General features: G+C 47.1%; 3 protein-coding genes and 1 long non-coding RNA gene across 6 annotated transcripts in view; all 4 read left to right on the top strand.

The window, feature by feature from the left end:
* Nucleotides 1-28463, top strand: part of ttc28 (tetratricopeptide repeat domain 28) — a 290826-nt gene extending 262363 nt beyond the window's left edge. For both annotated transcript variants that reach the window (XM_035391601.1, XM_035391602.1), the window contains 12 exons: nt 4621-4761; nt 11067-11211; nt 11804-11983; nt 13723-14252; nt 17206-17453; nt 19914-20038; nt 20217-20448; nt 20650-20726; nt 22468-22491; nt 23826-23955; nt 24869-24976; nt 25997-28463. In XM_035391601.1, the coding sequence (XP_035247492.1) occupies nt 4621-4761; nt 11067-11211; nt 11804-11983; nt 13723-14252; nt 17206-17453; nt 19914-20038; nt 20217-20448; nt 20650-20726; nt 22468-22491; nt 23826-23955; nt 24869-24976; nt 25997-27666 (3610 nt within the window). In that variant the 3' untranslated portion in view covers nt 27667-28463. The remainder of the gene's footprint in view (nt 1-4620; nt 4762-11066; nt 11212-11803; nt 11984-13722; nt 14253-17205; nt 17454-19913; nt 20039-20216; nt 20449-20649; nt 20727-22467; nt 22492-23825; nt 23956-24868; nt 24977-25996) is intronic.
* Nucleotides 28464-33307: 4844 nt separating this feature from the next.
* On the top strand, nt 33308-73083 carry pitpnb (phosphatidylinositol transfer protein, beta). Of its 2 annotated transcripts, XM_035391261.1 has the most exons (12): nt 33308-33364; nt 43286-43316; nt 52117-52262; nt 54405-54496; nt 55387-55394; nt 56948-57022; nt 57312-57395; nt 62008-62085; nt 64858-64968; nt 65134-65256; nt 67532-67610; nt 70459-73083. In XM_035391261.1, exons 1-11 carry the CDS (start codon nt 33345-33347, stop codon nt 67577-67579), a joined length of 816 nt encoding a protein of 271 aa, XP_035247152.1. In that variant the 5' UTR covers nt 33308-33344; the 3' UTR covers nt 67580-67610; nt 70459-73083. The 2 variants fall into 2 exon arrangements, with proteins under 2 accessions (XP_035247152.1, XP_035247151.1); XM_035391260.1 differs by lacking the exon at nt 67532-67610.
* Nucleotides 73084-80174: 7091 nt separating this feature from the next.
* LOC118212078 (transcriptional activator MN1-like) lies at nt 80175-107247 on the top strand. The gene is made up of 2 exons (XM_035389648.1): nt 80175-85014; nt 104822-107247. Exons 1-2 carry the CDS (start codon nt 81462-81464, stop codon nt 105025-105027), a joined length of 3759 nt encoding a protein of 1252 aa, XP_035245539.1. The 5' UTR covers nt 80175-81461; the 3' UTR covers nt 105028-107247.
* A 13516-nt stretch (nt 107248-120763) lies between these two features.
* On the top strand, nt 120764-200368 carry LOC118212443. Its single transcript, XR_004762227.1, has 3 exons — nt 120764-120847; nt 192913-193108; nt 199010-200368. It is a non-coding gene; the product is annotated as an uncharacterized LOC118212443 (long non-coding RNA).
* Nucleotides 200369-276280: the final 75912 nt, after the last annotated feature.

The raw sequence follows: 276280 nt of genomic DNA, 5'->3' as shown, positions 1-276280 counted from the left end.
CTGTGACTCTACCCGACCAGTCCAGTAACCCCCCCTCAGCCAATCACTGGGCTCCAGAAGGAACAGGTGTCCTCGAGCATCATTGGCGATGAGCCAATGGCGTCCAAGCTGGGCCTGTTCACCTGGGTATTTTCTGTCGGGCCCCGCCCTCGGCCCACGGGCCAATCAGAGGGAAGAGCAGATGGGAAAGTGTGAACAGCTGCTCCCGTTTGAGGGTGAGGAGTTTATTCGCTCCTAAATTTATCCTGACGGATGGGCACTGCGTGGGCTTGGGGCAGAGCGAACGCAGCCAAATAAATCCCCCCACCACCCCTCCCCCCCCCCGGCCGCCACCACCGCTAACACAGACCCCACTGCGCTGCTGGTGTTTGTCATCAGCGGAAGAACGGCTTGAGGGGGGTTTGGATTGTGTGTGGCTTTTATGGCAGTGACAGGTTGGGGGGGGTGGAGGGGGGGTGGTTACACAAATAGATAATAGTGATGAGTTCATTATAAAATTATCGTGGTCATTATTATTATTATTATTTATTTTCATTTGTACAGCACTTTTTAATCTCTGCAAAGCTCAGTGCTGCAGCAGCAGACATAATTAAAAAGCACAAACAAAGATATTACTTCAAAGGTGGGAAAAAAACAACAACAAATGTGCTGTAAAATATACTGTGCAGTCTGAGTCTACAGAGCATCTTATGTGTCGTAAAGATCAGAAAAGTCCTGTCAGCAGTCAGGTGGAGGCTGGTGCACCCTGGGAAAAATGTGTTGCTTATTATTGTTGGGGGGGTCAGAGGATAAAGGCTATGTGCCTTTTGTGAGGGGGGGGGTGGGGGTGGGGGTGCGGGTTGGGTAAACTAAATGGGCTCCATAACTTCCTTTGTGTAAGAGAAGCAAAGCACATTTCTACTTTGTTCAACTTTGCATATTTATTTTTGTATTTTTGTATTTTCGCTACACAGTTTTATTTGTCATGGCAATTAAGCTCCATTTGAATTTGAATTGAGAGAGGAGGAGAGAGGGAGAGAGAGACCGAGAAGAGTAAATGAGAGAGTGGAGGGAGGACAGGGCTGACAGCGCGAGAGAAAGAAGAGAGGTGATGGAGGGAAGAGAATCACAGGCGGCAGTATAAAGAAGTGACACGAAGAGAAATAGAGCTGCAGTAGCCCTTCAGAGTGAAGAACGCCCCTGTTACACCTTCATGAGTCTTAGTCACAACATTTACACAAAGAGCTGGTGAAATATGAAGAGAGGGAACAGGAGGAGGAGGAGGGAGAGAGAGGGAGAGAGAGGGAGAGAGAGAGGGAGAGGCAGGTGGCATAGTTAGCAGAGCGCTTTGTGTCGGAGCTTATCGGCCCGGCAGAGACGCTGCCTGCTGGGGCGTAGATGGCGGGCGCTCCCCGACTCCCCATCACTCACCGCGGTGTGGATCAGCCCGAAAGGCGTGGCCGGGCCCGGCTTCATCCCGCCCCGCTAAACAGCCGTTTAGAGGCCGAGCGAAAGGCTGCCTGCACAGCTTTCTGCTTGGATGACTGCTGTCTGCCCTCACAGAGAGAGAGAGAGAGACAGAGAGAGAGAGAGAGAGAGAGAGTACATTTGACTGGCTATATATAGTCAATCTGGACTTTGACTGCTGAGCCGATATTAAATCTACTCTGTAACGGCTGTAGTGATAGTAAATTTTCACTTCAACTGCAGGACTGATATTAAATCTACACTGTAACAGCAGTGCTGATGGTAAATCTACACTGTAACAGCAGTGCTGATGGTAAATCTACACTGTAACAGCAGTGCTGATGGTAAATCTACACTGTAACAGCAGTGGTTGTAATAAGTTAGTTACTGACAGCAAATTGTGGCTCCGCCTCTTTTTGGTGTAATGAAGCCTCATTCTCCCATCACTACTTTAGCCCCACTGCTGACCACTGCAGTGAGTTGCTTTAGCCCCACCCACAAAGCTCTCCTCCAGTGTGGACCACCGCAGTAAGTCAATTTTGCCTCACTCACAAAGTTCTCCTCCAATGAAGATCACTCCTGTGGGTCCCTCCCATAAAGCCACTGTCTCTCTCTCTCTCTCTCTCTCTCTCTCTCTCTCTCTCTCGCCCTCCTGGTTCCCTCATTATCTGTGCAGCGTCGTTCTCACACAGGGCTCTTGCTCCTGGGCAACATCGGTCCGCTCGAATTATGGATTCGCCACCGCGAAAAAAAAGCTCTCTCCCTGCGAAGGCCTGCGGGTTTGAATCCCGCCCACCCCCGAGCCCCTCGGCGGTTTGGGGTCCAGCGATGCCGGCGGGCGCCCGGCTGGCAGACGCCCGCAGCCTGCGCGGGCCAGCGCCCACTGACGCCGTCAGATTTGCGCTAAGCCGCGCTGTCCCGCGCGTCTGCTTGCCTTAGCGTTTCTGCGGCTCCGCTCAAAGGCCGAACCGTCTCAATTTAGCACGTCTGGGGTCGCCACGGCAGCCGCTACCCTCTTTTTCTTTTTTCTTTTTTTCCTTTCTCGTGTTTTGAAACTTTGTAACTGCTGTGAAATGGCTTTCTTGGTATTGGATTTTGAAGACAGCTTAGTTTAATTTGCCTAAATTGAGGCGAAATTGAAAGGGAAATTTTTTTTTGTCAGTTTCAGGGTTTGTGGTAGTGTTTGGACGTGATGGGGCGGGGGGTTTGGTGTGTGTGTGTGCGGATGTGTGTTTATGTATGAAGCCAACCGACCACGTTAAGGAAGGACATTTTCCTTAGGAAAACAGACATTGCAACCACACACCAAAAAAACAAGACTTGCAATTTTCTCTTCTGTAAGATAAAAAAATTTAATACGTAATACAAAAAATAATTTAGCTTAGTAATACATTATGTTAGCTATATTTAGAAATGTACCACTGAGATCAAATTAGTACTAATTTATGCATTTTGCAATGTATTTCCCTGCATTATTCCCTGTACAAGTTCCTTATTTCACAGATGAGAGTGTTACGTCTTCATATCATTGGAATACATAGTAGAATGCTGAAAATATTATCAATGCAGGTTCTCTATTTCACAAAAATGTGGCACGTCAGGACGGCCAAGGGAAAATATATTTTTGTTGCATGAGGGCCAACAGATACGCTCCTGGTGGAATTTTAAAAGTTTCCATTCCGCTTCCATCCAGCTCAAGAGAACCACTGCCTTTTGCTGAACTTTGGGATTATAGGCCCTAAAGAAGTCTGTCTTTTGCTGGTGCTCAGCACTTGAGTAGCACAGCAAGTCAACAGTTAAAGCAGCTGATCACACAGCTTGCTCTTGACACCTGGTTTTTTGGATCAGAATCGGTCGCTGATCTTACGGCGAATACAGAAAGCAGCAGACTCTGTGGCTCTCCAGAACCAGGATTGCGGATCACTGCCCTGGGCTGTCAGTGTGTCATCGGTGTTGTGTGAGCCATCGTGAGTGCCTATGTCACTGAGCTGTGATGTCACTGCATCGAACCCGCAGCCCTTTCGCACAGCTGTCCATCAGAACTCTCACGGCGAATCCCCGTCTTCGCTGTTTGAGCGGGCGGGTCCGCTGGGGAACGCGGCTGCGATGCCTGTTGTGAAAAAGGAGAAATGTGGGACAGGCTCTGAGTGCGAAGCCTCAAAGGGAACTAAAAATAACGATGACCTCTCGCGCTCGTCGGAGAGGAGCCAAGAATGAGCGGTAATTAAACACATTCATCAGAGGTAGAATCAAGTGGCTCATTAGCGCTCCTGCCGCTGCCTCTGCAGTGGTGGAGTTCCACTCGTCCTATGTGGAGGCGAAGCACTTGAAAAAATGTAGTTTTTTTTATTTATTTTTTTTACTTTGATCGGGATTAATTGGTTGTGGTGTTAAGGCGAGCTGCCACTTCCTTTCATTTCAGTGGCAGTAAACTATATCTGTTACTGAACCAATGCTGGTACTGTAACTCCAGGGGTTGCAGGTTTGAATCCCAGGTGGGTTGCTACCGCTGTGCCCCTTTAGCAAGGTAATCGATCTGAGCTGCTTTAGAAAAATATACAGCTGTGTATTTAACTGAATAAATGTAATCTATGTAAGTCACTGTTGCTAAGACTTTGTTAGATTCAGAAGCATTATGCGTGTGTGTGCGTGTGTGCGCGTGCGTGCGTGTATGTGTGCGTGTGTGTTGTGTGCGTGTGTGTGTGTGTGTGTGTGTTTGGCTCTTTGGGCTGAGGGATACATTACCCAAATGAGTCTGATCGGTGTGTCACAGACTGTGTGACCTCAGGTCTGGCTGCTGCACTCTTCAGAAATACTAAACAAAAGAGGACCTGAGGAGACTGACAATCACCGTACGCTTACTGACTGACATCTCTCCCTGTCCCTCTTTCACCTTCTCTCTTTCCCCTTCCTCTGTTTCCCCTACCTCACCTCATATACACCCCTCTTTTCCTCCTCCTTTAAATATCCCTCTATCATCTTCCCCCGGCTCCATCTTTCCCTGTTTCTTTCTCTGTTTTTATCCCTCTCTTTCTGTCCTCTTGCTTTGCCTTTCCTCTTCCCTCCATGTCCTCTCTTCTTTGTCTTCCATTTGTCTTCTCTCTCTCTCGCTCTCTCTCTCTCCCCTCTCTTCTCTCTCCTCTCTCTCTCTCTCTCCCTCCCTCCCTCCCTCAGGGGCTGTTCCAGCAGCGAGACAGAGAGTGAGGCGGGCGATCTGCTGGACCAGCAGTTCGAGGAGCTCAACAACAAGCTGAACTCTGTGACCGACCCCACGGGCTTCCTCCGCATGGTGTCCAGGAACAACCTCTTCAACAGGTGAGACCCCCCGCCCCCCCCACCTCCGCTGCCCCCCTTGCCCCCGTCCTCGCCCGTCTCCATCCCCTCTTCACAGCTGTCAAAACATCCACCTCTTTCCCGCCTGTCAAAACATCCGCCTCGTCCGAAGAGGAGCAGTCAGAACACCTCTCTCTCTCTCTCCCCCAGCACCTGTCGCGCGCGGCTCCCCTGCTCTTTCTCCACGCCTGTCAGAATATCGCGTGCGCCGAGTCTCGCTCTGAGCCGCCAGACGCTCTTTACTGCAAATCATTAGACGTGTGAAACTGGAAGTGCAACTGCAGTTCTGTCTCTGCTTCTCTGATGCTCAACACATCCTGCGTTTCCTCCAATGCCGCGAGTGTCCAGTAATGTCTTACGGTTCCTTAGCACTGTTCCCTCTTGCGAGAAGCTCAGTTGGAGTTCGGATGTCAGTGGTGGGGTGGGTTGGGAGTCGGGGGTGGGTTGGTGGCTATCTGCCCAAAGCCCCCCCCCCCCCCCAGCTGTGTACTTAACCCTGGGGTCAAAGGGTACTTCACCCCAGGTGCTGTTATAACATTAGTTCTGACTGTCTGCACTTTGGTGTCATTCAAAGCCTTTGTGTAAGCCTGCAGTACCTTTTCCTGGTTCTGGAGATCCAGGGCTAGAACATTCCTAAGCCAATGACCAGCAGGCATCCTCACAGCCCATCCAACCACTGGCCCCACTTGAAGAAATATTCATATTATGCCACACTGTAGAACGATAAACTCTCAGTGCCCCAGTAGACGCCACTGATTTCAGCTTATAGGTGGTTTGGAAGGGATTTGTATGTTATTTGTGTCGTATGGACTGAGTATCGGGAGGAGGGTAACAGTTATCAGCCCACTGTTAAGAGGCAGTAGGGAGGGGCAGTTCCTCAGCAGTCACACTGCCCGAGATCAGGGGCAGCAAAGCTGGCTGTTTGGGGGGGAAAGTATTTGGGAGCGCTAGCTTTGTGAGAAGCGCCGCTTCTCAAAGAGAAACCCGCCATCCTGCCGCTAACTCTCCCCGGACTCCCCAGCCACGAGCTGAAGGACAATCGGGGGGGGGGGGGGGTGTGTATGTGTTTGGAGGAGGAGGGGTGGGGTGGGGGAGGGTTAGTTTGTCATTCCAGGCGTGATCCAGCCTGGCTCCTCATTAAAGCTTTTTAAATACCGCAGCATGACTTCCCTCGCTAAGCCTATCAGGGTCCCCAGCCCCCGTGTCCCAAAAGCGGCAGCGGACAGAGAGGTCTTCACACATCCGCTGGCTCAATATAAAACATAGAGCTGTTTTGTGTAGTATAATGGGTTTGGAACTGGTCTTGTGACCTAAAGGTCACAGGTTCGATTCCCTTTGTAATCTTGAGAATGCTACTTAACCTGCATTGCTTCAGTATATATCCAGCTGTATGAATGGATGCAGTGTAAATGCCATGTAAAAGTTCTGTAAGTAGCTGTGGACAAGAGTGTCTGTTAAATGCCTGTAATGTAATGTTTCTGTTCCCTGTTACCCTAATTACTTTCCCTACTTCCATTCATACTGTCTCCTCCTTCTCTTATCTTTCTGTTTCTTTCTCATGCCACTGACTTGATGGAGAAAACCCTCTCTGTGTTGTGCTGACAGGAGTAGTGCTTTGGGAATATCTGCACGGTCCGGAAAGACTCTCCACGTCCTGCAGAGGCGCTGCGTGATCTGAGTCCCGCTCTTCTTTCAGCGACACAGCTTCAGCTCGCTGGCGGTTCTAGAGCCGCTTTACGGAGGCAGGATAGGATGTGGCCGTGTCACTGGCTTTTGATTGGATATTCCCGTGTGGCCTCAATCTCTGTGCTCCTGTGCTGATGTTGGGGCTAATTAGATGTCGTAATGGAAAGTAAGGGTTTCCAGTTGCGGACTCATAGCGGGGTCATGGGTTTCCAGTGCCAGTGTCCATAGGCAACCGTTTCAGACAGCCAGGCAGTTGGCTTGTCATAAGGGGGGTCTGCCTCAGACCAGCAGTGTTGCTCTCTTTGAGCCTTGCCGCGCCTCTCGAAAAAGCTGGTGTTGCCTCTCTTCGGATTCGGACCTGGACTACACCCCGCTTTTCTTTTCCAGCTCCGTAGCTCCCTTGCTCTCTCTCTCCTTTCTTTCGCATTCCCCCCATCCCCTCGCGCTGTCCTTTTTGCCTTCCGGATGGCCGCGTTCGCTTTTTTTCGCGGAGGCCTGCATCAAAGCCTGGGAGTAGATTAGAGGCCCGGGGCTGGCAGAGAGCCAGCGCCCGGGGGGTGGTGGGGGGGGGGAGCCTGCTGCTGGTGCGGATCGATGGGAAAGCGAAAGGCTCCCGCAGCAGGAGCGTTCGGGGCCACCCCGGGCGCGCCTTGCAGCCGCGGGAACGGCGGCGTGAAACCGCTCGCTCGGCGCGCCGCGGCGGGATTGGCGGGATTGGCGGGATCGGCGCTCCTCGCTCCCGGAGCCTCTTCGTTCTCGCGGGCGGAGAAACGGAACACCGGCGCGAGACGCGCGCCAGGGAGGCTCTTTGTAGATTTTTTTTTCCGGCCGGGGCGTCAGATCCGTTCGCCGTCACGGTCCGAGATAGGCGGCGAGCCTCTCTGCAGCGCGTCTGGGATTCCCGAGGATGAAAGCGGGAACGCGGGAGAAGTGTAGCGCTGTGGCGGAGCGGTTTTCGGGAGAAATGCTCGAACTTGGCTCGGCCTGCCTGAGAGGATCGACGCTAACCACTGTGAACAAGAAGCCTATTGTCCATTATAAGACAGTTTATAAGAGACTTTCAAACTGTGGTGCACGGCCATCAGCTAGCTGAGAACTTTCCCAAAGCCTTTTCCCCATTTTTGAAATGAAACGCCCAGTTTTGACAGTACAAACTCACGACACCACGGTGAGGGTGAACAGTTACCTTAAATGATTGCTGCAGTGTTCATTTCCAAACTGTCACAAAAATGTTCTAGAAGCAGAACCTCTTCCGCGGTCTGCCTATGTGACTGTAAGCGTTACATACCAGACTGCTGTAGCATTAGTATTGCCTTCACATAAGGGGCGACGTAGCTCAAGAGGTAAGCGCAGGTCGTCTCGCAGCCAGTGGGTTGCTGGTTCGATCCCCCGCCCTGGGCGTGTCGAAGTGTCCCTGAGCAAGACACCTAACCCCTAATTGCTCCCAACGAGCTGATTGGTCCCTTGCATGGCAGCCTTTCACCGATGGTGTGTAAACGGGTGAATCAGAGGCATCAATTGTGAAGCGCTTTGGATAAAAGTGCTATATAAATGCAGTCCATTTACATAATCACATGATTAGCACACAAATCCGGGTTCATTTAATACGATACTTTATTTTGTACCTTCGCTCCACAAGGTTGGATAGTCAGTGCAAAGGGTCACTGTTGTTTAAAATACCATTTTTGGGAGAAGCCAGGTACCCCGAACCGAACCTGCGTCAGTTTAATTTTTAAATTTGCATTCATCTTGTCATCCTCATAATTTGTTTTACGACGCATTGTTATCGTATTTTTTATCATCTGTAGAGAAATTACCGCAAAAGCAATTACCTGTAATAAATACCAGCTGGCTGCTTTGAAGCCTAAAAAAAAAGCGAGTAGATAAGCCCCCATTTAACAGAGGGGTAGAAGAGCACCAAACAGGGTCATGTCGGGTCAGGTCATAAACAGCCATTACCCTGGCTTTTCATCCCTCTCCCGTTCTCACACCTCAGTCCCTTTCTAAAGGTGCCTCGCCATCCTGCGCTTTTCTCGATATGGTTTATTGGGTTTAATAGGACGTTTAACGCTCGAACCTTTAACCGGTCGAAATGTTAATTAAGCAGTATGCATTCCCGAGGCGAGGACGTGTAAAAAAAAAATAAATCACCCCAAAGCAGATCGACCTCCACAAAATAAGCCGTTGGAATATTTGTCCGTGGTCTGCCGAGTTTTCTTTGTATCCTTGTCGCATGAATAATTATCGCGACCAAATTATTCAGTATGAGGCGAGGAGTCTGGCGCTGTCTGTAGGCTGACTGACTCTCAGGCCAAATAAGCACCCCCCCCGCCCCCCCCCCCTCCAATACAGGTGGGGGTTAATTTGTTCATCATGGCTCTTTCTGTGCTGTGACCCCTTCTCTGTCTGTTACCTTCTCTGCTTTCTCTTTCGCTCTGTCTGGATAAAGCAGAGAACACATGTAAGGATGGGTGGATTGTCTGCTCCCCTTTCTTAAAAAAAATAAAATAAAAAATAGTGTTCAGTATGCCGCCGCTGTGGCCCGTTATGTTCCATCTTGCGTTCGATATCTTTCAAATTGATGTTGTAAAAGACAATAAATTGTGGTGGTTTAGCCGCAGGCGAACCACAGCTGGCACCAGACACAGACAAGGGCCGAGCCGTCTGAAGCCAGAGAGAAACCGAAACGCGCCGATTCGGGGGCGGGGGGGGGGGAGGGGGGGGGGGGTAGGTGCACATGCTGCCACCTGTTCAGTCACTGCATGGTGTTTCTCTAACAGCAAATCCCTCTAAAACCCTACTTTCACTGAAGGAGTTCTGCTCCACAGAGCAAGACCCATTTTGCGACTGAGTTTCATTTAGGCTATTTTTTACTGCGCCCTTTTTTCTGGACCTTGCTGAACTCAGCAGGCTTTCAGGTTCTCCGCTCGGGGGTTTTATTGTTTGTGATGGGGACGCCGTTGTTGGCGTACCTGCTCTGACACGGGCTTGCGTCTGATCATTCGTGAGTGATTGAGCAGGGAACGAGCACACTGCCGTTATGCGGAAAGGGTTAATGCGTTGACTCGATCACAGATTAATCCGAGCAGCTTTTTGGTCGATTGCTGCCCTTCTGGTGTCCTGCCTGTCACCGTGGCGACTCTTCGTCGTACCTGTTCACGTGTGCGCACAGACAGTTTTCTGTGATCCTGAAGGAGACGCATTTGGATCAGTTTTGCCACGTCGTTTTTGATTGACAAGCACGTGTGTTACCTGTTCGAGGGGGTCTGTGATGTAAGGGTGTGCGTAATGCAAAAAAGCACAAGTAGTCTAGGATAGACAGTAGACAGTTTGAAAAGACAAGTAAGCTTCTCACTCCTGAAAAATCATGAACTTTAATGCTCCCTTACCGTAAATCATTTGTATCAAGTGTGGACAACTAAACATTCCTTATGCAGGGTGTTGATATACCATAGAAATAACAATACTGTGCAATTAAAATGCCTTTCAAACAATAAATAAATAAACTTCGATTCTGTGGCCCCGGGACGCTTCGGCCCTAAATGATAGATTTGCAGAGATTGTTTATGACAGCAGTTGGCTCTGTTCATTTGATGCTGACAATATATTCGCCAAATACTTTCCTTGATTCTAGTGGACCCTTATGGACATGGAAAATACTGAATATACTAAAATAAAACAGCAACACAGACACTGCAACGTGTCACAGCGTATGGGCAAAAGATACATAAGATTACCGCTTTTAGAAATGGCAGTATGTTCAATGCTCTTTTAAAAAAAATAAACTGCTGTGAAGTATTTTTATCGTGATACACTTTCAAAGTGTGTGGTGAATACATTCCATTTCTGTAGCGGGAGTTAGCTGTGTGCACTGGAGGTAGAGTGTTGTCTGTGCTGTATCTCCTCTAGAAGGCAGATATTTCACTGCTTTGCCCCCAGGTTACAATACTGAGATGTCATACGGTTTTAAGAACACCACCTGCGGAAGGGCCTGGCTCATTTACAGCTCCACACTGCCATCCGGTGGCGGTGTGCCTTTACAACAATATCTGAGCTGGTGAATCACTGACAATGAGTTATGTTGTTCTTGTTTCTGTGTCTTTTTTGTTGTTGATGTTGTTGTTATGGCTGTCTTGTTGAACATGGTGATATTGTCCTCTGTTGTCTGTGTTGTCATGTGTGCCCTGTGGACTAAGCCCTGGACTCAGTGATGTGGAGTTGGACTGACAGCCACAGCTGAAGTCAATTCCATCGCAATTCAGTCAGTGGATAAATCCAGCTATTGAAGTGCAATTGATTAGTATAAAAACAATCATGTTTCTATCCTCATATCCACATCCACATTATTTTTTCAGGAGTGATCCTCAAATTCAATACATTTTTTTTCAATTCAGGAACAGAGTTTCAATGAATGACATTTCCTGAAGTGACTTGAAGTTGGTCTGACTGACCCCCCCCACCGCTCTAACCCATGAACCCCACCTCTGAACCCCACACCCATCCCACCCCACCCCACCCCACCCTGAACCCCACCCCCACACCCAGCACAGCGCCGTATCGCACTAACGCCGTTTTCTGCTCTGTTTGCTCCCGCCCTACAGGAGCTGCCAGAGCATGACCAGCCTGTTCAGCAACACCGTCTCTCCCGCCAAAGATGGCGGGTCCTCGCTGCCCCGCCGCGCCAGCGCCCTGAGCAAGCCCCCGCTCCGCGCGCTCTACGACCTGCTGGTCGCGCCCATGGAGGGGGTGAGGCCCCACCTTCTAAAAACTAACTGAGAAAGGTTCCTGAAGACGCAGATGCCGCTTGTGAAGATCTCGCTTGACGTTGATTGGCGCGGAGCTTCAGGCGCCTGTGACCCAGATTGTTGAGGATGAAAGAGAGACTTCCTTGAGAAATCAGAACAAACTGCATCCCTGTCTTACCTGACAGGCGTCTCCTCTCCTTTCATCCAGGAGCTCGGTCCTGGCGCCTCTTACCTTTAGTACACAGCTTATAGAGAGTGCTGTGTGTGTGTGTGTGTGTGTGTGTGTGCATGCGCGTGTGTGGACGTGTACATCCACTTTGTTGTATATTCACTTTGGCATTAAGCAAAATAAGAATTTACTAAGAGTAATTGGACACTACTGAACTTCCCTCTGTATATGTCCTCATCGTGTCCACTATGAAGGAAATGGTCAGCCTGATTCTAGATCAGCACTTTTTCCTTGAGATGCTTCACAAACACAGGCGCTGGTGTCTGACTGAATGAGATGGTTTAAACAGTCTGCTGGCTCCTGTGGTGTGGCAGTTCTGGGGCAGTTCTGACCGACCCCCTGCGCTCTCTCTCTGCTCCCCCAGGGTCTGATGCACTCGAGCGGGCCCGTGGGCCGCCACAGGCAGCTGGTTCTGGTGCTGGAGGGGGAGCTGTACCTCATCCCCTTCGCCCTGCTCAAAGGCAGCTCCTCCAACGAGTACCTGTACGAGCGCTTCAGCCTCATTGCCGTGCCCTCCATCGGGAGCCTGGGAGCCGGAGCCAAGGTCTGCCCCTCACTCCTGGGACCACCCCTCACACCTGCATGGTCTCGTCCCCTCACACCTGGGCCTGCCCCTCACACCTGCATGGGCCCACCCCTCAAACCTGCATAGTCTCGTCCCCTCACACCTGGGCCTGCCCCTCACACCTGGGCCCACCCCTCATTCCTGGGACCGCCCCTCACACCTGCATGGGCCTGCCCCTCATTCCTGGGACCGCCCCTCACACCTCCACCCCTGACCTCAGACCCCAGGTGCTCAGAGCGCCAGAGGTCCCAAAGAGGCCCTCCCCCCTACAGTCTCCTCACAGCACACAGTGTAGCGGTGACGAACACTAGTGAGCTTATCGGAGACGTGACTCACCTCATGCTGCTCAAACACAAACACTCCAGATCTCATAGTTTACGCGTGAATCACCATTGGCCGACCTTCACAACTCTGATATGTTTGGTTGGAATATACTTGGTTACGTCCTGAGAAGCTGGCAGGTTTTTGGCTCTGAAGTGCACTGCTTTTGCCAGCTTTCTATATTTACGTTACTGGCATTTAGCAGACATTCTTATCCACAGTGAATTGCACAGCTTTTGCTTTTAGACATAGTATCCGGCTTACAGCTGGATATATACTGAAGCAATTCAGGTTAAGTACCTTGCTTAATGGTGCAACAGCAGTGTCCTACATAGGGAGCCAAACCTGCAACCTTTTAAAAGCCCATTATGCTGTTATACCGTTATACGACACTGCCACTCCTCTCCTTTATTAAGGAGAGATATCGGCCTGTAATGCCAGGCCACTCTGCTGCTCTTACACATTCACTGCACGCCCTCTCCACTTCACTTCTTTTTGATTTCGTCTGAAATTGCTTATGTCGGTGACACCCGTTTGAAGTGATTGTTGTGCTGCAATCCAGCGCAGTGGCATGGAGTGCTTTGCAGCTTTTGAATATTCATGTTTGCGTATCGCAGCTGATGTAAACCGGCTGAGGGTTTAGGAAGAGGCCTCAAGTCATTTGGGGCTCTTCAGTCATAAATGGATATGAATATTCATAAGTGCTTGTGAAATGCACAGCTGAATGATAATACGGGAGTAGACTTCCAGTCAAAATCAAAATGTGACTTTTTTCATGATTAGCTGCTTTATTTGTCAGACATCTTGGTGGATAGTGATTGATTGACAGCACAATAGCAGTTGATTAATTAATTTTAGGATTGTGTGATTTAGTGACTTAATGGCTTATTGAGTGATTGAATGATTCATTGGCTGAACTCCTGATGGGTATAAATGATTCATTTATTAGGTTATTAATTGGCATACTGTGGGATAACTAGATATGTTTACCTGTGTGATTGTTTTATGTAATTATATATCCCAGTACTTTATTGAAAAAATTGAAGGAGGAGATAGATTGATTTTTATGTATCTTTGATGTTCTATTCATTAAGTAGTATGTTGGTCAGATTGACTGAGTAACTGGTTGATTGATTCATAGAGTGATATATTGGTGAAATGATTTATTGATTAATTGAGTGATACATTGGGCATGTATTGACTGAGTGATTGATTGGGTAACTTAGCCAACTTAGACATTGATTGAATGATTGTTTGTGTCATTAATTGACGGCGTTAATAATTAATTGAGAGGGCAGTTGACTAAAGGATTGGTTGATGAAGTGAGTGGTTGATTATTTGAGCGATATATTAGTTGAGTGATGACTGAGTACGTGATTGGCTGCCTCTGTCCTCAGACGCACCCTCGGCGGGCGGGGCCAGCGCTGTGCGGCGGCGTCTCCATGGCGGCGGTGGTGGGTAACCCGCGGTTACCCTCGTCGGTGATGGACCGCTGGCTGTGGGGGCCCATGCCGTCGGCAGAGGAGGAGGCGGTCATGGTGTCGGAGCTGCTGGGCTGCCAGCCGCTGGCGGGCGCGGCCGCCACCAAGGAGCGCGTGATGAGCGCGCTCACGCAGGCCGAGTGCGCCCACTTCGCCACGCACATCTCCTGGAAGCTCGCCGCCCTGGTGCTCACGCCCAACCCGGAGAGCGCCGCCGCCTCCGCCGCCGCCGGGGGGGCGGGGCCGGGCGGGGTGGGCCCGGGGGGCGGGGCCGGGGCGGGGGGAAAGGGGAGCAGCAGCTACACCATCCCGGAGAGCCTGCGGGGGGGGCAGGACGACGGCAGCGACGCGGAGAGCGTGTGCGACAGCCCGCCCCTGCAGGAGTTCCTGCTCACCGCCGCCGACATCCTGGACCTGCGGCTGCCCGTCAAACTGGTGGTGCTGGGGTGAGTGATCCAGGGCGGGGCTGCCACTGCCTGAACCTTCCCTGCTAACCTACCAGTAACACTCCTACAGATTACTGACCGATAACCATTTCCTTTCACCAGTTTTCATAAACAAATCTGTCTTTTATGTGACCCTGTGATGTTTGTGCCATTCATTGCTGAAAATTCTCGTAGTTCAGTTGGAGTCTTTCCAAATTTTACTGGCAGCCGAAGAGCTAAATTAAAATTCCAATACGTGTTTGACCCCTTGTCAGGGTAAAGTAACCTCTTTATTGATGAAGGCACTGATTCTGTGTTTGTAACAGGAGGCACAAAAGTTGAGTTACGCAGGGAAAACAGATCCCATTCGGCAGGGCATTCGGCGTCTCGTGATGCCCCAGCGCCCCCCTCTGGACAGTCAGGGGCCTACAGCCTGCGTGCTCTCCTGCACTTGACTCTGTCCTCTGACTCAATGCCTGCGCTGGTTTAGCTTCTCAGCTGCCGAGTGAGAGGCAAGAGCGTGAATACCGAATTACCCTGGGGGGCTAGACACACTGCCTGATGTGTTGCTGAAACAACTGTTGTTGTGCGTGCACACCCACGTTTGATACACAAACATGTACCATTACCTTTGTGCTCTTAGATCAATTGTGGAGATTCTTATATACTTGTATGCTAAAAAGCACCAAGATGAAGAGCAGGAAGGCATTGAACACAACAGGTGATGTGGGTCAAGCATTCTTTCACATGTCTGTGTTCCCTCAAAGATATTCAGATCTCTATTCCCTCAACAATACTCAAATCTGTGTTCCCTTGAACATACACAAATCTGTGTTCTCTCAAAAATGTTCAAATAAGTGTTCCCTCAAAGATGCGCAAATCTGTGTTCCCTCAAAGATGTTCAAATACGTGTTCCCTCAAAGATGCCCAAATATGTGCTCCCTCAAAGATGCACAAATGTATGCTTCCTCAAAGATGCTCACATCTGTGTTTCCTCAAAGATGCTATGTTCACTCAGTTTCGCATCAGCTGCAGTTGCTCTGAACATTTTTCAAAAATGCAAAAAAAAAACCCTTGATCCCTTGATTTGTACATTTAGAATTGAAATGGCGTTCTTTTTTTCCTGTATTAGTGGGGTAACTATCAAACATCTGCTCCATGAAAAGGAACCTGCTGATAAACATGTTTTGCAGTTTATTTAGGGGTGGAAGTAGGAGTTTCTCAGATCTCAGATATCTTCAATAGGCTTCAAATCTCGCTAATGATCACCCAGCATAAAGCATCACTGCACCGGGGGGAGCTGGAAAGGAAATCCCCAGCCTCCAGTCCCCCAGCACGCCTGCCTGCTGTGACCGTGTGCCATTAATTGCAGTCAGGCATTAATTTTTGGTGTTTTTCGGAAAAGCGCTCAAACAAATATTTGTAAAGGACTCCCGAGGAATGTGTGTTGCCGGGTTCTTTAGAAAACACGTTGAGTAAACATTGAAGGGCTGATTTTTAATACTCACAAATGTCTTTAGAAATCCTAGTCAAACACCCGCAGAGCAGACAAAGTCCTCGGTCGACGAGACCGTCTCAGAGAGAGGAGATTTTGTTGAGCGTGAACTTTCGAGTTTTACTGCAGAACGTCTGCTGGCTGGCTGCGGTCTTCCTGATTCAACGTGTCAAATCCAGAGTTGAGAGAAACAATCAGACAAGGCCCACTCAACCAGCTCGTAACTCATTGTCATGGAAACAGTCGTTTAATTTGTTAAGTGCGATTATCATGCGTAGTCTTTACTCATTAGCATTCTAAATATATATATTTTTTTTTTTAATCGCCGTTCTGGTCTTGTCTGTTTTGATATGAACTGTCCACTTAATACTTCAAAATGTCTTTGAAAATATCAACACAACACTTTTCCCTCATAATATCACTTTAGGTGCTTTTAAAAACCTCTTATTTGTCAGTAAGTGTGGGCGCGTTTCCTCAGGTAATGTAGGAATTACTACTACAGGGTGTACTATTGGAATTTGATTTAAAACTGGTAATGTGTACATTTTACGCACTTAGCAGATGCTCTTATCTAGTACTTGCAGAGATTACATTCTTTTTTACATGCAATCCATTTTTACTGCTGGCAATTTACTGAAGCAATTGAGGTTAAGTACTTTGCTCAAGGGTTCAACGGCAGCACTGCAGCTGGGAATCAAACCAGCAACCTCAGAGTTCAGGCCCAGTTCCCTAACCACTATGCTACACTGCCACAGGGATTCAAGTACGTTGTAAAACTGAGCCGCAATATAGGAATTGGACTCAGACCAGCCACATTTAAGCCATCAAATTCCGCCTTTTATTTTATTGTGAAGTATATTATTTAAGCAATTAAACACACGCTTCATTATGTACTCTGTGTGAATTACAGCACTTTAGCAATAAAAACAAACTGTTTGGTTCAGTGTGAACTGTGAACCATCAACTAGCCACTTGAGGGCTCTTATACTTGTTACATGAAATTCCAGGAGCCCCTCCCCCATCAGGAGTATGGAGCACTATCACTCATAAGCCCCTCCCCCTGTGCGACAGAGGTCCTATCAGGAGTATGGAGCACTGTGACTCGTAAGCCCCTCCCCCTGTGTGATGCAGGTCCTATCAGGAGTATGGAGCACTATCACTCATAAGCCCCTCCCCCTGTGTGATGCAGGTTCTATCAGGAGTATGGAGCACTATCACTCATAAGCCCCTCCCCCTGTGTGATGCAGGTCCTATCAGGAGTATGGAGCACTGTGACTCATAAGCCCCTCCCCCTGTGTGATGCAGGTCCTATCAGGAGTATGGAGCACTATCACTCATAAGCCCCTCCCCCTGTGTGATGCAGGTTCTATCAGGAGTATGGAGCACTGTGACTCATAAGCCCCTCCCCCTGTGTGATGCAGGTCCTATCAGGAGGATGGAGCACTGTGACTCATAAGCCCCTCCCCCTGTGTGATGCAGGTCCTATCAGGAGTCGGACAGTAAGGTGACGGCGGACGGGGTGGTGGGGCTGACGCGGGCCTTCCTGGCGGCGGGGGCGCAGTGCGTGCTCGTGTCCCTGTGGCCCGTCCCGGTCGCCGCCTCCAAGGTGTTCGTGCACGCCTTCTACTCCGCCCTGCTGAACGGCACCAAGGCCAGCGCCGCCCTCGCCGACGCCATGAAGACTGTACAGAGCAGCAAGCAGTTCTCCCACCCCTCCAACTGGGCCGGTCAGTACCAACACACTTATACACACGCGTTCTCCCACCCCTCCAACTGGGCCGGTCAGTACCAACACACTAATACACACGCGTTCTCCCACCCCTCCAACTGGGCCGGTCAGTACCAACACGCTAATACACACGCGTTCTCCCACCCCTCCAACTGGGCCGGTCAGTACCAACACGCTCATACACACGCGTTCTCCCACCCCTCCAACTGGGCCGGTCAGTACCAACACGCTTATACACACGCGTTCTCCCACCCCTCCAACTGGGCCGGTCAGTACCAACACACTAATACACACGCGTTCTCCCACCCCTCCAACTGGGCCGGTCAGTACCAACACACTAATACACACGCGTTCTCCCACCCCTCCAACTGGGCCGGTCAGTACCAACACGCTTATACACACGCGTTCTCCCACCCCTCCAACTGGGCCGGTCAGTACAAACCAACACACTTATACACACGCGTTCTCCCACCCCTCCAACTGGGCCGGTCAGTACCAACACACTAATACACACGCGTTCTCCCACCCCTCCAACTGGGCCGGTCAGTACCAACACACTTACACACACGCGTTCTCCCACCCCTCCAACTGGGCCGGTCAGTACCAACACGCTTATACACACGCGTTCTCCCACCCCTCCAACTGGGCCGGTCAGTACCAACACGCTTACACACACGCGTTCTCCCACCCCTCCAATTGGGCCGGTCAGTACCAACACACTTATACACACGCGTTCTCCCACCCCTCCAACTGGGCCGGTCAGTACCAACACGCTTACACACACGCGTTCTCCCACCCCTCCAATTGGGCCGGTCAGTACCAACACACTTATACACACGCGTTCTCCCACCCCTCCAATTGGGCCGGTCAGTACCAACACACTTATACACACGCGTTCTCCCACCCCTCCAACTGGGCCGGTCAGTACCAACACACTTATACACACGCGTTCTCCCACCCCTCCAACTGGGCCGGTCAGTACCAACACACTTATACACACGCGTTCTCCCACCCCTCCAACTGGGCCGGTCAGTACCAACACGCTTATACACACGCGTTCTCCCACCCCTCCAACTGGGCCGGTCAGTACCAACACACTTACACACACGCGTTCTCCCACCCCTCCAACTGGGCCGGTCAGTACCAACACACTCATACACACACGTTCTCCCACCCCTCCAACTGGGCCGGTCAGTACCAACACACTAATACACACGCGTTCTCCCACCCCTCCAACTGGGCCGGTCAGTACCAACACGCTCATACACACACTTATACACACGCGTTCTCCCACCCCTCCAACTGGGCCGGTCAGTACCAATACACACACATACACACACTTACACACACGCGTTCTCCCACCCCTCCAACTGGGCCGGTCAGTACCAACACACTTATACACACGCGTTCTCCCACCCCTCCAACTGGGCCGGTCAGTACCAACACACTTATACACACGCGTTCTCCCACCCCTCCAACTGGGCCGGTCAGTACCAACACGCTTATACACACGCGTTCTCCCACCCCTCCAACTGGGCCGGTCAGTACCAACACGCTTATACACACGCGTTCTCCCACCCCTCCAACTGGGCCGGTCAGTACCAACACACTCATACACACACGTTCTCCCACCCCTCCAACTGGGCCGGTCAGTACCAACACACTAATACACACGCGTTCTCCCACCCCTCCAACTGGGCCGGTCAGTACCAAAACGCTCATACACACACTTATACACACGCGTTCTCCCACCCCTCCAACTGGGCCGGTCAGTACCAATACACACACATACACACACTTACACACACGCGTTCTCCCACCCCTCCAACTGGGCCGGTCAGTACCAACACACTAATACACACGCGTTCTCCCACCCCTCCAACTGGGCTGGTCAGTACCAACACACACACTCATACACACAACACACGTACTCACACATATACACACACTCATACACATACACACTCACACAAACACATGCGCACACACGTGCAGAGCAGCAAGCTGTACTCCCACCCCTCCAACTGGGCAGGTCAGTGCCAACACATACACGTGCACGCACACAGACACACACACATGCACACACACATGCACAACACGTGCATACGCATACACACACACTCACAGAAACACACGCACACACAGACACACACATATGCGCACACACACACACACTAACACACACACACACACTTACACCCACACTAACACACACACACGCACATATGCACACACACACACACACACACACACACACAGTACATACAGGTATTTTCATTCCCCCAGGCTGTGTGAGTTATGTTGTGTTGCCAGGTATTCTCCATCCCCCAGTCTGTGTGAGTTTCGTGTGTTGCCAGGTATTCTCCATCCCCCAGACTGTGTGAGTTGTGTTGTGTAGTTAGTTTGCTCCTCCCTCTGACTAAGCCCCTCCCCCCCCACTCTGGTCTTGTGTCTGCAGGCTTCATGCTGATTGGCAACGACGTGAAGCTGAACAGCCCCTCGTCTCTGATTGGCCAGGCGCTGGCGGAGATCTTGCAGTACCCGGACCGGGCTCGGGACGCCATGAGAGTCCTGCTCCACCTGGTGAGCCCTGCTCATTACGTTTAGTAAGCGTACCACAACAGGAGCGCTGAACGCCTGATTCCAGAGAACCTGCGGCCTTCGCCCTCTCGTGTCCGAATCACGGCTTCTCAACCCCTCTCCCCCAGAAGGCCGGCAGCCGTGTCCTAAAGCCTTCCCTCCCCCCCTCCCCCCGCCCCAGGTGGAGAAGTCCCTGCAGCGGATCCAGAGTGGCCAGCGTAACTCCATGTACACGTCCCAGCAGAGCGTGGAGAACAAGGTGGGCGGGGTCCCGGGCTGGCAGGCGCTGCTGACCGCCGTGGGCTTCCGGCTCGATTCGGCGGGAACCGGCCTCCCCGCCGCCGTCTTCTTCCCCACCGCCGACCCCGGCGACCGGCTCCAGCAGTGCAGCACCACCCTGCAGTCCCTGCTCGGTACGTAGGGGGCGCCACCGGGGCTGCAGCAGGGACGGGACGCTTTGAGATGCCATAGCTCTTTAGACCAGGGGTGCTCTTGTTTGCTTTAACTGGCTCATATTAAATGACGTGTTTGATGAAGGCAGAAGCTGCATGTTGATCCTTACAGTATTAGTGTCATAGTGTTGTCATACTGTAACCCCCCCCCCCCCCCCCCAGGTCTGCCTCCCCCTGCACTCCTGGCCCTCTGCAAACTCATCACTGCCTCAGAGACGGGAGAACAACTCATCAACAGGGTAGGCCTCTGACCTGCCACACACACACACACGCTCTCACATACACTTACACACTCACGCACACACACACTCTCACATACACTTACACACACACACACACACACACACACGCTCTCACATACACTTACACACACACACACTCACACATACACTTACACACTCACGCACACACACACACCCTTACACACACACACACACACACACATACACTTACACACACACGCTCTCACATACACTTACACACACCCTTACACACACACACGCTTACACACACACACGCACTCTCACATACACTTACACACACACACACACGCTTACACACACACACACGCACTCACATACACTTACACACACACACACACACACACACGCTCTCACATACACTTACACACACACATACACACACACACAAACACTCTCACATACACTTACACACACACGTACACACACACACACTCTCACATACACTTACACACACACCCTTACACACACACACGCACTCACATACACTTACACACACACACAATACACACAGGCTTACAAGCACACACACACACACAAACACTCTCACATACACTTACACATACACACACACACACACCCTTACACACACACACTCACACATGCTTACACACACACACACACACACACACACACACACTTACACTTACACACATACACACACACACACACACACTCTTATGCACCCTTTCCCAACTCAAAATGCTCCAAGAACATTGGGGAACATTCCAGTTATGTTGTCATTTGTGCTGAGATCATGTTATGATTATTATGGTCTCACATTTACTGTTCCACGCATGTTAATCTCACAAACAAATGTTCCTGTCATGTCACAGAAAAACCTAATTGGAAGTATTCCCTGATGGTTAATATTCAGTCATGAAAAAACAATGGAGTATACATATTAAGATTAAGAGGCAGATTAATATTCCATTGGCTTTCATTCGTGGTAACATTCTCATTATTTTTAACTTGATAACAGAACTGAATAACATCCCTAGGCCATTGCTTCAATGTGCTTTGTGACTTTAAAAATAATGCAGGGAACTTGCTGAATGCAGGGACTGGTATTGAGGTTTACCCTAACCTTCCGTAACATTCGGGGAAGGTTCCAGGAACCAATGTTGGTTATCTGAGTTGCTCCTGTTCTGCAGGTGAATAAGAACAAGACCACCTGCTAAATGAATACATCTGAATGTAAATATTTTACCAGGTCTGGACTTAGGCTGTTATAGTCTTTAAAGAGACCTGAAAACAGTGAGACTGCACACCTTCAGAAGCAGCACTGGAAACCCCTAGTGTAGATCGATACATGCTCTGCTTCATCCTGGAGCTTATGTGTGCTGCATACGTTGCATGTCTGGGAACATCTTCAGCCAGGTCTTGCACTGGAACTTACATAACTCAGGTGTGTAGTTCGGCGGTTAGGGAACTGGACTTGTTACTCTTTTTAGGGTCAGTTCTCAGGTGGGTGAATTTCGTTGTACCCTTGACCGAGGTACTTAACCTGAATTATTTCAGTAAAGTATCCAGCTGTATAAATGGATCTAAGCTAAGTAAGTGCGTTGCTTTTAATAGTGGGCTAAAATGTAATGTGTATTGTATTATCTGCATGGCCAAAGTCCCATATCTTTGCTTGGTCTCTAATGCTTGCAGTGAATGGCCAATGCTTGGTACTAAATACTATTTCTCTCTCTTCCTCCTAATCTGCTACCTGAAGGCTGTTAAAAATGTGGTGGGAATGGTAAGTTCCATCTAAGCAGCAAAGAGTCCCCCTGTTTTCCCTGCCGGGTTCACTGGTTTATTAAAAGGAACCTGTCAGACCAGCATGCCACAGCGTTCCAGAAAGATGCAATTCAGAATCTATGAAGGATGGTGGATGAATGCAAATTTTAGCTGGATGCAGATTTTACTGCACAGACAAAGAGACCAAATAACAGAAGATTTACCGCCGACCGTAAAATCTGCAGACCCTTTGAAAACTGTGATTTATGTTGCGTTACCTTTCCTCCCTCCAAAGACACAGTCATAACAGTTTTTTAATTAGCGTTGTTATAATTTCAATTCTGACTGGGATCACTGGAGGGTAAGGTGTAATGTCATTGATTAATGGATGAAAAGCCACGCAAACAAACAACAAACTATTTTTTTTACAGCATAATGACTTTGGGTCTCTACAATGCCTGTTAAGTTCTAGTGACTTTCATGAAGGTGTGTTCCCCTGTGTTTTGTGTAAAAGTATTACATCATCTTTGTTCATGGGAAAAATATAGCAAATGAACCTCAGCGTGGAGGACAGAATTGAAGAGCTAAACAAACCGTAAATCTTAAATCTGTACACTTCAGTAAGAAGGTCCCTGATTTGATGATTGGGTGCACTCAGAAAACAACCCCACAATTCCCCAAACCTAAATTTCACAGAGACAGTTATTTGTTATTAATATCAATTTATGGTGCTACTGCCAGGACTAAAAGCATTAGTAAACATTAGTCTTGATTAATAATACAGATATTATCTTTTTATTTAGCTAGCTATTTTTATGGTTTCCTTTGAATTTGCTTCCTCTGCATGTGAGAAATGCATTTCAATAGAGCAGTAAAATTGATATGCAAAGAATGTGGAAATGTTACGTGATGTCATGCTAACCTGGTCAGACTGATCCTCATTTGAAGCCCCATAAACCCCATAAAATACATGGGAAAACCTGATGCTGTATGTGATCTTTCATCCCCACCATGATGGACACCTCCCCACACCAATCCCATCATGCACTCCTGCCTGGGCAACATTCTCTCCCTCTCGGTTTCTCTCTCTCACACACACACCACAAATTCAAACCAGTTTAGGTATATAGCATGTGCATATATGGCATATAATATAAGAAACTGTGATATACTATATTGTTATAATATATATATATATATATATATATATATATATGCCAGGATGAGCAGAACGATGACAATAAAAAAATGACCAGAATCTGTCGTTCTCACCCTCCCTTCCTCCCTCTCTCTTCCTCCCTCTCCCTCCCTCCCCCTCTCTCTCTCCCCCCTTCCCCCCCTCTCTCCGCGTAGCTCCACCAGGTGCTGGTCCAGCTGCAGACAGGTGAGAAGGAGCAGGATTTCTCTGTGGCTCCCATCCAGGTGTCCATCAGCGTGCAGCTCTGGAGGTTGCCAGGTTGTCATGAATTCCTCGCTGCGCTGGGTGAGTGGCTGGTGTTGAGCCACATATTTCTGTTGTCCCATCAGACACTGCGGTCTCTCTCAGCTCCTACCTTCTTTCCATCCTCTCTGCTCCTGAACTACAGGAGGTTCTGGCGGGTAACGGGAGTCTCTGGCACTGAATTACAGTACAGAATGCCCAGTGCCACATAATTGTCTTTAATGCATTTTCAGAACATTAATCAAGTAATATATTTCATCATCAATGGGGGGGAAACTTTCAACGTTAAGAACGCAGAGCTTAGCATGTGGTTTGTCGAATCTATGGCGTTTTATCTATAAGGAGCTGACTATCTGGTGAGTCTGTAGAATCTATGGAGTTTCTATAAGGAACGACTATCTGGTGAGTCTGTAGAATCTATGGAGTTTCTATAAGGAGCTGACTATCTGGTGAGTCTGTAGAATCTATGGAGTTTCTATAAGGAGCTGACTATCTGGTGAGTCTGTAGAATCTATGGAGTTTCTATAAGGAGCTGACTATCTGGTGAGTCTGTAGAATCTATGGAGTTTCTATAAGGAGCGACTATCTGGTAAGTCTGTAGACTCTAGTTTTGCTGGGGATCTCTTTAATGTTCGCATCATGTCTGAGCATTTGCATCTCCCTCTCTCTGCTTATTTGCGTAAATAATTTGTGTACATCTCTCACTCAAAATAATAATCAGAGGCTTTTATCAGTGATCTGATAAATCAAAAATCTTCCCTAGAAGGCACAAAAAGAGGGAAATGAGAGTGGAAAAGAAAGAATTAAAAATGAAGTTCTGGGCCTGTTTTCATAAAACCTCTCAGTTTTGCCTTTTAGCAAGGTCTTCTTTCATCCAGTCACCACAGAGAGTTCTGCTGATCATGCAGATTCACCTTGTCATTTGACTGGCTTGGCTCTTCTGCTCTCTGCTCAGGGTTCGACCTGTGCGAGGTGGGCCAGGAGGAGGTGGTGCTGAAGACGGGCAAGCAGGCCAACCGCCGGACCATGCACTTCGCCCTGCAGTCCCTGCTGGCACTTTTCGGTAAGCCCTCCAGCCGTAATTGAACCAAAAGGAACCTGGCAGTATGCAGCATTTTGCAATGTTGCAATGATGACCCCCCCCCCCCCCAAAATTTTAGATCCTCCCATGAAAGTTGTATATCACAGGAGAAGTCCTCCCCAGCATGGCATAACAGTTTATGTCCTCATTTATGACCAGCATCCATATACTGTTCCCTCCTGCCATTTATACAGCTGGAGATTTTTACCTAATGCTCCCGATTGCATGGCAGGAAATTTAAGGTTCGAGATTAAAAATCCTCAGGTTATAGCAGTGCTGGGAAATCGTGTCTCGATTAGCATGCAGCAATCTGAAGCAGTTGGAAACCATGTTGCCACCAGTCCTCCGAAATGCATTTCAGGTTCTCTAGTGGGCCTTGGGGAAACTTCCGTAGAAAGCATTATAGATTTGAACCCAAGACCCCAAGAACACAACTGAATGTTTCTTCCCCATGACTGATTTTAAACATGCCCTGAACGACCATCAAGTTTTTATTTATTTATTTATTTTGGCTTTAAAGCAAGAGTTCACTGCGGCCTACACAACAGAATTACTGCAACCATCACATCATAGCTGTGATTGAATTTTTCTTGCTGTTTTGACCTGAACTTCTTCAGTTCAAACTTTGGAGGCAGCATGTTGCTTAAGCACTTGGGACTCTGGAACTGGCGTGGAGCTTACTTTCTCCTTCCTTGGGCTGTAGAATTAGCCAGAATTAGGACACTTGCACAACAGTTTTTTTTCTAAACTGGTTGTGACCGGTTTTACTACAGCCAGTCAGCCTCTTTCAGGTGGCTCTAGGGTGATGACGGTACAATAAACTCAAGTCAGCAGCTCCAGTGTGATGTTTCAAGAGTAAAAGCAAAGAATTGAAAACCTGCACCCTTCTGGTAAAGATCCAGGTTTTCTCTTCTGAATGCATGCTGTAGAAAGGGTCTCTTCCCTCTGTCTTTCCTTGTCTGTCTCCCTAATCCTCTTTCCTGATTTCTGGCCTTCTCCCAGACTCCACCGAGCTGCCCAAACGGCTGAGCCTGGACAGCTCCTCCTCTCTGGAGTCCCTGGCCTCGGCCCAGTCCGTGTCCAACCAGCTGCCCCTGGGCTACCCGGCGCCACCCTTCTCCCCGCCCTGTCCCGACAGCTTGGCCTCGGACGCCATCTCCGTGTACAGCCTGAGCTCCGTGGCCTCGTCCATGAGCTTCGTGTCCAAGTCGGAGAGCGCCTGCGAGTACCTGGGCCAACGAAGGCAGCAGGAGCTGGAGCGCCACCGGGGCGGGGCGGGCCTGTTCTCCCCGAACCGGCACCCGGGCGTCCCGCGGAGCCGCTCGTCCCCACACGGGGCGGTGGGCGGGCGGGACGAAGAGGAGTACGAGGGCTACTCCATCATCAGCAGCGAACCCCTGGGAGGCCACTGCGACACCCTGCCCCTGCCCGCCGGTCACCGCAGCAACCGCGGCCGAGGGGGCGGGGCCGGCAGTGGGCGGGGCCACGGCGGGGCATCGGTCTCCTCTCGGGGCAGCGTCAGCACGCCCACCTCGCCTGTCAAGGCCGCGCCCGCGCCCGCCCCCGCCCCCGCCGCCGCCCCCGGGAGCTCGACCCCACCCTCCCAGAAGACGGGGAAGGTGAGCAGCTCGGACACAGGCGAGTCGGACCAGTCCAGCACCGAGACCGACAGCACCGTCAAGTCCCAGGAGGAGAGGACGACGGCGCCCCCGCTGGACCCCCAGGAGCTGGCCAAGAAGATCCTGGAGGAGACGCAGAGCCACCTACGGGCAGTGGAGTGCCTGCAGAGGGCCAGCAGCGAGGGCGGGGGGGCGGGGTCCGGGGGCGCCTGCACCCCCACCGGAGGCTCCGCCTTCCGCTCGTCAGAGACCAGCGCCTTCAGCCGGCCCCAGAGCAGCACCAGCATGAGGGGCCAGTCCTCCCCCCTCTCAGTCCGGCCCAAACCGCCGTCCCGCACCTCCTCCCTGCAGAAGGTCAGCTCGGGCTACAACAGCCCCGCCACCTCCGACACCTCCCTGAAGGAGGGGGGCCACCCCTCCCCCACCCCGACCCTGGACGGCCACGCCCACTTCAAGCTCAAGTACCCCAGCTCGCCCTACAGCGGCCACATCTCCCGGTCGCCTAGCAACGTCTCCCCCAGCTCGGGGCACCAGTCGCCCTCCGGCAGCACCCCCTCCCCCGCCCTGTCCTACTCCTCCACCGGCTCTGCCCGCTCCAGCCCGGCCGACGCCCCCGACATCGACCGCCTCAAGCGGGCGGCCATCGACGAGAAGGTGCAGGCCATCCACAACCTGAAGACCTTCTGGGCCAACGCGGCCGCCGCCCAGCAGCACCAGCAGCACTCGGGCCCCGTTCGGGCCCTCCGTCCCGGCCAGAGAGGCACGGGCACCGCCGGGAGGGACGTCCTCAACCTCCTGAACCTCTCGCCGCGCCACGGCAAGCCGGGCGGGCCGGGCGACGGGCTGGAGCTGCCGGAGCTGGGGCTGAGGTCGCTCGACCGCGGCGCCAGGAACCCCCCCAACGGCCACCGCAAGCACGACCCCCGGAAACTGCCCCCCTCGCCGGCCACCTCCACCAGCAGCAGCCCCGGGGCCCGGCCCATCCGGCTGCCCGCCGGGAACGGGTACAAGTTCCTCACACCAGGGCGCTTTTTCCCCTCGTCCAAATGCTGAGGCGTCTGCCGTTTCACCCTCCCGCCCCCCTCCCCCCGATTGGTCTCTCGATTCCCCTTCATCGACGATTGGCTGTCCTCTCCTGATGGTGTCAAGGTGCTTTCTGAAGGACCTGATTGACCAGTTGCCCTGGAGACGTGCAAAAACGTGCAGCAGCTGGGACTGGATTGAGAGCGCACGAATACTTACACCTCCGCCTACACTGTAAAAAAAAAAAAAAACACAAAACAAAAACGACTTGGAGAAAAAGACTCTGAAAGACCTGACACTGTGCGTGCCAGGAGGGACTGTAGCTACCAAGCGGTGTTTCCTCGGACGTGTTGACTGTTTGCGTTAGCCAAGACGATGCAGCTCGGACTGTTCCGTTTCCTTTTATTCTATTTTATTTTTAATATAATAATTATTATTGTTATTATTATTATTGTTGTTATTATTGATTGTTGTTATAATAGTTATTTTGTTTTGTAAATTAAATCCAGTGTTTCGCAATCAGTATTAAACGTTTTTATATGATGACGAAAAGCAAACAGGACTGTGTAAAAAAAAAAAAAAAAAGAGGAGGAAAAAGATCTCATATTTTTATTGAAATGGCAAAGAAGGCACTTTGCCTGATTTCTTTGTGATTAAGTGTTAATATTAAAGCATGGACTCTCTTCCTATTCAGTGTTTCAATGTCTTTTTAGCACATGACTTTTGAAAACAAATGGGCGATCATTCGGGAAATGCAAAAAAAAGGCACCGCAATGTCATTTATCAGTAAAACGGTTTCAATAAAAATCAGGTTTTCTCTCTTGGAATGTGTTCTAATGATGTGTTTGTTGATGAAGATATAAAATTAGTACAGATGTCCTTTTTATTATTATTGGACTCAGAGAAAGATTCTAAAACAAGAGCCGTTTACATGAAAAAATAAACATCTGAGTTTATGCCCCATTTATTAGTGTTGAGAAGTGTTTGCCAAAAACATAATGAATATTTTCTGGATAAAGTATGCATTACTTGCATTCCAGTATTGTACGTTTTTTCAAATATAAAGTTAGATCCTGTGCTCTTATAATCTGTAACTACAAATCCAGTCCAAACGTGTTAGCATGTAAAGTATATGATCTGCAGTATGCAAATTCAGAGTGTATACCTCTGCATAGCAGCCTAGAAGCAATGCTGGTGATTTCATGCTGTTGGTTTTGCTGTGCTAACATGATTCAATGCCCCACCCCACAATTCTAACTACATTCAAGTAGTTAATCCAATTTTGCTGTTTTGGCAACTATACTCAAACAGACAGCTTGCTTACTTTCAAGTATCTTTCCACAGTTTTAACCATTTGACTTCATTCTCAATTTGACTTCAGCTTCATTTGTTTGCCACCCTTTATCTAACGATAACCAGGACCAACCCAGGAACATTGACCAAGAAGAATTTTTCATGTGTTTTTTTCCCCACATGAACTCCCATACATTGCATGCTATTATGTACTGAATAATATAAAGTCCCATTTTAAATCTGACTGGTTCAGCACTGTAATGTGCATTCTCCAGATGAGAGTATAATGCCTCCAGACATGTACCGCTCTCAGAACCCGACGGCGAATGAAGTCTCAGAGGGTGAAGTAAAGTTGGGAGGCCGATTGGCTGACAGCAGTCCCTGTCCTCCAATCAGCTCGCTCTGCTATCGACTCGGGAGGGTGCAGACAAGCACGCGTTTTCCTCTGATGCAAAAGATGCCTCAGCTGCCTCTTTCTACGCACCTCAGTTTGCAAAGCCAGGCTCACGCAGGCATGATGCAACAGGCGGTCTTGTGGGTTCCCAAACAATCAGTGTCACCCGAGCCAAAGTAAACCCTCTCATCCTTGGCCAGCGCTACAGCAAGGTATGTGTTCCGCAGCAAGGTTGCCGTCCACAGTGGGCACTTACGCAGTCTGGATTTGATTCCAGCCACGAGAGGCCATCCATGCCCTGGAACAGTCCCTAAAGATGATGAGCCTCCCAGTAGTCAGCTTCTAACTACAGCCTAGAATCTTCCGCACAACCAGGCCTCAGCCAATTAGACAGACTGGAAATGGGCTGAATCCACACCCTGAGCCAGCCAGGGGAGGAACGGCTTCCCTTATACTGTCGGTTTACTCAGCCAGTTTTCTTTGTCTACACCAGGGCTGCCCAGTCCTGCTCCTGGAGACCTACCATCCTGTACATTTTCATTTCAACCCCAATTTTGTACAGCTGACTGTACTAATGACCAGCTCAACGAGATCTCTAGCAGTTGAATGAGTTGTGCTCTGTTAAGTTTGGAGTGAAAACCTACGACAGTGAAAAATGGATGATCTCCAGGAACAGGGTTGAGCAGGCCTGTTCTACATCAGGGGTGTCCAGTCTCATCGGAAAAGGGCCGGTGTGGGTGCAGATTTTGGTTTTATCCCTGCACTAAGACACCTGATTCTACTTTTCAAGGTCTTGATTGAAAACCATTGTTAGCTAAATCAGGTGTTGTAGTGCTGGGCTAAAACAAAACTTGCATCGACACCTCAACGCCCTTTTCAAATAAAATTGGACACCCCTGGTCTACACCATAAAGGACAGAAGTGGCCAACCCAGCTGCTGAAAAGCTGCAAGATCGGCTGGTTTTTGTTGTGACTCAGCACTTAACCGATCAATTAAAAGGTGGTTTCTTTGGTCTACATGGTTGTTGTATTTAAGGTGAAAACAAAAACCAACAGACCCTGCAGCTCCCCAGGACCAGGGTTGGCCACCTCTGCCTTTTATAGTGTATGCTTCCTTGCCGGTGTTGCCTTTAGCTTATTTTTGTGTGGGGGTTTATTTTAGGCTGGGGTATGCTACGGAGTGTATTGTGACAAATTACTTGTAAAATGTACTATAAATAATGCTTTTTGATTGGTTGGTTGGTTGGTTGATTGGATATTAGTCCAAAGCAAAGAGTCAAGGGGTTCGATTGTGAATTAGCTGTGGTACAAACCCACAGTCTCCAGCTTTCCACCAGGCACTCCAACAGAATGCTGGTGGCCACTATAATAGAGTGCATATAATTACTGTGTTTTTTGTCTTTGTAATTAAGTTGATAGGAAACTTAATCTGGAAGCATTTCACGAGGTGCAGGAAGGGACAAAGTGGGCGAGACTGAGAGAATTACATTGTGTGTGAGATAATAGACAAAGTCTTAAAACAGGCTTTAAAAAAAACGAATCAACAAATAGCTATTAAGATCAGGGAACCTGATAATACAGCCATATTAGTCTGCATAATTGCAGCTTTAATCCAGTTAATTTGCTGCTGCTTGCATATGCCCTGGTAGAACAATGACTGATTATAATTAAATGTATGCGGTCAATGGGAAAATACCCCAGGTTTCCTGGCTACAGTCACACAGTGTTATATGGTATGGCCTAGGGTAAACTTAATCAGATAATTAAAAGGATTAGTTTGAGTACGCCCTGGATCAACTTTTTTGAATTAACATAATTCCTTGTGTAGAAGCCACTCTACAGTACGACAGCTACAGCAACTGAACTGGAGCGAACACTACAGATGAGCTAAACGGTTTCCTGATCCAGGCTCAAAGGCATCCAGGAATCCCCCCCCCCCCCCCCCCCCCCCCACCGCTCCGTATAGGTTTTACCACGTAAGGTTTTATATTTTGAAATATTTTCCCAAATCTATATATAGTCATTGCATATCAGGTCTGGCCAGGGGCCCGCTGCAGTACATTAAAGGATCCCCTGTTGGAAACCCAGGGTTCTGAATACTGTAGGACCCTCAGAAACAGAAAAGGCCCGATCTTTTGAATCATTTAACGGATAATCAGCTTGACTTCCGAAATCAATAATACATTGAGTCATTAAAACTTCCCGAACGGGATGAGGCAGGACCGTTTGAGCACGCTCCCATTTCAGTTCCATGGGAATTACTAATGCTGTTGCTACATTACCGGATCTAACGTGACTTATTATTGTGTGCTGGAAGATGAAAGAGGCAGCTGTTGGTTTGGATGTCATTCAAAATGTAATCTGAGGCGTAACGTTTCACCCAGCTGGCAAGTGTTGTTGTTTTTGAACAATAAATAAATTAACAGACTAGCCAAAAAAAAGAGAAGCTACTGTGGGAAATCATTTCTAATAACAAGGAAGTGGAAAAACAACATCTTTGAGCAAAAAGCTAACAAACAAAACCTTTTCTGATCCAGGGATCCCCATCCAGACTCAAAGGCATCCAGGGGACCCCTATCATACTGTAGGTGAGAAATTGGTTATATTTCAAAAAAAGGTTTTATATTTTGAAATATTTTCCCTACTCTATTAATAAATGTAAAGGCCAGAGACCCCCTACATTACCTTCAAGGGCCCCCTGTTGAAAACTCTGGTTTTAAAACAATATATTTGTGGTGCTGAATTCACATTTTTTTCATTTCATTTAACAAACATACGAGTGTCAGTACACATTCTGACAAACATGCTAATTTCCTGAGGCTAGTCTTTATGGGGTCTCGTATCATTTGATTAGAACATGTTAGGCCAGGTCACCTTCACACAGACAGCATTGATTTGACTTGCCTTGAATGGAGAACGTCTGCTGGGTAACTTCCATCTTCTGTTCAGCCGTAATGATGCGCTTGACAAGACGTAGACCACAGGTGTCAAACTCCAGTCCTGGCGGGCCGCAGTGTCTGCTGGTTTTTGGAGTGTGCTCAGCACAAGTGTTTCATTTTGGTCATTGATTGGCTAAGGAAACCACACACCGTGTTCTGAAGGCCTTTATTGGCAGCTGATTGAAAGGAAACCACAAAAACTTGCAGACACTGTGGCCCCCTGATGTAAACAATATTTCTGTAGACTGGAGGCAGTCGCCACAGTATCAGTAAAAGATGAAAAAAGACATTATAAAAAATCACATTTGGCTTTGCTACCTGCATTTGCATTACTTTGATTAGCAAATATGTTGAAACCAGTATGCCCTCATTCAGATTATATATCTGCTATCAAATTAGTCAAAAGTTGAAATAAAACATATCACTTTTTTTTAAAATTCTGGATTTACTGCAAAATGGCTGTAGCATAAAAATACCAGATAATTGCATTTGAAATATAGAAATTCATGTGGCATATGATTCACTGACCGCCATATCCTTTCTTATCACTATTAGCCTATTCTGTAGTATTTTATTTGATTTTTTTCTATGCATCCCCTTTCATCTACTAAAATAATGATTTGTTAGCAAAGCCTTAGATAGAGATTTCAACTGATAATGAGTGTTTTGTAGTTGTTCATGACCATGAAAGCACTTTTGTACGTCACTTTGGATAAAAGCGTCTGCTAAATAAATGTGATGTAATGTATGTTGGGAATGTTGATCAGTATCTATACATTTAAAATAACAATAATGATGGAAGATGATAAAGTGAGATTTTGTTTGGCGCCATTTCATTATTGTAGTACCATTTGAAATGAATGGGAAATCACAACACACGATGTCGATGCGTTTCCCTTCGGCTGAACGACAAAGAATCTGACCAATCCACATTTTAATGGTACCCTCTCCTCACTCGAGCAACAGACTGCTGGGCGTTTCTAATTTGACCAATCACTGATGACGGGAGGCGGAATTAAGTTGTTGTTTATAAATTCATGTGACGTCAGCATCTGCGCGCAGCCGCAGCCGGTGAAGAGAAGATGGTGCTTATCAAGGAATAGTGAGTCTAAATGTTCCAATCTTATTTCCGTGTCTTATCTAGGCGCTCAGATAAGTCAATATAATATCAATGTACTGTGGTCTCGGATAGCGATATCATCCCGTGTCAGTTTTGTGTGGCTGAAGCACTTTTTGGCTTGATAGGTGTGGTGTTCGATTGCTCGGGTGGTGATCGGGATGTTGGTTGGGGCTGTATTTTACCGGCTCGCGTCAGGCCTGGCCTAGCGGTAGTAGCTAACGGTACAATACTAATTTCGCAGTGTCGTTAGTTTGCTAGCTATTTAAACCTGCGAAGGTGCACAGACTGCTGTTCCGCTGGTGGAAAGATTAGCAAGATTCCAACCCCGGGGCAAATGCACTGACGTTGGCCCGACTGGTTCTGAAACTGATGGAGTTTGCAATCTTGGTTACTGCTGGGCTTTTAAAACTTCAGCTACCACACTAAAACCAAGCGAAAGTCCTACTGACTTGTGTAACGATAAATCAACTTAATGCTGTTTGAGATCTGTCTCGCTAGCTCTCTCGTCCTGGAAAGAGATTGTAGATGTAACGTTAGCTAATCGTATGTAGTTCAACAATACAATGTTGTATCGTTTGTTTACTATGGTTATATATAGTTGACGTATCCAGAAAGGTGCCTGTTATATTTTGCTATGAGGAGGCCAGGTTCGTAGGTAACGTCCGTTTACCAATTTTCTTGCTTGGTAAATTGCTAAACGGCTGGTGCCGCAAAGCCAGAAGACTAGTGTAGAGAAAAGGTAGGTTTACATCGGATACAGGGATTAAGTCACTGCTGGTTATCGTAGTTAGTTTGCTTTATTTTCCCTCTGATAAGAAAAGCTGTGGGATCATATTAATAGTAAAACAAGTTATAACGTGTCATGACACGTCTATTCACGGATATATCCATGCAAATTTACCTGTGGTTTTGATTCTTCTTTGCAAGCACATTGGCAAGCAAGGTGTGAAGCGTGCACTTTGACCAGCATCTAACGTTAGCTACAGGTAGCGTCCTCTCAGTCTCGGGTAATTTTGCTGGCTATCCATCTTGTGAGATTTTTCAAAACTGAATTTACATCTTTATTGTGCGCTCAACGAGAGCTTGCTTGCTTGTAAGTTGTTTGGATATGAGGTTATTTTGTCCGCGTTTTCATTTGCTAGTGATTTTATTGCTCTCAATAGCAAATGAAAATTGCTATTGATCTTAGATTGTCAGTAATTACTTTCTGGTTTTGTTTTCTGATAATAAAAAAAGTGTTACACTGAGTAATCAAGTATTGTCACTTTGTCCTTTTTATTATTTAATGTACAAGAAGGCCATGTTTTCACCGTATGTGTGGCTTCAGTGCATATTTTGTTTGGAATGGTTTTAATTTGCCTCTATGTTAATTTACTAGTCCAAATGTGTTTTATAATGCATTAAACAGGTTGTACACGATGGGTGGTGGTAAGGAATGCCATAGCACAGTGCTTCTTCAATTCAGCCAATCTGATTTCACCTGGCAGTCTGTTATTAAATCAGCTAACCATGTAGTTTGTTTCTACAGTATTAATTTATCACATCATTACAGAGAATGAAAGCATTTGGCCTAATTGTTCTGAGTTTCTGTACTGATGCATCAAAGTTGTTGCTTTCAATATGGGCACTGAATAATTTAGCTTTTCTAATTTCTTGCACCCCAATAAAGTGAATTGTCTCTCCATTTATCATGCTTTGAAAAAATGTCCCCCTCTCCCAGTTAAAGACCACTTAAGCTCCATTGTGTTGCCCTCAACCTACACTGAAAACGATCCCCGTTTCCTAAAGCGACCGTATCCTGTGCAGCAGCGTATTCCGTGAATGACTGGACCGGTACGGTCAGCTGCTTCCCGTTGGCACGGAAATGACGTCAGGGAAATGCTGTGTCTTCCTCTGACACTTCTTTCTGTATTGTGACAGCCCCAGATTATTGTATTGTGAAAGCCTTATTTTACCCTCCTTAATGTTGGCAGACAGGGGGGCAGTAGCCTATTTCAGTTTTGTGAAATTTAGTGCTATTACTGTGTTTGCTTTCATGCATCCATTAATAAAATGAAGTTGTACTTTAAATAGGGCTGCTCTGATTGGGTGACAACAGCGTGAATGCTCTCACAAGTTTGTCTGACACAGGAAAGGAACAGAATGGGGGGAGGGGGCCTGGAAGGGGGAAGGAGGTCTGGGTAAAAGCTTGGTGAAAAGGATGCATTAATATCCAGACTTTGTATTTTTTGAAGAAAGATTGTTGTCAGAGAAGGATTTCCTTAGTTTAGTGCTTTGGGCCCTGACTTTGGTTGATTAATCTAAAACAGCCGATTTAACTTCCTGCCTTATCAGAAAGGTCAAACTTTGGAAGAGTAGCCTGCATCCAGTTCTTCACCTAGTTAGGTATGTCTGATACTTTAGGCCTATTTGTTTAGTGTGTTATAATGGATGGAATAATGAAACACACATACACTCTGCCTATATATACATATATATATATATATATATATATATATATATATATATATATATATATATATATTAATTTTCTAAGGCTCTTGGTATGTTCCAGAACAGCCAATTCGACAGTCTGATTGGAGTGTTTTCCTGGGGTGTGTGATCTAACCTCAGTGGTGAATGCTTCCTTTGATATTTTTGCCTGACAAATTCTGCTTTTCCTTAGGAAGGCTGCAGTTTCTTTGTCTGTTGATTTTTTTCGAGAGCTTGTTTCGGTTGGTTTTGCTCGCTGCTTGAGCCAAGGCAGCAATGCTGAAAGATAACAAGGCAGTTTAAACTTTTTATTTTCATGAGTTATGGGGTGGGGTGTAGAATAGCGTGACAGTGTGAATAATTTATTATTATTATTATTATTATTATTATTGACAAAGTTAAAAGGGTTTAATTGGTATCACGTTTGTATTTCGTTTGTGAAGTACAGTGGTCCTAGCACAGTGGTCTGCAATGCTGTGGCTCTACTGGACCAGGGTTGCAGACCCCTGAACCTGCAAGGCAAAACAAAGTTCAGGTATATTTATGTCCCTTAACTTTAAAAATCTTACGTAAGTCGAAGCATGCCGTGGAAAGGGAACGTGGGCTTATTTAAGCACACTGCATTCTGGTATTGTTTTGATGGTGCTGCTCGTGCGGTGGCCTTACTGGCTCAGGGTAAAGGGGTGTTGCCCTGTGGAAAATAAAGAAGTGTTGTGTGTTTCAGGAAAAACAGGGTGTGGCATTTCCAGGCCTTTCCGGACAGTTTTGCGGTTTGTGGACGGGGGGCCACGGGGCGCTGTGAAAGGGCCTCTCTGTTCAGCGCGCGTGCGGAGGCGTGCGCCAGCACCGCCGTTACTTACCGCTAGGAAACCACGCTCGTCTCCCGTCGCGGGCCGTCCCCCGGAGCGCGGGCATGCTCGCCCGCCGGCCTCCGTCAGCAGGTAGGCCGCGCCCCGGGGGTCCGGCCGGAGGGCGCGCCGGAGGGCGAGCCGGGATGATGCGGTCTCTCGTAGAGAGGGGTTCGAACAGCTCTGTGGAGAGGAGAAGCACGTGTGCATGGGTTATATCTGAGGCGGTTCCGCGCGCGTGTTTTTGAAAAGACGCGTCACCCTCGGCCTGTTTCCTGACTGCCGTCGGGCCGGCGTCCTTAGGGTGTGCTTTTTGGCGTGAAGGTGTTCTAGAGGCTTTTGTGGTCATCCACCATTTTTTCTTGCTCTACTCCAGCTTAGCTGAGGCGCTGCAGTTGGGATGCCCTCCCCCCTTCTCTGTTGCCCAAAATTTGTGAATGCTCCCCTCTGAAAGGTCAAAGGACTGTTCTGGGATCAGGACGTCCAGCGAATGTGTTCCCTGTGCACTGTTCTCTGAAGTCTCCCTGCACTGCTCACGGATCAGTGCAGCTGAAGGCCTTGCTTTCTGTCCATTGGCTACTTCTGACTGTCACCTTTAGCAGTGCGGTGATTGGCTGAGAAGAGCAGTGCTATGGCCTGGGTTAGGCCTGCTGTCTCCCGACGAATATCCTTGTAACCATAAACGGTCAGGGCTTGTCAGAGTGTGGACAAATTTATGTTCGTCGTGTCCAAGGTCAGTACTAGGCCTGGCTTATGTCAGTATTCATGGTCCTTACCCTCTGTGTAATTTCACTTCTTTTTTCCTTTTTTCTTGGTTTCTTGCACTGTATCTGGCTTCCCGTTTTCGAAATGAACAAATGTAACGGAAAAAAAGCACAGAAAAAGTGTGTAACAGGCTTTGAATTATGATTTATATGAACCAAGGTTGAAGGGCTCATGGTCAGTAATGAGAGTACTCTGCTATAGATTATATTTAGTGTATGCACCATGTTTTATCAATATAATACTGCTTCAAATAAGGGAGTTTTTTTTTATTTAAAAAATTTTGAAAAATAATTCCGTGCTGAAATGTAGCCTGCACATGTGTCAGAGGCATTAAACCTTTATCTTAAAGGTCATTTTGGGATTGCTCTTTGAACCCCTCCCGGTAAATGGTTTAATAATATTATGTATTGTGTAGCTGGGTTTTGAGTTAGTTTGCAGGGCTATAACGGGAAAGGCATTAAATACAGATATTAGGTTGGTGGTTAAGAGCTGTCTTCGTTCCAGCAGCTCACTGTCTGTGGCTTTTTTCTCTTTGAGCCGAGTTGCCTTCAGTGGTTTAGTATTGTCAAACCACATCCCTTCAGTTTTTTCCTGCGCGCTTTTAGGTTTTCTTGAGAGAAAAACGCTTTCCTTTCAGTTCGATGACACAGCTGTGTTTGTACAGGGTCGTAATTAGCTACCAGAACGCGCGCTTCCTTGGTCAGACTTTGTAAAAGTAAACTTGTCGGGGGCTGTGTACTCAGTATGATCGAAACGCTGCTCTTCAGGGCTCAGGCTGAGCCAATCACAGCACACTGCTTTTAGTTTCTGATGCAAAGTCTTGACTCACCACAGTGCCATCTCTATAAAACGGCTCGTTTCAGTTCTTTAAATCCATGCTGCTCCGTCCACTTGAATCTTTTAATTTACGAAATCACTTGGAAAATGTCCGTTAGACATGGCCTCACTGCTACACTGGAAATGTCCTAAATACCAGCTCCAATCAAGTAACGTGTTACTTTTTAAAGTGCTCAAACCTTCTACAGAACTTTGGAAATTGCCCTGCACCCAAAAGCTGGTGTAATCTTTAGAACTAGGCTGGTTGTGTTAATACTAGGGGTGGGACATTTTAGGATTTATTTTTTTATTTTTTTATTATTGCCTAAAGTAGCCTACATTGTACAGAAGCAGAGCCGCTTAAAGGCACAACAGAGCATTTTCTCTGGTTTAGGTTATCACACGCGAATACACTTTGATAAGATAAAAGCTTGTTGGCTGGACCGCAACAGCAGGGGCCCGCCCTTCAAACGCGAATGTCTGTGACTGAGTGACTGACTGAGTGAGTGATGAAGTTACACCATTGGTCGGCCGAGTTATGACGTTACACCATTGGTCGGCCGGATGCAGTGTGTTAGGTCCAGCCATATACTAGGTTTTGACCTGGTCTTGTTAACTGTTACCATGCATGGCTTTAGGCGAGATTGCAGCCTGCGGTGGGGGGGGATTGGTATGCACACTTCGACCTGCTACTATGTCAATAATTTATTGAATAAAAAATATTTATTGAATTGCATATAAATGGTTCTGATTTAATTTTAAATATACTAATGTTTAAAAAATAAAAATTTTAAATATGTTTAAATACCTGCTCGCAAGTGCTCGTTTACTCTTGTCCCTCCCTTAATTAATAGCACCCTCGGTGCCGTTCCGGATGTTACTGCTGAGTTGTCATGGTTACTGTGTGTTAATATCAGGGCCCCCTTGAAAAGATGTCAGTACAGTGGCTCTTTCCGGTTAAATAATGGGAAAATGACCCGTTCATAATTAATCTGGCTCGTTGCTTTTCATCACTGCTGGTTGTGTGATTTCCACCGGGTTCGATTGCTAAACGCTAGTTTGGCTTGGTAGCTGTGAGCGACAACCGAAGTGTGACGGTAGCGTACGCGTCGCTTACGTCCACCTTGCGCTGCCCCCTCGGACCTGCCTGTGATCCACGGGCAGTGATTTGGAGACGCCTTTTTGCTGATGGCGAAAGAGAGCTCGGGTTTTAGAGACCGCGCCGTCTCCATGCTAGCGGCGTTAGCGTCCCGTGTCCGTCTTCCCCCTGTTCTCCAATCGCGAGCTGTAAGCCTGCGCAGAGATGCCTTTTGTAATTACTGGTTATGCGTTTTGGCGTTTTCGACAGGCCTTCCCCGCGGTGTAATACGAGGCTGCGTGATGTCGTTCTGTTTCAGCCAGCCTGCTGCCGCATCGCTGCTTGGTAAACGATCGCTGTCCTGCGCGTTTACTCGACTGCGAGCCGTGGCTGCTTGTTCCCGCTGCTGTATCGCATTACGCTACACTACAATATGCTACATTACGCTACGCTACATTACGCTACATTACGCTACACTACATTACGCTACATTACGCTACATTACATTACCCTACATTACCCTACATTACGCTACATTACGCTACATTACGCTACGCTCATTTAGCTGACGCTCCTCTCCCGAGTGACTTGCAGTGAGAGGGAGCGTAAGTGCATCCATCACGGTTACGCGAGCGGCAGTACCAGACCGGCTAACGGTACGCTCAGCCTGTCGAGCGCGAGCGCCACATCCAGGGGCGCCACCAGGGGTTCTGGGCCCCATGAAAAGAGCTTATACTGGGCCCCCTATTTTCTGTGGGTCCCTGTCAGTCAGGGCCCTTGGAATCATCCTAACTCCCCCCCCCCCCCCCCGACGGTGCCCCTGGCCTCATCAATAAAGAGTAAAATGCAAGTGAGCATACCACCAGCCTAGAAACTTAGAACTGATATTGCTGAGCAGAGGCTTTTCTGCATGCTTATAAATGGCCATTTCACCTCAAACCAGGCTGCGCGCATATATAGCCTAAATATTTAGGGGCAATTCTCGCGTTACTCACATTATATTCCCTGTGAGTGGGCGTTGTATTCAAATGCTTTACTATTCAGTGAATTTATGGAATGTGCTTATTTTTTAGTACCTTGGCAACTTTTGCCCATTGCTAAGGCCGCCATATGAAAATGCAACGAATTGTATTTGTCACCTGTTCCTGTGTATGAGCCTTCATGTGAATGAGGTTAGGGACTTTCTCTCTTTGGAAGGGGTAGAGCGAGTGCTGTTTCTCAGGTGAATCTGACTCAGAATGGCGGGAGCGCTGGTTGGCCTGAGAGGGAGCAGCCTGAGTTTTAGCGCGTGCAGACGTGTGTGTGTGTGAGATAACTGAGCTCAATGTTGCCCCTGCCCTGTGTGGCAGACTCATATTATCGCACATCGAATCGCACACGCCACAATGGCAAAATTTGACAAAACTGCCGCCGTTGTCGTTGTTGTTGGAATTGGGTTTGCGGCAAGGTTTCCGAAGTCTTCCGGCAGTTTTTCCGGCACGCTGCCGTTTCTGGGAATGCTGTCTCTCCAGTGACGAAATCCAGACCCCCCCGGCCTCCTTATCCTCCACTTCAACACCAGTTAAAATGGCGGCAGGCCGACTGATCTGGGGTCAGTTAGCGTGCCGCCACGGTGGAATATGTGAGTCACTCCGCTCCGCCCGCTCCCGGCCTGGCTAGGCCCCGCGGGCGGGGTGCTGATGTAAAGCTCCAGATTTGGTCAAATTCTTCCTGCCTGTGTTCCCCCCTGTCCCCGCCCACGCCCCTGGATGGGCCCTGCCCTCTATCCTGGCCTGCCTGTTCCTGGCTCCGTCTCCAGAGTATTCACGCTCAGAAGATACTCCGCTCCCGCGTTCCTTCTCTCATCTCTGCTGCGTAGCGGCAGAAAGTTCCGGTTGTTTGAGTTTCCGGTGCCTCAGCACTGCACTGGGACACACGTCAGATGAACGTTCAAAAAGTTCTTCAGCTTCAACAGTTGGGAGATGGAACATTCAACGCAAAGAATGCTTAGCTGAGTGTCTGGCGTGTCTGCAGGCCTTGTGCTTTGGCCCCGCCCAGTCTCCACCATGTTTGTTGTTGTGCATTGTTGTTGTGCGTTAGTGGGTATGTCTGCTGAATAATGGACAGGGGAGCTGCCATAGTGGGACCTGTGCTCTCCTGTTGTGCAGTAGAACTCCTCCGAGCTCAAGTGTCCAGTCCAGGGTTGTGCTAGGGATGCATGGGATGCATTTGGAAACTGAAACTGAACTTGCACATTTGAGGTCAAACTTGTGGTTGCGTTCATCAAGGACGTGGTTTTTCAAATACAGGCATTTGCATGAAATTTGTTTGTGTTCATTTCACATTTCACGCAGGTTGACGCTTCAGAGTAAGGAAGCCAAACCAAATGACTACATCCTCTTCACAGCGTAGTATGATTTCTTCCATAAAAGTCAGAAAATATCTAATTCTTCCATAAACTCCATCTTAGTCAGAGACAACAGGGGCTTTTGTTAAAAAAGAGTGGTCTGGTTCAGCTCAACAAAAGGCATTTTGTCCTTCTTATGGGTTTAAAAAAATAAATAAAACAGCTTAAAACCAGAATGGAACAGGCTAGTGGATTGAAATTCTGATAAGACAAATCTGATTTCCTGGCATCCAAACAAGGTTTTGAGTAATGGATGAAAAATGGGAGAGCAGGGATTTGTTTATGGTCAGCGTTGTGTGGGTGGAGACTCCATGCTGTGTATCCCTAACCTTGGGCCAATCTGTGAATGAAAGGGGGTTTCAATAGGGGTCAGGGGTCAGGTGTGTGTACCTGCAGGTAACACTCCAGGCTTGCTGTGATTGGCCCCTCTGGGAAAGAGAGGAGGGGCTACCTCACCCAAATCTCCCCCCCCCCCCCCCTTAATGAAAGCACCCACGGACCTGACAGGGACCCCCTCTCCGCTCTTAAAGAGCAGCCAGCGCGCGGCTCACGTCCCAGGTGGATTGAGGGGATTGTGGGATTGCCGGGGCTTTGCGCCGGAGCCAGGTGGTCAGGACCTGTGCTGAGGGGACGAACGGGGTCATCGGGCCGCTGACCCCGCGCCACGCTCCTCCCACTCCCCCCCCAGTCCGGCCCCCACCCTCCCATCACCCCCCCCAACGCCCTGCCCACCTACGATCGCGCTCCTTATGTGTGCACTGCCGGAGTGTAGCTGCTGCCATTTTCCATCCTAAGAAGCTTCCGGATGACTCTGTGGTTCTTGGTGCCCCTGTTTGGGGCTTGTTGCTAGGCCACCGGTTACTGTGGTTATGCTGAATCTCTGGTCACATGGGAACAGGATGTACAGCTTAAGTAGTGCCACATTTAATGATGTTTGTGTGTAGCTTGTATTTGTGTGCAGACTTTACAGTGTTTTTCACAATAAATAGTGAAAGCCAAAATCGTGATCAGGATTAATTTCTGATTAGTTGTGCAGCCCCAGTTGACCCGACAGTATGTGTATGTTGAGAGTGGGTGTGTGTGTGTGTGTGTGTGTGTGTGTGTGTGTGTGTGTGTGTGTGTGTGTGTGTGTGTGTGTGTGTGTGTGTGTGTGTGTGTGTGTGTGTGTGTGTGTGTGTGTGAGTGTGAGTGTGAGTGTGAGTGTGAGTGTGAGTGTGAGTGTGAGTGTGAGTGTGAGTGTGAGTGTGAGTGTGAGTGTGAGTGTGAGTGTGTGTGTGTGGGTGTGTGTACGTGTGTGTGTGAGTGTGTAACACATTTGTAATGTGTAAAATGCACATGGTTTTATTTTAGGTTGTGATTACTCTGACATGGTGTGTTGTGTTAGGATGCTCTATGCTTTGTGCTCTGTGACAGTGTGTAAAAAGTGACTCTCCCCTCTCCTCCTCTCTCCCCCCTCTCCCCTCTCTTTTTTCTCCCCTCTTCCCTCTCTCCCCTCTCTTTTTTCTCCCCCCTTCCCTCTTCCCTCTCTCCTCTTTCAGCCGCGTGGTCTTGCCCTGCTCCGTGGAGGAGGTGAGTATCCCCGCCCGTGTTGTCATGGCAACAGCATCCTCTCTGTAATGTAGCCGCGGTTCATCCCGTCGTCGCGGGCGCCGGGTCGGGCCGCCCTCTTCGGAGCGCTGTGGTCTGGGCGAATCGGCAGGGAGCCGCCAGACGCCCACCGCATCTCCTCCAGGTCCAAACGCCTCCAGGGCTGAGGGGAGGGACAGAGAAACGCCATATCGTCAGGAGCCCGCGTTCACAAAGCATCTCTAAGCTGTAAAAACAATTTAAATAGTTTTAAGACAACTTAAAGCAATGGGTTAAAGTATTTGATCTGGTTGTGCGTATGCTTGCATCAGTAATTAGAGCTGCCCTTTGTTGTGTTTGTGTGTTCGTTTATGACTTTTACCAAGTAATTAATGTTGGTATTTGTAGCCTATTTCTTGTATGTTGTTTCTGGATCTATGAAGAATTGTAATACGTCTCGGTGTAAGTCCAGAAAGAGCATCTACTCTCCTTATCGTAGCAAATGGAGATTCAAATAGAAGTCAGTTGGAGTGCTGACCTACAGTCAGGATTACCAGTTCATTATCCTGACCCTCTCCATTGCGAGCCAGAAGACCAAGCTGATCCTGGGTCAGCACTTGTATTCATGTAGTTTCTCAGAGTTAGAATGGCTGTTCAGTTATTGCAGAAAGGCAGAATTTACAGAACTGAATCAAGCGGGGGGACGGGGGGACGGCGATATAAAATGACTTATGCGTTGTGTGACGCAACCTTTACCGGTGTGTGGAGTTCTCCAGGGGGAATATGGGTCTGTTCTTTCAGGAGACAGCCCTGCGCTTAGGCCAGGGAGGCGGTAAGCGTTCTCTAGGGCGCGGGTCCGCACTGTCCCGTAAACGCTTTGCCCCAGGTGAAATGTGACCCGGACGGCCATGGCGTGAGCGTAGCTCCAGAGTCACGCTCCTCAGACCGCCGGGGCGCTGCGCCTGCCCTGCGGACTTCGGCACGGTCGCATGACGAAAGACATGCCCCTCTGACGGAGGTTAACGCTTCGACATGGAGCGAAGATAACTCCGCGCCCTTGTGTAATGATTGACGTCGACCTCGTTTCCTAAGGGGACGAGTCTACCCAAACCGTGCTAGTCCAGTACGTCCACAGCCGCACATGACCCAGAACCCCCAGCGCACTGTCTCTCTAACCTTCTCCCCACAGGTCACAGGTACGGGACACCTGTGTGTAGAAGAAGCTTCAGCAAAGTCTTAGTGCCCTCTGCCATGCAGAAGCTTTACGACCGTCGCCTACCGCTCTGATTTCGGTTTAACCTCAGCTCAGTACCTCAGCTCAGTACCTCAGCATCTCAGCTCAGTACCTCAGCTCAGTACCTCAGCTCAGTACCTCAGCTGAGTACCTCAGCTCGGCACCTCAGCTCAGTACCTCAGCTCAGTATCTCAGCTCAGTACCTCAGCTCAGTACCTCAGCTCAGTATCCCAGCTCAGTACCTCAGCTCAGTACCTCAGCTCAGTACCTCAGCTCAGTATCTCAGCTCAGCATCTCAGCTCAGTACCTCAGCTCAGTACCTCAGCTCTGTACCTCAGCTCAGCATCTCAGCTCAGCATCTCAGCTCAGTATCTCAGCTCGGTACCTCAGCTCTGTACCTCAGCTCGGTACCTCAGCTCTGTACCTCAGCTCAGTACCTCAGCTCTGTACCTCAGCTCAGTATCTCAGCTCAGTACCTCAGCATCTCAGCTCAGTACCTCAGCTCAGTACCTCAGCATCTCAGCTCAGTACCTCAGCTCAGTACCTCAGCTCAGTACCTCAGCTCAGTACCTCAGTACCTCAGCTCAGTACCTCAGCTCAGTACCTCAGCTCAGTACCTCAGCTCAGTACCTCAGCTCTGTACCTCAGCTCTGTACCTCAGCTCAGTATCTCAGCTCAGTACCTCAGCATCTCAGCTCGGTACCTCAGCTCAGTACCTCAGCTCAGTACCTCAGCTCAGTACCTCAGCTCAGTATCTCAGCTCAGTATCTCAGCTCAGTACCTCAGCTCAGTACCTCAGTACCTCAACTCAGTACCTCAGCTCTGTACCTCAGCTCTGTACCTCAGCTCAGTATCCCAGCTCAGTACCTCAGCTCAGTACCTCAGCTCAGTACCTCAGCTCAGTACCTCAGCTCAGTATCTCAGCTCAGTATCTCAGCTCTGTACCTCAGCTCAGTATCTCAGCTCTGTACCTCAACTCAGTACCTCAGCTCTGTACCTCAGCTCAGTACCTCAGCTCAGTACCTCAGCTCAGTACCTCAGCATCTCAGCTTAGTATCTCAGCTCAGTATCTCAGTATCTCAGCTCAGTACCTCAGCTCAGTACCTCAGTATCTCAGCTCAGTACCTCAGCTCGGTACCTCAGCTCTGTACCTCAGCTCAGTATCTCAGCTCAGTACCTCAGCTCGGTACCTCAGCTCAGTATCTCAGCTCAGTACCTCAGCTCGGTACCTCAGCTCGGCGCTCCGCTGTGTTGTTGTGTTGTTACATCAGTGACGATGTCAGCGTTCGCTTTTAGTGTGTGATTCAGTGCGTTCACGTTTTTGGCACCGACTGTGGAAAATGATTTCCTCCCCGAGGACAGAAAACTGTCCCTCTGTGTCTGCGCTCCACCGTGTGTGTGTTTTTATGGCGCTTGCTGCTTAAGCACCTTTGAGATGTGTGAGGTGTTAGGCCCCGCCCTTTGCTGTTCACACCAGGTCGTGAAAAGCTGACCTGTGCGTGCGCGAATGGTGGCAGAGACCAGGCGACCCCTGCTGTGAGGTGAACCCCCCTTTCACCCAGTCAGAGACATTAGAAGCACTATTTAAACAGGGCTGTCACTCCTGCCCAAAAGTTCCTTTTGAATATTCTTTTGTTAAAAGTGCAACCGTTCAAAAATATATTATATTTACATGTAAACAGATGCCAGCGCCTTCAACCAGCTCTCCAGATCGCTAGCTGTTGTGTGGTGTCTGAGCTCTGTTTTTGCAGGTCCTGCAAACAACTGCGCCCTCTTCTTTTTTGTGATACATTTTTTATTGACGTTATCAAATATCTATAGCATTAGAGCAGTACAATACCAATATTGCAGGTTCGAGTCTCAGGGGGGCAGCATCAAAATCGTTTTAAGCAAAGTAACCTGAACTTCTTCATTACATACCTAGTTGTTCAATGGGTGATAGTAGGTACTTTAAAGGAGCTTGTTTAAACTATGAAGGTTCTTGGTAACGATGCTAAGCAAATAGGAGCTCGGTTTTGTAACTCAGAGGTTGCAGGTTTGAATCCCAGGAGAACAGTGTCCTCATCCCCTTGGGCATGGCAACCTGAACTTATTTGCAAATCTGGTTGTTTAAATGGACGGTAGGTACTTTCAAAAATGCCCGTTTAACGATGTAGTTTCGTAATAACGATGCTGAGCTAAGAATGTGTGTCTGGAGGGACCCTCCCTTCCTGCAGATGTTGTTTACACATCGCTGATGGTCTTGCAGGAGGGAGCGGAGAGGCACAGAGCGGACCTGTCCTGTCTGCAGTGCGGCTGCTGGTTCTCTCCCTTTGTTCCCTCTGTGCACTGTTTCCTCAGACTGTTCCCAGCCGGCGTTTGTGTCCATATAAGGGCATTGAGCGGTCAGATGCTGAGAGCACAGATTTCTTTGGGGGGGGGGGGGGGACGCTTACGGCGGACCAGAGGCATACAGTAACGTGTGAGGGTTTTAGTGTAGAGCGCCTCATGACTGCAGTTAAACCACTGGGCTGTCATGACTGCAGATAAACCATTGAGTTGTCATGACGGCAGATAAACCGTTGGGGTTTTATTGTCGCTGTCAAGGTTGTGGAAGAGCAGGTGCGTCCCTCTCCTGTGCCCGCACGGTCATCTCAACCTCTCGGTTTCAGGCTGGAGTGAACCAAACCAAACTGTGGGGGGGGGGGCGGGGGCGGGGGGAGACGCTGGATGGAAGGGCTGGCTGAACAGCCCTTCCATCCACCCCACCCCACCCCACCCCACCCCGCCACAGCTGTTGGTTTTCCCCGTGCGATAACGACCATTTATCTCACAGCGTGACACTTTTCTAGAGCCTTCCTGCAGGTCCCTGTTTCAGCAGAACTGTTTTAATCACTACAAGGCGCCCAACGGTGCCGGAGAGCGCTAGCGTCTTCTGGAGGAGAGCCATATCTCTCTGGACTGTGGGGTGTGAAATCTTCACTTGGCTTGTAGGCTGCTTGAGGCACACATGCTTTCCAGTCTCAGTGCTCCTGCTGCGTGGGTGTGGCACAGTGACTCCAGCACGACTGGAACAACCCTACCCCCCCCCCCCACCACAACCCTAACCCTAATTCCCCCCCCCCCCCCCCCCCCCCCAAAGCTGTGGGTTTCTGTGCGATCACCATAGTTTATCTAAGCTGCTTGGCCATAGAAAATGGGCCAAAGGTGAGAGGGAGAAATATGCTTTCTGCTCTGTTTAGCTTAACCAAATCCTTCCTGCTCTGCCCACTACCCCGGCCGCAGGGCGGGCCTGGGCTCACTGACCTTGTGACACAAGATGTGACTCTAGTCTTCAAGGGTTGGGGGTTCGTTGTTATTCAGCTCGGACAATTCAGGAAACTAATTGTAATTCAGTTAATGGATTTGAAAAATTTTAATACTCGATAGTACTATGTGGACCTTTTCTAATAAATGAATTCAATTGAAATTCATTTAGTGCTATGCGGTGCTTTTTCATGCAGCCCTTGGAACTTGTCCAAGTTGAGTAGCAGGTTTTTGTTTTGTTTTTCCTTGAGCAAGCACCTGCCCGTGTCGCACGCTTCCTGTGCAGGCGGGCGTCGGGGCCTGTGCGGAGGGGATCGGATGGAAGGGGAGGGGTTTTCGCTGAGGAACGCTGGGAATTTGGGGAGTGGACCTGATTGGCCGGCTGAGGAATGTTGCCTTGGCGAGCGGAAGGAGGGAGATGGAGGTGGAGGAGTCGGAGAAATACACAGCAGAAGCAGCGAGCGCTGTCAGGACTCGGGTGGAGGCAGAGAGACCGGCTGGCTTCTCTTACAGGGAGCAGACACCTCAGTGTGGAGACAGATAAAATGTTGAGCATTACATCAAGCAGTTACGTGCCAGCATTGCTGAGAACCTGGATGTGCTAATCTGCTCTTTGAGGCCAGTAGTAGGTCTTCCCACTCTCCTGGTGATTCAGGGTGAAACCAGTCTCTGATTCGAGGGGAAGAATGGAAATCAGCAGCACGACTGGCCTTCCACTAGCGTAGAACTTCATGATCAGCTGAAATTCCAAGGGCACTGGGGATGAGGGTGGAGTTGTACATGTTACCTAATCAAATTTGTGTCCATTATTAAAATCAGTGGGGGGTGGAGCACCTTGAGCTGACCTACCTGGCCCACAGATATTCTACAAGCCAGACACTGAGTTCCTGTTCCTCTTGTTTTCTGCTTCTTAACTAGTTCCGGGAGTTTCCGTCGCTGCATTACAGTACCGAATGTTTGTTAACGGTATTGTCCTCTGTCACGCCCCTAAATGAATTTTTCTGAAGCTTTGTCGTCTTGAAAACGATTCTGGCACGCGGAACTTTCAATGATAAAAACACAGAGCCGAGTATCAGCTGAGATTATACGGCCTGTGAAGCTACCTTCCAAAAGAGCATTTGATTGGCCTTTTTTCTGCTCGCCTTTCAGCATTACAGTGATTGATTGGCCCACAGCCGTAGGATTGGGATCAGGGCTCAGGATCGATATTCGGGTCTCGGCCCTCTGAAGGGACCTTGACTCCCTGTCCGATCTCGTTAGATCCGCTGCCGTCCGGCTCGGCTCTCTGGGGAATTTTCCGAGGTTCCCAGGCGTTGACATGCTTGTGTTTCGATGCAAGAAGAAGGCAAGGTCGATCTATAAACCTGGAGCTTCCACAAAGCTGGCCTGAGACCATGGAGCGTCTGAAGGCGGTCCCAAGGCTCTCCACCCGGGTCGAAGTAGCCATGGAAACGGCTCCTAGCTTCCTCTGTCGTCTGCTGTGTGCCTCCCCCATTACGAGTCATCGCGTTAGAAGCTAACAGGGCAAACGCTTCTCTCCCAAACTTGTGGACCCTGTTAATTTGGGGAGCTCTCTTTGGTGTGTGGTGCCATGTTGCTTTTGAAGACAAACAGGGGTGGCGCTTAGGAAAGGAAACGCCCTTCTGGAGCGTATCGGGGAGCCCTAAAGCACCGATTGGCTCAGATAAACATCCTGTGGAGGCCTGACAGTCAGCCCCCCACAATGGTTCTAGCTTTTAGCTGTGTCTTACGTTCTGCAAATGGTCTTCTCCGAAAACCTCAACAAACCTTTGAGTCCTTCCCGTCTGACAGTGGTGCCCCTCCCCCCCCCCCCATCCTCACATGCTGGGGTAGGCACTGCTAATTTACTGAGTAATAATACCTCTGTTTCATGGCGGGTTGAGCCTGGCATAGTCTTACTCGATGGAGGGCAGTGATGATGAGCTGCCAGGTCGCTTGCTGTGCTGCTTTAGGCGTCGGGGCGGGTTGGGTCCTGCCTCGGGGGGCAAACGCATTTGAGGGCCATGTGGGAAACCTCAGAGAGCTAATCAGAGTCCAGCGCCGTCCCAGCCACAGTTGATTCATTAAGTAATTAGTGCATTGATTTATGCCCCGGCGGATACTTAGCCGCTAATTACCTGAGCGGTGGCTCCGTCCAGGCGGGGTCTAATCCCAGGGCTCCGAGCCGGCCAATCAGACGAGCAGCTGTAGTGGAGTCCGCTGTGAGGCGAGTTTGATTTCCTGTTAAATCAGGCCAACGGGGGGGGGGGGGGGGCGGGGCGGCGGTGCGGGGGGCATGTACCAGCCTATTAGATGCATTAGGTCAGGGGGGGATGGGAAGGGTGAGAGACAGAAGAAAGAGAGGGGAGGGAGAATGAAAAGGGTGGAGAGACAAAGAGAGGGAGAGAGAGAGCTTATCTGTGGCTCCAAAACAAGGAAGCACCCTGTGAGCTTATTGATTTTTCTCTGGGTTATTGACAGCAGCTTACACATCACCACTGTGCATAACTGGATGTTTACTGAAGCAATTACAGTTAAATTTGGTACTCATTTGTGCCAGAGGGTGCTCCTGCAGAGGATTTGAACCTGCAGGCAGTTGCTGGTGAGCCCAGTTTCCTAACCACTGTTGTACACGCCGTACGTCTGCCTTTGTGTTTGTGCATGAGTGTGAGTGCGTGAGTGTGCACGTGTGCACGTGTGAGCGTACACGTGCGAGCGTACCTGAGAGTGCACATGTGTGTGCTCGTGTGAGCGTGCATGAGTGTGTGTGTGTGTGTGTGTGTGTGTGTGTGTGTGAGCATGTGTTAGTGTGTGTGTTCATGTTTGAGCGTACGTGAGAGTGCACATGTGGGCCTGCCCCGGCCCCCACATGTGTGTGTGTGTGTGAACATGTGTGTGTTCACGTTTGAGTGCATGAGAGTGCACGTGTGTGTGTGTATGTATGCGTGTGTGTGTGTGTGTTCACGTTTGAGTGTGTGAGGGAGCACGTGTGTGTGTGTGTGTGTGTGTGTATGCGTGCGTGTGTAACCCTCCCAGTGCAGCAGGGTCTCTGCGTCCCTGCTGGGTGCTCTCTCAGGGCATTGGGACAGACGCATTGCCTCTGAGACTCAGGGTTAAGGAGGCTTTCAGCCACAATAGGTCACTTGTTAACATGGGAGCCGTGGGGGTGGGGGGTGCCCCTGATCTGTACGGATCCTCTGTGGTACAGTCTGACACAATGCAGAGCCTTGTGGGCCGGCCCCGGCCCCCACAGGGCCATTTCACAAGGCCCCTAATCAGATTAGGCCCATTAAAAGGTCTAGTGCCAAACGATTCCCTTTCCCATATGTTTGCCCATCTCCCAGAGACTGCCCTCCTGATACAAGGACACATTCTTCTCATCCGCCTCCTCCAGTTAATGCACAACCAACCATACTCAAACCGTGGATGAGGTGCGTTGTGGTGGGTGACCATTCATGGTGGAGTAGCTACGCTAAACGGTTAAATTATTAACTTTTACCATGTTAGAAGTAAAAAAAAAAAAAAAGTGCATATTTTTGGTGTTTGTGACAGCGTTCTTTTGATTTGCATTAAGGGCCGTTTTTTGAACTCATTTTAGAGGCTGTCCAGGCCATGTGGAAATACTTATTTTCAACACTTTAACCATTGTCCCAACACTGCAAATATAAAAAATCTGGTAATTAGTAGAAGCAGGTGTGCCGAATTAGGTTGGAAATGAGGGAAGGTCTCCAGGAACAGGGTTGGGCAGCCCTGCGCTAGGATACCCAACTCTGCATCCAGCCTGGACTTGGTTTTAAACCAGGAACCAGTTAATTTTACACCTCTTTGTACCGTCTGTGTGTTTATTATATAGTTAGGTGCTCAGAGCTGCACACAGTACTCTTAAGTTCTCTAAAAGCTGATGTGTAACATAAGCATAACCTCTTATAATTTTCATTACTTTTTGCTATATATCCCTGCATTCTGTTGCCTTTTTTACTGCTCAACCTGACATTGATGAACTACTACTCAGAAAACTGTTTTTGAATAGAACAGTCTATTTTTATACCTGCCATAACATACTCTTGTTTGAAGTCCCACACGCAAAACTCTGTTTAACTATGTTGAACGTCATTTGTCAGGTTTCTTGTTCTTAATTTTGGAATTCATTTACACTGCATATAACCCTTGAAACTGCTCCCCAGTCTAGAAGTTGCACCTGGTCTGTTACAGTAATATTTCTCTCGCTGGTGGTTGAAAACTCCCTCCTCCCTGTCTGTGTGTGTGTCTGTCCGGCCGCCGCAGTACCAAGTCGGGCAGCTGTACTCTGTGGCTGAGGCCAGCAAGAATGAGACGGGCGGCGGAGAGGGCATCGAGGTGCTGAAGAACGAACCCTACGAGAAGGAGGGGGAGAAAGGACAGTACACACACAAAATCTACCATCTAAAGAGGTGAGAGGGTATATAAGGACAGTACACACACAAAATCTACCATCTAAAGAGGTGAGAGGGTATATAAGGACAATACACACACAAAATCTACCATCTAAAGAGGTGAGAGGGTATATAAGGACAATACACACACAATCTACCATCTAAAGAGGTGAGAGGGTATATAAGGACAATACACACACAAAATCTACCATCTAAAGAGGTGCGAGGGTATATAAGGACAATACACACACAAAATCTACCATCTAAAGAGGTGAGAGGGTATATAAGGACAATACACACAAAATCTACCATCTAAAGAGGTGAGAGGGTATATAAGGACAATACACACAAAATCTACCATCTAAAGAGGTGAGAGGGTATATAAGGACAGTACACACACAAAATCTACCATCTAAAGAGGTGAGAGGGTATATAAGGACAATACACACACAAAATCTACCATCTAAAGGGGTGAGAGGGTATATAATTCCGGATACTGTTGTGTTGATTCCTGTTACGTTCATCAAGGCTGGCAAAACTCCAAAAAGGTGGCAATTTTTCAAAATCAAACAAGCCAGCTTGATTAATATATTCTGACAGGCAGCAACCAGAGTTTCTGAGGGGAAAATTCAGTGCTTTATGTTCACTACTGCTTTTTGCTGATTGGAGACTCAGAAGTTCATATAAGGCTTGTCTGAGCTGTACTGGCAATCTCAGCCTTCAATGGTGACAAGGTTAGCCGGTTCCAATCCCATGGATCTGGATTTAATTAATTTTAAGTATCAGTTTAAGTAATAATAGGTCAACTTATCAGGTTGGCCAAGGGTAATTGTTGCAGTGCTGAACCTCTGTGACTCTTGCCATCAGGAATGAAAATTAGACATCCTATGGTTTTAGTCTTTTGCTGAAGTATATAGAGATTTATGATAATCAGTCAGAAAGCCCAAAACAACAGCTGAATTTTTGAAAGCTTCATAGACTTCTTTTCTCTTGGTGACTGAGCACACATAGCATATTTCAGGTAATATTATACCTCCTTGCTCTAGTATATCCTTTTAAGAAGAATGGGAATTGTAATTTACCTGGGCTTGACTGTCTTACTGTGTTAAGATGGCCTGTCCAATATTGGCCAGTCCATCTTCAGCTTAATTTTAAGCTCCAAAAAAGATTTAATACATAAATGTATGTGTAAAAAAAAAATTAAAAAAAATATGATCAATTCAGGGCAAGTTCCTGTGCGTACCTGCTGTTACGTGACATTATTCAGTCAGACTGGTGTATTAAATGCTCGTTGGGTTGGAGCCAATTCCATTTCATTTTAATCATTTCTGGAAATAAGCTGAAATCTATGTCATTAATAGGGGAAAAAAATATTTTCAGAAAGCATTATAGCTGTTTTTCAATTCGGGAATTAAATTTCAGTAAATTTACTAAAGACCCAGCTCCACCATTGCTCCTGCTTTAACATTTTGAAGGCTGCGAAGTGTAGATAAGTTCAGCAGCCAAGATAACGCTGACGGTGCAAAATGTCCACATTCTCAAACCGAATGCTTGGATTAGAGGTGGGGAACTCGTCCCAGATCATTTGTAAAGGATAAAAAGTACCTGGAGTTTCCTAAATCAGTCTTTGATAAACAGCTGACATCTTTAAATGGTTAAAAGCGTGCAAATGGGATGCAGGGTGTTTTCCCACAAAGTGGTTGGCCTTACCAGAGTTCTGTTCGTAAGGGATTTTTCCACGCAAATGCTGGACCTGCACTCGCACGCAGAATTAGCATCCGGAGTAGTTCCCATGGAAACGATGACAAAACACACACAGGTCTGGGTACATTGCTTTGCATTTGTGTAGAGGTTTTGTATTGCTAAACATAGCTGCAGATAGACGTACGGGGGGGGGGGGGGGTGCTATGTTTCTGATCCAACACTACATGGCCAAAAGTATGTAGACACCTGATATTCAACATAGTGCCTATTTAACTTGCACTACAGGCTAAAGGTATTAGGCCACTAACCTCCCCCACCCCCCCCTTGTAAAACCACTGGGTTACAGGGTAGGTTTAGCATAGGCAGTGCTCAAAATCTTTGGCTTCCCCATGACCCTCTGTTGGATTTTAATTTCTCGCATCCCTGCCCCCCCCCCACCCTTCTTGTCCCGTGCAGTAAAGTTCCCACGTTCGTGAAGATGATCGCGCCTGAAGGAGCCCTGGTGTTCCACGAAAAGGCCTGGAACGCCTACCCCTACTGCCGAACCAGTGAGTCACGTGATAATGATAACACGAGTGATTTCAGTTAACCGGGCGTATCACATCTTTCAGAGTGCAGTTGCATTGGGACTGAAAGAATATATGTAATATTACATTCCTGAGTTAGAAATGATTCATTTGTTCAGTTGAGTAATAACGAAACCGAACGTGCAGTTTTAAACCGCTGCGTCTCATTGGATTAAGTGTGTTGCACCCCAGTCCTGGAGGGCGTCTGCTGGGTTTTTGGTGCGTTTCTGCAGTTAAGTGATTCAGTCATTGATTGGCTGAAGAGTCCACAAAACTTCCTTCCGAGGCCTTAATTGAAGGCTGATTGAAATGAAACCCTGACACCGTTGCCCTCCTGGACTGGAGTCTGGATCCTTCTGGCTTAGATGGTCTGTCCTGCCTTCTAGTGGTGAAATGTGATTACTGCATGAGCTCCGACACAGTCGTCGACAAACGCTTTCATATACATATACCAATGACCAAAAAAATACCAGCGTGAGCGTTTTTAGGGTCTTGACTAAGTTCCATTTTCTTTTTCTCTTGTTCAGTAATGTTTTTGTCAGTAACATCCTAAATTAAAATTGGGAACAGCCAACGCTTTTTAGGGTTAGTGATGTTGCCTTTTGCTTTCAGTAAATAATTTAACTAACTGAGGGGGAGTCCAAGTTTTCTCAGTTTATCTCCGGTGTGAGACAGGGGTGTTGGGGGGTAGACGTTGCTCTTGACTTGATTCCGTTACCTTATGAAATGTTTAGTCTGGCCGAGCCTGGAGCCCTGATTGGTTATGTCTTGCGGGCTCTGGCTTGTGATACAGGCTCCCTTTGATGAATCGTAATTGTTTTGGTTTTTCTCTCCTCTGTGTTTGTCACGCACGCTGGCTGCACTGGCTTCAGTTGTGACGGTGAGTAATCTAAACGCGAAACATGACCCCTTTGTTTTCTCCCACACCGTGAGATTAGCCATATGGCTTGCTGGGTGGTGCTGGCCAATTGTGAGCGACTGCGAAAGTGTATATCTGCCATTGTGCTAGGGTTACTATCCAGTGGGTGTGTTATGGAGAGGCGCTGGCACTGAATTAACCAGAGGAGCGCTTGCCAAATTAAACCCACCCCACCTATGACAGACTGAGAGCCAGGCTTGAACATTTTACATTCCTGAGGCTAACACTGATGCTCTCCACTTCTGTGGATGGTTCTGGGTAAGAGCACCTGAGTGACTAATGTACTGAAATGATTCTGTACCAAAGGGCTAAGCCTGCATTTGCTTTTACAAGCTAAGCCACTGGAAGCTTTTATAACGGAGAGTGTTATAATGTAGGCTACACTAATATTTAAAAAAATATTTTAATTGTTAAGGGAATTGTAGTATGACTGGTGTGGCATATGCATATTTCTGCAGATAAAAAAAAGAATTCAAACAGAAATGAATACTTTTTGCTGTTGCTTTTCTCCTGTTTGTGTTACTGAATGTGCAGTCGCTCATAATTGCTTTCTCTCTCGCCCCCACAAACATGCTAAATCTTGCAGTGCATGCTGGAGCAAATAAGGCATTAATACGAGGGGTGTGTGTGTGTGCGTGCATACGTGCGTGTGTGTCAGAGTACTGCCTCGCCTCTCTTCTCTTGGTCTAGGCCACACCCTCCCCCATATCCCTGGATCAAGTTTGCGCTTTTAATTAGTCATTATCATTCCTGTAGTGTGAAGACAGCACACAGGGATGCAGAAACACAGCCTGACAGAGGGAGAGGATGACCCTGTCGCTGTTCCCTGCTCAGCGTTTAATTTCTTCTTTAGATCCCTTAAATACTAAATGGGATTAATGTTCAGGTTTCCTCAGGCCAAGTGACAACGTTGCTGGGATTACGTGCTACATTTAGCACTTTTGTGAAGTTTAAGTTTAGATTCACTTAGAAGAAGCTGAGCAGTGTAGCTTTCCAGGAACAGGTTTACTTACTGGTCAGGAGACCCTTGTGGTCATTGCTGGTAGTGCTGGTGTGAATTCCCTGACTGTTTCAGTGCTGGGGGCGTGGAGTTATGTCCTTACAAAATTCATGACCACAGATGCTGTGATCCAGAGCAGACCTGGGTCAAATACCTATTTGTTTTGGATTCAAATACTTTTCTGTGCTCTATTGATCTTGCCTGCTGTAATTGAGCCTGTCAATAAGACCAGAAGGCGAGGTTTGCACTTTTTGAGAGTATTTAATTGGTTCCAATACATCAGACAAGATCAGTCAATCGGAGAAAAGTATTTGAATCCAAAACAAATACATATTTGACCCGGGTCTGGTCCAGAGTGACTTACAGTAAAAGCACAAGGCCTTTGTTCAGGGATTGGAGTGTAGTCGTACTAGTCCTTGTTCGAAGAGACAGACCGCAAAGTGCAAAAAATTGAATGGGATAAATGGAAAGTAGTTTTTGTGTTTTTTTTAATTAACATTCACCCCCCTTTCAGAATGAGTACATGAAAGATGACTTCTTTATTAAGATCGAGACATGGCACAAACCTGACACGGGAACACTAGAAAACGTGAGTGATGATCTGCTTTTTCCCCATATTGTGTCCTGTACAATGCCTTAGTCATTGCACGGGATATATATGTATGCATATACTTGCATGTATATGTACTTTTATTTCTTTTTTGCGTTAAGCACTTCCAACTCCAATGTTTAAATGGTGCTAATCATCTAAAGTTATTTTATAATGATATTATATGATACTGTTTTATAATATTATTCTTCCTGTTATTAATACTCTTATCTTTCAATATTCCAGCCAGTCATGCTCTGACCCCGCCTCCCTCTCCTCTGATTGGCAGGTCCACGAGCTCGACGCGGCCACGTGGAAGACGGTAGTGGTGGTGCCGATCGACATCGCAGACAAAGAACAAGTTTCTCCTAGCGTGAGTGCCCCCTGGAAGTTACACATTGTGCAGTTTGTTTCATGCAATCGGATTGGTCCTCGTTCGTATAAGCCAATGTTGTTATGGTATAGGTCTATGGCTGAGAGAGCCTGTGTGAGAGCCAGGCCTGTGTGATAGAAAGCTGTGTAGAGTATTTGGCGACACCTTGTGGTGACTCAGAGTACTGGTGAGCTCAGGCAGATTGAAATAATTACAAACCATATTTCAGTTGGTGCCAGGCTCTCTTCAGCTGGACAAAAAATTCAGGCGCAGTGCGACCGCTTTTGAGTTTTACGTTTTTGTTCTTGATGCTGCCTTGGTCGTGTGTGTCTGTCCAGAACCAGGACTACTGCCCAGACTGTTTAACCCGGGTCAAGGCTGCGGGTGCGAGTGGAGTTTGTTCAGTAGCGTTCCGGTCCACTCTGTCGGTTCTGTCGGCCATAGTAATGCCAGTAGGTCTGAGTTGCCACAGTGTAGCGCAACACTAAAGACTGTGGAAAGCCACCTTGCTTTTTACTATGCTTGGCCTTGGTCTACTTTTACAGCTCAAATCATATCTGGCAGAAGTGTGAATGCTTAGATGAGGCATTAGTACAGAAGCACTGAGGGAATTTCAGTATGGCTGAGGGCAGGGGTTCTCTGACTCCATCCTGGCACACTGTGTGTTCTGACTTTCTTTACAGCTGCAGTTGTAGCCCCAGAATTGTAACGAGCTGTTAATTTTTCTCAGCTTGACTGTTCTTTTGTGTGTAATTATGTCTGCGGAAGGATTATTTACCTCAGGGTCTGGCCTATTTATTTTATGCCAGACATAGCAGTGCATGCAGAGAATAAATGTCCCTTATTCACATTCCGGAGAGATCAACTGGTGATTTAATGATGTGCTACACGGAAAATAATACCTTTAGGAAGATGTGCAGTTTTTTAAAGATTTAATTAAACTATCGAATGGCAGGTTTGAATCAGTGTGGTTCTAACTGCTGAAATTTTTGACACCTGGTCACTGAAACTGTACTATTCGAGGAATATGAAAAGTTCAGAGCAAAACCTCAGCAAATTGCAGTGTACTACGTCTCTGTTATTCTGACATAAACTTTTGGAAATTTGTGTTTGGTCGATCATATCTCTGTTGTCACTATTATTAGCAAATTGATTTCTCTTTAAATAGCCTATATCATTTTGATCAGCTTTCATTGTGAGCAGTTAGGGGAGGCCCCAGAGTGTGTTTGTCAGCCCCTGGTAAAGGGTGGCAGTTCTTCATTAGACAGGTAAAATATAATTTTTGAAAAGAAGTGGCGCTGACTCTGGATCCATTTGGGACAAGTTTAATGTGTCTCATGTAATCACAGTTTTCATTGTTGTAATGGTACATGCGTGCGTGAAACTGCGGCACCACCAGTCATGGCGTGTCTCCTCCCGTATCCCATCATGCCGTGGGATTAAGGCAGCAGGCAGGTCCTTATGCTCGGATGAAGGGAGCCGCTCAGGTCACCGCTAATCCCGCCGCTAAGCGTGAGCTCGCGGGATTGAGCAGGGGGGTGGGGGGATGCTTCGCGCCTCGGGCGAGGGTTCCCGTCTGCCAACCGCAGGTCAAAGGTCATTGCACCAGGTCATTGAGCGGGAAAATAAAAGAAATTTTTTTAAAAAGCTGTTCTGTCTCGGCCTCCTGGAAGCCCGGCCGGGTCTCACGTCGTCAGGGATACCAGGGAGACTTAAGGCCAGGGGGTGTTCCAAGCTGGGTCCTCTGGTTTCCAAGGCACCGACAGGAGGCTGTCTGTACCGTGCCTGTCTGTAAATAAGACAGACGGGCTGCAGTGGGCGTGCTTTCACGATACCGCCAGTGAAAGGCGGAATGAAAGACCTAAAAAACGGAGGATTAGCGACGTCACGGACGCCCTCGCCCAGAGCTGCAGTCTTGTGGCTTGGCGTGCTGTGCCCCCCCCCCCCCCCCCCAAGAAATCCTCAGCAGTAACACGCCAGTCTTCCTCTGCTGTCAACGTAAAACATTCCAAATCACCAGAAGTAATATTACAATAATATCAGAAAGGATTCATTTAGGCTGCAGTTAATCTGTCATTTTAAAATGTACTAAAATAATAATGTCAAATTAAAGGGGTAGCACTCAGGAATAGATTCATTACATTAAGCTGGCTGCCTGGCTAAGTACACGTGTCTGTTCAGTTGTTATAATAAAAAATTAAAGATCAATGTTTATATTGTTCAGGCCCAGTCCAACCTGGCAAGTTCACCCCCTGAGTCGCACATGTGAAATTGCCCCTGTTCGGGGGGGGGTGGGGGACCCTGACGTGCACAGGCCGGTGCACACCACCAAATCTCCACGGGGCAGTTTGGGAGGGGTCGATCCAGGGGCTGGGGGAACACTGATCAGTAAAGGCAGGTCAGCAATAGCATGCAGACGTCACTGGGGGGTGGTGGGAGGGGCAATCAGGCTACTCCTCTTTGACTCCTCTGTGGCCTGCTCCTCCTCCCCACCCATGTGGGCGTTCTCCTGGGGAAGCACACACTGACTTTTGGCCCTGTTGCGTGCGATGTCGACGCCCAGCTGAAGCTCAGAACGCTGCATCCTCGCAGCATTGAAACAACGTTGCAGCAACGTTGTCTTTTAGTTGATCAACCTCGTCTCCAAGCGCTTTACTCCCGCTTCTGTGTTAAAGGGGTGAGGAGGTGTCCCAGTGTTTTGGGGTTGGCTAGCACTTCTCTGGTTCTGCCTTTTTACCTTTAAATGTGTAATTGGATCAATTTGGAGGCCCGGTTAATCCAAATGACCACCTGTCAGGCCACGCTGCATGCAGACACGCAGCACAGGTTAAACAATTCTCTCAGGGAGTTCTTTTCTGGCTCTCCAGGAGCAGTGTTGTGTACAGCTGCAGTATTGTGTTTGTGTGTGTCTGTGTGTGTGTGTATGTGCGTGTGCGTGTGCGTGTGCGTGTGTGCAATCATGACCATGTACATTCAAGAAGGAGGAGGCTGGTATGATCCCGCCCCCCTCCCCCCCCGTTGTTTGAATGGAACATTCCTGCAGCTGTGACATAGCACAACAGAACTAGTGTGAGGAACATCCAAAGCGAGACTTCAGGGGTGTTCCGCGGGGAGACATGAAGCACTGCCTCACCATGGTGCGACCCGGGCTGCAAACGGCCTTTCCTGACTGTCGCTTCATAGAGTCCGTGTGACAGTGTGGCATTGCTATTTAAGTCTCTCATTTCAGTCTGAGTCTCTGTTTGAGTCTCTTTTAGTTCAGCGTGTACGCCACTCTTTCTGTGCTGTTTAACCTGTGGTTGTTGGGGTGTCTACGTGTGTCTCTGGGTCTCCCTTAGCTCAGTACTGTGTGCGTCTCTGGTCAGCGCAGTTTAACCTCGCCGTGCCTGTGCGAGTGCTTCCCAGGCTGCGCTGGGGGTCAGCGCTCTGGCTTCTCTCTCTCTCTCCGTACGGCAGGGGGCTGCAGCCCGGGATCGGGTTGCCAGATAATCGGGACGAATCCCCCGTGGCTCGGGCGCTGCTGAACCCGCGGGCCGAGGCGCGGCTGTGCGTGCGGGCGGGGGGTAACCGGGACCGGCGCGTATCCGTGCGCACGCCACGCTTGTTGGCGCCACGCGGGGAAGCCGCGTTGCTAGGGGCAGGAACCTCGGTTGGGGTGGAGCCTTCGGGTGGAAATGTAAAAGCATCACCTTTGCCGGCTTTTTGTTTCCTTTCTTTCCTGCCTGCTCCTGACCCTGAAAATCGGCCTCTGCCTTCGGGCAGAGGGTGATTTATTTAAAAACGGGGGTCCCCGTTAGCTTAAGCCATGTGTGTTTCCCGCCCTTTTTCTTATGACAGGGCTTCTCCCCGCGCCTCCCTCTGTTATTAAAAGAGAGCGATGTGTCCAGAGGGGTCAGCCGCTGCTGAACGCTGTCTGTCTGTCCGTCTGTCCCTCCGCTGTTACATTACAGGCATTTAGCAGACGCTCTTATCCAGAGAGACTTTTCTACATAGCATTTATATTGCGTCCATTTATACTATATACTGAAGCAGTACAGGATAAGTACCTAAGGGTACTTCAGGACTCGAACCTATGACCTTTAGGTTACAAGACCAGCTCCTTACCCGTTATACTACTACACTGCCACCACGCTGTGCGTGCAGTTCGGAGCTGCTGTTCTCCAGTGCTTTTCCCCGCTTTGTTGTACACTCATTGGTCAGGCGGGTCTAACAGTACACACACGCAAGCTGCTCCTGGAGGCCCTCAGGGTGGCAGTGTGAGGGTTTGAAAAACGGCGGGTAAATTAGTACCCAATCAGACGAGTGCGCTGTCTGAAGTGGCCATCGCTCGAGCTTCTGGAAAGGGAATCTCATTCTCCTGCCACTGTGTGAGGTCATGACCTTGACCTGGGTTTGTACCCTACTCCTAAAACCTTATAAGCATTTTTTTCTTTTGCTTGACCTATGGACTAAGAGGAACACTGCACCCTGTGTCTGGGAGACAGTATGGGAGCTCAGGTCTGGCCAGTCCGCAGCCAGAACAGTTTATTTTTCATCTAGTCACGTGTAACCATGGCAACCCAAGTGTAACTCCACCTTTTTCTCCCTCTCTCTGTGTTTATTTTTCCTGCAGGACTACAAGGAGGAGGAGGACCCCGCGCTGTTCAAGTCGGAGAAGACCGGCCGGGGCCCCCTGGGGCCCAACTGGAAGGTAACGACCGGGCCCCCGTCCAGAAACAACAAACTGCCCGCAAATGGGGCGGAGCCAAGCTGAAGGCGCCGTCTAATGAAGACAAATCCCCGCTTTGCTTCTGCGAGTTTGCTTTTGGGGGAGGAAAATAACCCCTCCTGCCAAAAAGCAGGGTGTACAGGATCTGCTATTTTAGAGAGGCTCGTACGTGATCTCTCTGTTCCCCTCTTTCACTTCATCACTCCTGCACTCTCTTTTCCAGGGGTTAAGGCCAGTGGTGGGAGGGTGAGGTGTCATGAACCCTGTAATGGGTGGAGCTACAACGAGCTGTCAATCACTATGTAAACTAATCAAAAGGAAGACCGCCCTGTCACCTCATTGGGTCTCTCTTACCCACTCTGATATCCGGATCTCCACTCGGACCAGAGTAAACAGTCTTGCTGTGTTCTTTAGCCCTGTGACTGCCTTCTGTGGCCTTTGGTTAATACGTTTTGAGCTCAGCTGGTGAATGCATCGTAAACTACACCCAGTGAAGTATTGGCAGGTTTTTCTCTCTGGGTTTTCGCCGTTGGTCCCGCCCCCCACAGCGACACCTCCCACCTGCACAGAACCCCCCTCCCCCCCACCCTCTGGCCAGGGCAGTCTGCGGCATTCCGACATTCCCTCATCCCAGCCCCTCATATCTCCGAGTTACAGGAACGGCTTGTTATTGTAGAAACGCGCAGCCAGCCGCCAGCAGCACTGTGTTGCCAGGTTTTTTTTCCCCCCGGAACCCTGTTTTTCTCAGACAACTTGGTGGTGGGGGAAACACCTGAAAAGTGTGATGGAAAAAAGGTAACTTCAGGTTAACTGAGAATGGGAAAGGTTCCTTTCAAGCCGCACAGAAAGAGCAGTTTACCCCCCCCCCCCCCGCACCCCTGTCTCTCTCTTGCTTGTAGGCAGGCGTAGGAGGTCCTTGTCTATCTTAACAAGCACACACACCTAGACTGTCAGCCCACTGAAGATGTCCTCTTTTGTCTGGGAGCAAAATGCGAAGCTCCCCTACTACGGTTGTTGTTTCTCTTCTTCTTTTTTTTAAATGCAGCTAATCCTGCTAATCCAAATTCTCCAGGCCTGCAACAGAAGGTTTTCTGGGTAGCATTATTTGGAGGTGGGGTGGGGTGGGGGAAAGCTTGTCGAAAGCTTGCATCATGAAACGATTGGTTAACTGGGAGGGGCGGTGGGAGAGAGGTGTCATGAAACGATTGGTTAACTGGGAGGGGTGGTGGGAAAGAGGTGTCATGGACGTTAGTAAGTCGGGCGATAGCACCGGATGAATTGCGTTGTCATCGCACTGCTTCAGTTAGGACCGCAGAAATGGGATTGCTATGGAGACGGTGTGACGGACAGGCCACCCCTTCTTATGTGGTGTGTATACTTCTCACGTTCTTCACGCTGTAGGTCGATTTCTTGGGCCGATTGACTGATCCAGGGTCAGAATGAAAGTGCTTCAGTAAGTGGTGGGAGGTCAGGGCAGACTGATACTAGATCTTTGGTCTGAGGGAGTGGGGGAGGGGGGGTGGGTGAATCCTGCAGGGAAAAACTTAGTGATTTTTCATAAATGAGCTTTTCCAGGAAATAGTCCATTTCAGACCCTGTCCCAGCCGATGGCTGTGTCCTCAGCACACACACACACACACATTTTAAGAGCTTCTGCATGAGTGTTCAGCTGCAAAATCAAATTTCAGCGTCTGCAAAATCAGTACTTCTTGAATAATCTAACAAAAATGACATCTCTGATCTTCAAAGAAATCTCTTTGTCAGAACAGCCAGGTCCCTTTACTTCATTGAGTGCCAGTTGAATGGAAACCAGAGAAGTTGGAAGCAGGCTGGCTCACTTAGTTCAGGTTCTTGGTGTTTTTTTTTTTTTTTTTTAATGTATTTTTTATTTGGACATGGGTCTGAGCATGTCCAAATCCCACCCTCATTTGGAATGGCCAGCTATCTGCAACCGCAGCCATTTTCATGTGCAAACCGCACTGCCGGTTCAGGAGAGTGTAGATATCCCCAGTTCTTCTACGAAACACGTGGTGTTGCCAGCTGCTTCTTTTCACACTGCAGACCACCGCTAAGTTTTCACAGAGTGGAGTCAGAGGAAGACCTTTCGTATGTGGCTTTAGCATGCAGTCCACAGGCGCCCGATCGACCTGTGGGGGTCGCTAGATAGCGATGAAACGTGGACCCTTTACCAACTAAACCCTCCCACAACTTGGGCGATGCAGGTGATGGTAGCACGTTATTCAAAAGGAGCTACCGCCCACAGCTGGGCCTGGCGCGGTCCGCATTCAGTCTGAGACCGAGGGGCTCGTTCATTAACCGCAGTTTGCATGGATGAGCAGCATGGCTGTCATCTCTCCCATCAAACACCAAACCGCAGCGATATTACAGAATGTCCTTCAGCTGATCACTTAAGCAGTCTTAAGTTCACAGTTCTCAAGCGGTTCCTTGGAAAATGATAAAAGGTGAAGGGAATGGAGAAATGTAGTGCAGAGGGAATGTCCTGGTTCTTAATAGGGCAGACTCGGTCTGGGCTGTGGTTCTGGCTGACAGAGACAGCAGTCACAGTTCATCTGCAGATGGGAGCAGTGCCTCATTGCAAGGAGCTTATGGCTACTGTGTGAATAACACAAGAAAGAAATGTGAGTGCACTTTTGTGCCTTTGTGTGTGTGTCCATGTGTGTTTGCCTCTTAAAGAGTGTCTTTCTTATTTCTCATCTTTATGTGTGTGTGTGTGTGTGTGTGTCTTTATAACAGGAAGAGCTGCAGAATACGCCTGAATGCCCTCACATGTGCGCGTACAAACTTGTCACTGTCAAGTTCAAGTGGTGGGGCCTGCAGAGCAAAATAGAGAATTTCATCCATCAGGTACGTCTTCCTGTCTCTCTACCTGTGTGCGGGGATCCCCTCCATCCCATCACAGCACGTAATGATGTCATGGATGTAACTGCAACTTATAATCGTGATCGCTAGTCTAAAAGAATGGAGTCGATCGCGGTTTTAACCTGCCCCCCCCCCCCCCCCCCCCTTCAGCAAGAGAAGAGAATCTTCACCAACTTCCATCGGCAGCTGTTCTGCTGGATCGACGGCTGGGTGGAGCTCACCATGGAGGACATCAGGCGTATGGAGGACGAGACGCAAAAGGAGCTGGAGGAGGTATGCCCCCCACACACACTCTGTCACCACACCTCTGACCGTCCACGCCAAACCAACCAGTTGGCTCCCATCAGAATCGCTTTGACAGCACCTGGCCTCAGTCAGTATTCAGATAGTCAACCTTTAATTTGTGTTAGGGGTAGGAGCGTACTTTACTTTTCCAGAAAGTTGTTAATTGTTAATGATGTTCAAAGTACACCGCTAGAGAACCCAAACGCTGGTCATGCAGAAGAACCCTGGTCAGTCCGACTCGTTCCCGCTCGCTCCCCTCCACGTCCCGCCAGGCGTGGGGCCGTGCGGCGTCACATGGGCGGTGTCACATGACCGCACGCTCTGCGGAACGCTTCCCCTAACCGCCCCCGTTTCTTCCCGCACGTAAAGCGGGGTGCGGACGAGGCTGTAATCGGTTCCGTACTGCTGCTCCGGCTGCGCCGGCTGCTTCGGCTGCTCCAGCTGCTCCGGCTGCGCCGGGGCCGGGGCTGGCAGCTCCGGAACATTCTCTACGCCGCGCCGTGCCCCTCTGTTCATGCGCTCGCACGTTATTTGTGTTGAGCGCGTTCCCGGGGCGATCCATTTCAGCCCGAGCTGGGGATGAGCTTTCTGGCCCAAATTTTTTCCTCCTCCTCCTCCTCCACCTCCCCATACCCCCCCACCCCCCCCCCCCCCCTCCCCGAACGCTGTTTCCTTCAGCGCTGAAAGACGATACGAACGCACTCAGTCAACTTTACGAAATCCCTCGGCCCTCAGGGAGCTCGGCGATCCTCTCGGCCAAGCAGACGTCGCTTCTCGTAGGGGAACGGCAATAAAAAAATGTTTTTTCTCCTTCCCCCAGACGCTGAGTAAAGTTTGTGTAAGAGTTTTTGAGCGCTGCTCAGTTTAGGTCAGCCCAAACACCCCCCCACGCCCCTGGTGTAAATGAATGCGTCTCTGCAGTGTGTTCTGTGCATTATTGAAGCGCAGCGGCTGGCTTTGTGCCGCAAGGCTTCCTCATACGCTCACACTGACGTGCTCGTGACCTTTGTGATGTTTACTTTATTCTGCTTATTTTTAAGCCCCTCCACTGAGTTTCCCCACCCGTTTTTTTTTTTTTTTGTACGTTTGTTTGTTTGTTTGTTTTTTATTTGTGCTAATTTTGAAATTTGCGTGGATTTCCGGAATTTTCCGCAGTCGTGTGTGATGCACCCCCCCCCCCCCCCCCTCTTCAGCTGTGTGTCGAGTACAGTGCACCCTAGACCCCAGTTATGTCACAGTTATAAGTGGCCTCAGTCATGACGCGGCCCTCTAGAAAAACACTATTGCTTTACAGTGCTGGGCCTTTGCCTGGTATCTGTCCATTTCGCTATCAGAATAACGAGGGAACGCTGTGCATTCATTGGGTGCTGAGCACCGTGGGTTATATATATATGTTTTTTATTACACCACATTTAGGTGTTGAGCAGACGCTCTTATACAGAGCTCACATTCTTTAGATACAGTCTGTTTACACAGCTGTGTATTTCGCTGAAGCATTTCGGGTTGAGCACCTCGCTCCAGGGCACGACGACAGCGACACAAACGGAACACACGTCTCTGCAGTTCCCTAATCGCCATACTGCACTTCCCTTTTCTTTACATTTTCCTGAACAATCTTTGGTTTGCTATGAGCCCCACACCCCTGTAGTTGAAAGAAGTGGTTTGTTCCTTGTTCCCATCTCCCTCCCCTCTCTGTTTAAAGTAGCTGCTGTGTGCATGTTGGGCCCCCAAACTGATCCATTCTGTAGGGGTGTAGGAGGTGTGGCCTGCAGAACTTGTGAGGCTAAAAAAAAAAAATAAACACACCCCTAAAACCAAGTGATGTGGTTCAGCCTAGCGACTCTCATTGGGCAAATTTTTAGTCACATGCTCAGAAAGGACGGTTCAGGAGCTCATGTTTAAAGATGGACTTCCTCCTGAATTAAACGCCTCCCATGTTTGGTGGTGTAGGAGGAGTGGTGCAGCCCCTGACCCGCCCACTCAGTTCTGCAGGCCCCTCCCACTTGCCCCCCCCCCCCCCCCCCCCCCCCCCCACTTGTCCTTCCTGGTTTGTCGTGCTCTTTCTGTGATGATGTGTACTAACGCCCGGCCAACCAGGAATCCCGGATTCGGGGCCCGACTCCGCCAACCCCCCGCCCCCTCGCACCGAGGGGCTCTCCGCGGGTTGGTTTCCCGGCCCCTTACTAACCCCTCCCCCCCTCCCCCTCCCTCCGGGTGGGGGTGGCCTCTGATTGGCCCGCTGACGGTCTCGTTTTGCGTCTAGATGCGTAAGAAGGGCTCCGTGCGGGGCACCACGGCCGCCGAGGAGTAGCCCCGCCCACCGTAGGGCCGGGGCACGCCGAGTAAGTCTGGGGAGGGGAGGGGCCAGTGACGGGCGTCTCCCTCCCGCCTTCGCCTGTCCGTTTCGTCCTTCGCTCTGGGTCCACCGCCGTGCTTCCACTGCAGCCTCTGGGGCAAGGCAGCGGGGGCTGTGTATCTATTCACGTTCAGCGCTGGCAGTCAAACACACAGGGTGGGGTTCGCTGCAGTTCCTGAGAAACGCGTGCAGATTTGTGTGTGTCCACGATGCGAACGGTAATCCAGACTTCGTCAGCCTCACGTTACGCTCCCCTAGGCGTTGAACTTAACGGTTTCCTGATGCTGAGAAATACACGACCGTGCGCACTGCCAAGGAAGTGAACCGAAATGCATGTCCCGTATATGTCGTGATAATATATTGTACTTGAATGTTTACACATTCCTGAATGAGGAAAATAAATAATGTCGTTCTAAAAAAAGCTTTTTGGAAAAGACGCTTGCACATTTTGGGCCCAGTGAAGGAAGACCTCGCCTCCCTCCCCCATATGGGACTAAAACAAATAATAATAAAAAGGTTTCTGCCTTGTTGGAGCCAGCTGAAGACTCAGAGCACCATTCAGCGCACAACATGTCGCTTAAGTGATCTGTAGCCCCAGTGAGGTCAGCAGCAGGGTACCTATAAATGTGCCTTTTCTGCAGCTGGACCACCGCAAAACTAGAAACAAAAATCTGCAATTATAAAACAATATTTATAATGATATAATCATTTCAAATGTTCAGCATGATGAATATACTAATAGCTATTCAATTTCCGCGATTGGTTCGACTGTATTCATGTATAAAATGTAGAATTCCAAAATTCAACACTCAACCTGTGCAGAGGTATTTAGGCTGTTTTGACTATACCGGCTGTTGAGAAGGTGAGAACAGAACCAGGCCACGCCCTGCGGCTCTTTGGTGACCAGGGTTACCCACCCCTTACGATTACTGTAAACCTGAGTGGACACACCCAAACGCAGGCATGTCTGTCTGCAGATCGTAGTGGTGCATACGATGCGGTAGTAATGTGTGTATACTGCACTGTGCCAGTGAAACCCTGCCAGTCCTTCTCGGCTCAGTGGAAGCATTGTGTGTGTGTGTGTGTGTGTGTGTGTATGCCACTCACGGTCTCTGTTTGTCTCTCACCAGCTGTACACCTCTATCCTGAGGCCACGTCCATCTGCCTTGAGCCGATCCTCGGCATTTGGTTTATCTGTTGTCATTGTGTGCGTGCGTGTGTGCGTGCGTGTGTACGTGCGTGTGTCCGCGTGCGTGCATGCATGCGTACGTGTGCATTTCTTGCACATTTTCATCTCTCGCATGGGTTTGTGTGTGACGGTGTTGTGAAGGGTGAAGTGTACTCTGTGGAAAACGGCAAAGGGGGCTTCTTCAAGCAATGAGACATTCTGCACTGAGCACAAAGCTGCTCAAAGTTTAACTTCAAAATCCCCAGACTTTGAAAACTTTGAGCACATTTTTTTTTAATCACTTTCTGTTCCAAGATACTTGGGCGTGGGGGGGAGAAAGTCCCTTCATAGCCGCGTACGTACGTATACCAGCTGAGTAACAGGGAAGAATCTTCCAGAAGGGTCCCTTCTACAGTCAGTCTGCATCCGCTGCTCTGAAGAGACCCCACTGCCGCCGCCGCAGGGTCCACCACAGCTCCTCCCACTGTCACCAGCAGGTGGCAGCATCGCAGAACTGAACAGTGCAAATCCCGGATTGCTGCGATTGCATGACATGTTTTGGGGTTTTTTTGTCTGTGAAACTTCATGTCTCATGTTACTGTGAAAGATATTCCTTGTAAAATGACTTTTAATGGGAGATGGGGTGGGGGGGGTGGGATTGGTGGTGGGGTACTAGGGGATGGGGGGTGAGGGTGCCTGCTGTACGTGCGGTACTAACTACACAAGTTTCTCGCTTGACCTTTGTGTTTCGTGGCATGCGTACTAACACCCCAGCGGGGGCGCTGCAGCGCCCCGGAATGTCCTGACAGACCCAGAGGGTTAACTGTTCTGCACTTGGAAAAAGCCTGCCCCACGATAGAGGAGCGGAGGGAGGGAGGGAGGGAGAAAGGAAGGAAGGAAAGGAGGGGGGAGGGAAAGTCCTGAATGTGAGGAATAAAGGGATAAGAGGGGGGAGAGAGAGAAAGAGAGGGGGGGATTGGACGTGTGGGGTGGTAACCTGGCGGTGTGGTTCAGGAGCCTGTAAGATGGGCCCTGTGACAGGGTCGGGCCCCACAGAGACCTGTGGCAGATTTCGGGGGAGGGAAAGTCCTGCAGTTTTACACCGACCTGCCCGACCTCCACATAATGGCCAGAGCTGATAATGCAGGCATGGCCAGGATAAGTGTCTGGGTAAGTGAGTGGTAGGTCAGGTTTAGTGTCTGCAGCTCTGTCTCTGGCAGGCTTAGTTCAGTGCTCAGTTCCAAGCCTCTCACAGATGGTGGTGGTCCCTGTTCTAGTCTTTCCCATTAACCCTGATTTTAATTGCTTTTGTCTGCCCCCCCCCCCCCCCTCACTCTCTCTCACCTCACTCTCGCTCCCTCTGGCTTTCTCCGTTTCACACTCACATTCTCTTTATGTTCTCACTCTCTCAATCCCCCTTCTTCCCTCTCTCCTCTCTCTTGGCTCTCTCTCTCTCCCCCATTCTTTTTCTGTCTCTTTCCTTTCTCTTGGTCTCCCTTCTCACTCTCTCCCTTTCTGTGACCCTCTCTTTCCTCTCCCTTAACCCCCTCCCCCCCTCTCTCCCTGTCTCCCTCTATCTCTCTTTCTTTCTCTCTCCCTCTCGCTGTCTCTCTCCCTCTCCATCTCTCCCCCTGCCCCCCCCCCCCTCTCTCTCTCTGTCTCTCAGCTTCGTAAATCAGGTCAGGTTCGAGGCACCAGTGCTGCGAACGAGCAGTGAGGCAAAAAAAAGCGCAAACAACCCCAAACCCTGACACCACCACGACGACGACGACAAACCCGACGACGACGGCAACGGCAGCAGCAGAAAGAAAGAAAGACAGAAGGGCCGAGTTTTTTTGGTGGCTTCCCTTTCCCCGGCGATTCTGGGAGCTGCGTTTGATCAACAGTACTGTACCCCATCTCTATGGAATGTCCCATTGACAGAGAAATGCATTGTATAAAATAAAGTATTTTTAGAGTATATGCGCACATAATGCAGGTAGTGTAAATAGCCTGGGCTACAGGAACTTCTGGCTACAACCACCCGTTTAGATAAAGCGTTTATTCATGGCTGTGATACAAAACCATTTACCAAAACCAACCTTAATTGGCACGATATCACCTTGGCAGGTATTGGACCAATTTCTTTTTCAGTTTCGTTGTCCAATAAGATCATTTTATTTGTTGAGTCTGTGTGTTCATGGCTGTTAAAATATTATTTTTCTTTTTTTTTTTCTTCTTTATTATTTTGCTGATTGCCCCTCAGGGTGAAATGTGAGCGGTTTCCCTCAGATGAACGTTAGTCCTGTATTAGTGGGTTTTGCTGCCTCAGTGTCATCTTACGGTGACTTGCAGGTGGATAGAATTGCTTGAAAGCTGTTTCAGGCTGGGTTTTATTTTCCTTAATGCCGTCCTTTACTGTCTTAACATTAGAAGATTTTGATTATTGTGTGTTATAATTAGGCTATATACCCCTCCCCCACACGTGCAGGTCTGGATCGGTTTATAATGGTTAGCATTTTGACACAGACACAGGTCCTTGCGTATCGGAAAGTTTTTTAGCAGATGAGACTTGTTTTGATGTGGCCCTCCTCTGGTTGTTGAGGTCGGTTCCAGCCCCCCAGCCCCTCCCCCCATCCTCTCTCGATTACAGGGGGCGGTACCCTAGCAACTGTTCTGCAGACCCAGTGCGGGGGGGTCGTACCGCAGGCTAACGGTTCTGCATGTTTACAGGTGAAGATTGAACAACCCCCCACCCACACCCAGCACTACCCCCTCTCCACAGGCCACAGCCACTCACCCCCCCCACCCCCCCACCCCCACTTGTTGAAATGAAAATAAATCCTGGTCTGCTTAACCCCCCCCCCCATCCTTCCCATCATGATGTCTGGTGGAGCACGGCCATTTTAGCAGCTTTACAGAGAGTATTTATTATTTTTATTTTTTGCGTAAAGAAAGGCCCAGTATGTTGGGTTGCACTGTGGGTCAGCCCAGCTGTGCTCCGGTATGTTTCACGTTTTACTCTGCTAGCTTCTCTCTTCCTCAAATCGCGGAGGACGTTTCCCGCCTTCGGACTGACGAGGTGCCAGTTTGTGGGGATTGCAGGGTAGTACTGTTTGGACTACACGCACGTCTTTCCGTCTTTTCCTTTGGCTAGGCGTCGATCGATCATGCAGTGGTCAGAGTGCACATGGTAAATGTCTTGTTTGTTTTTGTTCGTTTTTTTTATTTTTTATTTTAAATTTTTCCCATTTCCTTTTTTAACGATTTCTCGAAGCGCGTTGTCCGCGGACTGAGAAAGCGTGCACGCTACGACTTTCGCTCTCGAGCCAGCGAGGAAGAGCGCCGGTGTTTTCCGAGTTGGTTTAGCCGCAGCCGCAGTCTCGATTGTCATGGTAGCGCACAAAACTGTGAGGTAGACAAGTAGGTTAAACCAAGTTCTGATTCGCTGGTTTGCATTCTCAGTCGACTGTGGCGTTTTCTCATTCCTGCTCAAATGTGTCGCTTAAAAAACAACAGAATACCGGCCAGTCCAAAAAATATATATATGGGTACAATGCAAAAAATGTATTCAACAGAAGCCAAAAGGGCTATCTTTGTGGTTACTCCACCCTCCTACCCCCGCCCCTCCCTCGCAGAGTTGCTCTCTGTTTCGCCAGCAGGGCGGCGACAGCAGCGTGTACTCTACATGCATTTCAGAAGCCTCTGCTCTTTCAGGACTTAATCTTTTGATACCTGGCCGTCTGACACAGGTAACAGTGTAAGAGCATGGTATTCTGTTTGAATAATTTCTAAAGTTTTTGTTTCCTTTTAAAAGTTAAAAGCTTGTCTTTTTTTAACTTTAGCTTGATCGATGAATGAGGTCTGTTTGGTTTAAAATAAACAAACAAACAAAAAACCCTCACAAGGCGCTATAAACGAATGCTATTTTATCCTCACTGTATAGTTAACTGTCTTTTACTTGCAAGAGTTCTGTTGAGTGTACAAGGGGGTGGGGTTTTTTTGGGGGGTTTGGGGGGGGGTGGAGGGGCTTGGAAATTTGAGAAGAATAATTCAAAGAATGACAACTGTACAGTATATTCACGACTGAACTCTTTACTTGGAAAATCAACTACTGTTAAAAAGGATGCATTTAAATATTTTGATCATAAGTTGAGATTCAGGGGAAACTGTAGTGAATGTATGATGTTATATTTTTGATTTGTTTTTTTGTTTTGTTTTTTGTTTGTTTCAGCCAATGCGCTGTAACAAAAAAAAAAAAAAAAAAAGGTCTAGACAATGGAACAGAATATCCAATAAATTTCAAAATGAAGTTGCTGTGGGTTTTTGACTACTGACGTCCTGGTAGTGTGATGCAACCCTCAGTCCCTTTCAACTGATGAGAAAATCAAGGGCTTTGCCTTTGATGGCTTTTTTGACTCTTCATTTCCACGACTCTTCATTTCCAGAAACATAAGCCAATGCAAATTAGTCTTCAAAATCTGCCCATAATCGAAATTTGATGTCCATGATGCTTGTGAATGTGCTACATCAACTTTATGATATATTATTTATGTGAATAATTATATAATTTGTCATAAAATATCAATAACTGATAGTTATCAGGTATGTATTCTGTTGGTTTCCTGTATTGATTCTGCTTTGTATTAAATGCAGCTTCCTGTTAATGCGGTATTCCTGGAGGAGCGATGTCATTTACGGCATTTCCTCTCTCAGTATTCCCTGCTTGTCGCATGTTGCAGTATTTAACGCAACGGTCCAGCATGCCACGTCCCTGTGGGCCCCTGCACTTTGAATTTTGGAAGTTGAAACGACATGAATGATGGTCACTGACGGTGGCGTCGCCAGCGATTCTGTCCCGGAACCTGCGGCGTTTCCGTGGGAACTACGGCGAGCTACTAACAACGTGCTTTTCATTGACGCTTGAAAATGAGCTTGGGCGCTAAATGCGACTAGCATTGGATCGGACATTAACACTGAAACTGTAAACGCGGCACGCTTCCTAATCCTCAGATCTTTGTATCATTGTCTTGATGCTGTAGCTTTTCGTGCCTCCTAGTTTGACTTAGCGACGGTTAGGTCAGAGTAATGTCCACTGGGGGAACTGAACTTTAATGTGTTCATAGCTATGAATAATTTTACAAAATGACTAGTACCTAATCAGACCTGTGTTTCGTAGTTGTTCTAATGACCTTTGGTACGCACATAGCGTACATCGCTTTGGATAAAAACGTCTGCCAAATAAATGCAATGTAATATAGATCTGCTGAAGATCTGAGGATGAAGTGAGGTGCTTGAGGCGGTGAAATGCAACTACAGGTAAGTCACCTGGGAACTTCTGCTTTCCGAAAGGAAGGTGTGGAGCATCAGAGTGGGTGGGGAAGACTGCCCCCTGCTGGTCATGCAGTCACGGTGCAGCAACACGCAGGTTTTCCCAGCTCTTCTCCCATACAATAGAAACTCTAACCTGCTTAACTCGAGCAGGACATGATGCATGCAGGTATGGCTACTGGCAGTCAGATAGAGCTCTCTTTAGATTAGCAGGTAAATGGTGAGCCTAGATGAGCTGATTGACCTGTTCTTATTAGTGACAGGTTTTAAGTTGAAAACTTAACAGATAAAGAATTTATGTGCTGTGGTAATAGTATGCGACTGGTGCATGAAAACAAAAGCGACTCTCTACCCGGCAGCTATTTCACACGGTAAACTGAAAGCAAGGTCGCACTTTCAGAACGCAGAGCTGGCTTCAGCTGATAAAGTTACCCCACCGCCCTGCTTCTGAAAACCATTACATTCCTCTGACACTGTTTTGCACTGCACTCAAAATCACTGGTGATATGAAGGGTAACTGGTGGTTTTGTGGGAGTATAAAATGGGTATGTTAGTTATGTGTTTAGAGACGTGATAACTAACCCTGTTTTTGGAAATCTACCATCCTGTAGGTTTTCACTCCAACCCTAACAAAGCACACCTCATTCAACAGCTAGAGATCGCGTTGAGCTGCTAATTAGTAGAATGAGGCGTGCCAAATTAGGGTAGAACTAAAGACCTACAGGACGGCAGATCCCAGGCACAGGGTTGGGGGGCACTGGTTTGGAGACTCGACATACCCTGCTTGAATTCATAACTCTCAGTGTTTGTGAAGTCTGCAAAATTGTACTCACGGTGGTAAAGGACATTGCATTTCCAAACGATTTTCACCTGAATGTTGAGAAGTATGTGGCCAAAGTAACAAGTTCTCTTATAAGATGTGACATCTGAGGCTGCTGGGTAGCTCATTCTGGTAAGGGAAACTTCTGCTGTGGTTGGGCCCCACAGTCTGGTGTCTGTTAAGGCTCTGTTCCAGTGTGTGATTGGGCCCCACACTCTGGTGTCTGTTAAAGCACTGTTCCAGTGTGTGGATGGGCCCCACAGTCTGGTAACCGTTAAGGCACTGTTCCAGTGTAGATTGGCCCCACAGTCTGGTGTCAGTTGAGGCGCTGTTCCCACGTGTGAATGGGCCCTACAGTCTGGTAACTGTTAAGGCTCTGTTCCAGTGTGTGGATGGGCCCCACGGTCTGGTGTCTGTTTAGGACTGTTCCAGTGTGTGAATGGGCCCTACAGTCTGTTAACCGTTAAGGCGCTGTTCCCATGTGTGAATGGGCCGTACAGTCTGGTAACCGTTAAGGCACTGTTCCAGTGTGTGGATGAGCCCTACAGTCTGGTAACTGTTAAGGCTCTGTTCCAGTGTGTGGATGAGCCCCACGGGCAGGGGGTTAGCTTCAGCCCAGGGGTGGGAGGGTTTTAGTCTGCTCAGATGACAGCATCTCATCACGCACTGGCGACCCCTGCTGGTCAAGTGGGTGCCCACAAGTCCGCTTGTTTACCTCCCGCTTGTGTCCGAACGATCCCACCCCGCACCCCGCACCCCGCACCCCGCACCGTGATAAGGAGCGCTGCCTGCCGTCACGCTTCGCAGGAGCGCGCGTGTCTGTTTACACCGTCCCGAGATGATAGCAGCAGCCGCTGAGGGAACTTGTGAGAAAAAAATTAAGGCATTAAAAAAAGATGTGACACTCTCTCTAAAGGAATGTTCCCTTTTAAGGAATGCCGTTTTGGAGCCAACTGGGCGGCCGTCCCGCTCCCCCCTGCTCGGGGCCCCTGGTGATTCTCCCTCCTGGGCTCTCCCTCGTTCCCAGGACACCTGTGCTTTTCCCCTCCCTTCATCCTCCCTCGTTCCCTCATTCTTCCACTCACCCTTTGCTCCCTCACTCCCCGATTCTGCAGGTCAGGGGCCCGCCGTAATCCCAGCCCCGCCTCGGCCAGTCATGTTTTTTTTTTGTAACACCCTTTCGTGACTGTCGGCCCGTCCCGTTGCGATGCTTTGACTCAGGAGGGGCGCGCGCCAGCCCCGCCTTCCTTCGTGGAAGGGGTGCAGTCGGTCGACGCTCAGCTTCTCTCCTCTTGGCTGTCGGCCAGAGGGCTGAGCTGCGCTTTTCTCACCGCCCGGCAACCCGAAGCGCTTTACAGTGACGAGGTGGAAACTCACCTCAATATCCACCAATTAGGCCATTTACCGATTAGGCCATTAACCAATAACCACTCCTTATAGACTCGTTAGTATATTTCCGTTACAATGCATCATTCAACGCTTCAAAGAATAATGAGGTGTGATTCAATCAGCATTTCTCCTTATTTTTTGAATAATGACTAGTGAACACCGTATTCTTTTTTCTTCACAAAGGCAGTTTTGGCGAGTTCAGTAATTGCCAGAACTAAAACTGGCTGAACCGAATTTGTGAAGGAAAAGCGTAACGCCTGCGTTTGCTCGTAAAGTCAAAGTCTTGGAAAATGTTGATTGAAAACAGGCTAACATGCATCTCATTGTATACCATTTATGAGTGCGGTACTTAACCCTAATAACCGCAAATGTAGTAAAAGCATTTCTTACCACCTTACTTCCCCAAGTGCCGTTATTACGAAAAAGACTGATTGCTCACTTGTCCTTTCTGCTTAAATAGCCTAGTCGATTAAAATGCAATTCACACATTGTTATTTATATTTTGATGTTGGCATCTAAAATTGACTTGAATAAACGTGCATAAAAAGGTTTGGGCGGAGACGAGCTAATGGAAGTCGTTAAGGCCACAGTGGATGTGGGACCCAGTGGACGTAGCCTACTGTTTACCGAGTTACAGAAAGAAAGTGCTGAAGTTTCACCTTCGTGGGATTCTGGGGTCAAGTGCAATTGGTTCGTGTGAGAACTATGCATGTGGGATTTACCAGGGGGTGAGATTGGGGGTAACACCTTCAGGAGCCAACTGCTGTAATCAAAGCCTTGTACATTTACTCATTAAATCACTTAAGTGTTTTAACGACTCGAACCCCAGCGGTTTTGGTGTTGACTGTGGGTAATTAATTTTCTTTTGACGAGTGTGGCCTTTGTGCAGGAGAGCAGCTCTTCTGAAATGAGCTGGGAACCCGATCGGCCACCCTGGAGAATGGGGAGGCTTGCACCCCCTTCTGCTTCTCTCTCTCTCTCACACATGCACGGACCACCACTTCAGAGACCAGCCATTTTTTCCATTTCATGGCATCTCACCTTTCTCTTCCCCAGTCAGCCGTTTTTTTCCCCCTCTCTTCTTGCTTCTCTTCCGTCATCCAGGTCCCTATCTTTCCCCCTCTTACACATTCCTTTCCTGTCTCTGTTTCGCTATCAAATTCAAAAGGAGCATTATGGACAGGAAAAAGTTGTGCGCTCACACAGTCATGGTTCAGAGTTCAATAAAATAATATAAACACCCTTTCTAACAATGGACCAAATCCTTACTGATAGTGTTGGGCGTTGTTCATCCTGTTAAAAAAAACCCAAATGCACAATTCTCTGTTCAGACAAAGAAGTGGATTCACAAAGTAGCAATAGACGGCACAGAGGTAATCTAGACAGATTTCCTGTCATATTGCGACTGCAATTCCAAGTTCCTGTTCTGATTTTTTTTTTTTTCCCCCAATGGACGAGTTGTTTTTTTCTGGGAGAAAGTAGGTAGCAATTAAGGAAGTTCGTAACTTTATGTATTTCATAAACACACTAGATCAAACCGTTTGACGATGTATACCTGCATTAGATTAATGTATATTTTCATAGCCATATTTAATTGTAATTAGTAACAGTCGCAAATGGATTCGATTATTATTACTCTATCCTCTGTTCATTACTCATGGTAGTAAAGGATAGGCCAAATGCCTCGTCTCCTGATTGCCTCACTGAACGGAGCATGTTTAGTTAACCCCAGGCTCCACTCGCCTTTAAAAATATTTCACCACTAGATGGCACTGTGTCTATTTAATAGACCCTTCGCGCAAACGCCTTTTTTCAGCATAATCACTGAAATAACTCCGTAACAGTAGAACTGCAGAGTTTACTTTTTCAAAGCAGTAAAGCTAATTCAAATATATTCGTACCGCATCGCATATCAAGCAAATCTGTTTTTACACAACTAATGGCTAGTGTGGTAACAATTTAATTAAGCATTTAATAAACCAATCAAATATTAAATTATCTCAGATGGTGGATTAGATTTTTTTATTTCCCATTTGAACGACCGTCATTACTTAAATTGTAAAGGAAATCGAGCATCTTTACTATTAGGCAAACAATGCAATCAATACGTTTTAATCTCTCTCTCTCTCTCTCTCTCTCTCTCTCCCTCCCTATCTTTCTCTGTCTCTCTCCCTTCCTATCTTTCTCTCTCTCGCTCTTTATGTGTGTGCGCGCGCGTGTGTGCGTGAGTGAGCACCCACGCTCGTTCAGTAAGGCAATCCATATAGTACCTGAAGGAGAACTCGCGGCAGAAAGTCACAACCTTGTCACTCTAACAATTTTCATGTCCGTTTCTATTCCTTCTGTATGCCGAAATCTACTTGCCGTCAACGAAGAGTAGCTATAGTCCACTTGAAAACTAATTAAACAAAATCAATATTTAATCACCAGCTTTCTGAGTTTGCAGGCAAAGGACCTCAACATCGACAAATAAATAACCCATTATGGCTCGAGTCGAAGCTCCGAAGCTCCGTCCTTTACTTGCTGAAGAAATACAAACCAACTTAATTTGTTTACCCGGAACCTATGCAGAGCTATTATGATGTAAAATTTACTTTAATGTGAACGGGTAAACACTGTGTTTTTGGTAGCCCAGTTGAATTCTGGATATAGATGGATAACAGGGATTAAACAATAGCCTATCAGTCATTTAACCACAAAATCTAAAAATAAGAGGTGCAGACGTAGCCTATTGCTATGTTGCATTTTAAACAAATTTTTGTATACATGTCTTAGATTAACTGTTTTGTCGGACACTTTCCTTTCCACCTGCGAATAAGTAACTAAGGTTATTTAGGGCAGAATTTTGTTGTGCCAGAAGCAGGTAGGCTTTGAATTTACTGCCATTGATTTTGATATCACAACACAGATTTGTTGTGGTCTAATTGATATTTTAAGGAGGATATTCGTGAGTAGAGCAATTCACAAACGCTGTTTTGGTTTGATACTTTCCCCCTAGACTCATTGCTTCTAAACAAAACATCTGCATTGGAAATCCAAACTGAACAATATAATCAATTAAATGACAACATCAACGTTAAATGGAATTAAAGGGAGGGATTTCTATAACTGAATATAAAATATTTGTAATCTTTCTAAGCCATATTTAATTTTTTTGCTATTTCCCTTTACACACACACACACAACAAATCCCATCACGAATTCGCCTACGCGCTTGTAACATAGCCTATTTATTCATAGATTTTAATATTTTTTTATTTTATTTTTTAAATTCAAGCCTTTGAGCTTTTTTCATTGTTCGTCGTGCCTTCTCGGCAGCAAGTAAGCAATCGCATAAATAGCGCGGTAAATGATTCATTTACAAAATAAACAGAATTATGTTAATAGATTAATTAATATGAAAAGAAATGTTAATTTGCTGTTTAACGTGCATTAACAGTACAAACGACTGCTATTGAAAGCTTCTCCGTATTTTAAGGAAACGCCATTATACTCCCGGTCTTTGTCAATTTATAAATTAATAAGATACATTTTGGTCAATAAGCACAAATACGAACGGCTTGATATTGAGTACAGTTGTTTTGTCAATATCGTAGCCTTGTCGATTGGTCCAAGAAGTATTAACAAAAAGTTCATTTTTAGAGTAAAATATGAGATATATGGGAGTCGTTGTAAGGCTATGTAACAATGTTATGATCTTTACCCACAAAATACAATTTAGCCGTCTTCTAATAAGAAACGGAGCATGCGATGTCTCTTAAAATAAGATTGGGGGATTCTTGGTTTCTCTCCATTCCTTATGTGCGGAGTATCGGACTACCTTAAGAGCTAGTCCCTCCCCCGGCGCTGTGTCTCGGGCGCCTGCTATTGGTGCGGGCCTAATGGGTGAAATTGATGGCATAAATGCAAAACTTGTTGCTAGTTCTCCGAACGCGGTGATCTCACAGTGCAAAGCGCGAGACTGACTGCTTCCAGCAGAAAGAGGAGTAGGCTACACCGAAGACGCGAGCCGGAGAAGTAAGTGGCTGAAAGACAGCGAGGGCAAGGGAAAACGAGAGGAGCTCGGTGCTTTTGCACGTAGCTATTCTCAGAGCAAATGTCCAGGACCGGGAAAACACACTTGTCAAGCCGCGCCGTGGTGGTGGAGTATGGATAAATTTCGCTCTGCATGACTCATCCGCGAACACGAACGATAAAGGGACCTTTTCTCTGCTGGATTGCACGAACAAAAACGTGGACGTCTAATTCATTTTTATTTTTAATACAATTCGTTCGAGAAACCAAGGGAATTTCTAAATTAACGAATAACTTTTTGGATTTTAAAAATATAAATGGTGTCTATTTCATCTTAATTCATATTTGTACCCTTGCACGTTTGGGACTGAGGTCAGGATGGGGTCTTTAACTCGGACCCTAGATTGCTTGTACCGGGACATTTGATAACAACCTGGAATATTTTCAGCGACAATAATAGGCAGCCGAACCCTCACATAACGCGCTCATTCCAGCGCTGCCGTGGTCTGGGCTACCTGTCACCACAAGTCTCGGGAAGATAATTTTAACTTCTGTTTTAAAGAAGGAATGCTTGCAGCAATACGCGAGCAAACATAATTAGTTCAGGAACATTTAGTTTGCAAATGACAATTGCAAGTGCTCGATGTGCAACGTGCATCTGAAAGTAGGCACTTTAATTTACAGCGAACGGTCAAGGAATTCTATCGCTTCTGAACTTCATGATACAGGGCGCGAGAAAGGATGTATTTTTTTCTTTTTTGAGCACGCATAGCCGGCGGGTGGACGTGCCTTTCCCCTGTTTTGTGGCTTGCAGTTTGGTTAGTTTTGTTTGAAGAAGAGAGTGAACAACTCGTTTAATTCTTTTTCTTTGCGAAGCAAAATGTGAAGTTCGGTGCGAGTTTTCCCCCACCGGTTTTATTCGTAGAGTTTTGTTTTAAGACTAATGCTGTTTGGATTGTTTTTGTGCGCCTCAATTCTTTGTGATTACTTCAAATTAATTTGTTTGGGGGGGAGAAAACATCCGTTTTCTCCTCATTTTTTGTCTTTATAAACGGGGGAAGGAGATTTACAAAAAGGAGACCGTGCCAACGACAGCCGAGCACCGGGCTGTCATGCGGGATTGATCCCGGGGAGCTATGTTTGGGCTGAAGCAGTTTGGGTCTCAGATTGACGGCAGAATCTGTGTCCAAGGAGAGCGAAGATTAAACCAGCCGAGACTGAACATGAATTCCCACTTCAAGAGCGCGGGGTTTCATGCCGGAGGGCCGCCCGTGTCTGCGGAGCCAGGCATGGGTCCCCTGAACGAGCCTCCGATGCTGGGACTCGGCATGAACGTGAGCGCGGAGCAATACGGCTTCCACCAGCGGGGCCAGGCGGACATGCACGCGGGGTCTCTGCAGCAGCAGCAGCAGCAGCAGCCGCAGTCCCAGATGCACACATTCTTCAACAGCAACAACAGCCAGCAACCCCACCACCACGGGCACCCCCACCAACATCAGCACCATCCCCACTTTGGAAGCACTTTCGCGGGGCCCGACCCCGCTGCATCCTGCCTGCACGGGGGTAGGCTTGTGGGCTACGGCGGGGCCGGCGGGGGCATGGGGCCCCAGCAGGGATTCGGGGAGGGTTTTGACCCTCTCGCCGAGGGCCAGGCGGGGGAGGGGTTCCCCCAGCAGCAGCAGGCCGGCAGCATGCCCGACTTCCAGCACCACGGCCCGCCCGGAAATGGGCACGCGGTGCCCGCCCCCTGCCTCCCGCTGGACCAGTCGCCCAACCGCGCCTCCTCCTTCCACGGCCTCCCCTCCTCGTCCGAGGCCCACGGCCTGGAGCCCCGCAGGCTGCCCCCCCAGGGCAGGGTGGAGGGGCTGGACTACGGCTACCCCACCGAGCCGCCCCCGGGGCAGTTTGACATGCCCGTGTTCTCCCCCGCCGAGTCCGACTCCCACCTCCCGCACTACGGTGGGCGCCAGGCGGTCAACGGCAACTTCCCCGGCAACCCCGGGATTTCCCGCGGAGGGGGAGTGCTGGGCCCCTCCAAGGTGCAGCAGCAGCAGCAGCAGCAGCAGCATGGCGCGTACTTCGAAAGGCTGGGGAATGGGGGCCGGAAGCGGGCCGTGGGGGTGGATTTGGGGGCGGGCGCCAGGCACCCCCTCATGCAGCAGCAGCAGGCGGAGATGCTGGCCAGACAGGGCTCCTGCCCCGGGGGGTTGCCCCGGCCGCCCCACGCCGAGCCCGGCCCCGGGAACCCCGGCATGCAGGTGGGCGGAGTCATGATGCCTAACCAGCACAACCAGTTTGAGTACCCCGTCCACAGGCTGGAGAGCCGAAATATGCACCCCTACGGGGACCATATGTTCAGCATGCAGCAGCAGCAGCAGCAGCAGCAGCAGCCTCCTCCCCAGCAGCCCCCGAACCAGAGACTGCAACACTTCGACGCCCCCTACATGAACGTGGGGAAGAGGCCCAGGTTCGACTTCCCCGGCGGCCACGGCGGGGACGGCTGCGGGGCCTGGAACGGCGGGGGCATGGAGAACCACCTCTCCCCTTCCGCGTACCCCGGGCTTCCCGGGGAGTTCACCCCGCCCGTCACCGACGGGTTCCCGCCCCTGCAGCACGCGGGGCCAGAGCAGCACGCCCTGCAGCAGCAGCAGCAGCAGCAGCAGAACGCGGCCATGATGATCAAGCAAATGGCCTCCAGGAACCAGCAGCAGCAGCAGCAGCAGAGGATGAGGCAGCCCAGCCTTCAGCAGCTGGGTCACCATGGCGACGTGCCTCAGAACGGCATGGCGCACGGCGGGAGCCTGCCGCAGCCGCACTTCGAGCGGGACGGCGGGGGGAGGATGGGGAACTTCGAGCCCCAGAACCCCCACCTGCCCCCGGAGGGCTGGTTCCCCGGCCCCCACCAGCCCGGGGAGATGCTCGCGCGGAGGATGAGCGGCTCCTCTGGGCCCGGGGAGGCCAGCCCCCACGACATGGGAGGCCTCCAGAACGGCCAGGGCCTGCTCTTCCGGCCGGGGGTGAACGGGGTGGGCTTGGGGGACCCGGTGCGGATGCCGGCGGACGGGCACGTCCAGGCCCTGCACTCCCCCGGCCTGCACTCGCAGTTCGGCGGTAACGGCGCCATGGCGGGCCTCCAGCAGATGCAGTCCCCCGGAGCGGGCGTGATGCACCCCAACGCGCCCGTGGACAGGCGGCCCGCCGATTTCGCCGCGCCCCCCATGGGGGCTCAGCCCGCCTTCCCCTTCGGCGGGGGGAGCCGGCAGGGCCCGTCCCACGGCAGCCCCCCGGGGATGACCACCTCGCCCCGGAGCTACCCGCCCCTGCCCGAGTTCCCGCCGGGCCAGCGGCCCTCGGTCAGCAAGCTGGGGGCGCTGTCGCTGGGCAGCTTCAGCAAGGCCGGCGCCAAGGACAACGTCTTCGGCCAGAGCTGCCTGGCGGCGCTCTCCACCGCCTGCCAGAACATGATCGCCAGCCTGGGGGCCCCCAACCTCAACGTGACCTTCAACAAGAAGAGCCAGGGCGAGGGCAAGAGGAAGCCCAGCCAGGCGGAGCAGGAAGTGAGCGGCGGCGGCGCGGGCGGGGCTAGCGGCGCGGGGGCGGAGTACTTCCAGAGCGCCGCTTCTCAGAGCGGCCCGATGGCGGGAGCCGGGAGCAGCGGCGGCAAGCCCGCCGGTCAGACTGCGCAGGGGGAAGCCAGCGCCCTCTCCCCAAACTACAGCATGGACGCGGCCCCGGGGGGCGAGGGGAAGCTGGGAGGGGGGAGCGGGCGAGGGAGGGGGAGGAGAAGACGGGACAGCGAGCACGCCAGTCCCGGGATTTTTTTTCCCTCTGAGGGGTGCCACTCCGTGGTGAGCCCGACCCAGCAGGGGCCCCCGGCGGGACTCGGGGAGAGGGGGGGCGGCGGCGGCGGGGGCGGGGGCACGCCCCACGAGAAGCCCCTCACGTCCCCGTCCTGGGGCAAGGGGGCCGGTGAGCTGCTCCTGGGGGACCAGCCGGACCTCATGTCCTCGCTGGACAGCGGCATCCAGAGCACCGCCAAGTCGGACGCCAGCTCCCCGCGCGTGGACTTCCCGGACGACGTGGGCGCCGCCCCCGTCGGCTACGGCAACAACAGCAACGACGACGACGCCGTCTCCTCCAGCTCCGACACCAACGCCAAGCCCACCCGCAGCCCCCTGGTCACCAGCTCCCCGAAAATGCAGAGGTGCGAGCACGGGCCGGCGCACGGGCAGAAGCAGCAGCAGCTGGGCGTGGGCGTCGCCAATCACTCTACCTCCGCGCCCGACGGCTACGGCTGCGGCGGCCACCCCGCCACCCCCGGCGTGGAGCAGGTGCGCACGCCCTCCAGCACCTCGGGCCAGGACGACATCCACCCGCTGGAGATCCTGCAGGCGCAGATCCAGCTGCAGCGGCAGCAGTTCAGCATCTCCGAGGACCAGCCGCTGGGCGCCAAGGGTGCCAAGAAGGCGGCGGACTGCCCCAGCGGACAGAGCGGGGACGGCGAGCTGGCGCACTGCAGCCCGGACCCCGGGAAGGGCGCCATGGGCAGCATCGACCTGGACACCCTGATGGCGGAGCAGCACGCCACCTGGTACGTGCCCAGCGACAAGGCCCTGATGGAGGGGCTGGAGGACAGCAAGTCCCTGGCGCTCTGGGACAAGACAAAGACGCAGAGCGGCAGCAAAGAAGGTAAAGCTCGCCCGCGCTCCTGGTAGCGAAAGCGTGACGCATCGCGGGGGTTTGATGGCTTCATGTGTTTCCCATGGTGGTTAAATTGTGTTTTGGGAGTTGAAGGTTGAAGCTGATTTTATGTTTTTTTTACTTAGCAACCCCAAGCCCACCCCCCCCCCCCAAAGTAAAAAATGACACAAGATCTCTGGCCTTGTATTCTATACACACAACTTGGTTGTGTGAAGTACAGGCACACAGCTTTTTAATTGAAGTATTTGATAGGCTACAGTTAAAACAGTGTTTATACAATTGGGGAATTAATATAAGTCCTTATATTGTGTCCTTTGTTGTGCACTGTGAGTATGCGCTGTCTGTTTTTTTAAATGCCATAATGTATAGAGATGTCCAAAGCATTTGTTTTAAGGAAAAAATATTGACACTTCTGTGCCCCCCTTATCTTATAATACCTATAACAAATGTTTGCAAAAGTAAACATACTTGTATGTTCTGTTTGTAACAGCACAGATTGACTTCTGAAACCCAGTGTCACATGTATAGTCAACTATCTCCAATTAGTCAGCAAAGTGCTTCCGACTTGGACGTCTTAAAGCATCGAATAATAATACCATACATTATATTGTGTTTTAATCATTGTATAATTTAACAAAATAATTAGTAAAGGTGAAAGTGACTAAGCTGTTAGTGTGTGTGCAATAGTCTAATTACACTGACGGGTTTAAAGTCTACAAACGCAAAATTACTATTCCAGTGCGAAATGTGTTCGTAATGTCGTGTATCAGCATGGCTCGGTGGATCAATTAAGTACAAAACTAATAAGGGGAGTTTACCGCAAGACTGCGGGAAATCCACGATGTCATTCGGCGCAGTTCGTGTACTGGGTTCTCCGGCTGAAAAAACAACACCGAGCAGCTAATCAGTTTTTGAGGAGAGACGCAAGTTTCACAGTGGGGTTCTCCAGTCTTTTTGCACTGCTTGTTTTTGTTATTACGGGGGGATAATCTGGTTTGAGAAAGTGGATTGATTTTAGATTTGTAAAGGAGAACGGATAAATTGGGTGGTGGGGGTTGCGGTTAATGGCAGACCTTAGCATTGTAACTGCAGCGTTTCCCATTTAACTGATCCTAATTGTTGCTATTTAGGATGGTATTACATTCGTTGCGTTGCCCCCTCCTCTGTAATCTTATTTAAAATGTTCCCCCAGCTTGTCCTCGTGCCGATACTAATGTGATTTGCTCATCAAACAGTGGATTATGCCCCAGAACATTTACACTGTTTGGGTAGGCGAATAGATGCTTTATTTGCTTAATGTACGTGCGCGGGGAAGCGTGCTTACACACTTGGTGTTGTGACCTGATAAGACTAGATATTTAAGTTTACTCATTCTTATTCTCATGTATTTCTTGATGTTTTTAAGCTAATACAATTATGTATTATTTACGTACCATATTCTGCATAAATAGCCTACTTTCCATTAGGAAGCGTAACTTGAAGTCATTTTTTTGTGATTATTATTATTATTACTACTACTACTACTACTACTACTACTACTACTACTACTTAAAGGTGAACAAGTTTGTGGATTTTCCTATGAAGACCTATTTTGACGCGACGTTAGCTCGTGTCATTTCGATTTCTTAGTCATAAAAAGTGTAACCAGAAATGGCCCTTAATTTACGACATAATGGCCCGCTCGTTTAAACAAGTAGTGTGCGGTTGACAGCAATTAATACACGTAATGAATGACTGATGGATCTCGGTTTAGTTATGGGTGACTTTATGTAGTCGAACCCCTACCGATTAACCGTTTTGTTCGATTGAAAGGGCGCATGAAAAAATATTTCAGCTAATACACAAACGTGTTGGCAATTCGATTAACACAAATTTGCACAGACTAGTTTAGTTAGATTAAAGTACCATGTGTGTATATCTCCGTCACAATTTGTTTAGAAAATAAACAAAAATAGGCTAAAGGGTAACACGCGGATTTTGTCTGTGGTGAACCCCAGTGGCACACACACTTATCTTTATCGATGCTGAAGCTAGAAACACCCATCGGTGTTATTTTCACTAGGGCTATGCTTCACTTAAGAAGACCGAGGAAGATTTAGAATTAAGACCGCGGGTGAATTAGGAGTAGCCCGTGAATTCTTATTTTAACTAAATTATGATGTAGCCTGTTCCACCGATAAAGTTATCAAAAGTGATGCAGCAACAACAAAAACAAAACGAAAATAGTGTATGCTCAATATACAAAGTTAATTGTTTGTTGAAAGTTCTCAGAAGGTTTTCCAAATAATTGCATTATTAGGCTATATGTTGTTTTTTTTGTCTCTGACGCTGGAAATGTACAACAAAAGCCAGTGCCTGCATACGCTTTGGAAGTAGCAGCGGGACAGAATGAGATGCGCATAATGTGACGGGCAAGTAGCCTACCAAAGAAGAGCTACCGATTCGCTCTCCCGCTTGTGAATGGGGGATACCCTTCTCTTCGTTCACTATTCCTTTGTTCTGGTTAATCGCGGGTGCATGGAGTAGGCTACGGTTCTCGGAGACCGATTGGAACCGGTAGGCTATTGTTAAAACGGAGAGTAGACGCGCAGTGCATCAACATTCTCACTAGCGTTTCTCCAGCTTGGAAATGACACTGTTTCGCTGCGACCCACAAACTCATTAAAAAACGTAGAGTCGTGCATGGCAGACCCCTTCCTCTTTTGTTTCCATATCTTCTTTATCCTCTCCCAAGCTCCGGTCTTTTCATGAAAAAAGAAATCACAATCCGTGATAGGTTCGCCTTTAAATGCTGCAGTCATCGAAGAAGAAAAACGTTTTTTGTGTGAATTGCACTCTATGCCTCTACTGTATGTGTATGTCTATAAATATTATGCAGAGTAGGATACACAGAATAAGGTAACTGTAATTCCGCAATTTATGTATAGGCTATCAGTGGCCCCATCCACGCTCACCTTATTAATCTCCAAATTCTAAACACAACGGGAAGTAAACACGTCTCTGCGCGTTGTAGTGTTATTAACTTTCGCAATATGTTGTTTTTTTCCGGTTCACGACCAGCTAATGAAAGATATCACGTGTGGGAATAAAATTATTTCCATGCTAGTGAGCAAATCACACTCTTCTTACGCATGATTCCTTTTTGCTGCAGAAGATTCCATAAATCAATTAATTACGAACGTCTAATGAAGTAAACTGAGAAGTTGCAGTTATAATTAAGTGAAGGCCATAGCAGTTATGGAATAGGCTCATAAAATCTGACATTAAAACAAGAATAACACGTTAATTGAATGCACAACGTGATTAATAGGTTTACGATTGTATTGTGAGTCAGTGATTTCGATGGTGGTAAAGTTAATTGATTCATAATTAATTGTCTAAAGAGTTGTCCAATTTTAAAAGAGCAAATTCTAAAGATTGTGGCTTAAGTCATGGTAGAAAAGTAGTGTAGGCCTATTTATTTTTTGGATTATGAAAGCAACACAATCACCATAATATAGCCCGATAACATGAAACTGTAAAAATTACGACCACAGTATATATACCGGGCATATATGTTTACTAGGCTATATTCCACATTCAGTTAATTTTTTACTGTTTACATTTAAATTCGTTTATTTAGCAGAGTAGCAGAGTAGCCTACAGGCAATCGATGGGTATAATTTAGAAGTCCCCAGTAGTACAACAACATGCGCATTATCCGTTTTGGAGGCAAGAGTTTAAGCAAATTACTTTTTTGCACTTTTGCGCAGTGGTCTCTGGAATGTTATTTTTAAATTTAAGTTAAACAAACGTGCAACATGGGCTTAAATTCGTTGCTCAAAAATATGCCATTTTGCCGTTAGATTGTATCTGCGAACGAACACGGTTGATATCCAGAGTATCACTACAATAGTGCCAATGTCCTTACGCAGGTCTGTATACTTTATGGGTATCAAGCATTCATTTGTCGCGAGGGTTTTTTTTATTTTTGTCAACGCGTTTAAAGACGTAACAGAGAGTTAAAGGACAGGCGGACTTGACACCAGCTTACTCGGAAGTGAATGCATTATTGTCGTGGAAGACATCCTTCCGGCTGTGCTGCCAGTATTTTTGTGTATTTTGTATTTGCTTAATTTGCTGACGTGTAGGCCTGCTTTAGAAAGCTTCTGACAATATGTAATGACTAGGCATGATTTAATGAAGCATGGTGAATTAGTAAAGGATTATAAAACATTTAGATGGTATTATTTTTCACATGGGCCAGTGCAGCCTTCCAACTTTTGAATAATGAACTGTAATATTATAGATGTTGTTATTATTATTATTATTATTATTATTATTATTATTATTATTATAGTTGTTGTTGATGTTGTAGTTTTAAATTGTTTTTAATTATTATTTAAAAATTTTAAAATATTTTTTAAGTGTTATTTAATAAACATGTCAGGGATTACTGACCTAATTCAGTTATAGGTAATAATAACACCTAACTTTGTTTATACAGTGCTTTTCATAGTTTGCTCAAAGTGCTTTCCAGAAAAGGACAGAGAGCAAGTTGGTACAATGCAAAGGCACTAGAAGGCTAATAATATTCAGGGAAAAGTTTGATGATATGCTGTTTGGAATCTCACGACCATTTTAAACATGAAGCATATTACCAAATAAAATGCTCCTAGAAATGTTCGTTACATCGCCATGCATCTTCAAACTGACTACCAGGTTCACCCGATGATCTTCCTGTTTGTAAGAATGCGTGTTCATGTGGTGAGAAATCACAATGAATTGTTTTCCTTGCGAGAGGACTGTCTACTTCCTTTAACAGCAGTAAGAGGATTAAATCTTTTAATGTGCTTACCCTACTTTCTATGTTTGTCCCTGGTCATGCACAATTCTGCATCTTTGTTGCATCAAAAGAACACAAGAAAATGCACAGTAATTACAGTTAGAACGAAAAAAATCTCAACAGTATTTTATATGTATTATATAAACCATTAATATGATCAACATAATAATATAGATAGATTTGCATTAAGTAATTACATTGATTATATTCCAAATTCTGTAGAGCTGATACGATTATGCTAGGTATTACTAAAGCTGCAATATTAGAGGTGTTTTTTAAGGAAAGAAATGCACACAGTGCTTGTTGCTCAACACACCTGTAAAACCAGCAATTTCTTTGACATGCCGGAACGTGTGAGATTTATGCTCTACACTTAATCCCCATGTGAAAGAAGGCCGGCTTTTTAAAGGGCTCCTATACAGGAAAAGAAGACAGGCACCTTGTAGGACACCTATACATGAAATGGAGGGACAGGCACCTTGTAGTGTACATATAGAGAAAATGGAAGATGGGGCCTTGTCCGAAACAGCTTGCTTGCATACTGTTGAGTATAACTTGTATACTCAATAGTGGGCCAGTAAGCGGGTTTTGGACACGGACAGAGTTGGCAGAGTACCTGTAGAGGAAAACACGATGAGCACCTTGTTGGGTCCTTGTCGAGGAAAAGAAGGCTAGCACCTTGTAAGCTGGGATAGTAAAATAGGTATGGGACTGGAACACACCTGAGAGGCGCTCTACCAATCACAGAACAAACTGAACAACCCTCAACTGATTGGTGGATACCATGTGTCTATATATCCCTTTTTTTCGCTGTCCTCTTATTGTTCTATTTGTTTGTTAAAACTGTACCCTGTGATTGCTGGAGCTCCGCTCTGGTGTCCAGTGAGCAGTGATGATGCCAAAATCCTATCTGTGTTTAATTATCCCTGCTTGTATGGCTGCAGTTGTGGAAAAGAAAGCAGGCACCTTGTAGGCCACCTAAAGAGGAGAAGGAAGGACCTAGTTCAGTAGGCGGAGATGTAATGTAATATCTATATTGGCCATACTGAAAAAATTAAATAGATGAAGGCTTTTGGACCTAGTTTGAGTCTTTAGACTGGGCCCAGTGGTCTATCAATGGCAGCATTTGGTCATGACATGAGTCCTAAATGACAAATGGTTCTTCGCTGATGTATATGTATGTCAGTTTGGTTATTTTTGCATGTAATGCATGGCGAGAGGCACAGTAGGCCTATACACAGAGGGACACACGTCCTGTAGAAAGTCAGGAACAGTCGCTCGTGAGTGAAGCGTCAGGCGGAATGTCAGAAAGCCGTCCCCTCCCGCACTTTTACGACCCTGTCATGGAACCTCTGAGCCCAGCGAGAAGGCGTAGAGCGTGTTGCCGTGTCAACAGGCGAGGCGCTCACAGTGTTTCATTATTTACCCTGGAAAATCGGACGCTGTGTGAGGGGCGGGGCGGGGGGGGGGGGGGGGTGCAGCCATTGGAAAGGGTTATGAAAATGTTGTTATTACTGTATGTTCTGCGCATACGTTAGTCGGTGTTAAAGTAGGAAAAGCTCTGCGTCTTGGAAAGATTTGCCAACGACTGGCTCAAGGCGGAGAATTTTTACGAAATCCCTCCACCCCCCCCCCACCCCTGCTCCACTCCTCCCTCCGCCAGCCCAAATCTACCCTTTGCTCCACCTTGACGATCCCTGCTGAAGTTTGGAAGAGAACTTGACTTGCTTTCTGGTGAGAATAAAAGACAGAATTCAAACCCCCCCATGGGACAGTTAAGGGCAGGATGTCAGTGTAGTGGGGGGGGGGGTCGTGATGCTGGGCGAGGTGTGACATGGCGGGACTGTGAGACGAGGAGAGAGAACTTTCCGGATGCTCTGCCAAAGCTGTGCCCTGGCACCAGCTGACCGTGTCTCTGCACCTTTGGGTGGAGACAGGGGCAGGGGGGTGGAGATTACACCTCTCCTGTGCTAAGTACCCGTCCCTGTTGGATCACTCTCTGACACGCACCGGTCACCACACAGAAAGTCACATGAACGAGCAATGCTAGCAAATCATTTGATATACTAATTCCCTTTAGCCTCTGGGTTCTACAGGGTGTGTTTACATGCCCCTTTTTCAGACTGTCTGTTTTTTGGGCTTTTGACAGCAGTTTTCGTTGTGCCGTTACCTCTTGTCCCTCGCCTGTGTGGTTTGCGGTGGTTCAGCGATGTCGGTCTCCTCAGTAAACCCGTCTTTCCCTGCTGCGGGACGGGATGAGCTTGAATGAGGTCCCCCTCATTGTGGGGGCGCTGCTGGATCTCACCGTCAGGGGGGCGGTGCACTTTGACCCCCTCGATTAAGGAGCAGCTCGGTCTCAGTCAGACTGAGGCTCACAGACTGGGGCCCTGGATGGCCCAGCGGATGCTGCAGCCTGTTTGGAGAGTGGCATTTTACGTAAGCAGACAGAAAAGGTGTGTGTGTGTGTGTGTGTGTGTGTGTGTGTGTGTGTGTTTGTATGTACATGTACGTGTATGTGTGTATGTATGTGTACTTGTGTGTGTGTGTGTGTGTGTGTTTGTACATGTATGTATGTATGTATGTGTACCTGTGTGTGTGTGTGTGTGTTTGTATGTATGTGTGCGTATGTGTTTGTGTGTGTGTGTGTACGTGTTTGTGTGTGTTTGTATGCGTGTGTATGTGTGCGTGTGCGCGTGCGCGTGTGTGTGTACGTGTGTACGTGTATATGTCTGTGCGTGTGTGTGTGTGTGTGTGCGTATGTGTGCGTATGTGTTTGTGTGTGTGTGTGTGTGTGTGCGTGTGCGTGTGCGTGTGTGTGTACGTGTGTACGTGTGTACGTGTATATGTCTGTGCGTGTGTGCGTGTGTGTGTGTGTGTGTGTTTGTGTGCGTATGTGTTTGTGTGTGTGTGTGCGTGTGCGTGTGCGTGTGCGTGTGCGTGTGCGTGTGTACATGTCTGTGCGTGTGTGTGTGCGTGTGTGTGTGTGTGTGTACACGTGTATATGTCTGTGTGTGTGTGTGTGCGTGCGCGTGCGTGTGTGTGTGTGTGTATGTGTGTGTGTGTGTGTGTGTACGTGTGTACGTGTATATGTCTGTGCGTGTGTGTGAGTGTGTGTGCGTGCGTGCGTGTGTGTGAGTGCGTGCGTGTGTGTGTGTGTGTGCGTGTGTGTGCGTGTGTGTGTTACCAGGCAGATATGACTGACATTCTGAGGAATTTGAAGCAGCCCAGGGCGGCCTGGGTTCCTGGGGCTGTCTGTACAAGGTGCAAGGCTTCAGCTTCGAGACAGCGGGTCACCCCTCTGATCTCACACGCTCCCTAGCAACGGTAATGGCGGCAGTCTCCACGGTGAGCGCTGATAATGATGGCGGTGGTCACGCAAAAAAGCCCCGAAAGTTACGGGTGAGAAATGTCGTTCTGTCTGGCGTTGGTACCCAGACGCACAGGGGGAGCTCTGACTGAGCTGCACTTGTTCTGCGGGACGACCCCCCCCCCCCCCTCCCCGATTTAATGAAAGTTTCCTTATCCAGGCTGCCTCTAATGGGCCTCTGTTGGTCCATGCGAGAGAGCGTTGGGGGTGGGGATGGGGGGGCACATGAGGTAATGGGGGCTGGGGCTGTGGCAGCCAGGCATATTGTGGGCGTGAAACTCGATAGGGCAGCGTTTGTCAGCTGTTTCAGGCATGACTTGTGAGTCATTAAGGATCGTCTTGTTTGTGTGTGTGTGTGTTTGCGTCTGTGTGTGTATGTGTGTATGTGTGTGTGTGTGTGTGTGTGTGTGTGTATATATATATGCATGTTGCACATTGTGTGTATGTATTTGTGTATGGTGTGTGTGTGTGTGTGTGTAGTGAATATGTGTGTATGTATTTATGTGTGTGTGGTGAATGTGTGTGTGTGTGTGTAGTGATTATGTGTGTATGTATTTATGTGTGTGTGGTGAATATGTGTGTATGTATTTATGTGTGTGTGGTGAATATGTGTGTGTACGCGCGTGCTTTGCACATACATTTGTGCGAGTGTTGTTTGGTTAGCAGCTGACAGGGCTGTAGTGTGTTTAGCTGGTTTAATGTGGCGGCTCCACTGCGGGCTCCACAGTTTTGCCTCCTGAAAACAAGCCTCACCCCCCCAACTCCCCCCACCCCCCATCTCCCCCAAGAAAAAAAAAAACCCCAAAAAAACAAAACGAACTGGTGTGGCACGTGTGGAGTCTCCCCCTCTGATTGTGCCGTGCGGGAGAGACGCGCGGCGGGGAGTCTCCAAAGCCGCTGCACTGGTGTGTGCGACACTGGCGCTCAGAGCCCTCACCCCTTTGTGCAGACGTGCCCACGGAGCGGCTGAGCGATGGCGTGTGGGATTAACGTCTTAATGTCTCCAGAGCGAGCGCAGGCAGCCCCCCCCCCCCCCCCCCGTTTCCCCCGCGCCGAACGGAGACTTCCCATTGGCTCCCAGAATAGCGGCGGAACCCTGGGCGCGCGGTGTTCCGGTTCTTCTCGCCCTGCCTGCGGATCGGTCCCGTGATGTAATCAGGCGCCGGGTCGGAACGGAAGGCGGGAGAGTCCGGCGCTTGGCGCACGTTTACCGCTGGGCTGGGAGGTAGTGGCGCGGCGCAGCTCTGCGTGTGACTAGCCACGTGTGCAGCCTGGCCGTTTTTTTGGCTAATTAGTTCCTCGCTGGGCAGTCGTTGCGCTCACAGGTGAGCGGGGGGCGGGGCTTATTTATTTGTGAGCGGCTGACCTGGTTTCTGCGTTTGAGGCGTTCCCCTGCGGATGAAGGCGGTTCTGGAGGACCGGACCTGTCGTCGGTTTCTTGAGCTGTGGGGTGGACTCGTGGGTGGACCCTAGTGGCTGTCCTATGCTCTCCGGTGCCAAATAAGGCATTCTACTTTATAAGTTTATAATCTCCTTCTTTGTTCATATAGGCCTGGGACACCAACGCCTTGTCCAAGGTCTTTAGGCAGTTAGGCCTGTGAAACGGGAGGTTTAAAAAAAAAAAAAAAAACAGATGTGAACTCATTTTAAAGTTTTTGCCTGCAGGTCATAGCTGGGATTATGATTTGGCCCCCTAAGCTAAAAACTTTGGGTGCACTCTGTATATATTATCGTTTTTCTGTGATTTGTGTTAATAGTGACCATCTATGAAGTGCTTACTCGCATTTTTTTTGGGATAGTGTAATGCCACCAACAAAGGGAGGATGGATATTTTACATTCATCACATCCAGAAAGATCCCGCCCCCCCCACTCCACCCACCCAAACGTTCACAGAGTGACTGGTGCGACAACATTTCAGATAATGAGCAACATGAATATCTGAAATGAATTTAAAAAACAAACAAAATAAAACATCTGTGCTTCAGCAAAAGGAAGGACAGCTCACTCTGCAGAGTTGTTTGCTGAAATGAAATCACTCACCAGTCCTATTCCTGTGGAATGGTTCCCTCGCAGCTTCTGATACCCCACCTTCTACTCTGGGTTTTCCCTTTTCTCAAATAGAAAACAGGCAAAAATGAAAGTCTGAAAAATGTGATGATTTTTCTTTGGCTTGGTGTAGGTAGCCCTCCCTTTGAATATTGGATTTTGATGCATTCAGTGTCTGCATTATAAGATGATAGCAATTTTTCATTTGTTTGGTTTTTTTGTATGTTACATTGCAAACATTTAGCTGACGCTCTTATGCAGAGCAACTTACACAGCCTTTACATAGCAAATGTAAACGGTACATACTGGTATATACTATGCATGTGTACAGGGTGTATGGTAGGGCTTGGAGGCGGGAGCTGCGTTGGTTTGGTTGGAGGGGCTCTCAGCGCTGCCTGATGAAGTGAGTGGCGTTCCGGCTGGGCGGGGGTCTGGCCAGCGGCTTCGCCCTCTCCAGGAACGTTCCGGAGCCGTTTATTACTCCCCCGTGTCACAGCGTGGCCGGAAGGTTCCGGAGCGAGGGAACGAGAGCGAGTGAGAGAGGGACGGAGGCAATGACAGAGAGAAAGAGTGAGGGAGAGAGTCAGAGTGAGAGAGAGGGAGCGAGAGAGAGAGAGAACTCTTTGATTTAAAGGCCCTCGGTTTGGTTTGCCTCGTAAGGCCCTGATTGGGTCCGGTACCCAGAGGTGTTCGGACCAGGACTTTTTGGGTCACAGGAAAGCAGCCGGGTCACACAAGCTTGGTTCACGTGACCGGGTCTAACCCTCCCAACCAGGGGCAGGCTTGAATGCCACTTCGCCAGAAAGAGAAAACAAAACAAGGCCAGAGGCCTCTCTGAAAGACCCTTCAGGATCTGAAAGGCTCATTATGTCAGTTTAACCCTGTGAAGAGTAGGTTTTTTTCCCCCACAACATTCTAAGTCAGTGTTCTAGAACTCCATTGCATTCAGTTGCCAGTAGCGATTGTTTCATCTGCATTAGAATGTTCGGTTTGGAACATTCTAATCACATGTTTGTGATCTCACACCTTAAAGGGTTAAGGTTGCTTTGTTTCTCTGTCTTTGACAGACAGGCTGAAAGCGTTGCGGGGAAGAAGGGGTTAATGGCTTTGCCCACCGAGGGTGGGGGCTTGATGCAGTGGACTGGGACAAGCATTGCCCTGGGCCTGGGGAGTGTGGGAAGTGGGGGGGGGGCTTCTGTCAGACCAATTGTTCCAATCGCATGGGCCAAAGCTTCAGTGGGGCTGTCACAGTACACTGTCAACATAGCTCTCTGTCTCTCGGTCAAACACACACATGTGCGCACACACACGCATGCACACACGTAACCTTACACAAACAACATATGCACACTTGCACACACACACACACGGGCACAAGTACCCACATGCATCACACACACAAATAATATACATTTGCACACACATGCAGACACAGCCATACACCTGCCCATGTACTGTACACATATGCACACACACATACATGTGTGAATACATGCACACACACTGCTGAATGTACGGTATGACTGTAATTGTTATTTGTTCAGCAGGTGTGACTTACTGACGTGTACGTACGTGTGTTTGTGTGTGTGTGTGTGTGTGTTTCTGTATGTATATCTATGTGTGTCTTACAGATTCTGTGTACCATGTACTAGTCTACGGCTACAGTGGCAAACTGAGCTTTAATGGACCTCACAGTTGTTTGGAGCTACTTTATGTGTCATAAATTACTTTTTGGAGTCAGTGTATGCTGCAGAGAGTTTTTTCACCCACATCAAACTCGTCAGAGAACGGCTGGCCCAGCCATTTTGGGGTTCATGAAACCAATTAAAAGCAGTCAGGAACTGAAAGCGCAAGGTTTTTGAAGAGCTTTATTAATCAATTTTCATTTTACAAGCATTATTTTTAAAAATTAACAAGCATTAACAAAACAACAATTCAGATCACAATTACAAATCAATTACTGAGCAATTCCAGTCCATTTTAATGCTAGATGTGTACTTTTAAGATCAAGGGTCTTCTGAGTCAGCCTGCTCCTTACCCATTATACCTCACTGCCGCCACGGATTTGTTTAAGACGTTAAACAAATCTATGACGCGCTGCAGATTTGTTTAACGTCTTGCACTCTGCTTACTTCCTCGCCCCCTTCTCACTGTCACACGCAGTTTCAACGGGACGAGTCTGAAACGAAAGAACCTCAAAATCCCAAAAAAAATAAAATAGGAACAGCCAAAATTTTTTATTTGAGTTACATATTCATGACCTGTTGCCAGATATTTCTCCTCGGTGCCCGAAGCGCAGAGCCGTAATTGAGATTAAAATGGGGGAAGCGGCACACGGTGAGGCGGTAGGTGAGGCTATTAAATGACTCCCCCTGCTGCAGTTTGGGCTCCGGCGGTGATGCGCGCTGAATGAAGCGGTGCTTCCGCTCGCCGTGCCGTATTAAAACCCCATCTGCACCCGACGTCTGCTACGCGTCGCCCGCCCGCCTCTTTATTTCCTCAGCGGACCGCGGGACAGGGTGTCTTTAACATGGCTGCGCGCCCGTGGACGAGGGGGACGAGGGGGTTTGGATTTCCCGAACCTTCGCCTTACTGGATTTCATGGCCGGCTCCCTTGCGGGGACTTCCTCACGCAGTGGTTTGTGCTGGCCGATCGCAGATCTTTACCGCGGCGGTGTTTGTCTGCAGCTTACGCTGTGGACTGGTCTGTGTGTACTGCGCAAAAGCTCCTTAGCTCCTTAAAAAAAAGGCTTTGGCTGTATATATGAACTTCAGGCTCCCTCCAATTCAAATCTAAAAATAGTCGTCCAAGTAAGTGTGTGCTTACATCTGCTCTCAGTGTTGATTTAAATAAAAAATATTGTGATGGAATTACTGTCAGCTTGTACACGTGGTTTGAGGTGTGAAGATTATTTTTCACCCTCTCTCTCTCTCTCTCTCTTTCCCTTGCTCCCCCTTTGAGTTTTTTTTTTTCCCTCTGTCCAGTTATTTTTGCCGAGTCCCGCAGTCGAGAAAGAATTCCAGTCATTCCGCACGGATATGGAGGAATAACAAATTGGGAATGATGGACTACTGATAGCGAGGCGGTCAGGGAGGGGAACAGACCGAAACGTCACTCTGTGCGGAGATAACGGTGAAAAATACGTCTGGCCAGACAAATCAATCTTCAGCGCGGAGCGTTGGCCTGACTGAGGCGAAACGCGGGACAAGGGTCTCCCTCTGCGCTCTCTGCGGCAGCACATTAGATTTTAGTAATGCACGTCTTTGATATTTGCGTATGACGTGGAGGTCTGCGCTTTGGGTTTGCTGCGCAGTTCGGTTTCCGCCGCTGAGATTAAGCTGTAAGTGAGAGAGAGAGAGAGAGTGTGCGTGTGCTCGCGATGGGCGGTAGAGACAGGCCGCACCCCGAGGTTCAAGTGGACAAAGAGGAGATTTAAGCTGGTTTTTATCTCTGAGTGTGCTGGCTGGACTCAGAGAGGAGTCGATCATGCAGCTGTTGAGCTGCTGAGAGGGAGGAAGAGAGAGAGAGCCTCTATGGGCTTTTTAACTCTTTATTTAACCCTTTGAAAGAACAGGTTTTTTTGGAATGTGTTTTCAAAATTCTAAGTCAGTGTTCTAGAACTCCCTTGCTTTGAATTACCAGTAGCGATTGTTACATCAGCATTAGAGTGTTCAGTTAAGAGCATTATAATCACGTGTTTGTGATCTTACGCCACAAAGTTGGAGCAGGAGCACGATAGAGACAGCTGGTGCCCGGAAGTCTTTTCTGTGATGTCTTCATCTATTGGCCTGGTCTTTAACAGGACCCCATTAACAGACACTCCCGGTGTTGTTCCCATGAAGCCAGATTTGCTGCACTGTTCTCATTTAAACGTTATTTTTTACGTTTGAAGTCAGTTAGCGATGTTCTGCGAGTGTTTTCTGAACGTAAGCGCTTGGAAAAAGCTCCCCGGTGGGGGAGTCTGCCGTGTCAACTCCGTTGTGGAATCGTTCAGTGTTAACATCTGATCTAAATGTGGACTGGGCTTGGCTGGATTTGAAGACGCGCTGTTCCGTCACATGACCGCGAGCGGACGTTGGAGGCCGCGAGGGACACAAACACAAACACAAGCGGTTATGGCTAAGTCTGCGCAGCCACAGCACGCAGCGTGCTCTGACTTTGCATTCGTCTGGCAGCGCGCACACAGAGGGAAGATAAATTCCCACGTCTGGGGGCTGCGTTTGTGTAGATTAATATTAAGATTTGTACAATTATATATCTCTTTCCTCCCAGATAGTTTATTGAAGACAGGACTGTCAAAACACTGTTTGGCAGGAAAAGCCCTGGACGTTTTAAATGTTATCTTCTAGTAGAATATAATTACAATGCTGAATTATTTATCTGGCTGAAAGTGGTGCTGAGAGTGTGGTACTTTTGGATTCAGGGAAGGCCTTGTTGTTTATAAGGCTGGTCACATCATGAATTTTTGCTGGAACTTACTTTCTACTGGTGGGAGTTTAATCAAAGAGCACTGTTTATCTCTCTCTTTCTCTATCTATATCTCTGTCTACATTGTTCTCTATTTATTCTGCACTGTAGTTCTGGTATGTCTCCAGTTTTCTAGTATACTTTTTGTGTACACGTAGGCCCATTTTCTAACTGCAGTGCCTCTGTATGGGATGATGAAGCCAAAGTGATTGATTAATTGTAAGTTGTGGGTGGGGCAAGGCGTAAGCATTTCTGTGACAGACAAACCAGGGTCGACCGTTCCAACCCCCGTGGAACAGGGGTTCTCAAACTTCAGTCCTCCAGGGCTGCAGTTTCTGCAGGTTTTTTGTGGTTTAACTTCAGTCAGCAGCTTAGTTAGGCCTTGAATACGAGGTGTGTGGACCCTTAGCCCGTCTGTTAAACTAAGCGCTTGCGTGTGGGCGCACACCAAAACCCAGCAGGCGCTGAGGGCTCGGCGGGATTCCTGTTTGAGATCCCTTTGGCAGAAGGTTCACCCGAACCCAGTCGGGTCACGGAGAAACGCACGCGCTCATTCTGTACCATACCAGAGCCAGAAAGCAGTGTGAACAGTGCTGACTCCTAGCTCTGTCTGCAGCTTCAGTCCGGGTCACGTATTGTGCTCAGGTCATATAAAGGACAGGTCGTGCTGTACAGACGCATGTACAATAAACAGCATTTCCTTCCATATTTGCGTTGTGGTCTCAACAGAACTCTATGGTGCAATGGTTTCTCTCCCTGTCGCATTGGTCCCTCAGCCCTGGTGCTGGAGAGCCGCAAGGCCTGATGGGTTTTCATTGCTGCTCAGCACATAATTGGTCAGTTTAAGTCTGTTTCCACTGTTGCATCATCTCACCTAGTTTCTTGGGTCTGAACTGGTTCCTGATTTTTGGAGCAGAGTTGGGAGGACCAGTTCGCCGTTGTAAGTTAATGAGCTAAGCAAATGATGAAATTGCTGAATCAAGCCTTGGTAGAACCTGGTGTGTGTGTGTTTATGCTTGTGTGTCTGTTTCTTTGTGTGTGTGTGTGTGTGTGTGTGTTTATGCTTGTATGTGTGTGTGTGCGTGTGTGCGTGCACGTGCATACATGTGTCAGCACAGTGCCCCGGGGCGCACAGTGTGTGTGTGTGTGTGTGTGTGTGGGCAGCAGTGTGCTGGGCGGGGGCTCTCGCCCTGTTGTTGTCAGTGTGCGGGCGTGTCAGCCTGGCAGGGCAGGGAGACGCTTGGCTGGGCATCCAGGCTGGGAAGGAGCCTGCTGTGTCCAGCCAGCGTGGACCGGGGCGGTGTGGTTGGGGCGGGGGGGTGTGGTGGTGGGGGGGGGGTGATGTACTGAGAGGTGTGAGGGAAGCCCCCTTTGGCAAACACCCCCCCCCCCCATCACCCTCTCTCCTCCTCCCTTTGTCTCCTCGGCCCCCCGGGCTCAGGCGGAGGAGCAGAGCAGCGCCCCGTTCGCTGACCTTTCTTCCACACCTCGCTGATTTTCTGTTCCGCTGGGCCCCGCCCAGACGGGCCGAGGGGGGGGGGGGGGAGAATCCTCCTGCCCGTCTGCTCTGGCCCCGCCCACTCTCCCGCCAGTAGGTCGCCGTTTCCGCCTCTTCGCGGCGCTGGGTACGGAGATTTTAAAGGTGGGGACAGGCGCATGAGGCTCCCAGACCCCTCTGAGAAGCCCCAAGGTCTGTTTGGGGGGGGGGGGGGGCGTGGAAGCTGCCCGTCCTCTCCCTGTCACACACTCTTCTTGTCCGCGCTGCTTCGTAAAATGTGTGTGTGTGTGTGTGTGTGTGTGTGCGTTTGTGTGTTTGTGTTTGGGATTTGTATGTGTGCAAGAGTGTGTGTGTTTGTGCTTGCATGCATGTGTTTGTGTGCGAGTGTATGTGTGTTTTCATTTGCGTTTTTGTATAAGAGTGTGTGCATATAATGCATGTGTGTGTGTGTGTGTGTGTGTATTTATGCTTGTGTGTGTGTGTGTGTATTTATGCTTGTGTGTGTGTGTGTGTGTGTGTACAGTGGTAGTGCAGAAAATGCGCAATGTTATCTGTCAGTCCTGTTCAGTTCCTTTGTCTGCTTTCAGACAAACTGGAATGTATGACTATTATTCAGAAGAAAAAAAACTTAATTACTTTTCTGATTTATGCTTGTGCTTCTAGCTTGTAGAACTACAAAATGGGAAACCGCTTGACTGTTCAGTTCTGCACTGATGGTCATAAATAATTTTTTGGAGCATGTATTTGCAGATGTTTCCACAGGAGCAAATCATGTCTGTACTGGTTATGATATTCAGATATGGTCTTTGCTCTGCAAACCATTGTGGTGTCATATTTTGGCCTAATACTTTGTTGTACAAAATATTATTATTATTTTGGAAGACACTTTTTATGGTGTCATTATGTTCCGATGTTTTGTTTTTCTCACTGGTATTATCCAGGGATCACTGATATTATCAAATCAGAATTTGTTGGGAGTTTCTGTAATATTACCTAGATATGCATATATTTAATATGTATAGATGTGCATAGTGCGATTCAGTATATTTTCAGTTTAAATGATCAAATGTCAAAATAGGGCTGGTGTTGATTTTCATCTGACGAAAGTAATGACAAAACATTACATCACAGTCTACGAAATATTTAAAAATCAAACGTTAATAATGAGGTATTTTAGAATGTGCATAGGCATAACAGCCGAGTTCCTTTGTGATTAGGAGCTGGAACTGGTGCTGTCCTCCGCAGAAAATCATGGGAATTCCTTACGCTGATCCAAGAACTGCAGTTTAATGCACGGGTAGGCGCTTCGTCCTCATCAATCTTCTGGCTTCAGTGAAGATGGAGCAGGTGCTAATTTTCACATGACAACAGCAATTTTACTCAAAGGAGAGAGTTTGTTCCCCAGAATCCATCTCCGTTATTTTCGAAGCCCCACTCCCCCGTTTTTTTAAACGACTTTGTATGACATCGCGAGGTCTGATTTTTTGCTCTCCGTGCGTTTACCGATGCGGATCGGACACGGTGATGTGGGGCGCCGAGGCAGTTGAGGTTCCGCGCTGGCGAACACGCCAGAGATGTAGTAACCCACTCATGTTTATCCGGAGTGTATTTGCAGCTGACGTGCTCGTGTTTTTTTATCTATTTTTTTTTTTTTACGTTTGTCAGCGTTTTTGTGTCAATGTTCGTGTGCGTGTGGAATTTCCCCTGCCGTATTTAAAGCGCACGTGGGCGTGTTTGTGCGTTTGTCTGCATGCGTGTGCGTGCGGTGCGTGTACTGCGTAAACAGTTCCTGTATGTGCTATATACGTAACCGTCCATCCTCGGTGTAATGGCAGCTGTCGTAGAAACACAGCTTTGGTTGTGCTTATTTTATGTGTGAGTATGAAAGTGGCAATGCAAACCCGCTTTTATGCAAGTAATTAAAGAGTGTTGTCACTTGCGACAGTGCTGTGTTCTGTGTTAGATCTGTTTTTCACGCGCGCCATTGCTCGCAACAGCCAGTAGGAGATAAAATTGTTGATATGTCTGCTGGTGCTCATAGCCAAAAATCTCAGTGATTAGATGAGGTGCTGTTTGCACTCAGATGTCTAGCAAAAAATGTATTTAAATTTTAAATTTCATAGTGAATGAAGTAAAGATGAAGTAAACAAAAGAAATATACAGAGCTATGTCTAGCTTTTTTTCATCTGCACTAGCAACAGCAAGAAAACACACACACACACAGACACACAGTTAAACTTGGAGCTTTGTGTGTTGTAAATGCATGTGTTTTTGTGTATATATGAATGTGTACGTGTGTGTGTGTGTGTGAGAGATAGTGTATGCCTGAGTGTATGTGTGTGTGTGTGTGTGTTAGTGTATGCCTGAGTGTATGTGTGTGTGAGTGTTAGTGTATGCCTGAGTGTATGTGTGTGTGTGTGTTAGTGTATGCCTGAGTGTATGTGTGTGTGTGTGTTAGTGTATGCCTGAGTGTGTGTGTGTGCGTGTGTGAAAGTGTATGCTGGAGTATGTGTGTGCATGTGTGTGTGTTAGTGTATGCCTGAGTGTATGTGTGTGTGTGTGTTGGTGTATGCCTGAGTGTATGTGTGTGTGACTGTACGTGTTGCTGTCTATATCACTGGCTATATTAGAGGCATTGTTACAGTGTAGCCTCCCTACCTAGCACTACAGCAGATATAGCACACCTGTCCAGACCCATTAAAGAGGGTGAGAGGGAGAGGTCAGTAGCAGCTCGGCCAGTCAGATGGGGTCTTCAGTCGCAGCCTGAGCCCCGCCCCCAGGGGACTCAGCCAATCAGTGCAGTAATGAGGTGGCGCCCGGGCTGGGCCGAGCCGGGACCCCTGGCTGGTCAGGAGGTCCGCGGGGGGGTCCGCGGGGGCCCCTGGCGTTTTACCACCGCTCTCTCTCTCCGGCCCCCAGAGCGAAGCAGCGGAGAATGAACACGCCACGGTCGTATTTGTCGAAGGGCTTTTTTCCCTCATAGGAACTCGATTCATTCTAAAGCGGGGCAGACGTTCCGGGGGCCGGGGGTGGCTGGGTTTGCTTCCCACATTGACTTCAGAATTTTCCAGAGTCTGTACCTTTTTTTTTATTTATTTATTTTTTTATAAAGGAATATAAGGCAGTTCTTATAAATCGTCATGAGAAAAAGCAATGAAAATATTTTCTTGTGATTATTTTCAGAAGGTGTAAAGGTTAGGGTGCTGAATGGTGCTGGGGGGGTTCTGGAACATGTGTGTTATTCTGCTTCTCCTCCTGATGGAGACGGCACCCTGTTTTAAATACAACGGTCTGATGGATTTCCTCTTCGCTCAGGGGTGTGGCTTTTTCAGACCCTAAATGACTCCGGACGCCGCTAGTGTTTGGCTTTACTGTTGAAAGTTTTCTCCTGTTGTCAGACATGCAAAGCCTTTTAATGAGTGTGTGCTTATGACGCACCTAAGTCCTCTGTCTCTGGATTGAACATCTGAATTTCCTCATTAATGGGGGCGGGGAAATCACATTCCTGGTTATTGCTTGTGTTGGTGGGGTAGTTTCTGCACTCAGTGCACCCCTCCCTGTCTAACGTGGCCCCCTTTGTGTCCTCTCAGGTGCTGAGTCTCCCCAGGTGAAGGGCGTGGCCGGGGCGGGGCCTGGAGCGGGCGTGGGGGGCGGGGGCCACCTGCAGTGCCTGTCGGTCCACTGTACGGACGAACTGGGGGAGGGAAAGGCGCGGGGGGGCCCCGTCCCGTCCTGGCGCTCCCTGCACTCGGACATCTCCAACCGGTTCGGCACCTTCGTCGCCGCCCTCACCTGACCCCGCCCACCCATGGACATCGTCGTCAGGGGCGACCGTGCCGACGAGGGGCAGGGCCGCTTGGGAAAGACGCAGATCGGCCAATCAGGCCTGCAGAAGCGGCCTCACCTGGAGACCTCAGACTGATCCTTTTTTTTTTTTTTTTAAGAAAATCAACAAAATATTACAAAAAAAAAATATATATATATATAAGGGACTGGAGAGGGGTGGAGGAACCATATACAATGGAAATGGCTGTGGCAGTATGATACCAGTGTTGTTTATTACTGTTTTTTCCCCCTTTGCTGTATTATTATTATTATTTTTATTTAAATTCCAAGCGAGTATTTCTGTTAACACGCTCGTTTTCATAATTTCCCTAACATTTATCCTGAACCGGCAGACAGGAGGAAGCGTTGATCTCCACGGTGATGTTCTCTCTGTCTGTGTCCCCTGAGCAACCTCGCGTCTGGAGTTCTGACGTCTGTTCCCCTGGACTACAGCAGGCTAGCGCAGGCTCGCGCCCAAACCTTCTCAGCTGCTGCCGCTTGCTTTCCAAGCTCCTTGAGTTCGGCCCCTCCCACAACTTGCTGCCAGTGGTCATCGCCGCTGATCAGCTCGCGGTCTAAGAGGACAGAAATCATGAAGTGGGGCGGGGCGGAGGAGGGGGGGCTGCTTGTGTTGACATGGCAACCGCTGTGGAGGCATTGAACGGTACCGCTTACAGCGAGCGCGACTCCATAGCAACGGGCCTAGCGCACGCCTTGTGTTGGTGTTGAAGGTGTGCTACGTCTGGCCCCTCCCAATTTGGGCTTCTTCATTACGCAGGGGTAGGAGTTTCCGCTCTTCCAAGCCCTCGATTAAGAAACTGAGCGAAAGTTTCATCTCTGATATCGGTTGTACCACACTTACAGGGGCCTGGATAGTGCGAGTATGTGTGTGAGACACTCCAGAGTGGAGCCTGAATGGGCCCCATCATTACAAGCAGCAAGTGCCTGGCATTGCACTGAGGGAAACGGCACTTCTGCGGGTCCCTACCCCCACCCTCACCCCCACCCCCCCCCTTTTTTCTGGCTTTAAAAGGCAAACGGAGGTCCTCTCCGTTCACTGCTCCTTTATTTGGAATCCGATATTCTTTCACTTTTTGCCAAGATCTCCCATTGTGCGCCTGCTGGGCTCTCTCTCTCTCTGCCCCCCCCCCCCCTCCCCAAAGGGAATCCCATTGTCCCTGTGAGACGCCAGGACTGGGTTTAGCTGCGCTATTTAAAAGGGCTTTAATTGACAAACAGAGCTGGTCTTTTCAGGCTTTTTGGAATGGCAGTGCCTCAGTGTGCCAGCCTGAGCTACAAAGGGCAGCCATCACAGAACACAAAGACTACAACCCACAAGCCCAAGATACTCAACTCCAGGCCGTGAAGCCAGTAGTTGCTGCTGGTTTTTCTTTGCTACCTGATTAATTGAGTCTTGAATTGATTGATTAATGTCACTGATTGACCAGAGATACCGCTGGTGGCCCAGGTCCAGATCAGTCTCTGGTTGGAGGGGAAGAATGGAAGACCAGCGGTACCACTGGTACCAGGCCCAGATTTGAGGATCTCTGCCACAAGCAGTTATTTTATTATGGGAACAGAAACCTCCTTTATGACTGGTATTCTGAAAAATTATTTAAGGGATGATGTCTTTCAACACAAAGGTTTCTTTCCAAAATGTCTCCTCTTCCTGTTTTTACAGTTTCCTGGTCTTCGCTGCTTTCTTTATGGACGTACGTATTTGCCAAAAGCTGGAGGTACATTATTTGTAACTGCCCTTATTTTTCTTAATATTTGTGCATAAATTCCTTAAATTTGAGGGAATTTATTGTTTGTTTGTTTTAGTTTTTTTTTTTTTTTTCATTTTTGGTCTTGTCATCCCAACACTGGTATAGGACTGCCTGGGAGACTTTGAGAGAGGGATCACTTTTCAAGGTTTTAAGGAAATGAAATAAGGCATTGGTATTGCACATGTAAGATAAGAAGACATATGCTGTGTGTTAGGCAATCTTGTAATCTTTAAAGAAATCAGTTCAGATGATCTTGGGAAATGATAGACTGAGGACTGTAAGGGCAACTCACAATCTGAGTTTATTCTTTTTTTTTTAGAAAAGATGTGTTAAGTGCAGTCTTCTGTTTTCCTGCATATTGTATATATCTGTATATGTTTTATTGAGCAACTAAATAACAATAAATATGATGTTAATGGTGAGCTTTTGTCACTTGTGTTTTTCTACAGCCGGGATAGTTTAATCTGACCCTCAGTACCAGTACAACTGCCGTCGCTCATTTCTACATGAAAGTAGATTGCTTAATGATCCGATTGGACAGAGGTCCCACTTACCTGGTTTCCTGGAGTTAAAATGAGTCCCTAGTTATGCAGAGAAATGTTCTGCATTTAATAAACTCTTACGGAGTACATATGAGTCTTACGGAGTCCATGTGGTCCCTATTGGACGATGTACACTGTTGGAGTTAAATTAACACTGGGCATTTTACTGTTTAGCGGGGAAAGAGTGAAAACCAGCAGCACGAGAGGGTCATGTCTGTGCCTGAGAGCATCGGTCATTGTGCTCTCATTTACCGTTCTTCACTCAAAAATTAAATGCCCAGACTTCAATTTTACCATGTTGAAAACTTGTATTTTGCTTTGAGCACACTAATTAATGTGAGTGGTGCTTTCCCTTCTCTTAGTGTTCTTGGTATTGATAGATACTCAAATCTGTGGCCAATGTTGTGCAAATAAAATGTGCAGTTATGCAACAAAAATAAATTACTTAAATCCAGCCCAGTTGTGCCAAATTGAATTATCAAATTCCAAAATACATTCAAGCTTGTAAAATCTTTGTAATGGAATATATCCACAGCTGAAGTATATCAAACATGTATGTTATTATGAAATGCTATTCCTTTGTGAACAGTCTACATTTTAGCAGAGATGGGACAGTAAGATTTCAAGAGACCAGAATAGGTTGTGAGGGGCTCACCAGTTTGGACCAATCACTCCATTTTATTTACTGCAGTGACCGAAATCTGATTGGTTCAAAATTGCCAATGATTGACAGCTCATTGTCACGCCACCCACGGCAGCATTAGAGAGTGAAACCTCACTCTCTCATCTAGAGCACGTGTCAATTCCTCAGCAGGGATGTATGCACTTGGAACTTCCATTTATGACGAAAGTAGTCCTTGGTTGTGTCAGTAACAGGTGCAAGGTATATTCGTGTTGAAGAAACAGACTTGACTACCACAGTTATTGGTCATTGGCACATTCAGATGTTCAGCTGTTGTGTGTAGGCATGGTTTTGGACTCTGACAGATCTATTGGGATAATTTTGGCATACTGTTCAACTGTTTACTTTTCAAAGCATTTTTCATTGTTTGAAAACTAATTGTTGGTCTTTTAGAGTATTGGTATCAAAAGAATATCTGAATGTGTTTATCTACGACTGTATTTGGACTTTTATGATTATTTACTGAAAGGTGGTTCTGCAGGTCAAGAACTTTGCAGATATTTGAACCTGCAACGCTTTGTTTACAGCTTCAGGTCCCTGACTGTGTTGTCCCATTTCTACATTGTGGAGCTCAGTTTTTTTTTTTCTTGGCAAGGAAACTCCTGAAGACTCCTGAAGATTCAAATCTGATGCGCGCTTGACCAACGTCAACACTGGAGTCACGCAATTGTGTCCCACGTCTCCTCAGCCCGGAGACATGCGGAGGTGTCGTTTTCCTGGGGCTTGGAGTGCCGCCTAAGAATGACACTTGGCTGAATGCGTTTGCACGCCCTGCAGAGGTCACTGCCCTAAAAACAGGGAAGCGGAGGAATCTGGATCAGACCGGCTGTGAAGGTGTTAAAAAGAGAACGGGGCGTGTGGCGGCGGGCGGGGGGGGGGGGCGGGGGGGGTGAGATTTATGGCCGCCATGTGTCCCCCCTTGACACGCATCGCATTCGAGCGCGTAGAGACAGCGCCAGGGAGAGAAAGCCTCTACGCCCTGGGATGGCGGGGCGGGGCGGGGCTACGATTTACGGCGGGGCTGAGAATTTAGCGCGCTCGCTCACCCACCCACCCACCCGGGCCCCCTGCTGCATGCAGCCTCGTACGCTAACGGGGTCGCGTTCAGCCGAAACGCGCCGTGTCGCGTCGAGGAAAAAACCCTGGACAGAAAACGTGCGCGTACGCTGCGCGGCTGCATTCCGGGCCAGGCGTCTGAGGCGAAGGGTCTGACTGCCGGCGTGTAAATAAGCTTTAAAAGCACTCTCATTTATCCGTTCAGAACGCAAGACAGCACAACCGTCGGTAGAATGGGACGTGGCCTTGTGTTGGGTCTTCCGCAATGCAGACCATAATTCACCGTCTGGCTGGATTTTTCGAGCGTATCCGTGCGGCAGTTTCTCTGACTACAGGGTAGATGCCTCTCCTTAAGTTCCAAGCATATATCTGTTTACAGATATAGTTCACCAATGTAGTGATTTTCAAATTTTGTCCTTCCGTCCAAACTTTGATACCGATTCCGAATCCCCATCATCTCTGGGGTAACCCCTGCATGCTGCGTGCGTCGTTTGATCATACCGCACTCCTACCTTTATTCTCACCTGTCAAAGCCAGGGGCTCCCCACGCTCACCATGACAAGCACCCCACCAGCAGGACCTCAGAATGTTCCGTCTGCCTCATTTTGGGGGGTGCACAGTTCATGTTGCAACGCGTCAAACTGAAAGAACACTAATGTTCATGTGAACTTACGTCAACAGTAAGGAGACATGCAAACTAACTTTAAATTACAAGTGATACTTTCCCCTGGCAATGAATGATTTGTACCAAGGAAAGAGCCCCAATGGTATGGGGTCTACTGCAGAAATAGGCAATCCTGGTCCTGGAGTACCACAGACGTTTCTAGATTGTGCTCCATCTGAACCCCAAATTACTTGACTGGATTCATTATTGGTCTTAGTGAAAACAGGTGACGATATGCTGGGATGCTCATGAATTTCACCATACGAACTCGGAATCAATATTCAATATTAAGGCTCACATTTTGGATACCTGCTGAAACTGTGCAATCGGGTTCAAATGAAGCACAAACCCAGAAGCAGACACGGCAGTCCAGGGCCAAGGTCGCCTACCCCCTGGGCCAGCGCACGCTGAGTAAAATATGGTCTTGTGGGAAGGCGCCCCAAGGTCCTCTGGGATAGCGGGGAGTGGGAGGAGACGTCTGAAAGAGCTGTTATTTCTAACCTGTCCAAGCATTCTCAGGCTCTCTGCTCCTTGCACTGTCTGGTGTTTTTTTTCCCCTCTCTCTCTCTCTCTCTCTCTCTCTTTCCCAGAGTGCAGGCACTAACCCTGATAAAGCCCGATCGCTCAGCTGCAGGTTCCGCGCGGTCGGGAGAGAGCCGGCCCACCGAGTCTGGGAAACATTCCCCTGTCAGACGCTCGGCCCCTAACACTGGTCCCCAGTCCTGACAGCGAAACCCTATAAATAAATCTCCTATTTGTTTATAGGCGATATACATCTTTGGGAAAATACCGCAGTGTTGATTTAAGTATTTTCCTCCCTTTTTTAACGTTGGGGTAGAAGTGAACTCAGAGGATCAGGCTGCGCGAGGGGGAGTGCATGCAGTCATTCAGGAATCTGGGGGGAACTGAAAGAGTTCCCATCCTTTTTAGTCACCCTGGAATCCGCCCATGCACTCAAGTACCTTTTTAATTGCGACCGTTTATCATTGATAAAGGACACGGCGGGCCATCGTTTTCGCGGTACCGCTGATTTTCTTAACGAGAGCAGGAGACAAATCGACTGACTGGGGCGTGAGAGTCATCCCTTTGAAGTGCAGGTTTTTTTGAAAAACGTTTTTTTTTTCCCTTCAAAATTCTAAGTCAGTGTTCTAGAACTCCATTGCTCATTGGCTGCAAATCTTTCGCATTTCCTACCTATTGTAATTCCTAAGGTTGTCACTGATACAGAATCAGCTCCTCAGTCGACCAAACTCATTGTGTAAAGTTTAAAATAAAAATATTGAAAAAGAGACGTTCTTGCTAGGTGCCATTGTTTGGGCAGCACTGTGTCACTGCTGTAGGGGGGTGAGCTGGGGTTCTGCAGTGGCTGGGGGGGGGGGGGGGAGGGTGACAGAGGGAAAGAATCTTTATGAAAGATTGTCCTGAACAGATCTGCAGGGTGGTGTAATACATGTAAGAATAGATCAACACCCCCCGTCCTCAGACAGTCTATCTGCACAGTCATGCTGACACATACACACACACACTCTACTCTCACAGACACACACACACCTCTCTCTCGCATGCACACACACACAAACACACTTTCACATACTTTCACACACTCAGTCACACTCAGACACACACACACACACACACACACACTGTCATGGAAAAGCAACCCATGTGCCCACCCCCTCCGATTAGGCCATTGTAACACTTTTTATTCAAGTTGAAATGACAACAAATGCTTTCACTTCCCAAGGATTTCAGCTAGATACTGTGACTCAACCGTTAGCGAAAACCAAAAGGTCTCATATTTTTGCAATCCGAACCCCTCCACCCACAAAGTGATTTAGAATACATTTTAAGATTTGTTCATTACTTTTAAAAAGAGACGAGAGGCCGCGATGTGAAGAGATCAAAAACATTGAGATTACAAACACAATGCCCTGTTGTGATTGGGCGACAGTTGCTCCGCCTCCCATGTGGATGGACAGGTGTCCCACCCAGAGAGGCCTTTAGAGCCGTCCCACAGTCCCGCTCTCCTTTCAGACCCTGGAGGGGAAATGCCTTCTCCTCCTGGGTTCCTCAAAGCCTGTGGGGCTAACCCATTCTCTGGGGCCAATGCAGGATGGCAAAGGGGCAGGGGTTTGGGGAAGAAGGGTGGATATTGTGGTGAAAGAGAAGCATGGGGGGAGGGGTAACGCCTCTGTCTTTGTGAAAAGCCCCCCGAGGCTGCTCAGGTGCTGGGGTCAGCCGACAGGCCCCTTCATATTCGTTGGCAGAAAGAGCCTCCCTCCATACCTCCCTCCCCCTTTTCCTTTCACTCACTCTCCCTCCCTCCCTTTTTCTCTCTCTTAGTCTCTGCCTGTCTTCCCCTCTCTCTCTCCCTCCCTCCCCCCCCTCTCTCACGCTCTACCCCCTCTCTTTCTCTTACACATTCCCTTCCCTCGGTGTCTTTCTGTTTTCCTTTCTCTCTCACGCCGTGTCTCTCCCCCTCTCCATTCTAAATCTTCCCGGGTAAAAGAAGGCTGAACTGCTGCAGCTGGCAGTGCTGGATTCCTGTGTGATCAACAGTCTCCACTAAGCCTGAGGACTGGAGAAACGTGCCGTCCAAACGATGTATCTGATATTCTCTAACTGCCAGACCCACTGGATTTCCCCAACCCTCTACGCAGGGCCCCAATCCACAACCCAGGGCCCGGCAAGGCCCTCCCCCTTTTCTCCTCTGCTCCAATGCCAGCGGATTCCAGCCTGGCCCCTCCCCCCTGGCTCCTGCTCACCTCCGGGTATGGAACACAGAACGCGGAATGCGGAATGTAGAACACATAGAACAGGGGGGGGTTTGCTCAGTGGAACTCCACCCACAGAGATGACGTGCTGTGTGACAGCCTATTTGTAAACGTCCCAGGACGAAATAAGGATTGATTGGCTGTTTGATTGATTGACCGATTGATTGATTGATTGATTGATTGAGATGGAGAGAGAGAGACAAATGAAGACGTCAATGTCTGTGCTGATTTGTTGTCTCACAAAGTTAGAGCCTTCATCTTGTTAACAGTTACTATTTAAACGCGTGCTTTACATCTTTAAATATTAGCGCTTGGCCTATATGATTTGTACTGTATTGTTTGGTAGTCTGAGTTGTCATTAGAAACGGTTTCAGTCTGCTGTGCACTTTCTCCTGACTTGTGTGGTCAAGTTTCTGCACATTCTGCACTTTTCTGTGCAAGTGCAACAGCATAATGATTTAAAGTAAAAAAAATATTTTTTTTAAACTCAATTTTTGGTTTGGTATTCCTTCTTAAACAAGTGTTCTGCAGTTTGAGTGACTGTGCTTACAGTAGAAACCTTATTTTGCTAATTTACTTTTTAAAGAGAATGCGTGTATTTACAGTATGCATGTGCACATATGTACATGTCTGTATAAGTGCGTGTGTGTGTTTGCGTGTGGTTGTTTTTGTGAGTGTATGATTTTTGTGTCAGCATGCATGTGTGTGTGTTTGTTTGTGGTTTGTGTATTTAATGTGTGTGTGTGGTTTGTATATTTGCGTGTGTGTGTGTGTGTGTGTGGTTTGTACATGTGTCTGTGTGTGACTGTGTGGTTTGTGTGTGGTTTGTGTATTTGCGTGCATGTGTGGTTTGTGTGTGTGTTTGTGTGTGTGTGTGTGTGTGGTTTGTGTGTGGTTTGTGTGTGTGTGTGTATGTGTGTGTGTGTGTGGTTTGTGCACGTGTCTGCATGTGACTGTGTGGTTTGTATATGTTTGTGTGTGGTTTGTGTATTTGCATGCGTGTGTGTGTGGTTTTTGTGTATGTGTGTGTGTGTGGTTTGTGTGTGTGTGTATGTGTGTGTGTGTGTGTGTATGTGTGTGTGTGTGTGGTTTGTGTGTGTGTGTGTATGTGTGTGTGTGTGTGGTTTGTGTGTGTGTGTGGCTTCTCGTCTGTCAAAAGAGCAGTAAAGGCTGTCGTAGTGTAACCCGGCCCTCCGCCGTGGGTGACAGATAGCCTGAGGGGAAAGGGAACGGTGTTAATTAAGTTGTTTTATCTTAATTTGAGCTGTTGAAGGGGAGCCTTTGAGGTGACTTATTAGCCAGTGGACAGTGGACAGCCTCAGCCCCTCACCCTCCTCTCCCTGCCCCCCCTCCCCCTCACAGCCCTGGGCCTGGGAGGAGAGAAGGAGCAGAGCAGTGTGGCCGAGCGACAGCCCGTTACCAGATACTGTCACCTTTTCACTTTTCCCCCAAGATGCCTCTCTCTGTCTCTCTCTCACTACAAACACACACACACACCTGGGCACACACAAACACACAGACGCGCAACACAAAGGGACACACGAACACACAGACGCACAAAACACACACCTGCACACGTACACACAGACACACAACACAAAACACACAAACACAAATGGACATACAAACACACACACACACAAAACACACAAACACACAAACACAAATGGACACACAAAGGCACACACACATGCACATACGCATAAACACACACACACAAAATGCATACAAACACACGCACAGGCATATACAGACACATAAAACACATACAAACACACACACAAACAAGGGCACGTGCCACAAACACACACAGATGCAAACATGCGAACACAAACAGATGCACACACAGAGACAAACACCCACATTTGGAGGCACAATGCGCGAACACACACACGCACACACACACACACACATGCATGCACGCACGCACACACACCAGTGTCAGAAGGTAAGGTGATCCTACTTCACACAGCCCAATAGAAAGCTGATACCAGCAGCCATGCAATCCGTTTTCCCCCCCAGAGAAAATAACCCCATCAAAATAAACCTCCTTACACTGAAAGATAAATGCAGGATGGATTAGACATGTGTGTTTGGAGTAAGTTGGGGATATCCTTTTTCTCTGTTTAACTTTCATGTTCCTGTGTTTTATTTTCTCGTTCGCAGTCCTTTGATAAATCTTTTTATTGGTGTGCGGTCAAACCCGTGGATTAGTGTAAGCGCATTGTCTGATTGGCATATACACACATGCAAACGCACGCATACACGTGTACATGCGTGTACACACATGCGCACGCACGGAGGTTTGAAACACGCGTATGGCGCTGTATGTGGAAGTGGAGTGGACTCCAGTGTCAGAGAGCTGCTGAAGTGTCCCACTGCGAGGCCCTCCCTCTGTCTCGCGCCCAGGGAAACCGCGATCTAAAAAACAGACAGCGGATCGCTTAGGAATATCTCCACCCTCCCCCCCCCACCACTGACCCCTTTTGAAATGTAAACTCTGACCTCATGGAGAGGCGGCACCTGGTCTTCCTCATCCCAGAGATGGGTGGGTGCGGGGGTGGGTGGGAGAGGGGGTTTCCAGAACCCAATGCCCATGGGGTTTTGGGGGGTTGGAGGGAGGGTTAGTAATTCTAAACTGGGTGGGACACTTTGTGGTGGGGGGTAGTGGGCAGAGCCTCTTGTGGAACACTGTGGGCTCATATTCCTTTTCAGACAGGCTCTTGGGTTGCTGTTTCACACAGCACAAGGCATGGTGCCATTTTGTTGCAACTGACCATGTTTAAAATAAGGGTTCAAAACAAAAAAAAAAAAAAAAAAAAATCTATAAGAATATATGACTGGGCATTCATGCTAGGAGGAGGGATAAGTGACATCATCTTGATAGAACCACAACCCCTCAGCATCGACAGGTCAATGGATTTGTCATTTTAGTGTTCCAAAGTCCAGCTCATGCTTTCCTGTGGCCATGTTTCCACAGTGTCATGGCTGTTCCTGTGGGTGAACCCCATCTACTCCTTGGCTTGTGCCACGTGACCAAAATGGGCCCTCTTGCACATGTGTGCCCCCACTCCTCTGGGTTGCCAGGAAACCAACAGACGTGCTTGTCAATACCCTGGAGTGACACACAGAGAAAGATCATCATTGTTTGTTTCATCACCGTCGCCATGATGATTATTGTTCTTATCAATAATAGTAGTTCTTTTAACTTGTCTGAGTTTCTCTCTTGTCACTCCTTCATTTTTCATTTTTTTATCGTAATTTTATTAATGTATTGTATCGAGGTTATGCTTTGGCGATATAGCATTATTGAACTGAGAGAGAAGAGAGAGATAGAGAGAGAAGGAAAAAAGGAGGAGAGATAGAGAGAAAAGGAGAGAGAGAAGAAGAGAGAAAACAAGAGATAGAGGAGAAGAGAGGAGACAGAGGAGAGCGCAACATCTCTCTTTATTTCCCTTCAAAGCTGGCGTATTGTGAGCGGTTTGGGGGGGTGCTGGGGGGTGTAGGGGAGGGGGGGGGACAGAGGTATTGTTTCTGATGGAAGTTACCCATTGACCTGTGACCGCCCGGAGGGCCCCAGATAAGCCCGCTTGCCTTTCCATGGCCGGCCCCTCTCCGCTCCCTTATCAGCCCGAAAGGGGAAACCGGGGTTCCAGCAGCTCTCCCAGGCTCTAAACTTTTCCCCTGGCCCCTCTGCACGCCCCCCCCCCCCCTTCACAATCCCCCAGACCCCCCCCCCCCCCCCCCCCCCATCCCCCCCCCCCCACAGCCTGAGCATTGACTCCCCTTTTAAGCGGTGCGAGTGATAACCAATATTAAGATTGCTCTCGTTTTTTGAGCATCACGCTTTGTGTATCTCTCTACATCTGTCCATGTACAGACTGATATCACTGACAGCCTGCAGAGATAGGCAGTCTTTCAGATCACATGCGTGTGAAATTATGCATTTGTGCACATGCTGTAATATCACAGCCGTCATGTGACATCTGCAAAGTGACTCATTTTGAGATAGAAAAGCTGTTTTACGGTATCACATTACATTATTTACTGGGTGCCTCGTATAAAGATTATTATCGGGTTATGTTATATAAAATGCATAAATGCATGATATTTAAATGTATATTATTTGCATACAAATTGAAACCAAATACAAGACAATCACTATATTCATTATACATATTGAAAAAGAAGGTACAGTATCTAAAATAAATGTTGACGTGCATTTTACATTTAGATGGCATGAAATATTACATACTGTGCAACATTTTGGAAATTCTTTATATGTTTAAAATATAATAGTATATAAAGAACTGTAAATTCTAATTTGATTAAGTATTTTTTTGAGTTTAGAGAAAACCGTTTTTTTTTTTTTTTTTGATACATTTTTTAAGGTCTGCACCATCTGCATGTATAAATGTAATACTTTATATAGTCACTAAATATTTGGGCTTCTAAGTTGAGAACAGAAATGAAAGTCTCATCTACTAGGATCTAGAAAAACAAAAGATTCTGCTTGTATTCTCATGGACCCGTCTTACAGAGACCGCTTTTGAAAAGCAAAGGAATTTGTAGAATTTAATTTTAGAGACCACTGAAGACCTCGTCTGTGAAACCGGCCGGACCGTTCCCTGCGTGTGAGGCACGGAGGGGCGTACTGCCATAACAGCTCCTGTTTTTTTCACTGCGGCTATGGCGCATCCTTTCTTAGTTTTTTTTTTTTTTTGTTGTTGTTGTTGTTGTAATTATCGCGGTTTAAATTTAGCCTGAGAAACACTGGGATGCGAAGTTCTCGGAGCTGGGGAGGACGAGCGGTGGGAAAATCCTGGAAACATCTGGTCGGGAGAGGACTCCGGACACGTGGAAGTCTGACCAGGCAGCGGTGGACGCATTCTCTTCCGCGTGGCGTCGGAGGCGCATTGCGCATGTTCACCGTCGTTCCTACCGAGTTCGGAAACAGCTTGTCTTGTTTATCCAGTGATGATACGGACCTGATATTACTAGATGCAAACGTGATTAAGTTCTTTTTGACAAAAAAAAAAGAACATTTTTTGATTCGTGTTTCCCCTGAAACAAATTAGTGACACAAATCAGCTAAAATCAACGTTCGTTAAACCAGTTTTTTAGGGCTCAAAAACAATTACTCAGCAGGCAATTAAGCTTCATTGGGCCATCTTCAGTGTTCTGCTACAAAATCCAATATGTTATCAGTTGTGGATGACTATTTAAGGGAAATATGTTTATAAAATATTATGTTGAATAAAAACATTTCATTTTGTCTTTCCGATAACAGATGTTTTTATCTTTGGTGTTTTTAAACAAACATCTATCAAGGCATTTGGACATAGTCAAAACTCACAGAGCAAGCCAGAGTTGGCGATCAATGCCAGCTTTAATTCAGTCTGTACAGGAAATTAATTTTAAATTCAAGTCCTGAATTAAAAATTTCCTAAAATAATCCAATTCAATTTTTTTTCTTCACACAAACATTCAACAATGGTTTTGCAATACCTCAATTAGATTTCAGTTAAATTCTCAAGTTGACTGAATTTGAAAAAGAAATAACCCTGAATTTGCAGTGCTGATAACCTAAGGTCTATAAACCTCTTCTCCCACGTAAACACGAATGTAATTGAGAGGAAAACACATTAAGCCGTCTTGACCCAAGGCACTCATAAGTTTTAAAATATGTGAAATCACTGCTCTAACACACCAGGAACGTTCTGGGGGTTTGGTCAAGGAGACAATCCTGCTTGGCACAGAAGAATACCCCGAGGAAGGAGGACGCTTAATAAGATGGCCTCTGCTGACATACGTGCAGATTATTCGGGGTGAAATACACTTCAATAGCCATTAGCCTGTTGACCGTGGAACTTAACACAGTAATATGCGTCAAAAACTAAACAGAAATGAAACATAAATAATGTGAACTCTTCTGCCTGTAGAAGTGAAGCGGTGGACTCGTACCCACACACACGCCCTTGTCCATGTATGTTAACGTACGGAAACGCCCGTGATTCTGTTACGAGTTACGCCCGGAGTTCATCTCCGACCGTCTGAGCCACGACAGCAGAACGTCTGCTGGTCTGAACACTGTCGGCCCCTCTCTGAACCTCCGCCTCCTGCTCCAATGGACATCGCCGACCCCTTCTCTCCTCACCTGCGGATTTCTGGTCTTTTGGGCCCGAGGAGGGTTTGCCCCGGCACTTTGCCCGGCCTGCCGTTTGCCTGGCTGCTTAGCCGCTAATACCGCCACGCGGAGACGCCCGCGGCCTTCGGCTGCCTGTCGAGGGGGATCGCGGGGGATGAACGAGACTCTCCTTCCCGGCGCTCGGCCTCTGAGGAGCACCATGGGCTTGTCATGCAGTGTGTGGTCCACTCAGGGACAGGCAGGATTTCAAATATTATGTGTTTGAAAAAATACAGAAGTCCCTCGTCAGCTGCAAGGGTTAGGTTCCTGAAAAGCCCCCCGTGGTTGGCAAAAATGCAGCTGGCAAGACTGAGGGCTTATGGGAAATATGGGGTTTTAGGTTCCTTGGCCGCGGTTGCTCATCAAAGCCTGTAAGCTGGCTGTTCCTTCACCGACCACAAATACAATGAGTGAAAACCGTGAAAACACACCGAAAAACGACAAAAACTACCTGCATTGTGAATCTGTTCCTCAGGAAACTCAGCAGCTGCAAACACCCACATTTCAGAATCTCATAATGACCACGCATTGCTGTAGCACAGCAAAATCACAGTTTTTACCACATGGAGACATATAGACTACACTTGTAAACAGTTGGTTTTTATTAGTTACCTCAGAAGAGAGAGGTGAGTTTCTGTGATTCTGATCAGTAATTCAATCACCAGCTGAGGCTGGTGAGGATCTAGCCATCAGTGAAAATTCATGGAAATGAAACCAGGTAAACTAGCTAGCGTTAGGCAGCAAGAAAACATTTGTTAGTTGCTTATGAATTACTGAATGTATCATTCCTTGGCTCACATTAGCTTCTTTACAAATTTGAATATGACACATTCCTCACAAATCTAGCTCATGTTATTGTAGATACAAAATCATAGTACTTCCATAGCACATCTCCTGGCTCTGATATTATATCTATATTAGCTGTAACCTTGCTTTCTTAGTAGTTGTACTGGACATTTTATAGGTTGCGGATATATAAACTTGATGTATATTTTGGAATATTTTGTTGGTGCCAGCTGAACTGTGGATATATAAAACTTTATGCCGTGGTTCATAAAATGGTATATAAAGTGAAAACTATAGACGCATGGAATCCACAATTGGCAAGGGACTATTGTTAGGCCAAGGGAAAGAAAAACAGTTCCATTTTTTTCCTGTGAACAGTTTCTACTTTCCTCATGCATTTAGACTGAGTGTATCCCAGCTCCTTGCTCCTTAAAGGGGCTTTTAACGAGTTTGTCTGTCCTCAGAGCTGTGGCTCCTCGATCGATTTCTGGGTCAGTCAAGGACCTTGGAGACAAAAGTCGAATAAAATACGCGATTGAAATGCACCCACATTGACAACGCGTAATTTCAAACTTCAGTTTCACGGATTTTTTAAAATCCGTTTGCATTTCCATTCAAGGAAAGATAGCGAGGTGTAAAAAAAAAAGAAAGAAAAAAAAGCGGTTGTAATGCACCGCAGGACCCGTCCTGTAGTTGTTCATTTCCAACCTAATTTGGCACATCTGATTCTGATAATTAGTAGCTCAAACAAAATCTCTAGCTGCTGAATGAGGTCTGCTTTGTCAGGGTTGGAGTGAAAACCTGCATCTGGATCTCCTGGAACAGGGTTCGGCAGCCCTGATCAAGTTCACTGGTTCCCGAGGCTCCCCCTCGGGTATCCTCAGCCGGAACAGGCATTTGATGTGTGACACCTCAAGCACACCTGATGCAACTAATCAAACCCCTTGACTAGTTCATTCCAGTAATTTCCATTTTTCAGCGTTTTCGTCTATCAGTTTTATCTTTTTGGAGACAGGCCTTATATGAAAACTTGAATTTGAAAGAGAAACAGGAAGGTCTAGAGAGCACACCAGTAAATATGAGTCGGTTCTGGACCTAAAATATATAAATATAGCTAATGCTGTTTCCACCAAGGAGATTCCGGCTGAGTTTAGATAATAATAACTCTCCATTAGTTCAAAATTCTACGTAAAGAACCAGGCTTTATTGAGAAACCGTTATCCTCTGAAACCATTCGGAATACATCTCAGTGCTGATGGATCACCGAAATTGTTCGCGGATTGTTTGTCCTCAGAAGACGCAGGTGTCCAGGACACTTATCAACAATGGAAGTAAGTTTTTTAAAAGCGCCCCAAGCGCGCTAGTTTTTATATGGACACTGCTTTATTTGCTTTTGCCTTGGCTGGGATTCTGTCTGCGTGTGTTTATTTTATTATTTTGACAATATGGCTAGTGTCGCAAACGTTACCTGATTCTGTGTTTCTATTGCATTGCTTTTGTTGAATGCTACTGTTATTGCCATGAACCATTTGCAAAGGTGTGGTTTTTAGGTTGGATTCCATCAACGTGTGCTTGTTTCATAGTCTCTACAAAAACATTCACTTCACATGAGAGCGGTCCTCTCGTTACCTTAATGAGCTAGTCAGCCACATGCTCTTTGAACGTATGCTTACTGTACATCTCTCTGTTTGTAACAAGACAGTTTATTGGCATGCTAACTGCTGCTGACCTATACACTCTACTGGCAGAATGGCTTGAGTGGAGGATATACATGTTTATGTATTTATTTAAAATGCATTTTACCTGCCACTATTTTTGTATTGTTTAAATTTGTGCTACCAAAGCAGCCCCTGCTGGCAATGTGATTGTATTTTATAGATACATGTATTTGGGAGGTATTTTGTGAAAATATGCTTTTTTGGGCGTATAATTGGTGTATAATTGACCATCCCCCAAGTCCCTCTTGTAAATGGTACTAATTGCATGTACAGCCCATGCGTAGGAAGAGAGCCTTTGATTTAAAGAAGTTTAGGGAAGGGGTTATGGGGTAGGGGGAGCTATTTGGGAAGCAAACTCTTTTAAGCTTTCAAAATAGTCTTGCTGTGGGTGATCTCTTCTTTCATCGACATATCATTGCACACCCTCCGCAGCGAAATGTTCAGTGTTAATTTAGCTTTGAAAATCCGTACGAGTTAAAGAACGATCAGATGTGGTCTAGCAGAGTTGACTTTTCACTGCACTGATTTTTACCATCCTCTGTGAAATATGCACTGTAAATTGGATTGATTGACAAATTTAGTTATTGATCCCTAGACGTCAAACTCTACTGCCCCAGTGCAGTGAATTCTTTTTATAAGATCCATGCACTGCAAGGTGAGGCTGTGAAGTGGTTCAGTTGCCTTTTGCTACAGTGTTGTTATTGGTACTCCAATGGTTTCTGAATGATAAATGTTGAGAAACCTTAAATTTTCTGTATGGGGATAGTTCATCTGTATTTGAAAACAAGGTGCAGAGGAAGCCAGTTAAGGCCAATATTCCTCATTAAGATCACCATATTTATAAAATGTGGCTCCAAACAGTGTGTTTTAAGTGGTGGTCTTACGTGGATGACCAATGCCTCACTGGAGGCAGCAAGGGTTAAGTAAGTATTTTTAAAATAACAGTAAAATAAAAGCAACTGTGACTTTTGCTGCAGTGTTTGAAAAGGAGATGTGTTTAATATGTTCTACAAAAAAAAAAAAAAAAGCTGCAATGCTGTTTTTCAGTTCCTTTCCAATGACAGCATAAAAAAGCAGTGCTTTGGGGCCCTGTTAGCGGGGGAAGCATTTTGTTGGGCGTGTAATGTCGCGGTATTGGAACTGTTTGTGTGAGCGCTGGAGTGCGTGTTTAACGCGATAAAGCCCGCGTCGTGAGCCAAGCGTGCCCTTCGGGGAGCGAGCGTCTGACACCGCCCCCGTCAGGAGAGGAGTTCCGGTTCCAGCGTCTGACTCGAAGCGCGAAGCCGTGGGTGTCGCTGAGCCCCGCTTTGTGCGGTCCCGCGCATTTTGTTCGCTGAACACGCCGGGATTCCCCAACGGGGATTTGCCGCTCTTTTTTTTACTTTGCCCCCCCCCCCCCACCCCCCCCCACCAGCCTCACGCTGCTAATGCACGAAAATCTTCCTTGACTGGCTGAGCCAAACCCGTCCAGCCAAGAGGTTCCCCGGAGGTCTATTAGCAATTATCTGCATCCCGGAGTAGTCTTGGGACTCCTCAGAGTGAGCTCGGGAGTGCAGTGTGACTGACAAACTCGAATGCGGTTTGTTTGTTTTATTTTCTCCGCTGGCAGGGGCTGTTCCCGTGCGCTTTATCTCTCCTTATTAAGAGAGCCGAGCGACGGAGAGCGGGCCGTCCCAGGGACCCAGGTTTCCCCGCTCGCTCTGCTTCGCTCTCTGCGGGGGAGGTGGGGGATCGAGCTGGACGTCTCCAGGGCTCTGTCCTGGCTCTCTGAATGGCTGGCTGTGTCCGGGTGAAAGTGAGGACTGGGTGGAAGCTCCGCTGGCTCTTATGAAGAGGAACATGTTAATCAGAGGGGCTGCTGGGAGGTTGCTCCTGTTAAGGCACTGTTCCAGTGTGTGGATGGGCCCTTTGGTCTGGTATCTCTTAAGGCATTGTTCCAGTGTGTGGATGGGCCCATGGTTTTATAGACATGAATTTACACAATCACTGCATAACCTTTTATAACACTGAAGTAAAGTATTGTAAAAAAAATGAATAATCCCAGCGGCGGGTTGTCCAATAATCCTTCAGTTGGCCTTAACGGATCGGAACTCTCGGTCTGATTGGAGAAAGCCAGTAAAAGTGGTGCTTCCAGCTGGAGATGGTCCAGGCGAGGATTGTCCGATCTCACTGCGAGATCCAAACAGGATTTCTCTCCCAGATTTTTCTCCATCTTGATTAGGAGTCGTCACTGCAGCTGGGCTGAACTTGAAGAAAAAAAAAACTAAAGCCTTGATTTATTTAGCTGCCTCAAACAAACATGCACAGCATATGGGCCTGTGCTTGTGTGCCTGTGTGTGTGTCTGTGTGTGTGCATGTGTAAATGTAAGCATTTTGGAGTAAATGTTTTTTTTCATTCCCTTTCAAAAGGCTTGGAGTTTTGACACAGCTAATCAAAAGGAGGCACCCCTCACTGTAATAAACGGGCCATCATGTCCTCTGGTATCAGCTCTTTCACTGGAGCCCGGCGGAGCCCCTGCCGTTCGGCGGCAGCATCATCAGTCATCTGGTGGTCAGGGGCTTTCAGCGAGCGTAACCGCAGACGGCCACAGCAGCGGACGCGAGAGGCGTAGCCTCTGGTCTCCACGGAGAACCTCGTAAACGGTGGAGGGGAAAAGTTTGGCAGGAGTGGTGGCTGGTTCAGCCTCTTTTTTTTTCCAACCTGGCAGAGTCCATGAGTGACATCTAAGAACCCGTGTTCGTACGTTCCTCAGGCCAAAAAGACTCAGAGGTTCCATACCGGCTCAGAATGGCGCTGTGTTTTTAGTGCACTTAAGTAAATACACATTTCACATGATTAATTTATCCTAATAAACACACACCCATATAGGACTTTATAAATATATATGCACTAATAAACACGCATCACATTTTAAAGTATATATTAATCCACACACACACACACACACACACACAGTAGCACAGTAGCACATTGTGAATAAATACCAATGCTCACAAACATTACAACATATTACATCATAAATAAATAGCCTACTAATAGTCACATTATGAGTATGTAACACAAACTTAAAAAAGCACACAAGAACGCTACGATGTGTAATCTGTCTTTATGAAACAGCAGTAAAACAACGTGTAGAAATTTGTATATGAGAGTGTGGGTGAGGAACGAGCCTGAGTGACCGTGTTACCCTCCCTGTAGTGAACGAGCCTGAGTGACCGTGTTACCCTCCCTGTAGTGAACGAGCCTGAGTGACCGTGTTACCCTCCCTGTAGTGAACGAGCCTGAGTGACCGTGTTACCCTCCCTGTAGTGAACGAGCCTGAGTGACCGTGTTACCCTCCCTGTAGTGAACGAGCCAGAGTGACACAGTTACCCTCCCTGTAGTGAACGAGCCTGAGTGACCGTGTTACCCTCCCTGTAGTGAACAAGTCAGAGTTACACGGTTACCCTCACTGTCGTATAGTGACACTGTCCCCTGCTCTCCACTACAGGGAGGGTAACAGAGTCCATAAGTGAAGTGGTGCTCTGGGTGGGACATGGACAGGTTCCTCTCCCTCTCCCTTCTCCTCACGACCACCCCTCAGCGCGTAAACAAACGTAATTGGCTAATGATGCGACCCGGGTCGTCTGTGGGTCCTAATTAAGCCCTATTGGCTTTGTTGATGGCAGCTTTCTGGCAGGGATTAATGATGCCTTTCACTGCCTCTCTGGTCGCCTGCTCCTGGGGCCGATATGAAATGATTTCTGCATTTCTCCCCCTCTCCCTCCCTCCCCTCTCTGTCTCTCTCTCTCCCCCTCCCTGCTTCTCTCTCTCTCGGTCCCCCACTCACTCGCTAAGAGTGACTCTCACTCTTGTCCACTTTCTCTTGCTCAAGCTTGTTATGTCTGTGAGAGACATACACACACACACACACACACACACACACACACACAAACAACACACAACTTGCACACATACATTTGATGGCGCTGCCTATGATTCTTCAGAAAAAAATCTTCGCTCGCTGCAACAGCAACTACCAAAAAAAAAAAAAACCCCAGCATAAAATCACGTAAAACAAACAGCAGTTTAAATGTTATCTGCCATGCAGTCACGTTGCTAACAAAGACACTTGTATCAGTGCTAATACTGACATGAAGCCGTATGCTTTTATAATATGCTCTTTGTGCAGAGGTGGTGCCTGTGTCTGGCTCCGCTTGGAGCCCGTCTGAGGAGCACGCAGAGTTGCCGGGACACAGACGCTTTTTTGGCACCGGCACGCCCGCGCAGGAGGCGAGGGGTTAAAGCTGCAGCGCCCTCAGGCTCCCCAGCGTGACGCAGCGTCTCGGAGAGGGAGACTTTGACAGGAAAGGCAGTCTGAGAGAGCTCCCCGTGCAGTCGGCCCCAAGGTGCACCAGTCTCCTTGGCCGGCCGTGGACATTTTTGCGCTTGTTTTTCCAATTTTGCCTTAACTACGGCGAGATGGTTTTTTCACATTTTGGAAGTCGGTTTTGGGTTCCCGTTTTCATTCTGGTGGTAGTCTTTGCTTTTTATTACCAATATGGGACTAATTCCATTGTGGGACCAATGTGTTCTCCAAGATTTTCCTCCTTTTTTTTTTTTCCTCCCCTCTACTCGTCTCTACTCTCCCCTCCTCTCCTTTACCCTTTACAGTCTGTATTCCTCCCCTTTCCTTCAAAATGGAGGTTGCTGGCTTTCGTTTATTGCTTTCTCAGGGAGTTTGAATCCCAAGGCCTTGAGCCTAGAGATAAGTCTTGGTGGCTGCGCTTATAAATTTGAGATCGTCTATGAATTGTCATGTCAGTACATAGGCTAGATATGGAATAGCAATGGTGTGCGGCAATCCAAATCCAAACTGTAGTAAGAGTGGTCTATGATGATTTAGTCTGACTCAAATTTACTATGAAAACGCTAAGTGCTCATTTATGCCTGGGTACTGAACGCCTGCCAATAAAAGTTGCCAAACTGCCCTGTTGGGGAAAGGCGCTATTGCATTGTCTAATCCAGATCTTGTGTGTAGCAATGGCTTGCTATTGTGTGGAAGCAGTTGTGTGAATTGCAACTGTTTCCAGTGAACTTACTGTGAAATATTTTCTGCTAGCCTTACTTTCATGAAGTGGTCTGTGGAATGAATGAGTGCCGTGGCTGTTTTAATCTGCTGAATCACACACGGCTACGAATCAACATTTTAAATGCTGGATTCAGGCTGCTGCAAATGCAGCTTGTGTGAAATCTACAAATTATACAACAATTCTTTCCTTATCTGTGAAATTCTCATGCCTGTATAATTAATAAAAATGATTCACCTAACATTCTGAAAAAATTAGGCTACTTGTCCTCAAGCCATTTTAAAATGCCATCACTTTTGTTATGAGTTATGAATTTTTAAACTCTAAGAACGGACACCATAGTGAATTAAGAGAGAGACGCACACAAACACACAGAATTCAGGTCTAAAATTCTTAGTTTTTTTCTTCCCTCATTTTCTTCAGGCAATTTTCGTTAAGCCTGTTCACTAATTAGTGTTGTGTTTATCCCTTTGTATACTTTTATTAAAACTCAGCAAAGAAATGAAAGCGTTTTTGGCGCAGTTGAAAGATCTTAATCTCTGACGGTCTCCTTTAGCACCAATTAATGGCAGTTTAGGTCAACGCAAGTTGTTCTGCTTCGAAAAGAAAAGAAAAAAATAAAAATAATAATAATTGGGTTGGAACACGGGTGGCTCTTAATATGTTAATATGCAACACATGGGGCTCGGGGGGGGGGGGGATTCTGACAGCCCCCTTTCATTCAGCCTGCAACGGACTCTATTCATAACCCATTCATTGACCGGGGGGGGGGACATCTCTGTCCTCTCTCCCCAGCAGAAAAGGGGACGCAATTGGTGTGCAAATGGCCCGGTGTGTCCCCAATGCCCCCTCCCTCCCCCCTCCCCATGCCCCATGGAGGACGGCCCGCAGTAGGGGTACATCGGGGGGACGGGGACAGAAGGCCCCATCGGTGTGTTCTCTAAATCTTTCATAGGTCAGCCTGTACAATGGGGACTGGCTTGGTTGCGGTGCTTTGCGAATGGAAACTGCCAAAATGAGAGAAACCCTGCCTCCAAGAAAAGAGGAAGAATGTATTCCCTTCATTTTAGTCCTCTCTCTATCTCTCATTCTCTTTCTCGCTCTCTGTGTCTTCCAAAAGTGGGAAGGTGAAAGGAGAGTTGGTGGTGTCTTTCTTTCTTGGCTGTAGAGAAAAGGGACGGAGGCAGGGAGGGGGAAGGATAGAGACAGAGACAGAGAAGGCTTGATCTGTTCCTTTCTGGGAAATGCATCCCCTGTTCATCCAGAGGGGCCGGGTCTGCGGGATGTCGAATGCTTGCCTTTGTGCTGGCGAGCGCGCGGGGCGACGGTCCCTCCGGCCCGTTTCGCGGGACGGGGACACGCTCTGGGGCCCCCCTAAATCCCATTACCCTCAGCTGAAGCACCGGGAATTCTGGGAGTCTGGAGTCTGAAACAGTACACAGTGATGACGGTACTAATTCTGGCACCTGGAAAGTTGCGCGCACTCTCCCGTGGGCTTTGGACATGGGACATCATGTCCTTACTGTAATATGGCTATTTCTGCAGCTATTGCTAATTGCTAATCAGTGCTTATTTTCTCACACAAGACATTTGTTACACAGCCAACTCCCCTCACCTGGTTCCTTTGGGCCTGAAATGTTCATTTAAGGTAAAAGCACAAGTCTGAGCACGTGGCTCTCGGGTGGGAGGGTGGGGGGGGGAGGGTTGGGGAGGGGTGGGCCACAGCTGACCTATAAACTGTTCGTCATTAAGTGTTAATTTTCTGTTTGTTTGAGCCGGATCGGTTTTCTGCCCTTTGAAAGCCGTGGTGAGCCGCATAGAAATGGATGTAATTATAACTGCTGATGAATACCTCCCAGCGTGAGCAGCGTGCGGGCCCTGAACCGGGGGATCTGGGGAGGGGCCGGCAATCTGGATCTCTCTAATACACACACACACACACACACACACACACACACTCTCTTCCGCACACACGCGCTCTCTCACACACACACACTCTCTCACACACACACTTTCTCTCTCACACCCTCTCTCTATCTCACACACACACACACTCTCTCTTTCTCTCTCTCTCACACACACACACTCTCTCTCTCGCTCACACACACACACACACACACACACACACATGCACTCTCTCTCTCTCTTCTGCACACTCACACACACATACACACCCGCATGTGCGCACGCACACACACACACTCATGCACACTCTCTCTCTCTCTCTCTCTCACTCACTCACACGCGCACACATGCACTCACACTTGCACACATACACCCACACACACACACACACACACACACATACAGTGGAAGTGTGGTCCCAGCCACGTGACCCCTCTCTCAGTCTGTTCACCAGATGGGATCAGGGTCATTAGTCAATTTGTTCCAATTTACAGTTGTCACTTTTTTTTTTTTTTTTTTTTTTACTGATCAGTGCTACAGCCGGGACCGTTTGAAGGAGCCTGACGGGGCGGGAAAGACAGGTGATAAAGCACGCCCCTAATAAAAAAGTGTTTGGAAGTAAAAAATCGCTGTCGGTCTGAAACGGACCACTGAGGTAGTCTGAAGTAAAGTAAGACTGATATTGTGCACGCCATTATTGTGTCTGCCCAAATGGCTGCATCTAGAGGAGGTCTATAACGGGCGGCCAATTCTGTTGTCACAGTTCGCAGGATGTGCTGGTTCTTGTCGTCACTCAGCACTTAATTGCTCAATTAATGCAGTTGATTACACAATTAACTCGCCTCACCTGGTTTCTCTTATCTAAATTGGTTGCTGATTTTACGCAAAACCTTTACCCTGCAGCTCCCAGAGACCAAGGCTGGCTCCAGCTGGTCTGCACGTCACTATCTATTAATTATAGAATTCTTTTGTTGTTTATTTTTGTAGAATCGATTTTATGTGGTGCACATTCATTTCAATTGAGTATGGGTATTTGGACTGAAAGAGTGAAATTAGTGAAAGTGTTCAAAAAAAGTTATCACATTTTTTATTGATCATTTGTTACTACTATTTGTCAGAAGCACTTTCTGTAACCGAAGACTTGTGCTCTAAGCGTATTCTTTGCATTTATTTCATTATAAAACTCGATTATTTCATTCATTAGTCATTTCTGAATAATGCAGGGAGAACACAATTAAAATGAAATACTCTGAGAAAATAAATCTGGCTTTTGCGAGGCACAAACAGTGAAACGTTCAGCGTTAAATTGATTCTCACAGAGTAGACGGTATGCCGGATGAACTGCATTTGACCCTTTTTGGACCGGGATAAATATTCTCCTTGTTGAGTTAACAGGGAAGATTTCACTGTGCCGCGAAGTTTGGGTCTAATCACCCAAAGCGTCCTTCTAGCACGTTTGTCTCTCAGTATTAACGCACACTGGTGGAGCGAGGCACAGCTTTTCACGAGGACACACCAGCCCTGTATCTGCTTCCCTTACCTTTATATGTCTCTCTCTTAATGAACCAAGTATCAGCGGTGCCATTACCAGCGGTGTGGAATGATATTTTGGGCCGTGTGCAAAGGCAGTCTCTGTAGGACCCCTTAAATTGTAGACCAAAAGCAAACTTTTTAGGTCAGGCCTTTTAATGGTCCTCCCCCGCTCCCCCCACTAAGACATCTTTGGCTATTACACAGATGCAGCTGTACTGTACAGCCTAAATGCCAGTTTTGCTAAAATAATCAAGTAGTCAAAAAAGAAAAGGAATAAGTCCTTTAGAAAGAGAAGGCAGAGTTTGTAACTTAAATGTTAGACCAGTAAGCACTTGAACAGATTAGGTTGCCTTACACAGGTGGTTCAAGGTCTCTGGTTTCCTCAGAAAAGCATTTAGAGAAAAGCAATTTCACTGGCTGAATGGGGAATGTGACTCTTGACGACTCTGTGTGTAGCTACATCGCTCAGCTAACCTTCTTAGGGCGGCCCACCAATGGGGTTGCTAGCGGCAACTAGCGGGGTCAGCTGTCTGTCTGCGCGGCGGTCTGTTAGTAGACTTGAGCGGTCGAGACGAGGATCTGCTGTTAACAGAAGGGATACAGCAGATGAATGGCTCTGTTGTGCCGGTGGCTGTTACCAGCAACGGCCCAATTGATGCTCGCTTGTGAGTCCTCCTTTTTTTTCAATCCATCCAATGGCACGAGACCATTGTAAATAAAAATGGGAGAATCGTGTGATCTTATTTGATGATTCATTAGCATTGTTTTCACCTCTTGGACCTCAGTTTACAGTAAGTGCCTTTGCTCCACAAGCACACGGGGATATCTGATATACAAATGCGCCAGAAGACGAATAGGCAAACAGCGCTCGATTTAAGTGCATGTGCAATGTTAGAAAAATGCAGAAAATGTTTGTCATCAGCTTTGTATAACTGATAGTTGAAGGCTGGTCATGGTATGGGTTTAGTTTGAGATCACTACATCCCTTGTTAGACCAATGGCAAGTTGGGGTGCCTTCCAGAAGAGAAGGAGGCAGGGTGGGTTGTGAGGCGGGGTTGGGGGCGTCAAGATGGGAAACCACAGAAAGGAGACTATATTAGTCTATATTCCTCAGTGATAGTGAATGTTGGAATGCTGTTAGCCAGGTATGGCACTATTGATCATATTAATGACGTGAATGCAATGCGGTTTCTCCTCCATTTTGTAAGTCACTTTAGATAAGAGAATCTGCTAAATGGAAGCAATGCAGTGCAATGTATTAAGCAAAGCTGATAATATTACCAACATGTACTGGAAAATATGTTTGGAATGCCTCCATGTATTCAAATATATTTGTCAATGTGTAACAGTGCAATTTTGAATGAATGACAATGTAAGGATGAATCTGCTCACAGTGTACCGGGTAACCACGTTATGGTTTTCCTAAGTTGTACAGTTACATAAACGTTTAAGGGTTGTGAGAAGGTCATGGAGGAGGGTCGCTGTATTTCCATACATTACGATGCCCTAACGCAAGTACTTTAAATATAGAACTTTACTTTATGCAATTATGTTGAAATTGAACACGTCTTCCCTTTCCCTCCCATTGGAACCCGTATGTGCACTGGCAGTTTAAACATTGTTTTCTTTAGGAGTTAGAGCAGCCTGTGTGGCTTTAAGAGATAGAAAGAGACGAGGGAGGGAAGTGTTAGAAATGCCAAGCCCACCCATAAACAGGAAATGAGATGGAAGGACATTAAGCCTTATAGCCAGTGGGGGGGCCCTGTCATTCATCCAACTGTCAGAAAGGAAGACTTCTATAGACGCTTTAGCCTGAGTCTGCATGTAGTGTGTCATTACTGCTGAGATGGGTTAAGAAGGATCCCATTCCTGGAATAGAGTTGCTGTCCATGAAAAGGGTAATAATGCGAGCTGTCATGAAATTCAAATTTGTGTGGTGACATCATGGATGTGGCAAACAGCGGAGATCTCTGGGAGACAAACCCCGCCCATTCCCAGAGGAAATGTCTGAGGAGACAAGTCATACAGGGACGCCATTCCAGTATTACTAAAATGTCGTAAATGTTAATGAGTGATAATTGTACATAGCATGAAAATACAAACACATCTGATCTCCGTGTCCTGAAAGGACCCATGTGTTCAGTGTCAGAATTGCACTGGAATTTAGCAGCACCAAGGAATGTGGTACGAATCAGGATTCGAAAGATTTGATCCCCTTTGTTTCTTTCGCTATTTATTCCTTCAGGAATAAACTGACAACTGCTGTCATTACTCCATATAGGCCCACCGACCCAATACAACACAATCGCAAGAGAGCTCTACAGCAAAACTGCAGGTCTGAAATTAGCACTGAAATGTAGGCCTACTCCATCCAAGTAAGCTGTATTCAACTAGGTAGTTGATTCTTACACCGACTATTTCACTGGGTAGTTTCATGTTGTCTCTCACACAGTTCAGACAAGTTAAACAATGCAGTTTTTCCTCTCACAAGGGTGATGAGTCATCATCGCGTTGTTAATCCTTCTCCTGGGGAATTCAGAGTTAAAGATGCCCCATGGTCCTTGAATAGTGAGTACATGCATTTGACTTTAACGCGGTGTCCACGCCGTGCCTCAGCTGCAGCGAAGCGCGAGACCGTGAGGTAATGTGGCCGATAAACCGAAATGAATTTGAGTTTTGTGTACATTTGGCGAGCTTCGCCAAGGAAAATGTGTGCTTGCCTGCTTCATGTGACTTCAGCGTTCAGTTACGGGGCACAGCAGAAAGCATCTGGATTTGCACTTCGCTGTGTGTGTGTGTGTGTGTGTGTGTGGCCCCACAGAGTCACGCTTTAGACGCGTCCAAAGCACATCTTGGGGGCCCAACCGCCAATTACTGCAGCATGTGTACCTTTTCTGGGCTCTTACGGACTCTAATCAATGATAATTCGGTTGCTTATGGCATAATTGCATTTCACACCAGGTCTGGCTTCAGCTGGATTCCGCCCTGCATTTGCTATCCAGATGACTGTGTTTATGATTTCTCTTAAAACAAGCAACAGCCAGTCAGTCTGCACTTACAGCTCTTTGTTTTCTTCCCCGGAATATCATTTGGCTTCAGGCCTAGCAGCAGTTGTCTACAGTTGAAGACTATAAATCAGTTTTCTCTTTGTAAAATCTCCTGTTTGTGACACGTAGGAGTGTCGACGCTGGTGGCCCAGAGCACTGTGGTGAACGCACTACATGCCTATTTTATCAATAGCTGGAACTTACCAAAATCTAGCCTCGCTTGTCACTTTTAGCCTAAGGTATTGCGATCCAGGCCATGTTGATTCTGGCCATGTCTCCCAAAACTCCAGCAGTGTGCTTTATTATCAGACCCAAAGGGCTGTTATGTCTTCTGACATAGTGCAGTCTTGTGTGGGTGGGGCTTTGGAGGTGGCCATTCCAAGCCAGCTCCACCACTGACCTATGCCTCAACGGTGTAGCGCAATTGTATACCACATTATATGTACAAGGTAGCAGGGAATGCTCAGTCGGGTTAAATGCGGTGTTAACTCATGGCGCATGCTTAAAAGAAACAGAAAGGTTTGTCCCAATATTTAGACATTGAGCGTCCTCATCGGGGTATCTGACATATAATGAAGAAACACCGATAAAAATGAAAAGCCAGGAGCCCCATTTGTTCGCAGTGGATTTGAACAAACAGTCAACTGAGGAACCTAGCAACCAGAGCCACAGCTCTAGAGGCTGCCAGTATTTTCATCTACATTGCCGTCTGCTGCTATGGGCATACCTGGAGGGTCACGTGACATGTCACATGACTCTGAGGTCAGCAGGGAGTAAAGCACTCTGGGGAGAGAGAGGGAAGGGTACTGTGGTAGGAGCACTCTGAGGTCATTTAATGACAGCGGAGAAGCCCTGGATGCTCTCCTAGGAGCTCGCGAAATCGAATGATCTGACTTGTAAGACAATATTATTCAGCGGAAAGCAAATGAGGGGGTCGGAGGAATCGAATTAGCTGCCGTGTGTCAGAGCGCGGTGCCTGGAACGGCCCATCTGGCTTTGCGGCCGGCCTGCTCGCGTGCGCCTCTCATTGGCTCGTCCGGCCCGTGTCTCCTGGGGGTTTTGACTCGCGCGATCGATTGGTTTGTTTTTAACAGCCCCGACGCCCAGGCACGGGCTCCAACGCGGCCGCATAACGGATCGACGGGGCATATCGGCAGGCTGAGGCCCGGCCCAAAACACCGCTTAACCCTTTACAGGCGCGTTCACCAGCGGGGTCACCTTGTGGGTCTTGTGCCCTCCGAGACGCTCGTGTCGATAGCTGTGACTTTGATGTGTGTCTGCGTCTGCAAGTGTGCGTGTCTGCGTCTGCAAGTGTGCGTGTCTGCGTCTGCAAGTGTGCGTGTCTGCGTCTGCAAGTGTGCGTGTCTGCGTCTGCAAGTGTGTGCGTCTGTAAGTGTGTGTGTACGTGAGCGTGCGTGAGAGTTTGAGGTCAACAGGGACCAACCTCTGAGTCTAAAGCGTACTCTATCAGTGTAAATTGAACACTGGCCATTTTAATGCGTCGTCTTGTAACCTTTCTTCACGGCTCAAATTCCCATGTCATGCAAAGAAAGCCTTTTTGAATCAGAGAGCCAGAGGACTGCTCCTGAGATACACAACTAACGCTTTCCAGCAAACGCATGCATTAGTTTCCCTCAACCCTGGTGTAACATTGCAGCAGCTTCTTTTTTTTGTTGCCATTTTTCTCCCATTTTCTCCCCAATTTTAGTCGTTATACCAATTCCCTGTGTGAATCACGGTCCTGGTCGATGTGCTATCCTCTGTTGGTCTGGGGTGGGTGTAGACTGCCACAAGCCTCCTCCAATACATGTGGAGTCGCCAGCTGCTTCTTTTTCACCTGACAGTGAGGAGTTTCACTGGGAGAGCGTAACGTGTGCGGAGGTTCACGCTATCTCCCCCAGATCCCCTCCCTGCTGAACAGGCGCCCCGACCAACCAGTAGGAGTCGCTAATGCAACGATCAGGACTCACACCCTCACTGGCTTCCCACCTGCAAACACTGCCAAATGTGTTCGTAGGAACGTCTGACCAAGCTGTCTTTTAAAATGACGGGATCTGTTTTGAGCAATGGCTTTCAACCCTGTTCTTGGAGATCTGCTATCCTGTGAGTGTCCATTACATCCCTAATTTGGCACGCCTGATTCTACTAATTAGCAGCTTAATGAGATCTCTTGCTGTTGAATGAGGTGTGCTTTGTTAGGGTTGGAGTGAAAACCTGCAGGGTGGTAGATCTCCAGGAACAGGGTTGGGAGCCTCAGGTTTAGATCAAGGCCAGCCAGTGTATGTCTCAATACTTGGGCTGATCTTGCCATGGGGAAAGAACCTGCCTGTGGGATCTTGTTCCGTAATTTTAGAAACCTTGCCCCCCCCCCCCCACTTTCCTGATCCACCCTCCCCCCCCCCCCCCCCCCAGATTCCAGGGAGCTGCAAAGGCTCTCGCGCCTCTCCTTCCCTGTCACCGGGGATGGATTATCTTATCTTCCCATGATGCATTCCTCCCCGAGGAGGTATGGCCCCCACCGCACGGGCGCGTGGGTGTGGGCGTGAGTTGGCGGTATGTGACCATCGCAGCCCCCGTGGCCCCCTCCCCAGGTATGGCGTCATGGTGCTGCCCACAAGCGTTTTCCGGGAGATGGCGGTACCAGGTTGGGGGGGGGGGGGGGGGGATGGGGGGTGGGAGCCACATTGCGGTCATGCCGTTCGGCAGCCCAGGCTGGGGGGGGGGAGGTAGGCAGGCAGGCAGAGTCGTCTTTGCAAAAACATAAGCCGAGGCTCGTTTTACTACCTTTAATACCAGCTTTCTTTTAAACTTTGGTGCATTTTTTGATGTACGTTTCAAGGCTCATAATAATAAATCATGTCACATCATTTCTGGGGTAAGAGCTTGCCGTGGATTCCGCTGGGGCTTATTGCTGCCTTGCAGCTGCATGCAGTCTCCACAGTCTCAGTCTGGCACGTCAAGCAGGCCACAAAGCGGGGTTAACAAAGTGTGCTTGAGAGGGGAGGAAACTCACACTTGCATTTAATTGGCCATACAGATACTTGCTGATTGATCTTGGGCCTTTATTTTGCCTTTTTATATATGATACCTTTTTATAAACCGTTCTAGTTTATGATGCGGCTTTGCCAGGAAAATCCGAGTCTTTTTGAATGTTCTCAAATTCTTAGGATTCCTATTAGCCTAAAACATAATGTTTTTGCACCTTTTTGTATTCTGTCTTGCAATTCCACTCTCTTTGCAAAGCAGTTCATTTACTTTTATTGTTATTGAGCAATTAGTTTCGTGTTCTGGTTCGCAATATTTACAGTGTACTCAGGCTTTTGCGGGGGCATTTATTTGGCAAGTGCAACAAGGAGTTGGACAAGCTGAACTGTTCGGCCACTTGCCCGATTGGGTGATTCACTTCACCTGTTATTTCATTGGGACAGCGTACATTGTGCCTGTTAAATAAATAGCATATTTATATGCACTTTTCATTATAAGTTTTAATGAACATGAAATAACAAATAAAAATACTATTTTCTCATGCTTACCCTAAAGATAATCTTCATAAAAGGCTGAATACAATGATTTACATGTTTTTCTGTAATTATTTATTTATTTTTATTTAACCTTTATTTACCCAGGGTAAGTTCACTGAGCACGGATGCTCTTTTGCAGCCCCGCCCTGCTTCACACACACACACATTCACACCTGGGATGATACCGGATAATAAACAAGTTAAAGTTTGGCCTAGCAGATTTCCTTCTAATTAGGCCTACCTGGCCAGGGCTGGTAATTAACGCATTGGAACGATTGTCAGAGAATATTGACTTGAATCGGCCATAAAATCATATTTGGTGTCTACATAATGATGTAGTCATGATGCTACCCTAGCCACACATTTAAAGGAATGTAGCTTGTGGAGTGTGGGCTCCATCGGACAATATACAGTCTTCTGCGTTATACCGGCAATTAAAAACCAATGGCTGAGTATGTATTTCTGCGTGGGGGTGGGGGGGAGGAGGGGAGTGTAAATAATGTGTAAATAATGATGGTGCACAGCTTAATAAGATAAGAACTTATTTCATGTCTTAATTAAACGATATTCTGTAATAGTCTGGACAACTTTTTCTCCTACGCGGCTTTGTCAGCCGACTGAACAAAATGGCCCCTCACCAGTTTATGAGCCAATTAGCAGATTCACTAACGTTTTTCTTTTAAAACATCTTGGGGAGCTGGAACTTTTCTTTGATCAGTCGCGAACCACAAAAGCAAAGCTTATAAACTGATGTTCTTTTGGAGACACGGCTTCTTCTGAAGCAGGGCCATCAAATTTAAACTGAGCTTTTCGCTCAGACGTACAATCGCTCGTTGACAAGTTTTGGTATTGTTCAATGCAAACGTATTCATTTCTCTTCCGCTGGTGTTAGCTCTGTGCATTCACAAGTCACCTTGTCCCCTTGTTGTTTTTTCCATTGGTTGTATGAACGTGCTTTAGATAATGAAATCGTGTGCACTCTATCTGTGCAGTGAGCTAGCGGAGGGCAGACAGCAGGGGGCGATGTAGAGGGGTAGGAATAGGTAGTAGCTCCCAATGGGAGGATGTTTGTTCATGAGGTGTAGCGCAAGAACACTGTGTCTGAATTTTAGAGTAATTAAAGAGTGGAGTCGGAAAAAAAAAAAAAAATAGAAACTGAAATTGCTCCTTGCTCCACGGATCGCCTCGGCTGACGCCTCGGAGAGGAAATCATCTGTGACTAATTAGTCGAAGCAGAGAAAACAAAGACAATCATCCTGAAAATATGCGACAGATCCAGTCTCTGGTTGGCTGAGGACGAGCTTCCTGACTGCACTGGTTTTTGTACATTCCTCTCCCGGGGTTGTCACTGGGGAATTGTGATCTTTTAAAAAAAAATGTATTTATTTTTTTGGCGACTGTCTGTGGCAGGAACCTGATTTTACAGTTTCCCCCCACATTGGGAACATATGCAGAGAGCCATGAAAAACTACAGATCAGGAAAACCCATGGTCTGGTACTTTGGCAGTGAGTGCTGAGGTTGGTCAGTAAATTCTTACACGTTTTTAATAAACGCATCAAAAAACATTTAAATGAAGTCGTAAAAGTTTTGAATGAAGAATAATGGAATTTATGTTATGTACCATTTGACTTGCCATTTGAAATGCATGTGAATTTTACCTGAATTAAAGGAATCACAAAGGATGCACTCTGTAAAACTGCTCTTCACCGTGATCGCTGTCATCATCAATCGTGTCTGAAGCCCCAGTGAAAGATGTGAAGTTGCGCCTAGCCGATAGCAGCAGGAATTGTTTTTGCCAGCTGATTTTTGGACCAGGAAGTGCCAAATTGTTTTGGTTGCTGCTCATTTCTGTGTTTGAGTGCTCTGTGGTGTCTCCACCCAAAGCTCCTTGGAGGACTGGTGGCCACCACTGCTAACTGTAGCGCGGCTGTCATTGGATACGCGACTGTTGGACTCCACAACAAGTCTCATGGGCAGAGGTTTCAGTCTTGGCAAAGTCGTCCATTTTTTTTTTGCCTTCCCCCCACCTCAAGATGATTCTCTGTTGCAAGTAACACATGTTGCAGTACTCAAACCCTTTTGTCTTTCTATGAAATACTGTCACGCTTGCTTTTTCAATCTATTTTTCTCTACTCAATGACATTGCTTCCTCTAGCAGACAGCAACCAAATATAACCATGGGTAGGGCTCAAATTAGCTGCAGGGACACACAAACCACTGTCAGTGGGTACATGATTTCATAAGCTAACATGCAGATTGCACATAATGCCCAGATACTTAGGATAAAGCATTGTTTATGTCAGACATAAAATCGAGTGACATTTGAGCTGAGAGGGTGCTACTGGGAGGCTCATCCGGCTAAAGTGCTGATTTTTAGTTGTCCTGCTTTCATTGCATTTAGTTTACGGGGACTGTTCCTTGATCTATGGTCTTGTAGGTCTTCACTCCAACACTAGCAAAGTACATCTCATTCAACAGCTAGAGACCTGGTTGAGCTGGTTTAGTAGAATCAGGTGTGCCCAATTCTGCAGATCTGCAGGAACCGGGTTGTGCAGTCCTGCACTAGGTGATGTCAGACGGGTATATTGCCAGGTAACCTTGTCCTTTAGCATGTCTTCATACCCCCAAAAGCTCACTGGCAAAGAGATCCGCTTCATACCGATCTGGCAAGGGCTGTGTTCACCTATAAAAAAGGCACGGCAGTCTCCAGTTAACACAATGGCCTGAACTCTCCAGTCCTTTTCTCCCAGTAGCTTATTTACCTAAACGCTGTTCAGGCCGAATGTAGTTTGTATGAGCCTCGCAAAAGTAAATGCAAAGTTCTACCAAAGATTGTTTTAATGCTGTTACGCTGATACCCAGCTGCAAATTGTTAACACTGAGTGTTCGGTCTCCCTTCGGTTGAAGTCAAAGCATTCCAATTTCATGCATCATCTGAGGACTGCAAATGGGGCAAGGGCAAGCAAAATACTGTAGAAATGGATGGGTCTGTACTGTACTTCTGCTACCAAACCAGAAACCTCCTGTAGTTTAATAGCATGGTGGACAGAAAGAACACAGGAGCAGAGTATCTGGTGAATCTAAAGAATCTGTGGCCTGATGGAAGATTATGCATTATCCTAAGTAACACTCTTGCATTGTGATGTCATTCCTGGTAGCAGACACTCATGATTAGATTAATACATCCTAGGTCTACATGCCTTGGCGTAGAACACCTATTTTTGCAAATGCAAATTTAGAGTCTTTCCTTTTAAAATGGTACTTTGATGATGTTGTACTCTGAATCTGTATTACACAACCGATACCAGGAAAGTGGGCAGATCTTAAATTGGCAGGGAATTGAAGCCTCGTTGCACTGGGAGTCCTCCCTCCTCAGTTCCTTGCCCAGCTAATATAAAATGCATGTTAAAAGAATGTTGGATAACATTCGGGGTATATTGTCATTTGTTTAACATAACATAAAATAATGATGAGAACAGGCCATTAAGTCCGGCAATGCTTGGCTTTTCTTTTTCTTTTTAAAAAAAAAACTATTAATTAGTACCTGGTGTTCACCCTTTACCTGCGAACTAGATTGCATCTACCATCGTCTCAAGCCTGGTCTTGAGAACCCCCGTAGTTTCAGAGTTTGTGAAAGAACATCATGACAAGAACATTCCCCAAAAGGCCTTTCTGTTCCAACTGCAGTGTACAACAATTGCAGAAAGATCTTCCGGACATAAGGAATACAAATTAGCTGGAAACATCCCCTGATGGTTATGGAAATGATATGAATGATGGTTTTGACTTGGATGAAGTATTTAATATTGCTAATATTCCTGAAATTTACCAGGAACGACTATGCACAATTGAAACTCTTCTTAAAAGTTGATATGGCAAAACTGAAAAACATTTTAATAAAGCCATTCCTGCAATCTCCCTTGAGAATTAAAGATAACATTTCAGGAAACTGGAAGAACGTATGTGCTGGGAACGTTGATCCTGGCTTTCCCTAATGTTCCGCAAACGTTCTGAGGATCAGAGGTTGTTAGCTGTTATCTCCCCCTCCCTGTTCCCCAGGATACGTTGTGCTTAGTTCAGAACAGAATAAAGAATGGCAGACAGACATGTAGCCGTCTAGCCAGGCCTACTGAGAATGCATGTGTCCACATGCATGTGCATGTGTATGCAATTAAAAAAAAAACATATCTGTGGCAGATGTGCTTTAGATATTTGCCCTGAAAAGTCACCATTTCCAGCTGATGAACCTCACAGACTCACAAAGCTGAGATGAAATGGGGGTGTTGTCAAAGGGGATTTAACTTTTTTGTAGTTGAAACGCTTAAATGAATGCATATTTAGACTTGCACGCAATAGCAAGTTTAAAAGAAAAGGAGAGGGGTCCCCTCTGGTTCAAAGGAACGCTCGCTGTCCCATCTGGTTTTAAAAAATGGTGTCCCCTTTGGTATAGCCTAAATGCGGCGTTTCCTCTGGTTTAAGAGGTGTTGGTGATGGGACTTAATGTTTGTGGCGCCACACACCAGTTAATTTAGCCTAGAAGGTGAATGAAAATGCACTTAAAAAGCATTGCAGTGAATTATATTCAAGTTCTAACTACAGTGCACATCACTGCTCTCTAAAGCTGATCGTCCCATTCATTTTAGTCTCCATTTACATTCTCAGTGATGAACGCATTGACTATTCAATTAAAGAGCTCATGCTGAACTTATTGAACTCTCAATCTCTCTGTCTGTCTCTCTCTCCATCTCTGCTTCTCTCTTTCCCCCCCCCCCCCCCCCCCCCCCCCCCCATCTCTTCCTCTCTTGGACTTTTGCTGACTTTGTGTTTGGAAATTGCTTCCAACACAAGATGTGCAGTTTTTGCGTTTAAAGGGATAAAGCTGCCTGTCTCCAGGTGAAGTGAAGTATATGCAGTCTTGGTGTCCGAGAAGGTCGTGGATTTTGTTCTGGTTTTCCTCATTTAAAATTATTTTGAATAAAAAAAACACAGAGTATTTCAGTTAATAGGATAATTACGATTTGAAAAAAAAATAATGTTGCCCTACATAAAGACAGAAGATCATTGGAAATTTTACCATGGAAATGAGGAATATTCATTAAATCTAGCCTATATCGTTCTGATAATTTCATTATTCACCAGTGGAGGTTCAGTGGAGGTTTCCTTTAAGCACAGGTTGTGAAGAAACGTCAGTATGTACCCCCTTAGGGAGTTGGACCAGCATGCATTATAATGCAAGCCCACTATATGGCTAGCAACCACCACAAATGTGATTAAGTTGCGTGTTGTTGGGTCGAGTTCCATATTCGTACGAGAGCCAGCGAGCGAGCCCAGCTCCGATGTGGTGTTTCCCGGTTTTAAACAGGGGGGCTTCTTAACCCCAAATGTTGTGGGTTCAGAGCCAGGGCGCCCCTGCCGTGTCCTCGGGCCGTGCACTTAACCCACACGCACACATCCAGCCGTGTAAGCGGAGAGCGCATTGAAATGTAAATTATCCCCGGCTAACCAAATCCGCTACACAAATAATAACAGTGGTGTCAAGCCCATAGGTCAGGCAGAAAGCACCGGAAAATCTTCAGAGTACACCTCGGGGAACGGGCGAGGTGTGTTTGTGCCGCATGGGTACACACGACCGTGTCATTGTGTCCTTCTGAGGCAGAATAATACTTTGTGATAACATTGCTTTAGGAACTGTAATGTTATCACAAATTATTTAGTGACAAATTGGTGTGAGGCCTTATTTGTTCTAATAGCAATATACACTATAAATGTAGGATTGTTTGCAGGCATGGCAACCCTTGGTTCTAAATTTTGGGGTTTGGCAGAATCTGCCCCTCCTGGCTTCTGCTATGTTCGCACAGTGAGGTTGTTTTTGATTTTATTTAATTGGTTGGTTGGTTAGTTAGTGTCCCCTTAGTCAAATAAAACTAAATCTTGAGGAAAACCAGACTGAAAACAATAGAATTTCACACGTACTCAATTTAAGAAAATCAAAAAATGAAAAAAAGTTTGTGAAAAATGCTGATTGAATCCAGAGTGAAATCTTCAGTCACACATTTCCTGGAAGAAGTGGGTTTGGCTCGCTTTTGAACTTGGAACACGGCAACGGCATTATTCTCAAAAAGCAGATAAAACGATGAGATCGGGGAGCCCTGGTGGGGCGGGGGCGGAGAAAGCCAGCGCCATGGTCGCGAGCGGAATGATGCCGAATGAACGCTGCGGCATTCTGGGATGGCTCTGACCCCCCCCCCCCCCCCCCCCCCCTTTTCCCTTGATGGAAGGCGCAGTTTGATTAATGGTCCGTTTGTAAACGAAGCCCTTGAAACAATGGAGGTATAAAGAGGGGAGATAAGAACTGCTCCGCTCCGAGTTCGCCGTCATCCCTCTCGTAGAAACGACCTCTGCTGTCGCGGCGAGACATGGGGGGGCGGGCGGGGGCGGGCGGGGGTGGGCGGGCGGGGGTTTAACGGGCGGGGTGAACACAAAGGTGTGCTCCCCGACACGCACATTCATTCCGTAAGTGAAAAGAGGTAATTGAAAGAAAAGGGGATGCAGCCCTAGTCTCGGTATAAATAAAAGCGCGTGACCCACCTGAAATATGGACAATGCCATTGCTGATTTAATTTAAATAGCTTTCTATTATCCTACCCCCAGGCAACCTGTGCGGAATTCTAAGATGGTGTGGAGCACTGCATCAAGGGGAAACGGGGAGGGGGCAGCCCCCCCTCAGTCTCTATCAGGGAAAAACTCAGTTATGCTAAAATGCTTTGTCTCAGAGAGCTGTCCTCCTTTTACTTACTCTTATTCGTTCATTTAATTTATTTTTTATCTTTTTTCTCTGCCCGTCCTCTCTCTTCCACTCCGTCAGTTTCTACTCCGTATGCTTTATTGTCCCGAAACCAGTACAGTATACAATATGATACAATATAATATGACCTATGCATTGTATGCAAACAGGTACTGTAAACATCTTAACAAATTAACATTACAATTACAACCTTAGGGTAACGGTAAAATACATGGAATAACATAAATAATTTTCAGAAAGTATAAAGTGAGGAGGAGAGATGAATATGTTCTCTTTGTCTGTCTCTGTCTCTCTGCCTGTCTCTCTCTGTCTGTCTGTCTCTCTCTCTCTCTGGGATACTTCTGAAAGGGACAGTCCTCACACTATTTGGGGCACACTGCTTCTGACCACAGAGTAAATGCGTGGATGATGGATCACATTTAAATAGGCTAATGGTAATAATGCAAGAATATCAAGATGCATCATGACATCAGAAATGGGTGGAGCTACCAGCACCTTGTTGGATCAAAGGAATCGGTATGTTGTTGTGAAGAGCAAAACCTTTTGATTGGTTCAAACAAGTCGATGATTGACAGCTCAGTGTATTTCCACCCTTTCGGCGTCATGATGCCTCGTCCCATCCGTTGCTCTGTGTCCCTCATGGAAGCTTGTGTGTGAGTAGGTCATTGTGTTTTGGGTGTACATTCCCTTGTGAAGACTGTAGTGGACACCTTCTCATTGTTTGAAAGTGTAAAGGGGTAGCGAGGATTTTATTGGGAGCCAGGACAAATGCCAGCAGAAAGGAAGAAAGGTCAGACTCACCAGGAGCTGACCCTTGACCTTTGAGCTTCGTGGGATACTGTGTGCTGACAAAATGGGTTACAGAGGTGACCTAATCTCATTTGGATGTTTCCGGAAGTGATCAGTACTGAAAGCAGCCCTGCTGTCTGGTGTGATGGCATAATGTATACTCCCCTATTCTTCTGACAGACCTTTTATGAATTTACCCATGTGAAGTGGTGCTTTGGTAATATTGCTTTTTTACTAGCTGAGTGCTGTTAGCCAGGTCTTGCACACACCATGTAATAGTATCTCAGGTGAATACACCTTTGCTCTTCTACCTTATAAGTTGCTCTGGATAAGATAATTTGTTCATTGAATGTGACTTAAAGTAATGGAATCTGATGAGCTGTGCTGTCATTATCTTGGATTGAGTATATCATCTTGGATGGGTATATATGCAGCTGGAGAAGGTTCTCTGCAGTAACCATTTCTGCAGTATAGCAAGAGGACAGTGAAGCTGACTGAAGCCCTTCCTCCCTGAGAAACGCCATGACCCAGCATGCATTGCCCTGCATGGCTTCTGACTGTTGAAGTAGCAGGATTTAAACAATTTGGCAGCCCCAAAGTTATTTGTAATTCTCAGAGAATCCACGCACAGACGCATCATATGTTTTACTAATGATGTGGATTTTTCACAGGAACACAAATTAATTAGCACCCGCACAGTCATTAATTTGTCTCTCTCTTTGACTTTGAGGGCACGAAGAGCTCACTTCCTGTCCTTTTCTATAAAGTTCACGCTTGTCCGAAGGGATTTACGAGGGATTTCCTTGGCTCCTGCTTGTGATTTACTTTAATGCTAAAAAATTACAAATATTATATCTGGCTGATGTCTGGGAATTTTAACTGGGTCATCCAACATTTATTATCTTATTTATAGATGAAAAAAGGAAGTTTTATTGAAAAAATATATGTGCGTTTATGGCCAAAATATTTGCTTATTTAGATGTAAAATGAACACAAAGGGCCTAGACAAGTTTACAATATGAGGAACTTCAACATGTTTAATTCCTAGCTGAACAAAACAAGGAAACTATTTCAGCCTTGAAGCCGGTTTCCTGTCTTGGCACTCACGAAGCCCGTTTATAGTCGCTGCAATGTTATCATTTTGTTATGCGTCCAGTACCAGCAAATGACTTTTGTGTTTCGTCTAGGACTCCTGATGGTTTTCATAGACAAAACGAACAGGCGCGAAGGTACCCTTTCCTTGAACAACGTGTTCATTAAAAATGACGACGAGAGAGAGGGAGAAAGAGGAGAGGGATTTTTTTTACTTTTTCCCCCTCTACCGCTCCGCGGTGATTTCTCCCGATGGCCGGTCGGTGAAACAGGCGTCCCGTCTTCAGTCTCCCTCGCTGCTTAACCTCGCTGGACCCCGCGAACATCCATCAACACGCCGAGCGTCGTCAGGCGGGGCCGTGCCACCACTGCCGGGCCGCGGCGTCTCCGTCTCTGTTAGCGCACAGCGCGTGACCCCGTCCCTGCGGCAGGGCACAGCTGATACATCATTAAGGAGGTTGCGGGTTTAACTTTTCGGCTGTCGGCCAGTGGGCTGTCTGCCGCTTGGTACGTGGCTACGTAGTCCCGCTCGCGTTGAATTCATCCCACACGTTGTATGAAAGGGTGAAGCGGACGAATTCATCCCTCACGTTGTATGAAAGGGTGAACCGGACGAATTCATCCCGCGCGTTGTATGAAAGGGTGAACCGGACGAATTCATCCCGCGCGTTGTATGAAAGGGTGAACCGGACGAATTCATCCCGCGCGTTGTATGAAAGGGTGAACCGGAGTATCTGGCCGCGATGGAAATGCCACCTCTTGCTCGCCTCATTGGTCTTTAAGCTTGGGGGGCGGTGCCTGTTGGAATGGCGGTAAAGTTGTACACCAAGCGGCAGTTGTGGCAGACGGAGCGCTGCTGGCTTTTTTTGTTTTGTTAGGTTGGCCTCCTGCCTTGGCTGAAACAGCCCAGTGAGTTTACATATTAATCTGCTGTAAACTAATGTAATGTTATGAATGTAGACGTGCGCTATCTGCGCCAAAAGCTTCCTGTTAAACCAGCTGTATAACATGCTGAAATGCATGTCACACACACCTGGACTGCTGTACTGAACCGGCGGTGATCGGTGTTAACAGCTTCGCTAGAAGTCTGCAGTGCGCGAGTGTGATAAATCACCGTGCGATACGCCCTCCAGGAAAGGTACACACTCCATTTGGGCCGCACCACTTCAGAAAAACCACATTTTCATCACCTAGCTGGAGCGGAGGCGGAGAGCTACGGCGGCTAGCACCGCATGGTAATGTTAGCGCCGCCTGAAGCGCTTAGCTTTCAGTAAAAACTGCCGTCCTTAAATGAGCTGTTTTTACGAACATTTAACTCTTAAAGGTCTTTCTTTTTTAATAATACAACTTTTACCTAATACAAAAAGTTATACAATAATAAAAATATATCTTTTTAAACTCAAAATTTTGTTTTGAAACAAGAAAACAATCAGTTCATAATGGAATTGAAAAGGCACTGAATTAAAAAAAAATAAATCAAATGAGTAAAACAAAAAAGAAATAAGCTCAAAGGGAGTAAAATAAAAATAGAAGAGTCAAATATTTGAGGTTGATGCAATATACATTTATTTTAAAGGTTGCATTTCATATATGTTTGCATTTGTTGAATGTTTGCGTGAAATGCGCTGCTTAGTGTGATGTCATAATGTTTGTGTGAAATGCTCTGCTTTAGTGTGATGTCATAAGGTTTCCATGAAATACTCTGCTGATTGTGAGGTCATAATATTTGTGTAATGTCATAATGTTTGTGTGAAATGCTCTGCTTAAGTGTGATGTCATTTTATGTTATGAATTCTTGAAAACCCTGTAAACAGCATGCTGTTTCCACGAGTCTGTACCATGCCTAGGAGAATTTAGTTTGTTTTGCATGTGATCAATGGGAAGAGCTTAATAGCAACCACATATTTTATAGAGCGAGATGTTTTCGATGGGCCCAGGCATGGTGTGGCCATATTCCCTTCTTGTGTCTGCTGGGATCAGTGCTAATAACTCAACTTCTTTCAAAAATAAAAAGGAAGAAAAAAATGTCTAGTGAAATTCAGAGAATTTTCTCCCTTCCTGCCAACCTGCAAAAAAAGTCAAGTTTCAACAGGATTAAACTGTCCAAAACCGTCTTTTTTAGATGCGTTTTTTTTTTCTCCTAATTCCATCCAGAGAAGACTTTTTTCTCTTCCTCCTCTCTCTCTCTCTACTCTTTGTTGTTGAAACACTAGCCGCTGATTGTCGCTCCGTAAAGACTTTAGGAGGGAGTGGCCCGTCTCTCTCTCTCCCTCTTCCACTTGCGTTTTCTCCTCCCTCTCTTTTCTCCTATGCCATCCGTTGCTTTGCCTCTCCATCTGCCTGCTGACCTCTGCAGTTCTACCTCTCGGATTTCCCTCCTTCAAAGCCGGGGGGACGTGGCTAATTGGAGGTGGGGTGATGGATCGGGGGCTTCCGGTCAGGGTACCGCGGCTGGGCAGGGCGGGGTGGAGGGGTCAGGGGAAGGGCGTCTCTCTCTGACCTGCAGGCTTTGGCTGAGGATCCAGTACAACAGGCCTCAGCCAGCGGCCGGGGAGCGGCAGAAGAGCGGCAGGGGGGCGGCGGGAGGGCGGCAGGAGGGCGGCAGGAGAGCGGCTCTCCTCTCTGGGCTGTACTTCTCACTTAACCCACCGCTCTGCTAGCGTGACGCAAATGGATTTTCCCAATGAGAAAATCTGGAGTTGTTGTTGTTATTATTATTATTATTATTATCATCATTAATAATTAATTAATTAATTTATAAAAGTGCTCCGTCGAGACGTGCACAACACGTCTCAACAGTCTCTGTCTCTGTGCGTGTTCTCTCACTTTCTCTCACACAGAGACACACACACACACACACACAGACACACACACACACACACAGAAAAAAGAACAAAGCTTTCCCTCTGTCATATCACATTGGTTGGGGTTGAAGACTGGCGCTTCTACAGACACGTACAGCGGTCCGGAAGCTTCTGTGTGAGTTAATGGTGACGCGGCCTCACCGGTCCCTCTCTGTTTTTCCATGCCATTTCGAAAAGGAGGGTGGGTGGCAGGAGCACCACTGAGAAAGGGGGGGGGGGGGGGGTCACCTCAGTTCATACCCCCCCACCCCCCACCCCCCCTCAAACTACGCAGGAAACTGTGAGCTGACCTCACAGCTGCAGTACTCTCTGAGTCACTGTTTATTCCACACACAGAACTGCTAAGTCCCCCTCGCAAATTATTTACAGAGTGTTACAGTACGTTCAGATTCAGCGTCCGCCTGCAATCGGATTAGGACTGGAGAAAAGTGCAAGATTAGCAGGGTCGTCTCTGCTTTATAGCGAGCCTGAGGACACTTAGTGCAGCCGTCCGAGCCGTGCCTGACTCAAACTACCGTGTGTGTACTTACAAATGTGTCTGTCTGTTTGCGTGTATGCATGTGTGTATGTATGTATGTGCGTGCGTGTTAGTGTTTGTGTGTGTGCGCGCGCGTGTCCGTGTGTTTGTGTATTAAACACTACCTGGGGCTCCACTCGTGCTGGGTGGACTTGAAGCTCTGTCTGCTTCCTGGCGTGTGTGTACCCCTCCCAGCAGTCCCCTGCCCTTGGCAGGCAGATTAAAGACAGGCAGAACACACAGGAGAGGCGTGTCTTACCCTCCTCTCCTCTGCTGAGTGACAGCCACACCACCGCTGCTCTCCTCGCCCTCTTCCTCCTCGCCCCCTCTCCACGTTTCCCAAAATCTGCTGATCTCTCTCGCCCTTCCTTCCTTCCTCTCCCTCTGCCCCCCACTCCTCCCATCATGTCTCACTTATTTGGCTGCTCCCCCTTCTTTGTTTCCCTTTAATCCTCTCTCTCTTTCTTTATCTTTCCTCACACACTTCATCCTCATGGGGGCGAGTGGGCTGGGCTTTTACCTGTTGTTCTTGGCACATGCGTGCGTGCGTGCGTGCGTGCGTGCATACGTGTGTGTGCATACGTGTGTTGGCAGTTGCAGAGAGATGAGCAGACTCGGGGTAAACACAAAGCCCTACCTCCACCTGTTCTAGCAGTGAGTCACCTTGGAGACCGCGTACAGGAGACGTTGAGTCTGAGATTCTTAGGCTCACGCGACGCACACAGACTGAAAGGAACCTATCCAGCAGATTTGCTTTCGCCAATCTTGCATGTTTCTTGCAGTCGTGCAACCTTGCGTGCTTCTGCGAGAAAATTTCAGCATATTTCATTATTTTTTATGGTGTTGACGACGCCAGTTTGGTGGAACGCATTCAAACCCTGTATTTCTGCCCAGGATAGAGTGCCCGTGGACGGTGAGCAGCGTTTCACACGTTTGTCCATCCTGCTGTCCAGCCCATTGTCGACCCGCACGTAGCACTACACGACTCTGTCAACAGGCTGCGGTCAGCGGCTGCGCTTGCATGTTTACCAATACCGTGATTAATCCGTTAAAGGCAATATTCCCATTGATTACCTGGATTTACACAGATTAGATGGAAATAGCTCTGCATGTTGCTGTTTGCCCTGTTGGTTTGAGTTTGAATTGGACAAAAAATGTCCGTTTCACTGCGTCAGGTAACCTTACGCATGAGCGGTTTTAAAAAGCTGAGAGAAACCCAAATAAGATGTGCATGTGTACCAATGAAACAAAAGATTGAGCAAGAGTCTAGGTGTCTTAATCCAGTTATGTTCACTCCGACTTAACCCGAATTTACTCCATAGTCAGAGTATTACCTTTTATTGGGTTAAGTATTTATCGTTATGCATTTCATGTTTTTTTTTTTTTTTGTTGTATAGTTTATACCTACTCTCTGTTCCACCCTGAAATGCAACCAACACCTCCACTAATTTGACGGTAGTTATATAGATATGTTTATTTGAGAGGTATTTCACATTTGGAATGAAACGCCTTTTTTAGTGTATTTTTTGTCCATCTCTGGGTTCCCTCTCCCCATCTCTGCCTGTGAGAGGGGAACCGGGTCCACTGTGAAGAGTCACGTGGCGCGTGTCATTAAATGGCGCCGTTAAAAAGGCATTAATTGGCTCTAAATAGCTGCTTTGGCTCAGGAAACGTACTGCCGTGTCAGCTGCTGCGTAGGAGTGAGGTGTGAATTATCACACACACAAACCACGTACAGGACGGGGTGAGGCGAGGCCAGCAACAGGGCGTCGCTCGCTCTCGATCCGGCGCCCCAACCGTCATACTGCACTGCTGGTCTGCCCTCAGCCGGAAACAGGGGGATGCTGCAGGAAACTCATCGTGTTTTAAACAGATTGTGTTGGAAATGGATTGTGTTGGAAATGGATTGTGCTTGAGACACATTTTGCTGGAAGCTAATTGTGTTTAAAATAGCTATATTGTGTTGGAAACAGATTGTGCTTGAAACGCATTGTGTTGGAAATTGATTGTCCTGGCAAACAACAAATTTTTTGGGAATTTCATTGGAAATGATAGTTTGAAAATGATCAATCCTGAAAATAGTGAGGCTCTCTTTGGGTTCGCTTCATTGCTATTAGAGCATTTGCTTTAGTAATTATTTGCCTGGGAATATTCAGCGTGGAAAATATTTATAACCAAAAGTGAAGAGGTCTGTCTTCCACTGGACATGAATACTGCTGTTGTCTTCAGGGTATATTGTCAAATGATCTTAAATAGATATGAAATATAACATTTATTTAAACAATAGTTCACAATAGATCATTTCAAGATGTTTCATATGGTGGGAAACTGTTCCTTTTTACATTCATTGCTAATATCAAAGATGAAACAAGAAATTTCAGAACAGTTATAAATGCTTTATAACTTATGACTAGGAGCACTTTATATCAACGAAATGATTAAATTGGCAATTAAATGAATTATATTGGGTAATTACACATCAGTACTGGCTAGTAAATGTTTTTTACTCCACATCTAGTGATGTCTATGGGTCACAGACTTCAGCTAGTGACTGCATGCAAAGGATTTGTGGCAACGTTCTACTGTAAGCAGGACTACTTTCATTTACATAACATTAATATGTCCCAAATATTATGGTGTCTTGCAATGGGTATAAAATGTATAAAAATACCCTTAAATAATAGCTGAGAACGCCGTTTGACCACATGTGAATTGTTTGATTGCAAACCTAAAATTGTAGAGTACAGAGCCAAATCCCCCAAAAAATGACTTTGTCCCAAACTTTACAGAGCTCATTGTACATGAGTGTGAGCCTGAGTGTGTGAATGTGTTTGTGTGCATGGGTGTGTGTGTTTGTGTGCATGGGTGTGTGTGTTCGTTTATTTGCAAGCAAGCACGGGGGATACAGGCATGTATTTTTTTAATCCGCTCTCTCATTCTTGGCCTCGTCTGAACGATGTGAACAGCACCATTTATTTAGCGCTGAAGCTGAGAGAGGGTACGCACGCTGTGAGGAACTCTTCCGCAGTTTAGTGCCTCGATGGGGCACCTCGCGCGGTTATTAATGGCGTCTGAACGATCCTCATTCACCTGCAGTTCATGTAGAAATAGATTTCCCTCCTTGTCATCATTATGCAGAACTGTGGGCCTCATGTTCACACATCCGTGGATTCATAAAGCCAATTGTTTTCCTCTTCGTCATTTCTAGATTATTATCTGAAAGTAATTCACATTCGCTTTGATTTATTATTCATTAATTTTCCTATTAGTCACTTGTTTGTCTCTTGTGTATTTTCTCCCCTGATTTCTCACGTAGGAACAGGTGTAATGATAATATTTTAAACCGCTATCATTTTTCTCATGATGAAGAAACCAAGATAAGTCTCCTTTTAAATAAATATTCCTGAGGGAGATTGTTTCTTCTGAGCGGGGAAAATAAAACAATTACTGTGCTTATGTATGTTTTGAAGAAGTGTTCAATCACACACATTTTGTAACCTTTCGCTGGGCTATTAGACAGCATCAGCCGATGTCTGTACAGATCTTAAAGACATTTGTGGCAGGGGTCCTCAGCGGTGGTCCTGGCAAGCTGCACGTGCACTGCCTCCATGGGACACGGTCTCGATCGCCTGGTTTAGAATGGCAACACAGCAGTGCAGCTGTTAGGGAACCGGGCTTGTAAGGTTGCAGGTTTGATTCCCATTTGGGGCACAGCTGTTTGACCATTGAGCATGGTACGTAGGCTGAATTGCTTCAGTAAATATCCAGCTGTGTAAGAGGAATGTATGTGGGGGAAAAACTTTTTTTTTTAAGCTGCTCTGGATAAGAGTGTTAGCCTATATGCTGAAATGTAAATATAATTTAGAGTGACTGAGAATGCAGAGGTATTTACATGGAGATTCTTGATTACAGAACAAAATTAGCCGGGTTTTAATATTTAAAACAGGTGCCCTTTGACTCAATTTATTTAATCACTAAAGCCTTAAAATGTGTGGGACGCAGACGTCTAGGGATAATGTCGGTGACCCCCGGCTCTTTTTCCGTTTGGTGTTACCCAACGTCTCCCTCGTCAGAACCCCAGCATTCTCACAAAGCCCCTGATCCCCATCGACATTCGGCTGCGACCGCGGCAACCGTGCATTTTTCAATCATCTCGGGATGCGTACGGGACGTCGGGATAGCGGTGTTTATTTTACTGGGTGAAAAGTTGAAAACAAACAGCGGGGGAAAGTGTTGGCAGATGTGGAGAGGGTGTGCACCGCCCGGGCGTTCCGCTCTCTCGCCCCAAACACAAGCATGCGCGTCCCTGACGAGCCGGTCCCTCAGGGCCCGGAGCGCTAACCAGAGGTCAGCCGCCAATGACCCGCAACTTTTTATTTTTTAATTTTTTTTTTGTTTTAGTGCGTATGTCCTGTATTTCCGCAGACGGATTTATGGATTACCCGTAAAACCCGGGATGCTGCGATGCATTCTGCAGTATTTCTCCAGCGACCGAGTCGGTCGAGGTTAATAATGATGATAACTTTATTTATATGGTGCGTTTAATGCAGTGCGCTCTAAGTGCTTTCCAACAAAGGACACACAGCAGCAGATGCTATTTAAAGGAACTGTAACATGCAAATAAAGACATGGTCTAAAGCTGAAAATAACCGTTAAAATTGAAGTAAGTCAAATACACAATGCTAAATAGAGACACCTGTGAATATCACACTATTCCCCTGGATACTTCACGGAAAGCGAGATATAGCATAAGGTGATTCATTTAATGTAGCATGTCCTTTAAGGTTACTTGGTTCGTTGTGTTCAGACACAAACACTTTTCATAGGGTACACATGAAAACAAATAATATTTTAAAAAATAATTAATCTTTAGATCATAGATATATAAATCTATAGATGAAAGATAAAAAATATAGATCAAGAATATCTCGGCTCAATGGACTAAAGTTATTATTTTCTGATAGGTTCCCCTTAACATGTTGCAGATGAGACCCACGTGTCATTTTAGATACGCGAGAAGGAGAGAGAGCATTGTGCACTCCCTGGTGAGACTTTACAATATTCTCTCATACTAATTGGGCTTCTCCAGCTTCCCCTCAATACACACACACAGACAAACACCCAGACACGCACAGGGACATACACACACACACACACACACACACACACACATGCAGACACGCAGACACATGCAGGCACACAGATGCATGCACGCACACACAGACACACTCTCTCACTCACACACACACACACACACAACCGAAAATAACCTCTGCAATAATAGAAATCTAAACCCAGTCACGCTGCATTGGATTAATTAATTGTCATCTTCAGAAAAAAGTGGAGGTGTGGGGTGGGAGGGGGATCGTAACAAATTCTGAGCATTCACTAATTACCTCTGACAAATTTGTAATTTGAGGCTTTTTCACAGTCAACCGATTGTCTTGGCAATCTGAATGCACTTGAGGACGCCTCTCATGAGCTCCCTACACAGCTCAGTGCTCATTTAAATCTGACGGAGTTCATCTGAGTCCGACAGGGTTCGAATGCGCTCTATCATAATGAAATGTCCTCTGTACCCGAGCTGATTTCACGGTGTGTGTTCCACCGCGCGCACACTTCTGTAACGGTTTAAGCGAGCGCCGCGGTAACGCTCGGCTGTTGCTGGGCGATGAAACAGAGTTCCCACACGCGACTAACGGGTAACGACTAATTACGCCTCACGTCGCTATCGCCCCGGAGACGGGGACCATAACGAACCTGAATTAAGTTACGAAATTCAGAATGCAAAACGCCGAGAGTTATAAACCACACAAAAAAAGAGGGCGAGGAACCTGTATTAGCATACGGAATGCACACATGCTAAGTATGTGATCCATATGTATGATCCTGGCCGTCCCTGTTGCTTGCTTATTGCGGAGTTTAAGTTTAGCATGTTCAGCACGTGCTCTGGGAAGGTTTGGGTGGTTGGGGGGGGGCGTGGGGGGGGATGGTTTGCAGACCTTAATTAGACAGGGTGACGGTTCCCGCGCAGCTCTCTTAACGAGTGGTCTCCCGGGCGACTGGTCCGCGCGGGACGCGGCGGGGCGGCGGCAGGAAAAACAGCTCTAATTGGAGCAGGGGAGCTATTTATAGAGCGCGCGCCTCGTCCAAGGTTAGCGAGGGTAAGCCGGCGAATCCTCTGTGGGAACAGATGTGACTAACCGCCGAGAGATCACTTATCACCGCGTACACACACGCGTGTACACACACACGCGCGCACACACACACACGCGTATACACACGCACGCATATACACACACACGCACACACACACATACGCGTATACACACGCGCACACACACACACGCGCACGCGCACACACACGCGTATACACACGCACGCACACACATACGCGTATACACACGCACGCACACACATACGCGTATACACACGCACACATATACACACACGCGTGCGCACACATACGCGTATACACACGCACACATACACACGCATGCACACACATGCGTATACACACACACACACGCACGCACGTACACACGCGTATACACATACACACACGCACACATACACACACACGCACACACACACACACGCGTATACACACGCACACATACACCCGCATGCGCGTACACACACACGCACGCGCGTATACACACGCACACACACACACACACACATACACACGCACACACATTAATGAACAAACCATTCATCCATTATCTATACCGGCTTAGCCTGGGTCGTGGGAGGTGCTGGAGCCTTTCCCAGCGTGTATTGGGAGAAAGGCAGGTATACATCCTGGACTGGCCGCCAATCTATCGCTGGGCACACACACACACCATTCATTCACCATTCACTTACACACTCATACCTATGGGCAATTTAGAGTATCCAATTAGCCTTCCTGCACGTCTTTGGACTGTAGGAGGAAACCGGAGTACCTGGAGGAAACCCACGCGGACACGGGGAGAACATGCAAACTCTAAACTCTAAAGCTACCTGCCATGCAGCACACAAAAATCAGAGGGGGTTCTGGGGAATCAAATTTGATCTTCACAAAAGGACCGTTGCAGTGGAAGGGAAGCTGGCTGAAGAGGCTGCATGAGGAGCAGGTCCGATCACAGACCAGCCATTAGATCTGAGGAGGAGGAGGAGGAGGTGGAGGAGGAGGAGGAGGAGAGAGAGAAGCCCCGTGGGGACACAGCTCTCGCCGAGGTGTCTTGATTTGGCGGCCGGGTCCCCGGGGGTGCGGGCCGCTCCATTTCATTAGCTGTCAGGCGGGTAAGAGGGCCGCGCGTTAGGCCCCTAATTTAGCACAGGGCCGGGGGCAGCCAGGTGCCTGCTGCATGCTGGGACCTCACAGGAGCCGCAGTCCCCTCTTTAATTCAGCGCCTCAGCAAACTGCTCTCACCATGGAGAGGGAGGGAGGGAGGGGGGCGAGGGAGAGGGAGGGGGGAGAGGGATAGGGAAAGAGAGAGGGAGAGGGAGGGAAAGGGGGAGTGAGAGAGGGAGGAAGACGGAGAGAGAGAGGGAGAAGGAACGAGAGAAAGAGGGAGCAGGAGCGAGAGAGAGAAGGGGGAAGGACAGGGGGTTTGGCAGTGAGGGATGTACTGACTGAGGGAAAAGAGAGGAGGCATGTGTAAAGGGAAAGAGAATAAAAATGACTGACAGCCCTTTGAGGGGGAGTGAGAGAGCTTAAGAGAGTGGGAGATGGGTAGTCGAGGATGGAGTGAGAGAGGGATCTGTTGAGAGGGAGAGTAAAATGGAGAAGTCTGTATAAAAAGAGGGAAGGTAAAAATGAAAGGGGGTGATTTAAGGAGGGAGCAGAGAGAGAGTGAAGAGATATGGAGAAAAAGAGAGGGAGTGTGGTTGAAAAAGAGGGAGGCAGAGAAGAGACCGAGGAAGAAGGGCAAGAGGAGGGGAGAGAGGAAAAATTACGGTGGTGAATAAAGGTTTCTGATTGGACGAGGGCAGAAGGAAGAGGCGCCAGAAGAGCAGGGTGCTCCAGGGAAGAGCAGTAAATAGCGAGGCTGTTTACTTTAGAGTTAAAAAAAACCTGCACGTCTGACCTCCAGAGGTTCCATTCGGCCAGATAACGATGACGAGGCAGAATCCAGCGGCCACGGCGTCTCTGCTGCGGTGGACGAGCGCGGAATACGCGCAGTCCTTTAGATAACCGCGCGTTAGTCACACACGATGCGTTCATTATGAAACATGCCTCAGGAAGCTGAAGACTGCCAGCTGGCTTCCTTTCTCAGTCAAAGTGTGAATCACGGTAATATTAAAATAAAGATGGCGTCAAAGGCCTTGGGAAATTTTAGGTTACAGAAAAGGCCAGAATAATACTCTGCAGTAATAATGTAGCGAGGTCCAGTGTTCATAAATAATTAAAATGCGCAGAAAAGACTTTCACAATGAGGTGTCACCATTTTCCCCCCATGTGTAAAATCTTGTACTTTGTTAATGATTAATTGGAATCAACCAACAACGTCTCCTTTTTTCAAATTAAAAAAAGAAGCGCTAAGCAAAAGCTCAGCATGGAAGTAAATGTCCAATCAAGTGCCAAATGAAGCCTGTGGTGTGTAGCTCTTATGACTTAGGCTACCTGATTCCTCAGGAGTTTTACCCTCTCTGTATGCAACCCCATGACTTTGTGGGATGTAATATCTTCAGGAGTGCCCTGTGCACTTCTGTGCATCGCTGAAAGAGGAACAGGGAGATCCCTGGTGCTTTTCTTAGCTAACCTGCAGTGCTTCCCCAGCAGGAAGCAGGAAGTGAAAGGGGAAGTGGCTGTTTGACCAATGAGGCTTAGTGTTGACCGGGACAGAGGTGTTGGCTGAAGCAGATTTGTGTGTGTGGTGTCCATGGATGACTGAAAGCCTGTCAGGGTTCGCTGGCAGCAAACAGGCGATCAGCTCAGGGCAGTTTGAGCCTATATAAGCAACTGTCAGGAGTGCTGTGCTCATGTGGTTTGCCTTTGTCATCAAAACACCCCCCCCCCCCCCCCCCGCAACACCATCTCCACTGAACCTCCTGACATACATGCACACACATACACATGCACACACACACACGCGCGCACACACACGTTCTCTCTCCCCCCCCCCCCCCCCCCCCCCCTTACTGTCTGGCTGCTCATGGGCTTTTGTTTCCTATTACAACATGACTTTTTGCAGGATGGGGGGGCTCTGGCTCCTGACCCTGCCCCGGGATGTCCAGGCTAGGGGGGTGATGGCAGGGGGGTGTTTGGGGAAAGGCCCATCTGCTAGACCCATCAGGTTTTGGCCTCCTGCGGGGGGCCCTGTCAGACCAGACCCCCGTCACCGAGGGGACGGGGGGAGGGGGGGACGGGGGGGGGGGGGGGGCGGGGGCGGGCGGAGCTTCCCATACCCAAACGGCACAGACAGACTGAGCAGAGAGGGAGGGAGGGAGAAAGCAAATGCACAAGAAAGGTTGAAGAGAATATTGTCGGTGTGGCGCAAAAACCTTTTGTATCTTCAAAAATCATAATTCTCTGAAGCGGCAAAAAAGCTTATTTTTACCAATCCAGAATCGTGGTTTCGTCATGTGGGTTTTTGAACTAGCTTTATTACAGTAGTTGCTGAGTTATTAAACTCTGACAATAGAGAGCTAGATGAGGACTGGGTTTCAAAGTTCAAATATCATGCTAATTGAAGCTTTATATATTAAAAGCTTATATCCTCTTTCTCCTCGCCCCTTCCGTCTCCGTGTCCAAATAAAAGGGGGGGTGGGGTAGGGTTAGGGTTGTGTTTGAGGGTCTGCTGAAATAAAAACACCTTTCCTAAAGCCGCTGTGTGGACGCACGCGGGATTAATGTAGCCGTCAGACGCCAGTACGCCGTGGCTGACTGATGGACTGGTGGGGTGTTGAAAGGAGACAGGAGAGATTGGGATGGAGGGGTTTGGGGTGGGGGCAGCTAAAGAGATGGAAACCACCCACGTGTGAACAGGGTCAGTGGGTGCGGTAGCCGGCGGCACCCCCTCCCCCCCACCTCCTGGTTCTGTTTGGCCGGCCAGCCGCTGCCCCAGTTGGTCAGGGCTGTGGGGTCTGGTCCGTCAGCCAGTGATGGATTGGCTCTGATGTCTTACAATTTCATACGTGTTCATGTCCCCATCTCGTCTGTGCCCAGGAGGGTCTTCCCCAGACGAGATTGGGGTGGGTGCGGAGTGGGTGAAGTTGTGGCGGTGTGTGGTGGGGGGGGGGGGGGGGGGGGTGGATGCACCTGCATTCCGTGTATGACTCATCGGAACACATCGCATCACGACCGTTCCCCTCTCTCGCCATTAGGCGCTCATTTACATTTCTCCATAGGCGTCCTCTTCCCCTTGCTCTAGCCTTTAATTCCACAGGTGAGAGAAACGCCGTGGTGTTTCAACTGCTTCACTTCCAGTGTGCTCGCTAGCCCTCTGCTGTGGGGTTGTCCCTTAATATGGTGATAACCCATCTAGCACTGTGCATTCTTACCACATTTCTGCAATGTTGTAGCAACAGTACTGTGCTGCTACATCACAGCAACTTGCAGAGAACACTGCGTATTTTCTGGAAAGAGGACTGACAGGCTAGAAAATGACTGGGGGTTTTCTGACAGGAAATCTATGTGCTTTCCATTGTCTTATGCAATTAGAAAGCTGTATTACATTGTATTACAATTCTTATGGTGCTGGAGCTACCCTGCGATGTTTTGTTTGTCTCGCAAGGTAAAGTGCATTTTACTCAAGCAGCTATAACCGCGCGTCAGAGATTGCCTGAAAAATGACTTCTCATCAAGCTATTTTCGAGGTGAAAACAACCGCATGCACGTATAATGGACAAAAAGCATCTTTCTCAATAATGGAATTTGCCGAGCGAATAATTGAAAACTGATTAAAGAAAGAAAGAAAACATCATTACAAATGAAATAAATCCAGCGTTCGCCCGGGCCACTTGTGATCACCGACGCTGTAATTCCTCCCGTAGCCTCTGAGAAGGAGACAGAGCTGTGCGTCTTCACTCGGGGACGTGAAAACAAGCCTCTTATTTCATTATTATGAGGCAACTCCGTCTGCATCCTTTATAAATTGCCCTAGCGTTGGATGGGGAAACTTCTCTTTTTTTTTCTCAAATTGGCAGTGCAAACTCTCTTACACAAATAAACACAAATATATTTGCATGAGCCCCACACAAGGTCACATTCAGCATCGCGTGAAACCGCTTGGAATGTTTTTTGGAGCGCAGAACGGAATGGTAGCTCGATTTGCTCCTGGCCAGTCGGTGACATGTCTGGCTAAACCCTGCGCAGGCATCCCGTACACTGTATATAAAACATGTATATATCATTTAATTTTACAGAAAAATACTGCCAACTGGGTTGCCAGAACTTTACCGTATAAACAATGGTAACAATGTGTTAAGCATACAGTAGCAGGCTGTATGTCTAACAGATGTTAAATGTGTTAGTGTTTCACTGTAAATAATACAATTATTTACATTTTGGCTATTTATAATGTCATACCTTTGCTATTTTATGGACTTTTTTTTTTTTTACATTGTATGCAGTGTAACTTCCTCCAGGTTGCAAGGAAGAGTGCAAATTAACAAAAAGAGGGGAAAGTAAAATGGGGCACTCCATTGTCACAGGGATGAACGCTCATCCGTTTGGACTTAAAGGCATGAGAACCTGCATTATGTTGTGAGTCCCGTCCTGGAGGGCTGCACTGCATGCTGGTTGGTGCATTTCAGCACCAGTGACTCCCTGAAGCCATTAATTGGTTAGAAGAATCTACACACCTTAACTTCACTGGCTGCTGACTGAACGGAAACCACAGATATCTGCGGACACGGCAGCCCTCCTGAGCTGGATTCGTTTGTTTGCAGTCCAATATTATGAACTGCGGGGCTGAAATTGATTTTCAGGGACTGTATTACTCTCCGCGGTGGATAAATATTGAGGGAGATGGGAGCTGGCCGTCATTGATTATTCTCCTGCAAATGTGCAAATAAAAACAAACGCAAAGCTCAGTTACAAGATCTGCCTCAAGACCATGGGCCCTCAACCCTCTGCGTTCAGGCTTTAAAGGGGAGGGTCCACAGACTCAGTCCAGATCAGACTATTCCCCACCTTTTTTTGGTCCCCCAAGACAACCATATACTATTCTTCAAAGCAAGCAAAGGTTGTTCACGTACTGTATACCAGCAGTTGCCAGTCCTGTTCCTGGAGGTTTTCATTTCAACACTATTGTGGCACGCCTGATTATTCTAATTAGCAGCTGAATGAGATGTAGGATGCAGTGTGCTTTGTCAGAGTTCCAATGAAAACCCACTGGACAGTAGGAATTCAGGCACATGGTTGGGAACCACTGCTGTGCACTATCTTGAATTTAAACATTGAAAACCAGCTGAAATTAGCAGTACTTATGAGCAAATGTGGACACATTTACCCTAATTAAGCCCCCCTCCTCCCCACAGATATGATATGCATGTTGTGTGTGTTTTGGCTCAACCCTTGTTTAGCTAGAAGCTAGCGAAGCACAGGCTTACAGTAATTGGCCTTGTTCCTGCTAGCCTAGCTTTGCACAGTCACGTGTAATGAATTGAGCTGCAGCACAAATGAAGGGAGTTGCACAGCCCGGCATACTTCGATATTGCAGCGTGTTTAATGGACAAATGGGCGTCCAGTGTAATATAATGGGTAAGAAGTTGGTCTTGTAACCTAAAGGTCGCTGGTTCGAGTCCCCGCTAGGACCCTGCTGTTGTACCCCTGAGCCAAGGTACTTAACCTGCATTGCTTCCGTATATATCTAGCTGTACAAATGAATGCAATGTAAATGCTGTGTAAAAAATGTTGTGTAAGTCTGCTGAATGCCTGTAATGTAATGGAAATGTGTTATGGCTGTGGCTGTCTGGCAGCAACGATAAGTGGGAGTCTCGAGGAAGTCAGCCTCCGCCTGGTTCCTGAGCATAACCAAGAACTTCAAAGGGGCAAAATAAATCTTAAAGCAAGTGCATGATAACATACCTTTTGCCAGTTTAAGTACAGTGGAGCACGCCCGTGCCTCTCCATGGCAACGCGGATAAGGCCGAGCGACCCCTTGGACATTTTCAGGCGAGTCCACAACTAAATATTACACAGGCCTGCTATTACAGTAACATTTAAAAGTCCAAATGGCATTCAATATTTCATACTAATATCTGTCCCTTCGTCTAAGTGCCCTGTCAAAAAATGAGAGGGAATTGAGGTGCTCTTTGAACCAAAGCAAAATCAACTGAAGCAACAAAGGGGGGAATCCAAAGCTCACTGATATCAAAAGTGAGAAAAATATGAATAACCCCCAGGGGTCGAAACGTGTCAGCTGTGTTTCTTTGTTTTGTTTTGTTTCTTGTTCTTTTAATATTTATGCAGATTATGGCAATAAAATAAAGGCTTTTAAGAGATCTTCTCTACTTCTCGTTCACATAAGTGCCTTGGGCAGTAGTGTTTAAGCTATAACTTTCATAATATACTAAATAATATACTAAATATACTAAATTTTACACACTGTGCTACAGCGGTCACATTTACAATTCCAACAGCCTCAGTGTTCCAATGGGTCTTTGAAGCATAAAATTCTGTCTTCATCCTAAAAACAGACATTTGGCATAGCTGAAATAGTTGTGTTTCTGGGCTTTTAAGTTCAGTTCATATGTAGATTCTGTCTCCAATTTGAAGTCATTGAAACGTGACTTTTTGGAGCAATGTGCGCATTTTGTCTGACCATCCATGGCATCCACTGCAGCATATTTGCATGGCTGATGAAAAAGCACGTGACTTCATCTGCGAGCACAATCAAGGAATGAGCTCAGTCAAACCCGGGAGGTTAACAAGCTTCGTACAAATAAATAGGACGTATGAAAATAAACTCCTTGAACTTTTTATCCCGTGTTTATTCTTCTCCAAATGTGGAATACCCAATTGTGTTTGCTGACCTGTCTCATCGCTACACTCTCCTTAATTTTATTTCTTCCAAACATTTTTTTTTCCGTAAACATACATTCGGGTGATTGCTGAACTCGTCGAACTGTGTTTGGGAACAAAAAACAAATGCTTGCCTTGCGCCAAATTTGAGGACAAATGCTAAGTACATTCAGGCCTGAACCCGGAATCTGAAGGCCCGAATCACATCTGGTTCTGCACCAGTGCCAAGCTGCGGTGTTAACGGTCTCCTGCCGTCCCTGGGGTCGCGGGGAACAGCGCTCCTGTGGTTCAGTCTCGAGCAGCAGGTGAAAACACTCAGACGCATGTCCCTGATCATTTTCCCAGGACCGCGTTGCTAATGAGCGGAAATAGACGGCTGTACGCGTGCTTGTGTTCAGTCATCTGCAGTCATTTCACTGGGCCTGAAAAGGTGAGCATTTGACATAGCTAATTATTTGACACTGGCCTGAAATGACATGACCAAGGAGTCGTGTGTGTGTGTGTGTGTGTGTGTGTGTGTGTGTGTGTGTGTTTGTTTGTGTGCCTGTGTGTGGGTTTTAGGGTGGGGTTAGGAGGGGGGTTCTGTGTGTGTGCGTGCGTGCGTGCGTGCGTGCGTGCGTGCTTGTAACTGTACTTGTGTGTGTGTGTGTCTTTTAGAGTGGGGTTAAGAGGGGGACTGTGTGTGTGTGTGTTTGTGTGTTTCCTCTGTCTACCTTCCTCACCTGTGTCTCACACCACCTCGCTGAGATACACGCCCCTCATTCATATCGATGCTGTTGATCTCATCCTGTTATCTTCCCGGCTGCCTCTCCTCCCCTTAGCAGTTCGTTCTCGCTCCGCTTCTCCTTCCCTGGTTGAAATGAAAGGGGTCGGGAGGTCAGCAGATGCTAGTGTACAGAAAATGGCGTAGAATACGTGCACCGCCTGCATAAAAAAGACAACAGCGCGGCACACTCAAAACCAATCAGAAACCAGTAACCAGATCTAAAACCGAGCCCCTCCAAATTTAAATATTTGTTGTTTTAGGACACGGTGCTGCCAAGACTCTTGCGTTCTCACACTACCCAAACACATCTCGCGCCAAATAAGAAGAGTGCAACTAAGAACGAAGTTGCTCTCTGATTAGACAAATTGGCAAAAGAAGCCCCTCCCCCCCTGTCAGTGAATGCCATGAACCCCCCACGCTGGTCAGTGAACAGAATAAATCTTACTCCAGCCTGCTGACCTTGCCAACTCCGAGAGGTTGTGCAGTTTTTTTCTCTCCAGAGTTTAATTTGATAAAATGTAGAGTGTCTATGCTCTAGGACACCCAAGATGTAACCAGATCACATTGGGAAGGAAAACATGAAACGCTACTCTTGACGCAGTTAAGGGGGCTCGAGGGTTCCACCGGTTTCCACGGTCCCCAAAATGATTCCGGGGCCCTCGCCTCGCGCTCTGTGGCCCCATCCGTTCCGCCCGCCGAGGAACCGCCTCGTGGTTCAGAGCCGTGCGCTCACAGCGCCCCACGTGTGAACGGGGGCCGTCTGTCCCTGCGTGAGGGAGGAAGTGCGGTGCAGCACCGATGGGATCAGAGGGCAATATATATAAAATATGTATGTAAAATATATAAAAGTGTGAGCTATGCAGATTTCTCTGGATTTGAGTGCCTACTTAAAAGCATACATTAAAAAAAAATATATGTGCTATCACATGTGACTTGTGTAGCCCTGTCATGGGTTTGGTGCTGTGTAGGGCTTGAGCTGGTATGTTCTGCAGGTCTCTATTCACGGGTCTCGGACCTTCCAGGTTTCCCCTTTTGGGAATATGAGCTGAAATTGGAGATTGGGAGCATGTGGGATATCCAGACGTCCAGACAGACCCATATACAGTTTCCATACAGACTGGAAATAACGCCCCCCCCCCCCACGTGAGAATAGTCTGGCCTTCCTCGTAAAGGGCTTGAAATCGATTTTCCCCCCGGCCCGAAATGGTTTGGTCCTCCTCATAAACGTGTCCATAAAAAGTCTGATTTCCCAGGCAGTCTAAAAGTCTCAAAGCCATGTCATCCACCCCATTCCTTTTTAATCCAAGAATTTAATCCAAGAGTTCCTTGTCTGTGTAAATTCATCTTTACCTCACCAGAAGGACATATATTCAATATATTTTTTACAAGACATAGCTCAGGACATTATATCTCAAAAGTACTGTACAACAATCTGCACTTTTTTATTTTTTTTTACTTTAAGAGTAGCAGATCAAATATGTGTAGATTTTGGTCAACTTCAGTTTGTTCTTGTATACTCGGGTTATTTTTAACCACATTAAGTAATTGCATTACTACCTTAGGGAATAATATTAGGTAAAGCATGTAATCTTAATTTAGTTATTTAGCAGACGCTGTTATTCACAGTGACTTTCAAACATGCGTACGAAAAGGTTAAGCATCGCAACAGATAACAGAAGTCAGCACGTATCTGCAACATAACTTTAAGCACAGCAATAGACTTGAGAATTGTTCCATAGGTTTTTATTAATAACTTACTGATGGCGTGTTGTCACATGGCACTTTTGTTGGTTCCTCTGTGTGAAACCATCTGCTACATTATGACTTGTAAAAATATGATCGTTCTGTTTGTTTTCCCAGTCTCAGGTGCTATGCATTATATGGCTGATGCGGTACATTAACCATCTCGATACTAAAAGAAAAAAGTCTGTTTTACAGGAGTGAAGATGTGCTTTTTCTAACCAATACACAGTTTTTACACACAATGATGTAAATAATTGATTGTTTATGAATCTGTAAAAAGTCTCAACAAAAAAAAAAAAAAATCTGTAGAAAGTCATTAAGGCTTTAACATGGCATACAGTAATAGATACTTATTAACATTTTATAACATGTAATAAAATAATAACAATTTTATACAATGTAATAATGTAATAACAATGGTGTTAAAAGGTCTTAATTGTAATGTGATTATGGCTAATTCAGTCTTTCGTAAGTGATGCCTATTCATAGATCAACAGAGTGCGGAAACATTTGCCATGGCTTATGCAGTAGTGCAATGAACATTTTATCAAAGGGGAAAGAAAGGAATCTTCATTTTATTGCTGTATTACTGGCTCCTGTGATGACAAAGACCAAAAACACCACCAACAGGTTATAAATTTATGAGTTATCCATTAATGGAATAGAGTGGAGTAACAGGCTAGGTGCGGTGTTGAGTTTGCAATTGCTTTAGCTTTCTCTCGTTCTTTTTATCCTCTCTGCTTTTTTATCTCTTGCTCATTTTGCCTTTTGCTCTCTCTGTCCATCATTCACTCTCTCTGTCTATTGTCCATCACTCTCTCTCCCTCTTTCTCTTGTCTCTTGTGCCCCCTCTCTTTTTCTCTCCATTCAGAGACCTCCTGTCTTCCCTTCGGGGGCTGCTGGTTTTCCATTAAAGAGCCCGTCTCCAGCCGTTAAAGTTTACGGACCGTCGTAAAGCAGAACCTGGGGGTCGGCCTGCTTTCAAGGCTCACGTTCACTTTCAGCGCCGCAACAGACTGCAATTTGTGCCAGTTATCGAGAGATAAGGGAGGGGCGGGGAATCGATTTCGGTTCTGCGGGCGTCGCCTCCGGAGAGATGATGGGTCCTCCTCAGCCCACCTCCTCCTCAGTGGGGAGGGCTCGGTGACACGCGTCCCCTGGAGGCCGCAGTCGAGGCGTGGGGGATTTTAAAATCCTCACTGGGGAATGACTGAAGCCCTCGTATGAGCGATCAGACAAAGGGCGAAACCAAAACCGCGTGACTAAGCATCAGATCACGGGACGCGTGGTGGAGACGGTCTGAGTCTGGTACGAGCCTGACTCATGAATAACGCAGCAGAGAAGGTATCTGGACGTGACTGCTACTGAAATTTCAGCCTCTCTTTACAATGTGCGGACTTAATGCCTGTGTGATTACTCTAGAACTACATAGCCGGGTACAGTGTAACTGTTTTTTGAATTTCAGTTGGTGTTTTCCATCTAGTTTTATTGCGGTCACGACTCTACATCACAACTATCACAATAGCGCAAATGTTAGCTAGGTATTTCATTCTCATTTTCCGCACAATCAAGATACTGACTCCTAGCCCTTTTACGATGGTAGGTAGATTGGTCGTTACACTGTAATTATGTCTGTAGTTAGTGTCGTGTGTGCTGGTGAAAGCTGTGCTTCAGTCATTAGATTTTTGATTTTAGATTAGATTTTATTCTGATCAACACATGTCCAGGCAGGGGTACACAATCCCTCCCATAGCTCCCCCTGAGCTCTGTGACCCCTCCCTCCCCCCCTCAGTTGAACCTTTTGCTTCCTCATTTCAATTTTTAAATGTGAGAACCACCTGTGTGTTTGACTGAATGAAAAGCCTATAAGTGGGTGTAAATGGGAACGCCGCAGAGGAATATGCCCTGAATTGAATGTGCAGTTTGCAGTCTGTGTTCAGATTCCAGCATCCATACCGACTTAACACCTCTGGAATATACTTGGGGCACTGAACCAGAGAACACGCTATACTCTCTCACCCATTATTATCTGATATAGTCTTTCTCTTTTACCCCTCCAACAACCTCTACTCTGCATGGACTCGGTCCAAGCACTGTGAAAAAGTGTTTTTGTTTTTCTTGGCGAGTGCTTCTTGCAAAAAAAAAAAAAAAAAAAAAATCAGTTCATACCAATGTGATTACTCTGAAGCTGCAATCACCAAGTGAGCTGTACCTTTGCTATTTTTACAACAGCAGCTAAATTCTTTTTTCAAAGTTGTTTGTTACTAGAACAATGCACGTGGTCATTATTGGACTTGTCAAAAGACAGACGCATGAGAGATCAGGTGCCTGCCTGAAGTAGGTATTCTAAATTCATTCGCGATGAAAACCGGTTAAAAGAATAGGCCACAGTTAGCAGGGCGAGCCCACATTAGCCTCCCGCACGACGCCATCGCTCTTCCCAGTCCACCCAAACGGAGAACTTGCATACACACGCAGGCATGCACTCGCGTTTGTCAGGGACTAAATATAAGCTGTGTGTCGCACAACACACTGCCCACTGTCAGTTTTTCCACAAAATGCCACCCCTTGCTTTTACAGATAAGGGCATGCTGTGATTACAACATCTTTGTGTGTAACGGCAGTAAAAATACAATGACAACACCGACGGTGTATTTAGAAAATAATGTTTATCTTTCCATGGGTCACTATGTAAGGGGGGGGGGGGGGGCAGCTCAACACAATCTAAAGAGAAATGAAATGATTTGACTGCGTACAGCGGGAGTCTGACTTCACACTGATATTGTCCTGTGTAATAATTTAATGACGGGGATTGGAATCGATTCAGGCATTTCAGGAAATGAACTGAAATCCAATTGAATGAGTTGAAATGAGAAGCCCGTAGTGCAGTATGCTTAATGGCAATTAATTAATTGCATTTCTGTCAGCTTTATGAACTGGCTTAATTGAAATGGAACTGACCCAGAGCTTTTGGCTACAGCCGGTTCTGATTGGCTGACCTTGGCAGGCAGAGCTGATTTTTGCACATGGCCATCGGACGCCGTTCGGTCGCCCTGGGGATGATGTGGTCGCCCCAGAATAGCTCGGGGGCCCGGGAGCCCCAGGGCACGACCCCAAAATGTGTCCCAGTTGTCAGACCTACAGTTGCTGGGTCAGTGATGGTCCTGGAAGGGGGGGGTGGGGGTGGGGGTGGGAGGGTGCAACGTGGCGAGATTAACCACAGACTGCCCCCCCGAGCTCCTCCGAATACCCATATAAGGGGAAAGTGGGGCAACAGACACTGTTTTTGGACAGCCCCCCTCCCATTTTCTTTCTGTCTGTCTTTTCTGCTCTCTGGTTCTGATTGGCCAGGCTTTGGGCCGCACCACCCTCCAGCCCAACCCCCCCCTCCCCCCGATGTCTCTGAACCCCTCTCTGCTTTCTGAGAGGGACCAAAATATCCCCCGCAAATCCCGGGTCATAAAAATACCCACAAGCCCTTGCAAGGTGCGTGCCTTGGATAGCTTCCACAGGGAATAAAGACATGAAAATAAGGGAGGCTCAGAGCCCCCTCACTTTGGGACCTTGTGTGGGGTTGGGACAAGGCTGTAGGAGGGGCTGGCTCCAGCCAATGAGAGCGGAGATGGGTGTTTTTTTTAGTCTGAAAACAAACAAAAGATACAATCTCCATGTTGCTGAAGATTATGCTACACAGGTTAATGACAGTCTGACTAGTCTACACTCTTTGGGTATTTTTCAGACTTTTACTAAATTATTTGCATTTAGCTTTTTGCAAAAGGGTGTTGATGTATTTCACTGGCAGAACTGGTTACTTTATGCTGGATGCCATTTGTTATTTAAGGATGATGCCAAAAATTTTTTTTGCAAGAGTAAAAAAATCTTTAGTAAAGCAAAAATGCTATTCTGTTTCTGGTATTTATTTTTATTTCCTGTTTAAAAACAAAATCTAAATTTTTATTACAATGGCTCTCAGCTTATATGGCCAATATTAGAGACATTATTATTATTATTATTATCGCACATGTTTTTCAAAACCCTGTGCATTGCTGACCAGTGACAGCTGTTTAAAGGTCACAATGTATGATCTCCTGAATGGTCAGGAAGGCTGTCTTACTGGCCACACAGTCAGAACATTTTTTATTTTTGTTTAAATCCGCGTATACCTTTATCTGTGTCACTTGCAATGAGCATTGAGTTGAAGGAAAATTTCAATTTTATTTTATATTTAATGGACAATAAAGTTTTCTATTCTGTATTCTAAGCCTTAGCTGATGATGCAATGTCAGGACTGGAGTTAAACCTGCAGACACTGCGGCCCTCCAGGACTGGAGTTAAATCTGCAGACACTGCTGCCCTCCAGGACTGGAGTTAAACCTGCAGACGCTGCGGCCCTCCAGGACTGGAGTTAAACCTGCAGACACTGCGGCCCTCCAGGACTGGAGTTAAACCCGCAGACACTGTGGCTCTCCAGGACTGGAGTTAAACCCGCAGACACTGCGGCCCTCCAGGACTAGAGTTAAACCTGCAGACATTGCTGCCCTCCAGGACTGGAGTTAAACCTGCAGACACTGCTGCCCTCCAGGACTGGAGGTAAACCTGCAGACACTGCGGCCCTCCAGGACTGGAGTTAAACCTGCAGACGCTGCGGCCCTCCAGGACTGGAGTTAAACCTGCAGACACTGCGGCCCTCCAGGACTGGAGTTAAACCTGCAGATGCTGCAGCCCTCCAGGACTGGAGTTAAACCTGCAGGACCGGAGTTTGACACCCTGCTGTAGGGTGAAGGCGAGGAGGCGCAGACGTGAGAATGCTGTTGGCTGATTAGCGCCGATCTGCTTGACGGGCCTGGCGGCTGTGAGCGCGTGCCCGGCTCCGTGTTTGACACGCTGCCGCGTGTGAGAGAGGAGGGGACACAAACTCCCGTCAACAACCGCACGTCTGGCGGTACGCCTGTGTACCTCACACACGAGGGCCGAGGGCCTTCAGCAGGGAACCCTACCGCTAACAAAACAATCATTCAAGTGTAACTTCAGAATGAAAAGTTCTTCTCAAACAAAGTAACGGGATATGAACTTTAATTATAGGAATATAGCATGGCACATTAGATTACCATATATTAACAGATGCGCATTAATCCAGACCAATTTACAGTATGGTAGAACCCTGGCTATCGACAGTTATAGATTTATTTCTGTGGTCATAACCACTACTTTGTATTTTGTAGTAGGCTAGTGTTGTGCTTGAGATTTTGGGGCACCTTTGCATTTGGTGGGATGGTCCCTGAGCATCAATGGGTTTCTCTTGACAGCAACAGAAATCTCACCGAACTGAGCGATGGCACGAAAGAGAACAGGTCACATGGTGAACCTACTGACACTGCCACTGACTATAAATGAATGTGACAGTGTTTTATTTTTATCATTTTTTTTAAACTCAGCAAAAATACCCCATTGGCATGGAAGGCGTGTGAGTATTTGACAACAGCAAGGCATGAAGCTGAACTGTGTGAAAATGAAGCAGCAAGCTGGGTCCCATCTTACACTGCCGAACTGGACTACTGCGTCTTCCCATGCATTTATTAGCATTGAAGAATCTGTTTATTTTTCTGTAGAAACGCACTTCTGAATGATTTTACGAGCACTTCCTTTTCAACACTTACACGAAATCTTGAACTCAGCGGTAGTTGAAGTGAATGGAAACTAGTTTATTATATCAAGGTAATGTGTGTTGTTGGACTAATCTTCAACATGATTTTAACTTGAATGATTGCAAATGTGTCAAGGGAAGAGCTTCCGTCAACAACCAATTAAGCATGTGCTACAATTACCACGTCCACTTGTAACTGCTGGTTTTCTATGTGATTGGCTAAAGCCAGTTGCACACCTGTTGGTAATTGTAATTACAATGGCTAACGAGCAGGTGTTTGAGGGATCAGAAGCCATTTTTAAGCGGGGGTTGGGTGCTGTCCTTTTTTTTCAAATTTCTACTCTATTTCTCAGATGTTTTTTATTTTATTTCCATCGGAAACACAATGACATTCTTTGTTACAACAGAAGAAGAAGAATTGTACCGCTTGCTTAAAGTTATTACCCAAATTCTAGCTGGCTCTAGGATTTCGGTGGCCCTAAACAAGAATTTTGTTGTGGCCCCAAAGTGCTCGAACATTTAAAAAAATAAATAAAAATAAAATCTTGAATTGTGTGGCCCAGGGATAGTTGTGGCCCTCAACAACTGCAAAGAATGTAAGTAGAATTTAAGTACGGGCTGTACTGGGGTTATCTGCAGTGTTGGGGTCTTTGTCTCTTTGAGAGTACTGCAGTTACCCAGCTATTTAAACGGGAACAAACGCTGTGGCTGAAATCGGCAGCTTCCAGTACGCTAATGGGCTAATACAAAGGAAGTGAGATATGGCAGCTGCCAGCCATGAGACTGCCGTTCAGTTTTTAGCCACTCGAATGAGAGGGTATTACTGTGTGCGGCACACAGCTCGCTTCCTGTGTCGTTTCCTGTGACGTTTTGCGAGTGTGCTTGTGTGCCTGCGTCCAATAAAAAATTAATTTCCGAATGCGTTTTGCGTTTGCTTGTAATGTTAAAATGCACTTTTCGATGTTGCTTTGGCTAAGGACCTCTGCCAAATTCTAACTTGAAAATTTGTGATAGTAAATTGAATATTTGTGTATGAAAATACTACTTTTTCTAGATGAACAAGATGGATTTTTTAAAGAAATATTTACTGACATCAAAATGGAAGGGAAATGCATGATGGCAGAAACCATGCAGGTTCAAAAAGTTTACAGTGCATTTGTCTGTTTATAACCATCCTTCAGGTGCTCCTTAAGTGGTGATATTGCTGCTCCATTTCTGTTTAAATGTGAGGCGTGCTTAGAAAATGTAACTGTAAATCAGGAATTTGGTTAAGCTTTCACCCTCCTCAATCTGAACATACAGTGCCACTTTTAGTTTTAAAGAAACTGTAACTAGCATTCAGCAGTAAAATATGGCTAGCTATCTGTAACTGGGTGCTTAAAATACTGAGCTTGAACCTGGTTAATCGGCATGTGAGGAACAGACTTTCTGTGAAGTCAAGCTAGCAGAAATAGATGCATCTGTGAAAATAGCCTGTCTGAAAATTGTATGAGTGGTTTGAAACGCTGTATCTGCCTGTACAGTTGACCAGTGTTGCGTTCAGAGATGTGAGCTCACATGCGAACGTTCGCTATAGGATATGACATCACCCATGGGAAAGAGTGTGACTGGTCAGGACCTTAGTGAAACTGCTCCAGTGGTGTATGCACGTACAAACAAGCAAACAATGTTGAGATTATATTCGTATGTATGAATACGAGTATGTGCATACAATATGTGTTTACATAAAATGCGAGTGTGTGCATACAATATGTGTTTACATTAAATGAGGATGTAAAAATTTCACATGGTACGAGTATGTCCAGAGTTTTTCCAAATGCTTTTTACTATATTCAGAAATATTTAAATGATCTAGTTGTAGTTTGTACGTAGATTTGTTTGAGACGTGTTTTGTTACAAGATGCATTTTGGTGCAGTGCTTCCCAAACCCGGTTTTAGCTGGTTTTTGTCCTAACCAAACTGGGATTCAAAAAGAATAAACACTAAATTGTTTTTCTTTATTCATTTTTTATATCTCATAAGAGAGAACTTACCTTCTTAAGAGCAGATTCAATTTACAAAGAATTAATATTTAATATTCATTTAAGGACTTATAATCCGTCAGGCCAGTTCTCAGACAACTGTGTGTTCAGCATTGATTCAGTAGTAACAGATAGACCGGTGATGTCTGAAATGCTGAAAGTCTGGACACCCCTGGTCATTGAAACAAAACAAATCTGTGGAAAATGAAACTTTCTTAAAGACAAAGAAAGCGGGAATGAGTGAAATGACTCCGAAATCGGTTTCTGCGCAAACCTAAACGCGTTTTTTCAACAGCCGTACGGAAGCCAGCGCACACGGGCGAGTGTGGGGCAGCGGTTGGGATTCTGCCGTTTCGGCGTGTGTTCTCCGGGCTCTGTGTGTGTGTGTGTGTGTGTGTGTGTGTGTGTGTGTGTGTGTGTGTGTGTGTGTGTGTCATAATTGACTCCCACTGGGAGAATGTGCGGAGTGGACTGAGTTCACGGTCTGTGTGGGTGGGTCTGCGTGTGTGTGAGTGGGTCTGCGTGTGTGTGAGTGGGTCTGCGTGTGTGTGTGTGGGTCTGCGTGTGTGTGTGTGGGTCTGCGTGTGTGTGTGTGGGTCTGTGTGTGTGTGTGTGTGGGTCTGTGTGTGTGTGTATGTCTGTGTGTGTGTGTGGGTCTGCGCGTGTGTGTGTGTGTGTGTGGGTCTGTGTGTGTGTGGGGGTCTGCGTGTGTGTGTGTGTGTGTGTGTGTGTCTGTGTCTGTGTCTGTGTCTGTGTCTGTGTGTGTCTGTGTATGTCTGTGTGTGTGTGTGTGTGTGTGTGTGTGTGTGTGTGGGTCTGTATGTGTGTGTGTGTGTGTGTGTGTGTGTGTCTGTGTATGTCTGTGTGTGTGTGTGTGTGTGTGTGTGGGTCTGTATGTGTGTGTGTGTGTGTGTGTGTGCGCGTGTGTGTGTGTGTGTGTGTGTGTGGGTCTGTGTGTGTGTGTGTGTGTGTGTGTGTGTGTGTGTCTGTGTGTGTGTGTCTGTGTGTGTGGGTCTGTGTGTGTGTGTGTGTGTGTGTGTGTGTGTGTGTGTGTGTGTGTGTGTGTGTGTGTGTGTGTGTGTGTGTGAGTGTGTGTGTGTGTGGGGTGTGTGTGTGTGTGGGGTGTGTGTGTGTGTGTGGGGTGGGGGGGGGGTCATTGCGGTCCCCGTTAGCCCTTCTCTAGCTCCCGTCTTTTATTTATAACAGCCAGCTCCCAGGCGGTGACAAGCCAGCGCTAAGTGAGGTAATAGCCAATTGATTTTGTTCCCTTTTTCGCAGTGGCCACACATAAATCACTGTGCTTGTCAGGAGCGGGGGACTGTGCTGTTTGCACTGGGAGTGTGTCAACAATTAATCCACACCACAAGCCCAAGGCCACCACCGCACACTCTGCCCCCCCCCTCCCCCATACTCCCCCATCCGTCGCACAGCCCCCTCCTACAGCTGCCTACTCCCCTCCAACTTTACCACCTGATCCCTCTCATGTCTCTCTCCCACTGCCTCTCCCACCCTCTCTTTCTCTCTCCCTCTCCCTCTCCTTCCCTCCCTCACTCTCTCTCTTACCCTCACCCTCTCAGTCACACAGACACACACTCATTCTTACACATTCTCACAATGATGCACACCACACACACACACTCGTGCACACCTCTCTCTCTCTCTCTCTCTCTCTCTCTCTCTTGCGCACACACACACACACACTCGCACATGCACACACTCTCTCTGTCACACAGAAACCCTCTCTCTCTCTTGCGCACACACACACACACATACCCTCTCTCTCTCGCACACACGCGCGCACACACACTAATTCACACACGCCCTCCAGCTTCCCCTCATGTGTCTGCAGGTTTATTATTCGGCTGCGTGGCGGACGACCTCACGGCTCACTGGCGGCACGCGGAGGTGTGGTGCTGGATCAGCTGGAGCCTGGGGGGGGCTGAACGAGGGGGGGGGGGGGGGGGGGGCGAGAGGGTTGGGTGGTGTGAGCTGGCACTCAGCCTGGCTGTCAGAGACAGAGAGAGAGAGAGAGAGAATAAAGCAACAGAGCAGTCTGCTAACAGACAGAGAGAGAGAGAATAAAGCAACAGAGCAGTCCGCTAACAGACAGAGAGGGGGGGGGGGGTGAGGTAGCATGCTGCGTCTGGATCAAGGTTCAGTAATATTTTGCTCTAAACATGATTGGAGGCACCACCGCCTTACATCATGGGAGGGCAGTTCCATTCTAATCTGTTAATGAGTTGTAAAAAAAAAAAAAAAAAACAGTCCATTGTGTGAGGACTTTTCTAATGAATTAATTGGATTTTGATTCAATTCTTGAATTGACTGAATTGAAATGCAGTTGGAGCGATGCCCAGCCTCACGTTCTGTTACCCCTGAAAAGAATTTAATCCTGCTTCTGTTGTCTTTTTGAATGCCTTTAATGAAAAACGCATTTATTGCATCCTCAATTTGGTGAATTTTTCTTTTCTAAATTTACACTTCTATTTTTGGCTTTTTACTCTCTCTAGTTAATATTTCGAGATGACTTTGCATGTAGGTCCTGCAGAAAATTGTGGATATCATGTGACCTTAAATGTTACACTGCAGTTACTCGCCATTTTATTTTGTATGACTACAGTATGTCCACGTGGATATCCAAGACTAACTGGTGGGTTTGTTTGGCCTGTTAAATGTGAAATCGATTGTTGTAGTTGTTGTTGTTTTTTGTGAGTAGAAGCGGTTCTTTATTGATTAATTTTTGTTCTTTATGAATGAAACAAATGCAGGAAGGGGAACAGAACGGATCCGAGCAGCTCAAGGCAGTGTTAACACTGCTGAACAGGAGAGCCCTTCGAAAAAGAAACTAATAAAATGGGCACAACCTTAGTGGTCAGCAGAGAACCCCCTGTGAGGTGGGGTGGGGGGTCATGAGGGTTGTGGGGGGGGGGGGGGTCAGGAGGATGGGGATGGCGGCACAAAGCCCCCTGCTGTGCTCCCCCCCCCCCCCCCTTTTCTGTCCCAGTGCACCCCACAGCTCACGGAGGCCCCAAAGTGGTCTTCAGAGATTTAACAATTTCCACAATTAGACTGGCGCAAGTTGGGTCAGTCCTAGAGCAGAAGGTCCAATGTGGGTATCGTGTGTGTGCGTGTGTGTGTGTGTGTCTCTCTCTGTGTGTGCGTGTGTGTGTGTGTGTGTGTGTCTCTGTGTGCGTGTGCGTGCGCATGTGTGTGTGTGTGTGTGTATGTGTGTGTCTCTGTGTGTGTGTGTGTGTGTGTGTGTGTGTGTGTGCGCGCATGTGTGGGGTCAAAGCCATATTTCAATGACTTCAACTGGGCGAATCTCCGCATATTTCAAAGACTTCAACTGAATGTCAGTTAAAATAGTTTTTGTTAAAACACGCTCCTGCATAACCCGGAGGATCTTCTCTGGAAACGTGTTAGTAACTGAAATGTGCCATCACATGAAAGTATTTCTTTCTTCTTACTGGTGGAAATAGAGGTTTCTATTATTCTACAGCAATTTAGTTAACTATTTTGTCATTCCATGCACTTGTGTGTGTGTTTGTGGCATCTGCGTCTGTGCATATGTACAGTATCTGTGTATTTGTGCGCATATGTACGTGTGTGTGTGTTGTGCATGTACAGTATATGCATGTGTGTCTGTATTTGTATGTGCATGTATGTGAGTATGCCTGTGTTTGTGCATCTGTATGTGCATATGTGCATGTGTTGTGTGTGTGTGTGCGCATGTGTGCCTGTTTTGTGTGTGTGTTTGTGTGTGCGTGTATTTGAAGGTGCATGTGTGTGCATTCCTGTGTGCTTGTGTGAGCGTGTGTGTGTGTGCGTGTACGCGTGTGATTGAGGGTTGGGGGTGGGCAGGGCATGTAATGATGCAGGGCTTCAGTCCGTATTCGTAATTTCCCAGAATGCCTTGGTATATGCGATGGGGCCAAAATGGCTTGAGGAGGTGGTGGTGAGCGTACCGGCCCCGCCCTCGCTTATGAAAGGGCTGTCTGTTCTCCCCCACGCCCCCCCACCCCTCCCCTCCCCACCCCAGACAGGGAGAGAGTGTAGAAGAGTTTTCGTGGCGGTCAGACGATCAGTGTGGGTTACCGGGGCGAGGGGAGTCACCCGGAGAGTGACGGCGGCTCAGACGGGTGGAAGGCCGGGCCGGGGCTCGGCCGGGGGGGTGGGGTGGGGGAGGGACAGGCCTGGAATCCCGGGATCAAATGTTCCTTCAGACCTGATGATTCCCAGATGCTGCAGCTTTCCTCCTCCGGGCCACGCCCCCCTTTCGCGCATACGGCCCGACTCTCGCTGACCTAATTCGGGCCTCTGGGTGGACGGAGGAGAGGTGGTAGGAGTGGGAGCGCTTCCCAGGAACAGCAGACAGTGTGCTTAACTGGTCAATTTAACCACCCCCCTCCCCTCCCCTCCCCCCTTCCCCCTCTCGCTGTGCTGACTCCATAATGCGGCAGTTTGGACACTTAAGGGCTGAGGCGCGAGCCGGCCCCGCGGTCGGGGGAGCCATCGATCGCTATCTCAGCGTGACGCGGGGCGCGGGGCTCGGGTCTTTGCCTGGGCGGCGGCTCCAGCGCTGGGCCGCTCACTCCTAACCCTCTGAGCGCGCGGGCCTCCTCCGCACAATGTGAGCTCCGTCCTGCCCGCTCTTTCCTGCCGTCCAGTTCCTGTCTTGTAACCGTCACGCAGTCTTCTGTGCAGCGAGGCCTTTTGTGTGGGCTCACGCCAGCTGTGGAGTCAGCCACAACCTACGCCTCCACTGCATTGATTTCAGTTTACAAAGTGCTTTCTGAATAATGCGACAAAAGTATATTTTTGGGGAGTTTTGCCCGTCTCTGCTTAAGTGTATCCATGTGTGTTTGTGTGTGCGCGCGTGCATGCATGTGTGTATCTGTTTTTGGCAGCCAATCGCTTGTCAGTTTAAATCTTGGGAATACTGGTCTCATGTGACCCCTATGTGCTCAAACTTAAGAGGGTTTTATTTCTTGCACGCACACACGTTTTTGTGGTGTGTGTGTTTTTGTGTGCGTATGTTATCTTCATATGTTGGAATACGAGTTGTCTGTTTGGGCCCGTGTCACCAGGTCAGTCCCACAACAATAAATGAAAAAAAATAAAAAATGAAGCAAGGGGGGAACCGTTCCTGCCTGGGGGATCTACCTAGGAGTAGGGACTGCTTTCAATGCAACACAGCCTCGGGCCTGTGAGGGAGGGCTTTCATTGCGACACACAGTCACACTATCCCCTCCCTCACCACAGATTGTGCTGCTGCTATATCTTACATTACCCGCTGACTGCTTCCCATGCTGATTGTTCATCAGCTTATTAGCTAGTGTCAACACTAAATCAGATCCCACTTCCTCATGCAGGGGGAGAGAGAACGATAAAGAAAGGGAGACAGGGTGACGCAAATTAATTGCGGCCAAATTAAGAGGTACCCGGAGGAACTTGAATGACAGAATCTGCTGTAACCTTCGCTTGGTGATGAGAATGAGTTCTGTTTCTGTGCTGTGCAATGGATAAACACCTTTCTCACAAAAGAGAAAGAGTCAGGTGAAATTTATAGAAACGCTTAACCGATATATTCGTTTTTCTGATACAGTGTCCAACTCAGCAAGTTGATTTGGCAAAAAACTGAAACTATATCTGATAAATCAAATTGCAACCTTACTGGTTTGGACTGTTTTGGTTTTTGGACTGAGGTTGGATTTAAAGTTGAAACATTTATAATAAATTATATGTTTAGAGGGGGAAAAAATGTTGAAGGAATAAAAAAACTTTTAAATTTGAGGAAACAGGAGTTACATGAGAACAGCCTTTCCAACTGACTAGCTGTTTACTGCCAGCCTTATTTTAAAACAATTCTGTTATGCAAAATGTATTCTTGTGAGTTTTTGAACAATTATTTATCCCACTTGATTTGCTCTGTTTTTAGTTGGAGTGCTGAAGTTGGATAGCATTGCGAAATGAGAACTCCTCTGTTCCTTTCCCAGCTAACATGAAATTTTTAGAGAATGTTTGGGAACATACTGGTTCGACTCATTTGATCTTCAAATAATATTATTTCCCAAACAGTCTCAGACCACATGTATTGTTCCACACACGTTCTGTCAGAAAAATATCCCAACTGTTCTACATACAAACTTACTTGCAACATCCTCTGATGGTCGTCTTTTAGTTATGAAAAATATAATGCCGGATAGGTATTAAATGCAATTTAAGGACATTTAAAATGAAAATACAGCAATGACGGATTTGTTTAATATTGCAGAAATTCCTGATGAATCATAATTTGACTCTCCGCAATTCAAATCCTTTTTAAACTTAACAGAAGCCGAATAACGTTCGTCCTGCGGCATTCATCGAAGAGACACGGCTGGGGAAGTGAACACGCGGGGCGCGCTCGCCCAAACTTCCAGAGCCTTGCGGGAATGTTCCCACGAGGGCCTTGGCCGGTTAGCCGGGCTTGCGCTGGTGTTCTGGAGCCACGCCCTTGGCTTTGCTAACGGGGCCCAGATGGGAGGAAGGCAGACAAAGGACAGAGACACGGCACTAGGCCCGGGGAGCGAGGCACTCGTGCGGCTCGAAGCCTGTTACCAGCCCGCGTGTGATTACCAGTTACCAGCCCGCGTGTGATTACCAGTTACCAGCCCGCGTGTGATTACCAGTTACCAGCCTGCGTGTGATTACCAGTTACCAGCCCGCGTGTGATTACCAGTTACCAGCCTGCGTGTGATTACCAGTTACCAGCCCGCGTGTGATTACCAGTTACCAGCCTGCGTGTGATTACCAGTTACCAGCCTGCGTGTGATTACCAGTCACCAGCCTGCGTGTGATTACCAGTTACCAGCCCGCGTGTGATTACCAGTTACCAGCCTGCGTGTGATTACCAGTTACCAGCCCGCGTGTGATTACCAGTTACCAGCCCGCGTGTGATTACCAGTTACCAGCCTGCGTGTGATTACCAGTTACCAGCCTGCGTGTGATTACCAGTTACCAGCCCGCGTGTGATTACCAGTTACCAGCCCGCGTGTGATTACCAGTTACCAGCCCGCGTGTGATTACCAGTTACCAGCCCGCGTGTGATTACCAGTTACCAGCCCGCGTGTGATTACCAGTTACCAGCCTGCGTGTGATTACCAGTTACCAGCCTGCGTGTGATTACCAGTTACCAGCCTGCGTGTGATTACCAGTTACCAGCCCGCGTGTGATTACCAGTTACCAGCCCGCGTGTGATTACCAGTTACCAGCCTGCGTGTGATTACCAGTTACCAGCCTGCGTGTGATTACCAGTTACCAGCCCGCGTGTGATTACCAGTTACCAGCCCGCGTGTGATTACCAGTTACCAGCCCGCGTGTGATTACCAGTTACCAGCCCGCGTGTGATTACCAGTTACCAGCCCGCGTGTGATTACCAGTTACCAGCCCGCGTGTGATTACCAGTTACCAGCCCGCGTGTGATTACCAGTTACCAGCCTGCGTGTGATTACCAGTTACCAGCCCGCGTGTGATTACCAGTTACCAGCCTGCGTGTGATTACCAGTTACCAGCCTGCGTGTGATTACCAGTTACCAGCCTGCGTGTGATTACCAGTTACCAGCCCGCGTGTGATTACCAGTTACCAGCCTGCGTGTGATTACCAGTTACCAGCCTGCGTGTGATTACCAGTTACCAGCCTGCGTGTGATTACCAGTTACCAGCCTGCGTGTGATTACCAGTTACCAGCCTGCGTGTGATTACCAGTTACCAGCCCGCGTGTGATTACCAGTTACCAGCCCGCGTGTGATTACCAGTTACCAGCCCGCGTGTGATTACCAGTTACCAGCCTGCGTGTGATTACCAGTTACCAGCCTGCGTGTGATTACCAGTTACCAGCCTGCGTGTGATTACCAGTTACCAGCCCGCGTGTGATTACCAGTTACCAGCCCGCGTGTGATTACCAGTTACCAGCCCGCGTGTGATTACCAGTTACCAGCCCGCGTGTGATTACCAGTTACCAGCCTGCGTGTGATTACCAGTTACCAGCCCTGCGTGTGATTACCAGTTACCAGCCCGCGTGTGATTACCAGTTACCAGCCTGCGTGTGATTACCAGTTACCAGCCCGCGTGTGATTACCAGTTACCAGCCCGCGTGTGATTACCAGTTACCAGCCCGCGTGTGATTACCAGTTACCAGCCCGCGTGTGATTACCAGTTACCAGCCCGCGTGTGATTACCAGTTACCAGCCTGCGTGTGATTACCAGTTACCAGCCCTGCGTGTGATTACCAGTTACCAGCCCGCGTGTGATTACCAGTTACCAGCCCGCGTGTGATTACCAGTTACCAGCCTGCGTGTGATTACCAGTTACCAGCCTGCGTGTGATTACCGGTTACCAGCCCGCGTGTGATTACCGGTTACCAGCCTGCGTGTGATTACCAGTTACCAGCCCGCGTGTGATTACCAGTTACCAGCCCGCGTGTGATTACCAGTTACCAGCCTGCGTGTGATTACCAGTTACCAGCCCGCGTGTGATTACCAGTTACCAGCCTGCGTGTGATTACCAGTTACCAGCCCGCGTGTGATTACCAGTTACCAGCCCGCGTGTGATTACCAGTTACCAGCCCGCGTGTGATTACCAGTTACCAGCCCGCGTGTGATTACCAGTTACCAGCCCGCGTGTGATTACCAGTTACCAGCCCGCGTGTGATTACCAGTTACCAGCCTGCGTGTGATTACCAGTTACCAGCCCGCGTGTGATTACCAGTTACCAGCCCGCGTGTGATTACCAGTTACCAGCCCGCGTGTGATTACCAGTTACCAGCCTGCGTGTGATTACCAGTTACCAGCCTGCGTGTGATTACCAGTTACCAGCCCGCGTGTGATTACCAGTTACCAGCCTGCGTGTGATTACCAGTTACCAGCCCGCGTGTGATTACCAGTTACCAGCCCGCGTGTGATTACCAGTTACCAGCCCGCGTGTGATTACCAGTTACCAGCCTGCGTGTTACCAGTTACGAGCAGAGCGAGCCGTCCTAGGCCTGAAAGCACCGATCAAAAACTGTTTTTTATTCTTCACTCCATATACGCTTTTTGTTATTTTACATTAAATATCAACAAAAAAATGAAATTTAAACTTGTAATCAGAGTTCTGGGACTGTTCCATTTCCATTCAGTTAGTTTCACCAGTTATTCTATAATTGTATTAATTGAGAACCCCTTACATTCATGAGCTGTATCGTAATTTTCCTTCAAACCCTGAGTTCTTCCATCAGCAGAGCTTCCAAAGGCACCTTTGGGTTGTTTTGTGGAAAATGTGTGTCCTCTTGCAGGCAGTGTTTACCTTACACACTGCATCTAGTCAGAGCTTTAAATGAATTTTGTGTTGTACGGAGAACCTGGGGAAGCAGGGATTTACTCAGCTGGTGTTTTAAGCAAAACAAAATGTAAAACTGAGCTTGGTTTGGTATTCATGGCAGCTGTTGGAGAAAGGAGAGAGAATAATGTGATTTAAGATGCTTTTGTAAAATTGGTATGTCCAAGAGAAAATGCAAGGAGGGCCAACAGGTTTTTGCATCACATCCTTCATCAGAGCATGTTTTGTTGACAAAATTTTTTATGCCAACTTGAGCACCTAGAGTTTTTATTTCAGCCTTTGTTTTCTATGTTGTCTGACACTTACTGAAGTATATTGGTGCAGTTGCTTATATGGGCTGAATAAAAGGAAGCCCTCACTGTGCTGATTGTCACGTGGGTTCTGTGCGTGCGGCCCTCTCGAAACGCAGTGGAACGCTGACTGAAAAGGGTGCGCTGTAAAACCACGCCCGTAATTGTGACTACGCTTGGAATCTGATCGTGTATTTCGCTCTGCTAAGGACTGCTTGAGCTTGGCTTCCCCCCACTCACCTCTTCACATGGCAAAACACAGCATGCAAATTTTATGTAAATTTAAGAGGCAGATGAAAAAAAAAAAGGTTAAAAAGGACTGCATTTTACTGTGTGAAGTGAAGGCTGGGACATTTCTCATTTAAATATTCCCAGCATTCCACAGCGCCCCGCGATTGCATTCTGGGATATTTCTCCGAGGCTGTTCGTCTGGAGCCTGGGGACGTAATAGAGTGTGAGTCCGTTGTTATTGCAGTAAACTCCAGGTCAGTTACTCAACCACTTAAACTTAGAGGCACTTCATGAAGTCCTTGTTTAGTTGCGATCCACTCCTTTTTCTGTGTGTGTTCACAAGCAGCGCTGTTTAAATGGCCATAACAATTAACATCACTTGTGGAGCACTCTAAAAATGAACTGCACACTCCATGTCTCAAGCGTGAGATTGCCTTTTGTTTTTTCGAATGCCTTTTAACGTAATTGCTGCTGTGGAACGTTCTCTGAAGGGCCAAAAAAAGGCCACTCGATTCACATTAGGCCATTTATAGCGAGCGTAAACGCCCAATGTGTGCACTTGCGTTTGCTCTGAAGCATGACCGGAATTTTATAGTAATATTAAAAAAACAAAGCCCTCAACTGGGGGGGAAAAAAACCTTTTTTTTTATTTGTTTATTTAGTAAGGTCATGCACAGTTCATTAGCTGTGCCACAGTCGGCTATAAAACTGATCTCAACCTGCAGTGCCTTGGCAGGAAATCTTGGCCGGAAGAAAAAAAAAACAGGTTTCTACTTAAGTTTATTGTGATTAGAATTTAATCAAATTTATCTTGATTTGTTTCGTCAGTTATAAAATGTATCCTTTTAAAATCTGGCTGTGTTCAGCACAACTGATCTTCCATTTTGTGCTTGATGGGAATTGTATAATTGTATAATCATAGACAAAGGCTTTGCATTGAACTATGGGAGCTTGAGTCTAGCGAGATATGGGAAAAGCTGTGGCATACTGTCTTTGAAGATTTTAAAAGATAGGGACAATGTATTAACTTGATTGACAGAGGGCAGGAACCCGCACATAAATAGGTCATTAATTTTTGAAGACATAAAGATAATGACAAGCAACAAAAAAAAGTGTGAATGCCGATGTACATATACTTTTGGTATTAGGCTGGGAAAACTCTGCTTCTGTTTGTCACAGAGTAATTTGTCTAAATTGTAGGAGCACTATCTGGTCACATTGTGTGTGCTCAGGGCAGTTTATATTACCGTGTGCAAATCAGAAAATGTATTTTTGAGTGAATTGTTCCTTTTGAAACAAGCTGCTCCAAGTTAAGTTGAACAAATTGTCCAAAAAAAAAGGGTGCTTTTTTGCGCGTTCTTCAAAATATTTTTCTGCTCTTGGTGTTCGGCAAGCCGTTGCCCAAATTTATGCAGATCTGCGGCCCCTTGGGGCCACTTGGACCCCCCGCCGTCAGGGTCCCGTGGTCACGGCACGCGTGTTCCCGCTACAGCCCCGCCACAGGAAGGAGGTGTTTTACGACCCTGCTAATTTGTTGTTACAAGGGACAGATTTGAAGGCAGACACTTAATGCCACCGCAGGAGATATAGGAGAAGGGAGGGAATATTTTCGGAGCACCCGGAGTCTGACACAGGAGATAGCTGAGCCGAGAAAGGGGGTGGGTGGGGGTGGGCGGCGTAGCGCGGGGGGGAGGCATTCCTGGGCTGGGCTGTTTCACGCCTGATCCCTGCCAAAAAAAAAAAAAAGATCCCGGCCCCAACTGTGCAAATTAGAGGCTGGTTTCAGCTCCGCCTGAGACGGGTCCCCCTTCGCCCCCCCCACCCCCCCCCCCCCCCCGCGCCTCTGAACACGGGGCTGAATTATTCCAAGCATCAAAACAAATCTCCTGAAATCTCTCTGATCAAGCTGTTCTGGGACACGATGTCTGATGTTTCCTCGGGGAAATGTGGCAGAATATCAGCGGCGTGCGCTATAGGCAGATACACCTATCATCATATCACCCGCGTGTCTGTCTGTCTTTCTTTTTTTTTAAAACCTGAGCTAGTCATTGTGTATCGCTAATGATCTGCCACGATGACACCCCAGCGAATGTGACTCCGAAGGCCGCGCTAATGACTGCTAGCACGTTAGCGCGGGATCGGATCGCGTCGGCGGCCGAGGCTTGGCAACCGCCACCTTTTTCTTTCTTTTTTTTTTTTTTTTTTGAATGCTCGGACGGCTTTTTAACGACCTCGTTAACCGGGCATCGGCGCGTGGGCGGCGAAGAGCTCCTGGACGCGCACCGCGCCGTGACGCGCCGCGGTCCTGCGAGGGGAGTAAATAAAACGGGTCGGGGGCTTTGAAGTTCGCTCGCCAACAGCGGCGATGAACACGGCCCGCGTCTGCCTCGCCGGGGCTAAATTAAACTGTTACTCCCCCAGACCCGCTTCACCATACGGGCGATCATTAGAACAGGCACGGGGCTGGGTCGGGTCGGGGCTACTGGCTCAGGAGCCCCTTCAGCAGCTCTGGGGCTAATTGGGGAAGGGTTTTTGGGAATTGGGCTAAATGGACATCTTTCAGAACTTCATAGGTGTGCTCTTAGGTGTGTTTCAGAAATGGACTGCTCTAGACTCAGAAAGGCATTCTATCTAAATGGTAAATGGACTGCATTTATATAGCGCTTTTATCCAAAGCGCTTTACAATTGATGCCTCTCATTCGCCAGAGCGGTTAGGGATTAGGTGTCATGCTCAAGGACACTTCGACATGCCCAGGGCGGGGTTTGAACCGGCAACCCTCCGACTGCCAGACAATCGGTCTTACCTCCTGAGCTATGTCGCCCCTATCTCCTCAATTTCAGGGGTGATATTTTACTTATTTGATGAATATTTCAGCTATTTTTTACGTTTATGAACAACAAGCAGCTGTTTTTAGACAGGGTCATGATATTAACCATGGTTATGATTTTAACTGTGGTCCTGATTTTGGCCACGTTGACTATTTTGGCCATGTTGACAATTTTAGCGTTATGGGTGATTTTAGCCTGGTGATAATTCTGGCCGTGGTCCTAGTCAGTGTTCCATTTTATGTGTACATAACATTAACAGTGTGCGGAGCAGATTTGTATTCATTTCATTGGCAAAATATTTTCTTAATATGTCTGTCATGTGATACCACCTGAGTGGTATGGGTGTTTCATTCAGCTTGTAAGTCTGACAAAGCGCTGAACACCGACTCAAAATATCCTCCTCACTGCGTTAGACTTAAGCGGTATAAACCGCCAGTGCGCTAACTTTGCGCGGAGCTGACCGTGGAGGAGAGCGGGCCTGACGGTGGAGGGGAGCGGGCCTGACGGTGGAGGAGAGCCGACCTGACGGTGGAGGAGAGCGGGCCTGACGGTGGAGGAGAGCGGGCCTGACGGTGGAGGAGAGCGGGCCTGACGGTGGGTGTGTGAGACCAGATGGCTGGTGCTCCTGCGACGCTAGCACATCTGCGGGGGGAGGCAGGTGCAGGTGCGCCCCGCCCCACGACGGAGAGGGAGGCGGGGTTACGGAGTGTGAGGCCGTGGGCAGTCGCGACTGGTGTGCCCCCACCCGTCACTGGTGTGTCCCGCCCTGGGCGGGGGACGTGGGGGCGTTTTTGGAGCGTTGGTGGACGCAGGCGGACGTGCTGTTGAGCCCCCTCCCCGTACTGTGGGGGTGAGGGGTGGACGCAGGCGGACCCCACCGGCCCTAATGACTGGGTTGGTGTTTAATAAGCGCGCCTCGTTTGTGTTAAACACGCAGCCCCTCATTTGGCTCGGCGTGCTTAACGCTCCGTTTATGTGGCGGTAATTGTCGGCAGCTGGGGCACCGACAGGGAGGCGGGGCGGCGGGGGCGGCCTGCTCCAGCGAAGGGGCCTGCCTGCCTGCCGTCCGGCCCCCTGTGGGAGTGTAAGTTGGGTCACTGGCGAGCCCAGCGGGGCTCGGTTATGGGCTCCTGTCATGATCTCCTCAGGGCTGAATTAATAGGACACCTCAGCCTCTGGGCCCTGGAGTACTATAATCCAGCAGGGTCTCTCTCTGTCTCTCTCTCTATCGCATGTGCATGCTCTCTCTCTCTCTCTCTCTCTCACGCACACACACACACACACACACACACACACACACACATGCTCTCTCTCTCTCTCGCACACACACACACACACACACTGCTCTTGAACTCTAGGCCTGTCTGCATCATTCCAACTCAATTAATCAGTAGTTTTTTCCCCTTAATGTCTTTGGGGGCCACTAGAATTTGGCTTCATTTATTCTGCTGCTATTAGTTCAGGTGAAAAAAGCTCTTTCTGTGTGCTTTCTATATACACAAGTCGTCTGCGTCTGGTCGGGGCGCTTGGGGACCTAAAATGAGTATTAATCAGGTAAAGCCAGCGCCTGGCAGGTTCAATGCAGTTCAAATGCAATGAAACTGGAATCACACTTTCAGCTCCCCACCCACCAAAAGTGAACATTTATTTTCATATTAAAATACATAACTTGAGAAAATTGTTTATTGGAATTATATCTCAAAAAGTGATTCACAAATATCGCATACGGAAATCACGTTTCTGTTTTCTATTATTAGTATTATTATTATTGATAATGATTTAGCCTTGGTGCATCGGCTTAAGATGCAATCGTCGGTCCTTGTCTTAGTGACAGGTCACGTTACGTGAAATCTTTTAAAATAAGTTGAATAGAGGTCCCTCTGGTCTTTTATTGAGTTACAATGCTGAGTCTGCTCAGCTCCTAGCTCAAACAGCAATCTCCGGAGTGGCTTAAAGAATCCCTAACCTGCTGTCTGTGCGCCTCGTGTGGTGTCAGAGTGCTTCGGAACCCCCAAATTGAAGTTAAGAGTCCGGTTGTTTAAAGCTCTTTAAAGTGTGGACCGAGTCCTCTGCAGCCTTGAAAAGAGGGAAAGAAAGAGAGAGAGTAAAGAAAGCTCTCGCCTTGCGGTGGCGGCGAGAGGGAGATCGTATAACCGGAGTGTGTAAAATGCGTTTTTTTAACGGCGCTGTAAAGGTTTACAGTGACGGTAAATAACGGCTGGAGGCACGGGCCTGTAATATTCGGGGGGGGGGGGGGGGGCACAGTCAACACGTTGGGGCCGTTGGTGCAGACCGCGCTCACAGGTTGATTTGGGGGGAACGGGTGATGAGGATTAATGATGTGTTCGAATCTCGTGCGGACTTTTCCTGCCTGCTTCATTCGGGTGCCTTCCTGTTTGCTTTGATCATGCATCTGGAGCTTGAGCCATCGATGGTCCCACTGAAACCAGTCGACAATTGGGCTATACAAAAAAAGTTGTGAGTTATCAATTCAACAAGGGCTATGGTTCCAGGACGTGAAAAAGGCAGCTTCAGTAATCTTGTGACAACTCATGAATCAGCATCTGTGTTTTTTGGTTGTGGCACAGCAAGCAAGCAAGCAAGCAAGGTAGGCAAGCGCAGCCAGTTGTGTTCAGGAGCCCAGAAGAGCTGCGTAAGAGGACCCCGGCCTCAGTGGCATGCAGCTGGAATAAAAAACAGGAGGCGTTCAGGAGCAGAGCAGGGTAGGGAGTCGGGACGAGCGACGGGACCTGGATACGCGCTGCTCCGGCGCGGCGGCGAAATTTCAGCCCCCGCTTCCCTGAAAATAAGACCCGGGGGAAACGTATAAACGGCAAAGTGTAAACGGTCCCCAGACAGGGCCCTGCAGAACAGCAGACGCGACGCGGCGCGGCGGGGCTGAGGACAGATTTAAACTCCCTCGTAAAAAACCAAACTGCCTCCCGTTCTAAAAACGTCAGAGAGGGACGGACGTGGAGCGGAAACCTCGGACGTCGATAGCGCTCTTTTACCAGTAGACAAGGACGCCGCGATCAATGGCAATGACTGCTGATCTAAGGCGCCCTGCAGAACCAGTTTGGCTGAAAGTGTTGCCGTCAGCAGTGCTCAAGATTTCATCAACTCTCATTTCACCGGAGCTGCTCTCTACGCTCAGAGAGCCTAGAACTGGAGAGTCTCCAGCCCTGGTGCTGGAGAGCCATGCAGGGTCTGCTGGGGTCCCCAGCCCTGGTCCTGGAGAGCCATGGAGGGTCTGCTGGGGTCCCCAGCCCTGGTCCTGGAGAGCAGCAGGGTGTGCTGGGGTCCCCAGCCCTGGTCCTGGAGAGCCATGCAGGGTCTGCTGGGGTCCCCAGCCCTGGTCCTGGAGAGCAGCAGGGTGTGCTGGGGTCCCCAGCCCTGGTCCTGGAGAGCCATGGAGGGTCTGCTGGGGTCCCCAGCCCTGGTCCTGGAGAGCCATGGAGGGTCTGCTGGGGTCCCCAGCCCTGGTCCTGGAGAGCAGCAGGGTGTGCTGGGGTCCCCAGCCCTAGTCCTGGAGAGCAGCAGGGTGTGCTGGGGTCCCCAGTCCTGGTCCTGGAGAGCAGCAGGGTCTGCTGGGGTCCCCAGTCCTGGTCCTGGAGAATTGCGGGGTCTGTTGGTTTTTTTTCCCCACTATAAAATCAGCTGGCCTAGAATTTGGGACTGAAGACTTTCAGTACAACTGTGTTCAACTGTGTAGGACGAAATCCAGCTGGGCCACTGTTACAAAATTTTCCGGCCCGTAAATTTGAACACTCACAAGGGTGCCTGTGAACCTGTGCTTAGAGATTGCTCTGTGTAACAGAATGTACAGACGGAGCAATCCACCACTGAGAAATCGGGGAAGATTTGCATTATGACCTCCTTTATAATGGCTGGTGACTGCTTCTTCACCAAATGTGGATTCAATGCGGAATGACCCAAAAATTACAGGGTGCCCCCGGTAACCAGTTAGAAAATGTGAGAAGTGCGCCCTGTGGGGTGGGGTGGGGTGGAGGGGGAGCGATCGTTATTAATGAGACCGAGAGGTGTTGTCAGTTTCAGAGGCTGTCTGGCTCTCTCTCGCACGGTATTGATCAGTCTGACTCTGGTTGGGGTAATTTCAGAGAGCCGACCCAAACCTCTCATTTTTTACCATTTACAAATTGTATCAAATCATCCGGGGCGCGGGTGCCGCGTTACCACAGTACACTTAATGGCTCTTCAGAAGGCCCTGTGAAATGTACCAGAGGTACTGAACTGCTGATGTTCAGTATGTGGAGTGGGGGGGGGGGGGCACGTTTGGGGGTGATAGGGGGTAAGGAGTGGGGGGGGGGTCCTCTGCCAGCTGAACAAGGTGGGCTGGTGAGATGATGGAAAGACGGATCAATGGAGGGAGAGAAAACGAGTGCGGATGCGGAAAAGAAGAAAATCAATCCTGAGCTGTGTTTCACGGAAGGGTAGGAAAAGCACCAGAGAAAATCCATCACTTTTTAAAAGTAATTTCCTGTATGAATCTTGAGAAAGCCCTTCTCTCCCTCCCAGAGTTGGCTTCTCAGAAATACTAATTATTCCAGACTGAGGTTCTCTCCCTGGTTTCTCCCTGCCTTTTGTAGACTGTGAGGAGTGGGAGAGGCAAAGGTACAGTAACATTCACCATTTTAACTGTAATATTCTCTATTTTAACTGCAAATTGAGCCTTTTAACTGTAACATTCACCATTTTTTAACTGTAATATTCTCTATTTTAACTTTAACATTCACCATTTTAACTGTGAATTCACCATTTTATAGAATCTTCTTGCCCCTTTTCCTGCATGTTGCCAGTGTTATGAAACCTGGCATCATTATGGTTCAATTCTGTCAACTACTCTTAACTGAGTAGTTACTAAAGTTGACTCAAAGTCAGCTTCTATTTTCATAATTTGGGAAAGAAAGTGGCATTTTCATGTGCCGGAAAATTCTGTTTTTACCTGACACCAGCAATATGAAGAACTGTGGACTGTGTTCATTAGCCAACCCCTTCGCTGGAAATGGTGAGTGTGGCCACTGATTGGACAGGCAGCAGTTCTGCGCAGCCTATGAAAATCGAGAGACTGTTGTCAACAAACCTCCTCAGATTTCCATTTTAGGGTGATTCTTGGGGAGAATACTGTATGCTGGGGTTCCCCAACCGTAGTCCTAGAGAGGCGCAGGGTGTGCACATTGTTTCTGAAATGATGTATAATTCATCTGCGTATGTAATACAGGCCGCTTGCCTCTCTCTTTGCGTCGCTCATACCTCAGTGCCACCCGTAAATCTACATCTCAGCTATTGTGATCGGAGTTTATCGATCGATACGTTTATCTGGGAAATATTAAGTGATAAAATCGCTTCGTCGTGTCTTGTTCATCTCCATTGCGGAGGCTCTGTCTGTAGCGTTCGGCAGTGAAAACATGGCGGTGAAAACACCCCCGTGCGTTAGGAAGAAGGGCCCCCAGGCGCCTCACCTCCGTATTCCCGAGACGGGGCTGTTCCCTGCGGGACGGAGGGAGGAATGTGAGGAGGAGGGGGGGGGGGGAGAGGAGAGGGGGCGGGGAGGTAAATAAACGGAGGGCAGACCGCTGGCCTGGGGGGGGGCGGGGGAGGGGGGCGGCTGCAGCTTTTTCGCCGACGGTATCGAGTCGGCGGCCGGCTGCCGGTGGAGTGATTGACAGCCGCAGGGTGGAGGAATCGAAGCTATGGATCCGCTATCGGAAAAAGGACGGAGCGAAAGTAAGGGAAACGCTGCCCTCTGAATGGGCGCCTGCTTCGGAAGGAGGCAATTAGAAGGGCAAGAGAATTAATTGAAAACTGCAAGCAGTGACTGACAGAGGGGAAAACGCACAGGCGAATAATCTGGGGCGACAAATCTATTTATTGTTTCCTTTTTTTGGTCACTTGTTCAATTTGTCTGCCAGCCTGTCTCCCTTTGCATGTGAATCCCACGGAAATATTACAGTGTGTGCATGCTGTGTCTGTGAACTTGTTTTTGTTTACTCGCACAGAACATTTTGAGAATATTCGATCTTATTTTACCTATGTTTTTCAATTGTTGTAGTTATTGTTAAAAATAATAGTAATAATAAAAATTAAAAATAATAATAATGTGTGTTTGGGATATGTGCAGAGGGGAGGGGTCGTGGTGCTGGTGGAGTGGAACAGTTTTATTTCTTTGAAACTTAGCAACTGGACCTACAGGCTCCCTTGAGAACTGGCTCAGACACACTCATTGTAAACGATGAATCCGGCCGGATTAAAAATTCATTCCGTTCACTAGAACAAAAGCCTCTGCTGAAGAATAGGAATCCATTCAGGTCCTGGCCCTACTCTAGCGTGAGTGTGGACTGCATTAAATATGTGCAGAAACAGTCTGTTGGATTTCCAAAGAAGGTAAGCCAGTGATTAGACACGGGCAGCGATGCTGGTGGAAAAAGAGATCTAACAAGAGAGACTGAAAGTCTTTTACACAGACTTTACAGACTTTCCATTTTAGCTGTTTCTTTGTGTATTTAAAAAAAAAAAAAGTTTTATATCTATCTTTTTTTCCCTCTGGACCCCTGGAAAATCCTGATGTCACACACACACACACACACACACTCCTCTCTTCCCTGAGCGACGACGCTCCTGATTATTTAATTGTGCGTTAAATGTGATCCTTATTTGAACAGGTGGGTTGTACGGATGACTCTGATGTTCTCCTTTGCAGGGATTTCCTGGCGAATCGGGGTGTGGAATGTGAGAGATGTGGCCAATTGGACATGAGGGGATAATTAGCTACTCAGAGATTGCAGAGCGCCAGTTTAACCCTTTAAGGTGTAAAATCACAAGTATGCGGTTAGAATGTTCTTAACCGAACATTCTAATGTTGATGAAACAATCACTACTGGTGACCATGGACTGTATGAAAATGAAAAAGGCTAAGCAGGAATTTCAGTGGCACACCAGGGTTGGCACCTCTACTCTTTTGAAAGTCTATTTTGCACCACACTACACTGCCTGCCAACCACTGCAAGAGCAGTCACAGCCAATCATTAAACCCAGAGCCAGTGTTTTAGGAACATGCCAGCCAATGCCCCCCCCCTCCCCCAGTATAGTTTATATTGCTCTGCAAGACATTTTCAATTCGCTAACTGAATCTCAATTAGTTCTGTGAACTGACTGAAGGAAAATGTAGTCGACACCCAGCGCCTTTGCGCTGGCGAAAGCTCGACGCCGCTGTTTTGTCTGCGTGATGTTCCATGACGCGTGGCACCGGTGACTCTGAGCGGTGGCACGTATTCAGTTACACGGCTGACAGAACCGTCGCACGTGTTGTGACAAGACACACACATGCAAATAAACACGTACCTGTCAACAAGTTCGCAGACACGGTATGCGAAAATAAATGTGTCTGCGTTCTTGATGACATTATTTGTTTATCGACGGGACCGGGCGATGGTGAGCTTCCAGTGAGCGGGGTGGGGACGTGTGCTCGCCCTGATGAAGCCAGCAGGCTGTGCCCTGTGTGTATTTATGGTTTCATTGCTCACGGCTCTCCTCCTCCTCCTCCTCTCCGTATTGACGTATGTGTCCGTGGAGTTGATTTGCTTGTGCAGAGTCTCTGCTTATGTGTTTCCCCCCCCCCCCCCCCCCCCCCCCCCTCCACCTGTTAATTAGCTGGCTCTGTTCGTTTTGTCGATACAGGTTCCCGTGGTAACGGCTGATTGCCGGTTCCCCTTGAGATGGGGTGAGGGTTTATGCGTCAACCCCCGTGGGGGGTGAGGTGGAGCAGAGCATCATCATCATCGTCATCATCATCATCATCACCATTACCACCGTCATCATCATTATCGTCGATGCAACGCAACAACTGCAACAAACCACAGAGAACTCCCCAGCGGTAAGTCACCTCTAGAGTTTATAGAGTCCCATGCACACCTAATGCACTCATTTAAATTACTCCATCGGAGTTCATTTGACACAAAACATTTCACTGTGTCCTTGCCTGCCTCTGTTTCTCTCTCACTCAGACACACACATGCACGCACACACACACACACACACACACTTCCTCCCCTAACTGAGATGAGCAGGTGTGAGGCGCAGCCCTGCTTTTGGAAAGGTGTAAACGGACCCTCTCTCTCAAACAGGGGTCGTGAAGGTCGTTCCGCGAGTTCTTCACTGACAGGCCCTTTGAAGCGCCCTCACTGCCCCCCCCTATCCTCCCCCCCCCCTCCCCACAGAAGGACTAAAGGTCGCGGGTGCCACCGGAGCTGGCTGCCGCTGGTATGTTCATGTTTGGCGTCAGGAGAAACGCAGGCGCTTCGTGACAGAGAGACCCCTGGAATGTCTGGCCCTGATTTACGCTCCCCGCTGAACGCAGACTTGAAATACGGCTTGAAATCGCGTAATTGGTTGCCGATGATCAGCTCGTGTCAACGCAAATGAATCACGCCGTCGCAGGGCGCGCAAAATGCAGGGGGGGGGTTGGGAGATGGGGGGTGTTTTGTCGAGCCGTTTTGTCTTAACGCTGCCGCGCGTCACGGTCGTGTTTGCGATGAGAGGCTGGAGAGCTGACTCAGGAACTCGCTCACGGAGGCTTCTCTCAGAGCACTTCCTTCCGTGTTATCTCTGATCTGCTGTGGACCGGCGGGAAGGCAGGTTAAACGCTGCGCTGCTGTTCCTCTCTGTGATCGATTGCTCTGGTCTCCCTCACCCCTCGCCTGGCTTCTGCCAGCTTATGGGTCCTGCCTAGTGCTGTGAGCCAGGGTAGGGGGGTAAGGGACAGGGGGTGGGGGTAGGGGGTAGGGGGTTGGGACAGGGGGTGGGGGTAGGGGGTAGGGGGTTGGGACAGGGGGTGGGGGTAGGGGGTAGGGGGTTGGTGTAGGGGACAGGGAGTTGGGAGTGGGGGTAGGGGACAGGGGGTGGGGGTAGGGGGTAGGGGGTTGGGGTAGGGGACAGGGAGTAGGGAGTGGGGGTAGGGGACAGGGGGTGGGGGTAGTGGTAGTGCAGTGGTTAGGGGCCGAGGAGCAGGCGAGTAGGGAGTAGAAGGCAGGGATAGGGACTGGAGGAGGTGTGTGGGTAGGAGGTAGGGAGGAGGCGGAGGGGGAGCAGTGCACAGACAGAAAGCTATCGCTAGCCAGCTATCTCCACACGTGCGCACTCTGTCTTTAAGGGGCGGCTCAACTGGGAGCAGCTGCGTTCTGCGCAGCCCGTAGCCGTGACTGCGCGTGGTATGCGGGGGCAGGCACCCGGGCGGATTCTCCTCTCGACTTCGCTTGATGAGGCATTAAAGTCCGGATCGATTGATGTCCAGCTGGGCTGCCGGCGGCCTTCCCTGCTTTAACTGCCCGTGTTAAAATATTAAAGAGCGGTGCGGCGCGGTGTGGTACGGTACGGTGCGGCGGCTGAAAAAGACGGATTTGTGCCCGGCGGGCCGCAGGGTGCCGTGCCGAGCCGCTGGGCTCAGGCCCCGCTGGCGTGAGTGGGTCACGCGCCGCGCCGAAGCCGCGTAAGCCAGCGTGGATAATCGCGTCCGCCGAGCGAATAACGGGGCGCGATGCGGCCGTGGCGGTAATCCTGTGTTCCAGCGCCCGGCGCTCCAGCCAGCGCGCCACGCCGCTGCCGCCGGTGCTATCGACCCGCCGCTATAATTGGCGCATCTGCAATGGGGCTTAGCGGGCTGGGGGGGGGGGGGGGGACCCCTGCTTTTATTGGGGGGTCCTCCGCTATGACGGTCCCTGATCCGCAGTGTGAAAACTAGACGGAGGAGGGGGGAGGAAAGATTTTTTTATTTTTTAAAAAATTTGGAGTCGTGTTAGTCAAATTCAGTGCTCAGAACTGCACTTTCTGTCCTCTGGCGGCCATTGGAGGTGTTCAGTAGCAGGCTGCTAGCCCGCACATCGCGGCTGCCGCGACTGAGAGGGATCGGTCGCGCCGCGGCGCTGTCACCCACCCGTATGAGGCCAGAGGGAGCAGACGGGCCAGATGCCCATCGGAAGGGCGCGCAGGGCGCCCCCTGGAGGGGTGAATAAGCATGACCAAAAAAAACAAATCCTAAATAAAAAAAAAACTGCTATGCAGCACGCCCAAGAGTGGACACATGCATTAAAATACATGCATTTTAAACTGTATTTCATATATAATATGTGTTGCTCCCCTCTTCTGTATGGTATATACCACTGTGATACAACTACTTTGGTTGAGGTTTACAGATAGTTATTTGAGAGCCAGTGCATTCTAGCTTATTTTGCCCGTCTCTAGTGAGTTGTTACACCACTGTTTCATTTTCTCGGGACATTTTACTGTCATATCAAAGTAAGAGTCCCTTCTCCAGATGTGCAGTAAGGTTCAGGGTTCCCATCTGCCTGCAAGACTTGCTTCTGTTTCTCATTTATTCATCTTTACATTACATTACAGGCATTTAGCAGACGCTCTTATCCAGAGCGACTTACACAACTTTTTACACAGCATTTACATCGCATCCATTTATACAGCTGGATATGTACTGAAGCAATGCGGGTTAAGTACCATGCTCAAGGGTACAATGGCAGTGTCCTTCCCAGGAATCGCACCTGTGACCTTTAGGATACAAGATCAGTTCCTTACCCATTATACTACAGTGCCGCCCATAGCTGCCCGCCTGCCCTATATGAAATTCCAGAATATATTGTACCATATATGGCGTTTGAAAATACACACTAAAACACACGTGCATTGTGTTGTGTAATCATCGTTTCCTAATCATAAGCATATTACCTGTGATAGAATGTTTACCTTTTTTTAAAATAATGTCCACAAATGCATTACTTTTTGTAAAGGAAGGGATGAAGACAGAGGGAGATTGAGGGGAAAGAGAGAGAGGGAGAGGGAGAGAGAGAGAGAGTACACATTACGCAGAACACATTATGCCCACCCTCGCAAACAAATAATGTGATATTGATTACCGTCAAACTCATTACCGTTGGACGGTGGAGGGAAGGGCTAATTTGTTGGCTTTTTTTTCCTTCTTTTTTTTAAAGCACCATTAGACCTCAATCTCAGCCGCAGGGTCAGCGTATCCCAGTCCTTCTCCCCCAGCCCACGTTCTAGTGGAGATCGAAGTGCGCGGCGCTAAATCCCCCCCCCCCCCCCCCCCCCCCCCCCCCCCGAACCCACCTGCGCCAGCCCCGAGCCGAGCGTGACGGAATGCTCCTCGCCCCTCTAGCAGCTTAGCGCCGCGCTACGCTAATGGCCCCGCGCAGCCGTCTCCGGTGCTGTGGAGCCCCGTAAAGGCGCGCGCGGTGTCCGGCGCCGTTTCCGCGCCCAGCTGCAGCGCTGATCGGAGCCAGAGCCGTTTTCCGATTGCTTCTGCAGCTGTAGGTATACTTTAAAAAAAAAAACCCAGAAAAACAATTAAATATTTTGTTTCAAAATGTAAAAAAATACCTCCCAAAAATCTATCCGTGACCTAAAATACTTGTTTTGCGAGTTGCTCAGAGCCTACTGGTATTACATGTGGAAGTCATGCACAAAAGTATTTGCAATACAAATTTAATATAATATGTTTTATGTTCTGCCCATTTGTGGGTGATGGTATTTGGGAAGAGGGAAACCTCGTTGGCTGTATCTCCCTTTTACCAGGAAAGAAAAGAAAAACGTATTTGTAATCATTTATCTCAGCACATTTCAACTGATATCAAATTTCCATCAGCGCATAGTGCACCATAATAATGACACTTTATTTTATCATTACTTTTTAGTTATTATGAGTCCCATAGCTCCCTGTTTACGTAGGCCAACTATTCATAAAGACCCTTTCATGTCATTTTATTAAACTCTGAAATGGAGTGGTTTTCTATCATGGTCCTGTCATGCACTTTCTAAATGTAGGTTTTGTAGCTAATTTAATAATGCTTGCTTGTGTTTTAGTGCAGTGCCTATTCAGGTTTGACATCATTTGGGTTTTCTGTTTGGTGTTTGTTGTGGAAGATATCTGTATCTGGAAATTTATATGCGGCCAAAGGCAGTATGTTCCTGTATGTTTCACTGATGTCTTGTAATCTCAGCCAAATAAAGTTTTTAGTAGCTGTTGAATTTAATTGATCAAGCCAAGTAAATTTAAGCGGTGTCCTCAAATGTGTTGATGTCGACAAAAGTAGTTGTGAAAAAAGCCTTCACCGTAAAACCCCTCAAAAACACACATTGCAGCGAATACACTGCCTCGATTGGGAGAAGAAAAAAAAAAAAAAAATCCAGATCAATATTCAATTAAAAGCAAAATCAAACCTTATTAATTGGCCTCAGTTGAAATGAAAACCTATACGGTTTCCCAAGACCTGGACGGGGGGGGGGGGAGCCGTTAAACATTCTGTGACCAGTCGAGCGTTTTATGAGTAGAACAGTGCGGCGGGAAGGGGCGGCTAAAGCGATAAACGCAGGTGGTTGACATCGGCCGATAAACGCGAGCTGCGGAAGGACAGCCTTGGGTCGCTCGCTCGCTTAAGAACAGTAATAAAGACCTCTTTATCCCTACGCCGTAAATCTAAAAAAAAAAGAAAACCCAGGTCTGTTTTCCCGCCTCTGCCGTCATGGTGATTTGCGTTTGCCGACACCGGGAGCTTAGTGACTGGAATGAAGATGTCAAGCGCTGGGTCGCCCGTTCGCCCCGGCGAAGAAAGTCTGTGTGTGGAGTGTGTGATGCGTGCGCGCGCGCGTGTGTGTGCAGCACAAAGCGCATAGCCAAACGGTCCTGCTCGTTCTGGACTGGAGTCTCGGGTATATAAAATATTATAGCCCCTGCCTCCCTCATTTACTCCTTAGAAGGCTTTGTTATCTGTATATTTTTTTAAAGTTTTGTTTTTCGTATGGGCTGCTGTCCTGGAGCTCGTACGGGCCGTCTCGTGTAGCGGCAGCCCCCAAAATGGGTGCTGGTGCGGTCCCCCCCCCCCCCCCCCCCTCCCCTTTTAACGAGCTCTCCAGCTTCTCGTTAAAGTCCAGGGCGCACAATGAGGTACTGGCGTGGGCAGGGGGAGTACTAATGAGCCACTAATTTTACTGTCTACCCTGCTACCCACAAACCGCCTGGCCTCCCTGCCTGCCTGCACGTCTGCGAATCCGCCCCGTACCCCAAAATGTGTCCATCATTTTCCCTCTGACACATGCAAATGTATGCGTATAATGAATGATACAAACTTTTTTTTAGAAGTGTATGCACAACTTTATTTCTACGACTTGACTGTATACAGTGATAAAGATAAGTGTGAGACATGTGGGGTTGGTGACATTATGCATTATTTATATGTTAAGGCTCATGTTCAAATGGAGCTTCTTTGTAAAGCTGAAAAGGAATATATACATGTACTTGTATGCACAGAGATGAACAAATGTACATACACGGAGAACAAGCAAACTCCTAGACTCATTTGACGATTAAATTTCTTGAATTCATAATGTACTGAAAGCAGCCCCTATTGCTGCTCTTATGATATGTTTTTGAAAGATGGAAACGGGCTGTTCGTACAACTGCGGGCTCTTCTGTATGCGTCCACTGTTCTTGGACATATTTTTCTTTCACTGAAACATTGTCACGTTCGTGTGGCAGTAGTTCTTGCAAGTAGATGTGTTGACTGATGTGTGTTTTTTAGTTTGTTAATTCGGAAGCCTACTTTCAGAGCTGAAAGGGTTCAGTGTTAACTGCTTCCAGATCTCCCATCTCCCGCGTCGGATCTCCGGAAACTCATACAGGAGAGATTTATTTTATTTAATTAACCTTTATTTGTACAGGTGAGTCTCATTGAGATAAAAATCTCTCTTTCAACAGAGACGTGGGAGAGACGCCATTCGGTGGAGTTGACAGAGCGGGATGTTTGAGGCAGGAAAGTTAGGGGGTGAGGCGCCCTTCTCCTGACTGAAGGACAGAATCTTGTTCGGAGCGGCGTGAGGTTTAACAGGTATGTGATAAAACCCAGACTGAAACATGCGCTGCTCTCCTGCCAATCACGCCCGGAGTTTCCTGTCTTCTCCATACTCCCTGCTTTGTCAGTCCCGGCGATGGTGGGCTGCCATGGAATTTGAATTCAGGCTTCGGGGAGCAGCGGGTCGCGGTCCTGTTACTTCTCTCTCTCCCTTTCCGGAACATTCTTTGTCAGGAGTCAAAGCAAGCAAAGACCTCAGGCCTGACCTTCGACCCCCGCAGACACTTGCACTGCATCAGTAGGATTTCTGGAATTTAGCAGCCCGGACAACCTGCTTCCAAATTTTCCACGGGAGCTGAGAAATTCTCCAGCTAAATATGTCCATGAACAACACCTCAAACTCAAACATAGGGAAAACGTAACAAAGGGTTCAGTCTGTTAACTGCATATGATTCTCAGGTGACCAACAGACTTAAAAATGCACACACGGCTGATTTATTATCTACTTAAAAGTGGCTTTTGGATTTCAACTAATTGCAGCGTATTGCTTTGTTTTCTCTTTTTAGAATTTTATTTACTTTTATTTATATTATCAAGACTCGATATCCGACTCGATCAAAGTTCAGCTCTTGCTCAGGTCATATTCTTTGTCTCCTTGCTTCCATAAAATGTGATTTTACGCAAATCTGTTATATAATATTCGTATATTCATATTGGAAGTAAAACCATACATGGCTTTGATGGCTTTGCAGCAACCACTTAGGACGTGATTATGTCTGAATTAGTAGGTCTGGTCTGGCTGCCGGCACAGAAGAATGAAGCGAAGGCTTTTAAGAATAAAGGAACAGTGCTTATCTTTAAACGAGAGCCCCCATTTTGAGTGCCTGCGCCTCTGAACCTGGTCTGAACGCGGTTCTCGCGTCTCTTCCCACGGCGTGAGAAACGGCCTGACTCGGCTCAGAAGTCGCTCTTGCACTAAAGACGCTGGTCTTTGCGTCAGAAGTACGTTTTGTTACCTGGCTTACCCGCGCTAATTAGCCTTCATCTGGGCAGCCATTTACGGAGCCGTCAAGTGCCTGCATTCATAAGCGGTTCCCACTCAAACCTCTCTGCCCTCGGCTGGCTCTTTGGATCAGCGCACGTTTTGTCTGATATCCTGATTACAGCATATTCCTGCGCAACTTTCAGAAAAAAAGTCATCAAACGTGAGAGTATTAAACAACAGGGATATCGTTTTTAATGTTCATGAGAACATACTACACAGTAAAATGTTCGGTGTTAATTCAACTCTACCAGATGAGAAAATTTGGTCCCCATTGGGACAAAATGTTACGTGTTAGTTGAATTCACACTGGACATTTTACTGTGCACTGATCTTTAAACAATATCATATTGCCACTTTGCTGAAATCTGAACTGGCCTTGGCAGTAATTTAAAATACTGCTGCTCACTGGGGGAGCAGCCTCCCTGCACATACATTTAATTGAGAGTCTGGAATAAATAAAAGGTAGGATATTAAATATAGATATTAATATTAATTATATATTAAAAGGAAAGAAAATCAAATCCGGGGCACCGTCTCTCAGTGGATTATGTTGAATGACTCTGAAAGTGGGTTTATGTTTGTATTTGTAGAGAGATTGTGGGTATGGCAGACCCAGATTCTACCCTAGGACAAGTTCATTGACTGATCATAGCCGGGTAATATGAGGCAGTGTTTGTTTGACACAGTCTCCTTCTCCGTGAGCGCGTTCCTGTGTAGTCTGGATTGATGGCTCCTTGCAGATGATTCTCAGTGAATGTCTGTTGTACGTCTGACCTGGAACCCTTTCCTGCAACACCAGGTTAACTGCCCCCCCCCTCCCGTCTGTTCATGCCCAGCTGTTCAGTAAGCAATATAGGCTGCTTATAGAATTCTGAAATGTTCTGTGTGGAAGAATGCTAGACATTGCGTCACTATGTGCTTGTGGATTTGTGTGTTTTTTTTTTATATTTTAATTTTCATTTTTATACGCGTGCTGTTTAATGTTTGTTGTACATTAAGCACCATCACTAGCCATTTAGATCCTTTGTGTATCTTTACTGAGCTTTTTTAAAATGACTGTTACAGTCCTTTCGCTGTTCTTCTGTTATATATAATTCATGGAGTTTTGCTGAATTTTTGGCAAAACCCTGAAGGTTGCGCAGCACACCTACGTTTTGTTCTTCACCTGTACCTTCAGGTATACCTTCAGCACACACAATAGCAATAAAACTTCTGGAAACTCTTCAGTTTGGCTGGGTTAAAAAAAGAGAACCATAACTATTACACCTTCATACTCATAGCTCATAAACCATACTCACCTCCATAATATCTACTGGAGGGTCTGAAGCAGGACACACAGCTGTTTTGCGATTATTACATGCATGCACACACGCATGTGCGCATAGACACATGCACGCATGCATACGCTGACCCACGCGCTCACATATACACACAAACACTTAAACACGTGTGCGCACACACACCGCGCATGCACTCACACTTACACACACGCGCATGCACTCACACTGACACACACAGACACGCATGCATACACACACACTCACACTGACACACACAGATGCGCACTCACACACTGACACACACACACACACATTCTCACATTGATGCACACACACACACACACACACACACACACACATTCCCACATTGATACACACACACGCACACACACACACACACACACACACACACACACACACACACACACACACATTCCCACATTGATACACACACACACACACACACACTAAGGTTCAGTTTTGGTCGATGATCATTTTAAACCTTTTTCCTCCACCTCCCCCGTCAGTCGGTGCTTTTGGCAGCCCGCATGCAAATGGCGAGGATAATGAGGAGAGCGAGGGAAGAGAGAGGTGGAGGGGAAGAAAAAGAAAGGAGAGAAAAAAAAGGCACATTCCTGTATCTTTTCCTCGCAAATCAAAAACGAGCAGCCCCGCTTCCTTTCTACTCTCCTGGCATCTGGAGGAGAGGGGTGTGGAGGCAGCGCTGTCATCTGACTGACAGATATTGAAGATAATTGTCTGCTTTTCTAGCCTCCGCCGCCTGCATTATTTTGCCGTGGTAACTAACACAGCCCACCTGGGTGAGAGGAAAGGGGGGCGGGGGCGGTGGTGCGGGCGGTGCGGGTGGGGGGGGGATGGGTAATGGCAGGTGAATGTATTTCGAGGATGGACAGGCATTCAGAGGAGTACAGAATAGTTGGCGAATCTTGCTCTTCGTTTTCACCTGCTTCCCGGGTCAAATGCTTATTCAAAACACTTTCACTGGTTATATCCTCCTCATGTTATATGGTTATATCCTCCTCTTACTCTATTTATCTTATTTTATGTTCACTGTTACGCACCACCTGACCAAAACAAATTCCTTGTATGTGTAAACCTACTTGGCAATAAACCCGATTCTGATTCTGATTCTGATGTCCTCCAGGCCCGGTTCTGCCAGTCTCACAGAGTCCACTGGAGTACGATTTCACCTTAAAAATCCGAAAACTAATTTAGAACCAAACCCAATTTGAGCCCTTATGCATGCTGGTGAGGAGAGTTTAGCTGTGTAATTAGCTTGTTTAATTGATTTAAGTGCTGAATTACTACAAAACCCAGCAGGCCCTGTAGCTCTTCAGGACCAGTGGCAGGCATTTTCTTTAATTGTTGATAGGACCAAAGACCCACCTCTGCAGACTGCATTAATGGCTCCCCTTCCCCCCCCACACCCGGACACTTGCGTCTGGATACACTGATTGTTGTTGAATTGGTAGCATCTCTTATGTTATGGCATGTGATGTAATCCAACAGTAGTCAAAGTCTAAGTTTTGCAGTAATCAAAACTCCACACCACTTGCAGATATGTTTCTCACTGTGGGAAAATTGGATTTTTATTATGAAATGGAGACAAACTGACAATAAAAAGACAAAACTGGTGATTAGGCTCACAGGCGAAGGAGGGGCAATAACATTGAACACCAAGCTCAGAATTCACAGGTTTAACGGCAATAATATGTTCCTCAGCTCCTTTCAGAAATACACTTCTGTTGTTTCTCTCATGAGACGTGTTAACCTTTAGTGTTGGTGAGTTTGATCGCTGAACTCACAACGGTGTATTTGTGAAGGTAAACATAAATTGCTTTTAATTGTTCAAAGTTAAGGATGAGTGATGTTTGAATCTCAGACATTGTATTGGGTGTGATGGTCACATGATCATCTGCTGACGTTGGCAAAAAGAATGGAGGGAGCGGTCAAAGATCAGATGAACGGAGTCTGAACTGCACTGTGAAAAACAGATCTCTCAAATTTGGGATGTAGCACTCAACGTTGGCATGGCTCGGCCTGGCCCGGCCAAGTTCAGCCTGGCCCAGTTCAGAAAAAGGGATTAAAACAGACCCAGATTCCAGAATGTCTCAGGAACAAATCCGACCGGAAAAATTCACTGCAGCAGCCTTTGTCTGTAGCCACCTGAAATATTAATGAGCGAGTGAATTCAGATTTTCTGCCGGACTCCAAACTGCACCCCGTGGCATGAATGTAAAATGGCTGGGTGGTGGGCGGAGCTGTCGGGTGGGGGATGGGAGGGCCTGTTCAGTGGAGGCGTTTTGTTGTCGTAATTGTGTTGTGATATTATGATAAACTCATTCCTGGCTAATGATTTGTGTTCTCCCAGTATTGATGTGGCCGTGTGTCATCAATAAAACATCACAGAAACACAGTGGGAATGGCACACGTTATCTGTTTCCAGATATGCCACAGAATAATTGCTCATCATTCATTTTTCATTCTGGCATTTTATTCTTTGAGAAATTAAATATCTGCCCCAGGAATATTAAAAACATGCATTAGCAATACCCTCCAATAAGCCTTATACCTACATCCCTGTTTATATAGTAGTCGGCACTACTAGTAGTAGTGTGTAAGTTCACACATGGGGACAAGCTGTGTTACTGCAATTAACATATTAATAGAGTTACATATGGTCTGATTCATAACCAGAGTAAGTTCCATGTTAATACCAGAGTGTTTATTTTGTTCTTTTTACAAACTGAGTGGCCAAGAATCTGCGAAAAATTAAATCTGAACTCACCCCTAAACATTTTGTTTCCATGACAATGTGAATGTACACACCACATGCCTATTTGCAGTTATGAATGTCTGTGTAGTGCTTATGAATGTGCCGTGTTACTGTATGCTTATGAAGGAGTTGCATAGCCTTTATGAAGGACTATTAACTGAAAGTGTTACCGATATTTCTATAAAAATTGTTCCCCAGGTGGTGGATTTTTTTTCACCTATGTCAGCCAATCAGAAACAGTGGCAGTACTGTCCAGTAACACACCTCATGGGTGTTAATGGACAGAAGCCTAAATGGGACGGGACGGGTGTATGCAGGGGCCCCTGTCCAGAATCCCGGCAGGGGAAAGGGTGGAAAACCAGGCAGGCCCTTCCTCCCAAAACCCCCGACCCCCCCCCCCCCCCCCCCCCCCGGGTCAAACTGGCTGCTTCTCACTCCAAACACTTTTTTTTGTCTTTCTGGGCAAAAGAGAAAGCCACTGGTGGGCTGCCAACACAAACAATGGGCCTTCCTATTGCTGAGCAGAGTCTAGCAAGAACCAGGCGACATTCCAGTTCCCACTTCCCTGGAAACACTGGTCCAAGATGGGCCCCAGCAAGGGTAACCCCTAAAATCCCCCCCTCACCCCCCCCCACCCCACACACTCGCAAAACACAAGTATTCACGCACACTTGCACACGTACACGCACATACATGCACTCAGCCATGCTTATACATGCACGTGCGAACGTATTCTCACACAGACGCAGACACACACACTCACACACACATACACACTCTCGAGTGCGCGGGCGGACACGCCGCCACCCCCGACTCATCCATCTGCATAGCGGGGGCTCTGCTCGGGGGAGACATTTGGCAAAGAGGGCTTCCAGCTCTGGCCCTGATCCGGGAGTCCTCCCTGTGTCTCCTGTTCCATTGTTCTGACTTCCAGAACAACAGCAGCATCAGCAGACTCAGGTGAAACCAAGTAGGCAAGTAGTCTGCCTGACCTGCAGATTGTTAACTGTTGCTACACTGGGTTGCTAAGCTACCCCCACCCCCACCCCCGGCTACCATACTTCTCTCAAACCATCACTGTCGTAGAATGTTCCGCTGTGGTGCTTGCTGGTTAATTTCGCCCTGAACATGACACTTTTGTGAGGCCAGCCCACAGGAAAAACACAACTTAAAAACTATTTTTTGCTCAACGGGTCAACTGAAATACTGCCAAGTTCATTTGTAATGTGTCTGATTGTGAATTATCCCTGGAAACTCTCTTTTGTGCACCATGGCTTACTTTGGACCATCATCATAAAAGTAAATTATGCTTTTCTTTCATGAATCTTTTGAAAAAAGTTTGAAGTTTAGTTGCAAAGCTAAAAGATAGTGGGGAGGGGGGAAGAGAAGATATTTCCGGCAATTTACCTTAGATGCATTTGCCATGGATGTTATTATCAAAGAATACCTTTTTATATACTTAAGCTGTATGATTTGAAATGTGGGCTGTGCAGATTATGCAGAAGATTCAGCTATATAATTCACCTATGACATTTGCTGTGCAATTATGCTTCACTGAAATCTTTCTAAACAAGTTCCTCTGTCAGTAATCGCTCTTATGTAATGTGTTGAACTGCATTAAGGAATACTGGTGGGTTTTGGATTAAAATTAGGGTCAGGTAGAGTGTCCGACTGTGAAGGGAGTTTGAAATTGAGGTTAGGATTATGGGTAAGATTACGGTCAATTACATTTGTTAACCCATCTAGCAGCAATGTTGCCCTGTGGTCCACAAAACATAATTTGTGAGGATGTTGAGGAATTAACATCAATGTGATCAGCTGGGTCAAACTGTCAACTTTGTACAGTAAATGTATGTTGTATTGTCCTCTATAAACATTAGGCTTATGATGGAGAATATGGGGGGGACAGATGACTCCAGAAATGGACAGATACGTCACCTGTTAGTGGACTGACTTTTGGTAGATGATAAAGGAGATGTGTGACAAAGCTGGCTATTGCTTTGCACAACAAAGTGGCATGCGACTTTCTGGGGCTGCTGGGCGGCTCATCTGGTTAAGGCACCATTATTGTTCTCGGTCATGGATGGGCTCCAAGTGCCAATGGTCCGGGTTCGAATCCCAACTGTGTCAACTGTGACTCTGACAAGCAGTTGGACATAAGTGGGATCTGCATATCTTTGCTCTCTAGTGACCCCTGCTGGTCAGTAAGGCACCTGTACGTTTGCCTGCTAAGCTGCACATGAAGTCTCTTCCTCCAGCTGGTCTCTGTGTGAGCCTGACCAGGAGGGATGTTTGCTTTTGGGACGCCCATATGCCCTCTGGCTGTCCTGAATGGATCACTGAGGCTCCATAGGCGTTGATGTTTTATTGGGTAGTCCAAACTGCAGAGGGAAAAAAGAGAATGTCATGACATGGAGGTTCCAACTACAGGTGCTTACTGAAAAACACAAAAATAAAATAAAATTGAAACCAGGCTTGAAAATGAGTAATCTGAGGCTGAGCCTATTTGGTTATCATTTCTGGCTGGAGTTCCCCCTCAGAGACAGTGCAGTTTCACAACAAACATTCATTAAAATAATAAGCAGCTCCTCGTGGCGAAGATAAGGCCAGCATTATGAGGGGAGGGAGAGGCGAGGCGGTCCTCTTTCAGACCGACGGCAGCATCGCCCCGTGCCGCGGCTTAATCACCGGGCCGCGGGTTCATCCGCTAATTACTGCTCCTCCGCCATTTTATCAATACCACACTTCCACTCTCCCCAGCGGCCTCGTAAATCTGCGCCCTGCCCGGCTGCCTTCCAGCAAACAGGAGCCCCGCGCACATCTGTTAGCCTCCGCAAACAGCGTGTGCTCGTGTGCCAGTGACGCACGCACGCACGCACGCACACATACACACACATGCACAGACGCACGCACGCACACACACACACACACACACACACACACACACACATGCACAGACACACATACATGCACAGACACACAAACATGAACAAGCACACACACACACACACACACACACACACACACACACAAGCACACATGAACAAGCACACACACGGCACACACACACACACACAAGCACACACACATACATGCACAGACACACACACACATGAACAAGCACACACACGGCACACACACACACACAAGCACACACACACACATGCACAGACTCACACACATGAACAAGCGCACACACGGCACACACACACACACACACATGAACAAGCACACACACGGCACACACACACACACACACATACACACAAGCACACAAGCACACACATGCACAGACACACACACACACACACACATACACACAAGCACACAAGCACACACATGCACAGACACACACACACACACACACACACACACACACACTGTTGCCGGACTGTTGTAATCTAAACTGCCTATAGTCCACTGTCTTTCATAGTTGGATAAGACAACACAAACAGATAAGGGATGCGCTGGTGTGCGTGCTGGTTTTTGTTCCAGCCAATTAGGCTACTCTGGCTTAATTTTCTTTACGGTTACATACAGCAATGCTGGTTGTGTTGCACTGCTTCACTCCTGTATCAGACAGCAGTAAAATGTTTGCAATACAGATACGTGTGCAGCCTGAGACTGTAACTCACGACTGTGTCAGTATATAAATGATTGTGGTTGGTTAAAATGGATCAGCCATCAGCCATCATGGTGCACCCCTGGCTTAGATCTACTTAGTTGTGGACTGAAGTCACATGTGGTGCCCTTAACAAACAATTAAACTCCTCAGTAGACCTGGTCCTGATGATTTTTAAAAATTATTTTAGTATATGCTTTTCACATGAATAGTGCCAGGTAGTGCGAGTAATGTAAGATTTTGTTCTGATATGCCTGTTTAGATTTGAACAGCAACCTGGTAAGAGGCAGAGGTAGGGGAGATGTGGGCAGCTGATTGGCTGGAGAGCAAAGCTGCAGGTGCTATGAATCCACCATCTTACATGGACCAAGCCGGGTGTACTACTGTCCTCATGTTACCTGGCTTAGTAAAGGTTTGATCTTCATTTTGGACGGATAGCTTTTTATTAGAAATAAAACAGCATTTCTAACATGATGTATGGGGCACAAAGAAAATAGAATTGACTTGCTTTGCAGCATTACACCATTGTGACTTGGGGACTTGATACCTGAAATTGGGGACTTGTGACTGCACGTGAACTCAGAGACCGGCATTTTATTGCTTGTCACTTGCATACTTGTGTCTTGATCGCAAACACTGTTTAGTGGTAAACAGAAACTTAAGTAGACAGGGTGTGTAGTTTTTATTTTGGCTGCTAGAAAAAAGTGGTGCACTTCTGAGAACTGGAAATGGAAGCATGTGTGCATGGGTGTCCAATGCCAGTCCTGGCTGCAGCAGGCTGCAGTTTACTGGCACAGCACCCATAATGCATTGGGAACAGATGGCCTAAAACATTCCCAAGGGAATTTGAAATGCGTGTCCAGAACATTTCAACTGTATTGGCAATGATTTAGACTGAGCTGGTTTTTGATTGCATTAAAAAAACTGAATTTACTCTGTGCAGAGCTGGGCCGACCCTGCTCTTACACAACAAAATCTGTTAGCCACATTTATTGTCAAATTAAAACCCACTCTTAAATGTAGGAAAGTGAAAGACTGCTCTTAAACTACTCTTGATGACATTAGGACTACTTTTAAATGTTGTCAAGTGAATAAATAAATAAAAATAAATCATAGCATGCCATCTTTGTGAAGTATTTCATGTTTTTCTTTCATAATTTCTTTGTGAAATTATGGAGAAAAAAAATTACGAAACGTCCTTTGAAAGAGATTAAAGCATTCAGACACTACAGTGCGCTGTCAAAGTGACGATTGTTAAAGTGCTGCTGCCATTGCTCCCTGTTAGTCAATCCAGGACATAGGTGTCAGAATCCAGCCCCGGAGGGCCACAGTGCCCGGTGGTTTTCAGTGTGTTTCAGAACCAGAGATTAATGCAAGTCAGTGATTGGCTAAAGAATCCACACCTTGTTCCTGATTGAAAGTAAACTGTAAATGCATGCAGATACTGTGACCCTCAGGGCCTGCAGTTTGACGTTTGACACCTACCTGATCTACTTGAGGGGACCCAGGCTTCGAATTGCAATCTGGACATTGTTGTTGCACACATTCATGCAACACACGTACACGTGCACAGGCACACACCTGTGCACACACACACACACACACACACACACAGAGAGACACACAGCTTCATGACAAGGCTTAGCGGGAGAGACAGTTTCTGACTTGGCCTGGGGGCTTTTCCATAAAAGCCAGAAACTTAGGTATGCATGAGATGGAGCTGAGGCAACAGCGCTGACCTGGAGTGGTATATTTAGACTGCTTTGGATCTGTGGAAGGTCTGTGTCTGTTGCTGGGAATATATTTCACAGAGACACTAGAGTTTGAGATAAAACACTCCTTTCATCCCCCCCGAACTCCGCTAAATACCCCTCTCAGAGTACGTATTCCCACTGTGTGAGAGAGCGCTGTCATTCTCCTTCCCCAGTTTTGTCTCGTGTCACTTAAAGTTCCGTCTGAAGCGCAGAACTCCCCACTGATGCAATGCAGTGCAATCAAACCAGGGCAAAAATAATGCAATCTCTTTATGTATTAACCCTTTGAAGAGTAGGGTTTTTTTTTTTGGAATGTTTTTTTCAGAATTCTAAGTCAGTGTTCTAGAACTCTCTATTGCTTTCAATTACCAGTAGTGATTGTTACATCAGCTTTAGAATGTTCAGCCAAGAACACGTATTTGTGATCTTGCACCTTAAAGGGATAATGTAATAATATAAACGTCCATTTCACAGATTGTATTGAGGGGACTGTAGTTTAAGTTTTAAGAAAATAGGCTTGAATTGCTATCGCTGCACATTTAATCTGTTTTAATGAACATTTTTAAGGTAAACAACAACGTGTAATTGTTATTTTAATATCAGTGAGATGTTGGCCTGGATTTAGTTTGTTCATAGCTCTGTCATGTAAGCAAGTTTTGGGTTTTGTTTTCAAAACAAGAAGCACCAAAATTAACCTGCCAGAATGGTTTTTATTTATTGATTTTTCGAAAGAAGACAACACTCGAATTCATTTGCAAGTCAAAATTCTGGAACTCAGACACATTCAGGTCCAGCAATGAAGTGTATAACCCCTGGTAAATTTGGCTAAATACACTGATGTTGATTCTGAGATGACTGATATTTTGTGCAGGGTGTGGTTAGCTTTTTTATTTTTCTCAGACTTATTTATGGCTCTTCAGTCTGGCAATGTATTTTGAATAGATTTTCACTGAGCAGAACAACATTTTCCTTAAATAAATGCATCGACATTTCGCACGTCTCTTACAGAAAGAACATCATTTCGGTTGCTGATTGTTCTCAGCTTGTGAGCATGCAGTGTGTTTGTGCAGTCTTTTTTGTGTGCTGCAAAACCAACCCTGAAAAGGACATTTCAGTTGCAGGCTGTATAGTTTCTGTTCAATCAGGATTTTATTTTCCAAACAAAAAACAAGACTCATCATCTTAAAGAAAATTATTTAGTGACCATTGCTTAGATATATTCAGTGCTTTTCAAGTGGGAAGTTTAGTTTTTCATTCAAATGTACAAATGTCACACCCATAACAGATGAACTGCCCATTTACATTACATTTTTTTATGATTCATTGTTCGTATATAGCCTAAAACGCCTTTGCGCGCCTGTTGTAGCAAACCAGAAAGTCGTTCTCCGGCACTTGGAGAGGATTGTTCAAATAAACATACTTGTACAATGGCAATGTGTGAGCGATTAAAACTTGGCTGTACCTCCAGTCTTATTTTGACTCAAGAACACTGTAGTCATTAAGGATGCCAGGACTGAGTCCTCAGTAACGCAAAAGTCCCCCTTAATCCGGACTGCATTAAACGACACATTCGTCCAGTGTCACATCTCACCAAACATGAGGAGTATTTGAGGACAGGGAAGGGTACTAGACACAGGGTCTGCTGGGCTCCCCAACCCTGGTACTGGAGAGCTGCAGGGGCTGCTGGGTTTCATCGTCTTCCATCATTTAAAGAGACTTATTGCACAATGAATTTACCTCACCTGGTTTCTTGTGTTTCATTTGCAGGCAGGTAAAAACGAATACCAGCCATTCTGTGACTCTCCATAACCAGCGTTGTGGGCCCCTGTATAATGTAGATACGTCTGTTTGGAGGTACTGTGTAACAGAGATGCACCATGTGTAGTGCGCTTCATCGCTCATCCCCGGCAGAGCAGGACGTGTCGCCCGCAGGCTTAGTGAGGATCCGCGCACGGTGCCAAACTGCCAATCGCGCGTTTAACGGGAGCCAGGCCGCCGCGCCGCGGACGGCGAGTCATTAACGCCCCCGCCAGCGTTTCCCCGTTCCTGCTTGCTGCTCCGGTCGCGCGTCCTGCTTTCTGAACTTTTCGGGCGTCCGGAATAAACACTCGTGAGGGTTCGGGGGCGCTGACCAACGCTGGGAATTTTCTCTCTTTGACCCTCGACCGCGTAGTTTCTTGGACTTTTGGAAGAAGGAGGAAAGAAAGAAGTGGGGCGGGAGGGGGGGGGGGGGGGGGGGGGGGGGGGGGGGGAAGTCTGGTTTGTGTGACTGTTGTTCGACGTTGCCGCGGAAACTGGCGTTTATTCCTTGCCGGGGCCCAAAACAGTCTCGGCCTGCGTATTTCGGGCACGGAACGCTCTCCTAGAAACCTCTAAAAAAAAGAAAAGGGGCGCGAATCTCGGCCTGAGCCCCTGTTCTGTTCCGCTGCCTTTCCCCTGCTGCCGCTCTGAATAGGAGCCTCTTCACTGCCCCTCGAGTTCTCACAGGGAGCTGGGCCCGGCCGCTGGTGACCCACTTCCTGGCGGGGGTGGCGGTATTCAGGGGATCCCGTCGCTGAGGCACAGTACCCGCGCAGCGGTTCGTCGTCCCTGATTCTCCGTGTCACATTCGGCTTTAATTTCCCTGCTCTTCTGTTTAACTGAATATTTAACAGTCATCGGAGTGTTATAATTGGGATCTCTGAGACCGACGCCTCTTTCCGCGCTGTCGTTAAGTGAATCTGAGAGGATTTTTTTTTCTTTCTCTCTCTCTCTCTCTCGGCCCGGAGTGCACGGATTAGATGTGGGCCGCGGGAGGTATTCTGAAGGGGCGATTTCCGCGCCCCCTCGCGGTACACCTTCGCCTCTGCCGTTCGTCCGTTTTCGCGCTTGGATTCTCAGGGCGGCGGACGGAGGGGTGCGAGGCGAAGGCTTCGTACTCGCCCCCGCGCTCGTCTTGAGTCAGCGGAGTCAGTGGCGTCGGACAGGGCTGCAGAGGTCTCTGATCTGGGCTGTCGTGACTCCCGATGGGTCTGAGAACCCCCCAGCCAAACAGAACTGCTGTCCTGTGACATACAGAGAGCTGCGTCTTCGCTGGGCTCTCCCCCTCTCATGTGTAACTGCCACTATACGCGAGGCAACATTTAAAACTGCATGACACGGCCAGCTAACAGGAAGCGTGTTTATCTGCACATTCCAGTCGCATCATTATGAGGCTGCAGTGTGCTTTGCGTCTCATCTGTTTTTGTTGTCGGGGCTGTGGAATGCGTGGAATATTAACTTTTCATTCCTTCCCTTTGCACTCAGTCTCGCTTGGGTCTGTTCCAAAGCACCTGACTGCAGCTCTACTCTACTGTTTCAGTTAGGATATTGCTTGATCACATCTGACTGAAAAGTAATATTTGGCTGTCTAGTGCCATGCCAGTAAAGTCTGTACACACACACACACACGGCGCTTGCCCACACACATAATATGCACAGGCACAACATGTGCATGCATGCACACACATGCTAACGCGTGATGCATGCACACATGTACAGTGCTTGCACACACACAGAACAAACACGCAGTTATGGGGGTGGGGATAAGAGGCGTGGCAGGTGAAACGCAGATTCACATTAATGGCTCATTATCCACACAGGAACCTTCCCTTTCTCTGTGCAGCTCAACCTCACCTGGAAGGAAACAGTCACACATCACAGGAAACGACGGCTCTCGCGACGTTAGGGGAAACAGGAACATCAGTTTCCTTTGAGTGGCGTCAGGGAGAGAGACACTGAGGTGTCCATCAGTCTTCTCCACCTGGTCGCACTCCAACCGCGTTCACAGAACGGTTTAAATCTCATTGTCTCCCGAGTTCACCTTCCCAGACAGCGTCAGTCCCGTGCCCTGCCCCCTTATCCACCGTGTGAGAAACACGCCGTGGTGGGGTGGCAGGCGGGGCGGGGGGGTGGGGTGGTGGACGCGTTTTGGCAGAGCAGGACGAGCAGGACGGGCTGAGCAGGTCTCCCCAAAGCTGATGTGCTCCTGCGTAATCAGGCCTTTGTTGCGGATCTGCCTGCGGCCAGCCGGTCTTCTCCCTGAGAGGACACCGCGCGCCAGCGCTGGCGAGCGCGGAAGGAACGCTCACACGTCTGTGCGTTACCACGGCAGCCAGGCGCCGCGCCGCATCGCTTAATCAGAACGTAACACAGGACCGGGGAGGCGGGATAGGGTGTTTTTAGAGGGGGGGGGGGGGGTTTAGATAGAACCAAATGGAGAATAAAAGAAATGGGCCGAGGGTGTGGGGGGGGGGGGGGGGGGGTTCATCTGACACCAGCGCTGGCTTTTGTCAGTGAGCTGAAATACAAACACAGAAACGTAAACAGAAGAAGAGCGTTTGATTTCGAGTGAAACCTGTGGCCGGAGACTGAGGCTGTAAACAGGGCCTCGGAAATGATTTCCAGACCTGGATTTTAAAAGCTGCACTCATTTACCCCCCCCCCCCCCTTTCCCCCTGCTTGAATTTGAACACTGAAGGTGTTTCCCGGATAGTCAAATAACTATCCAAAATAATTTCCTTTTCGATGCCGGTTTATAGGTTTACAGTTTAAAATGAGAACGATATCCACAACCCAGTAGAACCTATATGCAAGTGCGGCTGTTTCTCTACAAACCCAGGACCCAGAAAAAAGTGTGATGCAAAAATTATTGTGTGTGCACCGATGACCAACTGCACAAAGAAATACTTGCTAGCCTAAAAAAAATTGAAGGAAACTGTAAAAAGTTTAGATTTATGTTCCAAAATGTCTGTCTGTTTGGATACAAACTGAAGTAGTGCTGAGGTTTCAGCATATATTAGTATATTTGTATCATATGTACTTATACAGGTACATATAGTACATACTGAATATGATATGTATGCATATGGGACACTATATTCCATAAATGTCTGATCAGTGACTGATGGTCTCAGGCGTAAACAGTGCCAGTATTTCCCTTGTCTCTCATTGGTTGTCCCTCCTTGTCTTTCTCAGGTATGAACAGGTCGTGTCAGTGCACAAGTGCCACGTCTTGTTGTCATAGCAAAAGCACAATGTGACACGTGCGGCAAATAATTATTTCAAAAGCGATGGCACGTTCACGCTGATATGTTTCAGACGGCTGTCATTCGCGCGTCATCTGTCAGCCATTGCTGCCGTTTGCATCCAATGAAAACAGGAAAAGTATGCAGTCCCTCTGAACCCCCCTCTTTCTCTCTGTCTGTCTTTCTCTCTCGCTGTCTCTCTCTCTCTCTCTTTCTTTCTCTTGCTGTTACATGGTCACAATAGCTGTTTTTTTCTGATTCATATATATTGTATTTTAATATAGATGTGTGTGTGTGTGTATGTGTCTGTGTGTTTGGGCTGAGGGAGGTGGGGAGTGGAGGGGGGGCTTGCCAGGTTTCCGTGGCAACCAGGAGTCAGACGATCTCATTACTGACCTCCAGTCACATTATTTTCTCTGAGGAATTTTTCCCTTTCATTGTGATTTCTCCCACCCCCACCCCCTCCTCTCCAAAGGTCAGATAATCTCTGATGGAGGGGGGAGAATAACTGTAAAAAATGGGGGTCCATTCAGTGGCCGATTCCTCCCGGCACACACACGCAATTAGTCCCTTTCTTTATGAAACCAGAGGCCCCAGAATGACAGGGGAGACCCCCGGTCTCATTTCCTTTGATTCATTTATGGCTGAACTCTCATCTTTCATCTCTCTGGAACTGGGATTGTGGAAAAACAGCTTAAAACCTTACTGCTTAAACATTTTAACTTTAACATTTTATCAAGTGGTCCCAATCAAGACTCAATAAAAAAAAACCTTGATTGTGGCATACTAACTTAAAAAGTACTTAAATAATCTACTGATAAAAACGACTTAAAAACTCTATTCTTTCAAATTACTGGACTCCATCCTCCATCAAGGCGACAAAAAACAAGGCGACAAAGAAACAAACCAGAAATTCTGATCGTGGCATACTAACTTGTAAAATGTTTGTATATTATTATTATTGTTATTATTATTATTGTTGCTGTTGTTATCATTATTATTATTACTGGTGGTCTCTGATCTTACAGGGAAACGACCTTCGTTCCCGTCTTTATAACCTGCGTGTGCACGGCGGAACCACAGACGCTCGTTTCTGTCTTTATAACCTGCGTGTGCACGGCGGGACCACAGACGCTCGTTTCTGTCTTTATAACCTGCGTGTGCACGGCGGAACCACAGACGCTCGTTTCTGTCTTTATAACCTGCGTGTGCACGGCGGAACCACAGACGCTCGTTTCTGTCTTTATAACCTGCGTGTGCACGGCGGAACCACAGACGCTCGTTTCTGTCTTTATAACCTGCGTGTGCACGGCGGGACCACAGACGCTCGTTTCTGTCTTTATAACCTGCGTGTGCACGGCGGAACCACAGACGCTCGTTTCTGTCTTTATAACCTGCGTGTGCACGGCGGAACCACAGACGCTCGTTTCTGTCTTTATAACCTGCGTGTGCACGGCGGGACCACAGACGCTCGTTTCCACGAGCGACTCCTGCCAGTACCTCCCAGGGAGCCGTTTTTTCCGTCTGACGGGCTTTCACCAGGGACAGGAAGCGATGAACTCCACGGCAACGTTCTGGGAGTGGGGGCGGGGGGCGGGGGGGCGGGGGGGGCGGGGGGCAGGGACACAGAGGGATGCAGGGATTTGTTTAGAGACGGGGGTTTCCTGTGCACCTACGTACACAGCGTGTAGCGTATCAAAATAAAGGCGTCCAGAAGCTGCAGGCGTGGACATTGATTTGCCGGCGGTGCGGAGGAACAGACCGTAAAAAAACAGGCGCCCGCATTTATTCGGTGTGAAACGCTGTCCACCCCTGACTGTGAGAGCAGGGATCCTCGCCTAGCGGGGGTGTGTGTGAACGCTGTACGGGCTGTTACCCACATAAACAGTGGGAATGGGCGACGCTTCACACGCATGCATGCAAGATATGCTTTGCCTATATCTATTCATGTATTTCACATGCCATACGCTATACCTGAAATGCATGCATGAGAGAGATCTTTTTGCCTGTATCTATGCATATATTTTACATGCTATACAGGTTGTTCACCTTTTTATTTTTGCATGTTTGATGCCTCTGTGTAACCTGCAAACCAACCCGCATCTCCAAATTTTTGATATCATTTTGTTACAGTGTACATTTTATTTTTATTTTTAGCCCATGCTTGACCGCAGATGTTAGCAGAGCCACCGTTTCAAAAATGTGCTGAATCATTCCACACACAGATGATTTCATATTTCCCTCCATCTGCCTGTGGTCGATGTTTCAGTCGGCTGTTTTTTGATAGTGTTCCATCCACTTAACCCACCACTGGTGGCATGATAACTTGTTTCTGGTAGTGTTAGTCCTATGCAGTGCTAATCTCCTTTTGGCCAAAAATACTTCTACAAAACTAAACTGTGCGATTGAATTACTCCATTTTTAGGAGTTGAAGTAGTGAAGTTGCTGAAATTATTATTATTACAAGCACCAGATTTGCTGTAACTCTGCTGGTGGTTGGGTTGTTAGTTATGGCCCCTACAAGTTATAATATTCAATATTTGAACAATAATAACTTTTGAACCATTGTCAAAACTGACGTATCTACATTTCTCACGAAGGACAACTTTCTCTCAGAACTTTGAAGTCCATCGTTCGATAGACTTTTCGCTATTGTGAGTATTTTAATAACACTGAAGCGACATCATCTCATGCCTTCGACCGGTTTCTGCAGAACACGTCCTTCATCGGAGATGGGTGGTGCTGTCTGTAGCGCAGATGACGCGCTAGCTGTTCGATTCCTGTCATGGTCTCAAAGTCTCTTCTCTGTTACCCCCTCTGCCTTTTTGTCTGAATAAAACTGATAGCACAAAGGGAGGACGGGCCAGCCTGCTCTACATTAAACAAAATTGAATTTCTGTGGGAAATTTTATGGCTGTAGTATCAGATCAAATTTAGGGGTATTTATGCATAATTGCACAAATTGCTGTAATTCCAGACTTGGCTTATTGACCGAGTCATACTGTAGATCCAAATTAAACAATATATGAACGGTTTTGACCGCTTTTAAAAATGTATAAACTACAGATAATTATGTTTCCAGGAAAGTGGCTTGAATCCTACCATATTTGTGGGGTTTATTTACTATTATGGAATTTTCTGACGCAATTTTGTGTCTACAGTTTTCAGTGTTTTAATCATCATAACTCTTGTCACAAATGGACACGAACATTGTTCTTGAATGGATTTGTCACAGGCACAAAATTTTTTGGCATTGGCGTTGGTTATTTTGCCTGTTCACAGAGAGAACTGATGCTCATTTTTCCATCTTCTGCCCTGCTCATTTGTGGTTGGCTAGACGGTTCTGCCACAAGTAATGCTATTGCAATACATTAAAAAATTAGTACTTTTTGTTATTTATCAAAATTTAACTGAGAAGTGAAGAAATCTTTATCGACTCAAAGGATGGCCAAATGGCAGCCAATTTATTTGGGTGTGGCTTATCGCATGACTTTTTATGAATGCCTAATGGAGTGACCTGAAGTGATGAGTAATGGTTGATAATCACACATCAGGACTCTAAACTTAAAGTATTGTCCCAATCAAAACACCCTGTGACACTTATGGGGCTCTATATTAAAACAAAATTACTTAGATTCCTCGTCCTTTTCCAAAATATCTAATCAACCTCATTTATCATACATGTGTACACCAAGGGTCACTGCCATCTTAAACTGATGGCTATTTTGGAATGTTCTGGCCAGTTTTTTTGGACTAACTGTATAGGTGAATCTTGAGTAACTTGGCACTGCACCAGAGTGGGTATAGAGTGGGTGTTTGAATGCCTACTCTGGAGTTCTGGAATAGATTGGCTGTTTGGTGGTGCTATACCAGGCTCTTGAATTTACTATATTAAAACAATAATACTGTATGAATCTCAAAATCAACAAATCTGTTAAATGACTTATGTCTGTATATTGGATTTTCTGCTATTTAGAATTTTCTGAAAAACACTAAAAAAATAAAAAATAAAATAAAAATAATAGAGCACCTTTCATGTAAAGAAGCAAGCAGTTCTAAGTGCTTGCTAGTGGAATAAAAACAAGAATACGGGTATAATATATAAAATAAAATGTGTGAATAACAATAAACAGAATAGGAGGTAAACTCCATAATTGCATGATGACAAACTAAAACGAGAGATTTTTTTGGCTAAGAATAATACTTAATACTTAATACTTAAATTGCTTTTGGGAAAGTTTAGATGATTTTCGTGGCATGTATAAATTGTAATGCTTTGTGACGGGCTGAATGATGGTTAGGAGAACGGCTTGCGAGCGGGCCAGGCCCCCGGTGTGGCGCTGCGGCGGGATGGGTGCCGTACCCCGCATCTTTCCCCTCGCCCCGGTGACGCCGTGCGGTGTGTTAATTTACTGCTTTCTGCACCGCTGACGGGACGCAGCGAGGGGACGCAGCGAGGGGACGCAGCGAGAGGGCGCGCGGAGTTTGGGGCTCTGCGTGTGCGCTGTGTGCTTTCCAGCTGCGATCGCGTATGCGCGCGCACACACACACACTCTCATGCTCATGCTCACACAAACTCACACACACACACACACACACACACATACACACACGCGCATGCTCACACAAACTCACGCTCACACACACACAGACACACACACACACTCGCACACACACACATACACACGCGCACGCACGCACGCACACACACGCACCCACTCTCAGATGCACACACCCACAGACACACACAAGCACACACACACATACGTATGCACGCTTGCACACACATGCAGACACACTCACACTCTCTTTCACCTTCACAGCCAATGCCTTTCAAGGGCGTCTCAAGAAGGAAAAAAAAATAATCATAAATGAATAAAAATCAGCTTGGTGAATGCAGGGAGCCCTTGTGCCTAATGCATCTCAATGGGGCTTTTAATTACCCTAACGAGCCGTGATCTGTGTATTTATTTTGAAAGTCTCGCGCAATCGGACGCGTAATCGATTAAGGCCGCGCGAATCCATCTTCCCGGGGTCTCTGGGAAAACGACGGAGAGGTGACGCGGTATAAATATGGAGAAGGAAATTTTGAGAAGGCGGCTGGGCGGGGGAGGGGGAGGGGGGGGGGGGGGGGGGGGGGAGAGTGCATCTGAGGGGTAGAAATAAAATAGTCCTCTGCTTTGTGACCTTGCAACAGCAGCAAATTGGCTGGCAAGCTTGCGGTGTGCCGGGGCTGAAAGAGCGACTGTGTGAATGCACAGCGCCCCGCCTCCTCAGACCCCTGCGCCCCGCCTCCTCAGACCCCTGCGCCCCGCCTCCTCAGACCCCTGCGCCCCGCCTCCTCAGACCCCTGCGCTCAGTCTCAGGGGGTGGAGTCAGTGGTGTGAAGCAGAGTGAGACCTCCTCGAGCCTGTGATTTACTTTATTAACAACACACAGAGAGGGCCAAGGTAGGGGAACAATAGAAGTGTGTGAGTGTGAGAGTGTGAGTGTGTGCGTGTTAAAATGTGAGCATGAGGTAAAGCAAGATGCCGAGAGAGGGAGAGCAAGGAGAGAGCGAGAGGAAGAGAGGGATGGACAAAGAGAGAAGCGGTATCATCTCCTTTTAAGACGAATGCTGTTTTCCTCCAATAATAGATGATGATGACGACTCAACGTTCCATGAAACTAAAGCAGCGCACGGCACTATCGCGAGATTCTACTGCATCCCGCTCCAGCATGAGCAATGCAGCCCAAATCCCGCCACAGATCACATCACGATCAACTGCGCCGTAACGACACAGGCTCAGGTTTTCATCCTCGGATTAACCCTGTGCCAAATCATAGCAGCGAAACCCCAAAGAGGAGCAGTCTGGCTTTTTTTGCGGCTGTGCCAGATGCTGGGGGCGGAGCCTATTCTGCGTTCACCTTCCTCGTTTTGCTCGACCGTTTAGAGATGGTGATGCAATAGCTGGCTAAGAGGGACACGTAAGAGTGTTCAAAGGGTCCTCTTCTTGAAGCGGAGTGTCCTTCTGTGCTCCGGTATTCCAATGCCATGCGTGAACCTCTCTGATCCGTTTATCCCAGAATTCCTGAAATGCAAAAAGAAAAAAGAGGAAGTTTGAGGTATATCCTACAAGCTCAGTGGGAGGAGTAAAGGCTGTACAATTAGCACCGTGGTTTAGGTGCCGAGCAGCCTCCGTGAAACCACATTTCATTGGTCCCATAATCCTTCATTAGCATATTCATGCTTTGCAAATGACAGATCGCAACTAAAGACTGTACTATAGCGCCTATTTGGAAAATACACAAATATTAAATGTTTACAATTAAACCAGTAATGGTATTTTCCATAATTAAATACATGATTTTTTAAAACATTCCATCTGAAATAACCCTGCATGCTTTAAATGAAAAGTATAATTAATCTCTGTGGTAGCTGGTGCTATAGAAAATAAGCATACGTACTGCATACTGCTCTAGTAATACTGGCAGGAGCATTTATTTTACATTTACATCGTAGAAACACACTCCCTTTTATTCTTATAAATATGCTAAAAATGTCCTAGTGCTCAATGAAATGTTTCATATTTATTCTTTTTTTTAGATCCATTGGTATTCATTTCCATGACAAATAAAAATAAATGAAAAATAAAAGGAAATGATTCATTACTAACCACGTGTTAATTTTGTCCCAAATTCTTTGCATGCTTTAAACAGGTAAAAAAAAATAAGATCGAAAGTAATTGCTTGGAACAAAAATCAAACATGCACGTGACTCCTCCCCCTTCCCAAACCCCACGCCCTGCCTTTGTTTTCACACCTCAGTTCTGAAGACTTATTTTGCTGCACACATCCACCTCACTTCACTGCCTGAGAGACAGCGCCCCCCCTCCCCCCCCCCAGCGCCTGCCAGCGGTGTAAACGCACACCAAGGGGGTCAGAATACGGGCGTAAATAAGCGACGACGTTCCCGCGTGCCAGACGCCTCCCTTTTCACCTCCCCTCCTCCCTCCATGTTGTGTTTCACCCTCCAGATCTTCAGCCAGTCATATTTCTTACCCCAGCGTGATACAGATATCAGGGCACGGCCGTGTGATGCTAAACAATGTTCCAGCCCCCCCCCCCTCCCCTTCCCAGCGGTTCTCTCATTCCCTCCCTTTCCCTCCCTCTCTCTCCTCCCTCGCTCCTAATGAGTCTTTTTTTTTTTCTCCTCCACATCTCACACACTGGAAGAACGGTCAGTGGTGAAGGGGAGAAGGCGTTTGATATTGATAGCCACACATTTCCCCCCCCCCTGGGGGTTCGGGGGAGTTGGGGTTTCCTGTAAGACATCTTTTATGCAGCGGTAATGGGATGGGGGAGGGAGGTGGGGGGGGCGCTCGCTCGCTCGCCCGCTGAGCGCAAATTGAAAAGGACGTGGCTGGTTAAGATAAGGGCTCATCTGAATTCATTGAAAATGGCCAAGACCAGGCGACCGGGGAGAGGGAATTAGATTGTACGGCGGAGTCACTTTTGGAGACCCACTGCTATTTTTGGAAGCTCCCTACCACCCACTCAAACCATCCCCCCTCCAAACCTCAAACCCCCCCCCCACCCCTCCCTAACCCTGGTACTGATGATAAGACCACAGGTTGTCATTCAAGTCACAACGACTCCTGGACTGTGCAGACTGTGATAACCCCCCCCCCCCGTCCCCCCCGCCCAACCAAACTGACCATCAGCTCGATGTATTCTCTCCATGTCACATCCTGCACCAAAGCATCAGAAACCGTTTTCCATGCCCTCCATTCACGGCAAGGGAATACTGTGGTTTTCACCCCTAAAAATGATATCTAAATTAACTGTATAGTTATAAAAATTATAATGTATGCAGAGCTCAAGCCTAATCCAAATAAGTAGCACAATAAAAGGTCAAAATGGAAAACAGGGAAACGGATGCACTAATACAGAGTATTGCAACACACAATGGGTGACAGCAATCTGATATAATCCATAAAATGGATTTTATAAGTATAAAATTGTCCAAAAACACAATGAAGTAAGACAGTTGCATTCAGTTATGGTGGGGCTGAGCATGTTTGGAGTCTTTCTGTAAGTTTCTCTTTTCCTGTAAGTAGCACATTGTCTTGGGGGGTGGCAGCCATTATCCAAGCCCAGGAAGCAAATGGACTCCTCGCATTTGAACGAGTTCTCTCTGGAAGAGTGGGCCAAATGAGTCACTGGGTAGGTGCAGAAGCGCTTGTCTGGACGTAGAGAGCGAAGGTCCAGTTAATTAAGGGCAGCTCATCAATCTGACCAAGAAACGGAATGGGAGAGATGGGTTATTAAAAGAACAATGCGCCATATTAGGGCAAGTCAGTCAAGTCCCTTCCAGCTGCACTAACAGCCAAAGCTACAGTTGACCCCCCTGTATGAGTAGAGATGTATGCTAATATGTTGGCGATTGCTGATTTTTGGTGTCTGCTGGTTCAAGAATTTGTGTCCAGGCCTGGGTCAAATGTATTAATGCATACCTAAACTCTTTGGGTGACTGTTTAATCTATTGGGTGCTAATAAGGCAACCAATCAGCAGCAAGGCCTTGCTGCTTCTATGTGACTGAAAAAGCAAATCACATGATCACACCAAAGCTGTACGACCTTGCTGCTGTCTTATTCACGTGGTGACACGTTTCTCTGACTGGTGCCTCGGACATGCTGCCCAACATTCCTAAGAAAGCCAATGAGAAAAACAATCTGCACGCGCTTCTATGGGCTCTGTTTGGGATTGTGTGCTTGTTTCTAAATCCATGCTGAAAAAAATGGCCTAAAGACTAGCTGTATAATTTCCAGCAATCTCCGTGGTTAGGACTTATGCAGAGTAGATGGTAGAATTTGGTGTTTAATTTCAAAACGCGGATTTGAAAAGGCAGGTTTTTTATTTATTTTTTGCCCCAGTGTTCTGTTTCAGGGCAGTTTATTACTTTTCTTCCTGTAGCAAGCAGAACACGAGATCTGGCGTGTGAACAGAAGAAAGCGGCTAGAGACAGGCTTTCCAGAGAAGAATGTGGTAAACTGGGAAGAGTAAACAAGTGGACATGCTTGTTGAGTATTGTGGTTAATGTTGTGTTTGTTCGCAATCACCAGTAATCAGTGCAGTTTCTCAATTAGGAACAGTCTAGCTCTGCTGCAGCCAACTGGAAATGCACCAGGCAGACTCTCTTTATAGATCATTTATAATGTAGTAATGCAGTGTGTACCTGTATATATGTGTGTCGGTGTGTGTGTACCTGTTTAGTTATATAAAAACTAATGACAATTTACGTGTAGTAGGCTATTGTCCAGATAATCTTCCACAGTTATTCAACACATTTTTGCATAGTATCAGTTTATGATTTGCGTAGTAAATGTGTTTATATATGGCATATCTTAAATGTTTCATGCCATAACTCCTCAGTATGGATTCTTCAGGACTGTACAGAAGGTCTGAGTGTGATCTTAGCCCAGGGCTGCCAAACCCTGTTCCTGGAGATTTACCATCCTGTAGGTTTTCACTCCAGCCCTCACAAAACACACCTTGTTCTACAGCTAGAGATCTCATTAAGGTGGTAATTAGTGGAGTCGTGTGTGCCAAATTAGGATTGAAATAAAAACGAACAGGTTTGGGCAGTTCTGCCCCAGACGGTCGTCTACAGGAGACAGCGTAGCTGAAGCTGAACAAGCTTGTGTTTTCCGCCTCGCGGGTCGAGCTCCGAGCCCCCCTTCTTCCTCCTCCCCCCTCCCCCCCCCCCCCCCCCCCCGTGGACGAGACCGCACTGAAACACGAGCGAGCTGATCGCCACAGCCCACGCGATTCATGGGTCGTTTCACCAGACCAAACTGCCCCCCCCCCCCAACTCCCCTGCTCTCGAACCTGCTCTGTCCCGCCGCTGAAAGATGAGCAGTCAGACGGAATCCCCTCGGCCGTGGCCTTCCGCGTCTCTGCTGGATGAAGAGCCTCACGCCCGTGGTGTGTGATGCCCTGGGTGAGGAGGAGTACCGGCTGTGCAGCGGGTAGTGAAGTGGGGAGAGGTGGTACTGGGCACTGGGGTGAAGGAGGGGATGGGAGTGGGGTGTAGTGCTTGTTTTCTGAATGCTATGGTGGCAAAAGTTCTCATTTAATTCAAGCCCAAAATCTCAGGGCATTTTTGTTGGGCAAATGCAGGCCAGCAGATGTAGGGAGGGTATCCCAGAGTGAACTGGACTTGCAGTGGGGGATAACCAAAAAAGCTCTCTTGATTCCTGAGGTCCACCGAATACAATAGAAATAGCGCGGTACAAATGCATTCATACTGAGTAATACTATAATCATGATGATCACTGCTGATTGGTGGCTCAGTCGCTCTTTGGGATGAGTTGTTATGTACCAATGCTGATACAGTGCTAATGTGTAGAGGAAGAGTCCCTCATGCTACGTCTTGTACAAATTAAAAACTGGTGAGTTAATCCTGCTCCACAGATTTCCCAGAAAGCCACTTTTAGCAATTGTTCTAAAAAATTTCCATGAATCTGCCGTGTTTACATTGCTGGGCTGGTGATAACCATGCAAAAAATATGAAACAACTTGTGTGGGAACTATTTAGACCAATTTGAACCTTTTGCTTGCAAGTTTGGTTTTCTCTGTCCGCTTTCCCCTGTACATAGATAATGCACTAACTCACAAATTATCTAGAGGAACTTTGACATAGCTTCATTTGTACTGAATCTGCAAACACTGAAATAAAATCCAGGTTTGTTTTGAGTGTGAACCCTGCCACTTCCTGCTTTAACGCTTCCATCCCATAAGCTATAAGTATAGTGATCTGTGCTACAGGAGACTGCAGACTCCTCATTTAACTTTGGTTTGTGTACAAAATCTAAAAAGGGGTCAGATTGAAATATATAATTATTGAACTTATGCTGAGGGATGGTCATCACTCTTATTTGTAATATTTTTTGCCAGTCCATACGCGACACTCATTTCTCTCAGACAACAGATCCCAGTATTCCTAGCGTGGACGGATGGACACGAGAGAAACCTAGCGCTTAGCCGCAGCCTCCAAGCGCGAGCGCTTCCCGTCAGCGGCGTTCCCTCAGGCTCTGGAGTTTCACGCGCGGAGCGCTCGCCGGTCCCTTAAGGAGAACGGAAAAGATCTGTGATTTTAGCGCTGCAACCGAAGAAAGTCTGAGTGAGAGAGAGCGAGAGAGAGAAAGAGAGAGAGAAATAAAGAAAGAGAGGGAGAGAGAGAGATGGATTTCACAGGCAGACATGAGGGGGTTGTGAGAAGTGTGGATCTGTTGCAGAATGGTGTGGGAGAGCGTCACTGCGCTCTGCTGATAAGACCCTCGCCATAATAGGGGAGGTGGACTTGTCCATCACACCCCCAAAAGGCCACCGCATCTGGTTTTGTCCTTTTATTAAAAACCTCGCCGTCAATGGGGCGGGGGGGGGGGGGGGGTCTGAATGAGAGCTGGTCCTTACCCTACGATTACCCGACTCAAAGGCAGCTGTCGCGAGATGGATGTGGGGCAGCCTAAAAAGAAAAGGGGTGCGGGGGCGGCGGGGGTCGATGGAAGGCGCGGGGGCGGCCGGGGGGAGGGACGGGGGGGTTGGACGCTCCCGGTCCGTCACCCCGCTCGGGAACGTGTTTCTCAGATTACGCCCGGAGTACGCGCTCGTAATTGAATGAGGGGGGAGGGTTTTTTTTTTTTTTTTTTAAAAGAGAGAAAGAAACGAAAGCAGAGAAAGAAATCGGCTACAACACAAGGGATAATGGGGACAGAACGCCCCTCTCCTTGCTTCTGAAAGGGGGTTTTCTTTGGCTCGGTGTGGCGATGGATTTGATTTATGTAAAACCACCGTAGATGCTTGTGTAGCAGGTGGCGATTCCCACTTTCAGGCTCTGCCCGTCTGACAATTTTTCACCTTCGAAAAAGAGTTTGTTTTCCCTTAAGATAACAAAGGAAAGAAAAAGTAACTCCTCTCCGGATTCATTAGAATGCTTAATGATTATTTATTGTACATCTCCTCTCCAATCAATAAACACAAAAGCAGAAATTGCAGTTCCACAATTTTCTGATTGAACTAAACAGTATTAATTGATTTCAGCAGTTTCTCATTTGGCTTATTTACCTCTTTGTCTCGTACAAAATTACAAAAAACAGTGCTTGCAGATAAAGACACAGCCAAAATCCCAGCCAATCACAAACACAGCTAATTGCTGTACAAACAGCCCCAAGTACAGCCAATCACTAACGCAGCCAAAGTAAACACCGTCCACTGATCAGACCCAGCCACAGATAATGGCAATCGCAAACACAGCCAATTACAGCGCAGCGAGTTTCAAACACTGCCAATCACACACAGGCACAGGTACAGCCAATCACAAGCACAGCCAATCACAAACACCACCCACCAATCAAACATAGCCAGTTCTTTGACCTCGGGGGTCATGATTTGAGTAACGGATTTTGGGTTATAATTCGGATTAACAAAGATACGGCTCAAATATTTGGTTGTTTGGAGCTTGCAACCCTGTTAATTGTGCTTCCATCTCTAAGCCTTTGTAGACCCTTCTCTGTTTTTCCACAGAATGGAGGGAGTTGGATTAAGTCCTGCCATCCAATGAGTGCCACACTCATAACACCTGTTAATAGCCCTCTGGGGCCACACTAGCGCATGAAAGGATTTTATTCTGCCCATTATTGGTGTTTATACTCTGGTACTTTTACACACCGGGCCTTTATGCATCCTGTGTGTGGTACATTGAACTGTGTGAGGTAAACGTACAGTAATGTGTGCACGCTTGTGTCTGTGTGTGCCTGTGTGCGTGTATGTGTTCTTGGTCTGTGTGAATGTGTGTTTGTGTCTGTCTGTGTGTGTGTGTATTGTGTGTGTGTAGGACACAACCCCTTCTGTTCTACTCAATGCCCTTTTACGTTTCTCTTTAACCTAAGAAAAGTTTTACGTCAATCCATCCATATGCATATACAATAACATTTTTAGTGTTAAGTCCAATGTGATCCCTGTTGGACTCAAACACATTTTACTTTGTATATGATGAACTTGTGTTGGCTAAATAATGGTTACATGCCTTATATATTATGAGCAGCATAATGTTTGGGACAGACATATTTGTAAAATTGATTTGGCTCTTTACTCCACAGTTTTTATATTTGTAATTGAACAATTCCCATGTGGTTGATGTGCACATTCTCAGATTTTATTTAAGGGTATTATTCGTTTTGGTTTCCTCTTGTAGAAATTACAGCACTTTATATGTGTGTATACGTATTTTTCAGTATCCTCTTTCCCGTAAAAGAGTTTTTAAATGATTTATTTGCCACCCCTTCCGCCGGGCTCTCCGTGGCATTCCGGCGACAGGTAAACAGAGACTCCCGGACCGAGCAGACAGACACGCCCTAACGCTGCTCCGGAGACCACTGCTCCTGATCAGCTTACCTCATAGGGTGTGCGTTTCACAGGCCCAACACGCGATACACTCACAATTGTTCCTATAAATCACCGTCCTGTCTGGGGGCGCAGCTGCGGTTTGGGGGGGCGGGCGGGCGAGCGGGGGGGGGGGCGGTGTTCGGGGGATCGCAGTAACCATCCTCATCTCACGTCTCCCAGTTGATGGCTTTATATTCGAGTTTGACGAGGCGGGAAGCGACCCGGACTCTGAAACGGAAGGCTGCAGGGTCAAGAGCTGGTGCTGGAGGTTCGATTACGGCACTTCAGCTGTGTAGATTCAGTAAATATCTACTGTATATTTGGACAATATGTAAACACATGCACAGGCAGTTTGTAAGGTATATTCTAGATAGGTTGGGCAAGGGGGTCCACTAATTAATTATCAAATAACAATTTGTAGTACCTCTCCATATCCTTGTATATTCTTCATATTCTATTAATTATGTTTTGATGTAATTCAGACTCATCATACCATAAGGTTATCCTGGTCAGGCTCACAGTCCTGTATGGGTTTGTGTAGCTGCTCAGGGTCATAATGCCATAAGGTTATGAGTAACCTGGATAGACTGGCAGTACTTTAAGGGTTTGTGTAACTGCTAAGGGTCATAGTGCCATAAGTTTATGAATGACGTGGATAGACTCACAGTGCTGTATGGGTTAGTGTAACTTGCTCCTGGTCATAGTACATAGTACTGTAGTCCCGTGTGTCTCCATTTCTGGACAAGCTAGCCGTGCTAACATAATGGTGTGGTCCACAGCCAGACTCATGATAACTAGACTACAGGGTGTGGCCTTGTTTCTGTGGCAGTTGCCTTTACTGTCTGGCCCAGTCAGGGTATCCATTTTGTGCTCCCATCTTATCAGCATATACTGACAGTATCAGAATAGCATATGAACCCAACCCTGATGGGCACTAATTTTAGAAAGTTCTGCTGAGAACAACCCGTTCATAGCAACGCTCCATTATCTCGCTCGCACAGAAATCTCTTGTCCAGTAAACGCCTCCTTTAGTGTTTGAATGAAAGACCTTTTTTTTTTTTTAAACAACTTGCACTTCACATTGAATCCGAGCTGAAATCTGGCCTCCAGCTGTTGCCGACTCTTCGCAGTTACGCCCAGGAGGAAGAGAGGCTATCCTCCGTTTCTTATTAGAGAGACAAAAGGAATCACGGTTGTCTTAAGACAAGACTGCCGGAGACCTTCTCATTGCATGTGGGCCACAGAGGGGTGAAGGCTGTGAGCGTTCAGTCGTTTTAGTTTAGGTGCTTCAGTAGCTGTTATTTTTGGGTGTAGGAATGACCATGGAGACTTTCCATGACATCAGGACATAACAGGCACTTAAAACGACTGTAAACAATAACACGAGGGCCCGGTTTAGTTGACGCACCTGTGAATGTAGCCCGTCGGTGACTTGTGCCATTTCAGACGAGCCAGGCATGTGGCGAGCTCATCTTCTGCCTGCTGTGTAGAAGGATGCATGTGAATGTTGCAGGACACTGCGTAGGGATGCACTGGGCATGGCTACTGAATGTTGGTGTTTTCGTGACTATAGGTCAGGAGCGCACAGGTCCAAGTGCGCGGCACAGGTAGAAAATGGGCTGAATTATGATGAATATATTATCAGTGGGTGTGTTGCAGCTGAATTCACTCATAGCCAATCAGATGACCTCTTTTCGTTCTCTTTGAAAGCCCGGCATAAAGTGCCCTGGCGTGCTGCCAATTTATGTGGTCTATAACTGCTATCCGCTCCTGATTTATTTTAGCAGTAGGTCCCAGTCTATGCCTGATTTATATTAGCAGTAGGTCCCAGTCTATGCCTGATTTATATCAACAGTAGGTCCCAGTCTATGCCCGGGTTACTGTACATTAGCAGTAGGGCCCAGTCTATGCCTGATTTATATTAGCAGTTGGTCCCAGTCTATGCCTGATTTATATCAACAGTAGGTCCCAGTCTGTACCTGGTTTACTGTACATTAGCAGTAGGCCCCAGTCTATGCCTGGTTTACTGTACATTAGCAGTAGGTCCCAGTCTATGCCTGATTTATATTAGCAGTAGGTCCCAGTCTATGCCTGATTTATATCAACAGTAGGTCCCAGTCTGTACCTGGTTTACTGTACATTAGCAGTAGGTCCCAGTCTATGCCTGGTTTACTGTACGTTAGCAGTAGGTCCCAGTCTATGCCTGGTTTATATCAACAGTAGGTCCCAGTCTGTGCCTGGTTTACTGTACATTAGCAGTAGGTCCCAGTCTATGCCTGGTTTACTGTACATTAGCAGTAGGCCCCAGTCTATGCCTGATTTATATTAGCAGTAGGTCCCAGTCTATGCCTGATTTATATCAACAGTAGGTCCCAGTCTGTACCTGGTTTACTGTACATTAGCAGTAGGTCCCAGTCTATGCCTGGTTTACTGTACGTTAGCAGTAGGTCCCAGTCTATGCCTGGTTTATATCAACAGTAGGTCCCAGTCTGTGCCTGGTTTACTGTACATTAGCAGTAGGTCCCAGTCTGTGCCTGGTATACTGTACATTAGCAGTAGGTCCCAGTCTGTGCCTGGTTTACTGTACATTAGCAGTAGGTCCCAGTCTATGCCTGGTTTATATCAGATGTAAGTCCGAGGCATTGTCACGCGTTAGGGGAACAACACGATGAACCAGTATTATCGGAAATTGTCTCGAGATGCAGGTCCTTTGGTGTCTGAACAAGGGCAGCACTGCATTCGCTGCTGATTTATTTCCAGGGTAAAAATAGCCTGACCCCCAAGCATTACTCTGCATTTACCCCAGGGGCAAAGGACGTGACACACTTCTCGGTCCTCACGTCTCTTGCGCAGAGCAGAGAGAGAGAGAGAGAGGCTTCCTCCTTTTGCGCGGGTGACCCATTAACGTGCTCCCGGTTTTAGATCTCCTCTCACCTCGGAGGTGGTTCCGTGCGTGATGTTCAGATCGACGGGCGGGCCCGTGGAGACGTCGAAGGAACACGTAAAACGGAGGAGAATGCTCGCTTTCTTTGTTTGAGTTCATTAAAACCGCGCCTGTGCTCATAAGGGCTCAACCTCATTCTGATAAGGGCAAGAACTGCAGGTAACAGGAGAGGGAGAGCGGCTTGAGGTTTGTGGTGCGCCGGGTAAGGTCGGACTCTTTACAAGGGCGAGTGAGATTTTGTTGAAAGTACCCATTTGCCTGACTTCATATACTTTCATTATCTTTATGAAATAAATGGCTTTGGCGAATAGCAACAGTGTGCTAGCGTTTGCCTCGTTTTACCTGCTTTTGTCCCGTCACAACGTGATTTAAGCGCATTTGAATCGGTAATAATACAGTAAAGACATGCCAGGGGAACTGGCCAGTCTGAGGGGGGAGGGGCACTGTACCCTACTAGAGTAAAATATACTCAGTTCATTTGAGCTGTTTTAACTGAGGATTTCATGTGGTCGTATTTCTGGTGACAGAGGGGGATGATGTCCGTTATCCTCTCTGTTTGTTGAAAAGAAGCACCCCAGCTCAGACAAATTATAGTGTCGAGAAAAAAAAAAATACAATCTGGACTGTGTTGAGGAAATAATCCACTCTGAGTTTAGGAAAAGGCCACTGTGATAAGACACTCTTTATTACATGAAACATGGAGAGAATTCATAATACATCAGGACAGCACTTTCTCAGAAACAAAGCAGTAAGCTCTCTGATGTATATACTCTGCACTTTGCCAAAAATATATACTTCTGCGTTGATTCAGCCTTGTGCATATCCTGCTCGTTCCCACTGATTCTGCTATTAAGCAAAATGTCTTTATCTTACAGCTGGGCGAAACAAATTCATCTAACTTTTGATCAACAAGCAAAAGATGCACGTACCCGTGATTACTTAATTAAAAATGATCCCTTAAGTATAAGCAGTCTTCCACAATAGTCCTAAACATTTCTTCATGGGTTTATATCTATTTATTAAATACTGAAGTTGCACTATCAATTTTGAGTTTTTAAGATTGTTTTTCAAAATCACACCATCACACACTGACCTTGTTTGCACAGCCCTATTGTAGATACGTTGTTAGAAAGCATTGCAACATGGTAATGTGCTTTTACTGTGTTCATGCAACAATCAGCTCCTTAGGTCCTAGCGCAAAATATGTGTGTGTGCATTTATAACACAGAACCCTTATTACCTATAAAAGCAGTTTCATACATGCTAGACAGTCAGGCAGATGCACACACCCTAATGCACCCAGTACTGAATTTTAAAACCCATATCAGAGGTGTGGCCATTTACACAGGTTACATAGCATTCTTATACATTTGGACTAAAAAAAAATGTAAATCAGATGCCGTGGTCTCATAATTACTGATAAAATTAATTGCGTTTAAAAAATTAGAAAAATGCTCATTTTTGAAAACAAAAACGTAAAAGGCTGTTCATTTGTCCCGTGGGAGGCCTGGTTGCCTCGTCCCCCAGCAGGTTTAGCTCAGACGGGCAGGTGTGTGTTTGAGCGTACCGACCTGCGCGACTGTAGGATGTGACCCTGCGATGTGACCCGTGTGGCAGGAAGCAAGCGGCCTCATCACAAGCCTGAGATAGAGGCCTTCTGCAGGGGCAAAGCTTCACTCTGCAGTGCCTTACACACTGCCATTCCTCACCACGTATTCCTTTTGGGCCATATTTGCAGAATATTCAACACTGCAGAAAAAAAAAGGTTCTGATTGCTTGGCTTGCTGATATTTGCGTGCCTGAATGTTGGATGCGATGCAGAGGTGGCGGTTGCTTTGCAGGTGGCACAGAGGTTTAAATGGAACAAAACAAAAAAGTAATTGTTTTGCTTTGTGGGAGGCTGCTCTGTGGACTTGAATTGATAGTGTTTTCTGTGTGTATTATCGAGATGTTGCTTGTTTTGAGTTGGGACTTTTTGCATTGTGTTTTCTGTGTGTATTATGGAGATGTTGCTTGTTTTGAGTTGGGACTTTTTGCATTGTGTTTTGTATGCATCGCCTCGGCCAGGTCTTCTCAGGGGGCTGGTATCTCTGGTTAAATAAATGTTAAATTAAAATGAACCAAACAAAGACACGGGGCGAAAGGGTGACTCCTTCCGTTCTCCTGCTCTCCCCTCCTCCCCTAGTCATCCTCCTCTCCTCTCGAACTGCTGAAAAGTCTGACTCATACAGGAGGATGGCTACCATTAACATGCAGGAGAGGGGAGAGCATCACCAGCAGGAGGCTGTGCACCCCCGACTGTGTGCCCTAACAGAAGGCCAAGCCACGCAGCTCATTAAAGTGTAAAAAAATAAGAAATTAGAAAGGTAAATTACTAAAGACATCTCTGACAGGTTCAGGCCCCTAGGAAGAAAAAGAATAGGAAGAAAGCCCTCTTATTCTTCCCTAAAGTGCTTGAGTTTGTGGATGGACTTTGAGCTTGGCCCAGTCGTGCTCAGGGCTGTGAAGAGCAGTTAGGTTCACCTGGCTTAGCGGGACTACACACAACTGAACCGATGTATAAACCATACTGAAGAGGAACCATGGGAACAATCCACATTTCTTGTGAAATACATAAATGCGAATGCATATTTCATTTCTCATATTCAGATTGGGGCGTGAGCTAATAAATTTGACAAAAACATGTTTTACAGACTATGAGAACTAGGAACAGTGGGGTGAAAAGTCCATTAATCGACAGTAAATATGAAGTTTGCACTTGGTCATTGCACCTTGTGAAGATGCACATTTTGATTGGCTATCATTTGTTTTTTGGTCCATTAATTGGTACATTAAATGCTGTGAATTCCCAAGATTAAACTCACCGATTGACATTGATTGGAGGATTCATCACAGGCTAACATAGCAACTGCCATTTTGCACCAGTTAGCACAGCAGTCCTCCTTGCATTGGTATGAAGATGATCACTATTGCACCGTAAGAATAGACGGTCAGACTAACAACAATAGCGGAATTCGAAACAAGAAAGAAATGGAATCAGTTGACAGAAAGCCAGTTGATGCTTCCCTCTCCAAATATTTTACTATCTGTGGGTTTTTTGTCTGGAACACCCAAATACATTATCCTGAGAGTGTTTATTTAGCAGTGCACTTATGTGTATCCACAGCAAGTGCTCTAGTGATTCATTCACAATGTGCTTTTGCTGAAGGTCAAGAAAGGACGTCTTCACATATATAGCCAGTGAGGGTAATGATACAATGAGTTGTGGACTTAAGACAAGCTATTTAGGAGCCTCATTCTGTCATATTTTTTTACCTTTATTTTTCTACACTGTGGGCTCTTTTGATAAAATAATCCATTTTAATTGCTTAACTTGATTACTTTTCCCGTTACATTTCCTTCACTGCAAAGGAATTGAGAGTATGGTATCTGTACTACAGTCCACTATGGTTTCGGCTAATTACCAGAACAATTAAAATCCAACATGCTTGTTTTCCTTTTACAGTATCCGTATTTGAAATCTTTAGTTTTAGGAAAATAGTATTTTTACAATTCATTTCAAGCAATATCTTATGACTGAGGAAAGCCCTTTCCACCACGGCGAAGGGGAGAAGGGGAATTGTTTCCACGCCTTCGAAAAAACTTGGTGGAAGGAAGGAACCATCTGCTAATTAATTCCACCCACAACTGATCCTGGTACCCCCCACCCCCCCACAAAAATTAATGAGGTTGCTTCTCCACCCACCCCTCCCCCCCTTGGGAACAAAAATTCTACCTGCAATTACAGTCTTCCCTCCATCCCCCTAAAGTCACAGAGCCCTTGAAGGTGTCCAGTCATCAGACTTTTAGATTTCAAACTTACCCTAGCATGGGCAATCAAAAACCACCTTAAAAGGAACAAGTGACTAAGTCTATGTTTAGATGGGGGTCTGGCCTAGTTCCGATTACTTGTCAGATCAGATTTTTTTTGTCCATCTGCTATCAGATGTGGATTTTATCTGCGTTAAAGCGCAGCGCACTCCAAAACACCTCGTGCGCACAATGTGCACGGGGAGTGACGTGTGTTGTAGAAGAAATCACAAAAATACGAAGAGATCCCATTTCCACGCACAGGTCACATCCCGAGAATCCGAACTGAATCCGAATCGAATGTTTCTTGCGAAGAGGGTTAACTGGCATTAAAAATGATCTGTTTCCTTGTTTGTTAGCTTTTTTTTTTCTGGGTTTGTTTTTGTTTTAGAACCGATTCGAATCGGATCCCCGTCGAACGATAATGACAGCCCAAGCGCTGACTGCGAACCACTTTGGCGCCAGCTTCATTCGCATTCCAGGGTTTTTGCGTGCACATGGCTTTGTTATAAAATTCCTTCTTTCTCGACCAAGTAGCCTTCTGCCTGCAACCGAACATTATTTTTTATTTTTGCCTGTTTATACAAATGACTGCATTTTTTGGCATCGCGCAACAGCTTGGGAATCAGCCTGCTTGCGTTGGGATTTGAGACAATGGAGCGCTGGATCCAGATGTGGGGCCTATTATGGAGACGGAGAGAGAAGGGGACTGGGCTGGCAGTGGAGTAAATGGCTACACCTGTTGACAATTATCACTGATTTGTATTGTGATGGCGTGGTTAGGGCAGATGAACATGAAAGAACGGCGAAGCAATTTCGGGGAGGAAGGAGAAAACGCACAATACATGGCCAGGCTTAGAGGCCGCCTCCATGTCCTCTCGTCCTCCTTTTCCTTGCACATTCTGGAATACAAAAGAGCTCTCATTCTCATTCTAGAACACAAGAGAACTCTCTTTCTCATTCTAGAACACTGGTCTCATCCTTCCTTCTTTAGGTTCTGACAGCCTTTGGGGCAGAAAAAAAGCAGTAAAAGCTGCATACAGTAGTTGTGTAAAAACTCAACCTTATTTTCCTTAATAGTTCATTTTTAACACCAAATCAGCAGCATAAATGGGTGAGCAGAACATTGGATAAAAGGAATGTGCTTTGGAGGAAAACATACCTGTAAACATGATTCTATTTCTTCAGAGCTGCAGTGGTAACACCAGGGCAACAGCCTGAACACACAAAGTATCTTAGGTGTGAATCTCATCTGTACTGGTAAACAGGAAATGGCTTGATTTTTTTTCCCAAGCAAAGTATGAACAGGCTTTTTAGGCTGGACATCAAAGATGATTTACCTGTACATCTAAAAAAAAATAATAATAATGGTTCTACGGTATGAAAAAGAACGGAGTAAAGACTGACCCTTTTGGTACACCCACTCCCGGCAACAGGCCAGTACTAATAAACAGATACTCAACTGCTTTACTCAACGTAAAAGATTATACCTTTTTTCATTTTGATTAGACAAACCCATATAAAAATGGAATGCATTTCAATATTGTAAATGTACATAAACACTTTTGGGAAAAAATATTTCAGAGTGGTGTCTTTTTAAAAATATGTATTGCAATATCTTAAAGCAGCAAAGATACATTTTCCCATATATTGTGAAGTGTTTTATGACCTTGATAATGTATTTTATTTCATTATAATGCAGTATATTATCCTTGTATATTCTGTAAGGGAGAATTATTTTCAGGAGTGCTTTGGTATATCTCTTATCATTAAAGAAAAAGCTAATACATTCAAGGTGGTGGAAAACCAGGTGCTTCCATGAATGTCTCTCGAAATATTCTTTTGAAGCTTGTCAGGTTTGGATGTATCCCCTTTAAACCCGCCCATCAGACCATATAGAATTACACAAGATTAAAAGCACTTCTCCAGTCTTCCCCGTTAAAGCTCGTGACATCGTACATGGGATCCCTCAACTTGGGGCATTTTTATCTCGCTCCAAAGAAGAGGGGGGGATGCTGGCGTGGGTGACGGGTCGATTTCAGGCGAACGTTTCGCATTTTGGTCCTGTAATAATAAGCCAGGTCTGCGTGGAAGGTACGGCCACAGGAATTTCAGCAGCCTATCAAACGTTCTGATCCGGCGGGATCACGTTTTTCGGGTAACCTTCGGTGTCTGCTTCCCTTTGAAACAGTGCGCCTGTGTCCAATTGCAAAGATCCTCTCACTGTGGCTTTTGACCTTCAAGATGCTGTAGAGATGGGGGGTGTGGGGGGAGGGGGAGGGCGGGGGTGGTTGTGGAGTCTAGCTTACAAACCTGAAAAAACTGGATTCCTCCATGTTTTTGAAGAGATTTGACTCAGATATTTAGGTATTCTTAACAAACTGTTACGTTAAATTATGTGGTCTTGCAAAACATATGCACAACACACACGAACATACAGAAAACACACAAATACACAGAGCAAAAAAATAATACTTATAACTGTCAGAAATTTCGTTTTTGGAACTACTATTGGACATGCAAAGCATGCTAGTTAGTCACTGGATGTTTTGATCAACTGCGCAGAACCCTTGAAGTTCGGCCAAGCAGAAAAATTCAAGCTTAGATTTTCTTATGCTTCCACTGTAATTTACCCGTGGACTGCATAAGAGGCAGGTCGACATTTTGCCTGTGGAAGTGATCATGGTTTTGCATCTTTCATCATTTTCAAGCTTACCGTTTCTAAGGAGAATAATGCAGTAGCGAGCGATTATTGTGTTTTACTCAAGAGGGTGTACAATGTGGCAGTGTTGCCTTTCTCATACTAATTTAAGAAGACAAAGAAGATTAGGTTATATTCAATTTAGTAATGCAGTAAGTTTCCCCAAAGTATCACAGGGTATTTTACTTTTATTTAACCAGGTGGGTGACCTATGAACTCAGTTCTGCAGTCACGATCTGGGGAATCAAATTAGGTAGAAAAGCAAGGAAATCATCCCCCCAACATCGGATGGGGAGGATGATTAGATGGCCAGATGTAGAGACCAAGTTCTTTGTGGAAATTTGACCAGGGCACCAGGCTTAGTGCTCTTATTAAAGCGTTGTTTGTGCTTTTTTAATGATCAGAGAATTAACCAGTAGGTAATTATCATGTAATAACAATAGTGGTAATGGGTCATTAGCACAGATATAGAAAAAAGACATTTAAGAAAACAAAGGGCAAATAGAGTAGTAATAGTAACAATGCAAACAATGGAAATAACAATCAGAGCAAAATACAGAAATATGATCACCCAAAATCCAACATAAATTATTTAAATGAAAAAAATAATGATAAAAAGCTTTGTTTCAATTTAAGAGTTTATGTGAATCTACGAGGGATCACATTTTTCTCAGAGTAAACTGTACTCTGTCATAGTTTAACACTGAAAAGTTTACTGTGTAGTTTACCAGCAGTCGCCGTTGCAAAAATTGAGTGGGGTTTAGTGTTCATAGTGAATGGGATTATTTTTACTCCGCCTTTCTCCAAAACACAAAGTACGATGTCGTCTAGTCATTCCAGATTCCATCTCTGTATACAAACACAGTGGATGGTGTAAGTGGGTATATGTACACACTAATCCATTTACAGTATTCCTCAAAAGTGGAGAACCATTTAGAAGTTTGCATAACATTGTTATTTCTATCTCTAGATTAGGTAAACAGTCCCGATTACTCAATTTCGCCCTGATTATTTTGACTCTCTTAACGGCCTGGGTCATGGAATAAATGCAGAGGGGCTGTAGAGTAAAAATGGTTTGAGTACCTTGGCTGGCGTCCGGCTCGCACCGCTGGAATCATGCATCGCGAGCGCAGTTTACCCTGTGCCTTCAGCGCACATAAATGCCGCACACAGGTATTTATATACGCTTGTCCACCACTGCGTCTGTGCTCTCTTGACATTTGAATGTTTGGATCGAACAGCTAAATTGCTGTTTTGCCTGCACCTTCTTAGTGTTGTTTGTGTGTGTGTGTGTGTGTGTGCGGATACAGATTGTATCTGCAGCTCTTGTGTCTTGCTCCAAATAACAGGGAATGTTATCCTAGATAGATGTGGAGTTTGTAGGCTTTGCTTGTAAGCACAAATAATTGACCTACTGATGAACCTTCTTCTTACTATATAGTATTTCCTAACAGGACAAACTGGAAGGATGTGGCCAGGACCTCTTTCAGAAAACATTGTAATAGTATAACATATGTCTATATTCTAACTATCTGACAAGCATCAGCACTGCCACTACAACTACAATTACAACTAACTAGAACTAAACCAAGGATCTAGAACTTTAGTATTTTTCATTTTGTTCCCTATTCCCATCTCATTTAATGTATCGCTTTCTAGTTGCCTGCTGGTTGTTTGAACAATTGTTTTTATAAATTTATCTGATTTATATGTTGTTGTATTTCTAGTTTGCCTGCTGACTTTCAAATACAGGACGAGGCTGTATTTGTTTGGCACTGTTATGTAACCTACTGTTGTGTAGACTACTGTTGTCACCCAGCTAGTTGACAAGGAATATATGATGACTAGCTGTCTTGTTCAAGCTGTAACGCCAGCTAGCTATTATTTATATGGAGACCCATTTTCTTGGCATTTACCTGAAATATTACTTACAATCCTCATCACCAGTTTGGCTAAAAACTGTAGCTGGCTGTGTGTGTGTGTGTGTGTGTGTGCAGTTACAACCGCCTGAAAGCAATTTTAGCTTCTGTTAGCTTTTGTGGCTATTGCCATGTAATAACATGTGTAATAATATGTGTTATGTGCTATGTACGAAAGACAAAATGTATCACAGTTCTTCTCATGTTTTGAGAAATCATATTCCTCTAGTTGTAAATAATTGTATAACGCACCATAAGAGATAATTGCCAAAATATTGAATCTTTGCATATTCAGAATTTGTTGTACACAGAATTGGTTTGCATCTGTTCCGTATACAGACATGCACGTACACACACACACACACACAAGCACACACACATCTGTTGTAAATTTGGAGTTTGCGTTGATCTTTCTCCATGTATAATTCAAACAAACCCCAATCTATAGTTGTTTATATTATAGCCTTGCTTTAGAAGGGGCTTCTGAAATCCTGCCCACACTAGGATAAACAAACCACTTCACTTCAGAAGATCAAACAGTTGTTGGGTAGGAACACATGTATTCTTTTTTTCCTGTGACCTTTATAATTCTCATTTTCTAAGTTTTGCATTCGCATTGTACTACATTTCCCATCAGCCATTGGCCAAAATGAATGTGAATAATGACAGCATGTGCATGTGCACTGAGGAAGTACGCATGTTAAATGGACATTTATAAAACCTGAGCTGTAACCAACATGTGTGTCAGTGCAAGAGGCGTGCCCCCACCGAGGCACAGGGTATCACAAACAAAGGCCAGAGTCTGGCTGAGGACTGGCAGTGTTCTTCGTGATGGGCCGAGGTTGAGGAAAGGACTTCACGTATGATGACTCCATCATCATATTTGCTATATATATATATATATATAACAGCGCTATAAGTGCTATAAAAATATAGCAATAGGCAAGTGTGCTGCATCGGACCCGGCCTTCAGCACGTTCTGTCACAGAGTAATTTAATGGTTAGTGAACCGGGCTTATAAACCAAAGATTCGGCCATGTAAATTTATCAGAGATTTCTCGCGAGTCTGTTTCACCGTGCGGCGGTCGTTGAGTAGCGCATCTTTGCTTCGTTTTAGCACCATCATCGTAGGACGTGACACAGTGGCTACGGCGTCCCAGCTGTTCCCAGCGCCTTGCTGCTCAAATTAGCCAATTAGGAAGCTGATGGGTACCGCGCGGGAGGCCAGCGATTACTGTCTGCCTGGCAGCGGGGCTGAAATGAGCAGGTTCGAGGCTCATTTGGAGGAGAGACGGGAGGAGAGATCGCCGGGCCGGCTTCCAGCCGCCTCGCCGCGGTTCTGGGGGCTCCGCACGAGCTCGCTTAGTCGCGCGGCGGCTGTTTGATGGGCTACGTTCCGCTAATGGAGCGGACGTCCTCTCACAGCGCAGAGAGACGGCGGCTCTGAAGAGCTAACCACGGGGGCAGCCGGTCACCGCGTGTGTGTGTGTGTGTGTGTGTGTGTGTGTGTATGAGTGTGTGTGTGTGTGTGTGTGTGTGAGTGCGCTCGCAGAGAAGCTCTAATGGCTCTGATGCTTCAATTTCTGTGGTGCGGTGAAATCCAAGCGGTGTGTTTTCGGAGGGAGATGGGAAACAATCCCAGAATGCCGCTGGGATGGTGTCAAATGGCACTGGCGCTTCAGCGCCTCTTGGACTCTCCCCCTCATGTCCCCAGCACCCTGGTGCTAACATCGGACCGGCTGAAACAACAGCACCAGCGGGGACAAGAGCCGCCATTTTGTATGGTTCTCACTGCCCTGGCCTGACCGGGCGGGCCTTAATGTGTGTGTCACGCTAACCTCATGTGTGAAAGCTCCAAGAGCTCTTTTTGTGTTGAGGGACCCACTGAATGCGTGATGTCATTTGCAGTTGCCTACACTGGTCCGCAATCAAGGATGGGAAGCATTTCAAAATGCAAGTGTGTGGTGGAGGAGACACCAGTATGAGTAGGAGATGGCGCACTTCAGTCTCAGTGCTGTACTACTAAGATGCCTCCTCTTAACCTGATATCCCCAACGTGGGGCCCAGACATTTAGTGTGTGCAGTGCACCATACATTCATGACATTGGCCGTTTCGTATGGGAAGGCCGTCACCGTTACCCATCAAGCATTGCTGCAGGTCATGGAATGCTGGACGATTTCCGATTTGTCCCAGGATGAACTGAAAAAAATAGATCGGACTGCTTTGGCAAACCGATGTGTGGCGCGAGTGCCGGACTGTCCTCTGTGGGAACCAAGTGAACACCATACGCGTGGTGTACAGGCACAAAGTCGATGTGGTGTTTGAAGAACAGGCCAATTGAAGTGGCTGAATCGCTTGTTATAGATACACGAGGGAGTAACATCAGGGTGCTCATCTTTGAGTCTTCTCCAATAATATCACATTTGTATGTGAAAGTAATACTACTGGTTAGTTCTTCAAAAAGCCAGAACATTCGGATTTCTTTTGTATGGAGTGACAAGCAGTATACATTTGCATGCGATTTACATAGCTGGCATGAAGAGGGAACCCGCGCTGTATTAATGAATGAGGGAAATCCCTGGTGATGACAGGCATGCTCAGTGTCTCTCCGCTATGATCAGCTTGGCTCCTTCGCTTCCTGTTAGAGTGGCTGTTTGAGAGGCCGCCTCGCCCTGTCTGCAGTGTGAGCTCTCTCTACCTCTACCCGGGGACATCTGAGCACCCCCACCCCCACTGCCTGCCCGTTTTTCTCGCTCTCCATACCCATGCGTACCGGCCCTCCAGTGGAGGACCGAACCTTCCCACGGTTCTCAGGAGGACACGTAGACTGAAGAAGGCCTCTTCAGACTGCCTTGGCTTCCCACTAAGGCAGAAGTTTCAGGAGGTAAATGGGTAGATATACGCCTGAAATGTGGCAAAATTATCATTAATAGTTTCCTAATTACACAGCACAGATCTGAACCTTTCTGAAGCATATCTCAGAGCACAAGGCCTGGCATTTGTAAGTGTATTTACAACAAAATGGGCCCGTGTCAGATTTGAAACCTTTTACTTTCTTTTTCTTTTTTTTCTTTTTTTCTTTTATTTTTAGCAACGTCAGTTTGTAACCTGCCTCTGTTGCTGCCTCTGTTTGCAGTATTTAAAAAAAGAAAGCATTTTTTAAATAATGAAAACTGGCATTAAATGTATCTTCTGAAAGCTTGAATCACTTAATATAGCAATTAGCTATTAATGTCATTTTTAATGCCACAATATTTTACATTTATTAATTCATTTCTGAGCCGTAAAATACAGTGAAGAGATTATTTATTTCATTGAAATTTGCTCTTGCGGTTTTTCATTAACTTGAATAGTTGGATTTATTCTTGTTTATGACCCTCCTGCAGCCAGTTTATGGTTATTTTCTGTTGCAACTATATATCAGGGGCAAAATTTACTAAAATACCTAGAATCATGCAAAATGATCCTATCCACCACCATGAGATTGACAGACATTTTTGAGGTCCCTTAACTTATTTTAATAAGAAAATGTTTTATCACGTCACAAAATTCACCCTCTCTGAAGCAGCACTTCCTGTTGCTTTTGAGCTGCATTTACTGGTTGCATTACAAGGTTGAATAAAACAGTTGATGAGAATTTTTAAGAATGCTAAGAATGCTCTTTTGTTAGTGAGCGTTTTGATCTTAGTTTTACCATAATCTTTAGTGCACACCCTTGCAGATTGTGGCAATTTTTGTGGCTTGGGTTTGGGGATGGAGGGAACTGAAGCAGGCAACTGACAGAATCCCATAGCCATCACACTTCATCAGCCAATCAAAATTGACCAGAGATCTCGCTCGTATTGAGAATTATATGAAAATTTGTGTGTGTGTGTTGAAGTGCTCTTAGTAAGGAGGTGAATTGGCTCTCATTTATTTAAACATGTTGAAAACTTTTTTTTTTTAATAGAAGAACATTTAAGTCTTCAACTTCTGAAAATGGGATCATGACACACACTGGCGCTGATTGCAAAAGTGCCTAACGATGCAGTCTGCTGGTCACACGCTGCGTCTGTTGGATGCTGTCCTGGGAACCAGCTAAAATAAACAGTTGAAAAGCATCAGAGGTCTGACAGCGTTGGATTGAAGAAAAGGCTTACGTGATAAAAACATTTCCATATTTGAAATCAGTGTGTTTGGGAACGTACACCATAAAAAAAAGCATTGAAACAGAGTATCATCTAAACTCTAGAATTCATGCAAGTCAAAAAAGGATAAAAGTACTCGGAGCAAAATGTTCTGTATCCATGCATGATTTTATTATTTTTTTTAAATACGAACTTCTTGAAGCTGCTTTCTCTAACCAAATTAGGCAAGTTTAGGAACAGTATTCTTTGGCCGGCTTTTCTTTGGGAGGAGAGGATACTGGGGGTGGGGAGGCAGGGGAGGCAGCGGAGGCGGGGGGGGGGGGGGGGGGAGAGAGAGACAGGGGGGCACCCAGAACAGCTCCTCCCATTGGAGCAGGGGACAGCCGGGCGGCCCCCACACACAAAGCTGGCATTGTGTGAGATGAGTGCAGGGCACCAGGAGGGCCTGGCTGCACTGTTTTCACAATCACTCTTGGTTTGTTTGCACTGGGCCTCAGTAATGTCAGACCTGGGGTGGGGGCAGGGGGCTGGGCTGGTTTGGGGTTGCAGATCCAACCTGGGGGGTCACTTTGGGGGGTGCCATTTAAATATTCGTACATGCATCCTGTCTGTATTGTGTATATTAGACATTCAATAGATCATTTATCAGCATTATTATTATTTAAAATATCATTATTTAGTACCTTACTATGTGTGTTATGGTGCATTATTTAATTGTGAGAGGAGAATGTTTAAGTGTGATGTTCATGTATTGATATTGACCGCAGGTTACTGTTGCAGACCCATGAAGATTCCCTGTGAGCACCAGTCTGTAGGCCCCGTTATTACATTTAACCACAGGTCTCTCACAGGGACGATCCGGCTGAGCAGAGGGTGTGGAATGAACAGAACTGTGAGGAGAAAACTTTGGGAGGCCAGGACAGCAGGGCTTAACACTCCCTCTTTCATTCAGTGCTATATTCTCTACTTACACAGTGAGCTACACCTGAGAGGGCAGAACATGGCCTGTGGTTTTTACTTGGTCTAGAAGAAATAGTGCCCCCTACTGGCAGACCAACGCTACTCCCCACTCCAAACAGGAGTATGGTTTCTCTGGGCTGGTCTCCTGTCCAAGCAAGTGTGACAACGCTGCATAAGCCTCCTTTAGACAGCTCACACCTCTTTTTGAACTTGATCTTTTTAGGGGATCATCCACACAATATTTTCACAAGTGGCCTGGCTCGGGTTCCTGTGTTTAGACAAGCAGCGGGTTTCTCATTTCGTTCAGCTTGTCGAAACGGAGGGATCCACTCCGGTCACTTATGAAACTGTTGAAACTGTTCAACAATGTGATGTTTTCAGTTCTGACTGATATGTGGATGTAAATCTACATTTATGAGCGATCCTAAATCCGATACATACCTGATATCTGCCCGTACGACTCTGACCATGCATATCAAATTATTTGAATTTTTCTATTCATTCCCCATGCTCTGCAGTGCTGCTTACCGGGCGATGTCTATGGGCCACGTAGTTGAAGCATTCATTGCATGCAAAGGATATGCAACATGACTACATTCATTTGCATAATATTAATATTTCCCAAAAATTATAGTGCCCTGAAATGGGGGACTATGCATAAAAAGTGCTATAATTTCTACATGCTGAAATCAAAATATATAAAATACCCTTTAATAATGTTATACTCTGTCTATAAACCAAACTAAACTACAGGTTTACTAATGAAGAGCAATATAGTCAATCCATTTTTTTAAAGACCTAGTTGACATCAGGAGAGGCCGTAAGCAAATTGTATGACATTTCTACCGGCCAGAAAGATTTAAATTTTCTTCTTACTCTTTCCTTTCCAGGCTATTATGCTGCTGTAATCTAATTTACATGCAGGATTTTTTATTAGTTGCTGATATTTTCATGTTATCGTCCCACAAAATAAGGCTTCGATAACCGGACACAGTGGCTGTAATCGTTCGCACGGTCGTCCCTTGAATCTGTCAGTTGCCGGCACTCAGATTTTTCAAGATGCAGAGATGCCACCGGAAACTTTTATGAATCACGCCGAGTACGTCTTGTCATCCATCATATCTTGTCCTGTAGCAATTTCTGCACAAAGCAAATGATATAGCCTAGCTCGATCAAAGTTATCACCATAACTCGATAGTTTTGTTGTGTGGAATATTGTGCGTAGTAATGCGATTGTTTGGTTGTAAATCATGAGACTGTAAATCGTTAAAAATATTATCGTCAAGAGTCTGTCACATCTAAGAAGTCTGAACCATGTTTTTTCTTGTTTCTACAAACAGGCAACGATTTCCTGGTTTTAAATACATTATGATAGGCCATGACATTTTTTTGTTTGTTTTTTCACTCATTTCTCTGTTTATTTTTCTTAACAGAAATTTAAATCAATTTAAATCAAATTAACACACACACACACACACACACACGCACGCGCTCGCGTGCACACACAAAATCTAGGCCTGGGGGGCCAGTGGCAGGGGAACCTCCCTGGGTGCTGTACAAAGCCTTAGGAGAAACCCAGAGGGGAAGCCCTTCCATCCTCCTTTTTGAGAAAAATAAAATGTCCTCTATTTCAACCCAAATGAAACATCAAGCTCCCTTTATAATGAACATGCAGGACCTTCTGTCTTCTGTGTGTGTTGTTTTGTGATTTTATGCAACTATAAGACCTTTCATACGTGACTCATATTCATACATCAGGAATGCCAAAATCCAGGTTTTGTGAGCAAAGTACTTTCCCCCCCCCCAAGCTATCTTTCTTTATTTTGGCCCCCTCTAAAAGTTTCCATAGCTATTTCTTTTGCAGCATTTGCTAATTATCTTGATGCCGATGGACCATTATACAGTCCATCTAGCATCAAATTTGATGTTATTGCATTTGATTTCTCATATGAGTCACTTACATAGCTCTGGCATGTGAAAGTTGGACATTTTATGAACAAGAACAAAATTGGAAGTAGTAATTGTCCTCCAGACAGGGCAATTAACCAAACCCCCACCCCCTCGCCCCCCCCGCCCCCCCCCCACATTCCCCTCTCCAGAGGGTTTCTGTTCTGTGTTCAGCTAGGTTGCTGGATTGGCTTGTTTTGTCAGAGGTGGGTTTTAGATACTACCTCCTTGTGTGCTTGAGTCACAGTTCAGCGTAGTCTGCACTGCGTGCTATGAGCGTACCGTTTCACAAAGCATCGGTGGATTTGCAAACATGGGCCCGTGGATGCAGACAGGTTTTATAGTCGGCCAAAGGCGGAAAAACCAAGACTCAGACAATAATATATTTTCTGTCCCGACTTCACAAAATAGTGTGGTATTCATTTTCTTATTTTCCACACCCCCCCTCCATTTCTCTCTTTTCTTCTTTCTAATGTAAATCACAGCTGGGTCTCTCTGTCTCTTTTTCCTCCTTTTTCCCTGCTTTTGTTCCAAAAAGTTTTTTTCTTAAAAAAATCTTTAGACTGTTTTTACTTTTCCCCCCTTCTTTTCATCACATTTTCTTTTCTGGACTGGATGTAATTTGTTCAAGAGCTTTGTGTGTAAATGATTAGCACGGACTTTCCAGGAAACAGTGTCTCTCTTTTTTTTGTTGTTTTTTGTTTTTTTGTTCTTGGAGTTTTACAAGAATCATTATTTTAAACTGAGTGTACAGTAAAATATATAATTTGATTTGAAGCGGAACCGTTGAGATATCTCAGTGCCTTCTCTTACTGTATATACTCTTTATATAGGCTGTGTGTGTGTGTGTGCGACTGTCAGCATACGTAGCCACCTGGCCCTCACAGTTACTGTTTGTGACAAAACACACTTATCTTTCACTCTTCTGCCCACGCTCCTCCCACGCGAGGTGGTTTCACCGTCGTTCTGTCAGACGCCAAACTCATTAACCGCTCTCCTCCTCAGTCTTCACTCACCCATCTCTCTAACCTTCTCATCAAACAAGGTCTTGAGTCCCCCTCCCCTCCTCTCCCCCCACCCTTCAATTGTTTGCCCTCCAACCCCCGCTTCAGTTTATTCTGCTTGTGCGTGTGTCTCGTTTGGTTTCCTGTCTTCTCTTCCTCCGTTGTCAACTTTAGGTACTTTTTCCCCCTCTAGATGGTCTGACCTCGCGGGTGATTTTCCCATCGATTCTCTCTCTTTTTGACAACCTGGCGATGCTTCTGTTTTCAGGCTTCTCTGGTAGCGTGTGCTCGCTTTATACCCTGATGTCGTCTTCATACACCGTGGGTGTCTTCACTGCTCAGATCAGCAAGAGCCAAACTGTATTGTGGTACTGTGAGGTGGATGAAATCCAGTGGAGATCACTCTGCAGTGGATGAAATCCAGTGGAGATCACTCTGCAGTGGATGGGATCCAGTGGAGATCACTCTGCAGTGGATGGGATCCAGTGGAGATCACTCCTGACTTTTTGATAATCTTCAGCAAAATTCTTATTTCCAGCAAATTATGCAGTCAGCTTCTATTAATCCATGTGAGATTTTTTCTCTCTCTTGTACATCCAATCAGTTAAAATCAAGTGACTGATTTTTCCCTTCTATCCTCATCCTAAAGCCCCTGCTATTCTGTTCTGTTGGATTCTGATATTTAATCCATACTCCAGTTCTATACTTGGTGCCCATCAGTAATGCCCTGTCAATGCTCTGCTTTTCCACACAATGCACCCTCTCCTGGTTTATTCCTGGTTGTTTCTTTTCCCCCTTTAAGGCTTGCATTTCTCTTGCATATAAAGGTCAATTATATTAAATTAAATCAATTCACAAAATGACTAGAAATTCAATTAGTGAATTGAAAAATGGGCATAATATTCTATGACAATTTTTCTATTAGCTGAATTTCATCTCTCACACATGCACGCACATACACTGTCTCTCTCACATATGCACAGACACACGCAGTCTCTCACGCGCTCACACACACACACACACTCTCACACACACACACACACACTGTCCTGGGCCACGCTTATGTAATCTGGAGGGATGCCAGCATACGGTTTTGGAGCGAGACGGGGCCTACCGACACCGTCCCGATGGGTCCTCCGGGCCCCAGGCTCAAATGTGCATTAATAACCAGCCCGTCTGCTGGAGGACGTGCCAATCCAAACACGGGACGGCCCCTCCAGCTCCTCTGAGGCGCACCTTCAGACATTAACATCAGCATCCACACACGTGCACACGCGCACGCACACGCACACACACACACCGACAGTCTCTCTCACACATGCACACACACACATGTGCGCGCACACTCGCACACACACACATGTGCGCGCACATTCACACACGCACACAGACACACCGACAGTCTCTCTCACACATGCACACAGACACACCGACAGTCTCTCTCACACATGCACACACACACATGTGCGCGCACACTCACACACGCACACAGACACACACGCATACATGTGCGCACGCACGCACACACACACCCGCTCACATACTCTCTCACACACACAGGCACAAGCACACACACCTCCATGCTCACAATCACAGCCCCCTAAATGACCCCCATCTCCTCCCCCCCCCCCCCCCCCCCCCCCCGCATCTCTCTCTTGGTGGCCTTGTGTTACTCAGACCCAGCTGCTTCTGTATAAATAGAGTGAGGGGGCTGCCATGATGGCTTGAACATGCAAGGGTGGCCCCTACCCTTTCTGAGAGAAGGAGAAGGAGAGGGGGAGGGAGGGAGAGAGAATGAGAGCGAGCGATATATATATATATATATATATATACATGATATATATATATAAATATATATACATGATATGTATATATATATATATATCATGTGTGTGTATATATATATATATATATATATATATAAAAAAAAAATAAATAAATAAAAGGAGAGGCTACGTGAGGATGCTGGTCGTCCGAGGCGTCTGGGAACGCGGCCCTGGACTCCCCCTCACGCCGGCCCCTCGCCCCACCAGAGAAAGAGCGGGAAACGGCTCAGACATGCCAACTGAATCTTCTTGAATGGGTGCCGCCTTCTTTTTCAGGAGGGAGTGTGGCCTAAAAATCAGGGGCAAAGACTGACATTCATTTTTTTTTCTGTACATAGTGAGGCTTGCTCAGGTCGGTCTCCGACAGGAAGTTACTGTTGGAAGTTAGTGAGCCTCGCACCAAAGGATCTCTTTACCCTCCTAAAATTTTTTAACTTTGATTAAAATCAGTAAATCAGTTGACAGGTTGCACTTTTAAAGTATTTTTTTAAATTCTCAGTTATGGGTTTGCGGCTTCCAGTGAGATTCAGGATCTCTGAGACAATCACTGCTGATCTGAATGCAGACAGCCGCTGGAGTCTACACGGCTCAGGAAAATGGCGGTTTCCTCTGAAATACAGCAGGAATGTGCAGCTGACATTAACCTGTAACCTATCGATCTTTTTAAAATGGAGGACCCGACCATTTTACCGCTTCATATGCTTAGAGGGCAAGTTCATTTTTGCTTTTAGGCAATCAAGAATTCACTTGAGGTTATCAGTGTGTTTTACATGATGAACCCTATCATGTAAAACTTGAGTATCAGTGTTATTCTATACTCTATTTCTTTTGATGACTCTGAAAATGCTTTAAAAGATCTGCTTTTTCTGCGTTTCAGGATTTCAGTTGGTAGAGCTTAACGTTTTCTGTCTCTGTGCATTAGGGTTTCCTCTGGTTGATCAGGTACCTACAGGCCGACTGTGGCAGTTACGCAGTCGGCAAGGGAACGCACTGCGTTACCTGGGATGTAACTGTGTTATTAATTGTTAAATAACTGTGCTATTATTTTCAAAATAACTGCATTGTTATTCGTGAAGGAATTGCTATTTTTAGTGAGCTAACTGCTATTTGTGAAGCTCTCCAGACAATGTTTGTGTAGGGTTTCTTTTGAGTGAAATATGTCATAATGACAACTGATTGATAAAACTTTGCAAAGGTTATTCTTTGATACGAAGAGACTTTAAGGAAAAGATAACATTTCAAAGTATGTTTCCAAATGTGAAAGTTCTTAAGGAAGTTTAAAAACACAGACGCTGTTTTAATGTTCTGGTGTTTTTTCATTTAGTCTCCCTAAGGGGGCTGGATAAAGACATCACTGTTGAATACAGCTGCTTGAAGTGTGAGGAACTATCATTCCATTCCTCTGCAAGAAAGAAACGCTTAGATTGCGCAGGCTGAAGTACAGAGAGCATATCAGTATGTTTGTTTCTTGTTTTTTTTGGGGGGGTGACAAAATTTCATGCCGGGCAATATGCAAATTTTAGAGCATCTGACAAAAGACTCAAATTAATATTTGGTGCTCATGAATATGCAGATCATATATATTTATAGTGTACAGTGTTCTGACTAAGATTAAGGTTATATTGGCGTTCAAAAACTTCAGTTTGATTTGTCAGTATTTTCAAGAAGGGTGTTTGAAAGCCATATTAAAATAATTTTTTTTTAAAAGAAAAACTGTTTTATTAGTGTTGGGCCTGGGTGCATGTGTACCAGTCTGAATGGAGGCAGTGTTTTGCCAGACCCAGAGGGGCAGAGCAGCACCCGTTGTTTATTCTGGTTTAGCGTTTCTGCGCGGTGCGGGGTGCGGGGTGGGGGGTGGGGGGGTGCGGGGTGGGGGGGTGGGGGGGGGAGTCGTGCCGTCCCGCGCTCGATGCGGCGTAGCACCCCGGTAATGACAGCCGGCGCAGCGGGGCATTTTAAACGCGCCGCGTTCGTTTCGCGCGGACCCCCTCCCTCCGCCTCGTCCCTCCATCGGAGTAAATCTAAAGCGGCGGCGACCCGCCACCCGGCAAGCGGAGATTATTCACTCTGATGTGCGTTCGACGCGCAGTAAAGAAGATGGCCGCCCTGGCGGCGTCGGCCGTGAGAACAGGGAGAGACGAGCTCCCTCTCTGTCGGGCGCTCATTCGTTATCTGGGGAAATATTTCAGAAAAATGACAGAAGTACTTCAGATAGCAAGGGGAACCTGATTGGTGGGGTGGAGTGAGGGGTGGGGGGGGGGGTGTGGAGAGGAGGTGGTATCTTTTGTACTCAAAAAAACAAAGAGTTTGTCACTTATTTTCTTTAAAACGGTCTTCCGTCTCTTCAGTGGCCACCAGGTCATCATTCCTATTTGTTTTTTTTCTCCATTAATCCCCCTCCCCTTAAAGGGAAGACCAGTGGAGGAGCGGCCTCTAAACTCAATCACCTCCCCCCCCCCAATCCCCCCCCCTTTCCGTCCCCTGCTGCTAATTTTCATCCTGTGTCCATCTGGAGATTAAATGAGCCCTGGGGTTTACCGGCCTGGGCAGAATGAATCACCCCCCCCCCCCCCCCGCCTGGGATGGTTCAGCCTAATGCCTCTATGTTTCTATTGGACGATGCTTCTGCCTGTCAACAGGGAGCCAGTGGCGTACAGAAGGGGGCGGGGCATCATCTGGTCTCCAAGGTCCTAGCAAGGGAGCCACACTTCCATCGTTTACCATCGATCAGAACCAACCGATCTGGGGAAACGCAAGAGTGAGCACAGCACTGGCGTGAGGCCTCCTAAAAGATCTCTGTTCATCGGGCGAGTTTTGCAGAATAAAACATTTTCAGTGACAAACTCCTTATCCAGCAACCGGGCAGGATGCAGTCTTGCTAATGTTTACACATCTTTTATTGCAAAATGACGGAATTCACTGTTCAGAAATTTCATCAAACTTTGAAGATTTTCTTCTTTTTCTTTCTTTTTTTTTTTTTTTTTTTTGTCCCTGGGGGTGAAATTTGTCTTGAAGGCAGTGTTATGGATGCCGCATAAATGTCTGTGATGGATGCATAAACAAACATCATATGCTCCCGTATCGTACGTTGGCCTGTCATGACGTCACATTACTTTCATATATTTCATAATTTCATGTTGGCTATTCCAGAAACCTCATTTCCATTGTAAGGAGGTGTGTGGGATAAACTAGAGCTCATCATTCGGCAGTTTCGAAATATGGCGGCCGTGCACTGCCTTCATGAGTGGTGGAGGACCAGGAGCCGTTTCTGGGACCGTGGTTGCTTTTTTTTTGGAATCTTTTGGAATTTCCTTTAGGAATCTGCAGAGGAAAAATGTCTTTGTTTTAGCTGCAGTAATTCTGACATTTGCACACAAAAAAAGATAAAAGAAAAGGTGACATTCGTTTGTATAGCAATGAGGGCTGAGGTTATGTCAAACATGGACTGAAATGGGTAGACTGCTCCTTTAAATGTTAAAGCGCGTGCAGAGAGCTGCATCCCTAGATGTAATTGCAGGTGTCCGGTACTAAGGCAAGCAGTTAAAACAAAGGCATTTATAATAATAGGTTAATGATTTCCTGACCCGACCGCCATCACTGTGACAATATTTTAATTATTGAAAAAGTAAAAGTTATTACGCCACCATCGATCGGTATCCAGTTCAATTCCTACCCCGTGTGCTTGATGTGCCGGATTATATTTATATTACAGTGGGTCCTTATCCTCAAACACTCTCCTGCTTTTTGACCCTTTCATTTAGTTTCAAAGTACCAGGCCCCTTTGTACCGGACCATTTTTTCTGTAAGTCAGGATTTACGCCTTGCATATATGCACACGCACACACTAACACACATGCGAACACACACATGAACATGCACACGCGAACACGCACACACGAACACACATGCGAACACGCACACGTGTTACATGCACACGGACACCCACACACACGTGCCAAGTGCTGTTCTTTGGTGACATTCTTTGGTTTATGGGTACTGGGATTCATTGAAAACATTAAATTAAAACAAAGGTCTGACAATTGTTATCTTGACACATGCTGTCACTGATATTAATTTCATTATATTTGCAGTGGCTTTTTTTTAAGCTCTACAATCATGAAGCTGTCATTTTGTACTTTGAAATATGCAGAGCCCTTGATGCTTTGAGTGTACCTGATTAAAATTAATGCATTTAGTGCAATAAATTTTAAAAGGTAATAAAAAAACAAGGGCACAGATTTGTAATGGTAACATAGTGTACATGTTGTATACCTCTGTATACCTACCTGTCTGAAAGGCGAGCAGGAGGCCACCAAAAGATTGACTCTTTCAAGAGCCGGGGTGCCCAGCAGGGGTCAATCCAATTTCAGGATTTCATGCCTACCTCTCTTCTTAATTACTTAATCAGGACAATAATGTATTTGAGCTCACTTAAAAAAATAAAAAGTCATATCTGAGGTCTGCAGTACCCCATTATCCTGGTGAAAAACTGTTATTGTGGATCGATACACAAGTGAACCATCACAGGTGTATACAGTCTTCTGAAAGCTTGGCCAGGATATTTGGAACAAAAAAAAAAGGATACACATGGATTTGTACAAATGTTCATAGAAAGTTTTTTTGACTTGAAAGTGGATGCCTGTGTACTTTTAGAAAAATGAGGCCACCAACAGCTCCATTTACAAGAGTTGTAACGTATAGCACGTAACGCTTTCAATGTGTATTAGGCTCTATTCATCTTAGCACAGAACGCGTATCCGTTAAATAATGCGATTGTCTGCTTTAATTGTTTCTATTTTGATCGTAATTGAACATCAATCAAACTTAATGCGTGCGGCAGGGAACGAGTGCTATTTATAGCGCAAATTAATCACGGGTCTCGGATGAAATGAAATAAAAGCACGATCCCCGTCCCCCTTTATTCTCCTGTCTTCCGGAAGGTGCCGGGGGCACAGCTTGGACAGTGGGTGTACAATTACAGAATGATTAAAACTATTATTTAAATGGCACCAGAGGAAAATCACCCTCCCCGGACCCACATTCATTAAAATTCAATAAATAAATGAGTGCTTTGTCCTCCACGAATCAGTCCCCTGCACCCCTGCCCCCCCCCCCCCCCCCCCAACCCCCCCCACCCACCACGCTTAAATTACTTGCTTCATAAATTAGTGCTAGGTTTCTACCTTAGACAAATACTGACTTTAGAAAATAAAAACCACCCTAATTACACTAAAAAATAATCAGACACCGCCGAAAGGAGGGGATGTAATGAAAGCAAACAGAAGTGGAACTGTGCCGTATGTTTATTTAAGACCGAAAGCGTTGGTCACAGTGCAGGTCAGCGCATCTGGTTGCTTTGATTTCAGACTTTCTTTGAAACGGCCAAAAAAATATGCTCAGATGAGTCTTGGGCGGATAATTTAATCCATACTACCTCATTTAAAAGTGTCATTCTGCTTTAATTGCTTCCCCTTGTGATCCGTGTTTAAAATTAAATGAAATGTGTAGTTTATCACTTACTTAGATGTTTTAAGTTGATTTGCCTGTTAATTCATCATGTCTTAATAATTGGTAAATGGACTGCATTTATATAGCGCTTTTATCCAAAGCGCTTTACAATTGATGCCTCTCATTCGCCAGAGCAGTTAGGAGTTAGGGGTTAGGTGTCTTGCTCAAGGACACTTCGACATGCCCAGGGCGAGGTTTGAACCGGCAACCCTCCGACTGCCAGACAATCGGTCTTACCTCCTGAGCTATGTCGCCCCTAATTTTGCCTATCTATTAAGAACACTGTGGTACATTTCAGCGCCCTCTCGTTTCACGCCCTTACAAACAGGCACAGTGTCCGTGTTTTAGATATTGTGACTTGACTTGAATGTCCTAGTTGTCCCAGATTACGTGTGTAAATATCAAATATCAGTGTAAATATGTGGTGTCAGGTCTGGTGTTGATTCTGGCCCGTGTGAGTGCTGACTGCTGTTGGCGGTGCTTCAGGGTGGTGCATCGCCCATCGGCGGGAGCCGTGCGGTCCGGCGGGATGGCGGTCTCATCGCCCGCCATGAAATTTGCTAAACAGCTGTGTGGACCAACCGCTGTTGTCAGGGACGTGCTCGCCGCCTTTCGCTGTTGTTGAGGGCTTTAGGAAGCATCGGCTCAGTTAAACGAGCAGACCCATAGAACGATTCTGAGCTGAAATCCACACAAACACACCTCCACCCGCCCCCCCACCCCACCCCCTCCCTCGCTCTCCTCGCGCCTCCTCAGTGGCCCGACTGAAGGGGGCGGGGCTTGGCTTGGCGAGCGAACTCTCTGACACCTTGACGCGGTGCGCAGCGGGAGCTGAGCCGCCGACCCCTCTGGAATGCTGGGAATGTGAGTTTGGGCTGAGCGGGCGGCCTCTCCCGGGCCCTGCGGAGCGCTTTGATTGGCCCCCTGGTGAGAGCAGTTTCCCCGTCTGAGTGCGTCTCCCCCTGTTCTCTTGACCCTGTGAGTCCCGCATGCAACTGATTTACTGCTCTGTTCCCTCTCTCCATCCCAAAGCGCGCTCTCACACACATTCACACACAGAACCATGGACACGCACATACACCAGACATGCACACACACACACACACACACACTCACACACACACGCACACACACACATTCACACACATACACCAGACATGCACACACACACATTCACACACATACCCATGGACACGCACATACACCAGACATGCACACACACACACACACACACACACACACACTCACACACACACGCACACACACACATTCACACACAGAACCATGGACACGCACACACACCAGTCATGCGCACACACACACTCACACACTTCCACAGACACGCATATACCCAGACACGCACACGCACGTACACATACACATTCACACACAGAACCATGGACACGCACATACACCAGTCATGCGCACACACACACTCACACACTTCCACAGACACGCATATACCCAGACACGCACACGCATGTACACATACACATTCACACACACGCATATACCCAGACACACACACACACACGCACATATACAGACACACAGAGACGCAGACTGAAATGTCTACACACACACACACACACACACACACACTGCTACCAGCATGTTGTCAGGATGAGTTGCACAGAAACGCCACAAATGCTGCCTGCGGGACCGCATTAGGCCTCTCTCCCTCCTGCTGCCAAAAAAAGTATGAGCATTCTGGGTTCATTTAAATCAGTTCAACCAGCAGGAGGCGCCGAAGAGCAACCGACTCTGCATAGACCCCCCCAAGGACGACTCACCGTGAAATACCAGTATCTTCAAAACACTATTTAAACAACCGTTAAAATAATAGACCTGATCAACAAAATGTTGTGCGTTGAGGATTGACTGAAGGAAATTAAATCAGAGAGTAAATTGAAAAGTTACTGCGCTCTAGATAGAGATTACTCCCTGGCTGATTACCTCATCAAAGTGAAATATCCAAAATAAAGGTGTTCAGAAACAATGTAGAGACTCTGTGTCCCTGATGTCATTACTTTATGCTTATTTAAGATGATAACCATGGATTGTGTACTTGCTCAGGGCTACATGGTACCAAAGACCTGTGTGTGCATGTGACTGCTCATGTGTTTGTGTATACATGTGTAAATGCATCAGCATGTTCATGTATTGTGTGTACGTGTATTGTTAAGCACATGCATGCATGTGTCTATTTTTATGCGCTTGTTAATGTATGTATGTATGCACTTGCATGCATGTTTATGTTTGTATTTGTGTGTGTGTGTCTGCGAGTGTGTGTGCGTGCGCATGTCTGCGTGTGTGTGGCATGTGTGCGTGTGTGTCTGTGTGTGTGTGTGGCATGTGTGCGTGTGTGTGCGTGCGTGTGTGGCGTGTGTGTAAGATATCATGCGAGAAGAAGAGGAAGATGATATGTATAATTTGGGTCTGGGCAGAGAGGGGTGGCAGTGGTTGCACCGGCAGCCGTGAGAATCGATCTGTTCCAGCATTTGACTTTCAACCATGACAAACCTGTGGGCAAATTAATGTTCTCCAGGATATTAGGCATCAGAGTCCATTAATCCTCTCCAGAGCGGCACACCAGCAGAATACTAATCTCCCTCCCAGACTGCGCCTCCCTCCTCCATCCCTCCCTCTCTCTCTCCCTCCCTCCTCCATCCCTACCCCTCTCTCTCCCTCCCTCCCTCTCTCTTGCTTTCTCTCCCTCTCTCTCTCTCTCCCTCCCTCTGTCCTTCTCTCCCTCCCTCCCTTTCCCTCACTCTCCTTCTCTGTAATGTACTTATCTCTCCTCTTGTCTTTTTCTCCTTCCTCCTCAGTCCTGGTCTCTTCCCCTCCACCCCGTGCCCGAGACGGCATCGAGCCTGCCGCTGGCTTCATCTGCATTCCTCTGCTACGCGTCTCCATCGCGCTGACGCCCGTGCTTCTGGGCCAATGTATCTGACGCCGGCTTTTGTTCTTCCTTCCTGAAGAGCACGCGAAGTTTTATGCGTGGAGCGCGTTTCTGCTAAACGGGGATGCACACGTAGACACGCGCACAATCGCGCACAGCACGCACGCACGCACAGCGCACACGCACAGCGCACACGCACGCACACGCACAGCACGCACGCACGCACACATACAGCACGCACGCACACATGCAGCATGTGCGTGTATGGGTATTTATACGTTTCTGTGTATGCATGTATGTGCGTGTATGGGTATTTATACGTTTCTGTGTATGCATGTATGTGCGTATATATATACTTTGACTAGTAATTATCTTTTACAGCTGCTGCACAGGTCAGATGCACGGTTGAATATGGCAGGCAGTGCAGTAGCCAGTGTATTTGCAGTGATATCAGTACAGCATTGATACACGAGGCGTCTACAGCCTGGGGCACTGCGTGGTTTTTACCGAACAATCAGCAACCCACTCAAACTCCCATCTCTGCCCTGTGCATGCGGGATTCTGACTGCACTGGCGTGCAGCGAAGATGCCGGAGTCTTCATCGCTCGTGTCCCCGTCGCCCGCTCCTCTCCTCTTACACGTGCTCTCCGCGCACGCCCGCTCCGTTTGTCCCGCCTCTCTCTCCGTCCTCAGAATAAAAAATCGACCGCGAGCGCCTCGACCGCGGGCGCCCGTTTCTCCTAAACTCCCTCGTCTCGACGGCGGGCGGGCGGGCGAGGCCGCGGGAGAGTGACGAGGAGGAGGGGGGGGGGGGAGGCTCTATCCTGACCCCGGCATCCCTCGCTCTCCCTCCCGGGGCTAATTAATTGGATGAGAGGAGCGCGGCTCTTCGTCTCGAACCTGCTCTCTAATTGAGCTCTCCCTCTCTCTGTCTCTCTCTCTCTCTCTGTCTCTCTCTCTCCCTCTCCCTCTCCCCCCCCCCCTCCAGCAGGAGCGCAGCGCGCGCCTTCTGGATGATTTGCAGCCCGGCACACTGTCACTTCATTAGCGGTGTGTAGCCCATAAAGACCCATTACACCGCTCTCTATAGACTGCAGATTAGCTCACAGGGAGAGGGAGAGACAGAGAGAGGCTTTTAAAACAGCGCTCAAAATTTATTCTTCTATTTTTTTTATTTTCCTTTTTTGTCACTCCACTAAGCAGCACACCTCAATTCTGAGGTTCTGATTTGTACGGTGGCGGGAGGCAAAAGTAAACCATATTTATTTATTTATCTGTGATTTTACAAGAATTCATCCTTTGAATTACACAGATGCTTTTTTTGTCAGTTTGCAGAAAGCGCGTACTTCTGAAATCTTGAGCAGTTATCGCTGTGGGAGACTGAGTGATGTAGAGTGATGGATGGAGAACGGTAGAGAGATGGATGGAGAACGGTAGAGTGATGGATGGAGAACGGTAGAGTGATGGATGGAGAACGGTAGAGAGATGGATGGAGAACGGTAGAGAGATGGATGGAGAACGGTAGAGAGATGGATGGAGAACGGTAGAGTGATGGATGGAGAACGGTAGAGTGATGGATGGAGAACGGTAGTGTGATGGATGGAGAACGGTAGAGTGATGGATGGAGAACGGTAGAGTGATGGATGGAGAACGGTAGGGTGATGGATGGAGAACGGTAGAGTGATGGGTGGAGAACGGTAGAGTGATGGATGGAGAACGGTAGAGTGATGGATGGAGAACGGTAGAGTGATGGGTGGAGAACGGTAGAGTGATGGGTGGAGAACGGTAGAGTGATGGGTGGAGAACGGTAGAGTGATGGGTGGAGAACGGTAGAGAGATGGATGGAGAACGGTAGAGTGATGGATGGAGAACGGTAGAGTGATGGATGGAGAACGGTAGAGTGATGGATGGAGAATGGTAGGGTGATGGATGGAGAACGGTAGAGTGATGGGTGGAGAACGGTGGAGTGATGGATGGAGAACGGTAGGGTGATGGGTGGAGAACGGTAGAGTGATGGGTGGAGAACGGTAGAGTGATGGGTGGAGAACGGTAGGGTGATGGATGGAGAACGGTAGGACGGTTGCGCGTTTTGAACTTCGGCGGTATTCGACAGAGCGGTTTGTTTTCTTGGCTTGATTAACCAGTCCTGCTGGGAGCGTGATACTCTGCAAATGATTATGTTTCCCTGAGTTTTCTGTGACCTGTGAACTCACGCATGCGAATCTGTGAGCTGCTCTAAAACTGTCCTAAAAAAAATCCTGAAATGCTCAGCGGCTCTAAGTCAAAGTGGAAGATAGGAACACATGCAGCTGTATTTCAGGACCGTACAACACAATCTGAGACTTAATGTGTCTGGACTTAATTTGTCTGTTGCTTTCAACGCAGTGGAAAAACGGCGTGCGTTTAGGTAACTACAGGTCGGAGGGAAAAATTGTTCTGCTGTTAACTTTCTCAGTTTCCAACATGTCTAGTCTGTATGGTCAATGCAAAGTCTAATGTGGGTATGCCTTATCATAGGCAACTGCTACACAACAGCTTCTGAATTGTTAATAGCCAGCGATGGAAATCTAACGTCGTCTGATTATTTTTGCACTATTATTTATTGCTTAATTATGCAGAAATGGGAGTGAAACAGGGCTACAGTGTAACCTCTCAGGATCATTTAGTTTTCAGCGCTGATGTTAAATAGCCCTGTGCCCTGTCTGTGGACCTGGAGGAGAAATGAACAGCGAGAAGCGGCAGGTTTGAGGGCGGGTGCGAGGATCCTTAAACCTGCCCCAGAACTGAAAATGAGCCTGAGGGTGAGGGAGCGCCTCTGGCCAAAACCACACACCTCTTTCCAGCTTTCAGGAGAATAACGGAGTGGACTTGGGCCAGGGGGCAGCCTCTGTAGCTCCTGTGAAGGCGGTGTGTGTGTGCACGTGTGAGCGCGGGATTGTTGTGTGTATGTGTGTGTTTATGTGTGCGCGCGTGCGTGGGCTGGTGTGTGCGTGCGTGTGCATACATGGGCTGGTGTGTGTGTGTTGTAGTGTCAGTTTGTTGTGGTTATGTGTGAGCGTTTGTGAGTGTATTTGGTGTGTGTGTGTGTGTGTGTGTGGGTGGGCTGTTGTGTGTGTGATTTTGTAGTGTTGTGGTTGTGTATGTGAGTTTGCTGTGGTTATGTGTGAGCGGGTGTGAGTGTATTTGGTCGCGTGTGTATGCGTGCATGCATGGGCTGGTGTGTATGTGTGTGTGTGTATGGGCTGTTGTGTGTGTGATTTTGTAGTGTTGTGGTTGTGTATGTGAGATAGCTGTGGTTGTGTGAGCGGGTGTGAGTATATTTGGTCGCGTGTGATTGTGTGTGTATGTATTTGAACTGGACCGAGTTCAAGTGTATCCGTTGCCCACAGGAAGGCATTGTTTGGGTTGCCTGGTGGCAGTGAGGTCTTTGGGGGAGGGAAGGGGGGGGGGGGGGGGGGGGGGGGGGGGAGTGCTGACAGCGCTTTCAGTATTTTGGCCACCGACCTGAGCAGTGAGGCATTATGGGAGAGGTGGAGAAGAAGCTTGAGTAATGGAGTAGCGTCATGTGTTTAGTTTGGCTGTGGGCATTATGATGCCATCAGTGCAGGTGGATCCATCGACCAGACCATTTCTATTAAGCCAAACTTTTTTTTTTTTTAAAGAAAATTTATATCATTTTTAGCCTGTCTTGCAATGCCGGTCTCTTCATAATGCAAATCTATGCCCTGCCCTGAGTCACGTTCTTAAACCGCTGCCTGAGAACCAGTGAGAATGTCAGTTGTGAAGTGGTGTGTGACAGCTTTGTTTTAAATGACACCGTAAAAAAGAGATTGATTCGAGTGTCTGGTTGATTTAGCTGAATAAGCTACTCTTGTCCCCCCTTTTAAAACACTCATGTTAGGTTCCTATAACTGACTTTCCAGCATCTCATCTTGGTATTGCTGGTGTTTGCGGTGTAGCTGGCTGTCATCAAAGGGAGACTCTTACTGGATGACACTGATCCCTGCTCCCAAACCTGCTGCTCTCATAAAAAAATATGAAAATTGTACTTTACTTTGTCATCATAATGGCATATATTTTATCGTTATCCGATTACATTATTGTCCTTCACTTGGTGGTGCCTGATTTAGAATGTTGCCCTCGCTTAGAACCCCAGTGAAGCACAGATTCTTGTTGCAAACGATTCCCTTCTCTGTCACAGAACCCGTTCACACCCTCAGGAGGAAAAGAAAGCTCACATTTGATGTTAAAGCGCGGATGAAGCACGTCTTCGCCGACTTTCTTGGGGGGGGGGGGGGGCGGAGGAGAAGAGAAAGGCGAATAATGGGGTTTATAAAGGGGGCCTGAGGTTAGGAATGTGGGGCCCGGCAGTCCCCCTTAACCCCGGGTAACTCTGACCCTCCCGTTGCCCTGGAAATAGGATGACATCACTCCTCAGTCTGAGCTTCAAAGTGGTGCAGTGGGGTGGGAGGGGTGGGGGGGGGGGGAGAAGGGGAGGCTGGCTGGACGGAGGCCCATTCCAGATGTTCACATGCGCACACGAGAAAGTCATTACACTCCATTCCAAAATATATGTTTATACGCTTTGAACGTTTGGGCCTGTTGTCGTGGCAACCAACTGAGTACCCAAAAAAAGGGGTGAAGGCCTTAAAATGAAACCATATTTCATTCTTTAAAAAAAAAAAAAAAAACCTTTTTACACGCGGCTAATTAAGTGTAGCTCTCCCTTCCCGTCACTTTGACCCCTCATTAAAAACCGCACAAGAACAACTATGTGGTAGTTATTCTGATTAATGTGCCAATGAAACTGTTAAATCATCTCTTTAGTCTTAAAATGTTACCATTATACTTTAAATTAGAGTACTCTCCAAGAATTACTCTTGTGCATTACAGCATACATTGTGTTTATTGTTGTGCTTGCTCATCAGATCTGGTAAACGTCTATTACAAATTCATTAATACTGCCCAAGGTCTTTATAAACCAGACCTAATGGCATTGTTTTCTCTATCGGTTTATGAGCATGTTATGTTTGGTAAAAAAAATTAACATTGAATAGTAAAAATGCCTTTATGTTATTGGCATCAGTTTTTCCCACTGCAATTCACTTCTAGTTCCAAGTTTCTGTGCGGTGCCCAGTTCTTCAAACCGCAAGGACTTGTGGGAAGTTTGAATGGCTGGGCACCACCCACAAATGAGACTGACGAGCGACAGACCGCAACAGGTGCACAGGCCTCACCTCCCCTCGTTGAGTAACACCACCCTTAAGTGGGAGTATCTGCAGAAAGCATCGCTTAACGCTCCTTTACACTGTTACCCTGATAATACCACAAAGCGCAGGCAGACACTCTCTCTCTCAAACACACACACGCACGCGCACACGCACATGCACACACGCACGCACACACACACACACACACACGCGTGCACACACACACGCACGCACACACACACGCACGCACGCACGCACGCACGCACGCACACACACACGCACGCACGCACACACTCACACACACACAGTGCACACACACACACACACTCACAGGCACACATAGACACACAGATACACACACGCACACACAGTGCACACTGGGAGCAACTCTGTCCGCTGTGACCCCAAAAATCCAAGATAAGTGCTGCTTTTAAAACAGACCTGAGATTATGCTGTTCTTCACTTTGACCTCAATGAACGACCTCTTCACTGTTCTCGTCAGAGGGGACCAGGCATCCCCATCTCTGGTTTTATGGGCCTCGGCCTCTCGCTTGATATTGTATAAAAGGCTCTTACTCAAAGTGCTTTCAACTTCAGGTTGCTGCGTAGTTCACCTGTATTTTTTAAAAATGCGTCGTATTCATTCTGCATATTTATCGTATGTATGGAATTATTCCGTGATTAGCCTCCGCGGCTAGTAAAGATGGATTCATCGATTGAAAAGGTGAAGCTAATGGCCTTGTTCTTCATGCAGTGATGTGACTCATGGAAGACCCACGGGGCTGATGTCTAATTACCCCAGCATCGCCCAGGGAGGGAGGGTTTCAGACAAAGAGCGTCCCCCGCGACTCCCCTGTGACTCCCCTGTGACTCCCCCGTGACTCCCCTGTGACTCCCCTGCCACTCCCCTGTGACTCCCCTGCCACTCCCCTGCGACTCCCCTGTGACTCCCCTGAGACTCCCCTGCCACTCCCCTGTGACTCCCCCGCCACTCCCCTGTGACTCCCCTGCCACTCCCCTGTTCGATCGAAGCGACTCGTTCGGACGGTCGGCCGCGCTCCCCCTTCACGCCCCCGCTCGCTCCGCGTGACGCGCCGTCCTCGGGCACGACAGGACGTCAGCTTCACACACACACACACACACACACACACGCACGTGCGCGCGTCGTTCCGCACGCCCTCCAGCTGACGGACGACACCGACGTGAGGAGAGCAGCCGGAAAAAAAAAGTGTGAGCGGGACCGCGCCCAGCTGGAGAGAGAGAGGGAAGGAACCGGCGATAGGAGGTGAAGCGGAACGCTCACTCTTTAACTGCTACACAGAGAAACGCCTCCTGAAAGATTATCCTGCTTCAGGAGACCGCTAAAGGCTCCAGCGTGAGGGGATAGACATTTTTTCCAAAAGACGACATGTGCGAAAAATTATTGTTATGATTGAGAGAGAGAGAGAGAGAGAGAGGCTGAGACACAAAGAGAAAGTGAGATGGGAGAGAGTGAGCGAGCGAGCGAGCGGTGGAGAGGGTGGGGCGGGGGGGTGTACACACAACAGGACTCCTAGCTAACAAGCTCTGACTGCCCAGGTTCACCCCATCTCTCCAGAATGGGGGGGGGGCATTTTGAGATGGGGGTCGAGGGATGGGTGGGTGGGGGGGGGGGTTGTAGACTTCCTGGGCTCTGAGCTGGGACCGTCCCCCCCTCCGCTCCGCTGGATGGCTCGGGTTCGAGAGTCCCAGCTGTGTAAATGTTTTTAGTTGCCGAGCGACCGGGCTGGGCCCTTTCCTGATCCACAGCCAAGACAAGCCGCGTCTCGGTTGTTCTTGGCAGCCGAGGGAGCCCGAAGAATGCCAGCGTGACTTTAAAAACACCGCGCCGCGCAGTTCTGGACCGCAGAGTGAAAACTGAGACCCCGCTACATTTCGCGATTGTTTAATTAACAGGCCTCCTTTTATGCCCGTCCAGGGGACAAGCTGCTAAACCCATTTGCGAAACTCACCCCCATCCCTGCCCCCCCTCGCCCCCTCCTCTCGCCCCAGGACTGTTCTCGCTGTCATAGCCTCCCTGGCAGGGTCATTCCTGGCGCTCTGCTGAAGGTAGAGTAGAGCCAGCTCCCCAGCACGAGCATGCTGGTCTGTCATCATGCTTGTTGGAACCGAACTTGTCTGCAACAAAACACTCTTTTTTAGCACATGTAGTGGAAACGTTACCTCTGCTGTTGTGGTCAGGATAGGGAACGGGGGGGGGCATAAGTGTTTCCACAGTTAAGACACGTCTTTTTACGGTTTGCCACAAGCGCAAGTAAAATCTTCCCTGCTAAACCAGCTCTGATAGTATATCCGATATGTAGAACTGTTGTGCTTGTAAAAAAAAAAAAAAAAAAGCATTCATTCATTATTCAAATAAGGTATGAAATTGTCTTTCAAGTTGCATTAAAATTCAAGCTTTTTTTTTTTGCTGTGTATTGCTTTGCGTCCGGGAAAAACAAATTAGGCCTTTTTTTATGTTCTTAGACATTGTGTTCTGTTTTTGGGACCCACACAATCGCAACTGTTCACTCCTGGATATACGGTTCAGCAAAAGACAAAGTCAATGACATTTGTGTACTCTGTTTTTCATTGTTCATTTAATGACTTAATAGCAAATGGGAAGCATCTGCTCATTCTGTTCATCTGTGAATGTGCATTTTAAAAAATCAAATAAATGAAAACAAAAGGACTATTGTCAAGAAATTAAAGGTCTGCCAATGACAAAATTAAATGCAATATGGTGGCATCCAAACTACTATAATGTAGATTAGGATGATGAAAACATTGGTTACCCATCAGTCAAAAAAACAGGACCTATAGTGTTCATTGTTGCTCAACCCCCATGGGTGTAGGCAAATTATCATGCATGCATTTGATTTGCTGAGGGTCAGATTCCATCCAATCATATGCCCCTTTACCTTCGAGTAGCAAAATTTTGCCGGTTGTCTTTTAGTGAAGGACTGCGGGCAAAGAGTTCTGCACTTCTGGAGCACGTGGCTTTTGCTTCTGTATTGCAAAGCTTACATCAGTCATCCCTCATTCTCCTTCCTTTCTAGGGGAAAAAGGCACAGGAGGCTTTGAGTCCCGTACGCTTTCTTGTAAAAAGCCGTGAACTTTAATCGTGCGGCATTGTGGGATGGCGGGTTTCCCGCACCGAGACTCCAGCCACCAGGGAAAAGTCCAGGGTCGCGGTGCGGGGAGCGAGGGCGAATTCGCTCGGGGATTTGGGGCGGGGGGAAGGCTCAGCCGGTTGAGAGACGGTTAAAACTCCGACAGGAAGTGGCTGCTCGGCTCCGACGGAGCCCGGAATTACACGGCGGGCCCCGCGGTTTCATCAGCCCCCTAATCGCTGCTCGGGCTGCCGCCGCCGCCTGATCCTCGCTTACATCACTTTGTGTGAGATGTTTCTTCGCGGTCCTTCGCGAAAACTTGGAGAGCGCTTCTGCCGCTCGGCTGCTCGTTACTTCTTCGTGCGACGCGGCGCCCGCTCGTTTCACGCCCTTGAACGTAAAATCCCAGAAACCTCAGCGAGCGCGCCGTCCCATCGGCTTTTAACGGCTCCATGTGGGCTCAAAACCTCATGTGACTAATCCGTGATGCTGTGCTGGTAAAGGGAAAATGGAAGCAGTTTTTTTGTCATTTCTGGGAATTCCATTTTCAAGGTCCTTCAGGCCCTTTCGTTCTCCAGACGTTGGTCAGACTCTTCTCAGCCGATTAAAAACAATTGGCCTTTCTTTACAGATTCTCAATGAGGGGTAATACAAATATGGAAACTCTCAAAAATCTTCAGTAACTGGCCCCTGAAAATGTCATCCCACGCTGAGAATGGCTTGAGACTTACACAACCTGGGCTGTCTTTTTTTTTAGTTTTTATTTTTTTGAAGGAAGGCCTCACACATGCGGATGATGTCATTCCAAAGGTCGCGAACCCTGAATTCAGCCAAGCTCAGCAGAACCACCGACAGCAAAGTATAAATCGGGCCTTGCTTCTATATATGACCTCACCCAGCAGTGAGTTCCTGTTCACGGTAATGCCGGCTTCAGCTTACTGGAGGCCCATATATTTAGCTGTGATGGATAATAAGTAAAAGTAAGTTTCCATGGCTACAGGCACCTGTCAATCAAATATATAATCATCTTTAGCTGCCTAGTGGGTGGGACACTGTACCTGTGCTCTAGAGAAAGACCTTGAGTGAACCTCCTCCCTGTTAAAAAAAAAAATAAATAAATCACATATTTGTCCCTGGTTCCTTTGGTAACTATACATACAGCTGTATGAATTAATAATGCATCGAAAAAAATTGTCGTGCAACGTAAGTTGCAGCGGAAAAGAACACCTGCCAAGCAAAATCATAGGAAGAAACACGCTTATTTGTTTTGGACACACTGCTTAAAGAACACCAGTACAAATTGCCTACACATCCACCTTACAGGACCTCTAGCATTAAGTATGCCCTTAAAACAGCGTGCCATCTAAAACAAAATATATACCAGCCTGCTTATAATAAACAAGTCAATAATGAATAATGGTATATATGCAATGAAATGACTTCAGTGCCTGTGGATGTATTTGCACGACAACCGGTGAGATCTTTCTATTAGTCTAATATTTACTCAGAGGTCTGCCTGGACACATTACCCAGTGGAGCGTTTACCCTGAAAAACAGGAAGGATTCTGGGATTCTGTGGGGGGATGGAACCTGCCAGAGCCGTGACTGCCACAGACATCCGCGCCGCATTTACATATTCATGCTTTTCAATTTGCACCCGCTTATGCAAATGTATGCAAGCGCCGTCTCGGAGAAAACGTCAAAAATAGCAACCCGGCGTTCAGAACCTGCTCCCCGCCCGCTAATAAACCAGACAAACAAACAGGAAGTGAAGTGAGCAAGGAGACGAGTCCCCCCCCCCCCACCCCACCCCGGCTGCCTGCACACTCTCAGCACGAGTGAATTATTTCAGCCAGGAGTGGGCCGCCATTTTGTTTAAAATGTAAAATGTCCCATTCCATATCTGTCGCTTATCCGATTCTATGTATCAGCTTCAGCTTGATCAGGTCAATTTGGTCTGTTAGTGTGTTACTAAATTGAAGTTCCTGATAAACTGAGTTTTCCCCATTCTGTTTTACCTTTTCTTGAGTCATAAGGTCTTTGCAAGTCATCTGTGAGTGAAGGCAGTGCGTTATGATGCAACCCTCCTGATCCACGTTGGTATGAGGGCACTGTGCATTGCTCTAGTCTTTCAGTGCCTCGCGAATCTGCTGGAGGTGTACAGTTGGCCCCTGTGGGTATAAAATGTAGGTGTTCTGGAGAAGCCTCTGTAGATGAAAATGTCTTTGTGTTTCTGGGATGAAAATGCAAAGACTTTGTTTTTCTGGATTTAAACCGCTAAGACTCTGTGTTTCTGGAATGCAAAATGCGAAGACTTTGTGTTTCCGTAATGAAAACACGGAGCAGGTGTTTCCTTCCAGACGCCCGAGCGCTGGTTTTACGCCGTGGCGGATCAGGGCTGGGGCGCAGGAACCCTGGCCGTCGCCTGAACGCTCGTCTCAGGGGTCGGCGTTTTGTCATTTTCGGCCTCGTCACAGGACCATCCTGACGTCGCGGCCCTTCCCAGAAGGTTGTGGGTTTGACTCGACATCGAGGGGAACGCTCAGGAAAGGATCGCATTAGAATAGCAGGAAAGGGGACGGCGGGTCAGAAAGTAGCTGCCTCGGCTTTGCGCTGGACTTAAGCGATCAGAATTTCACGCAGGGTTGCCATTGGCGGTATAATGTTACGCTTTAAGAGCTTCTTAATGGTTGCCATGTGTGTGTGTAGCGGTTGGGGAGGGTCGGGGAATGAGGGGGGGTTTTAACTGAGAGAGGAGTAATTTCCCTGGGTGGGGGGGGTTCAGAAAGGCCGACCATATAAAATTACAGCATACTTCAGAAATGTCCTGGTTTGGACAGTATGTGTATTTTCGAAACGCTGAAACATTTTTCAATTCTTATTTCTTTTTTTCCCCTCCTTCTTTCTCTCACCCTTGTGCGCTTGGTTTGGGCTAATTCCACAGCGGCCTAGACAGGTAATTTTGAGAGAACGAGAAAGAAGTTTAATACATTTATTCCCTTGTGTTCTGGAAATGTCCGGTGCTTCACACTGGAAAGAAAAACATGAATATGCGCTTTCCAAATGCACGGACTGAGGCTCATTTTCCGATGACTTTCACAGAAGTGTATCGAAAACATCCAGACTTTCTGGGTTTCGCGAAACAGGAATCTTGTGTTATTGCTTTGGATACAGTACATGTTTTTTTTTTTTTTAAAGAAATTTTTTGTTGTTGTATTTCAATAAATTCTCAGGGAAATATGTGTGCATATTGAACAGATACCGATATTGCAGTAAGTGAAATTCAGTCCCTCTAGATAAAATTACTAGAAAATGATTCCTCCTCTCACTGATTCAGATTAGCAAGATAGCTGAATCCCGTGGTTTTTGAATCGAATACCGCACCCCTGTCTGCAGGGAACAGCCTACAATCTCACAGTGTTCTTTCCGCTCGTTCACTCTCTCAACCCAGATCTTGGTTTTTTAAAATGCATAGAATAGAAGTCATTATGAAACGGAGGCCAGATGGGATTCCATTGCCTTCTGCTAAAATGATATACCAGACTACTAACCGAAAAGCAAACACGACCCATGTAGAAGTCCACCAGGGTGCGTTGAGTCACGCTCCTTACTGAACAAACCTCATCTTCAGGTATCTTGAGGAAAAAGCGTTGTGAGTAAAACCCTTAAATGTGCGTAGCTCGTAGCATTCTTCACCGTCTTTGTAGCACTGCAGAGAAGGGGGAAAAAAAAAAGTTGTTAAATATTATTTGTCTGGTTGGTGGATGGCTGTGTCTGCGTTCTGGTTGGGCGGGAGAGAGGCAGGGTGGTCAGGGACCGTCTGGTCCTGATTTAACCCACCGCCAGAGAAATCTGGGATGTGAAGAATACGAATCGTTTTGGTCGCAGAACAGCTGGCAGAAAGCCGAGAGGCCCAGTACCGGCCTCAGTCTGGGCCCAGTGCTGAGCTGCCTCCATTTCACTTAAAAATCAAAATATATACTTCATATATATTTCTTACATAGTGAATGCTCTACAAAGGCTCCTTGATGTTGTGAATATACTCAGTAACTTATAAAATAATTTTAATAATAAAAATTGGAGGTTTCCTTTTAGCCTCGTGTTCCAGGCAGTTCAGAGTGATGAGTCCTCCCCCTGCTTTGTGTGACTGGCTTGTTCGTAACGAAGTGCATGGACTGAGCGATGGGCTGTCTGAGACGAGTCGAACCGATTCTTCCTCCGGGACGCGGGGAAGTGTTTGAATGGCGGCGAGCGGAGGCGTGCGTCGACTGAGTCGCACTCCTGCGCGTCGTCCCTCTGAGAGTCAGGGCTGCGTCTGAGCTGCGCGTCCCGTCCCTGGCGTGGCCTGTCGCCGCTCCAGAAGAGCGCCGCTCCCCCCGGCGTGAGGCGAGCGCGTCTGGAGATCTGCGGACCTCTGGCCTCCTCCGAGCTCCGAGGACTCGTTTCTAGTTTCCCTTTAATTATTGGCAGTAAAACATTCCCTTTCAAAGGAATCTCAACGAGAGAAAAGAGAAAACGCGCTTAACCATATGGCGTCGTCATCTGGAGCCCATCAGCTTTTGGGAGGAATGAGTCTAGTGAAAATGGGGGGAAAAAAATATTAATTCAACTAGTCAATTTGCACGTTAGCTGTCGTGGGGAAACAGAGGAAGGCCTGGCATATCTGCAAATGTCGACATTGAGTCATTAAGAACATTTTTGCATGGAATTAATATACAGTCATTATAATATTTAAATGCTTTTTTTTTTTTTAAAGTGTGTACTGTGAGTAACTGGCTAATATTAATTCATAACTGACAAAGGTGTAGGAAACTTTCTGCTACTCTGTAAAGTGTCTTTGAGACAATTTTCTGTAAAAAGCGCTATACAAATAAAACTGATTCAATTTGATTCGATTTAGGGAATGCACCTTCCCATGTCCGGGCAGAAACTGGCCGCGCCCCTTTGCAAGGCGCTCGTCTCTACAGCCAATCAGCACTTCCGCAGGGCACTCGGCCCTCTCCTCCGATAACCATCGGCTTCTGCGGACAGCGACGCTCACTTTATCGGCGATGAACAGCGCCTCACAACGCGCGTGTGCCCCCCGCACTACCAGTCCCATGACTTTCACCCCCCAGTAATGCCAGGCCTTAGCGCCGCCCGCGCTCGCGGCGCGGATAAGCCGCTTTTCCCCTTCTGTACCGTTTCACAGATCCCGATTAGCCGGCCTGAAAAAGAAATAATAAATAATGAAATCTTTTTTAAAAAGAAGCTAACTGGTAGCGGCACACGGAAATATGAAGACCGAGTTGGTCAAGTAGACTGTTTTGAGAACACTTTTCTGTTCTCAGTCAGTCTATTAATCTTTAATGCGTGCTGTAAAGCACATTTTGTACACAGGGATACCACGCATTATGCTTCATAGTAAAATAAAGGGTAATAAAATGAATTGAAAAGCAAGGCAATAATTTAAAGACACAATGGAAGCAGAAGATGTTAAAAGTACTACAATAAGACAAAAAAAATTAAATAAATAGAAAAATAAAAAAACAAGGGCTGATCCGTTTCAGGATTTTGCGCCAACTTCTGCTCTTAATTATTTAATTACCTTGATCATATCTTGGTCTGGCGTTTGCATACGCACCAGCTACAGAAGCTGACTGCAAGTGGATCCTGAAGATTTTACTTTGCTCAAGGACAGGAGTGAACCAGTATGGTTTGTAGAGCTGTCAGAAATCCAAAACTTAGGTTTGAGCAAAACCCTCCCGAACTGGAGTTGTGCGCCCCTGCCCTTAGGTGACGGCCCGGCTAAAAACTACATTTTGAGTTTTATAGAGGAAGTGTCAACCGTGTCTGCCATCCACACATTCTCTGATAGGCTGTCCCAGATTCTGTTCCTTATTTTCAACAAACCAGTGCCAGATAATCAGGTTTGTTGGGAACATGTTCCCCCCTCCCCATTCTGGAGGCATGCTGCCACTCCAAGTACATAGTGCTTAAATTTTCTTTTTTTGCAATGACAGTTATGATTAAGAACATTTTTTTTTTTTTTTAAAGAAACTGAAATTATTTATTTTTATGCATGTTTTCCTTTTAACTGAAGACTCCATGTTCCGTCTGTACAATTAATTGGGGTGATTCCTCATTGTTTGATGAATTTAAAATAACGTCCACAAGAAAATTTTACTATATTGTATTATATAAGCATTTTGCTATATGCATATCGTTATCAATGCTGATGAATGCCATTTGTCCTGCGTTTTCCATCTCATGGTCTGAAACAGCGAACGGGGAAACCGGCCTCGCTCGGCGCAAGCGCGTGGCAGCTCCCTGGCTGAAACGCGGCGTCCGTTTTGCTCAGCACGGGCCGTGCGGTCTCGCCGATGACCGGAGGGTTTGGGGCGCTCCGCTCGTTGGCGGTGAATCTTGTTTGCCTACGTGGCGGGCCCTGGTGGATAAACTGTGACCCCACAGCTGCACCTCAGCCCTCTTTCACTCTGACCAGGGCGATGTACGGCAGACCCCTGACCCCTCCCAGCCCCCCCCTCGTGCACCGGCGGGTGGCTTGGGTCAGGGAGGAGGGCAGCGCACACCCTCCTCCTCCTCCTCCTCCTCCTCCTCCTGTCAGGGAACCCCCTTGTGTTTGCTTATGGCCTCGCTTTGGCACGTGACCCCCCCCCCCCACCGTACACCCACCCTCCCATCACACCCCACCCCCCCGCGCACATTCCTTCCTGTGATTGGCAGCCCCCTTGCAAACGCCACTCTCCTGTGACTGGCAGCGCGAGCCACTTTGCCCCCTTCCCACAATTCCTCGGACCCTCCCCGTCAAAAGACGCGCACACAGAACAGTCGCTCGCATTGTCAGTATGAACGGCGACCCCTGACCTCTCCGCGGGCTTTGTTTCATGGGAACCGTCCCCTCCTCGTCCCCCTGGCGCTGCCTTGCTTCGGGTTTGAACCACACGCAGCCCGCGCTCTCTGTCCGAGGAGGCCGCAGCGCTGGGATGGGTTCTTCAGCCGGGAGATAATGGCTCATTAGCATCTCTTTAGTCCTCCTCTTCCTCTGTCTCTCTGATGTCACAGTCAGAGATCTGCATTGTGGGCTCAAACTGCACACTCTCTGCTGCAGTCTCTGCTGATCCTCAAATCGGTGAAACCGACCCTGGAGGCAGAACAAGGCGCAAATTATCTCCAGAACAGCAATACTCAAAGTGATAAAAAAGAAGGATGAGAGAACATAACTGTAAAAAAAAATATATATAAATAAATAAAAACTTGTATTCGTTTTTAGTAGGCGACCTCTGTTTTGTACTGGATCTTATCATTGCATTATGTTTTAACTGACTCTGCCAACCGGTTCTCTCCCACACACTCAAGTTTATCCTTCTGTGATCCTTTTTCAGCATCGCGGTGGAAAAGGTTTGGTGATAAGAAATGATAGACCCAAATCTCACTGGGGTTCGCCTTTCTTTGGGGCTTATTGCCTTTGATGGACCGTTCTTTGGCCATCATGTACCTTTTAAAAACTAAAAAACTGCAGCTGCACCCTCGAGGAAGGTAATCCTACTGAACTCATCCTATAAGAAGGAATCCAACCGATGCAACTGATGAAGGTCGTTGTGAGAACAATTTTAGTGATGTAGCTTATGATGGAGGGCGTCAAAGCTAAAAACCATCGTCTTCACTGGTAGCTTTGCTTCTATATAGCCAACAGCCACTTTCTGTGCTATATTTCTAGGTGAAAGCTGTAACCACACAGTAATACTGTAGGTAACAATGTAATTTTTTTTGTAAGACTCCTCATGCATTGAGATCATCTTTTATGAACCAACCGCTTATTTTATGTTCTTGTCAATGACTTAAACCATGAATTAGTTTGCAATAACTGCCTGTTTCTCGCATAGCTTCACATGGTTAGCTGTGTGGATTGTGGCATTGTCATCTTGGTGGACACTTCCAGGAAGAAAAAAAAGTGCGATAAGAAGATGACCACTCAGTTAGGTTAAATAATGATTGGCATAAAGCTTGCCTTACTAAGGGTGTGAGTGCACCAAAAATGCATCCACCACCATTGCAGAACCACTGGAACCATAAACTGTTTTTATTTTTAATTGTGCGCCCTAATAAATGTCTTTTATTTCTATCTTTCTAAAACCCGTAAGTGTTTCTCACATCTGTTTAAAAAAAGCAATACCTACATTGCACTACCCACGTGACTTAAACATTCAAAAACCTGGCCTTTGAAAACCGAAGTTCTTGGGGTGATACAGCATGTGTGCGAAAGGCCTTCCATTTCAGAAGCTCCCTGAGTGTCTGCAGACGGGCAAGGAGGCCTCGTGAGGGCGCGGAAAAAGGCCCAGCGTAGCTGCATCGGGGAAGCCGGCGAGCCAGACGAGCGTCGGGAGCGCACACGCACACGCGGGAGGGGGATTTATTCATCCTTTCCTCTCCTCCGGCGCGTTCGGCTGTCAGCGAGGCAGATTCAATTACACGGCCGTCCGTGCCGGCGTCTGCGCGAAGGGGTTAGCCTCCCCGCGCATTAATCATCTCACCCCCCGCGCCCCGCTCCGACCGGAACCATCCCAGGTGTCTTCAGCGCGCGGCGTGGCTTCTTTTCCCTCCTCCTCCTCCTCCTCCTCCTCCTACGTGTATTCCTTTGGTTCTTTCTTTCTCTCTTTTGTCAGTTCGCTCTTTTTTCCTCCCAGTATAGAGCCGGTTGCTGTCTTGCATGTGGTTACTCCTCTCTTGAGTGTGAGAGATAGATACATAGATAGATAGATAGAGAGAGAGAGAGAGAGAGAGAGAGAGATGTGTTGGTTGTGAACGTGGCCTCAGTACTTAATTGTATGAATGGCCATTGAAAAGCCACCTATGCACTGAAGATGAGGAGGGAGAGATGGAGAAGGGAGGAAATGTAAGAAAGGAAGAGAGGGAAACACAAACCCATCCAGCAGACCCCCTAAGTTATTGTGCTAGTTACTCTAAGTTAGCTTCTACTTTTTGGGTTAGCTCTTACGAGAGCAGAAGTTGGCATGAAATCCCGAAATGGGTTGTGGCACATTGTGCGGTCCTGAACTAGAGACCTCAGGTCTACATGAATCTGTAAAGCTGGAATGCTGGAATTATTTGTGTGTGTGTGTGTGTGTGTTTTCTGGGAAAACCTCTCAGTGCGGTTGGTAACATCCCCAGCATTCGTAATGCCTGCCACCGCCATTGTAATCACTCTTTTTGCTTGTTGAGCCGTCACTGTGCTTATCTTTGTGCAGAATTAGAGACTCTACTCTGGGTGACAGACAGCCTCTCTGTGGAAAATGCTGATGAGCTGTGGATGGCGCTGAATGCCAGGAGCATATATATATGTCATTATTATATATGTACTGTAAAATGTGAAAAATGCATGTAGATTGTTCATTTTCTAACAAAGTCCAAAGCTCATACTGTAGATGTAAACCATGTGACTGTATTCATGTGCACGTGTGTGTATTTATAAGATTAAGAAGCATAGATTATTGGTTCAAAGCCTAATTTTTTAGTTTTAGTTTTCATAGTAGATTAACATTACATGCCATTAATTTGTATACCATATTTGATATAATATAAATTATAAATAAATATATACATATTTGAAGACAATATTATTAATAATAAAAATGTCTCCATGCTTATCGCTTCTTGTTATAGCTATAATTATTGTTTGTTTCTACCACCTATTTCTTCGTCCTCAATTTGAAATGCCCTCCCATAACTCAGTTCTCCTTAAACTTCTTCAGTTTGGTGCAGACCTTGGTCTGCTTGAAATAGACCAGTAAATTTTACTTTTGACTCCAGTAAATGTGTTTTATCCATATTCATCAATATTCACAACAAAAGCCTTTTGTTCTCATGAGCATCAGTTCAATGAGATTGTACGTTTTCATAAAATGTTTCAACGAATGTTTTCAGGGAAGTGCGGGAGTGTTTTGGAGATTATTTATTGAAAGTTTGTCGAGGACCGACTTCGAGTGCGAACGTGCCACGCGCCTGCCTCTCCCACCGCGGCCTGCTGAGCAGTGACTCTGCGCTTTTTTAGCTTAGCGCGGAGCCGGCCGTCTCCAGTAACCGTTAGTCTTCTGAGCTGTCTGACTTTCATATATAATTCACCAGCCTGCGCTCCGGGACCCAAAGCGGGAGCTGAATTAACCGTCCTACAGAGGA

The sequence above is a fragment of the Anguilla anguilla genome, chromosome 14, assembly GCF_013347855.1.
Source record: "Anguilla anguilla isolate fAngAng1 chromosome 14, fAngAng1.pri, whole genome shotgun sequence".
In the NCBI taxonomy this organism is placed as follows: Eukaryota; Metazoa; Chordata; class Actinopteri; order Anguilliformes; family Anguillidae; genus Anguilla; species Anguilla anguilla.
The sequence above is the reverse complement of the archived record's forward strand: the minus strand, read 5'-3'. Positions and strand labels throughout refer to the sequence as shown.

What these genes read in the sequence shown, in the direction of transcription:
- pitpnb (XM_035391260.1), top strand. Translation starts at nt 33,345, where the DNA reads ATGGTGCTTATCAAGGAATA. An exon ending in CCCTGGGGCCCAACTGGAAG is followed by an intron (nt 62,086 to 64,857) that starts GTAACGACCGGG and finishes TCTTTATAACAG; the next exon opens with GAAGAGCTGCAGAATACGCC. An exon ending in CGCAAAAGGAGCTGGAGGAG is followed by an intron (nt 65,257 to 70,458) that starts GTATGCCCCCCA and finishes TCTGTCTCTCAG; the next exon opens with CTTCGTAAATCAGGTCAGGT.
- LOC118212078 (XM_035389648.1), top strand. Translation starts at nt 81,462, where the DNA reads ATGTTTGGGCTGAAGCAGTTTGGGTCTCAGATTGACGGCAGAATCTGT. An exon ending in GCAGAGCGGCAGCAAAGAAG is followed by an intron (nt 85,015 to 104,821) that starts GTAAAGCTCGCC and finishes GTGTCCTCTCAG; the next exon opens with GTGCTGAGTCTCCCCAGGTG.